General features: G+C 41.1%; 2 protein-coding genes and 2 non-coding genes across 6 annotated transcripts; 1 reads left to right on the top strand and 3 right to left on the bottom strand.

Moving 5' to 3' along the window:
* Positions 1-60,611: 60,611 nt before the first annotated feature.
* LOC126248566 (endoplasmic reticulum chaperone BiP) lies at positions 60,612-82,389 on the top strand. 3 transcript variants are annotated; one of them, XM_049949661.1, is made up of 10 exons: positions 60,612-60,766; positions 60,854-60,992; positions 61,110-61,341; positions 61,429-61,563; positions 65,841-66,077; positions 67,860-68,126; positions 68,206-68,601; positions 68,680-68,817; positions 70,291-70,515; positions 81,661-82,389. In XM_049949661.1, exons 2-10 carry the CDS (start codon positions 60,871-60,873, stop codon positions 81,874-81,876), a joined length of 1,968 nt encoding a protein of 655 aa, XP_049805618.1. In that variant the 5' UTR covers positions 60,612-60,766; positions 60,854-60,870; the 3' UTR covers positions 81,877-82,389. The 3 variants fall into 3 exon arrangements, with proteins under 3 accessions (XP_049805618.1, XP_049805619.1, XP_049805620.1); XM_049949662.1 differs by having other exon boundaries at positions 60,624-60,770; XM_049949663.1 differs by having other exon boundaries at positions 60,633-60,774.
* Positions 82,390-132,896: 50,507 nt separating this feature from the next.
* Trnal-caa (transfer RNA leucine (anticodon CAA)) lies at positions 132,897-132,971 on the bottom strand. The gene has a single exon. It is a non-coding gene; the product is annotated as a tRNA-Leu (tRNA).
* Positions 132,972-133,202: 231 nt separating this feature from the next.
* On the bottom strand, positions 133,203-133,277 carry Trnal-caa (transfer RNA leucine (anticodon CAA)). Its single transcript has one exon. It is a non-coding gene; the product is annotated as a tRNA-Leu (tRNA).
* Positions 133,278-163,166: 29,889 nt separating this feature from the next.
* Positions 163,167-275,193, bottom strand: LOC126248565 (histone-lysine N-methyltransferase SMYD3). The gene is made up of 9 exons (XM_049949660.1): positions 274,691-275,193; positions 260,140-260,311; positions 259,990-260,059; positions 208,803-208,930; positions 204,193-204,369; positions 191,077-191,253; positions 179,898-180,015; positions 172,507-172,669; positions 163,167-163,572 (listed from the first exon to the last, which is right to left on the bottom strand). The coding sequence occupies exons 1-9, from the start codon at positions 274,858-274,860 to the stop codon at positions 163,362-163,364; spliced, it is 1,386 nt and encodes a 461-aa protein (XP_049805617.1). The 5' UTR covers positions 274,861-275,193; the 3' UTR covers positions 163,167-163,361.
* Positions 275,194-288,358: the final 13,165 nt, after the last annotated feature.

Genomic DNA, 288,358 nt, shown 5'->3' with positions numbered 1-288,358 from the left:
TCGATATTAATGATATAGGACTATAATTTAGCGGATTACTTTTACTATCTTTGTTGAATATTGGTGTGACCTGTGCAACTTTCCTGTCTTTGAGTAAGAATCTTATGTCGAGCGAATGGTGGTTTTATATGATAGTTAAGTATCGAGCTATTGTATCAGCATACTCTGAAAGGAACCTAACTGGTATACAGTGTGGAGCAGAATATTATTATTATTATTATTATTATTATTCCCTTAAAATATACAGGGTGTCACAGCAGGAATTACCAGTATTCAGAGATATGATAGAAACGACCATTTGAAGCAAAAAAGTCTAATAAACATGGACTCTAGATTTCATACGTTAAGAGCTATGAGTAGTTCTTCATCTCTGATACTAAGGAGCAAGTTTCTTCTCCTACAAGCCCTTTGCTTTCCATGTTTGAAACGTGGTTAATATAGACCAAAACAAGAGAAAAGTCCAATAAACTAGGGCTCTAAAGTACACACCATCAGAGCTATTAACATTTGTTCATGTTCGCTACTGCGACACGCATCTTTTCTGATAAATAAGTGTTCAAACTCTTCAAGTGTGAATATTAGAACACATATGTACTATAAAGATTTTTCTTGCTTTGGTCCTTTCCATCTCCTCCCAAAATATGAAAAGCAAAGAGAATGCATTACAACAGATGTGTTTCACAATATCGACGGTGAAGAAATGTTCATAGATCTTAAGGTATGCATTTTAGAGCGCATCAGTAATTATCCAGTACCAGTATTTGGCCATTTTTCAAGGTCAGTGATAAGACTTCCAGAATATCCGGTGACGCCTGTGGCAATTGCGCGAGGTATATTGAAGGTGACTCCCCTCCCACCGGAAACCCACGGCTTGCCCACGCAGCCCTCTCTCGCTCTCCTCTCCCGAGCCACTTTCTCACTGGACAAACAAGTTTCCAGCTCCCCGTTCCTCCCTCTTCCTTTTATTAATTAATACAATGTTGTTATTCCAAGTACGCGAGTTTCGTCAGTCGAGATCTGTATGCTGTAGTGAGACCATAAGCAGCAGAGTTATCTTATTGAAAAGGTGGCGGCAAATATTACCATAAATTATAAGGTAAGGCACTTTGACATTTCAGTGTGTGGTTGAATTACCTTAAATTAATGACGTCACGGCATATTCTGTACAATGGCGGTAAATATTAGCAAAATTTACGAAGGGAGACACTTTGGCATTACAAATGAACGGTTAAATACTATAAGTTAATGAAGTCATGACATATTCTGCAAAGCAGTGGTTAATACTGTCGTAATGTATGATGTAAACACTTTGACATTACAGTGTGCGATTAAATACTATAAATTAATGACGTCATGGAATATTCTGCGAAATGGCGATAAATATTACTCCGTCCGCTCCTCTAGGCGACTTGTGTGTGAGAGGGTGTTATTCTGCTTAAGAATGATAGTCACTATTGCCATAGTTAATGGTCCAGAAAGCTGACCTTCAAGTTTTGTATCTTTATTAACACAATTAGTAGCAAAGTATTGGGCTTTTTCAGCTTTTTCAATAAGCACTCCACCTCCCATTTCTATTTACAATTTTAGCCGAGTTTTCCACAAATATCCACTCTAAGTACAAGACTGAGCAATCACCACAGGGTACAAATAAACTATTGCTTCGAGGGAATCCATTCCCTGAATTCTTTGGGGTTTTTCGCATTGCCTCAGCCCATTCTTGTGTGTCCATCTTCTTGGTGAGGTTAACATGGAGGAAACACTCAGTAGTTTCCTTCAAACTTGGGAAGGAGTGGCGCAATGTGAGAAATGCACTTGACACGACGTTTTCCACAGACAGTTCTAGACTCAGCTATAGCTCACGGCAGAAGTTTCTGCAGCACCTTCAGCTCGACACCTGCAATGGCGATGTGACAGCATGATAACTTCCTAAAAACAGTGGCACAAGAGCTACACTTCTCACCACTGTTTACATTTTTAGACTGATTTTCCCCCTAACTCCCGCATTCCCATTATAAGATTTATAAGTAAATATTATGTCATGGCATATTCTGCAAAACGGTGAAAAATGTTAGTCCATTCACTCCTCCTTCTTAAAAATGGTAGCCAGTATTACTATAATTAATGGCTGCCTTCTAGTTACGTACCTGAATTAACGCAAGTACCAGCAACATCTTCTGTAAGCACACCACCTGCCAGTGCTACGCCGGATATTTCTTTTTCAACCTCCGATCGGTCACGATATTGAAACCACGCTCAAAATCCAGTGAAGCTTTGTTCAGATGGGTTGGGCAGTGCCTCTAGCATGCCTGTCTACCGCATGATATCGCATTTTTCAGATCTGAGTGTACTGTGAGATGGCTATAAAATAGTCTCCCACCAAGTGTGAATCCTGCTGAGGAGTTTCGCCTGATTTCATGCACCCACGTAACGTAACTGTCATGCGTTTCCTTCTTCATGAGAATTCGCGGCCGCCCACTGCAGGGGTAACGAACACACTCCTGCAGCAAGTGTTTGATTACCCACCATACAGCTCGGGCCTCTGTCCCTCTGATTTTCATCTCTTTGCTCATCTGACCTGCTGGCTAAGAGGACAAAATTTTGGCACAGACAACCAGCTGCAGACCAGTATAGGGAGCTGGCAGAAATGACAGGCCTTCAATGACGAGGGTATTGGAAAGCTGAACCCAGGCTATGACAGATATCTAAGTCGGAGCGGTCACTAGCTGGAAGCTGTAGCTAAAGATTGCAAATAAAACACATTTTTCTGTTTTCACTGTGGTTTGTATGTCACGCGGTATCGGAGGTTAAACAAAATATCCTTCGATTCGCGGTTTTAGCCGATTTTTCTACAGGTACTCATTATAAGTATGAGACTGAGTAAATACCACAGTGTAATATTTAAACCAATTACGTCGATATCCAACGTTAAACAACTAGCACAGCACGATATTTTAACAAATACACTCCTATCGCATGTTAAACAAATAACACACTGCAACAAATATGTACCAAGTCTACGTTATCCACGCATTATTAGTGCGACGTCCCTATAAGACTGACCCTGGAAAATCCGAGTGTTTAAACGCACGACATATCGCTGTGTAAGTTATTTTGGTCTGTTTGTCTCTCCATACTCCTCCAAAGACACCTGCAAAAACGAGGCTGGGTGACTAGCACACTGCAATGTTTCAAACTATCTGCTACGAGGAAACAAGCCCCTTCATTACTAATCTGTCATGACATAGTTTGTTAAAAAACATTGGCATAAACCGTCCAATGTGCTAACACCTACATCTACATCTACATTTATACTCCGCAAGCCACCCAACGGTGTGTGGCGGAGGGCACTTTACGTGCCACTGTCATTACCTCCCTTTCCTGTTCCAGTCGCGTATGGTTCGCGGGAAGAACGACTGTCTGAAAGCCTCCGTGCGCGCTCTAATCTCTCTAATTTTACATTCGTGATCTCCTCGGGAGGTATAAGTAGGGGGAAGCAATATATTCGATACCTCATCCAGAAACGCACCCTCTCGAAACCTGGTGAGCAAGCTACACCGCGATGCAGAGCGCCTCTCTTGCAGAGTCTGCCACTTGAGTTTATTAAACATCTCTGTAACGCTATCACGGTTACCAAATAACCCTGTTACGAAACGCGCCGCTCTTCTTTGGATCTTCTCTATCTCCTCCGTCAACCCTATCTGGTACGGATCCCACACTGATGAGCAATACTCAAGTATAGGTCGAACGAGTGTTTTGTAAGCCACCTCCTTTGTTGATGGACTACATTTTCTAAGCACTCTCCCAATGAATCTCAACCTGGTACCCGCCTTACCAACAATTAATTTTATATGATCATTCCACTTCAAATCGTTCCGCACGCATACTCCCAGATATTTTACAGAAGTAACTGCTACCAGTGTTTGTTCCGCTATCATATAATCATACAATAAAGGATCCTTCTTTCTATGTATTCGCAATACATTACATTTGTCTATGTTAAGGGACAGTTGCCACTCCCTGCACCAAGTGCCTATCCGCTGCAGATCTTCCTGCATTTCGCTACAATTTCCTAACGCTGCAACTTCACTGTATACTACAGCATCATCCGCGAAAAGCCGCATGGAACTTCCGACACTATCTACTAGGTCATTTATATATATTGTGAAAAGCAATGGTCCCATAACACTCCCCTATTTTTCCCCAGTATTCCAGATATGTGCGCAATCACAAGTTTGTAAGAAATACGTAGCAAGTTGTGTGTATCTCTATGGAGCCTGCCTCTGTACGGCAAGTATGAGACAGCACCCAGCTGTAGCGAGCTGCCGTGTTCATGCACTGTCTCGATGAGCCGACACATCTCAATCAACAGTGATCACAAGCCACCGACGGTCGTATATGAGACACCTAAACATCCTACCAATGAGGGAGAGCAGGTAGTAGAGGACCTTCTATGCAAGCACTCTTAAACTGATCTAATGTATATTTTTATTACGTACAAGGGTCATTCCAGAAGTCATGGTGACTATGGTATACCGTGCGAACGTGTTGCATCACCGTAATCACAGTAGATTCGTTCAAAAGCTCGCGGTGAACTTTACCGAAATCAATCGGCAGATTGCGATCACATGTGAAGATGGCACGGTACCAGCGTCTGAAACATTCAGTGTGAGGTTGGCCGTGCTACAATATGGATTCTCTCCCACCCACGCTACTCACTAGACCTCAGTCCATGCGACTTCGGCCTCATTAAAAAATTGAGGAAACCAGTGAGAGGGAGATGCTCTGCAAACAGGGCGGATATCCTCACGGCATTTTGGCCACAGGTGGCGCACATTACTCGAAATGTCAATAAGATTCAGCGCCTTCCTCATCGTTGGCAACGCTATGTGTATGCACTGGGGGACTATTTTAAAGCATAGTAGTTGATTTTGATTAATTTTTGTTCCGTTTGTACTCATGCACAATAAATTTACACAGAGTTCCAACGTGTGTGTTTCATTTCAACCTTCACCGTAACATGCTGTACTGAAACCCAATTTCTTGATGCAATAATGGATCAATGAAGATGAAACCCAAGTTTTTCATCGCACATCATCGAATTCTCATGTTGTTGCATTGTCGCAAGAAATAACATAGTTGCCATGACCTATGGAATGACCCTCGTATTCCTCTCATTCCTTATAATAATTCCAGAAATGAAGTTTTATTTACATTTTGCATAGCAAAGTTCTCCTGTACATTATCTAACGATACTGAGACTACCTATTTGTAACTCTTTTTATCCATATCTAGCCAACGGCCTTGTCGCAGTGGTAACGCCGGTTCCTGTCAGATCATTGAAGTTAAATTCTGTCGGGCTTAGTTAGCACTTGGATGGGTGGCTGCCAGGATCTGCCGAGCACTGTTGGCAAGTGGGGTGCACTCAGCCCTTGTGAGGCCAACTGAGGAGCTACTTGATTGAGAAGTAGCGGCCCTGGGCACGAAAACTGACAATGGCCGGAAAAGTAGTGTGCTGACCACATGCCCCTCCATCTTCACTGTCAGTGACGCCTATCACCTGAGAATGACACGGCGCTCGGTTGATACCATTGGGTCTTCAGAGACATGTTCGGATGGAGTTATCCAAATCTCATGCCCTATGAGCTGTGAGTGGATGGAGCAAGGTGAAACTTTTTCGTCACATTTTTTAACTATATTCGCTGACTTGCATATTCTTTCAGCATCGGCTGTATTGGGTACAACTATTCTAATTATTGGTTACACGTGAGAATTTGTGCCCGACCGGGACTCGAACCTGGATTTCCCGCTTATCGCGAGCGGTTGCCTCAACCACTTACACTACCTGTGCACGCCTCCTGGACCGACCCAAACTTCTACTTCCTTATGTCATAGTCTAATCTGTTAATCCCTTAGTGGTTGCAACTTTACTTGTACACCCGCACCAGGAACGGTGAAACTATGAGGAATCGAGACCACTATTATTATCGTCATACACTCCTGGAAATTGAAATAAGAACACCGTGAATTCATTGTCCCAGGAAGGGGAAACTTTATTGACACATTCCTGGGGTCAGATACATCACATGATCACACTGACAGAACCACAGGCACATAGACACAGGCAACAGAGCATGCACAATGTCGGCACTAGTACAGTGTATATCCACCTTTCGCAGCAATGCAGGCTGCTATTCTTCCATGGAGACGATCGTAGAGATGCTGGATGTAGTCCTGTGGAACGGCTTGCCATGCCATTTCCACCTGGCGCCTCAGTTGGACCAGCGTTCGGGCTGGACGTGCAGACCGCGTGAGACGACGCTTCATCCAGTCCCAAACATGCTCAATGGGGGACAGATCCGGAGATCTTACTGGCCAGGGTAGTTGACTTACACCTTCTAGAGCACGTTGGGTGGCACGGGATACATGCGGACGTGCATTGTCCTGTTGGAACAGCAAGTTCCCTTGCCGGTCTAGGAATGGTAGAACGATGGGTTCGATGACGGTTTGGATGTACCGTGCACTATTCAGTGTCCCCTCGACGATCACCAGTGGTGTACGGCCAGTGTAAGAGATCGCTCCCCACACCATGATGCCGGGTGTTGGCCCTGTGTGCCTCAGTCGTATGCAGTCCTGATTGTGGCGCTCACCTGCACGGCGCCAAACACGCATACGACCATCATTGGCACCAAGGCAGAAGCGACTCTCATCGCTGAAGACGACACGTCTCCATTCGTCCCTCCATTCACGCCTGTCGCGACACCACTGGAGGCGGGCTGCACGATGTTGGGGCGTGAGCGGAAGACGGCCTAACGGTGTGCGGGACCGTAGCCCAGCTTCATGGAGACGGTTGCGAATGGTCCTCGCCGATACCCCAGGAGCAACAGTGTCCCTAATTTGCTGGGAAGTGGCGGTGCGGTCCCCTACGGCACTGCGTAGGATCCTACGGTCTTGGCGTGCATCCGTGCGTCGCTGCGGTCCGGTCCTAGGTCGACGGGCACGTGCACCTTCCGCCGACCACTGGCGACAACATCGATGTACTGTGGAGACCTCACGCCCCACGTGTTGAGCAATTCGGCGGTACGTCCACCCGGCCTCCCGCATGCCCACTATACGCCCTCGCTCAAAGTCCGTCAACTGCACATACGGTTCACGTCCACGCTGTCGCGGCATGCTACCAGTGTTAAAGACTGCGATGGAGCTCCGTATGCCACGGCAAACTGGCTGACACTGACGGCGGCGGTGCACAAATGCTGCGCAGCTAGCGCCATTCGACGGCCAACACCGCGGTTCCAGGTGTGTCCGCTGTGCCGTGCGTGTGATCATTGCTTGTACAGCCCTCTCGCAGTGTCCGGAGCAAGTATGGTGGGTCTGACACACCGGTGTCAATGTGTTCTTTTTTCCATTTCCAGGAGTGTATGTCCTACCTAAGGCTTGTAATACATACACTGATCGCCAGAACATTATGACCACCTACCTAATAGCCAGTATGTCGACCTTTCTCGCGGATAACAGCGGCAATGCATTGTGGCATGGAAGCAATGAGGCCTTGATAGGTCGCTGGAGGGAGTTGGCACCACATTTACTCACACAGGTCACCTAATTCCCGTTGAGCTCCGACGCCATTTTCAATCACATCCCAAATGGCTTCGATCAGGTTCAGATCTGGCGAGTTGGGAGGCCAGCACATCAAATGGAACACGCCACTGCGCTGCTTGAATCACTCCATCACAGTCCTGGCCTCGTGACATTGCGCATTATCTTGTTGAAAAATGCTGCTGCTGTCGGGAAATATCATTGTCATGAAGGAGTGTACGTGATCTGCAACCAGTGTACGGTACTCTTTGTCCATCATAGTACCTTGTACGAGCTCTCATGAATGCCCACGTGAATGTTCCACAGAGCATAATGGAGCCACAGCCAGCTTGTCTCTGTCCTGCAGTACAGGTGTCAAGGAACTGTTCCCTTGGAAGACGACGGATGAAGAACGTATCGGGATTCATCAGGCCATTCAACGCTCTGCCACTACGTCTATGTTCAGCGCTGTGGCCACACCCCCGTTTCATTCCTGTTATCATTGGCGTGGGGTATGTTCAGTGCACTGTGTGTTCAGATACACTTGTAATCTGTCCAGCATTAAAGTCTGGTGTTAGTTCCACCGCAGTTCACCGCCTGTCATTCTTTACCCGTCTGCCCAATCTACGATGGCCGAGTGGTTCTAGGCGCTTCAGTCTGGAACCGTGCGACCGCTACGGTCGCAGGTTCGAATCCTGCCTCGGGCATGGATGTGTGTGATGTCCTTAGGTTAGTTAGGTTTAAGTAGTTCTAAATTCTATGGGACTGATGACCTGAGATGTTAAGTCCCATAGTGCTCAGAGCCATTTGAACCATTTTGAACCCAATATACGACGTCCGACATCTGTAACGTGTGGTGGCCGCCCAACCCTACGACGTCTGGACGTGGTTTCACCACCTGTTGAAGACACTCACCACAGCACTCCTTGAACAGCCGACAAGTTGTGCAGTTTCTGAAATGCTCGTGCCGAGCCTCTGGGCCATCACAATCTGTCCGCAGTCAGACTCTGATAGATCGAGTGCCTTCCCCACTCTTCACACAGACAGCACGCTCACTGATACTATATGCACAGTGGGTATATCTGACCAGCAGTCATTCCTCGCCAGGCGACGCTGCTATCGCCTGGTCGGGTTTGTATCAATAGTAGGTCAGTGGACGTAATGTTCTGGCTGATCAGTGCATCTTATTTGACGATCCAACAGCTGCCGAAATGTTTTTCGACATATATTCGCTGGGTTTAGAATACTTTTAACGGGGGCCGAACAACGCAATAACCCTGGGTGCGGTGTGAGGCGGCGGTGGGGTGGGTGGACAGCTGTGGCCTCTTGTGGGGTTGGACTACGGCGGGACGAAGCCTCTCCGTCGTTTCTAGGTCCCCGGTTCAATACACTGTATCCTTCTCCATGTGTCCAAGTTTTCTTTTAAACACAAGCATTTTCTTGCTTAGAAAGGTGATATTTCGGGATCGATGTGATACGTTAAGATTATTCACTTTCTCAAAAAGTTCGGCTAAGTAGCACAGTATTAGGAGCTGCAAGTGTAGGACTGCTGTTCAAGTGGAAAAGACGAAGTTCATTCTTCAGTTCCACAACGCAACGAAGAATTTTACCACGAGAACAATGTGCGATGGAAGTGAATCAGGAGTAGAGCCCACTTCGTAACAAAGAATGGGAAATAGCCTACTGTTTAAAGCTCGTGTTTTCATAAAATTTACAACGCTGACTGCATCATTCGGCTCCTCATAGATTTCCGGTTGCACTACTTAGAAGCCAATGCCTCACTGTGTATCGCGCAATATGTGAATTTTGCAAAAGGAGAAACAGCAAACACTCTTGTTATGAATCCTTTTTTAATTCCATGCTGTCACCCCATCGGTACATGGGGATGCTCTTAGAAATTTCTTAAGGTCTGATACTTCTTTTAGGAATCTGCCACTTCGTTTTAGTTATTGATCACGGAACTTAAAAAAAATTCGAAGGGTTTACCATGCTCTGGATTTTTGTCTACAGGTGTGTCTTCAGTTTTATGTGCTTCAAGCTAACGTTAGCTGAAACCTCCAAAGAAAACATTAAGGTCGTTTCTCATTATTCAAGAGAATGCTGGTAAAACCTAATGTCAGATAATCAACTTGATAGCGGCTTATTGTCATTAGCCGGTCGAAGTGGCCGTGCGGTTAAAGGCGCTGCAGTCTGGAACCGCAAGACCGCTACGGTCGTAGGTTCGAATCCTGCCTCGGGCATGGATGTTTGTGATGTCCTTAGGTTAGTTAGGTTTAACTAGTTCTAAGTTCTAGGGGACTAATGACCTCAGCAGTTGAGTCCCATAGTGCTCAGAGCCATTTTTATTGTCATTAGGCTGTTAAAAATATTTAGTAAGTAGCTAACCCAATGGGTAATAGGTAGCAGGGGCTGTGTGAAGAAATACGACTTGTGACTTTTCTCACCATTCGTGCTCACAGGGTCTACTGGTCAGTTCTTGTGAAATACGACCGCAAATTAACAATGTGCCAGCTTCCTAACTTGATCCATGAAAATGAGAATCTTACACTAGCAATATTTGTCCATCGGAAAACTTTTTCTTACCTAATATAAAATATAAATATTTCAATGAAAGCTAGCGCCCCCTTCTCTAACTCTTTGTGCCCACCCCAGATGGAGGGGGGGGGGGAGGATGCGCCCCATTCTTTGACAATGGCTACTGCATTTTATACGTCAAATACTATACTCTTTAAATACCGTCACCTTCAAAGCACTCATTTTTAGTTGTGCTTTATGTGCGAAAAAATACTATACGCACCTGTGATACCTCTCTCTGCCGCGCGGGATTAGCCGAGCGGTCTGAGGCGCTGCAGTCATGGACTATGCAGCTGGTCCCGGCGGAGGTTCGAGTCCTCCCTCGGGCACGGGTGTGTGTGTTTGTCCTTAGGATAATTTAAGTTAAGTAGTGTGTAAGCCTAGGCACTGATGACCTTAGCAGTTAAGTCCCATAAGATTTCACACTTTTTTTGATACCTCTCTCTCTCTCTCTCTCTCTCTCTCACACACACACACACACACACACACACACACACGCCATTTAATGTTACACCATAGATATGTACTGCACGTTATGCGTTATGGTTCAAATGGCTCTGAGCACTATGGGACTCAACTGCTGTGGTCATAAGTCCCCTAGAACTTAGAACTACCTAAACCTAACTAACCTAAGGACATCACACACATCCATGCCCGAGGCAGGATTCGAACCTGCGACCGTAGCAGTCGCAAGGTTCCGGACTGCGCGCCTAGAACCGCGAGACCACCGCGGCCGGCTATGCGTTATGCATTAAGTGTTAGCCCATAGGCATTTAGCTGTTAGCCATTAGGCGTTAGCCGTAAGGTGTTACACATATCTTTGATTCAGTACACGAGATAACAAATTCCTGCTGACTCGGCAGGGAGAGAAGGGTATAAAAGGAGGTCTTCAAACTCCTCACGACCCATCGACCTCGTCAGGCACCACCGGGTCCTGCGCTCACTAGTGCCGAGGGAAGACCTCAATCTGATCAATCGCCACCCCATCTTCACACCCTCTGACTGGGAACACATTTTTGTGGTCTCAGCCAGGGGCGTGTTGGCAGGTTACCCCAGTTCCTGTCCACGGCCATCTCCGCCGCGTAACTTTCTTCCGGACCTGTTCAGTCCCCAGTCACAAGAACGGATGTTCGAATTTCTTAGAAATTACCCATAGGAACTCCCCGGACGTCTCGTGTCCACCAGGTACCAACCAATCATTCAGACCTATCCTTCCCATCTACCCAGGACCTGCAGGTACAGCGACTTAGTCTCGCTTATCTTGCTCCACTACGAGCTTAGGTTGCTCGTTATGCTAGCCAGCCAGCCAGTCGCTTAAGTCGTTCATGTTTTGTCAGCCCAGCTGTTACATCGTGATCAGTCTGCAGCTGAGAGGGAGCAGAGTCGAAAATTTGACGAAAATGTAAGTATTTTTCTGATTATCCAGACATATTCAAACATTTTTGTCATCTCTGTGAATACCTTTTTTTTTTCATTTAATGTTACGTAATCTGCGATTCTCCTGTTCGAGCACACGTCATAATAACCTGCAGCAGCAGGACGATTCTTTCAAAAATATTCGGAACTTTTCGGAGGTTATACAAAGCAGAGCTAACTTGCTGAAGTTCCTTCAGACCTGCAAATATCTTTTGAGCTCTTGGAGTGAGAGCATCTGGGGAAAAAATCTGCAAGAAGGAGGAGAGTTTCCGTACAAAAGCAGTCGGGAATCGAAAATTCGAGAAAAAATATTAAATTCTTCTTCTTATGCTCTTTATCATTTAAACATTTTGTTTGTCATATCTATGAATGCATGGATTTTTTCTCATTTAATGTAAAAGAGTTTGTGTTGCTACTAATCGAGCAGCGGTCTTATCGAGCAAGTGGGAAATCTGCAAGAAGCAGCAGTAGCTGCAACAGCAGGAACCTCCTGTAGAAGATCACCACTTCTGTAGGCTGAACTAACCTAACAGTCATAACAATAATAATAACATAATGGCTGAACCATCACCAAACTGTGATAAATTACATCACGATCTCGAATGGATTGATTTGAAGTTTGAATTTAGAAGACGAATATGTACTGGTGTTAACGATAATTGGCTTAGATTGAGCGACCCTAGCCATTCCTTGGATGCCACTTGTCCCTTTATCGTGACCAGAGTTCGTTCAAATAAACCAACCTACTAATTTGTGCCTTTCTGCATCTTTTTCTTGCCGAAGACAGTTCAGGAAAAACAGATGTACCTCAATACGAAGAATGCGCCTCTATCGCTGTCTGTTGACATCAGTGAATAGTATTCAACCAGTGTCATAAAGTTACTTTTAAAAAATGTGGAAACTTTCCAAGCTTTCAATTCTGGTGGACATCAGAAGAAATAATTCAATTGTGTGTTCAAATTAATGAAAATAAGGGATTTTATGCAGGAGTACACATGAAACTTCCTAAGGTAATAGCAGATAAACCTAACAAAAGTCGACTCAAAGCACGTTTTAAATGGTCAATTCTAGTATGATTATATGCTTGAAATAAAGCTGCACAATGTGAGTCTAAATATCAGCAGTACAAAATCCAATTAAACTTTGCCAACATACCATTCCCTTCCCAGCTTAATCATGTTCACATTTTCGAAAAACGGAATGACTACATGTCTGTAAACGTTTACGACATCCAGTATTCAGGTTATGAGTGGATGACTTTAGAAGACAAGAAATTAGAGTTATACTAAGGCATATTACAAAACACCATCGCGAGAGACATGTGAATTTGTTAATGTTGCACGTTGCGGATAATACAGATACACTACTGGCCATTAAAATTGCTACACCACGTAGGTGACGTACTACAGACGTGAAATTTAACCGACTGGAAGAAGATGCAGTGATATGCAATGATTAGCTTTACAGAGCATTCACACAAGGTTGGCGCCGGTGGCGGCACCTACAGCGTGCTGACATGAGGAGTTTCCAACCGATTTCTCATACACAAACAGCAGTTGACCAGCGTTGCCTGGTGAAACGTTGTTGTGCTGCCTCGTGTAGGGAGGAGAAATGCGTACCATCACGTTTCCGACGTTGATAAACGTCGGATTGTAGTCTATCGCGATTGCGGTTTATCGTATCGCGACATTGCTGCTCGCGTTGGTCGAGATCCAATGACTGTTAGCAGAATATGGGGTCGGTGGGTTCAGGAGGGTAATACGGAACGCCGTGCTGGATCCGACGGCCTCGGATCACTTAGCAGTCGAAATGACAGGCATCTTATCCACATGGCTTTAACGGATCGTGCAGCCACGTCTCGATCCCTGAGTCAACAGATGGGGACGTTTGCAACTCAACAACCATCTGCACGAACAGTTCGACGACGTTTGCAGCAGCATGGACTATCAGCTCGGAGACCATGGCTGCGGTTACCCTTGACGCTGCATCACAGACAGGAGCGCCTGCGATGGTGTACTCAACGACGAACCTGGGTGCATGAATGGCAGAACGTCATTTTTTCGGATGAATCCAGGTTCTGTTTACAGCATCATGATGGTCGCATCCGTGTTTGACGACATCGCGATGAATGCACATTGGAAGCGTGTATTCGTCAGCGTCATACTGGCGTATCACCCGGCGTGATGGTATGGGGTGCCATTGGTTAAATGTCTCGGTCACCTCTTGTTCGCGTTGACGGTACTTTGGACAGTGGACGTTACATTTCAGATGTGTTACGACCCGTGGCTCTACCCTTTATTCGATCCCTGCGAAACCCAGCATTTCAGCAGGATAATGCACGACCGCATGTTGCAAGTCCTGTATGGGCCTTTCTAGATACAGAAAATGTTCGACTGCTGCCCTGGCCAGCACATTCTCCCGATCTCTCACCAATTGAAAACGTCTGGTGAATGGTTAGCGAGCAACTGGCTCGTCACAATACGCCAGTCACTACTGTTGATGAACTGTGGTATCGTGTTGAAGCTGCGTGGGCAGCTGTACCTGTACACGCCGTCCAAACTCTGTTTGACTCAATGCCCAGGCGTATCAAGCCGTTATTACGGCCTGAGTTGGTTGTTCTGGGTACTGATTTCTCAGGATCTATGCACCAAAATTGCTTGAAAATGTAATCACATGCCAGTTCTAGTATAATATATTTGTCCAATGAATACCCGTTTATCATCTCCGTTTCTTCTTGGTGTAGGAATTTTAATGGCCAGTAGTGTATGTATCATTTCTGTTACATAAAGAAATTGTCGAGATTAGCACCGTACAAACAAACAAGCACCATCCAAACAGGCCTTGAAGGCCCAACGGTACCGACCAGCCACCGCGTTATGCAAACCGTCACTGGGTGCGGATACGGAAGGGCACTTTGCCAACATATCGCTCTCCCGGCCGTTGTCAGTTTTCGTTACCGGTGCCGCCATTTCTCTGTCAAGTAGCTCTTCAATTGACATCACAAGGGCTGAGTGCACCCTGCATGCCAACAGCACTCGGCATTCCGGGACGGTGACTCCATCCAAGTGTTATACAAGACCACCAGCGCTTAACCCGCGAAAACTCGCGCCTTTAAAGTTACGCGATTGCTTGGGTGTCGAGCATTTTGCTCACACTCAACAAGCAGTCTGAAATGTACCTAAGATGCGTAAATTAGTATGTTTTTTGTTATTTTTATAATAACACATTTTTGTATTTAATATTTTTATTTGCAGTACACAACAAAGAGTTTATCTACATATGTTGTCGGTAATAATCTTAGTACAATTACAATCGCCGATCTTCTGAGGCACTTATAAAAAAAAATTGAAAAAACAAAGAAAACAAGTATTTGCATTGCACTCCTACGCACAATTTGTGTTCGTGTTAGCTCTTGAGCCACTGTTTTCAAGTACTGTCTCCTAGTAATAATCAAATTTTTATCCTCTTTATATATTATCTGACTAATTATGCCAGTAATATTTAAAATTTAAAAAAAAATCTCAGTGGCCACCTACATGCTACTCGAGCCATGGAATATTGTTCTTTCAGTCGAGCCACCACTTCGACACCTAATTTTGTCCGATTATACTACGTGATGATTTCGGGTTTTGCGTGTTCTCCAGTCGTTGGATCAATCTGATCGTTGTCATGGAGTGTACTTATCATAAGCACAATTTTTTTCTTTTCTTTGTTTGGTATATAGGAAACCAGAACCTTGTTCTCATGTAAACCAAACCTTTGATTGACAGTACTCAACCTATTGTTCTGTTAAGTGGTTTTCCATGTCACCCCCATTTTCTTTTAATTGACTTGCACTTATCCTATTGTCCTCCCGCCCCCTCCCCCTCCCCTCACTGCTACAGACACACTTTCAGGTCTGAGTCATTGGAATAGCTCCTCTCACTCTTATCAATTTGATTGACTACTTAATTAAATTGATCAATTAATTAACCTCTCACCTATGTGTAAATCGGCCCTCCCCTCTAGAAAACGATTGTAAGTTCAAATTCCATCAGGACAATGCAACACACCACGACTACATCCACTAACCTAAGAAAATGACAGAAAAAAGGGCACTTTGGCTACCTTCGCTATCCTAAGTCATCCGAATGCCACCTCTTCCTAGAGACTGGCAGGAAAAGGAGTCCGCCTGTGCCGGACATAAGTCTTTATTTTCAGTCTTTATTCAAACAGTTTGAGGAAGTACAGCCATCCAGTGTGTTCACCCCAAGGTCCAGAATCCAACTGACCTAGTACACAGTACTGCCACCAGAGGGCATGTTGTCCCTTCAGTGACGTGACCCAAGATGGCGGTCTAGTGGTGGTGGACAGGAAGGATCTCATAACAGGAAATTCAAGTGTATATTGTTTATTTACAAAAAATTCAGTTTGTGGGGTAGGATTTCTCTTGCTCATCATTCTGTGCCTTTTGGAAACATGTAGGTCTTGTAAGAAGGAATTACATGGGGCAAACATGTTGCATAACCTAATGTTCGGCACTGTACTCAGGGTGTCTTGACCTAATGTCTGGGCCTTTGTCAACAATTAACCTATTGCTCTGTTAAGTGGTTTTCCATGTCACCCACATTTCCTTATACTATTGTACCACTTTTGATGCCAAATTAAGTAATTAGTTATGTCTCCCACCATTTTCTGGTATACATTTCGAATTTCACATGCTTCTAAAAGCCATTTCTGGAGCATTCTTCTTTGTCACCTACCCCCTTGAAATATTGTACTGCATTTTACCTAAAAATTATGCAAATTAACCCATTTTTCTGCACTTAAGTAGCTGTTCTGCTCCATGTCACCTGCTCTCAACCCCCAACCCCTTAGCCCTTGTACGGCTAACATCACATTGACATAAAAAATTATGCTGCTTAATTAAATCGGTATTATTCACATGTATGGGGTAGTTTTTCTTAATTCACAGCATCCTACTGGTTTGTGAAATCGATGGAATATAGTTTAAACAAAAGATCACTAGTAAAAAACACATCTGGCCACCCGACCCCCGATGCCAACACCAGAGTCTGGGTGCATCGGTGGGCCCCACAAAGTGGCGATGTGGTCGTCAGCTGCCCAGTGACACACAGGTGTCCATTCAGGACCCACAAGCATGAGGCAGCAGCATCCCTTTCATACTTGACACCCGAGAAATTCCTGTCGAAATACGTGTTCTCCTGGGAACAATTGCTGGCATGATGACGCATAGCTGAGGTCTGGGTCCAGCGCCGAGAAAAGTGCAATACTTCCCAGAACAGCACAGGGCGAATTGTTCCTAGGAATCCTAATGGGACATAGGACAGCCCGTCCGTGACTGAATTTACCCATCAAACTGCTGCTACTGCCAGTGTGGGAGCACTGCCTGCCCTTTCTTTCTACAGACGAGACTTTCAGTGGCAAAAAATTATTTTCTATACATCGCCATATTGCACTGGCAGTTAAATCCCTCAAAAGTTGTCTACAGATCATCAAATACATACAAGACTCACATGAATATTGGGAGCCAGGAACATATTTACCAGTGTAACTACAATTACATATTACGATTGCTGCTACAGTCCGACACTGATCGATGTACAGGTAATGTCTCCTCTTGGCAGCTGTGGTTCTGGAACAAATCTCTATATCTATAGCACACATAATATTCCATGTAAAAAATCTCTCTCATACCTTCGGGGTTTTCGATATGCTGAATCTATACATCTTTCATGATAGGACACACACTCATTTTCTCTGATCATGCCATGACATAAGCCACAGTAACTTTGTACTGCAACATATATGCATTTCAGATAAACAGTGCAGTTATCTTTTACATCTGTACAGCTTCCAAAAAAATTATGGTATACCTACACTCACAATGGCTATATGTCTCGACTCTCCTCAGTCCTAGGAAATTATCTGACAAAGTCTTCGAATGAGTGCTTCTGGAAGGTGCTGCATCATTACAATATTCTCTCAAACAAGTGTTATGAATGACAGGCTCCGGCACTATGTGTGATAATGAATACCGCACCCACAGATATAATGCTTGGAAAGACATTACCGATGTGGGTTGGTGTATTTTAGTCAACATCAATATCGATACAACAACAAGGAAAAAACGATGATACCATTAGGTCTGCTGATAACGTTCTCACCACTATGTAGAGACTCCTATATCCCAGCACAAAGGATGTCTTGTTAATGAATGATTACATTGGCTCTTATCGAATTTACCCACTGAATTACTGATGCCACCGCTGTGGAAGCACTGCCCACCATTTTTTTCTGCAGACGAGACTTTCAGCAGCAAAAAAAATATTTTATAAAGATCGCCATATCCCACCGACAATTAAACCTTACAACTTGCCCTACATATCGTCAAATGCGGAAAGACTTTTACTCAATTACACTGCACTCCCACTGAGGACAGGAGCTTGAATATTAGAGCATGAAACCGATCTCCAACCCAGCGATATATCACCGCGTACCATGTCAATGTAGTAAACATACAATTCGTATCCTGCAGCATACAAAATCACCCCTTTTACATCATTCATACATATACCGCAAAGGCAGACAGCATAAGCACATGCACCATAGGTATACCCGCGGCACTAGATATTTACCAGAAGGTTCTGTAGTCATCCATTCCCAACACATGACGAGCGCACCCTCAGTGGATCGAAGTCACTCTCAGAAGTGTTGTGCAAAGATGGATTCGTTTCCCCCTCACCACAAACATGTTACTGTTTTTGGTCCGTACCTGCTTGCTTGCTTAGTTTTCTACACAAATCTCCAGACTCTGAGATTACAAAAACAAATATAATTTCACATGGTTTGCTAGAATATCATACAATTGTCGTGGTACTTGTTGATATCAAGCACATAGCAATATCTAATGCATGGCAGTATCGCTTGCACGAAATAATTCCGAAGATATAGACTGGAAATTGTTTCTCTAGAAACCCTAAACTTTAGCAAGGTGGAACATGCTGTAAACCATAGAGTAACTAGAAACTTATCCTGTCTGCGAAGACCTTTACAGAAGAACCCGAAAAAAATAGAGGAAACTGATATTTGCACTTGCGAATACCAATGTCAGTGATGTAACAGATTCCAAATCATTCCTATAATTTACAAAGTCAAATAAGATGTTTCTAATGTCTAGAGAACCAGCAAATGGGTCTTCCACCTGTTTTTCACTTGCTAGATGCAAACACCACAATCGATGTCCTCTCAACTAAATAAAGACACAAAATGTGAAGAAGCAGTCAACCGAACAATTTACGTGGGAGGGAATAATTGTCCAGTGCAAACGTACATACATCTTGAATCTTCTCAGATTACCACTCCATCACAAAAGCTACCCAACACATACTAAGTATTAGTTCGTTATTCGGCCGTCTAGAGGATGATACGGTTAAGTCAGCTACATTCCTACACTCCCAACAGACCTTTTCATTCGGACAGCTCCTGCTGTTAAAAGGAAACGTGAATCATTAACGCTACAGGACACCGGCGTTGAACGCCAAGCACCCCTAGACGGAATTATCCTAGGAAATCAGTCACATACACTCCTGGAAATTGAAATAAGAACACCGTGAATTCATTGTCCCAGGAAGGGGAAACTTTATTAACACATTCCTGGGGTCAGATACATCACATGATCACACTGACAGAACCACAGGCACATAGACACAGGCAACAGAGCATGCACAATGTCGGCTCTAGTACAGTGTATATCCACCTTTCGCAGCAATGCAGGCTGCTATTCTCCCATGGAGACGATCGTAGAGATGCTGGATGTAGTCCTGTGGAACGGCTTGCCATGCCATTTCCACCTGGCGCCTCAGTTGGACCAGCGTTCGTGCTGGACGTGCAGGCCGCGTGAGACGACGCTTCATCCAGTCCCAAACATGCTCAATGGGGGACAGATCCGGAGATCTTGCTGGCCAGGGTAGTTGACTTACACCTTCTAGAGCACGTTGGGTGGCACGGGATACATGCGGACGTGCATTGTCCTGTTGGAACAGCAAGTTCCCTTGCCGGTCTAGGAATGGTAGAACGATGGGTTCGATGACGGTTTGGATGTACCGTGCACTATTCAGTGTCCCCTCGACGATCACCAGTGGTGTACGGCCAGTGTAAGAGATCGCTCCCCACACCATGATGCCGGGTGTTGGCCCTGTGTGCCTCAGTCGTATGCAGTCCTGATTGTGGCGCTCACCTGCACGGCGCCAAACACGCATACGACCATCATTGGCACCAAGGCAGAAGCGACTCTCATCGCTGAAGACGACACGTCTCCATTCGTCCCTCCATTCACGCCTGTCGCGACACCACTGGAGACGGGCTGCACGATGTTGGGGCGTGAGCGGAAGACGGCCTAACGGTGTGCGGGACCGTAGCCCAGCTTCATGGAGACGGTTGCGAATGGTCCTCGCCGATACCCCAGGAGCAACAGTGTCCCTAATTTGCTGGGAAGTGGCGGTGCGGTCCCCTACGGCACTGCGTAGGATCCTACGGTCTTGGCGTGCATCCGTGCGTCGCTGCGGTCCGGTCCTAGGTCGACGGGCACGTGCACCTTCCGCCGACCACTGGCGACAACATAGATGTACTGTGGAGACCTCACGCCCCACGTGTTGAGCAATTCGGCGGTACGTCCACCCGGCCTCCCGCATGCCCACTATACGCCCTCGCTCAAAGTCCGTCAACTGCACATACGGTTCACGTCCACGCTGTCGCGGCATGCTACCAGTGTTAAAGACTGCGATGGAGCTCCGTACGCTACGGCAAACTGGCTGACACTGACGGCGGCGGTGCACAAATGCTGCGCAGCTAGCGCCATTCGACGGCCAACACCGCGGTTCCTGGTGTGTCCGCTGTGCCGTGCGTGTGATCATTGCTTGTACAGCCCTCTCGCAGTGTCCGGAGCAAGTATGGTGGGTCTGACACACCGGTGTCAATGTGTTCTTTTTTCCATTTCCAGGAGTGTATACATCTGATTCCTATACTTACAATTAAATGTTACGATTGCGGTCTCAACTGAACGACGTTCGACAATGAGCGAAGTATCGGAAATACACCTTTCTGACGGCTGTGGCTCTGCAAATAGAAATATCTGTACCGTTCTTATGACTTTACATACTCTCTCCTTTGCTACCACAATATTCCACATCAAATCCATACCTTCCTTACGACTTGACATAGTCATTTCCTTTGGACATGTCGGAACACAAACACATACTTTATAAGCCTGATGCTTACTGCGAACCTATCACGCACCCCCTACTACTAAGTGTAATACTTCGAAAATAAATGATTGCCGGCGATAGGAAATAATACTGACCGAGAATCAACGATGGGCGTGCATTTGGGCTAGGTGTTGGCAGGTGTGCTACATTTAGAAGCAATTTTAGAACACAGAACGAGAGGTTATGCCATGATTGCATGGATAGATCTGACATAAAATCGACAGAACTGCAAAAAATGATGGGAAATAGGTATAAATTGACCGAATATACACCGAAATATGGGGATATTGAGAAAGTGCTTGCGTATCTTCTAGTTCGCTCAGAACAATTTCTACATGGGAAGAAGTGTGCGGCAGAACTAGGAATGTTCAAATGTGTATGAAACTTATCGGACTTAACTGATAAGGTCATCAGTCCCTAAGCTTACACACTACTTAACCTAAATTATCCTAAGGACAAATACACACACCGATGCCCGAGGGTGGACTCGAACCTCCGCCGGGACCAGCCGCACAGCAGAACTAGAAATCCCAGAAAACTTCGAGATGGAAGTGCAGGGAATCAGGGAAACAATAAATTATTTTTTTTCTGTCGGGGCAGCATTTTACTGCATGTCTATTGAGGTACCAGTGATAAACGTGAGTCGACTACTGTATTTGACGCTTTTTAGGAAGACAGAGAACTATCCGCCGCTAAACTTACATTCATCTGCGTTAAAGGATGACAAAGAGCGGATGGGGTGATCGATTGAGATGGAGCTGTAACGAGGTACGATTTAATGGTAGACTGATGATGCATTCTAGAGAGGAGAAGTTGCTACAGGTCAATTTTTCCACTGTTCTGTCAGGATGCATCAGTCACGTGACATAACCTGCGTTCGACTCGTATACAGCCACATCTTCTGTATGTGATTGAAAGAACTGTCTACTTGCGATCGTTAACGGTAAACCTGTCGGTCAACAGAGGACTTCCATCTCATGTCTGATGAAACGTGACACATTCCTCTAAACGATCTCTGATTTATACGATGTACTCCATTCCCCTGCCGCATATTGGGTGTAAAATCAAGGCCTCAGCTTCATAACTAAGTTAACGATAGGTGCTTGTGAGGCGCTGCAATCCTCATGTATACATTTACTTGACAGATGTCGTGTTTACAGAGTTGGTGTCGGAATGACTTGTAATTTTCACATGGCGGACGCTGCTGCTATGCGTTTATCTGTTTCCTTGTAAGAGGTATTCCCCGTTACTAACCAATATTGTATATAGGTCTGATGCAGGCATAGTATAATTTCTGAAGCATGATTGGGCGTGAACAGTGGACGCTATAAATCTCTGGAAAGCTATATTGTGCTCATATCACACAGAGCCAATGTTTTATGGAAGTAGTGTTTTCGTTTGTCGTAGAGAAACCGGGAAGAAGGGTGTATGTCCTGCTTTTGAAATATATTTCTTACATTGGAATATTAACAGCGCTACATTCCATATGACTGATAGTTCGGAAAGGCCGGCCGAAGTGGCCGTGCGGTTAAAGGCGCTGCAGTCTGGAACCGCAAGACCGCTACGGTCGCAGGTTCGAATCCTGCCTCGGGCATGGTTGTTTGTGATGTCCTTAGGTTAGTTAGGTTTAACTAGTTCTAAGTTCTAGGGGACTAATGACCTCAGCAGTTGAGTCCCATAGTGCTCAGAGCCATTTGAACCATTTTTTGATACTTCGGAAACCCAAGCGATCTAACATTATAGCCTGTTTTAAGTGCGGAACGTTGTAGCCTTAGGAGTGTGTCTGTTTATGTTCTCTCTCACCAATACCTTCCAGGTACTGATCCTAGACTCTGGAATAATACTTTAAAATTGATAGTTTGGTTGATTTACATAAAAATGCTTCGAACTCCAGACGTCTGGAGCTCCATCGCGCATAAAAACCACCTGTTTCTTGTTCTTCTTAACCATCTGCTATTACATCACAACACTTTGAAATCTGTTACTATACATCGATAAGGACTGCTAACCTCCTCGACGTGTGCACATCTTGAGAAATCTTGTGCACTTGGATGGGTGAGCACTCGGCAAGCTCCATTCATTCACGAGACGCAGAATATAGCGGTCTACTTCTGGTCGATTGCAGATTAAGTCGGTAACGGTGCTGCTGGGTGGGTTGGTCAATGACAGTGGAAGACGGGTCTTTCATTCTCTAATTTTACCCTAAGACTGCAAGAATGCTCTGTGACTCCCAACAGCATAGAGACAGAATGTAAATTAAGCACTATGCTCGAGGTGTTAGAAATATGTAGAGCACTGTCTGATATACTTTGATGATGGATGTGTTCGAGAATTAACAATGCATAGAGGTACTGCACAGTTATCTATCCACATTCTCCATGATACTTGCAAAGTGGAGAGGGGGTGGTTTAGCTATGATACTGATATTGGGAAACATGCTGACACATCATTAGTCGGTGTTGAAATTACTGTAAAATTGGTAAAATTGTTCACACAATCAACTGTAATGGTTATTACTTCAGTACATCGGGGGTGTCTTTTCTATTCCATCCATCCACTGGTGCGCTGTTGGTTACCACATAATGATTGACTGACATCGCTTGTTTGAGTTGGAGAAAGAGTTTTGGTGGAGGGACAACAAATTCTGGGGATGGATAACACCAAAACAGTGATCACGTACATAACTGCAATATGAGGAATCAGTCGAAATGGAACGTGGAGCCACCAGCTATTCAGTCACTGTGACAGATGAGTTTAAATGTAGAGGTCATCAATCACTTTTGGACAGCGGTTAGGAAACTCTCCACAGCGCCGCCAAACTCTTCCAGCTTCCTTATGTTGTAACTGTTTTTTATTTAAAATCATCCGGTGTAGTGTGTGCGGCATGTTATGGTAGGTGCAGTAACAACATAATTTACACCGTGCGACGTCTAGTTTTCTGCGAGGGCAATGGTTTAGAACGTGTTAATGTCAGTTTAGAACCGGACACAGACCTCGAAGTTGTGGTGGAAAAACATAATGTATGGCAGTGTACAAAGCGTGTTACAGCAGAAAAAAAAACAATGTTTCAAGCAACAGCACAGGGTCACAGGGAGCGTCTCTTTTGACTTACGGTATTGTCTGTGGGATTCGGTCATCCTCCTACAGTATATACACTCCTGGCCATTAAAATTGCTACACCACGAAGATGACGTGCTACGGACGCGAAATTTAACAGACTGGAAGAAGATGCTGTGATATGCAATGATTACCTTTTCAGAGCATTCACACAAGGTTGGCGCTGCTGGCGACACCTACAACGTGCTGACATAAGGAACGTTTCCAACCGATTTCTCATACACAAACAGCAGTTGACCAGCGTTGCCTGGTGAAACGTTGTTGTGATGCCTCGTGTAAGGAGGAGAAATGCGTACCATACCTTCCGCTTCCAAAGGTCGGATTGTAGCCTATCGCGGTTGCAGATTATCGTATTGCGACATTGCTGCTCGCGTTGGTCGAGATCCAATGACTGTTGGCAGAATATGGGGTCGGTGGGTTCAGGAGGGTAATATGGAACGCCGTGCTGGATCCCAACGGCCTCGTATCACTAGCAGTCGAGATGACAGGCATCTTATCCGCATGGCTGTAACACATCGTGCAGCCACGTCTCGACCGCTGAGTCAACAGATGGGGACGTTTGCAACTCAACAACCATCTGCACGAACAGTTCGACGACGTTTGCAGCAGCATGGACTATCAGCTCGGAGACCATGACTGCGGTTACCCTTGACGCTGCATCACAGACAGGAGCGCCTGCGATGGTGTACTCAACGACAAACCTGGTTGCACGAATGGCAAAACGTCATTTTTTCAGATGAATCCAGGTTCTGTTTACAGCACCATGATGGTCTCATCCGTGTTTGGCGTCATCGCGGTGAACGCACATTGGAAGCGTTTATTCGTCAGCGCCATACTGGCGTATAACCCGGCGTGATGGTATGGGGAGTGTAACCTCCCCCTCACTTATCGACCTTAATGACAGTGAAAAATTAAACCGCGTGTACCTAATGGAAATTTGGGAAAAGCAATCGTCACCGAGGTTAATTTGTCGGTAAAGAGGGAGGAAAGGGTTACATCTAAATGAAAGAAAAAATGCTAATGAAACTGGTGGAAATTAATTTTGAAATAGGGGTAAAGTTGATAAAGAAAGTAAATGTGCGGCTGTTACGTTAACAATCAACTAGCGGTAATTAGATATTTGAGATTTGGAGGAAATTAGGTCGCCAGTCCTAAAGACAATTACTATAGTAACTGAAAAAGAAAGATTATTACACATATAATTAGCACTAGAAGCGTGGCAACTGAAGGTTGACAAGTGTAGTGTGAAAACTGAAAGTTTGTCAGAAGTAATAAATTTCGCTACACTTAATTTAGCAAAAGAATTAATAAATCCGGAAAATCGAAAGTTAATTTAGTGACTGACGTTAATAGTGAGCTTTCTTTCTGAAGCACATCGAAATTCAGTAAAATACGGTTAGTCTTGGACTACCTCAACAATCATTTCAAAAGCTACTTGAATCTACGCAGTTTAGAAATAAGAGATTTAACTTTGAACTTGAATTAAATGATTCTGAACAATTAACAATAGTAAAATTTAGTACGTACCAAGCTGAGCTGCAGTCACAGGTAAGCTAAAATATGGTAACAAAACTAGCACTCTTAATTTGTGCTTGTGTAATCTAAGTATTGTAGCCAGCTATGAATACTTTAACTGAACTTTGAAATTAAAACAGTGAAATGGAATTATGCTGGCGTTTGAATTTCAACGACACTCGGGTTCATTTCGGAAAAGGAAGGGACCCTGCTTGGTAATGCAATTGGGACAATGAGCAACAAAGGTTCATGCTAAGTAGCTGTAATTTTGTGATGCAACAATTTTAAAAGTTTGAAAAGATGAGGTCTGCCATACAGTTCTAAAACTTTACGTGCTTCCAGTCTTCCTTGTTGGTTGATTGAAGGTTTGAAGCCGTCGATCGAGGATGTGGCGACAGTCACTCATTGTCGGCCGTCGCTGTTGCAGAAGCTGGATGTTGGCGCGCCTTCTTCTCGACACGGTCACCAGACGAAACAGGCTCTTGATGTGCGCCAGCTAATGCTTCCCGTCCGCGACACCATGTCAGAAACTATCATCGCAAGTCGAGCGCAATTACATGCTGCCAAACCCCGAAAGCGCGGCAACTCGCGGGAGCGTCACACAACACACCTGCTCCACTCGCTACTCCAGCCAGACTCTCTATGCTCAGCCCGCGCTCCACGCGGCAGAGTTCACTACCGAAGATCCTAAACACTTTTGTTCTCCACACGACCTATCGATGTATTCGTTCGATAGCATAGTTTTCCCTGGGCCAGACCCAGCGTATGAATACAAATAATATTCACAAAACAAACCAACATAAATGCATATATATATATATATATATATATATATATATATATATATATATATATATATATATATACAAACAGTAAAACAATTACAATATATAAAGAGACAGAAATGTCATATCTTGAGGTAACAAACCAAGGAAAAAAAATTATAGTACAATAGATGGAAATAGGAGGATTTCCTTTTACGGCGTTACACGTGCCCCACATTGTCTGAGGAAGTTCGTGTAACGTAAACAGACTCAGAAAATGTCCCAAAAAAGAAACAGCGGAAATGCGTATGCTCAAAACATCAAAAAAATTTAGCATTCGTCTAATTAACCATAAACCAATTTTTAGACAATAATAATTGAGGGGAGACACTCCTAATCTTTTTCCACTCTGTCATCTTGCACAAAATAAAACAGGTTGACAACATATCAAAATTCATAGAAAACATGGAAAATGGTTTAGCTATTCCAAAATCATTAAAATTCGTAACACTATAAGAAATGGAATACTATTTGCAAAATTAATTAGAGTGCATGGTCATAAAAACAGGTAGATCAAAATACGCAAATAAATAATTAAATAGACTACACATTTTGTATAACCTTTTCATAATTAATATTCTCGTCACGAGAATCTATTTAACGCTAAACAAGAAAATAATGTACAGCAGATCGACAAAAACATAAATATTAACAGCAGAATTCTTTCACATCAGCTGTCCGGGAAGAAAAAACAACTCCACCTTCCGTAGTAGCAAGTACAAAGAATGCCGACAGCGGCACAAGAGCCAACAGCGGCACAAGAGCCGACAGCGGCTCCGCCTTGCCAGTATTGTTGCGCCCGCCTGTGCGGCACGCTTGATCTCACTCGCCCTTGTAACGGCGTTTCCAGAATGTCCGTTTCACTGAATTCTTTCGGAAAAACTCACTCCCGAGTAATCTCAAGGAGTCCATAAACACTATCACAGTAGATAACTCAACACTGTCCATCATCACACGCATGTACTAGCCTGAAACTTAAAACAGTGTCTAAGTACATCGGCAATGACTAGTAAATCGCATATTTATGAAATCTTACAGCTATTTACTAAATCATATTTACATTCCTTAATCTACTGTGACTCAGCTGAAAACTTAAACTAGCAGCTTGGATTTTTCAGTTGATTAGATCATGATTAAATTGATTAAAATTAAATTGATTAATCAAAATTAATTACTTATTAATTACAACTTCTTTAATGACCTTGGTCAGTCAAAAGCATGGCAATCTAGCAAATCGTTAAATCTTACACTCTGTTTTACATACTGTACAAATTACCCATTGTGTGGTATTAATCGATCCTAGGTTGGTACAATTTCAAGTCTACAATGTTCCGTATACCTAATAGTTTTCCAGAGCTTGGATACTCTAAGCAATAAGCATTTGTGTGAGGTATACCAATGACTTTATATGGTCCATTATAAACAAACTTAAATTTAGAGATTTCATGGTCTATCTCGCTCGATTTCTCATGAGCTTTTACAAGTACTAAGTCTCCGATTGCAAACTTAGCAAAACGCGCTTTAGCGTCATGACGACGTAGGCGAGCATCGGCTTTTAGCTTCATTACTTCTCACAAACGATCTTTTTTCACACCAATACTAATGTCAATCCGTGGAGGGAATTTGATTATCTCTTCCAATTCACTTTCTACACTTTTGTCAATGCCGAGATTCCTCACGTTACGGCAGTTCAAATTCATTCCTGCGTCAATGTCATCCGGCCAGTTAACAATGTGTATAGGCTGGTATTGCCTATGCACACCGTCTCCTGCCTCGTCAAAACTAACTACTATTGTTTTATCTTGGGACGTACGTGTCAATGTTTTGCTTTCGCAATTAATCACTGCACAGTACTTTAATAGCCAGTGTAACCCGATAATTACTTCCGTAGTTAAGTCTGGCACGACGACAAACTCTTGTTCAAATCGTGCCCCACATATCTCGAACTTGACAAATATCTGTTCTGTGACCGGTTTACTGGCCTTCCCAGTAGCACCGATAATTTTCACCCCTGTTACTGGCATAACTATGATGCCGGGTCTGTCTTTCAGTAACTCTAATATTTTCCCAGATACAGCACTCAATTCTGCACCGGTGTCAATCAACACGTTTAGTTGTAGGTCGTGCATATTAACAGACACTACTATCTGTCTACACTTGTCCTCGACTGTTTCTTTATTTTCCCACAGTAAATCCTCGTCTATATCCAGGTCATTCCAGAAAAAACCATCCCGCTTTGATCCTAAATCCTGCTTATCTGGCGGCTTTTTCAGCCTCTGTTCACATACAGTTTTAATTTCAACACGTCTGTCCTGAGGCTTAGTCTGTAGCTTCGCCTCCAATACCGAAACCTTTTCCTGTAACTCGTCAACTAGTGAGTGTTGCTTTGCTATCAATTCACTGATTGTCACCTTCGTTGATTCCTCTTTAGTCAGATTGATCTCATCTGCCAATCTACCTGGAGAAATGTGCCCAGTAGTATCTGCAATTACTTCCTCTAGATCTGCGCAACCCACACTGTTATCGTCTGACCGTATGATGTCAGCTCTAACCTCATACACTCTGTAATCTATGTGCTTTTCTACCAATCGTGTCCGGCTATCACTAAAATTTTCGTAATCTTTCTCCTTAATACTCTCGCAATGTTTAAACTGGAGGTTTGCGTCGGATGGGTCGGCTACTTCTACCACTACGACTTTCGGTAAGGTCTGCCGTTACTACTTCAACATCCAACTCTTGCGGGACGAAACACGACGAATCTTGCTCGTGCTCTCCATTAACATCAACTATTTCTGGTAAAGTCTGCCGGTTAGGGCCAGAACTTTCTATCACTTCACAAACACTATCTTCCTGCGGGACGAGACGCGGCAAATCCTGCCCGCGCTCCCCATAAACACTTCTCCCGTACAGGCCCCTATAATCTCTTAGTTCGTCGTATAAGCGACCGAACTGCCTTAACCAGACATCATCCCTCTCTGCATCCCCTCGCTCGTTGACGGACGTTTTATCCGACATCTGATCTCTCAACACTTGCGAATCATTCTTAAACTCAGTCTCCAGTTCCGCTGTGGGTATTACAGCTGCCACTTTATAATCGATTTCCGGAACACTACTTAAATTGTTCTCACTGACAGTGAATGTATTTTCTACTGCCGTGTCTACAGCTGATCTACTACTAGTGGGCGCACTCCTTTCTCCTAACACTGGCACACTCTCCCGCCGTTGATTATTCCATACGGAATTTTCATAACGACGACACCTCGGTTTTCTACTGTTACTGGGCCGCCAAAATTTCTCCACGCCCGGTCGGCCCCTCACCGGCGGGGCTAATGGTTTCCCTGTCTCGTCCCAGCAGATACGCTCCCCGGATGCTGCTGAGGCGGCTGATCACACCCTCTGGCGTTATTACTATTCTATGAAGCCCGTATCACGTTAGTATGATACTGGTTTCCGTCATTCCTGTTATTATTTGCATTGTACCGATTGTTATTACGGTCCGAACCATTATTGTTATTGCTGCCATGGTTGCGGTATGCATTATTCCCATGGTTATCGTTGTTGTGGTTGCTGTGGTACCCGTTGTTGTTACCACGGCCTCTACCACTGTCGCGATTATTGCGCCAATTGTCCTCGTCCTCCACTCTTTCCAGGAAATCATTTATTGTCCTGTAATTGCTTCCTACGTAGCGTTTTGTATCATCTGGAAGCTTTTTGTAGAGTTCCCAGGCTATTTCGGATTCCGTGCGGCGATCACTCAAATATTCCAACTTGCGGATCCAGCCCTCACAAAACTCCTTCATCGAACCGCACGAATTCGCATCGAAAGGCCTCGATACGACAAATTCGCGCCAGACACTTTGCTGTTTTTGCTCTGACCAGTATTCAGCCAGAAACAAATTTTTAAATTCGTCAAAAGTCAGGTTCGTAATGTTGAGGTTTAAGCCCCAACGCTTGGCATCACCAGCCAACACATCAATAATCGCATTAATTTTTCTCTCATCAGTCCATGATCTGGGTAAAACTCTTTCACAATTCTTAACGAAATCCGTCGCGTGTATACCGCCTTTTTTCAAGGGGTCGAACCGCTCCTCTTTCGTCAACAATTCCGAACTATGTGCATAGATTGGCACATAGCTCTGTTTTTCGTCAAGTTTCTTTTCTAATTCCGACACTCTCGTAATTACTTGGCAAGTGGTTGTCGCAAGCGTTTCTACTTCCCTTTTTTTCTCTTCGCAGGTATTAGCCTGCTTCGTCACTTTGGTATCTACTTCGGATACTAAAGCCTTTAAAGTTTCCACCTTCTTTTGATCCTCTTTTTTCACTAATTGAATTTGTTCCGTCACCTTATTCTCGATGATCGGAGCAACTGATTCTCCTACACTTTTCTCGATTCTGCTAATTTCGGAATAAAAACGAGTATTTATGCTCGCAATTTCCGCCTGAACACCTATCATTTCCTGTTTAAGATTACCGATTTCGGTATTAATTACAACAATATCTTCTTTGATTTTATCAACTTTTGTGTTAACAATTCCAACATTGTTGGTTGGTTGGTTGTTTTGGGAAGGAGACCAGACAGCGAGGTCATCGGTCTCATCGGATTAGGGAAGGACCGGCAAGGAAGTCGACCATGCCCTTTGAAAGGAGCCATCCCGGCATTTGCCTGGCGCGATTTAGGGAAATCACGGAAAACCTAAATCAGGCTGGCCGGACGCGGGATTGAACCGTCGTCCTCCCGAATGCGAGTCCAGTCCAACATTGTTGTTAACAACGTTAATAGCTTTGTTCTGATTGTCTAGCATCCGTTCAATTTTTTCAGACTGAGCTTCTTGCTTGGCAGCCTGAGCTTCTTGCTTGGCAGCCTGATCTTCTTGCTTGGCCGATTGACTCTTGATTTCGTTAATCAAAACATTCAATAAATCAGTTAAATTCCCGGAAACTACCGGTTTTACTTCCGTAGCGGCTTCCTCTTTGATTGTCCCCCCGTCTTCGTCATCAAGGGATTCAGATTTGATTTTCACTTCCGATTACGAAACATTTTCTAAAGTTTGGAATTCCATTTCTGCTCTTTGTTGCGTTTCGGCGGTCGCGTCTTTCATGCTCGCCGCCTGCCCCTGAACAATGGGTACCGCGGTGCGCGTTTCCCACTGTTCGACCGATTGTTCCGTATCCAAGTCTACCAAATTTTGGTAATTGTTGCCTTCACTCATTTTAATAATTTTCAACATAAATGCCAAATCTCATATATAATTAGGATTACTCCCACTACTTATTCTCGCTGACGTAACGGCCTGCACGTTACCAGTACTTTGTTACGAGATTTGCACCCTACAAAATTCGTGTCCAGAACAACCTCAAATCCGAAGATTGTCCTGTCACCAGGTCGCCACGTGTAACCTCCCCCTCACTTATCGACCTTAATGACAGTGAAAAATTAAACCGCGTGTACCTAATGGAAATTTGGGAAAAGCAATCGTCACCGAGGTTAATTTGTCGGTAAAGAGGGAGGAAAGGGTTACATCTAAATGAAAGGAAAAATGCTAATGAAACTGGTGGAAATTAATTTTGAAATAGGGGTAAAGTTAATAAAGAAAGTAAATGTGCGGCCGTTACGTTAACAATCAACTAGCGGTAATTAGATATTTGAGATTTGGGGGAAATTACGGTCGCCAGTCCTAAGGACAATTACTATAGTAACTGAAAAAGAAAGATAATTACACATATAATTAGCACTAGAAGCGTGGCAACTGAAGGTTGACAAGTGTAGTGTGAAAACTGAAAGTTTGTCAGAAGTAATAAATTTCGCTACACTTAATTTAGCAAAAGAATTAATAAATCCGGAAAATCGAAAGTTAATTTAGTGACTGAAGTTAATAGTGAGCTTTCTTTCTGAAGCACATCGAAATTCAGTAAAATACGGTTAGTCTTGGACTACCTCAACAATCATTTCAAAAGCTACTTGAATCTCCGCAATTTAGAAATAAGAGATTTAACTTTGAACTTGAATTAAATGATTCTGAACATTTAACAATAGTAAAATTTAGTACGTACCAAGCTGAGCTGCAGTCACAGGTAAGCTAAAACATGGTAACAAAACTAGCACTCTTAATTTGTGCTTGTGTAATCTAAGTATTGTAGCCAGCTATGAATACTTTAACTGAACTTTGAAATTAAAGCAGTGAAATGGAATTATGCTGGCGTTTGAATTTCAACGACACTCGGGTTCATTTCGGAAAAGGAAGGGACCCTGCTTGGTAATGCAATTGGGACAATGAGCAACAAAGGTTCATGCTAAGTAGCTGTAATTTTGTGATGCAACAATTTTAAAAGTTTGAAAAGATGAGGTCTGCCATACAGTTCTAAAATTTTACGTGCTTCCAGTCTTCCTTGTTGGTTGATTGAAGGTTTGAAGCCGTCGATCGAGGATGTGGCGACAGTCACTCATTGTCGGCCGTCGCTGTTGCAGAAGCTGGATGTTGGCGCGCCTTCTTCTCGACACGGTCACCAGACGAAACAGGCTCTTGATGTGCGCCAGCTAATGCTTCCCGTCCGCGACACCATGTCAGAAACTATCATCGCAAGTCGAGCGCAATTACATGCTGCCAAACCCCGAAAGCGCAACTCGCGGGAGCGTCACACAACACACCTGCTCCACTCGCTACTCCAGCCAGACTCTCTATGCTCAGCCCGCGCTCCACGCGGCAGAGTTCACTACCAAAGATCCTAAACACTTTTGTTCTCCACACGACCTATCGATGTATTCGTTCGATAGCATAGTTTTCCCTAGACCAGACCCAGCGTATAAATACAAATAATATTCACAAAACAAACCAACAAACAGTAAAACAATTACAATATATAAAGAGACAGAAATGTCATATCTTGAGGTAACAAACCAAGGAAAAAAATTATAGTGCAATAGATGGAAATAGCTTCCCCCATGAACCACGGACCTTGCCGTTGGTGGGGAGGCTTGCGTGCCTCAGCGATAGAGATGGCCGTACCGTAGGTGCCACCACAACGGATGGGTATCTGTTGAGAGGCCAGACAAACATGTGGTTCCTGAAGAGGGTCAGCAGCCTTTTCAGTAGTTGCAGGGGCAACAGTCTGGATGATTGACTGATCTGGCCTTGTAACATTAACCAAAACGGCCTTGCTGTGCTGGTACTGCGAACGGCTGAAATCAAGGGGAAACTACAGCCATAATTTTTCCCGAGGACATGCAGCTTTACTGTATGATTAAATGATGATGGCGTCCTCTTGGGTAAAATATTCCGGAGGTAAAATAGTCCCCCATTCGGATCTCCGGGCGGGGACTACTCAAGAGGACGTCGTTATCAGGAGAAAGAAAACTGGCATTCTACGGATCGGAGCGTGGAATGTCAGATCCCTTAATCGGGCAGGTAGGTTAGAAAATTTAAAAAGGGAAATGGATAGGTTAAAGTTAGATATAGTGGGAATTAGTGAAGTTCGGTGGTAGGAGGAACAAGACTTTTGGTCAGGTGATTACAGGGTTATAAATACAAAATCAAATAGGGGTAATGCAGGAGTAGGTTTAATAATGAATAAAAAAATAGGAGTGCGGGTTAGCTACTACAAACAGCATAGTGAACGCATTATTGTGGCCAAGATAGACACAAAGCCCATGCCTACTACAGTAGTACAAGTTTATATGCCAACTAGCTCTGCAGATGATGAAGAAATTGATGAAATGTATGACGAGATAAAAGAAATTATTCAGGTAGTGAAGGGAGACGAAAATTTAATAGTCATGGGTGACTGGAATTCGTCAGTAGGAAAAGGGAGAGAAGGAAACATAGTAGGTGAATATGGATTGGGGGGAAGAAATGAAAGAGGAAGCCGCCTTGTAGAATTTTGCACAGAGCATAACTTAATCATAGCTAACACTTGGTTCAAGAATCATAAAAGAAGGTTGTATACCTGGAAGAATCCTGGAGATACTAATAGGTATCAGATAGATTATATAATGGTAAGACAGAGATTTAGGAACCAGGTTTTAAATTGTAAGACATTTCCAGGGGCAGATGTGGATTCTGACCACAATCTATTGGTTATGAACTGCAGATTGAAACTGAAGAAACTGCAAAAAGGTGGGAATTTAAGGAGATGGGACCTGGATAAACTGAAAGAACCAGAGGTTGTAGAGAGTTTCAGGGAGAGCATAAGGGAACAATTGACAGGAATGGGGGAAAGAAATACAGTAGAAGAAGAATGGGTAGCTCTGAGGGATGAAGTAGTGAAGGCAGCAGACGATCAAGTAGGTAAAAAGACGAGGGCTAATAGAAATCCTTGGGTAACAGAAGAAATATTGAATTTAATTGATGAAAGGAGAAAATATAAAAATGCAGTAAATGAAGCAGGCAAAAGGGAATACAAACGTCTCAAAAATGATATCGACAGAAAGTGCAAAATGGCTAAGCAGGGATGGCTAGAGGACAAATGTAAGGATGTAGAGGCTTGTCTCACTAGGGGTAAGATAGATACTGCCTACAGGAAAATTAAAGAGACCTTTGGAGAGAAGAAAACCACTTGTATGAATATCAAGAGGTCAGATGGCAACCCAGTTCTAAGCAAAGAAGGGAAGGCAGAAAGGTGGAAGGAGTATGTAGAGGGTTTATACAAGGGCGATATACTTGAGGACAATATTATGGAAATGGAAGAGGATGTAGATGAAGATGAAATGGGAGATAAGATACTGCGTGAAGAGTTTGACAGAGCACTGAAAGACCTGAGTCGAAACAAGGCCCCGGGAGTAGACAACATTCCATTAGAACTACTGGTGGCCTTGGGAGAGCCAGTCATGACAAAACTCTACCATCTGGTGAGCAAGATGTATGAGACAGGCGAAATACCCACAGACTTCAAGAAGAATATAATAATTCCAATACCAAAGAAAGCAGGTGTTGACAGATGTGAAAATTACCGAACTATCAGTTTAATAAGTCACAGCTGCAAAATACTAACGCGAATTCTTTACAGACGAATGGAAAAACTGGTAGAAGCGGACCTCGGGGAAGATCAGTTTGGATTCCGTAGAAATGTTGGAACACGTGAGGCAATACTGACCTTACGACTTATCTTAGAAGAAAGATTAAGGAAAGACAAACCTACGTTTCTAGCATTTGTAGACTTAGAGAAAGCTTTTGACAATGTTGACTGGAATACTCTCTTTCAAATTCTGAAGGTGGCAGGGGTAAAATACAGGGAGCGAAAGGCTATTTACAATTTGTACAGAAACCAGATGGCAGTTACAAGAGTGGAGGGGCATGAAAGGGAAGCAGTGGTTGGGAAAGGAGTGAGACAGGGTTGTAGCCTCTCCCCGATGTTATTCAATCTGTATATTGAGCAAGTAGTAAAGGATACAAAAGAAAATTCGGAGTAGGTATTAAAATTCATGGAGAAAAAGTAAAAACTTTGAGGTTCGCCGATGACATTGTAATTCTGTCAGAGACAGCAAAGGACTTGGAAGAGCAGTTGAACGGAATGGACAGTGTCTTGAAAGGAGGATAGAAGATGAACATCAACAAAAGCAAAACGAGGATAATGGAATGTAGTCTAATTAAATCGGGTGACGCTGAGGGGATTAGATTAGGAAGTGAGACTTAAAGTAGTAAAGGAGTTTTGCTATTTAGGGAGTAAAATAACTGATGATGGTCGAAGTAGAGAGGATATAAAATGTAGACTGGCAATGGCAAGGAAATCGTTTCTGAAGAAGAGAAATTTGTTAACATCGAGTATAGATTTAAGTGTCAGGAAGTCGTTTCTGAAAGTATTTGTATGGAGTGTAGCCATGTATGGAAGTGAAACATGGACGATAACCAGTTTGGACAAGAGGAGAATAGAAGCTTCCGAAATGTGGTGCTACAGAAGAATGCTGAAGATAAGGTGGGTAGATCACGTAACTAATGAGGAGGTATTGAATAGGATTGGGGAGAAGAGGAGTTTGTGGCACAACTTGACTAGAAGAAGGGATCGGTTGGTAGGACATGTTTTGAGGCATCAAGGGATCACAAATTTAGCATTGGAGGGCAGCGTGGAGGGTAAAAATCGTAGAGGGAGACCAAGAGATGAATACACTAAGCAGATTCAGAAGGATGTAGGTTGCAGTAGGTACTGGGAGATGAAGAAGCTTGCACAGGATAGAGTAGCATGGAGAGCTGCATCAAACCAGTCTCAGGACTGAAGACTACAACAACAACAGATGGAAATAGGAGGATATGCATTTCCGGCGTTACAGGTGCCATTGGTTACATGTCTCGGTCACCTCTTGTTCTCATTGACGGCACTTTGGACAGTGGACGTTACATTTCAGGTGTGTTACGACCCGTGGCTCTACCCTTCATTCCATCCCTGCGAAACCCTACATTTCAGCAGGATAATGCACGACTGCATGTTGCAGGTCCTGTACGGGCCTTTCTGGATACAGAAAATGTTCGACTGCTGCCCTGGCCAGCACATTCTCCAGATCTCTCACCAATTGAAAACATATGGTCAATAGTGGCCGAGCAACTGGCTCGTCAAAATACGCCAGTCACTAGCGTTGATGAACTGTGGTATCGTGTTGAAGCTGCATGGGCAGCTGTACCTGTACACGTCATCCAAGCTCTGTTTGACTCAATGTCCAGCCGTATCAAGGCCGTTATTACGGCCAGAGTTGGTTGTTCTGGGTACTGATTTCTCAGGATCTATGCACCCAAATTGCGTGAAATTGTAATCACTTATCAGTTCTAGTATAATATATTTGTCCAATGAATACCCGTTTATCATCTGCATTTCTTCTTGGTGTAGCAATTTTAATTCCCAGTAGTGTGCTTATATGGATATGGTGTCTCTTCTTATGGACACATCCAAAAGAACAGACACCATATCCCTATAGGTATATAGTTCTGGCAATACTGGCCATGACCTTATTCTTTTGTGCGGATGCACACATAGTACCCAAACTCTTATGGGACTTGGCAGATGTCTTTCACGAGTAATGAGTATGTTGGGTGGGGACAGGGACACTACGAATGTAGTGTGTGGACATGTAAGGTGAGAATGTGGTTCTCGCGGGGGACGTGCGGGAGATAGTCCTGGCAGTCGCACTATCCTCTGTGCCGCTGGTGGTTCAGATGGATAGAGCGTCTGTCATGTAAGCAGGTGATCCCGGTTTCGTGTCCCAGGCGGGGCACACATTTTCACCTGTCCCCATCGATATATATTAACGCCTGTCAGCAGCTGAAGGTATTAATATAAAATTCTAATTTCGTTCTAGATGGCTGTAGGTCATAAATTGTGTCCGCTCTTTAGGATAGGTCCGAAATAACAGACACCATATCCCTGTAACTATATAGTTCGGGCAATACCGGCCATGACTTTCTTCTTGTGTGCAGATGCACACATAGTACCCAAACTCTTAAGGGAATTGGTAAGAATGTCTTCCAGGAGTAATGTATGTTGGGTAGGGACACTACGGATGTAGTGTGTGGACATATAAGATGAGAATATGGGTCTCGCAGTTGGCGTCCATGTCCCTGCAGTCGCACGATCCTCTGTGCCCTTGGTGGCTCAGCTGGATAGAGCATCTGCCATGTAAGCAGGCTATCCGGGTTTGAGTTCCGGTTGGAGCACACATTTTCACCTGTCCCCGTTGATATATCAATGCCTGTCAGCAGCTGAAGGTGTTATTTTATAATTCTAATTTCGTCCTACAGTATTGGTGATGAAACTTTAAACTGGTCTGTGCAGTGGATCAATACCTGTATATTTAATAGGATTATCACATGTGCTTGAAGCCGGCATGCATGTGGTATTTGTTTTAGATTATGGCAGGAGAGAGATGCGGTAAAAATCTTATCGACTTCTCTATCGGATGAAGTTAGTGGAGCTTTTATAGTTCGTAATTTTTCTCTGGTGGATGGTACAGAATAACGATGATAGAATGTTGGGGTGATAGACGTGAATGGGCGCTGAGCGACGCGGATCTGCAGTACCTGCCGGTAGTTTGCAGAAACACGACAATGCAGTAGCAAAATCGACGTCCTTCCCTCAGTTCCCGTACTGTCTTTTATACTACCTTGTGTTGCAGGAGCAGGTTTCATATCCGTCGAATGGTTAGAACACAGTTCTGTCGCAGTAACTCAGCTTCATCTGTTTCTACACGGGTTGCAGAAGATGGTAGATATAGCTTTCACCAACTTCTACTCAGTTCCGACTTACGTTGGGACAATCACATGTGCAAAGCTGCAGGGACGGAAGCGCAAAATCTGCGGGTTAGTTGCAAGATGCATAGGGGCTACCTAAAACCATATTGGAATTTTACTGTAGCAGATAGGTTCGAGAAAGGTGGCTCGTTTCGAGATAAGAGTGTGTCAGAAATATGATTCACTAGTGGCTATCATCATTAATGGACTACTCCATAGGATCCAACGCAGGCATGTGGTTGAATGGAAAGACTTGATTCCAAATCATAGACATCATTTCTACCGAAAGCGTAGCACTAGAGATCTGAAAAGCTAGTGTACTTTTCTTATGACCTCACTCACCACACCATCTACTACTGTTGTGATCCTTCTCAATCAATCATCGCCTATAACTCAGTGGATGTATCGCGGAACCTCTGACATTGCATCGAGACAGAATGCATTACAAATACTCGAGAAATCTCTAGCGGCGGCGCGTGAGGGAGTTGCTAATACCGGTTCCATACCACGCCCCTTAGCCATATCACTTTCAGAATGCGGTAATTTCATTCGAAGTTGCCCCGTCAGCGACGTGTTGGTCTGATACTATACACTCCTACAATAACCGTCACGGTATTTGTCTGGAACAAACCACTTCATTCAGAGGTAATGCCTTCTGAGATTTATAACGCCTGTATATTTTTTAACATAGATACTTGTATGCATAGGTAGAACCAAGACCGCTGGTGATGGTAATATGGTTGTGTTTTTTAACATCTGGCGGTTTGTAAGACTATTATGCCTCTCTTTCTAAGACACAGTGGTACCACTTACTCCGCCTCCGGTAGCTGAGTGGTCAGCGCGACAGACTGTCAATCCCAAGGGCCCGGGTTCGATTCCCGGCTGGGTGGGAGATTTTCTCCGCTCAGGGACTGGGTGTTGTGTTGTCCTAATCATCATCATTTCATCCACATCGACGCGCAAGTCGCCGAAGCGGCGTCAAATCGAAAGAAAGGCACCAGGCGAGCGGTCTACCCGACGGGAGGCCCTCGTCACACGCCATTTCATTTCATCACTCACAAGAAAACTTATTAGACATGTCCACCCATCGTTGATTCTCGCTCAGTATTATTTCCTCTCGCCGGCAACCATTTATTGGCGAAGTATTATACTTTGTAGTAGGGGGTGCGTGATAGGTTCGCATTGAGTATCAGGCTTATAAAGTATGTGTTTGTGTTCCGACATGTGCAAAGGAAATGACTATGTCAAGTCGTAGGGAAGGTATGGATTTGACGTGGAATACTGTGATAGCAAAGGAGAGAGTATGTAAAGTCATAAGAACGGTACAGATATTTCTATTTCCAGAGCCACAGCAGGGTGTATTTCCGATACTTCGCTCATTGTCGAATGTCGTTCAGTTGAGACCGCGGTCGTAACATTTAATTGTAAGTATAGGAATCAAATATACATATGACCAATTTCCTAGGATAATTCTGTCTAGGGGTGCTTGGTGTGCAGCGCTGGTGTCCTGTAGTGCTAATGATTCACATTTCCCGTTAGCAGCAGGAGCTGTCCGAATGAAAATATCTGTTGGCAGTGTAGGAATGTAGCTGACTTAACCGTATCGTCATCTAGATGGCCGAATAGCGAACTAATACTTAGTATGTGTTGGTTAGCTTTCGTGATCGCGTGGTAATCTGAGAAGATTCAAGATGGACATGTGTTTGCACTGTACAATTATTCCTTCCTGCGGAAATTGTTCAGTTGACTGCGTCTTCACATTTCGCATCTTTTGTTAGTTGAGAGGACATCGATTATAGTGTTTGCATCTAGCAGGTAAAAGACATGCGGAAGACATGTTTGCTGGTTCTCTAGACACGAGAAACACCGTAGTTGACTTTGTAAATTATAGGAATGATTTGGAATCTGTTACATCACTGACATCGGTATTCGCAAGTGCAAATATCAGTTTCCTCTATTTTTTTCGGGTTCTCCCGTAAAGGTCTTCGCAGACAGTATAAGTTTCTAGTTACTGTATGGCTTACAGCACGCTCCACCTAGCTAAAGTTTAGGGTTTCTAGAGAAACAATTTCCAGTCTATATCTTCGGAATTATTTCGTACAAGTGATACTGCCATGCAATCGATATTACTATGTGCTTGATATCTACAATTGCCGCAAAAATGGTATGATATTCTACCAAACCATGCGAAATTACATATGTTCTTGTAATCCCAGAGTCTGGAGATTTGTGTAGAAAACCAAGCAAGCAACAGATCTGGACTAGAAACTGCAACGCATTTGTGCCAAGGTGGAAATGAGCCCATCATTGCAAACAGTGCTGAGAGTGACTTCGATCCACTGAGGGCACGCTGTTCATGTGTTGGGAGTGGATGACCACCCAACCTTCCGGTAAATATCTAGTGCTGCGGGTATACCAATGGTGCATGTGCTTATGCTGTCTGTCTTTGCAGTATATGTACGAATGATGTGAAAGGGGTGATTCCGTATGGCGCAGGATACGAACTGTATGTTTACTACATCGACACGGTATGCGGTGATATATTGCTGGGTTGGAGATCGGATTCACGCTCTAATATTCAAGCTCCTCTCCTTAGTGAGAGAGCAGTGTAATTGAGTAAGAGTCTGTCTGTGTTTCGGGATATGTAGGGCACTGTGGAAGGTTTAATTGTTGGTGCAATATGACGATCCTTGTAAAAGTCTCATCTGCAGAAAAAAAGATTGACGATGTGTTCTGATGACTTAGGTTACTGAAGGTAGCCAAAGTGCCCTTTTTCATGCTATTTTCTTAGTTTAGCGGAGGTAGCCATGGTGTGTTGCATTGTCCTGATGAAATTTCAACTTACCACCATTTTCTGGTGGGGGCAAGGGGTGAGACGGGGAGGGGGGTTTACCAGTGGGTGAGATATTAATTAACTGATCAATTTAATTAAGTAGTCAATCAAATTGATAACTGAGAGAGGATCTATTCCAATAACTCAGACTTGAAATTGTACCTGTGGCAGTGAGGGGAGGGGGCTGTAAGGGGGTTGGGTTTGGGGGAGGGGGAGGGTGGGGGGACAATAGTATAAGTGCATGTCAATCAAAACGAAATGGGGGTGACATGGAAAACCACTTAACAGAACAATAAGTACCTGTCAATCAAAGGAGAACAATATGTTTGCCCCTGAGTGTATACCTGCCACTAAAGTAGCAACCCACACTAACAAAATGGACTGAAACGAATGTAGCTCCACTACTGCTATGTATAGTCGTGGTCAAAAGTATCCGAACGACCTGAATTGCATTTCGCCTGATTCACATATAATCCTCATAAGGCAGCTGTCTAGCAGGTCCTCTAATCGCTCCTCGGTACAGTCATTTGACAAACATGCTGTGTATCGCAGTAACTCAAGATGTAAAGTAATACCACGATACTACAAATATCAGGGAACACCTTATCACAGATAAGACTGTCCTTAAGACTTGTAAGCTCACATTTATTACAATAAATGACATAGCTAAATGTTACCACTCTCATTATTACGCCAGATAGGTAATGCACTTAGTAAGTTCGTTGTATTCATGATTTCCTATTCAAATTAAGATACCGTAATTATTATTTAACAAAATTACATTAAAAATCCAAGTTTTTCATGAGCTGCTAGTTGAGAATATGTATGAACTTCAAATGACATGACGAACCGTCTCGTTCTGCATATGGATTCAAACCCAGGTCATACAGATTAAGCAAAGATTTCGTGACTAGGCATACAGAGAGTGATATACCACGATTTTAGACAGTATCAGCTAGGAAATATCAAATTTAAATTACATAACATAAACATTTTCAACGGACGCAAATTCCTACCTAACATCTACTGTCCCTGTTAACGAACTACGAGAGATGTTAAATATTGCTTCTACACAAGTAACTTACTTGAAATGCCGTGAGGTAAAGTTTTGTGTTGGACAGAGATTCGAACCCAGAACCTAATCGGATTGTTATCGAAGCACAATCAACTGTGACATATCGGATTTTCTCGGCAGTAGCAACATTTTTTAACTGAAATGACGAAACGAAACATTAATTTTTTCCTTCCCAGGACTCCAACACGGCACCTATCGCTGTTATATTCTAGAGAAAACGAACGTTAAATATGGGTTTTTTACACCAGCAGCGACATGTGAGCATGTTTGAACTAGAAATAATGTGACGAAGAGTTCAGTGCTGACTGGTAATCGAACCCCACACATATCGTTGTAGACTACACACAAAGAGACGTCAGCTACCGAATTTTTCTCCACCAGCAGCCCGGAATAACATCCTTGAACTTACAGTGATTTCGCAAATAGTTCTGTGTATCACTGGGAGTCAAAAACGTCACCGAGCGAGGTGGCGCAGTGGTTAGACACTGGACTCGCATTCGGGAGGACGACGGTTCAATCCCGCGTCCGGCCATCCTGATTTAGGTTTTCCGTGATTTCCCTAAATCACTCCAGGCAAATGCCGGGATGGTTCCTCTGAAAGGGCACGGCCGAATTCCTTCCCCATCCTTCCCTAATCCGATGAGACCGATGACCTCGCTGTCTGGTCTCCTTCCCCGAAACCAACCAACCAACCAAAAACGTCAGATATCGTTAGTGTTGACAACGAGTGAAAATACATTAAAATTCAAAATTGTTATCCACCAGCAGATAGGTGTTCTCATGCTAGAGCTTGATAATACATAATGAAGACTTTAGTGCCGGGCCGGGATTCGAACCCATTCACGCCCAATATGTCGAGATGTTGAGGAATCTGCAGTTTTGAACAAACAACAAATTGGAGTCGAGCTGTATAGACACGAAGGGATCAAATTCCGCGTTAAGAGCGGTCTGTATTGCATTCCCAGTTCAGAACCAATTTTCTCGCCACACAGAAACTCAAATAAAAGATGGAATAAGTGTCCTGTGACCCTACATAGCGTTTGTTTCGTCACTAGAAATAAATAACTAGTATAAGAAAGGTTACTGGTGATAGAGTTTCTATTGTCGCCACTCCTGACTTTATTGTGGTTCAGCCTAATGTCTACTTGGTAGAGAAGGAATATTATGTTTAATGTGAATTTCAGACCACAATGCCATTATACCTTCTTCACTTGGCGTAGCCAGAGGAGAATAGAATCTGTCTCTTCCTATCAAAAAATCATTAGCAGAAGTTGGAATCGAACCCAGACCATGAGTATACGAACGTATGAGCAATCCAAGAGACCACCAAATCCTCTCCAGTGTAGTTCATTTTTCTATTGTAACGCCGTTGCGCCACACTGGATGAGAATTCTGACACACAGGCTCCCTGTAGTGGTTTGCAGTATATTTAGTACATTCATTAACTTTGTTGACCGAATCGCCATGAACTAGCTGCCTCAGCTACCCAGTGCATACATTCGACTCTGTTTTGTAATCACCGAAATAAAATCACATAACTGCCACCTACACAGAACTGCCAACACTGTAGGATGCAGAAATTTAAATAGGAAGTGTTCCTTTCCACTTGAGCTACTCTATTGCGCTATCTGTTTGTTGAAAACGTCGTGCAGTGTAAAAGAACAGCTGTAACTGTCTGTCTCTCAGAAGTCTACATTCGGCCATATGCATTATCTCATAACACTGTGGAATGCGGAAGTTCAAGAGGATTTGTTGTTGAGTTCTGGAGATGGTGTAGCTACGGTTCAGCTAGTAGTTTAAGGATCACTGTAGTGTACCCTATACAAAACATCGGGAGCTCAAATACATTCATTGCTACATTTTTTAAAAAGCAGTTCTGCTGTATACTGAAGTTATCAATATAATGGAACTTTGAACATAATTCCCTTCACTTCTCAACCCAAAATAGCCGCATATGGAAAACGGGCCAACTACTGCGACATTTTGTCCTTTTCAGGTTTAATAGACGTCCAGGCAGCAGATGCATCTCGAAACTTTTGTGTTATGTATGGGAAGAGCGCATTGTGCCAAAATACGCCAGAAAAGTATTTTCTACATTAGCTGTCGTGTCGTAGTGGCACTTTATTCTTCTTCAAACCTTGTTTGACAGCTTTAACTCAGAACAAGTTTTCTAGATGCATGTAATCAATGAACTCCACGTGCATTGTCAGACTGTTATACATAACATCAGAGAATTCGCGTATATCGTTGATGATTAATTTCTCTCTCATGTTTACTATTGTTAGACAACACTAAAAGAAACCCTATGAAAATTGTGCACAATATTATAAGAAATGAAATAAAACTACCCACGATAACCTTACAACGAAAGTCTGTTTTAATAAAGCTGAGTATCTGTACACAAGCGTGCTTCTATCGAACCGAATTAGTAAAATACTACTCACTTAGATTTCGATTGGGGTCTGTGTTTAATTGGTATGCTGTGTCATGCTGAAGAGGTATGCAAATGTAGCATTTCATAAATAAAGGTATGTATTCCTAGCAACCGAAAATTTGCTTCTCAGTAGTGGAAAGAGGCGTTACCGGTTGTGCAGCATTGTAAGTTTTTCACCATTGCACTATGAGCCGAAAGTATTTTCTTGCGTTTTCCTTATCGATGTTTGATCTGACTGCTTGTCGCTCTTTCACAGAAGGGATAAAAACATCACTGTCACTGAAACCATGACCCAGAAGTGACAATTTTTTTTTATTTTTTTTATTTTTTATTACAAACAGGCATGTTACCACAAAGCTAGCGAAGCAGTACATATCCGCGATTCCTATTACGAGGCCAATAGTGACTAGAACTCGTAAATCGCTATTTAAAGGACACGATTAGTTTCGATTTCCACGTGCAACGACTTTCCTGGGCTGAAAACCGTAAATTTACAATCTTTTGTTACACCTCAAGCGATAATAACTCAGATTATTCAATGGAAATGACAGGTAAAATCAAGTGAACTTTGAGGCTTAATTCCGTGCACACCAGGAAGTAACTCGTCGATCACAGAGTTGCCAAACATACGTTGCCTTGTTGCCAAATCTCAGTTACAGTACCAGCAGGAGGAAGACGAACCGATGTGATCCTACAGCGGGCTGGGAAGTGACCATAGCTGGTGTCTCCAAGTCGCGGCTGCTACGGCCTGGAATACGTAATGCGTCTGATTCGCTTTCTGTAACTAGGTTTCGGGACTGGAGCGTAGTTACTAATAATACCCAGAACTGACTGCAAACTAAGCATCATAAATCAGTAACTCTCATAGTTGTTTTTATATTTCTTTCGTAAGTGTACTCAAAACTAAGAAACTCATTCATGGACGTTTTCGTGCCTGGCCGATAGTCGAGAACAACAAACAAGAAAAATAAAAAATAACGTGTTTGTGTGTGTGTGTGTGTGTGTGTGTGTGTGTGTGCGCGTGTGTGTGTGTGTGTGTGCGCGCGCGCGCGCGTGTGTGTGTGTGTGTGTGAGAAGACAGAATGAGAGAGAGAGTAAATAATTGTTGTAAAGAAATTGCTTCATGGTATGTAAAGAAATCTTTTATTAAAATGACACATTCCACATCATTACGAAATGTCTTATTCATGATCTATGGAACAAATATTAATCGAATCTAATCTAATCATATTGTTGACTAGCCATGAAGAGTCACGAATTACCGAAATTTTCGCCAATATCAGTAAACAAATCTAAACTTGAAAATAAAAGACCACAGTTTTTGTAATAAACCGGGACTCCTATCAAGACCCTTTCGTCTCTGTTAACTAACCACGAAAGATGTCTGATATACCTCCATTCAGAAGTAACAAAGTGTGAATGCATTTAAAGATGAAGAGCATAATGTGAAGTTCTGTGACAGAGATACGAACCCAACACGTAATCGGATTGTTAACTAAGTAAAATCAAATGTTATGGATCGGTTTTTCTTATCAGCTGTTAGGTGTTTGAATCTAAAATAAGGATTCAAATTTTTGTGCCTGAGTGACAATCGAACCGCACACCTACCGACTTTCTTTATCATCCACGAATATAGCTAAAGTATCAGTTGGTTACTCACCAACAGTAAGATGTGTGCGTGTTTGGCTAGAAATAACGACACCTATTGCGAATGTTGGCAACACACGAACAGACATTAAAAGTGCATGTTAATTTTCATTAGCAGGCCGGTGTGCACGTGATAGGGCTTGAAATGAAATTAAGAGTATTTTTGTACTAGATCAGTATTCGGACCCACATACTAGACCTAGAGGAGACTGCAGTCTTGGGAAAAGGAACGAAATGACTGAACTATACCGTTCCGAGAGATTCAGATCCTCGAAAGAGGAGATAAGAATTCAAATCACAGTCCAGCACCAAATTTTTCAACGTCTGTAGTTCAATCAAGTACAAGTAAAATAAGAGCCCTGCTCCTTTAAATGGCTATCGGTTCATCCATTAAAATAAAATTTTCTAATGTAAGTAATTTTACTGGCGACAGTATTTCTGTTTACCATGACTTCCGCCTGTGCCATTTCCCAACGTAAACCGGCTCTGCCCAGTTGTTAATGAAGGAACGCGATGTTTAATGCGGATTCTGAATTATAACGTCTTTCTCTTGAGGTTACCAGAGCTAAAGTAAATCTGTTTGTGCCTCTTAAAAGTAAATGCCTGAACCCACGCATTGCACCTGTGATAGTTCGTTCCACCAGACCATTGATATGCTTAGCCTACAAAATTATTCACGGTGGAAAAAATGCGAGTCTGTGAAATGGTTAAGCAGAAGCAAGCTTCTGACGCGGAGATTATGCTATTCTCATGGCAGCAGGATGTAAAGACTCTTCTAGTCATCATATCCTCGATGTGAAGACATTTCGAAATTTTCACTAATTCATCAAATTTCTTAGTTCGAGAAAATCCACTGTGAAGTGTGAAGTTACCGGATAATTCGATTATTACCGTCATTATTACTATCATTTTCTTCTTACTGCTCCTGGAACACATGTGCTTGAACATCATTTAATGCCTTTTAGTCATTATAGAAATACACTCCTGGAAATTGAAATAAGAACACCGTGAATTCATTGTCCCAGGAAGGGGAAACTTTATTAACACATTCCTGGGGTCAGATACATCACATGATCACACTGACAGAACCACAGGCACATAGACACAGGCAACAGAGCATGCACAATGTCGGCGCTAGTACAGTGTATATCCACCTTTCGCAGCAATGCAGGCTGCTATTCTCCCATGGAGACGATCGTAGAGATGCTGGATGTAGTCCTGTGGAACGGCTTGCCATGCCATTTCCACCTGGCGCCTCAGTTGGACCAGCGTTCGTGCTGGACGTGCAGACCGCGTGAGACGACGCTTCATCCAGTCCCAAACATGCTCAATGGGGGACAGATCCGGAGATCTTGCTGGCCAGGGTAGTTGACTTACACCTTCTAGAGCACGTTGGGTGGCACGGGATACATGCGGACGTGCATTGTCCTGTTGGAACAGCAAGTTCCCTTGCCGGTCTAGGAATGGTAGAACGATGGGTTCGATGACGGTTTGGATGTACCGTGCACTATTCAGTGTCCCCTCGACGATCACCAGTGGTGTACGGCCAGTGTAGGAGATCGCTCCCCACACCATGATGCCGGGTGTTGGCCCTGTGTGCCTCGGTCGTTTGCAGTCCTGATTGTGGCGCTCACCTGCACGGCGCCAAACACGCATACGACCATCATTGGCACCAAGGCAGAAGCGACTCTCATCGCTGAAGACGACACGTCTCCATTCGTCCCTCCATTCACGCCTGTCGCGACACCACTGGAGGCGGGCTGCACGATGTTGGGGCGTGAGCGGAGGACGGCCTAACGGTGTGCGGGACCGTAGCCCAGCTTCATGGAGACGGTTGCGAATGGTCCTCGCCGATACCCCAGGAGCAACAGTGTCCCTAATTTGCTGGGAAGTGGCGGTGCGGTCCCCTACGGCACTGCGTAGGATCCTACGGTCTTGGCGTGCATCCCTGCGTCGCTGCGGTCCGGTCCCAGGTCGACGGGCACGTGCACCTTCCGCCGACCACTGGCGACAACATCGATGTACTGTGGAGACCTCACGCCCCACGTGTTGAGCAATTCGGCGGTACGTCCACCCGGCCTCCCGCATGCCCACTATACGCCCTCGCTCAAAGTCCGTCAACTGCACATACGGTTCACGTCCACGCTGTCGCGGCATGCTACCAGTGTTAAAGACTGCGATGGAGCTCCGTATGCCACGGCAAACTGGCTGACACTGACGGCGGCGGTGCACAAATGCTGCGCAGCTAGCGCCATTCGACGGCCAACACCGCGGTTCCTGGTGTGTCCGCTGTGCCGTGCGTGTGATCATTGCTTGTACAGCCCTCTCGCAGTGTCCGGAGCAAGTATGGTGGGTCTGACACACCGGTGTCAATGTGTTCTTTTTTCCATTTCCAGGAGTGTAGTTGCCCAAGAACAGGTTCTTTCCCTGTCTACGGAATTCTTTTCATGTTAATATCAAACATCAGTAATTACGCGTAGATTACATTAAAACTGAATTAATTTCTGAAGACGTCACTTGATAACAAAAACGCGCTGTCTTTCTTCATTTACTTGCACCTAGAGATGGATGTCGAATACTGCCAAACCAAAAGCCAAGGTATCTTACTGCCTTCCGATATACGTCGCTGTCAGTTCTTCCATATGATCTGGTCGACATGACCTGTTTCAAGTTGTGTATGACAGAGAATGTTTTAGAAAATCAGTTGTTTTCCTTTGCAATAAAAAGAAAGATTTTCATTCTAAGCTATCCAAGTTCAAAATTTTCGCAATATTAGTTCAAATTTAATATTCGCTTCTGTAATGTGGGAAAGTATTTCACAGTTGCAAAACCCGCATCCGACCCATTGACCTTACACTTAGTCGCTGACCATAAATTCTAGCTCAGATGGACGCCAGTTTAAGTAACCTAATGTAGCGAGGACTGTTTGCCAGTGCTCTTTCTCAATGGAAAATACGCAACTAACCCATTGGGCTCCTAAGTACACTGTAACAGTAATTTCTGTGTGTATGGAATGCATATGGATTGTAGAATTTAGTGGTGCTCTCTCTTCCACTTCTGTATACAATATGCCTGATCTAAACGGGCCCTTTATTATTACAGGCCCTGGGCAGTACAACATCATACTGAGAACAGTAATGTGCTTTTACTGACAACCTCACTGTTGGTTTTCCTGATTTTGTAATCATTTAAATAAAACAACATGACCTTCCAGTGGGAGACATTTCGTCCCCCTTTTCCTTCTGTGAAATTGTGAAATTTGTCAGTAAACTTGTTGCCTTCCAACCAGCGAAATGCGGCAGAGTATGGATGGTAAACGATTCACAATCCACGATTTAGTGCCGTTAAGACGATTTCTTTAAACATTCTCGTAGCAGAAGGAATTTAGCTTCTTCTTAAATCGTCTTATGCAGCAACGTTCACAGGTATCTCAAATAGGAAAAGCTCTTTATCCAGGTACGAAGGTTGTAAAACAAACTTCCCACAGTTTGTGTCAGGTTGATCTTTTCGTCTGATAGCACTGCATAAGTATTTTGTCTAAGAGGTATCACAAGTAGTGTTCCTGTAGCTGTGGGAACCATTGGTTGAAAACGAGTTTAACACGAATGGGTACAGTACTGCTAAATATTCAGAATGATTATCAACCTAAGACTTAGTTCATTCACAAACTGAAGCTAGACTGTGTATCCTTGTCTTCCTTGAGTGGGCATTGGAAGGCATTTACACACACGTATACAATACTATGAATACTTTGAACGCTATAGTTAACATGGCTCTCATAAACTAATTTTGTTTTTTTTTAATTCTTCTGGGTCCTCAGCGTGCAATATGTGTTGTAGATACAGTCTTAGACAAAAAAAATTGACCTCTGAGTCGTTCACGTAAGGTGGACAATACAGTCGTGCTCTCCTCAGAATTCTGTGTCCAGTAATATGGTCGATCTGGCAACATTGTAGACTATGCCATTTCCCGGAGGAAGTCTTGACTGTAGTCTGAGTACATCAGTCTTGACTACGACCGTAGTCTTGAGGTAAAACACGAGACTAGCTAATACGACATCTGGCAACAGAAAGCACACATTGACAAAACTTTTATCTCCCCGTTCCTCTCGGTGCTGAAGCTATGAGCGTAATTCAAGTGAATCTACAATACATTTCGGTTTCTGTTACATTGGGAATAACAGTTGGTACAACACTATTTTAGCGAGAGATTTCTTGGCCGGCCATCTGCCTCTGAACACCGCATGCGCCTGAGTTCTCTGGGAATCGTTTGCTGCCTATCGGCGGGGGCTGAGGCACTGCGCTGCCTCGCCTTCTGCCGACAATGTCTGCTCCACTCCTCACTCTCGACATTGTAACATACTTTAATGTTGTTGAGTGGTGATCCATAAAATCTGTCCACGATTTGTGTTTCACACTCGATAGCAATGGAGGCACAAAACCGTTTTTATTTGATGAGTATTTTATTACACTAGTATGCAATACGTCAATGTGTCACAGAATTAATTTCGTTGTTCCTGATCCTGTGTGCTATAATTAAAGCGTCACATCCTGTTCTTTTTCCTTTCACAGGGGATTCTTCAAATAATTTATTTTTGTCATGGATTCATATGTGTTAGTCAAGGCACAGAGAGTAGTGCAATGTAATGCATTTGGTTTCTTTCTTTGATTCCCTATAGTAAATGGATGCGAAACATTGTGTCAATACCTTTCAGAACCTGCTCTATAGCTACTCAGGCAAATTGCTTGTTTTGAGGTCCATACATTAATTAATGGAGAAGTGAACGCTGTTCAAAAGTGATATTTAAAATATTAAATTGGATTTAAGGTGACAAAATTGCCCATATTTGAAGCTACCCAGAGAAAAAGCATAGAGGCCCCATATTGATCAAGAGGTTCATTTCCTTCATACTTATCACCCTGGCATGTTAGTCTTAAGTGAAGAACAATATTGAAATTCGTATCGTTGACGGTTGATTCGAATTTCTTCAGAGACGCTTGTATTGTGAAGCAGCTTGGCAGTCAGAAAGCCGAGCTCTATGACCATTAACACAACTTGCTGCGTCGTGCTACCAAGAGGACTCGACGTGTAAAGATTTGCTTCCGATTTCGTTACAGAATTTTTTATGGAAATTCGCAGCTCCATAAAATAAATCAGACAAAAAAGCTTAGACATGCTGATCCGTGCCACGGTTAGAACTGACGACTGATTGAGCCGTTGCAACACGAGATATGGGTGGGGGCACGGGGCTACGGATACACTGCTGTCAGGACACCACTCTCATCTTGGTATTGGTCGCTCAGCCTCATAACGCATTGTGAACGATAATAGAAGTTGTCGCTTACGTGAAGAATAGCATTTCTTTAGCCAAAAAATTGAATTTTCTGTCTCAGTGTCTAGGGGTTATATAGCACGGGTCATTCAAATGGAAAGGGAATATCTAGTGAATTTAGCGAGTTGATTCACTACCATACTTGGAAGTGATTGCACTGTCACAGTGTTGCAAATTTTTTTGACGATGTTGCCAATTCTCAGTTGTGCTAGGAAGAGCAATGTAGTGGTATGTGAGGAGAATCCCATGCTCGTGTCATAGGAGGATACGGAGAGGAGGTGCAGGATTTGGTTAATATGCAGCGTTTTCTCCTACCAGTTGTGTCAAACATTCAGGTGTATCAACTTCCATCACGATTACAGTTTCCCACAAAATATATACGAATAAAACACTCATCCTGTTACTTTGTGACAAAAGATTATTTCAGTACAACAAAAATTCTTTGCCCACCTGTCACGAAAAGTAAGATAACAAACACTTTGCACCTCGAAATCGATTGCATCTATGTGCAGTCTTGTGATCATAAAAGTAGAATTTCATGAATTGCACAAGAATGTAGAAAAATGTTGCTGGGAAAGGAAGCTATAAGAAACACAATTAACTAATTATTCTGTGCCACGTATTAATCAATACATTTGAAAATTCAGACGAGAAGAGACTAAAAATTATGCCCATTAAGACAGAAACTAAAGTGCAGATGCGGGCATTGCGCAGATCTGCGCTGTTTCATCTTCAGATTTATACAAATAATGTATACTAACCAGCGTATTCATTGCTTTCGTAATGTTTCCCTCTTGTTTAGTCTTGTAATGATGAACTGGATCCACACCCATGAGTCTGATTGTTTCTTTGTATCCTTCCATTTACTATCTTTGTGTGTTATTGCTCGGTGTTCAAAAAGCAAAATGTTATGCCTGCTCCCACGAGGTATTACAACGAGGTCGCAAGAAGGCTAACGAAGTATAATCAAAACACATTGAGACGTCAATTTGTCTGTCGTCATGGTGTTAAGTCGACAGACATAGCTGGGTATTATTGCGTGCATCACCGGCATCCCACAGTTGTCTTCTTTTTCTGAGATTTTCATATCACCCTGAACACAAGACGCCGAGACAAATGTGTATATTCTTCGTGACGAAACATCCCACATTCCATTCATCCTGATCCATTCGTTACGTGCATCGGCAGCAAAGAGTGATAGGAAAGTTGTTGTGAGGTGACGAATAACAATAAGAAATGTAGTAGTAGCAAATCAGTAATCTAGGATGTTTACTGCATTACAGACAATTGTTAACGATTAACAAAATAACCAAGATAGGCTGAGTGTTTGATTGGTGCACTGCATAGGTGTTCTTAGCACTTTGTTACTAAATTCTGTTCTGGTTGTTTCCAGAGGGAAAAGAGAGAACCCTGTAGCCATACATATCGCTAGTACAACGAGATATTACCTATCCACTATCCTTGCTTTACATCACGAGACGAACAGGGCGTCACCGAGCTGATATTTGAAATACATTTCTATATTCTCTCTCTCTCTCTCTCTCTCTCTCTCTTTCTCTCTTTTCGTTTTTATTTTTATTTTTCTTTTAATTTTTTGAGGAAAGCATCAAGAAGCGCGAGTAATAAGCAAGTAGGCATATTATATGTTTTCAGTTATTTTCATCGGGTTATATAATGCAAAAATACACCTGTTAAGTGTATTATTGCGTAATTTAAATTACTGATAGTCTATTCGTGAGCTTGCGCGCATTCAGTGGGGTGAAACCTGTCACAGAAGCAAGCAAAACACAAATATTTCTTGCACCATGCGCAACACACAAACGAAATCTCGCTGCGCTAACGTATTGTCTGATATATTGTTTGGAAAACATATCGGATTCATGTCGCTAAATACAGCTCTATCAGATATCAATGTGGATGCGTACCAAGTGTATAAGAGTATATCTTGAAATACACAGAAAGGCACAAAGGGGTATTCGACTTAAACATAGTCATGAACAAGATTGTAACTGGGGTCGACAGCATCGTCGTCTACCACCTTGACAACTCGAACGGTGACAGTGCTCTGCCGGTTACTTACGTTTACTGATATCAAAGCTACAGCATGAAAACACAAAAATGTTAATAACCTGAAGATCATTAACTTTGGAACCCATAGTAAAGTAAAGCAGTCATCAGTTATAAGATTGGCTTGAACATCTCAGAGCTTTAAGAGGCACGCTCCTGTTGGAGCTGGTATGTCGTTGCTTTCCTCCGACCTTTGAGTTGACTTGCCTAGACAGTTAACAGGGGAACCAACAGTTTAACGTGGCTTTCGGACCACAGTGCAACTGCCTGAGGGAAAATAAGTGTACTTGTAGTACTTGTAGTCTTGCTATTTATCAGTTTGCCGCCATGTAGCCACCACTGTGGCTCCTGCTTTGCATTAAAATTAAGGATCTCCTGTTCGTGCCTGCGTTGGCACTTGAGCGTCCCTGCACCAAAGTAAAGAGAACTGAATTGAATGTAGTGCCTTCAAGTTGGCATAAACAGAAAAGGAGAAAAGTTAAACAACATAAATGGTCTCTCTTTGATGCCTCAATCTTCATTGCCAGTATGAGTCATATGAGGAAAACCGTACATATCGTATACCGAAGTGGAAGAGAGAGCACCACTAAATTCTACAGTCCTTATGCACTGCATACACACAGAAATTACTGTTACAGTGTACTTATGGAGCCCAATGGGTTAGTTGCGTATTTTCTGGTGAGAAAGAGCACTGGCAAACAGTCTTCGCTACATTAGGTTACTTAAACTGGTGTCCATCTGAGCTAGAATTTATGGTCAGCGACTAAGTGTAACGTCAATGGGTCGGAAGCGGGTTTTGTAACTGTGCAGTACTTTCCCACATTACAGAAGCGAATATTAAATTTGAACTAATATTGCGAAAATTTTGAACTTGGATAGCTTAGAATGAAAATCTTTCTTTTTATTGCAAAGGAAAACAACTGATTTTCTAAAACATTCTCTGTCATACACAACTGGAAACAGATCACGTCGACCAAATCATATGGAAGAACTGACAGCGACATATATCGGAAGGCAGTAAGATACCTTGGCTTTTGGTTTGGCAGTATTCGACACCCATTTCTATGGGCAAGTAAATGAAGAAAGACAACGCGTTTTTGTTATCAAGTGACGTCTTCAGAAATTACTTCAGTTTTAATGTAATCTACGAGTAATTACTGATGTTTGATATTAACATGAAAAGAATTCCATAGACAGGGAAAGAACCTGTTCTTGGGCAACTACTTCTATAATGACTAAAAGGCATTAAATGATGTTCAAGCAAGTAGTAGGGCAACCTTCGTACCACCCCACTTTCCATTGTTGCCAAATTTATTCAAGATGGTGGCACTGACGTCATCCAAGATGGCAGCATGTAGACTTGGCAACAGCGCATGACGTCATCCAAGATGGCGGCATTTGGCGGGAAAATAGGCCAACTGTGCTATGTCCACTAACCTAAGCCTCCAGAAGAAAAAATGGTGGGAAGTTTGAATTCCAACAGGATAATACATGCAAAACCATATTTGTCTTTATTATTATTCATTATCATTTATTAACATTCATCATCATTTATTATTATTTATTATTATTTATATCATGCACATGTGTATGCAGTCCAACTGTGTTAGTTCATACCCCTGCCACTAGAGAGCGCCACCGTAATGTCATTAAAGATGGTTGATTTTGGCGGGAAGAAAGCCAATTGTGCTACCTCCACTGAACTACCGCTACAGTTCTCCTCCACATTCAGTCTTTGCTGAGCTGTTGTTGTCAAACCATCACCATGTGTTCGATCATAGAGATGGATGTGGGTGATAGAGCAGCCTTCAATAACTGCATTTCATGTAGACATTTGAGGGAGGTCTGTAGCCACAGTTCACTGCATGAGGTGTGGAAGTGTATGATAATGGAGGAGTGTCGGAGCAATAAGTACAAGAATTCTGTTCAGCAGATTTTGGCAAAGCAGAGGAATGGAGCCAGGATGCATCACGTAACCAGCATATGCTCATGCACATGCCCAAACTGCAGGCTTATTTACCATCAAACATTCACTCTTCCAAAACGCAAGAGACTTTCAGTTGACACCAATTCGCTTCGGCGTAAGCATATTCGTATACAACGTATATACCATTGAAGACCAACCTGTAGAATGTGTTCAAGCAATGAATTATTGGTGTTTGACTGCGATGAGTTTAACAGCAGTGTAGTTTGCAAGCATACAGCTGAGGACTTCACCCATAGCCTCCTACATGCTGAATGGAAACATGCATTAATCCTGGAACATATGAATGAGAACAAGAACACAGTCCTCCAAATAAATTCCCTCCAACGAAATGCTTTAAAAATGCATTACCCATCTCATGCAAACATCTGCTTCTGTTGGAACTATCTACCTTTTCTATAGCCCACATATAAGCTCCCAGCCCACAAGAGATGACTGCCTCCAATCCAGCAGAGCGACGAACTGATATAGTTCACAAGTTCTCCGCTAGAGGGCACTTCCATAGGTCACGTGTTCACCTCATTCAACCAATAGCAGCACAGCATCATGATGACGTAGTTGGCTTCTATATAAGGTGCACTCAGCAGCTCCTCCATCTCTGTTCCAGTCGGTCAAGATGAAGCGTCAGTCACTACCACAGCAGAATAGGAGGAGGAGCAAGCAGCACCAGAAAAGTAAGTCCACAAATTATTATTATTATTATTATTGCTATTATTATTGTTTTCTACCAACATCACATCATTTCTTTTGAATATTCGTCTTGGTCCTCCAGAAGCTCCGCCCGTGACGCCAGCATCAGCAGGTCCCAGCACGTGAAGGCCTCGGACTCGTCCACGCAGGATCCTGTAGCTCAGCTTCTCAACATGCTGGAGCAGGATAGCCAGGTGTTAATGTCGGTGCCAGAGGCTGTGCTTGACGGGGCTTCACAGTACTGGGCTTCTTCATATGCACCGTCCACTGATCATAATCTCACAAGTGACATCCCACCATCAGTGCAAGAACAGCAGGCTAACAGCGCTGGTGTGGATGTCGTGGATGAGAAGATACCGACCGCCGCTTCACCTCAACCTTTACTATTCGCCTCAAGCTATGTGTTAACAGTTAGTGGTTCAAAACGTATCCTTGTAGGAATTGAAGTTTCACAATACGGTAGCCTCTCAACTGTGTTAGTGCTCGAAAATGTGCTCAAAAATATTAAAGTGAAATTTTCTGACTACGAGTGGGATGAACTGTGTCGTTTAAAAACACACATTAGGAACCATATGACTACCGAATATTATCCATCCCACACCTACCAGGACATGTACTGTGGCAGTCTAACTGTGAGTATTCTATTAATGTATGATGGGGGAGTTTGGAGCTATTATGACATCATTAACCCACCTTACACGTCACATGAACTTCTGAGCAGTGACCTTTTTTTCGCATGTGTCAACATCTTGCTGTCTGAAGCGCCATCAAGTCCAATTGTGATGTCACAAGACGCCACACTTCTGGACCATTAGAAAGGAAGGTTGTATGCACCTTTGGGACATATTTAAAACTTAGGCGTCACAGTGAGTGGCAATTATAGGGTTTTGAAAAAGTGCTCCTTCAAATCGGATGTGCAGTCTATTTCCTCTAAATGTTCTTTCACAGAGAAGGCCAGATACCTCAAAATGAAAACTGATTTAGATTTTACAATGTGCAGGTAAAGAAAAATCTTACACTGTCCATAAAAAATAACACAACTCGATGAAATAATTTTCATCTAATATACTTCTTTAAGTACTCAGCTCGTGGTCTTATGGTAGCGTTCTCACTTCCCGCGCACGGGGTCCCGGGTTCAATTCCCGGTGGGGTCAGGGATTTTTCCTACCTTGAGATGACTGGGTGTTGTGTCATCTTCATCATCATCATTCATCCCCATTACAGTCGGAGGAAGGCAATGGCAAACCACCTCCACTAGGACCTTGCCTAGTACAGCGGTGTGGGTCTCCCGCATCGTCCCCTACTCTCCTCGGAGTATGGGACATCATCAACATACTTTTTTAACACTGAAAAATTCAGCTCTATTGAAAAAGAAAACCAGACGTTTTTAATGTTATTTGGTACATAGAAAGAACAAAACACGATGTGTAATATGAAAAGTGGCCATATTGGTCCCGCATGTAGAGTGCTACGTTCTGGTCCCAGATGTACTGGGTTCAATTCCAAGTGGGAGAAGGAATTTGTCCTCATCCCAATCCTTCTAGGATGGTCCCAGGTCCACTCAACCTGCTATGAAATGGTTAATCCCAGGGATGAAAGGTAGCTAGGTGATTGCCTACCACCCTGCTCCTCCTAGTGTCATGACAAAGAGAGGCTGCATATTAGCTGCAGTCAGGCCAATAGCCCAGTCATGGGGTTGTACTACAGACTTTACCTTTTATAAGATAAAAAGTTTGTGTCTATTGGCTTACAAGTATTGTTTCGTTGTGTTTGTAAGTACGTTTTCTTTTTCCTAGATAAAATGATGATGTTTTGAAATATTTGGAAGACACATTTCTTATTGCTACAATTCTCAATAGTTTACTATATAAACTTTGTAAATAACGTTCGTTATGAGTTTTGGTTTGGCCATTAATAACGTTGCCAGTTTCTATAGTTTGATACTATAATTTGTCTGTTCATATCACAGTTTGTATCTTATAATCTCGCTTTCACTGTTTGGTACTGGACTGACCAAAGTGACGTTATGATGGCATTCTGTTTACTGTGGACAGCCATTATTTGATGCCTGATGGTGGTGTCGCCTTCCGTTCCATTGATGCTCAGTGAGAATCAGTTTTAGGCATATCACAGTACAAAAGAACAGAGAGTTGTGTATTAAAATGGTACACATGCACTACTCTTATTCTGCTTGATTTGACAAAACATGGCATATAAATTGTCGCATGTCTTCAACTAAGTTGCTATTGTCATAAATGTTGTTCATTTCCAAAATAAAAAAAGATAATGACCCAAACTACAGCAAATAATGCGCAGTCCACTTTGAAATTTCATTATTTGTTCACTGTAAGAGTAGGCCTATCCTTCAGAAGCACTAAAATTATGCAAAACTTAGCTAGTTAGAGAGCAGAAGTTAATCGTCAGAAGATTTAGACTTCTTGTATTGGATTATATTAGAACAAATATAAATAAAAGTAACGATGTGTCTTTTTTAATTATAATGGAAACCATATTCACATTAAACAAAACAGAAAAAAATTCATGCACCTCGTATGTGTGTGTGTGTTTGTGTGTAATGGCGGATTTGCTTGATGCATCCACGCTTTTGTCAAGTATTTTAACTACATCGGTGATAGTCATATGAAAAGTAAAATGCGCCAAACCATTTCAAGTTAAGTACCTACCCAAAAACAGAATGCAGTTCATATCCTAATGGAATACACAAAAAGAAACAAAATTCCAAAATACTGTAAATAACCAAAAATTTGCAATCCCTCCCTCCACCCCACAATCTCATGGAACCATAGCTCAATAGACTTGTAGATACTGGTTACCAGTAAAGTGACGAGGAAAAAAAAATTGTACAGGACACTGTCAAAAACAAAACAAAAAAAAGGATTAAAGGGGCAAATGGTTCAAATGGCTCTGAGCACTATGGGACTCAACTGCTGTGGTTATCAGTCCCCTAGAACTTAGAACTACTTAAACCTAACTAACCTAAGGACATCACACACATCCATGCCCAAGGCAGGATTCGAACCTGCGACCGTAGCAGTCGCACTGTTCCGGACTGCGCGCCTAGAACCGCGAGACCTCCGCGGCCGGCTTAAAGGGGCAAAGAACATACAATTTTACAGACTGGTGGCTCATAGTACACCAAATTAAGAGAGTATCAATCGCGAAAGTAGCTTCACAAAGCTCCCTACAACCGAACGAAGAAGTATAAGGAGGTAAACTTTAAGTTAAGACTTTCAGGACCATTTGTTTTAGTTTCTGGAGAACCTTCCGTGTTGTATGGTCGTGGTCCATGAACCTTGCTAGCTCAGAGGATGCAGGAGTACCTCTGAAGATATCCAACAAATGTCTGGACGTACCATTAGGAACAAAAATGTTTCTTGGACCATGACTATAAGACCCAGAAGTTTCACGTTTATTAATTATCTTATGAGCTTTTCCAAATATCTACGCATATTATCGAAGCTCAGTATATATTCAGTCATGACGAACTACTGTTTTTGCAGTGATTTAACTTTAACATAATATTACTGTACAAATATCCTGAAATTAGCGAATGAGACAGTGCAGCTGTTAAGTCACTGACTCATAATCGGGAGAATGGAGCTTCTCAGTCCAGTTATCCTGATTTGGGTTTTCGGTGATCGTTACGGCAGATGCCGGAATGGTTCCTTAATGAAGATCACTACCGACCACCTGTCCTATTCCCATAAGGTTACCAGTCATATCCTCAGAAAGCATGTTATGTATGCTGTGTGTTGTAGATTTTGGTCAATGGATTTGCAATGTATTACCTTGACAAATCCTATGTCATTGTGAAGTGATCCTTTGAATGCATAAAGATAAATAAGTAAAATAAATGTCAGTCTAAGTCTAATTTGAAGTTAGAATTCAAATTGAGGTTTGCCTCCAAGACGAAGAACGGCGATAGATCGTTCTAATTTTTCAAGCAAGCTCGCATAAAAAATGTTCATTGACTTCAGAGGGCTCCTGCGATCTGCCATGCGTGAACCAATAGAATTTAGCCACCTCTGAGACTTGGGACCAATAGGGTTCCGCAGACTACACGCTATGACCAATAACCCCAACTCACGGAATTGACGTAGCGTGCCTTGTAGTCGACAATGTGTGTTTGAATGTTAGTGGTATATACGTGTGAGTTAGCTTACTGGAGGATCTATTAAGTTTTTACTGCGAAAGTAAGTAAGTTGCTCTATCTTATACCAGGTACGCATGTAGCAAATGATTTTAGTTCCAGACGTTAAATTCTAATTATGTTATGACAGATTTGATTTCAGAAACCATGCGTGTCCAATGTTTGTCGGCGTTTCTAGCCGTAATAATCAGTATTTGCTTAGCGAAAGAAGAGAAGAATAAGGAAGTTGGAACAGTAATTGGGATTGATTTGGGAACAACTTATTCCTGGTAAGTAAAATTCCTGTGTGGTGGATATTTGTCACCGGCATATGGATTGTGTATCCTCTTCCAAGGTAAACAACGAAAACATTTTACCTAATTTATTTTAATGTTTTGTGTTAATAGTGTTGGGGTATACAAGAATGGCAGAGTAGAAATAATTGCAAACGATCAAGGTAATCGTATTACACCTTCATACGTTGCATTCACCCCAGATGGCGAAAGATTAATTGGAGATGCTGCTAAGAATCAGCTTACAACGAATCCAGAAAATACTGTGTTCGACGCGAAGCGTTTGATCGGCAGAGAGTGGACTGACCCAACAGTACAGCATGACATTAAATTCTTTCCTTTTAAGGTACTGTAGTATCAATATGACACTAAGTCATTTAAGATTTTTAAAAATAAATGATTGCAGTTGCAACGATTTTCATCGTCGTTTTAGGTGAAGGAGAAAAACAGCAAACCACATATACAGGTGGCAACATCACAAGGTGAAAAAATGTTTGCTCCTGAGGAAATTTCTGCTATGGTGCTTGGCAAAATGAAGGAAACTGCCGAAGCATATTTAGGGAAAAAGGTAATGTATTTTTAAATGGTTAATTGCATAGCAACAATAAAACTATACTTTTCAGGTACAGTGTTTGATTAGAAACTGAAGCTCAAAATAGAGACTTGTTGAAAGTATAAATTCCTGTAGCATCCCGTTGTACGCAACCTACTTGATTGCAATGTTTCAGATTGTGGGCATTGTTTTGGTACATTTAAAAGACATAACAGACTGCTGTAAGTAATGTGTACCAATGAATATTCATGTTCAAATTTAACTTTTTGATGCACTGTATTTGCTTAGTCTTTCACAGTGCATCTTCAGCTTCTTGTTGCACAGTTTGTTATTCAAACAGCAGATTTGTTAATGTGTGTGCAAGGAGCTATTTTCTACCTTTCCTGCCCTTATAGTAAATGCTTGTAGAGTGAAACTTTTTGAAAGGGGAAAGGTTATTACATTGCTACAAAACGTTTTGTGTCCTTAAGTCAGTTGGACAGTTTTTATAAATATTGGTATTTCAGCAATGGCTGGATATTTTGTGCATTTGCCCAGGGCCTTGCTGCTGACCAAGTGTAGTGCTGAGAAAGAAATGGAGGAAATGTGAAAGACTTTTACAATAAAGACTTTGGTATTTATCATTTATAATAGATGGTAAAATATTGTTCTAAAAAAAGTATGAAAAACTTTTAGATTGACTTTACTTCAGAAGTATTTGACAGGGGATGTGGAATAACTTTAGTGTGTTAGACTTGTTGAATGTAAACTTAATGTATACACAGTGGCTGTTGAGCAGTTACTAAGTTTTCTGGGGAAACTGCCTGGTACACTAAAGGTATAGGTGCTACAGTATGTATACTGTATTTTCATGACATAGTAGCTATAATCAACTGCTGGATTTGTTGAGCATGTTTGAAGTGTAACTTTGTCATAGGTTTATGAAAATTAACCTTGAGATAAGTTTTTCTGTGGAAACTGGCCTCAAGGATATATTGAGAAAAGGTGATGTTACATTTTTGCACACAGTGTGTATATGTGTCATAGTTTTCAAATTTTATTTACTTTTTAATCACAAGTATTTAGCTGCAATAGAAGTATTTGCAAATGATTCAGTAAATTAGACTTAGTCCTACAAATAAATTTTTCATACACTACTATTGGATTAACAGAAACCTGTGACCTATAAATGACAAGAGTGAAGAAGTTGGGCTGGAAATTCAGGGGTAAATTCTCTTGGCAATATGTAGTAGCAGTTTCTCTGCAGTGTCCAATTTTAATACTTCTGAAGTTTGAGGGATATATTATCAGTTTAGGACTAATAAGTGTTAACTGTTAAAAATGGTGGCTCTTTCCGTACAGAACTGAATTTAAATACATAATACCACTGGCACACCGACCAAAAAATTCACACATTTAGATAAATATGCATATAACTGTAATGCAGCTGATGGCAGCATGCTGCGAAAGCTTGTCATGGTAATAAATATCAGTAAAAAGTGACTGAAGCAGCAAAAGTCATTACATAAATGTAAAATAGTGTAGCTGACCTCATTTAATCACACATATGCCATTAATAGTGAGTTAAAACTTCATATTTTAACAGCAGAAGACTAAGCCCATTGGAAAAGGTTTACAGTGTACCCAACTGCTCTGTTTAAATATTTCTGATCTGAAGTATGACCAAAACATCCCCTCCTAAAACTCCCATGTACATATGAGGTTGTATCACTGTCTTAGTTAAAGTTCACACGAGTAAAGAGCACATATGGTGTTGATGGTTTTTCTGTTACATGCTGTAGTTGGTTACTGTGAGCAGGGTGGAACATGGGAAGGAAGTTCGATGAAAATCAAATGGATAGACAAGACGGCAGAACCAATCATAATTGTGTTCGATAAATGTCGTGATGTGAAGTTGCGTGGTGGTTCAATGGAATACATTGTGCAAATTGTCATATAAAACACAATATTATGTAAAATTGAAACTATACTATTAGGTTCCTGTGGTAACAACCATCTTGGAAACCTGGACATTTTAAAAATACCTCACTGAGTTTCAAAATGATCATTAATCTACACTGCAGATTAGTCTGTCGCCCCAGCCCATTTTCCTGAAGTCACATTGGTTGGCTTCAACACACAACCAAACTACATGCTGGAAAAAAAAAATAATAATAAAGTATCCCAAAAAATCCTGTTATATTCAGAGAAATATAAATATATGCAAAAACCAGTAACAAATCCTTTAATCCATAATAGCCAGGTCAATAACTGTCACTCATGCTGCCCATGTCCAGAAAGTAATAAATACATATTGTCTGCCAAAACAAGTCATTAGATTTGGCAATTGTCTCCTATAACCCAATTGGTTATGATCAGTGGAAACAAATTGCAAACAGCAGCATGCAGTGGAAGAGCCATAAACACCGTAAGTGCACTTTAACCACATACTTGATTGTATGACACAAGTTTCCACACTGTTTAATAGCGTCACTGTATCATATTAACGCCTTCTTGTTCTCATAGCTTTCATTTTACTGTTTTAAATTCTGCTAAACTGAAATCTAAATCTGTACTCCATAACCCACCAATAAGTATATGGCAATTAATTTTCGATCTTTCTAAAGTGGATGGCAAGCATTGCTGTATCTTGGGGAGTTCTTTTTATGTAGTCCCTGTGGCTGCAATTAGTTGCCAGCATAATGAGAATGGTGCTAGAGCTGTGTACAAGGTTAGTAGCATGCATGCGTGTACTGGTGCCAGGCTGGTGGAACAATGGAAACAGGGCTTAAGGATAAGAGAAAGTTTGGCAGTTCATCATGGAACTGAAAATGTAAATAACGAATGGATATGCCCATTACAGATATGTTAAGGGGTATAAGGGGAAATTGGTGATATTGTTTGAGGGATAAAAATTGTAGATATTTTGTGTTCAGTGACTGACTTTAACATTTTATAATTTTAGACACTGCTTCACAAAGTCTGGATAGTGAGACTGGAGAAAAGCACCCCACTTTTTTTTTACTTTAGAATACAAATGTATTCTCTATTCCCAACAACTACCATGTATTCTTAGCTAAAATACTAAATTCTATACTGATTTAGTAGTAGTTTCCAACTTGTAATTTGTCTAGAAGTATAGCTGAAGATAGCATAAATGTAAAGCTTAACAAATTTTTGTCTTTTAATGGTAAATCAGATGATGTGTTAAGGACTTCTGAATGTAAATGTCCTGTTTATAAGATTGGACAAAAATTCACGACTTTGTTAACTTTTTTAGCTGAATAAGGCATCTTAAGTAGGTAAGAGTTGTGGTCAGTGATAGGTTATACAGGGTGAACCAAAACTGAAAATTTTAGGTGTCGTTCAGATGTTTTCTGAATATTTTGGTATAAATGACCTGTGGTGTCCAGTGGCTTGTTAAGAGAAATTTAATTTTTCTTAGTCTCTTTACAGCTGGATTGAACTGAAAGTGCACAGCAGAGCATATGTTGAAGCTATGTGCATGGTCTGTTGGAAACAAACTTTTTTTTCCTGGCAGTGTTGTTAATACATTAACAGTGATAAACAGCTATGTGGGTAGGTTTGCTGATGAAGAGTTGGCACAAGCACTCCTGTCTACTTTCTGAATGTGGCTTGACATTTATGCTGTTTCTGCAGCAATAGCAACCATGCCAAATGTTTGAATATTAGTATTTCTCACTGTAGTAAAATGTATTTTCACAGAAACATAAGTAATAGGGGTAGCAAATGAAGTAAATTAAAATTCCTGTACTGCTCTGTAATAAGCTGCTGGAGATAAAGAGCCTCTTATACAAAAACACTTGGATAATGTCCCTGAACAACCTAAAAAACTTTTGGCATTTAGGTTCACCGTGTAACTAGAAAGTAACATTCAGTGCACAAGCACTTGTAACCATACTTCGAAAGGGCCACAAAGGATTGGCTGCTTTGGTCTAGTTTTACTGTGAGGGAAGTTCAGGATGCAAACAGTGAAATAAAGTGGAGCATAAAGAACATTGTTTTGGTTGAAATAAGCTTAGTATTTGTGAATTACTCTTCTGTGCCCACTTTTTCATACTCTTATGTTTTCTATCTGTTTAATCATCAATCAATTAAATTATCACGAGCATAATTTTCAAAGGGTACTTCAGCTGGCTGTGATTTCATATTGTTTAGGGAGTAGCTAACAAAGTCCATTTGCTGTGTATTTATAATATTTTTAAAGCCTATTTTGTGTATTTGCAATCTTATTTCTAAGCGATATATTTCAATTAGTGTGCTGAAATTGCAAAATGTAATTATATTTTAAGGTCACCCATGCTGTAGTCACTGTACCAGCATACTTCAATGATGCTCAGCGCCAAGCAACGAAAGATGCTGGCACTATTTCTGGACTTGTTGTAATGAGAATAATCAATGAGCCAACTGCAGCTGCAATTGCTTATGGTTTAGATAAAAGGGAAGGAGAGAAGAATGTCCTGGTCTTCGATCTTGGTGGTGGTACTTTTGATGTATCATTGCTAACTATTGACAATGGAGTGTTTGAGGTATGGTGCTACTTTCTATGAATAACAGTAGTCTAATTGTTTTGTGTGCTCCCAGGAAAGTTTTGTAACTTATGGCAGGAGTATATGTCCAACATTTTCAGCACATTTGAGCACAAAAAAATTCAGCTTTTTGAAATACATGTGTTTGCTAGAGGGATTTAGAACTACTAGAATAGTTCCTACTGTACTTGATCATTGGTACAAAAGCTGTTACCATAAGTACAGCCCATACTTTACACGAACACACAGATTTATAGATTTACAGAGCATTTAGGCAAATTTAGAGTGGTATTTGTTGTAATTTTTAGGCAAGATAGTGAAACAGTCAGATAAGTATGCTTGTTTATGAAGCATTAAGGTACTAGAGTATTTGTGGGTTATATGCAGAAACTACAGTACTGTGTAGTTGTCTCCCTGAATATTGGTGTAATATTTGAGAATACAAAAAATTTTAGTAGGTTGATGTGGGGAGAATGATGGAAGTAAGCTCCATCTTAATCATGCAGTGCACTCAAAAAATTTTCATATTTTTTTTTTTTTACCCCGTCTTTGGTGAGTATTGCCAAAACAGAAATGTGAGTTGTTTCTCGTGATAGAAAATTGTCTGCTTTCTCAATTCATTCTGACATGAGTAATTCAAAACTAGCAAGGCAAGATAACAAGTTTAACCAATGCTGAGAACATTTTGACAGCAAACAGAAGACACTAATGGCAAAGTCCATAGGTTACTAAAAGTGGAGGATTAGGAGTAAAGTGTTGGAATTTGTACTGTAGGTGTCAGTGCAAATTCATAGTTCATGATGTATTGGTTGTGAACGTAGCTGTTGCCTCAAATCTACAATAATGACAGCACATGAAAAGCTTGCCAGAATTGTGTGCTTATGTTAGAGGTTTGCCAACTAATTTCCCTTTTGTTCATCTAACCTTTGTTGGGTTTGTGAAATGTCATTATGACAGTGTATGATACACAAGGATTGGAAGCTAAAACTTACTAGTTAAAATTGGTTCTTATATGGGTCTTCTGTAATGGTATTTAAATGGTTGTGTGCAGTTAGAACATTAGTTTACGTATTGATAAGTTGAAGAAATAGTTAATTTTGTTAATCGGACTAAACATACAGTGTTTACAAATCTACGAATAGTACAGATCCTTATGTAGAGAGAACTGTTTTACACAGTGTAGCAAAAGTTCCACTGAATCTCACAAGTAGTTGTGTTATAGCTTGTAGGGTTTGTAATTGGCTGTAGTTATGCATTATTATGGTTTACATGTTTCCGATTAAAATAGTGATTCCAGAAACCAGTTATGGCATTTGGGTGTGGAGGGGGGGGGGGGATATTAGTGTTGACAATAACGGGGTTTGATTGTTTTCTTTTTAGAAAGTTGTGAAAGTAGGCCTATATAGTCTAAAAATGTAGAACTGACTTTTACACTAAAGCAGGCATTTTGAATCATTTTGTTGTATTGGCCTTGAGTGTACATACCTAAGTTAAATGGAGTGCTGTGGAGCAACCACTTTGGGGATTTCCAGAGTGAATTATCCGAAAGCTAGTGCAGAATGTAGACTAATCTTGAGCTAGTTTAGGACATTTTTCCTAAAACATAGCTAAATATTGGAATCTTGCTCCCCCGCCTCCCACAAAGATCTCATACTTACACGACATTCCTCATTCTAACTTAACGTGTAGGAATCAATTTTTAAATACAAGAAAGTAGTTTTATCTTTCTTTATTTGTGACTTTTATTTAGTGTTTAAGTGGAAGTATTAATTTTGGTTGTAGGTTGTGTCAACAAATGGAGATACTCACTTAGGTGGAGAGGACTTTGATCAGCGTGTAATGGACCATTTTATTAAACTGTACAAGAAGAAGAAAGGAAAGGACATTCGTAAAGATAACAGAGCTGTGCAGAAGCTTCGCCGTGAAGTTGAAAAAGCAAAGAGAGCTCTTTCTTCTGGTCACCAAGTCAGAATAGAAATTGAAAGTTTCTTCGAAGGAGAAGATTTTTCAGAGACACTGACAAGGGCAAAGTTTGAAGAGCTTAATATGGTAAGTTAGTAAGCTGGGTGATTTCTTTGTGCCCTGTCCCTGTGGTGTGCTATTTATATTGGGTTTTTGTTGCATTTAGGATTTGTTCAGATCTACAATGAAGCCTGTGCAGAAAGTATTGGAGGATGCTGACATGAACAAGAATGATGTTGATGAAATAGTTTTAGTAGGTGGAAGCACAAGGATACCGAAAGTACAACAGTTAGTAAAGGAATTCTTTGGTGGCAAAGAACCATCAAGGGGTATAAATCCTGATGAAGCAGTTGCATATGGTGCTGCTGTGCAGGCAGGTGTGTTGTCTGGTGAACAAGACACAGATGCAATTGTTCTTTTGGATGTTAATCCCCTGACTATGGGCATTGAAACTGTTGGAGGGGTGATGACTAAACTGATACCAAGAAATACTGTGATACCAACAAAGAAGTCACAGATATTTTCTACTGCATCTGACAACCAGCACACAGTAACAATTCAGGTATGTTATTTTAGAAAGTTACGTTTTGTTTCCATATTGTCAACATGGTTGAGCATTAAAATTGTGGTTTTCTTACAGGTTTATGAAGGAGAAAGACCCATGACAAAAGACAACCATCTGCTAGGAAAATTTGACTTAACTGGGATACCCCCAGCTCCACGAGGTGTTCCACAGATTGAAGTGACATTTGAAATAGATGCCAATGGCATTCTTCAGGTATGTGAAATTTAAAATATAATAAGATTTTAGCATATAGCATGTAGTGGAAAATGGGAACTTATTGAAACTTTGCTGCCTCCTGCAGGAAAATCACTCTTTATTCAAAATCTGTTATACCAGTGAACATTGTTAAAGTTGCTTTTAAATATACTGAGGCTAAAAGCTGGGCTGAGCTCAATTCTTTCATTCTATCAAGTATACACTGTCTGAAAACTTAAAGGACATCAGAGAAAATGAAATCCTGTGTTTAGGTGTGGGAAATTTTGTGAGTAAAAATAAAATGAAACATAAGTACAGGTGGTAAAAGTGTACTGACCCATGTCAAGATTGCATGACATCAAGCCTTGGAATGAGCAGTTTTGTTGAGAAGGCTTTCATAGTGCTGTTTTATTTTCTATTGAGGCAACTTAGCTTACAACAGTTGTAAGTGGTTCCCATTTACCCGAACACTGGCACTGGAATGGGTTGATAGCAAAGATGTACTCAACCATGTTTTGTCAGGTACAGCATGAAAGCTTGGTGGTGAAGTGTATCCCAGCTTCACACAACTAGTTCATATGCGTGGTTTGTGGATGACCACTATCCTGTTAAAGGGTGGTGCCAGGATAGGGTCTTGTGAGGGAGAAAAAGTGTTTGCTGTATATCTACAGTGTACCATTGCTGCAATATTTCTTGAATCACTGGCAGACATGACCTGAACTTAGACCTTAAATCTCCACACTGTGACTGAGGAAGGTGGCGCATTGGTTAGCACACTGGACTCGCATTCCGGAGGACGACGGTTCAATCTCATGTCTGGCTATTCTTATTTAGGTTTTCGGTGATTTCCCAAATCGCTCCAGGCAAATGCTGGGATGGTTCCTTTGAAAGGGCATGGCCAACTTCCTTCCCCATAATTCTCTAATCCGGTGAGACTGATGACCTCGCTGTCTGTTCCCCCCCCCCCCCCCCCCCCCCCCCAATGTGACAGAACTAATTGTCCTTGCTTTCTAGGTAGATTGCTACTCCAGGTGTAACCAGTTGTATGTTAATAATGAGAAGCTGTATGTGGGACTGTTTCAGTAGCCCAGCTGTTGGTCTCCAACCAAAAGTGTTGGATGACGAGACATTTTAGTAGGGAGGCTGCCATTTACAAGATTGAAAGTTCAGATGTGAAGAGGTTATGATGAGATGTGATTGTTCAGCTAGAACCTTGATTTTTGCTTGTTTCTTTGATCCTCGTTCAAACATTCGGCCAGTCACATCTGAATGTTTATCTATTATTTGATTGAAATAAAATTCAGGGTGGAGGAACAATATTATGAATGGATAGATTGCTACTTACCTTAGGGAGATGTCAAATTGCAGACAGGCTCACATACAAGTGAGCTAATCATTTTTATTCTGCTATGGCGCAGTTGTGTAAGAATGTATGCTTTATGACTGCTTTTATATTTGATACACCTATAAGGTTGATTTTTTGTTTTGCAGGTTTCAGCAGAAGATAAAGGCACTGGCAATCGTGAGAAGATTGTTATCACAAATGACCAGAATAGATTAACTCCTGATGACATAGAGCGAATGATCAAAGATGCAGAAAAGTTTGCCGACGATGATAAAAAGCTGAAAGAGCGTGTTGAAGCTCGCAATGAATTGGAATCGTATGCCTACTCTCTGAAAAACCAGCTGTCAGATAAAGAAAAGCTTGGGGCAAAGGTAATATAAAGAATAAGAGAATTTTGATGTTGTGTGGCTGTTTAATTACCACTGTGTCCCCTAAACACAGTGCTACTTAAGCAAGAAAGTGTTTCTGCAATCATCTAGTCACATGGTGCTGAAGAAAATTTCTGATTTACCTCATTTAGAGCAATGTCCTGATGACCATATATTGAAAGTAGTTTGTTGCTTTGTGTGCTGTATTTTTTTTAACTGGATGTTCATGGCGGTAGGTTGTTTTCTGCCTGGGATCTTGCTGCATTTACATAATGAGATGGATACAGTGTTCTTTCATTGGAAGTGTTAGTTCCTCTAATACACTGCATATCTTGGCAAACAAGTTACCATGCTTTCATAAGGGGAAACAGTGCTCAGTTACACAATTTTAGCCTCCTTGTATTACACTGTGTAACAGTTTTAAGTCTGTAGTTTGTTGGTGTTGGATTCTGCAGCTGTTACACATTTTGCTAATGACGAAAACCATATTTTAAGTCGCTATTTTATTGTATCTAATGGTACCTACATACCATGTCGGTCAAAAATGTTTAAAGACTGGACTAGTAAAAAAATAAAGAAATGTTAAAACTGTGGTTTTAATGCTTCAGGTGGATTTATTAAATACGCTCCTCCCACCTCCTTGTGTATAACATACAGAACATTCATACAATCATCTGAAACTGTCAGAAACCACCTCCTGTGGGACATTAAGCTCGTGCATCACGGCGGCTTGAATTTTGGTCATATTGCCAAAGTACTTACCCTTCATGTCATTTTTCTGTGCTGTTTTTTTGTGATAGTTTCATATTGATAAGTCTTGTCATCCATGATTTTTTTTTTCCAGAGAATAATTGTCCACATTGTGCTTTTCAATCCATGCATAGTTTTTGTTCTGGACTCGAGGTGTGTTTGGGATGAACATTTCCTCTTCTTCAAAACAGTCTGGATGCCATAAATTTCATTTAGAGAAGTTACCCCTTTGTTAATTGTGACTAGATGTTGACACACCATGGTAATATGTCCGCTACTTAAGTGGTGTGCTCACAACGGACTGGTTGAATGAACATCTGGTTGCAGTTGTTAGTTAAAGCTACTGCCATGATTAATGCTCTGATCTTGTTTGTGCACCAGGAATTACAATAAGTCTTGGAACTTTTCGGATGGATGGTGTACATAGACAAGTTATGCTATCTAAAGGTATAATAGAAAATAAGTGTCAAAATTACTTGATTTAGAAATGAGAAGTAATGATGTGGAAGTCCCAAGGTGGAAACAATAAATAAAAATGGGGGGAAAACCTACATCTAATGTACAGGTATTAAATGTTAGGACTGTAGGTTGGTATGTTGGTTGTGGGTGAACTTGCATTGGAAGGTTAGCTCAAAAGTTATGTCTCAGTACTACATATCATTTTATAAATAAGTTGTTACCCCTCTGCATTCTCATTTGTTGACTCATGAGTATTTTAGGCAAACTTATTCAAATATAGACTAAGAGTGACAGCTCCTACACTACACAGGGTCTCCCAGTTTTCTTAAATGCCCCACTCTCTTTTGTCTCAAAGCAAATTTAAAATATATTGAGCAGATTCTGTTCAGCTACCAGGGGGGTACATTAACCAGCATGATATCCTTTCTTGTAACTTCATTAGTTAACGAAGATATGAACAGCAGTGTTTTTTTTTAAATAGTACCCTATATTTTTTTTATTTAATTGACTGCCCCTCTTAAAGACTTGCTCAGAAATTTATCACTGTTTATCATTATGAAGAGAAACAATTTGATTCAGTTTTGTGGAAATATTCTGAAAGAATATAGTGTGAGAATTAACACAAAGAAAAAAATGCTTAAAATGTGCATAACAAAGATCGTTTTTAGTGTATACTGACTCAAGAGCATGCCATATACATAGATGTCATTGAGAGACACTCGTCAGTCTCTGACTGCAGTGGTAAGCCAGAAGGCATACAATATGTGCCTGAATATTAAACAACAGACACCTCATTGTTTTGTTTAGTTCAGTCTCTCGAGCTATACTATGGACCAGGCTGTTTCCACAAATTTATTTCTCAAAATAATGTTTAGTTAATATTGCGATAATTGTGTTGTTCTGCTACCAGAACCATGTTTGGGCGATGTCACGTCTCGTACTGAAATTGTTTGTTTGGAGCAACCAAGCAGGTGCCATGTTGATTTGTGTGTTTTTGAAGCTGATGTGCTGTATTTGATGGTTTTCATATTTACATTTGTCATGCGAAAGCATAAGTTTGATGAACAGAATTAATGATCTCTCCAAAATGCATAATTTTTTTTGTAAGATTTGCTGTAAAACAAATGGGAAATGACATTGGCAGTTAAGACTGCTACATTGATTAAATATTAGAATGGTTTAAAGGTGGATTCATTATTATGGGAAAAGAAATTGTTAATGATGAAACTAGCAAAATGTTGTAAAAATGTGTACTACCTCAGGCAGAAGTGAAGGAAATAGTGAAACGAACTGGGCTGTACCTTGAGGCTCTGGTGCCAGCTCTTGTGGTCACAGATACATAAGACTCTGTGGAGTTCACAGCAGTAGGTTTTTGTTTCAATAATAGGATGACGATGATGAACTCCATTAATGACGACTTGGCAAAGAGCCTGTTATGTTTACCTGCAGGTCTCTGCAATATAGATATTCAGAAAGGATACAAATCCTTTCAAAATTTAATGAAATAGCAACTTTTCATGCCAGTGGAAAATATGGACATTGCTAAAAGTCTGCTGTTGTACTGAAAGCAGTTTGGCTTCAGTGTTGAAATATAGGCTCAAGAGTGTAAATTGTCACTCGGTACAGGTTGTCACCTCCCCCCACCCACCCTCAATTTATGAGGGTTGGAACTTAAATAGTGGCAACTATTTATTCACAACCGACACAAAATTTACGTGTTTGCACCTGTTACTGTCCTTCAGAGTAGTCAACAGTGTGGTGTTGAACCTGTTGCCAGCGATGTAGAAGGCGTAGTATACCGTTAACAGAGCCTGTTCTGCTTATGGTACTAATGGAGTGGGTCTGCTGCCTGTCAAATCTCTGGAACAGTTCTGAAGTGATTGCCATGAATGGTTCCTTCATCTTTGGAATCAAATCAGTCACAAGGACTTAAGTCCGGGGAGTATGGGGGATGGTAACAGTACTTTCCAGTCCCATCGACTGAACAAAGCAGCACTGTATGTGCCTGCACATTGTCATGCAAAATGATGGGTGGGTTGTGCAGAAAGTGTCGCTGCTTCTTTTGCAAAGCTGGTCGCAGGTGATGCTCCAGAAACGAACAGTAATACTTGGAATTGATGGTGGCATTCGCTTCAGAACTGTTCCAGAGATTCGACAGGCAGTAGGCCGTTCTACTCGCACCATCAACAGAACAGGCTCTGCTAATGGTATACTACACCTCCCACATTGCTGGCAATGGGTTCTACACAACAATGGTGACTACTTTGAAGTACAGTAACAGGTGCAAACATGTAACTCTTTTGTATCGGTTGTGAATCCTGATAGCTTGCTACTTTTATTTTACTTATAAACAAAAAGTATCTTGAGGTGGTAAAGATCAGTGTTCACAGCGTATTGTCTCCAAATAGAAATTAGACATTAAGAGAGTGCTTTCTTTCGATAAACGTAAGACTCTGTTAGGATGTGGTGGTATTTGTTGTGTAAGTGGATAATATTAACAGGCTTGAAGTAAACTTTTTTAGTTATGGAAATAAATGAGATGTGTGGTGACAATAAATATATAATTCTTCCTGGCTTTACAGCTCTTAATGGGCCTTGGCCTGCTCTAGGACATCATTCCACTCTTCCCTGTCTAGTGTCTTGTCTCCAGCCTCTGACACTAATAATTTTTAAATCTTCTTGTAATCAAAGTATCAGTCTTGGTCTTTCCCTGCTTCTTCATCCCACTGGGTTTAGTAGCAATGCTATTTTTTGTTGGCTTCTCATGTTCCCTGCGAAAAACATGGTGACACATATCGGGCAGTTTATTGTAATGAACTTTGATGTCAAGATCTTTATGTAATCTGTAAAGTTCAAAATTATATCGTCTATGCCATATTCCATCTTCATTAGTCACTCCATAGTTTCTGCACAACCTTTCATTCGAAAAATCCGGTTAGCTTTTCTCACTGTTGTGTGTTCATGCACCTAAGCCCTATGTTAATACTGGATGTAGTAAAGTTTTATACAGTTGACATTTTGTTGTTCTGGGCAGATTTCTTGACTTTTAAGTTGTAGGGCCAGCCCATAATAGGACGTATTAGCTAGGTCGATATGCCGCTTTATTTCCTTACTAATATAATTCTGTGATGTTACCAGTGTTCCCAGATAAACAGAATTCCCTAACAGATTCTGTTTGCACTTGGTGAATTTCTAACATTGTGTTTAGTTCTGGACTTATTATTTATGTCTTTGGCTTTATTGCTCTTCACTTCCAGTCCCATTTCTATAGCTGCTGCCACGAGTGCCCTGTATGTTTCTTAATCAGCTCGTTCTGTTCTTGCAGTAGTATCTACATCATTTGCATAGGCCAGAAATTACCCCATTACGATGTTTATTGTGCCTACCTTTTGTAGCGCTATGTCAAAAACCATACGTGAGACTGCATTCCGTTACCTCCTCAGTCCATAGTTAGTTCCAAAACTTGATGCATAAATTTCTTTGTATCTATGCTTCACTTACTACTTTTCTCATAATCAGATCTATGAGGTATATTAACTGTTGTTGTATGCCTAGTTCATCCGTGGCTTCAGTAAGCTTGTTTCTTTATATGATGTCATATGCTGCTTTAAAATCAGGAAATACGATGTTTCTATATGGTATTCCCTTTTGTTTTCCCCTAATATCTGTCTCTGGGTGGATATTTGGTCTATAGGTGATTTGCCAGGTCTAAAGCCTGCCTGATATCTCCCAATTGCTTTTTCTGCAAAAGCTTTTACATGGGTGCAAATCAGGGAGGAGAATATTGTATATGGGGGCGTTCAGTAATGAAATTCCCCTGTAGTTCGTACATCGCAGGATGCCCCCCTTTCTTATGTACAGCAGATACTACTACAATATTCCAATCATATGGGATGATTTTTGTGTGTACATATGAGATCAGGTTTGCATGCATTTAACTAGATTTTCTCCATCACCTACTTAATAAGTTCAACTGGAAGGTTGTCATTGCCAGGTAACCAATTGTTGACTAGTTCCTTTATTGCTAGCTTAATCTCTTGCATTGTGGTCATCCTATTTTCCTCTTCTTCTACTTGTTGGGTTTTCAGTTAGTTCCCATGCTTCAGTATTCTGAATATAATTATTCCTTAGAGTGCTCTTCCCAGCAATGTAGCACTACTTCCTGTGAAGCTATCAATTCACCATTTTTGTTTTTCCTCCACATTGTGCTGCTTTTGTCTGAAATCCCTTTCCAAGGTTATTGACCTTCGAAGAAAGAGCTTCTCTTCTTTGCTTTCAGAACCAGCTTTTCAACACACCTTTTCTTTTTCTCAGTAGTCATCTACTAGCATTGTTGTTCTTCTAGCCTGCATGTTTTTGTATGCTTCATTCTTCATTCTTGTTGCTGCCTCACACTCATTGCACCATTCATTCCTTCTGATCTGTTGTTCCATACCTATTACTACTTCTGCAGCAGCTTGTATTTCACTTCTGATTTTATTCCACTGCTCATTTATGAGTATAGTTCTGCAGGATTCCTGTCAATGTATTTTCCAGAGTAAAAGCTAGGTGTTAATCTTTTACAGGGTCCTCTATTTCTGAGGTACTATTCTTGTGTTCTCTCTTTTATGTGCATTTGAAATTCTCCCTCTAATTTTTGCTGTGAGGAGGGTGTGATCAGATTCCACTGAAACATAAGTAGTATGGTACATCAGTGCCATGCCATCTATTAATATGTGGTCAGTTTGGTTCCTAGTATTGTTGTCTGGTGACACCCAGGTCATTTTATGTATATTTTTATGCTGGAACCATGTGCTGGAAACTTACCTAAGGTATGCTGTAAAATTTATCAGGCAGGTTCCATTGTTATTAGTGCGTGTTTTTCTATCTAAGAAGTTTAATCTCTCATTTTTGTAAGAGTAAATCCATTCACTCTGTAGATCAGTAGTTGGTCACTGAACAACCATCTACATTGCTCATTAATGCATTAGCATCCAATGGTGACCCATCAGGAGGGTAGTAAGTTGCATCTCTAGTATTATGTCTGCTTTTATAGTTAACAGCTTTAGTCAGTCTTGCTTGGATGGTTAGGATGTGTGCTGATGCATGAGAGGCTGGCAACAGTTTGTGAACAGGTGAATGCTCTTGTGGATACAGTCAAGTCACCTTTAGGTTGCTGTGTCGGGGTGTAGTGGTGGCATAGAATTTGGCGCATCACATGGGCCATCTCAGGTGACGCTTGTTGTGCCCATGGGCTCTGCTTTCGAGGCACACCTTAGTGCACCTGATGCGGTGGATCCACCCTCACAGCTGGGCCTTCAGCAGTGTCAGAGCAGGCACACAGGGAAGGGGTTTGCTAGTTATCCGGAGCTACAATGTTTGGTGTCTTATGGAGCCCTTTAGGCAGATAGCATTCAGGGCTAGAAAGAAATCAAATGTGCATTCAGTTTGTATGCCTGGGGTCAGCATCAGAGATTTGGAGGCAGCCTTGCCTGCAGCTATAGGGTGCAGTTGTCGGCAAGTTGTGGCTTGCATCAGCACCGATGATGCCTGCCACCTGGTTCTGAGGCCATCCTCAGTTCATACAGGTGGCTAGTGATAATGAAGACTGCTGGCCCCATGGGTGGGGGTGCTACCAGAGCTCACAATTTGTAGCATTCTTCCCAGAGTTGATTGGGATCCTTCGATTTGGAGCCAAGTGGAGGTTCTCAACCAATGGCTTTGTTGACTCTATGACTGTCTTGGCTGCAGATTTCTAGACCTGTGTTATCGTGTAGGGGATTTATAGGACTCCCCTTGATAGGTCAGGGGTGCACTACACCAAGCATGGAGCTACTCAGGTAGCAGAGTACTTACGGAGTACACATAATTGTTTTTTAGGCTGGATGGTTATTGAAGGTGCTCTGAGGAACACTCGCCAGTCGATATGCAGCAAGGGAAGTCAAATGGCATTCAGAATACACACTTAGACTGTCAAATTTTTTCAGTAAACTGTCATTGTATTTGTAATTAAGTTTCTGAATTTACTGCCCTCCAGGAAAGTTCTTGTGCTCAAATTATTCTTGGAACTGAGAACAGGTGGGAATGCCAGATGGAAAGCTCATAGATATTTAGCAAGTCATGGGGAATGTATTTCAGACAGATTAGAAGCCGTAGGAGGGGGAGTGTCCATTGCAGTTGACAAAAATGTTCTCTCTTGAGGTCAAAACTGAGTGTGACAGTTACCTGGTTGTGTATAACAGGTGTATGCGAAACAAAGTTAATTGTTGGATGGTTTTTTACTTGCCATCTGATTCTTCTGTGACAGTTCTAGTCATTCAGAGTAAGTCTACAGTCATAACTTAGAGTATACACTGGGTTGCCTGTGGAGTCATGGGGGGGGGGGGGTTGTGCAATTTAGGCACAGTCGGAATACCATTTTCTGAACACTGTCTTCAGCAGCTACTTCTGCAGCCCACATGCAATGAAAATACCTTACCCGTTATAGCTACAACTAGGCTGGACGTTATCAACAGTGTCAGCATAGAAACGGAGATTAGCGAAGAGAATATCATTATAGCAATTAAGATTACGAAAGTTAAGAAATCGCTGAAGAAGATTAGCAGAGTGTTTCTGCTAGATAGAGCAGATAAGCAGTTGTTAGCATCTCACTTAGGCAGTGAATAGAAATCACTTAGTTCCAGTAAGATGATGTAGAGGAATTATGGGCAAAGCTTAAGCAGATGGAGTATCGTGGTGTGGAGTTATGTTCGTAGTAAGTGGATAAATGGTGGGAAAGATCCAGTGTGGTTTAACAACGAAATTCAGAAGATGCTGAGTAAGCAGACGCTGTTGCAGTCTATTCAAAAGGAACTGATAAATGACAAGCTAAGGTTACTACAGATTTGTGCTTCCGTGAAAAGGTCCACGCACGAAGTATACAACTACTATTACAATCGCACCTTAGCAAAAGGTCTGGCAGAGAACCCAAGAATATTCTCGTCCTCTGTGAAATTGCTAAGTGGGTCTAAGACTTCCATTCAATCCCTTGTTGACCAGTCTGATGGAACAGTTGAAGATAGCAAAACAAAAGCAAAGTTTCAAATTTCATGTTCCAGAAATATTTCACTGCAGAATTGTACAAACATACCGTCATTTGACCATTGGACAGACTCCCGAATGGGTGAAATAATAAGCATCCCTGGTGTAGAGAAACAACTGAAAAAGTTGAAAGCAAATAAATCACCAGGTCCAGATGAAACCTCAAGTCAGTTTCACAAAGAGTACTCTACAGCATTGGCCCATTACCTAGCCTGCATCTGTTGTGAAAATCTCAGCCAGCACGAAGTCCCTAGTGACTAGAAAAAGGGCAGGTGACTCCATTGCATAAGAAGGGGAAGGAATGGACCTGCAAAAATTAGGCCAAAATCCCTGACGTTAGTTTGCTGCATAATCCTGGAACATTTTTCTCAGTTCTTTCTTGAGAAAGAAGCTTATGTTCACAACTCAGCGTGGTTTTAGAAAGCATTACTTGTGCAAAACCCAGCTTGCCATTTCCTCACTTGATATACTGTGAACTATAGATGAAGGGCAATAGGCAGATTCCGTATTTCTATATTTTTGGAAAGCATTTGACATGGTGCCCCATTCCAGGCCATTAAAGAAGGTACAAGCATATGGAATAGGTTTACAGATATGTAAGTAGCTCGAAGACTTCCCAAGTTATAGAACCTAGTATGTTGTCCTCAGTGGCGTGTGTTCATCAGAGACAAGGGTGTTGTCAGGAGTGCCCCAGGGAAGTGTGATAGGACTGCTGTTCTCTATATACATAAACGATTTGGCTGTCAGGGAGGGCCACAATGTACAGTTCTTTGCTGATGATGCAATGGTGTGCAGTAAGGTGTTGAAATTGAATGACTGTAGAAAGATACAAGATGACAGAAAAAAATTTTAGTTGGTGTGATAAATGGCAGCTAGCCTAAAATATGGAAAAATGTAAGTTAATGCTGATGGGTAGTAAGAACAAACCTGTAATGGTTGAATACTGTATTGTCAATTTGTTTAAATAGCTGAGTGTAACCTTGCAGAACAATATGAAATGGATCGCGCATGTGAGAACTGTGGTAGGGAAGGCAAATTGTCGACTTAGTGGTTCACCTGTAAAGGAGACTGCATATAGGATGCTGGTGTGACTTGTTCTTGATCATTGCTAAAGTGTTTGGGATCAATATCAGGTTGGATTGAAGGAAAACACTGAAGCAGTTTTGAGGTAGTCTGCTAGATTAGTTACTGGTAGATTTGAACAAAAGTGTTCCGGAGATGCTTCAGGAACTCAGATGGGGAATCACTGGAGATAAGACGACATTCTTTTCAAAAAACACTATCAAAAAGATGTAGAGAACTGGCATATGATGCTGACCACTGAGTGACTCCACTGTCGCCAACATACATTGTGCGTAATGACCACAAAGGTAAGATAAGAGAAATTAGGTAGGTCTGGTACAAAGGTGTATAGGTTGGTAATTTTCCCTCAGTCTATTTGCAAGTGGAACAGGAAAGGAAATGACTAGTAGTGGTACCCTCCACCATGCACCATACAGTGGCTTGTGGAGTATCTATGTAGATGTTATTACTCTTTATGGAGGCTGTATTTACCAATGCTGTGGGAGGGAGGGGGGGGGTTGCTACTCCTGCCCTACCTTCCCATTTATATCTCCTATCACCATCTTGATATCATTTTTTGAATACTGTCGATAAGCTTGCTCCAGTGCCTTGTAGGTCTCCTCCTCTGCCATCCTCTCCTTGGTAAGGAAATGTGCATTTCGGAGGCTTTAACTGAAAAATTAGTTGTCCAAGGCTGATACATACCCTGTATGTTTCCAGTATTCCAATAAGGCTTCCAAGGGCTCCAATTATATATAATGTCTGTACGTTCCATGATCCATTTCTCATATTCATTGTTACTTTACCTTAAAAAGACGTATTTCCGGATATGAGTTAGTCCATAGTTCAACTCCTATTCTTTGGAGGAGCATTTCTCCTTCTCTCATCTGACCTGACAGTGTTCCCCATCAGAGTTCAATATCCAATCTTCCACAGGGTTGCTGAGGATCTGGGGGTTCACAAACTTGGATGTAAGAGACGGAATTTACTAGGAGAAGCTAAAAGACTTTAACTTGCTTTGTCATTTCTGACACAACACTTCCTCATTTGAACTCCAATAAATATGTAATTAATAGGTATAAAATAAAGAGCATAATTTGAAAGATAACCTGACAGAAAATAACACTGAGTTGTTTAAAAAAAATTTTTTTTCTGTCCTTATTAACTAGTGATGTCTTTAAATGTCAACATGCATAGAGTACTGTACTACAGGTGGTGATGTGTAATTGTGGCATATAAAATGTCATTTTGTATTGGTTGAGAATACATGTAATATAAGAATACATGCTATAGTTATTGGTAATGTTAATATACATGTATGACAAATGTGAGATAGTTTATTAGTACTAGAGAGGAAATATGATTACATAAAGAGCACTATACCAATCATTCATGGTAACATTAAAAGCATTAAATTATTTAATGCAGTTGAAAGGTGTTGGTCAGGTAGTGTTCTAGTATGTGAAGAGAAACTTCAGTATTACTTTTGGTGCTGACAGTATTATCAGTTGCACAAAGTATAATATAGTACTGTACTATCATATCAAAAGCTTTACAACACTGGTCATAAAGTGACAGTTGGTTTGCATCCCAAGGGTCTCACTATGAACCCTGCACTGTTAATACTTTAGTGTAGTAGTGTATCACAATTTCGTAGTGTTAAATCAGATGTTTTTTATATTTAATGAGCTTCTGTACAGTGTTTGCATTTGAATTTAAATTCAACTTTCAAGTGGTTGAAACTAATCCTAGAGTAAAAGAATAAATTGTGTTGGTCAGTATGGAAGCAATGTGTACATTTTTTAAATTTTCTTGTAGGTGAGTGGTTCAGATAAGACTACAATGGAGGAGGCAATTGAAGAAAAGATTAAGTGGCTTGAAGCCAACCAGGATGCATCAACTGAAGAATTTAAGAAGCAGAAGAAGGAATTAGAAGATGTTGTTCAGCCAATAATAGCAAAACTGTATCAGGGTAGTGGTGGACCACCACCACCTGGTGCTAATGAGGATGACGACTTAAAAGATGAACTTTGAATATTTGCAGCATTTGGATTGCTGAATGCATTTAAAGTGGTGTAAGGTTGAGATTATTCACCACAGATTTATAATGTATAATTGGACCCTCTTTGTGGAAGGAGTTCCTTTATACAAGGTGGCAGTAACGAGATACTTATTTACTGAATGTCAAAAAACAGTATTTATGGAAGAAATAGAAGTATCTAATATACTTGCATAACTATTGTTAAAAATCCATCACCTTCCTTTGTAATGGAAAAACACACACACAAACACACACACACACACACACACACACACACACACACACACACAGTGGATGAGACGAATTTTAGTAACGAGTTAAGTATTTCATTTATAATATAATTTGACCACAGTTTGTAAAAAACATACTTTTCAGTAAGCTACTTAACACATAACTGGTGTTTTATGATACTTAGATCTCTACAGATATTAATTTGTTAATTTATTGTAAATGAAAAAGAAGTGTTGGAAAGTGTGATAAATTTGACTCCTCATTTCTACATGGTATTCATTCAGTTTCTAGATCCTTGATTATGAAACTGGTACACAACCACAGCAAATGTAAAAGCTGCTATCTAGTACACACACAGATCATATCAGCAGCACAGTTATTATAAAGTGATGGGAAGCTTTCTGCATTTCTATGCAGTTTACATTGATTTTCCAATTACACCGTATTTAGAGACTTTATAAATTTTATCACCACATGTGGCTGTTAGCCATCTGCCCGATTGAGCATAAAATGTGATTTGTCTGAAGGTACCATCTGTCACCACTTAGTGGATGTTGAGTTGCAGTACTGGTGTGCAAATTTCAATCTTCATCGTCAACGAACAGCAGTCATTGTGGGCGCATGAACCAGGCTGAATGGTTGTTGGTAGCCCCGTGGTTCAACTGGGCAGTTAGTTGCACATATATTTGCCTGTGCACGTCTCTGCAGCTGTTCTTTGCCCATGTCATGTATGGCTCATAGTGCATCACAGTTGCTAGATTTGGATTGCACTATTTTACCATGTACAGTATATTTTTACCACAGCAGCACACAAACAGTTTATAAACTTAGAAGATTCAGAAACACTTCCACCCTTGCCCTGAAAGCCAATGGTCTTGCCCGTTTGGACATCAAATAAATCTTTCCATTTCTGCATTATGACAACTACAGCACTGTTTCCTGCATAACCCCCTCCTCTCAGATATGCTTTATATACCCTCTATTGCTAGTGCTATCACTTGCTATCTGTGAGAGGTTTTGCATGTTGATGTCGAACATAGGCAGTGGTGACATAAATGCGACTGGTCCGTATATTCTAAAACCAAAAAAATGTGCCATAGTCTCCTCTACTTAATGGGACAACTTCGGTTAGTTCAGAAAACCAGACTTGCTGTTTCCTGTTTGGGGGGGGGGGGGTGTTTACTGATATGGACAGCAGAGGCGGTGTTCCTGTGATGTCGAGCAGAAATCACTGATATGGTGCTGCAGCAGCAGTTGCAGTCTTGCAGTCAGTGGATGAGAAGATAGTTCCAGCTTGCAATTAGCAACAATCAGGAATATATAACGAGAGGAGGAAAATAGATATTTTACATATGAGTTAAGTGGACTGCAGTTCAACCACTGTAATAATGAGGACATCTGACTAATCAGCAACATCCCAATCCCAGTACTCTATATGCTGATAGGATACTTTGCTCACCCGCAGGTCAGGTGAGCATGATAGTGTAGCAAAGACCAGGAACTCCAGTTCTGCTGACACTGAACACCCTCTTTTTTGCCTTGAGTGTCCAACAATGTACATGACTGGAGCATAGGATTAGTGATATGGTTTGGACAGTTTTGCCCTTCATACAATGGCAATAGTCCTGGTTACAGAGCACAGAAGGAAACCTTATTCCATTTCAACTGGAGTGTCTGAATTCTTTCAGGTAAATAGTAAGCAGTAGAGTGGCCTGGGTGGGTTCTCTCTCTCTCTCTCTCTCTCTCTCTCTCTCTCTCTCTCTCTCTCTCTCTCCCCCCCCCCCCCCCCCCCCGCCTCTCTCTCCCCCTCTGCCTGAAAGTGAGTAGAAATGCAAAGAAGATTGTTTGGGAGCTGAAGTTCCATATTCATAATACTGAACTCTGTATAAAAGTAGCTTGGTGTTCAATACATTTAGGCAGATTTTTTTGTCCGAAAGGATGAATTGTTAGGACTTGGAGAGGTCTGTTGATCACAACTGAAGTAAAATTGACAGGAATGGTTTGTGTGGAGTGTAGGAATGGAATAAAGAAACGCAAATAAACGAAGAACTACATAATTCTTGCATGAAAAGAAGAAAAAAAATTACTGGCTCTAAACTATTGTATTAAGAAAATGTGCTGTCACTGAAATAAAAGTAATTCCTAAATAACAATAATTTTCACTCAGAAATACTAGGTCTGTTTTCAAAAAAACTGCCACATCTAATCATTTTCACACAAATAATGATACTTATGAATTGTTTGTACAATACTCTGAGAAAAGGCTTTGTTCTGAGGTACATAAAGTATGTTGAAACTCGTGGTGAAAGTCCGTTCACTGTTTTTACAAGAATGTACACTCTATTTCCTTAGGCCAGCTGCAAACTTTCTAATTGCTACCTATGGCCATGTTTTAGATGTAAGGAGCTTTAGTGGAGAGTTGTGTACTAACCATGGCATGCACCTGAACAGGCCAGGAAAAATGTTTAAAGTACTCTTCTAAATCTAGCAACTCTATGGAAAGCAGGGCATATAGACACATTTTACATATGGTTTTCAAAACTGCAGGACAAGAAAGTGTCCCTGAACTAGACTACCATTTCTATTTTAGACAAAACACTGTAACCGTCTCTGGAAAACGTCACTGATAATCTTCCTCTGGAATATTAAAGGCTTTGGGATAAAAAAAAACTAAGCCATTAGTTTCGGAGTCGTCACAGAGTGCAAGTACTTCATGTAAAAACACAGGATCCTAATGGCTTAGAGAGAAAGCAAAACATGCAAATTAATTGCCTTCATGCTATTCAACATTCAGTTTTAGGAATAAATTTTTAGAGCTTGAATGCTTTTGTAAGATAAAAAAAAATGCGATATATTATGTGTCTTAGAACATTAGCATACAGAAAGTCAAGTAGAGTTTTTCGTATATAACCAGTATGTTCTGGTAGTGATATTGTGCAGTGCTGAGAGAAAAAGGGATGGTTGTTGCAATATTTATCAGACAAAATACCGGGTGATCAAAAAGTCGGTATAATTTTGAAAACTTAATAAACCATGGAATAATGTAGATAGAGGGGTAAAAATTGACACACAAGCTTGGAATGACATGGGGTTTTATTAGGAAAAAAAGACCGTTCACCAAATGTCAGACAGATGGCGCTGGACAGCAAAACTTCAGTTACTGCTACCGTGACGGGTGAGAGGTATGCCAATATGTTACAGAACGCATCATCCCCAGCCTGTCTGGTAAACACCTGCTGGAACGTACGATGTTTATGCAGGATGGCGCTCCACCCTATATTGCTAGATGCGTGAAAGACCTCTTGAGCGTGTCGTTTGGTGGTGATCGTGTGCTCAGCCGCCACTTTCGTCATGAACGGCCTCCCAGGTCCCCAGACCTCAGTCCGTGCGACTATTGGATTTGGAGTTACCTGAAGTCGCAAGTGTATCGTGATCGACTGACATCTCTAGGGATGCTGAAAGACAACATCCAACGCCAATGCCTCACCATAGCTGCGGACATGCTTTACAGTGCTGTTCACAACATTATTCCTTGACTACAGCTATTGTTGACAAATGATGGACATATTGAACATTTCCTGTAAAGAACACATCTTTGCTTTGTCTTACTTTGTTATGCTAATTGTTGATAATGTGATCAGATGGAGCACCATCTGTCAGACATTTTTGAACTGTTCTATTTTTTTGGTTCTAATAAAACCCCATGTCATTCCAAGCATGTGTGTCAATTTGTACCTATCTGTCGACATTATTTAGTGATTTATTCAGTTTCCAAATTTATACCGACTTTTTGATCACCCGGTATAACATTATCTAAAACATATTTAGTTGTGTAAGACTGTTCAACCGGAATATCATAATATTGTTAGTTTGTACAGATCTCCAAATGGTGACAAATAATTTTTTGAGAGATTTGAGCAAATGATAAAAAAAATTATAATTCAAAACTAACATTGCAATTTGTGTCAGTTTCAACATTTTTTTAGTCTCAGATGAACTCAAAAACATTTTTAAACCTATTCAGAAAATTAAATTTATATTATACTAAAAGTAGCCCTACGTGTGGAAATGCTTGTTTGGACCATATTATAGCTAATTTCTCAAAAGATGTACACATTGTTAGCATAGCAGATGAGTGTTTCACAAATCTTGAGCCTCCCATCAGTTTTTATGATCGAAGTTGCTACTTCTGTCAAGTTTCTCCTCATTTGGCGTCACAGGTGCTGAGAGCACTCCACTTGCCAACAGCACTCGGCAGACCCGGACAGTCATCCATTCAAGTGCTCACAAAGTCGAACAGCACCAACTTCGTTGATCTGTTGAAAACTGATGTTACAACTGTGGCAAGGCCATTGGCCAAATTATGATTATGTGACTGTAGGTAAGAAGCCAAGCATGATATGGTTGGATCTCAGAAAGAGGAATGTAATAAGTTGTTCACAGAAAGCATTAGAAATGCATTAGTCCAGATGATGAAGAAAAAAATTTGTGTAGTTGCAAATTTTTGTACAGTCAAACTAATAGTTTCCACATTGTGGGGGATGGAAAAATTGCAAATTAACAATAATGTCTTAATGGTATAAAATTGTTTAATACCCAATGAACTTTGGGGGAAGAGACCAGTGAGGTCATCGGTCTCATTGGATTAGGGAAAGAAGTCAGCTGTGCCCTTTCAAAGGAACCATACCGGCATTTGCCTGGAATGATTCAGGGAATCAGGATGGTCAGATGCGGGATTGAACCATCGTCCTCCCAAATGCGAGTCCAGTGTGCTAACCACTGCACCACCTCACTCGGTATTTGAACTTAGAAATAACAGAAAATATTATAGAAGAGCATCTTTTGTTGAATGGGTTCATTTCAAAAATCAACTGAAACAACATATTGCAGACCGAGTAATGGTGCACTATTCGTACGTGTACCATGGTATGTGTCTCAAACTGTGGAACATGTAATGCTGGCTTTTTGGCATTCACATCTTCTCCCACACCCAGTAGAACATTGGCAAAAGATGTTCAGTATAGCTTCAGGTGCAACTGGATCTTTGGTTGCCATTTGGTAGACCAAGCCATCCTCCTCTTGATTCCATCCCCATTCACTCTGCAGTAGGGGGCTACTGAACCATTGTTGTACCTTTAAGTAAGTAATCAAAACACCTGTAAGTAACAGAAAATGGTGTTGTAAAAAAGCATAAACAGAAGTTTTTAGTGAAAATGTTGGCTATTTTCTTCATTTGCCTAGGAATTTTGTGGAAAGTTTAACCACTCCTACTTTACTTTTGTTATAAATTATGGAGGTTGTGTTACACCTGCTAAATGCCTGGAGGAGGAGAGGATGAGGATGGTTTCAGCAAAAGGAAGTTGTTAGTTTGTTGAAAACAGTTTGGATTGAACCTTGCCCCCACCAGGCTTCGTAAATTGTACGTTAATGGTGGTCATGAAAAAATGATGAGTAAAACAATTGAGTCCACATCTTTCACCTTTCACTATTATTGTGACAGCTGGGTGCAGGGCAGCTTTCTCTAATGCACATCTCACTATAGTTCCACCAGCAATGCCTGTAATAACTATTGTTTGTATCCTCTTGCTGTCATTTTATCACTGAGGAGTTCTATAAGCCAGGTTTTGTTCTTCACATTTGGGAGAAAAATGCTGCTGTCGAACAGTGACTGTCGGGTTTTCATTAAAATTGATGTCAGTTGAAGTTTTTGTGGGGACCCTTCTCTTCCACTCTGCACATTTTTTGCTGTTGGTGTCACCATATCCATCAAAAACCACAGTACAAATTTGACCATAATATTTGATTACACAGGCTGTGTATTGCTTTCAAAGTACAGAAAACTTCGTGCCCATCTTCCATTTCACATGACGAAAGAGCAAGCCTCTACCTACTACATTGGCACTCGTTTCTTAGGTTATGAGTTGCATAATTGACCTCTGGAAAAGCATCATACAGAGAGAATTTCTTTCATCTCCTCATTCCCCTTCATTAAAAAGAGCCAGTGGGAATGGAGATAATTCATATTCCATAAGCTTTGCAACATCTTGATTGTCTATGGCATTGTTCATACTAGCCAAAGACGACATATGTCACCAAAATTACAACCATTATAACTTTGCATGGTTCTGGTACCAATTTCTAGGGATTGACTTTATTTTTGAGTTTTCGATCATCACTGTTGACAGAGGCATAAGTGAATTCCATTTTGGAAAAGGAGGATGGTCATTGAACCACTCGCATATCTTTGTCCAGTCTTGTTCATGCCTATTTTGTCATGATACCTGTCGATCAGCATGCTGCTCCCCTTTGAAAATGCCACTCCAGTGAACTGCTCTAATGACAAGCAGATGGCAACTGCTCCAGGGGATCCTCCAACCCACTTCACCATAATGGAATTGGCTATGCCTCTTCTTTGTGTCAGACCACCTAAGCTTTTAATGGAGCCCATTAAATTCTGCTCTATGGTTGTGTTTGAACAAACCCCTGCCCTGGGGAAGCAGTTTGATTTATGGTGAAATAGCCCTTATCTGCAAAATCCTTCAACACATGCGGGTTGTTAGTTTTCAATGCTATCATGTCTTGCTTGTAAAGACGGGCACATTTTACGTAATGAAAACGACCACTTGCATGAAAGAATGGTATCATTTCCTGAACACAGGCTAAATGGTCATTCTAATGACACCACCACTCAGAATCTATGAAATTCTTCATTAATGAAACTGTGTTAAAATACTGCACCCAATCTCCTTGAGAAGAGCCAGCTCGTTCTTGAATTTATTTAAAACTGATGCCAGACAAGCCTCTACCTCTAGTTTTTGTACAGTAATATTTTCTATCTTGTTCAAAATGTTGATAACACACATCTTTTCTTCTTTTGAGACATTGCGGTCTTCCAGAATGATCTGCATTAAAACAGCGTGAACAAGTAAGTGTCCGCAAACACCTCTACTACAAGCGTGTCAAATTAACATCTTTTCAACTGAATCTACAGCATAAACTAAACTTAAAGCTTCTTTCAACCCAGTCCCTGCCATTGTGTGACCAATGCGCACCATGTAGGATGAAAGTGTGAAATCCTCCCAATCTCACAGAAATAATTGCAGACTGGATTTTTTGAGACTTATGTACGGTGGTTGATCAAAAGTAACAAAACGAATTAAAGCACCTTGCTGCTGGCTGTTGTTATCAGGGTATTCTAAAGCTGTATACACTGTTGTCTAGTCACTTGGTGGTGAGTTATTGAAAGGTAAGAATTTTATTGCGTTTCTTTCATCATTGTGTTACTGCCAGACTTCATAAATCCCTTCCATTCAGAAACTGCTGGCACTTGTAGAGTGGACTGCATGGCATGGAGCCACTTACCACACAGCCACAGCATATATGGCATGGTGTTTGTTAATATGTCAGACGAAGTGGGACTAATCACCTTCAAGTCATGGACACTACCCTGCAATAATATATTGTTTGTCTGATCTTCAAATACCTGAAGTTGCATAACACCCAGTGCCCTACTTTTGTGGCTGAAGGAACTGATTTAAGCTTCTGGATCTCTTCAGATTGTGGAGAGCTGAGTCTGGGGTGATGCATTTGATGTGTCCCACACTGTGAAAAGGATTCCAGCTGTCAATAGTGCAGACTTTGAAATCGACATTTTTGAAAACATAATGACAAAATGTTGCAGGCCTTCGGTGTGGTAGACAGTTGATAGCTCCAGCTGTTGTGTTTCATAATACGTTCCACTGAATCCTAAAACATCAACCAGACTGATCAAGCTTTTTAATCCAAACTTCCTGTGAATGAAGAGAGTGACAACATGTATTTATGAGGGTCATTCAGTAATTAAAGAGACAAATTGGTCTGGAGAAAAAGCATTTATTTTTACAAAATAATACTTTCTCTACTTTCCAACATACTCCCTTTGAACATTTATGCACTTGTTCCAGTGGGCTACAAGCTTTTTTATTCCAGCTGCAAAGAACTCTTTTATCTTGATGTTTGAACCAATTTCCCACAAACTTCACGTCCTCATTGTCCTGGAACCTTTTCCCATGTAATGCCTCCTTCAGTGCACCAAACAAATGGAAATCGTTAGGTGCAAAATCAGGACTGTAAGGGGGATGAGGCAGTACTTCCCAGGCCATTTTGTCAATGGTTTCACAGGTTAGTTGAGCAATGTGAGGACGTGCGTTGTCTTGCTGGAGAATCACACCTCTCCTCTTAGATCCACGACATCTCTCTCTCTCATGGCTGGCTTTACTTTGTTTAAAAGCAAATCTGAGTAGTGTTGGTTGTTCATTGTACACTGCTCTTCAAGATAATCACAAAAAACTGGACTTTCAGTATCCCAAAACACCGTCAACATGACTTCCTACTGATGCTTGGGTTTTGAATTTTTTTCTTGACAGGTGAGTTGGTGTGCCACTCCATGCTTTGTCTTTTTGATCCTGGCTCGTAATAGTGAACCCAAGTTTCATCACAAGTTAAAATTTTGTTGAGGAAGTGCTCACCTTCTCTTTCATAACGTTCCTTTAGCTCTGTGCACACACTCAACCTTGATTCCTTGTGTAGTTGCGTCAGCTCCTTTGGGAAACATCTTGCACAGTTTTGCGCTGCTTCAGCTTGTTATACATAATATTATGAACTGTACAAGTACTAACTTGAACCCTATCAACTATCATTTCCACAGTCACACGGCGGTCGGCACAAATAATGTCATCAATTCGACTTTCAAGTGAGTGAGTTGAAACTGCAACTGGTCAGCCAGAATTGTGTTTGTCAGTTATTGAGTCGTGACTATTTTTGAACTGCTCCACGCAATTGTAGAAATTTGCATGAGTCGTACAACCTTCACCATAAACTTTAGACATTTTACAGTATATATTCACTGCTTTCTCGTCTTCAACAAGTAAAAAATAAATAACAGGACGTTGTTCAATTAATGTGGACATTTCAAGAGGACTCGCCATTCAGGGTTCATCCCAGTGATGCCAACTTAAAGCCATAAAAGTACCAAACTTGCCTTACTAACAATTTTTCCCACAGACCAATTTGTTTCTTTAATTATTGAATGACCCTCGTAGGTGATATGAATGATCAAGGGCAAATGGTAGCAATGAGAGCATGAAGTATAGATGTCAGCTTCTCTTCAATTTCCTGTTTTGCCTTTTTCTTCACTGAAATGTAGTCCATGAAGACGAAGTGTGTACGAGGCACCATTACATCAGCCCCACTACAGAATTTGCACAATGTGGAAAAACAGTACTATCATATGCCACTGACTCAATAACTTGTAAGATTATAGTGGCAGTTGCTTTTACAATTCTTTCCTGTTCTGCTTGTTCGTCTTTCCACTTCAAACAATGCCTCATTCAAAATTTTTCCCCTCAAAAACGAAAGTACACAATAGTTTTTCTGGTGCAGATTGTGCAGAAAACAATGTGATCTCCATACTATTATCTCAGTTTGTCTTTATATGAGGTAATGTTGCAAAAAAATGCTCGAAAAACTTTTCTAAGGTGAACTGGCAGTCATCATTTCCCTCAATGTAACTGAATATTTCCTCAATTGACACATTAATTCCTTCATCCTCAGGGCGTACAATTTGTCTAGATTTAGGTTCTGAGACTATAAATAAATTTCTATAGCAGTCCTTGCTATATATTGCATCTGCAGGATATAGATACCCAACAGAGCAGATACATGTTCAGATGGTGTCTTCCCATTCATCCTTTCTCTCCTCCGCACAAACTGTAGCTGTATTATCGTAACTGAAGGATCGAACATTGTAAACATTTTGCCGCCATTTTTTGTTTTTTGTCTGTTTATCAAAAAATTCACCATCAGTAGCTTCTGCACAAAACAGACAGCTATTTTTAAAATCAAATTTCACTTCAGCTGAATGCAAATGTTTGACCCCAGCTGACATTTCTCTGAAATAGCATGTCTTAGAAATCTTTTTATTGACTTAGCTCGACTGTCCTCTTTTGTGCAAGATGCATGAACAACAACGTGTTTTTGGTTCCTGGAACTTTCAGCCTTCCCATCTCTCTCTCTCTCTCTCTCTCTCTCTCTCTCTCTCTCTCTCTCTCTCTAAATTTATTTTTTAAGAATAACTGGCGTTTACCAGTCCCCGTATTTCTTTCTCACCAGTATTCCATAGGTCACTGACAACATCACTCTCACAGATTACGCACGTCTCAACCACTGTTTATAGGAACATGTTGTATATAGAAACAATGAAGCTATTTTGCCTACTCGCATAAGAGAACTGGACAGGAAATGCTAGGGAGGGCATAGTCGATCATTCTGCGTACAAACTGAAGAGTGGGCAGCTCTCGTGGTGGGGGAACTGACCTTTCCCCAAAGAAAGCCACAACAGTCGTACAGGATGGCGAACAATCAACATTCAATTTTCCTTTTAGCAGTGCAATGTGGTGTGCAGAGATTTACGTAGATTCTCTTGATATGTGTAGTTTTACTAGCAACTAATATCTGTAGTCTATTTAGTGTTAACGCATTTTATGGAAAATAAACACTTCCCAGACATGTCTGCGCACAACACCTTTTGTGGAAAATAAACTCTCTCCAGGTGTGTCTGCGCACTGTATCACCAGCGATTTACAAGGTGTGCTGCAGAAAGGTTGGTATGATTGTGAAACAATGTGTAGTTGTTTCCTGTGACTAGTGGTGTAGGAAGAGTGAGGACTCACTTGCTCGCTCTTCATTTTGCAAACACACAAATGAGGGAAGCAAGTGACCTGATTGTAATGACCTGCCTTTCCTCACACTTCTACCCTATACCCCTGTTCCCTCCCATTGCCAGCAGTGACATCCCCAGAATGCAATTTACAGCTCTACTGTACTTAGATATGATTTTTTATTTTGAGCTTTTCCTCATTACAGAGGCTTATCTCCAACATAATTATTTACTCGGAAATTACTCTACAAAGAATAAACACACTTAAACTATATTTTCAAAATATTCCTCCAGGTGTTTCGATCTTGTGTTTGCTCTTCCTCTGCACCCATTCTCGTCATTGTGTGCTGTACATTTTGGAGCCAGGTGGTCATAGGTTGTCCTCATCTTCTTCTTCTCCCCTCTGGCTCCCACTCCAGTATCAATTTTAGTATTTTGGCTTCCTCCATTCGTCGTACATGCCTGTACCACTGTAATTTCTTCGTATCCTTTATGTCGTATATTCTTTCTTTTATTTCCATTCTCATTATTTCGGTGTTCCTTACCTTCTCTTTCCTGGAGATTCTTGCCAGTCTTCTCCAGAAATCCATCTCTAGAGCTTGTAATTTTTTAATGTGCTTCAGGTTAATTGTCCAGGTCTCCGATCCATATTGAACCGCACTCTCTAATATGGATTTGTATATTAATTTTTTTAGTTCTGCTCATTACATTCCTGCTCCATAAGACCTTCCGTCTGCTACTAATTTTTTTTTATTGATTTCTGACTCTGATTTTCCCTCGATTTCTAAAATGGATCCCAAATAACAGAAAGTGTTTATCTTTTTGATTTTCTTTCCTTTAATGAATAGCTCATCTGAATCATTAGTCAAGTATTCTGTTTTTGGGTAATTAATCTTCAAACCCCAAGTTTTGATTGCTAATGCTAGTTGATTGCTAATGCTAGTTGATTGCACATATAGTGAGCATCCTCCCCATCTTGTGATATGGCTACTTGATCATCAGCAAACAATAAATGATGTAGGTAAACTACATCTCTTATTTCTAATACCATAGTATTACATTTATGGGACCATGTTCTAAGGCTAATATCTATATAGGTTTTTAATAATGATCGTGATGTGGGACAGCCCTGTAAAAGGTCTTTGCTTGTTCTGAATCTCTGTGAAAGTTTATTACCAACTTTCACTTGGCAAATGTTATCTTTATACATCTGTTGTATCATTTTAATCAAGGAAGGGTTTATGTTTGCCATATGTAGTGCTCTCCAAAGTAATTTTTTTGGAACAGTATCATATGCTTTTTGTAGATCTATGAAAATTCACCCTAAATTTTTTGATTTTTCCCTATGTTTCTCCATAAGCTGTTGTAATGTGAAAATATGGTTTACACATGATCTCCCAGCCGTGAAATCATATTGTTCTTCTTGGGTTCTAAAATTTTTTCCCAGATTTTTTTTTTTCAATTACTTTCGCAAAAATTCTCATTAATGTGTGTGTGACACACATTCCTCGATAGTTTGAACAAATTTTGTGATCCCCTTTCTTAAGTATGGTATTAATGTAAAGCTTCATCTCGTTGGGTATTGAATCTCCATGTATCATTTTGTTGAAGACCTGGGTTATCATTCACAATTTTGTTACCATCATATTTCAGACACTTCTGATTGATATTGCCTGGTCCTGGTGATTTACCATTCTTTCCTGTTCGCAATGCCTGGTCTACTTCACTTTCTAAAATCTGGTCTTGTCATCTTCATGTCCATTCTCTTCCACTGTTCCTTCTTCTAGATATTCTTCTCTGTCTTCTTTTAATAATTCTTGGAAATACTTTTCCCATTCCTTTTGTGTTATCAGTTGGAGATTGGTTTTGCTTTTTTATCCGGTCGAAGCCCTTTTAATACTGACCATGCTTCTTTTGCTCTCCCAAATCCTAATTTGCTATTAACCTTGGCACATGTTCTTTCCCATGCTTCATTTTTTGCCATCCTTATTTAGATAGATACTTAGATATGATGCACTCATTTAATATTCTACCTTCACCCATTTCATTTAACAATAAACACTAATTTTGTATTGTTAAAATACTATTTTTAATTATTTGTGATTTTTCCATCCCCTGCAACTTGGAACTACTACCTCTAGAGAAAACAATGAATAGGGTCTTTTTTTCATAGGAAATGAAATTTAGCTTAATTCTGTAGAGGGAAACATTTTTTTTTTAGAAGCCACAGTTTTCGAGTTATTCAAGAAAAATGTAAAAAATTTACCTTTAAATGAACCCCCCCTCCCCTGACGCAACACTCACACTTGACAGATAGGGACTTGTAGTGTGTTGTTCATGACACTCGCTCCTACCACTGTACAAAAATTTGCAGCTACAAAAACTTTTCCCCCTATTTTGGCATTCATTGACTGGGCATTAAACTTGGGACTTTGTTATGAATACGATACAGATCAATCAACCGTTGAAACTCTCATTAATGACTTTTCAGACATATATTGACTTGCTCACCATTGAAAAGGTAAAAAGCTTAAATGGTATAATGATGACCTTGCTGGTATCAGAAAACACACTTTCATTGTACAAAATGTTTAAAGATAATTGTAAATAAGCTCTTGGCACAGAGCAAAGTGATATTTGTTATAAAGCTTACCTGAAATTAAAAAAAAAAAATTATAAAGCCAAACTTAAACTTGCCAAACAAGCTGCCTATGAAAATTACTTAGGAGCATCCAAGAAATGCAAGGCTGCTTGTGATGTTATAACACAAGAATTCACTTCCACCGAAACTCAAGACATCCTGATTGAGCTAGAAGGGTTCAATAAATACTTTAATATTAATGTACATTAAATTAATTAAGATAAAAAAATTAACCAGCCAAACACAACAGCAACTGACATACTTGCTGATTGGCTTCCTAGTGGCCATGAATTCCATAGGGGTCGTAGCAGCAGTAGTAGCTGCTGCTGCTGCTGCTGCTTTGTTCGTCCATAGATCTCTTTTTACAAGGATATAGGACATGTCAAAGTACCGGGTGATCAAAAAGTCAATATAAATTTGAAAACTTAATAAACCATGGAATAATGTAGATAGAGAGGTAAAAATTTACACACATGCTTGGAATGATGTGGGGTTTTATTAGGGGGGGGGGGGAGAAAACAACAAAAAACAAAGTTCACAAAATGTCCGACAGATGGCGCTGGACAGCAAAATGTCACTGACTGCGCATGACAATCGGGTATAAAAGGAGCTGTAATGAGAGAGAGTATCAGATGCGCCAGCAGTCGCAGCATGTTGACGTTACCTGAAAAGGTGCTTTTAGTGAAGCTGTATTATCAGAATGGGGAATGTGCTAGTTCAGCATTATGATCCTATCGCCATAGGAAGGGGATTCGAACGTGTAAAGGTCCGTTGACAAATGTAGCTGTGGCAAGAATGATTTTGAAGTTCGAAGCCACTGATTGTTTAGACGATAGACCCCGTAGTGGCCGACCGAGCACAAGGCGTAATGCTGCTGAGACAGTTCAGGATGAAAAGGAGACTGTAGCGGGTTCATCTATCCACGGGGACGTCTGCAGTCGCACCAGCGTTCCATACACTACTGTTTGGTTGGCACTTAGGCGTATCCTCTGATGCTATCCCTACAAAATCCATTGGCATCATGAACTGTTACCTGGCGATTTAGTGAAGCGGAGGCCATTTGCGGTGTGGGCGTTTCAAAAGATGACAATTGCTTGAGTAACGTGTTGTGGACCGACGAAACGCATTTCACGCTCCTATGGTCTGTCAATGTCCACAACTGCAGAATTTGGGCTACCGAAAATCCTAGAACTGTTGTGGAAACTCCATTGCACGATGAGAAAGTCACGGTATGGGTTGGATTTACAACATCTACCGTTATTGGGCCTTTTTTCTTCGAGGAAATGCGTGATTCTGGTTTTGTAACTGCTACCGTGACAGGTGAGAGGTACGCCGATATGTTACAGACTCGCATCATCCCCAGCCTGGCTGATAAGCACCTGTCGGAACGTATGATGTTTATGCAGGATGGCCTCAACCCCATATTGTTAGAGGCGTGAAAGATCTCTTGCGCGTGTCGTTTGGTGATGCTCGTGTGCTCAGCCGCCACTTTCATCATGCTTGGCCTTCCAGGTCCCCAGACCTCAGTCCATGCGACTATTGGCTTTGGGGTTACCTGAAGTCGCAAGTGTACCATGATCGACCGACATCTCTAGGGATGCTGAAAGGCAACATCCGACGCCAATGCCTCACCATAACTCCGGACATACTTTACAGTGTTGTTCACAACATTCTTCCTCGACTACAGCTATTGTTGAGGAATGATGGTGGACATATTGAGCATTTCCTGAAAAGATTATCACCTTTGCTTTGTCTTACTTTGTTATGCTATTTGTTGCTATTCTGATCAGTGAAGCGCCATCTGTCAGACATTTTTTGAACTTTAGTATTTTTTTGGTTCTAATAAAACCCCATGTCATTCCAAGCTTGTGTGTCAATTTGTACCTCCCTATCTACATTATTCCGTGATTTATTCAGTTTTCAAATTTATACTGATTTTTTTGATCACCCGGTATTTACAAATTTTGATGAATTTAAAATAAGCTAAGTCGCATACACGTATATTTGCAGACTTCGAGTTAGAGACAATCATTAGATTTACTCCTGGTATAAAATACTTTTCTCCTCCTCCTCCCCAAATCACTTATACACTCCTGGAAATGGAAAAAAGAACACATTGACACCGGTGTGTCAGACCCACCATACTTGCTCCGGACACTGCGAGAGGGCTGTACAAGCAATGATCACACGCACGGCACAGCGGACACACCAGGAACCGCGGTGTTGGCCGTCGAATGGCGCTAGCTGCGCAGCATTTGTGCACCGCCGCCGTCAGTGTCAGCCAGTTTGCCGTGGCATACGGAGCTCCATCGCAGTCATTAACACTGGTAGCATGCCGCAACAGCGTGGACGTGAACCGTATGTGCAGTTGACGGACTTTGAGCGAGGGCGTGTAGTGGGCATGCGGGAGGCCGGGTGGACCTACCGCCGAATTGCTCAACACGTGGTGCGTGAGGTCTCCACAGTACATCGATGTTGTCGCCAGTGGTCGGCGGAAGGTGCACGTGCCCGTCGACCTGGGACTGGACCGCAGCGACGCACGGATGCACGCCAAGACCGTAGGATCCTACGCAGTGCCGTAGGGGATCGCACCGCCACTTCCTAGCAAATTAGGGACACTGTTGCTCCTGGGGTATCGGCGAGGACCATTCGCAACCGTCTCCTTGAAGCTGGGCTACGGTCCCGCACACCGTTAGGCTGTCTTCCGCTCACGCCCCAACATCGTGCAGCCCGCCTCCAGTGGTGTCGCGACGGGCGTGAATGGGGGGACGAATGGAGATGTGTCATCTTCAGCGATGAGAGTCGCTTCTGCCTTGGTGCCAATGATGGTCGTATGCATGTTTGGCGCCGTGCAGGTGAGCGCCACAATCAGGACTGCATACGACCGAGGCACACAGGGCCAACACCCGGCATCATGGTGTGGGGAGCGATCTCCTACACTGGCCATACACCACTGGTGATCGTCAAGGGGACACTGAATAGTGCACGGTACATCCAAACCGTCATCGAACCCATCGTTCTACCATTCCTAGACCGGCAAGGGAACTTGCTGCTCCAACGGGACAATGCACGTCCGCATGTATCCCGTGCCACCCAACGTGCTCTAGAAGGTGTAAGTCAACTACCCTGGCCAGCGAGATCTCCGGATCTGTCCCCCATTGAGCATGTTTGGGACTGGATGAAGCGTCGTCTCACGCGGTCTGCACGTCCAGCACGAACGCTGGTCCAACTGAGGCGCCAGGTGGAAATGGCATGGCAAGCCGTTCCACAGGACTAAATCCAGCATCTCTACGATCGTCTCCATGGGAGAATAGCAGCCTGCATTGCTGCGAAAGGTGGATATACACTGTACTAGTGCCGACATTGTGCATGCTCCGTTGCCTGTGTCTATGTGCCTGTGGTTCTGTCAGTGTGATCATGTGATGTATCTGACCCCAGGAATGTGTCAATAAAGTTTCCCCTTCCTGGGACAATGAATTCACGGTGTTCTTATTTCAATTTCCAGGAGTGTATAATAATGTAATGTCACACTGTCCACTCATATCTCACTATCAGTCACTGCACGCGCGCGCGCACACACACACACACACACACACACACACACACACACACACACACTCTCTCTCTCTCTCTCTCTCTCTCTCTCTCTTTCTCTCTGGTGACTCTAGGCCATTTTCTGTACCGCAGCGTCCCATTTGCTATCCTGAACAACTAGGTCAGTGTCCCTCCATAATGAGTGAGATGTTGAGCTCAGAAAGAGGAAGAGATGTTAGTATTGTGTTATGCATAGCTTGGGGGTAGGTATTTCTAGAAAGGAAAAAACATAAAGCGAAAGTGTTATGTTGGATGTTTTATAATAATAATAATATTATTATTATTATTTGTATAACATTTTTTTAATCAAACCCCCTACTCTGTTTTAGCTAAGTAATCCTTCAATGTATAAAATGTATTGCATAACAGGTACTTTTTAGCTGCCTTTTTAAATAAGTGTATTTTTGCAATTTCTTTAATTTCTTTTGGTAATTTATTGTACAGTTTTATTCCTTGGTAGAAAATGCTGTTTTGAGTGTTATGGTTATTTTTACTTGGTAAATGTAAGTTGAGTCTATCTCTTGTTGCATGGTCATGGACAGAGCTGTTTGTGCAGTAATTACCAATGTTATTTTTGATGTGTACAACTCACTGGTAAATGTATTCATATGGAGCAGTTTAAATCCCCAGTGTTTTGAACAGATCTTTACAATGAGCTCGACTAGTATTTTTGGTTATTATTCTTATGGCTCTTTTCTGGAGTTTGAAAATTGTGTTCATAGTTTGTGCATTTGTTGCCCAAAAAAGAATACCATAGCTAAGAACTGAGTGTACATGTGAATAATATGCAACTAAAAGACACTGCATGTTACACAATGATGATGATAGGATTCTAAGGGCATAACAAGCTGATGACATTCTGTTTGCAAGTACCTTTGTGTGTTCACACCACTTCAACTGAGAATCAATATTCATTCTTAGACATTTTTCATTTGTTACAGCCTGTAGGGGTGCCATCTACAATTAATTTAACATTGTAATTTGTCCTTCTCAAACTGAAAGTCATGGTATTAGTTTTCTTTGCATTCAATGTCACTTTATTACTTATTGACCAATCATAAACTTCCTTGAGAGTTTCATTTACCTTCTCAGCAAGGAGTACTCTTGTTTTCTCAGTGACTATAATATTGCTGTTATCAGCAAAGAGAATTTTTTCACCATGAGTAACACTACTGGGAAAGTCATTGATGTATATCAGGAACAGTATTGGTCCTAATATGCTACCTTGCAGAACCCTTTTATTAGTGTATTTTGATTCTGATAAGTGTTTTACTAAATGTTTAGTTCTGGTTGAAGTATGTGTTATCGCTACTCTTTGTACCCTTTCTGTTTGGTATGATCAAAACCAGTCATTCGCTACCCCTCTTATTCCTAATGCTTCTTATTTATTTAATAGAATCTAGTGGTCGTCTGTATCAAACACCTTAGAAAGATCCAAAAATATGCCTGTGACACTCATCTTTGTCAAGAGCATCAAGTACAACTTTTGTAAATTCTACTATGGCTGACTCCATATTTTTGCCACTTCAGAAACCAAACTGTGATTCACTTAAAAGATTGTATTTATTTGGGTAATTCATTAATCTGTCTTTCATAATTGCTTCTATTATTTTTGAGAATGGTGACAGCAGGAAAATGGGCTGGTAATTTTCTGTGTCTTCTGCATTACCTTTCTTAAGCAAAGGTACAACTCTTGCCTGTTTTAATTGCTCTGGAAACGTCCCTGACGTCAAGGATTCATTTATTATATTTGTTAAGGGGCCTTGTATAATCCCTATGCATTGTTTCAGTACACACATTGGTACTTCATCTAAGCCTACTGACATTTTATTTTTTACTTTTTGAACAATTATATTTACTTCATTCTCTGTGGTTGGAAGTAACATCATTGTATTTAGTGCAACATTATTTACAAGTTTTATATTTGTTTTGGGGAATTTTTGCTGTAACTTCTCTGCAAGACTTGAAAAATGCTTGTATACTTAGTTTGCTAAGTGTTGTGGATCGTTTATTACCTTATACTTCTCCCTTAGCAGTATGTTATTCTGCGTTTGTTTGCCTCTCCCCGTTTCCTTTTTTATAACATCCCAGACTGCTTTGCTTTTATTCTCTGCCGGCCGGAGTGGCCGAGTGGTTTAAGGCACTACAGTCCAGAACCGCGCGACCGCTACAGTCACAGGTTCGAATCTTGCCTCGGACACGGATGTATGTGATGTCCTTGGGTTAGTTAAGTTTAAGTAGTTCTAAGTTCTAGGGGACTGGTGACCACAGCAGTTAAGTCCCATAGTGCTCAGAGCCATTTGAACCATTTTTTTATTCTCTGCATTATATACTATTTTGTCATTAAATGACTTTTTTGCAGCAATCAGCACATTGCTATAAATCTTTTTGTATCTATGATAGAAATTTAAGAATTCTGGATCATTGCAAATCTTTTTCATGGAACTGAGGTGTTTAAGTGTCTGGGGGGGGGGGGGGGGGGACTTCTTAATACCTGCTGTTATCCATCTGTTTATGTGACATGTTGATACAGACATGCATACTTTTGGAAATGCCTTCTCAAAGTTCAATTTAAAACAATGTGGCGAATTTAGAGAATTTCATATTCACATTGGTTTCCATATACACTTCATCCCACCTATGTTTTTCTAGTTGTTTTGAAAAATCTTTTATTTTGATTTCTGACAGATGCCGTTTGTAGGCTTGTAGTTTAGGGAATGATTCGATGCCTGATTTTACTGTTGTTATTTGACAGACATGGTCTGATAGTCCGAGATCTGTTACAGCTGAATCACATTTTTCCCTGTCCATATTTGTAGCCTTGTGGTCAATTACTGGTGGAGTCATTGTAGTAACCCTTGTTGCACTATTGACCAATATGGACATGCCAAAACTTTGAAGGATGTTTATGAAGGTGCTGCTGGATTCATTTATGATATTAGTGTTTATGTTAATGTCCCCACACAGAATTATGTTGACATTTGTACTTGAGAGTTTATCTGGACCTTCTGTTAATTTATTGAAAAAAGTGTTCACACTACCACTGGGAGATCTAGACACACACAAAATGATTAATTTCTTGGTGATATCAAGCCCTGTTAATTCAATAGCTGATATTTCAAAGTGTTTGTCTTCACTTACTGTAAGGAGGTCATGTCTTGATTTGAACTGTGTTCCTTTTCTGATATAAATGCATGATCCTCCACCCCTTGAAGTAGTTCTGCAGTAAGAGTTTGCCTTTTCATACAATGATAATTCTACATGTTGGATTTCTGTGTCTCTACACCAGTGCTCAGTAATACACTCCTGGAAATTAAAATAAGAACACCGTGAATTCATTGTCCCAGGAAGGGGAAACTTTATTGACACATTCCTGGGGTCAGATACATCACATGATCACACTGACAGAACCACAGGCACATAGACACAGGCAACAGAGCATGCACAATGTCGGCACTAGTACAGTGTATATCCACCTTTCGCAGCAATGCAGGCTGCTATTCTCCCATGGAGACGGTCGTAGAGATGCTGGATGTAGTCCTGTGGAACGGCTTGCCATGCCATTTCCACCTGGCGCCTCAGTTGGACCAGCGTTCGTGCCGGACATGCAGACCGCGTGAGACGATGCTTCATCCAGTCCCAAACATGCTCAATGGAGGACAGATCCGGAGATCTTGCTGGCCAGGGTAGTTGACTTACACCTTCTAGAGCACGTTGGGTGGCACGGGATACATGCGGACGTGCATTGTCCTGTTGGAACAGCAGGTGCCCTTGCCGGTCTAGGAATGATAGAACGATGGGTTCGATGACGGTTTGGATGTACCGTGCACTATTCAGTGTCCCCTCGACGATCACCAGTGCTGTACGGCCAGTGTAGGAGATCGCTCCCCACACCATGATGCCGGGTGTTGGCCCTGTGTGCCTCGGTCGTATGCAGTCCTGATTGTGGCGCTCACCTGCACGGCGCCAAACACGCATACGACCATCATTGGCACCAAGGCAGAAGCGACTCTCATCGCTGAAGACGACACGTCTCCATTCGTCCCTCCATTCACGCCTGTCGCGACACCACTGGAGGCGGGCTGCACGATGTTGGGGCGTGAGCGGAAGACGGCCTAACGGTGTGCGGGACCGTAGCCCAGCTTCATGGAGATGGTTGCGAATGGTCCTCGCCGATACCCCAGGAGCAACAGTGTCCCTAATTTGCTGGGAAGTGGCGGTGCGGTCCCCTACGGCACTGCGTAGGATCCTACGGTCTTGGCGTGCATCCGTGCGTCGCTGCGGTCCGGTCCCAGGTCGACGGGCACGTGCACCTTCCGCCGACCACTGGCGACAACATCGATGTACTGTGGAGACCTCACGCCCCACGTGTTGAGCAATGCGGCAGTACGTCCACCCGGCCTCCCGCATGCCCACTATACGCCCTCGCTCAAAGTCCGTCAACTGCACATACGGTTCACGTCCACGCTGTCGCAGCATGCTACCAGTGTTAAAGACTGCGATGGAGCTCCGTATGCCACGGCAAACTGGCTGACACTGACGGCGGCGGTGCACAAATGCTGCGCAGCTAGCGCCATTCGACGGCCAACACCGCGGTTCCTGGTGTGTCCGCTGTGCCGTGCGTGTGATCATTGCTTGTACAGCCCTCTCGCAGTGTCCGGAGCTAGTATGGTGGGTCTGACACACCGGTGTCAATGTGTTCTTTTTTCCATTTCCAGGAGTGTACAAACTACTGTGCAGTTCAAAGATTGGAGCTCAACTTCTAATAGTTGTATTTTATTTTTTATTGATTGCATGTTTTCATGGAGGATTGTTAAGTCTTTGAAATGCCCCATGTTACTCTTTACAATGGTTTGTTTTTCTTTGTGACATCTGGTATGTGTGATATTTGAAGTGTTAAAATCTTCCCTTCCCAGTCCTGTTTACGTGTCGGCCATGCCTAGTGAACCCCCATCTGTACAAAGTCCTGACCGGCACCAGAGAAACATAAGCAACGTTGGCTGTCCTCAGAGCCATCCCTATCGTTACATTGTTTCGCCTCACAGGTCCATCAAGGTGTGGTCGATCATGATGCCAGAACAGCTCAACAAAGTGTATGTTGGTGCCATGAGTCAGGGAAGCTATCTTGTTCAGGTCACCACCTATGTCATATGCCCCATCCCTGTCCAAACTGTTATGAATAAATGTCTATAATTTAGAGTTTTCCCCGATCATCTCAAAATTTCAGAAGTTATACCTATATACAAAAAGAGGGAAAATCATCTCCCTGAGAACTACAGACCAGTGTCTAATATTTACATCTTTTGCAAAATATTTGAAGCAGTTTTTCACATACAGCTTAATAACTATTTTGAAAAACACGATCTTCTGGTCATGTCTGCTGTGCCTCAGGGCTCTGCCTGTGGGCCATTCCTTTTCATTGTTGCAATTAACGATTTGCCACATAATATTGGGCTTCAGTCAATTATCTGCTGTGTGGATTATATAACTTTGCACACCACAGATCGAGATATGTCATGGTTGCGCCAGAAATCACACGACACTATCTCCTTAACACTAAACTGGTTCTGATCTAACAAACTACTGTGTAATCCAGAGAAAACTCAACATCTGCAGCTGGGACTAGTTAAAGATGTAGAATCAAAATACGTAAAACTGCCTGGAATACATATTGATTCCAAACTATATTTGCAACCCCACATCAACCATGCCTGATAAAAGATATCACAGGTGTCCTCTCTCATATGGAAATCAGCTCAAAGAACAGCTTGCCTTGGACTTTTTCAGTCTCATACATCTCATTTGCTGTTGCTGTGGAGTCACTCATGTCATGTAAGCAAGGTATTACTGATTCAGAAAAAAGGTGCTGCGAATAATGTGTAAATTTGGTCCAAGGGATCACTGTTGTCGGGTGAACCCGGGAAACAGTGGTGTCATCTGCATAATGTGGAAATGGAGCATCCAAAAGAGCATGATCATTCGCTTTCGGGTCAAAGGTGGAACCATTTTCGAAAAGACTAAATTTTTAAACTGTTCATGTGCCACTGTGGTTATAGTATACTGTGCTTCATAAAACTGTGCTATCCAAAAGTGGCCCTGAGGCAACTGTGGTGCACCACAGGCCCTAGACGAGAGGGTGAACTAGAGCTGCAGAGATATGTACGAGAAAATATATGTGCAACTGTTGACCATCCAGATGAACCAGGGGAGCTACTAACAGTGTCTCCTCAATGACCATTCAACGCACATTGTATGGGCCTCTGCAACAGGCACCTGGTTCATGCATCCGTACTGACTGTTGCTCGCCAATGACGAAGGCTGAAATTTGCATGCTAATACTACATCTAGACATCCACTGAGTGGTCTTTCCAGATGGATCATGTTTTATGCCCCATCAGAGAGATGACTGTTGGCATGAAAAGTCTGAAAGCAAACATCCTGCAACAATCATTGGAAGGGTCCAAGCCACAGGAAGGAGCATTATGGTCTGGGAAGTGCTTTTGTGGCATTCTCTGAGTGGTCTCATCATTCTGCAAGGCACAAAGGATCAACACAAGTATGCATCTATCCGTGCAGACCATATTCACTGTTATGACATGTGGTCACATTAATGTGATTGGACAGTGTACATAGCCTAACATGTGCTTTCCCAGCTGGTTAGTTATGCTGATGACCAGAATCCTGAGTTGATGGGACAGTATGCTGATGTCAAACCTTAATTTACTTTGTTGACTATGTAATGGTATGCTTTGTGTTCATTTGCAAATTGTTAATTTAAAAAATTAAGTTATGTATTTGTTGTACGATTTAGAATATTTATGAACAAGTTAATGTTGGAGGACAAACTTAGACTGAGGAAGTTAATTGGCTGTGGCATTTTCCAAAAGAAATATGTAAGCCTTAGAAAACATTAATCTTGTTGACCAGCTGTGAATTTAATCCCAAGTCCTCTCAGCTGTCCCAACCAATGCAACACGTTGCTCATTACCTGCATAAGAAAGTAATTTATTGAATCATTTCTTGCTTTGTTTGGTTTAAGAAATATGATAGCAACAGCACATGAAACTTACAAAATTCCTTATAAGTGTATAAGTTTTTGTGGCCTCAGTGTCTCCGTGTAAATGTGTCATAATGTAAAAGAAACCATGTTTTGCCACTATTTGAAGTATGTAAAACTAAGTAGATTTGGGCTACTATTGGAAGCAGTCTTCATCAGGGCATTATATACACTAAGGAGAGTAGTTATCATACATATAGTTTAGTTTACAACACAACACTGTCTTGACCCAAGAAGAATTTTATGAAAACCATATATATTCAACAACAGGCTGGAAGAACAGATAAATACTCTGAACTGAGAGGTGCTGTGTCAATCTTCTCACCTGTGAACCCATGACCTCTACTGCTCTAGACCAGAGAGAAATGACAATCTTGCCAAGGACTGAATGAATTGGGATGGTGCCTAAACAGTAAAAACTGTGGCTGAATATTCCTCATGGAAATCCAAAATTATCAAGAAACGTATACTTTAGTGGCCATATTTACCAACATTGGTTATATAGGCTAGCAGCATTCTTTTGCATCTCATTTATATACCTCAGTTGTCCACCCTGTAGGGGTTGCCAACACCTAGCTGCTTACCTCACAGCCAACAATGCACTGTGTTCAATTCTGCTGTAGCTGGCGACACCAGACCACCAAGCAGTCATTGTGGTCACAATGTAAACAGGCATCAGCAAGGCCATATTTAAACCTTACTCCAACATCGCCGGTCGGAGTGGCCAAGCAGTTCTAGGCGCTACAGTCTGGAACCACGCAACTGCGGTGGTCGCAGGTTCGAGTCCTGCCTCGGGCATGGATGTGTTTGATGTCCTTAGATTAGTTAGGTTTAAGTAGTTCTAAGTTCTGTGGGACTGATGACCACAGCAGTTAAGTCCCGTAGTGCTCAGAGCCATTTGAACCATTTTTACTCCAACAGCCACGAAGCAATCTCAGTTCAGTTACACGAGACAAAAAAATGGTTCAAATGGCTCTGAGCACTATGGGACTTAACATCTGAGGTCATCAGTCCCCTAGAACTTAGAACTACTTAAACCAAACTAACCTAAGGACATCACACATATCCATGCCAGAGGCAGGATTCGAACCTGCGACCGTAGCAGTCGCGCGGTTCCAGACTGAAGCGCCTAGAACTGCTCGGCCACCAGCGGCCGGCCACGAGACATATTAGTGTTTGTTAACTATGCATGTGTATTGTTACATTTCTCTTCAAAGCAGTAGCTTTGAGTTTTATTTTTGATAGTGCTACAGTCACCTTTGTTTAGAGTTAGAAACTCACTTGATTTGCTCCATTGTTTACAGACCTTCTACTCCCCTCCGTAACAGATTGCTAGGAGAACACTGAAAGGGCACCACAATTTGCAGTATCACAAGGTGTAATGGTATAAAAGGCATTCTTGTATATAAAAGTAAAGCTGTCCTCAACCTGAAGGTTGATTTGAAGACAGTGCTTTACTAGGCATGGTCCTACTTGATGGAGGTGGTGTGCCCTTCCCTTGCTCAGACCTTTGAACTGACTTACCCAGCTAGGTATAGGTTGACCTAAAGTTTAATGTGGACCTAAAACCATGGTGCACCTAGTCATTGTCACATTAACAATGAAAAAAGCAAAAAGTCACAGAAAAACATTCTATGACTGACAGGGGACCTAACCCCAGTCTTTTGATTTGTAGTGTGGCACTGATCCTTCAAGCCACCATGGTTGAGGATAAAATCTGGCATAGATTACTAATGCATGTGTAAGGTGCACATAAAGTGTATCATCGGCTAGAGCTTAAGCCATGGAAAACTTTAGGAAAACCAAACCCGTCTCAACAGAATTAACAAAAACGTACCTGTCAAGGAAATTAAGGAACTTGTTTCACATTTCCAGAAAACTGCAGTCATTTCTTTGTGGAAGTGATTATGCCACTAGAGAACAAATTACCATTAGCTGGACATCATTTCCAGTCTTGTGTGATAGACGTGTATGAGCCCATCTCGGCCTTAGTTCTGCTGTGGATTTGATATCATCCTCAAACACATTGTACCTCAGAAACAACCATTCTAGAGGAACCAATTCTGTATGGTCAGTTATCAAAAAAACAACTTTTCATGGTAACTGATGATAAATAGTCACTCGTCGAAACTAGACATGATAATAAAAAACGTGAAATTGGAAATATTGCTTAATTACATACTCCAGTGGTTATCATGAACAAAACAGTCAAAAATGTATATCTGATATAAAATACCCTCAGCTGGTTTTCTTGGTATGCATAAGTCTTTCGAAACATTTCTTCCAACATGACAACAGTTTCAAAATGCCCTATTCAGAAATCACCATTGCTTGGTTGTGTAACCAGTGTATAAAAAACATAAAGAAAACCTGCAAAGATAAAACTGATTCTGATCAAAAACCTTGCTTCTGAACAATACATACAAAGTGCTCCCAACAAATGTGAAGCTACATGGGACATAATGGAACAAAGAAAATTCCTGAACCTACACCCAAGATATACTGCTAGACCAAAAGGAAGTGTATGATTACTTGCTAAGTGAGCTGACAAATAAAAGCAAGCATGATTTGTGTGTGTTAGCTTCTTCCATATAAATACAAAATCAGTAAGAAATAAACTATTTTTGAAGAAGTGCAGTGTGATAAACTATGCCTTAACGAAAACTGGTTTAAAGAACATGAATGCAAGGTGTATATTCCAGTTGGCTTTAAATTTTTAAGTGGTTATTTTAGATCAAATATGGAAAATGATAGGGTATCAGTATACATCAAAAGTGATTATTTATGAAAGGAAATGATTAGTAGTGGCATGGGGTATCCTCCGCCAAGGGTGGGTTGCGGAGTATCGATGTAGATGTAGATGAAGATGAAGATTATCTCAACCATACAGTTAAGATAATAGATCTCAAACATTAAGTGAAGGAAGGAGAAACTGAAATTGCTACCATTTACTTTCCCAGAAGCAAGATTGTTGTAGATCTACATACTGTGCCCCCAAAACTGCTACCAAAGTTTTTATCCAACATATAGATAATTGTTAATGTACTTACTTAAACATAAGAGCCATAAAATATTAACATTTGGTGATGTTAATACTGATGTGATGGTGGAATATTCTAAAAGTAGACTTCTGCTGGATATTCTCAAGTCATATAATTTCTCATCTTAATATAAGCCTACCAGACATTTTGCCTGTCTGGATAATGTGGTATCAAACATTTGCAAAGATGATGTGGTTTTAAATGTTGTTAAACCTATAGCCTCTCAGCATGATGGAATATTCCTAAAATTAATGGGGGTCCAAAAAAAAATTATGATCAACCAATAGAACCCAGGGCAGTGAGAAAGTAAAATCCAAATGTAACAAATCCCACACAAAGACTTTTGAGCATTGGTTGGTGTACCATTCTCATGGGGAATGAATTATTAAGTGATGCATTTGATTATTTCTTACATACCATTACCATTAGCTATAATGAATATTGTGCCCTCATCACTAATCAAAATGGATTAAATGCAAGTAAACAACAGAAGAGGAATGTAATTGACTGGTATACACTTTACTTGGATACTTTAAGAATTATGTTAAAAAATTACTCTGACAAATTGTGCACTAAGAAAGGGTGTAGACATTCATATGTCAAATTAAAAAGCTTTACAGTAAAGAAATCCTTTCTGCAATGAAAAAAGCCAATATTTCTCAGTACAATAACAAATGTAAAGTAGACTGGAAAATAGTGCAGAAAAGGGCTAATTGCAGAAAATTTACCTGTTCATCTAAGTGCAGATGAGCTAAATAATAGTTTCATAAATTCTGGAAAGTTAGCTATGACAAATGTAAACAATTTAGATGATAATGGGGATAGACTGCCCAATTCACAGGAAATAGAGCTTACAGTAGACTTGCCAAAATTTAGGTGGAGAACTATCTGTCCTAAGGATATGCTGGATGTTGTCAGATCACAGAGCAGCTCCAGAACTGAAGACATATATGGCTTCTCCAGTTTTATGCTACAGAAAATAATACATGCTATTGTATTGTCTTACATTATCAATAGAATGTTAAGGGAGGGAACTTATGGACTGTCTGAAACTGACAGTTAACTTACCCATACACAAAAAAGGTGATAGAAATTCACCCCAAAATTACAGAGATATTAATAATGGATAAAGTGAACTCCAGCATTCTGTAAAATTGTTGGGCATATGCCTTGATAGTAAATTACACTGGAACATCCACACAGAGAAGCTTTGCAGTAGTTAGCAAAAGTTTTACATCTCCTTAGGAAACTGAAAGGTTGTGTAAGTAAAGAACTCATGCTTATGGGACATTATGCGTTTTTTCATACACACTTGCATTATGGAATACGTCTTTCAGAAATTACGCTGGAGCAAAAGAGGTTTCCCTCTGGCAGGAGAAAGCCATTAGATGCATTTTTGGTTCGAGTAACTTAACTTCTTGCTGACAATACTTTATTGTGCACAAAATACTTATGGTCTCCAGTCCATACTTACTCAAAGTACTCATGCATGCTAAACAGAATGTCCACATGTATGAAAATAGATAGGATGTGCACTCATATGAGACCAGAAACAGGAACTTAATGGACATTTGTTGGGCTCATTTAAGTAAAGTTCAAAATAATTTGTCCACAGCTCGTGCTCTAGTGGATAGTGTTGCTGCCTCTGGATCACAGGTTCCCGGATTTGATTCCCAGCTGTGTTGGGGACTTTCTCTGCCTGGGGACTGGGTGTTTGTGTTGTCCTCATCATTTCATCTTCATCATCATTCATGACAGTGGCTAGATTGGACTGTGTAAAAAAATGGTTTGTGCACAAATTGGGACGGTGCTGATGACCGCACGGTTGAGTGCCCCACAAACCAAACATCGTCATCATCATCATCATCATCATCATCATCATCATCAAAAGAATTTCTTACATGCTGACAAAATATTTTTTGGCAATATACCACGTGACACAAGAGCCTTACATGAAAATAAATTTAAATATGGTTGAAAGAAAAAGCATCTTGTAACACAAATGAATTTATATATAAAGAGAAAAAGATGATCTATTATTACAAATGTGATTGAAACAAACAAATCTGTAATATATGGCATACAACCTAATTTATGGTCTATGTAATCTGTGTAACAAAACTATTTATATTATGAGTACAAGATAAGCAATAGCTATGTAATAATATTTACATACACTCCTGGAAATTGAAATAAGAACACCGTGAATTCATTGTCCCAGGAAGGGGAAACTTTATTGACACATTCCTGGGGTCAGATACATCACATGATCACACTGACAGAACCACAGGCACATAGACATAGGCAACAGAGCATGCACAATGTCGGCACTAGTACAGTGTATATCCACCTTTCGCAGCAATGCAGGCTGCTATTCTCCCATGGAGACGATCGTAGAGATGCTGGATGTAGTCCTGTGGAACGGCTTGCCATGCCATTTCCACCTGGCGCCTCAGTTGGACCAGCGTTCGTGCTGGGCGTGCAGACCGCGTGAGACGACGCTTCATCCAGTCCCAAACATGCTCAATGGGGGACAGATCCGGAGATCTTGCTGGCCAGGGTAGTTGACTTACACCTTCTAGAGCACGTTGGGTGGCACGGGATACATGCGGACGTGCATTGTCCTGTTGGAACAGCAAGTTCCCTTGCCGGTCTAGGAATGGTAGAACGATGGGTTCGATGACGGTTTGGATGTACCGTGCACTATTCAGTGTCCCCTCGACGATCACCAGTGGTGTACGGCCAGTGTAGGAGATCGCTCCCCACACCATGATGCCGGGTATTGGCCCTGTGTGCCTCGGTCGTATGCAGTCCTGATTGTGGCGCTCACCTGCACGGCGCCAAACACGCATACGACCATCATTGGCACCAAGGCAGAAGCGACTCTCATCGCTGAAGATGACACGTCTCCATTCGTCCCTCCATTCACGCCTGTCGCGACACCGCTGGAGGCGGGCTGCACGATGTTGGGGCGTGAGCGGAAGACGGCCTAACGGTGTGCGGGACCGTAGCCCAGCTTCATGGAGACAGTTGCGAATGGTCCTCGCCGATACCCCAGGAGCAACAGTGTCCCTAATTTGCTGGGAAGTGACGGTGCGGTCCCCTACGGCACTGCGTAGGATCCTACGGTCTTGGCGTGCATCCGTGCGTCGCTGCGGTCCGGTCCCAGGTCGATGGGCACGTGCACCTTCCGCCGACCACTGGCGACAACATCGATGTACTGTGGAGACCTCACGCCCCACGTGTTGAGCAATTCGGCGGTACGTCCACCCGGCCTCCCGCATGCCCACTATACGCCCTCGCTCAAAGTCCGTCAACTGCACATACGGTTCACGTCCACGCTGTCGCGGCATGCTACCAGTGTTAAAGACTGCGATGGAGCTCCGTATGCCACGGCAAACTGGCTGACACTGACGGCGGCGGTGCACAAATGCTGCGCAGCTAGCGCCATTCGACGGCCAACACCGCGGTTCCTGGTGTGTCCGCTGTGCCGTGCGTGTGATCATTGCTTGTACAGCCCTCTCGCAGTGTCCGGAGCAAGTATGGTGGGTCTGACACACTGGTGTCAATGTGTTCTTTTTTCCATTTCCAGGAGTGTATGTTAATCAATGTATAATCATTTGTATAACCATTTGTATCACTGTGTGTGCACTTATGATGCCTTACACAATACAACAGTTGTTTACAGGCAAATAAATCAATTTCATTCAATTAAAAAATTCATAAAAATCTTATTTGTGAACCACTTAATTTCATTTTTAATTAACGTTTGGAGTCTTAAATTTTCCCTGATGCACTCAAAACAGCAACAGATCCTTCAAAAAACAAGGGCATAGGCATCTGCCCAAAAGCTACTGACCAGTTTCTATTGTTCCTGTTTTCTCCAAAGTCTTTGCATCTCCTATATATAACTAGCTAAATAACTACATTGAAAAGCATGATATCTTCTCCAACAGCGAGTCTGAATTCCAACATGGTAAAAATTTGACTACTGCTGTCACTGGAATTGTTAACTAAGTGCTAAACTAGATTTGAAAATAAGGATCTGGTATTTTGTGATCACAGTGAAGTCACTGACTGTGTACCCTTTAACATCCTACTTGCAACACTGGAATTTTATGGCATACACTATCCATCTTTATCTGTAGTGGAACCCTACTGAGGCAACAGGTAACAGTTCACCTCTTACTTAAGGAAGTATGAGCTAGTGTACTATAGGAATTGATCGCTTGTCGATTTCTTTTCATTGTTGCAATTAATGATTTATCTTCCCATTCCTACTAATTCAGTAGTATGTTACGCAGACAATATGATCCTCTGACACCATAGAACTACATCATGCAACTCAGAAAAAATTTGAACTAATAATGAATTAGTTTACTTGTAACAAAAGTGCTTTGTTGTTGTATCCAAGTGCGGACAGTATTTATTTAAGACATGCACCAGTGAAAACTGTCACTGGCTTTCTCCATGTCCTCAAAAAGCGTGATTATATTTTTGTTTGTATGTGAAGCAAGAATTTGTTTTTAATGATACAAAAGAATACGCACAAATGAGGTCGAAGTTTTCATACAAACATTTCAAAGCAAAACACACAACAACAGAATCTAACATTTATTGACACAAAACAATCAGGAGGGAAAAGGAGTTACATAAAAATATATGATCATGTGAAGATTTCCATCAACTTCATAACTGCAGATTGATCCATTGTATTCCTCGTGATATTTTAGACATATACATAAATAATTCTCTAATTTTTACAGTCCTTTGCATTTGCCCTCTTGGTTAATGCAATAGTTCTACTTTTTGTGAAGCCATTGCACAACATTTAGACACAAACAATTTACTTTTCGTGATACTACTGTTTTGTAGACATTCTGCAGTGATGACATCTATACCCATTTCTCCTTTTGGTTTTAACCTATGTAGTGCAAGGAAGCACTCTTCTTTTGTTATCAGTGATCACTTATTGTTTTCATCTTCAATATACTCATCTAAACTTCTGATTTCAACACCTCTGCATAGGTCTTCAATATACTCTTTCCATCTGTCACTTACATCTTCTGTGTCAAAGAACAGCTTCCTATTTTTATCTCTCACTATGTTGCTCTTAGAGAACACTAGCCCTTTTGTTACATACATCAAAAATATTACTCACAATAGTTAAAGAGAGGATTAACAAGGAAATAAATTGAAATCTAGCCAATGATCAGTTCGGCTTCAGATAAGGGAAAGCAATGAGAAGGGAGATATTGATACAATGTCAAATTTTAGAAAAAAGATTACAAGTAAACAGAAAAAACAAATAGACTTATTGATCTAGTAAAGGTATTCAATATGGTGTATTGGACATTACTATTTAAGCAATGTGTAAAGTGGAACTTTACTGGGAGAACAGGTGATTAACTTTGATTATATATAAAAGGGATAGTACTGAACTGGATATTAATGATAGCAAGAAAGAAGCAAAAGTCAGAAGGGGGGTGGGATGGTAAGACCTTACTTACATAATAAGCTCATTGAGCAGGCATGAAAGAAAACACAACTGGAACCAAAATTAATGTTATTCATATTTACTGCTTCAGATTTTCCAATGATAAAGCAATAGTGGCAGATACAGAGGAAGAAAAAATTGGTGTTATTATAAGTAACCAATTTGGATTTCAACCAGGAAAAAACACGATGGGTGCAGTAAATAACTTCATTGAAAAGATAGGCAAATCAGAGGAGTAAAGTTGGAACCATGACTTGCTTATCTACAAATTAGACAAATATGGGATTAAGGACAATGCTCTAAATTGGCTAGCATCACACTTACACAACAGAAAACATAGGGTAACTATCAGCTCAGATGCAGTGAACTGTTATTCTAAATGGTGTACAGTATCACAAGGTGTGCCTGAAGTCTCAATTTTGGGGGCGATCCTGTTCCTTTTCTACGTAAATGACTTACCCATAAATATAAATTCCCCTGAGTTCTGTTTGCAGACAATACTTCTGTTTTAGTTGAAGATGACAATTCAGAAAAATTTCTGAGCTCCATTGTAAGCACACTGGATACCTTAGAAAACTGATTCTAGTTAAATGGGTTGAAACAGAACATTGCAAAAACCCAAATGGTACATTTCAGATATTTGAAATATGTGTAACTTAAAATACAACATAACAATCAACCTGTTGTGTCTAGAAATCCTGCATACTCAGGTTGCTAGATGAACAATCAAACAACTTGTATTAATGAGTTTTATTACAAAAAGACAATTACAGATACTTAACTTCGGCAATTACACAGATGTGTCACAAGCAAAGGGCAACATACGAAATAATTAGTCTTCACAGTTACTGCAGATCTCTAACTGACAAAGTCTTTCCTGAACTGCTATCGAAGTGCCTAACATTGACGCTGCTGTCCAAGTAGCTAATCTTGAAGCTGCTAGTGAAGTGGCTGCCACCAGTTGGGTGTGGCACTTATGTCCTCTTCACCTAGGGGATGTTGTTGTCACATTGTCATTCTGGATGGGAAGTCAGTCAGTGTGTGATTGACTGACTTCTTCTCATGGCCCTCTCTTCTCTATCATTCCTGACTGGCATGCCAGCACTTGACTTTACACCATAACATACCTCACACCCTCCCCCCCCCCCTCTCCCCCACAAAGACACAGACTGTTGTCGTATATGGAGCATAACAATGAGAGGGGAGGCAGGAGTGTGGATGCTCTGAGGAACTGGAAGCTGTGGCTGCAGGGAACATCAGACTTCTGGTCATACCCCACCATCCGGTCTTCACTCTGGTGGAAACGTACCCCAGAAAAGTACACGTCCACTTCCTGAGGCCCATACGAAGATATAGAATGTGTTGGCTGCTGCGGTGTGGGCATGTCCAATTCCATCGGTAGTACAAGAGCAGGCAGAGAAGGCGAAGACTCCGTCGCCATGGGGTCGTCCCGCAATGTCTTGATGACACACTCTGGCAGCTGCTGTTGCCGCACTGTCTTCGGGATCTGTGAATCTGGGGGAAGAGATACAGAAGGATCACTGTGCATGACAGTGGCGAATTTGATTGTGATGTTGGCACAGCGATCTATCTGGGCCTGAAATGAGATGAATGCACGTGCCAAATCAACGAAGGATCTCACCTTGTGCCCATCATCTGCTGATGCTAAAAATTCTGAAAAACACAATATCATGCAGTGCGAAGTGATACTTGTGGCCTTCCTTCAGCGCCAAATGCTGAGGAGGGTGGAGCAGAGTCCGATGGTGGCGGCTGTGAAGCAGTTCTGCCAGCAATGGTCCATCTCATGGACGCAAACGAAAGGGTGCGAGAATACTACCTACCCATGCTCACTCTAAGTGAACAGCATTCCCACACAGGGTACTACAAAGCATTGGTGACAAAGGGATGCATCCAAAGCACCCTAACTCAGTCAGTCAGAGGGCTGGGAATGGTCACATGGGGTGATACTGTTGTAAAGGATTACTGACAGAGGGACACATCCAAAGTATCATCTACCTGCCAATCAGAGGGCTAGGAATGGTCACATGGGGGATGCAGAGCAGACTGGCGAGAGCTCTCTGGTACCATGGGTTAGTCTCATCCTGAGTAGATGTTTTTTATTTATTTATTTATTTTTCTGTGGGACCAAATTAGGAGAAGTCTCCACGGTCATGGAACGAGTCAATACATGAAATTATAACACGATAGTAGAAACAGATAAAATGAAATATAAGAAACATTCCCACTCCTGCTCCTCTATTTGGGAATCATGTCCCTCAGTCTGGCTGCAGCAGCCTCCTGGCACACCATTTGTATTTTCCTGTATCCGTTAGTTGTAGGAAATGTAGCAATAAATCTCAGTCAGTGATCTAAACAGTTCTGGTTTTGACTTTTCAACAAATTTCCTGACACTCCTAGGTGCCCACTTTCTGCCTAAGTCCTAATCTATCCACAGCACAGCTAGTGCCAGACACTGGATTAGGGCTCACTGTTTGGCATGGGTTATTGGCACACTTCCTTGCAAATAGTTGCCGCATATTAATTCCATGGAAGACAGCTGGCTGTACACCATTAGCTTGGCTACATTGGGCTGGACTACACAGTAGTCTGAATTCCTTTGGCATTTCGACGCACTTACAACATGCCATGCCACAGGGGAATGCACGTGGGGTGTGCTACCACTGTGTTCAGCCGTGAATGGCCCTTTTCAGCATGTGGACACATTCTACAGTCCATCTTGCTACAATGCGACCACCACACAAATGCAGGTGCCAGACTGCCATGAGCAACTTGTTATGTTACTGCATGTCCATCTGAGCCTTCCTGCCATGCCACTGTGGGCACATGTTGAAGCCAATGTCTCGGTCCTCATTGTTGCCAATATGCTGCACCGTGCGCTGGCCTCGCTGACACTGCTGTTATCGTGTTTCTTCAGTTGATTCTGGGAAAGTCAAAGTAGGTCTTACTGTAATGCATGTATACTTCATACTGCCATTTTTCTGCAAGCTACTGCCACTGGACTATGTTGTGGGTAGGTTTTAATGTTCATTTACATGTTAATACCTTTCCTCTTTTGTTAAAATCTTCCAGTCTCTAGGACTTATGGCCCTAGAACTTGGAACCATACCCAATACATGCTCTTACGGGTTGCCAGAATGGCAGGAAGCAGCAGCTGCTGGAAATGCTGAGGTAGATTATGCCGCACTACTTCAAGAACAGGTTAATGCATCAGTGCTGCAAATATTACAGTTACAGGGACAGATTGCTGATCTATTGCATCACCACAAACCTAGAGAGGTGTCAAGCCAAACTATTGCAAGCAAGACCTCTGCAGTGGATATAGTAACTTATGTACCAAATGTTGCTAGCACCCTTCCTGCAGTCTCTCTTGTTCCCTTCTTTTTGGGTAAGCATGGCAAGAATGTTACCACCTTCTTGCAAAATGTCCAAGCCATAGGGTGCAGTTTCTTCTGGCTGGGTAGTTTTTTGCTAAATGTAACAAAACTGAAACTTTCCGGTGGCACGCTCACCTGTGTGGATTCAGTGGATGCTTTATGTGGTACAACAACAGTTGATGTTCTGGCGAAGGGGTTAGCAGAGCACTACTCCAACAGGAGAGGAGTTCGTTATTACAGAGGTCATTTGTCTACTTTGCACCAGAAAAATGGTGAAGATTTTGAGGCTTTCACAGACTGGGTGTAAACTGTACCTTCTCATATGTACATGATGGGGAAAGACGCCACGCACAACAAGGTTCTAGTCAAAGAGCTACTGACATATTCATTTACAGAATAATCCTGCAGATTGGGAGTGAAGTTAAAATGGCTTCTTCCACCTAATTACACGAGGACATGAGATTGGCTCTGTTGCATGCAGACGTGGTTCAATTTGTCTCAACTCCTTTTCAAAACAATGAGCTGCATTATGTTTTCGTGCGTCAACATAATTGCCAACATTGTGGAAAACCAAATCACACAGCTGAACACTGTCACACATGATGCTGTACAAAATGAAATAGAATAGGTCACATAAGCAATGCCTGCCCACAACATCAGGGGCAAAGTTATCCACTGTGGAATACTCTGCAGAATAACAGGCAAAATGAGAGGTTGTAGTGGAGAAATGAGCGTGGGACAGACCCTGCCACCCACCATCACCCCTTGCAAGAGCAATAAATCCTGTAAGGAAAGGAGTAGTTGATGAGGTGGCAAATGTAGTTTTTGAAAGCAAGCTCATGGAAAAGACTGTCGAAATGTTAGGAGATACAGAAGGTCATATTAATGTTTTATTTTTTGTATCACAGTGGTAACCATGTGCTTAAGTTACCATGCCACAAGTGGATTAGGAGAGGAAATAATTGTGCCTGCAGGAACTTGTTTCATAAATATCCAGACTGAAGGGAAAAAGTATGGATTTGATATGTAAGTACTGCAAAAACACAGGCTCAATTTTGATGTCATTTTAGGGAACAACTTCCTACACCTTTTTCAGGCAGTGATAGATTATATGATGCCAATTGTGCAATTCAGTGAGGCAACTCCCAATTTTGACAACAAGCATGTGTCTCAGTTTGAGGAACCTGTGGTATGAGACCTCTTCCACAGGCTCTGACAGAACCACATACACGGGCGTTAAAAACTAACACCCTTTTTACAACCAGCAGAATTACAGGGAGACTTCTCTGATGTCAGAACCCAGATACCACAGCAGTCAGACTTTCTGGTTGACCCAATCAATGAGAGTGGCATTCTTGACAGGTTGTCAACTCAAGTCAGGATAAGGAGATGCTACACCAATTGTTCATAAACCATACAGACTACCATTTCATGTACAATCCATTGTTGAGGGTACTATTCAACAATAGTTGGCTGCAGGGATTATTCAACCTTCTGCAAGCCAGCTGTTGTGGTACTCAAGAAGTCAATCAATGAGTGGAAAACCCATCATCTATGCACTGGTAAGTGGGTGGTAAATAAGGTCACAGTACTTACCCTTTATGCTGTATTGATGAAAGACTGGACAGATTAGGGAATTGTAGGTATTTTAACACCCTTGACATTTGCTCTGGTTACCACCAAATTCTGGTTGCACCATAAGATTGGCTAAAGACTGCTTTTGTGGTTCATTCTGGACTGGATGATTTTTACACATGCCTTTGGGTCTAAGGAATGCACCTGTCATTTTCCAAAGATTTGCTAACCTGCTGTTGAAAGGTTTGAAACCTACTATGTGTCTTTTATATTTAGAAGATATCATAATTTTTTCAAGAAGAATTGGGGAACATGGGGAGAGATTAACAAGTATGTTGTCAAGGTTGCAAAGTGCACATTTTAGCTTGAAAACAGAAGAATATTTTTTTTTGCAAAGTCACAGGTTCAGTACCTGGGACATATTATTAGTGCAGATGGAGTTAATCCACATCTAAGACTAAGAGAAGCAGCTGAGAATTTCCCAGCTCCCATCAATGTCAAAGGATTGCAATCTTTTCTTGATTTCACTAATTATTACCATTGTTTTGTTAAGGATTATATCATGGTAGCTAAACCATTAACAAAATTGCCAAAGAAAGGTGCCGTGTTTGAGTAGACAGAGGAGTGCAGGCAGCTATGAGACAAATTAAGAATGTTTTGAAAAGTTTGCCTTTGCAGATCAACCCAGACTTTGAGAAATTTTTTTGTTCTTTACTTGAATGCCTCAGATTATTTTATCAGAGCTGTCCTTGGTAATATAATCATGATAAAAGACCTACAGTTTATGCTTCCAGCCAGATGATCCCAGCAGAACTGGGAGGCGTATAGGAGGGACCTCGACTCAAGCCTATTCGAAGTCAGTACTTCGATAAGGAATCCAGTAGAATTTGAGGAGGTAGCAGAGGCAGTGACCTCTGCCATCGTGACGTCATACCATGACAACTGCTCAGTCACCAAGAAGTGCACGAATAGGAATGTGTCTTGGTGGAACATCAACCTGGAATCACAGAGGAAACAGGTACGAAGACTGTTAACCTTGCGAGAAGGAAAGGACGATGGGCAGAATATCAGGAGGCCCTTGTCAAATACAATCTTGCAATTAAGCAAGAAAAGCAGATGACCTGGAAGGTATTTTGTGAGGAGGTAGAGGGTAAGGCTGTCCAGACCAGATTTCACAAAATCCTCACTAGGATACCAACTAATCCATGAAGAACTTTAAGGAATGAGGATGGGGAGTATACAAGGACAGCATATGAAATGCTGGAACTACTCCTTAAGACTCATTTCCTTCAATGTACTCTGACATACAACATAGACCAGGACAAGATCAGGTATTTGAAGGGAGAACTGGGAATCTGCCAGAGAATGTGCTGACCATAGTAAAATCCAGAGGGTGTTGGGAACATCCCAACCGTTCAAGTCACCTGGCCCAGATGGAATTTTTCCAGTGCTCCTGCAACAAGCAGGAGTGAACTTAATAAGATTCCTATGCAGGTTATTTAGGGTTAGTCTAGCAGCAGGAATCATTCCCAACATCTGGAGGCAGTGAAGGTTGTCTTCATTCCAAAGCCAGGAAGAATTGATCATACCAAGGCCAAGGATGTGAGACCAATCAGTCTGTCCCCCTTTCTTATTAAAACATTAGAAAAACTGGTCAACGTGCATGTTAGGGAGAGGAGGTTAAGTGGGGTCCCTCTACTCATAAACCAGCATGCATACCAACCAGAAAAATCATGTGAAACTGCACTCCACTAACTTGTTAGGAAGGTGGAGAAACCACTACACTTTCAGAAAATAGTCCTCTGCATCTTCTTGGACATCAAAGGGGTTTTTAGTAACACGACCTTCATATCCGTGGTTAAGGCAGCAGGGGTGCATGGCTTGGAGACCACCATTTGCAGGTGGATTAGAGCCATGCTTAGTGGTAGAAAGGTAGAAGTCACTGTGATGGAAGAAAAAATGGTAATCAGCACCACCAGAGGCTTTCCACAAGGAGAGGTCCTGTCTCCTCTACTGTGGAACCTTGTGGCGAATAAACACATTGTAGAATTAAATTCTCCCTCCCAGGGGACACAGCCTTATCATAGGCACCTTCAGTGCCGGGCAGGAGGGTTTGCGCACTCTGACGAAGTTGAGAGCTGTGCTGGCAGTAGCGTAGCTACTGGCAGGGTCACCCAAGCCGGATTGGTCTCGATGGATGAGTCAGACAAAGTGTGTCCCACAACAGAGGCAGGGGGAGGGGGAGCAGGGGGGGGGGGGGGCTCTATAGGCGTAGGGAAGCCAACCCTCCTAGGGGAGTAAAAACCCTAAAAAAATCCAGGTCCTCCAAGTTGGGGGTTGGGTGTGAGGCTAACAACCCCACACCAGAAGAAAGTGCTGTTGCGGATACTATACACATGCCTGGGAATGGAAAGGATTGCCTGTTGATGACCCAGCGCGAAAAACAATTAAAGAGAAGGAACATGGATATTCGGATAGCCACATGGAATGGGAGGACACTCATGAGGCCTGGCAAGATATAAGAAATTGGGAATGAACTAGATAAGTATCAAGAGAAAATATCAGCAATACAAGAAACTAGATGGAAAGGACAAGGAATGATAGCGTCGGGGGCACATTTAACGCTGTATAGCGGTGGAGATACAGGCCTTTATGGCACTGGTTTCCTTCTACATAGGTCTATGAAGGCTAATGTAATTGGTTTCATGGCAATAAGTAACAGAATGTGTTCTCTGAGGATAAGGCCAAATTTTTTAATGATACAATAGTGAATGTCTACGCTCCAATGGAAGAGGCAGATGAAGATGCAAAGGATATATTTCATGCCAAATTGGAAGAAGAAATTGGTAAAATTCGAAGGCATGGTGTGAAAATAATACTTGGAGACCTAAATGCAAAAATAGGGAAAGAAGAGGTATATAGCAGTATAATAGGAAAGGAAAGCCTACGCAATGACAGTAATGATAATGGGCTCAGACTGATAGACTTCACCAGTGGGAAGAACATGATAATAAAAAGCTTGTATCACCCAAGGAAAGATATTAAGAAATGTATATGGGTATCACCAGATGGAAACACAAGAAACCAAGTAGATCACGTACTCATAGACAAAAGGCATGCATCAGATATTACGGAAGTTAGCAGCTGCAGAGGGGCAGATGGAGACACAGACCACTACTTAGTATGAATTAGATACTGGCAGAAGATAGATTTGGTAAGAAACCAAAGGAATAAGATAAAAATGAAACACAATATACAAAGACTCCAAATGAAGGAAACACAGGAAGAATATAGGAAGAAACTAGAAGAAATATTGGAAGCAGGGAGAAACACAGAGAATGAAGATAATGTGGAAACTAAATGGGAGTCATTGAAAACTGCCATTAGTGTAGCTGCAGAAGAGATACTGAGGAGAGAACAATGCAAAAGGGTGGTTAAGTGGTTCGACGAGGAATGCTTAACGGTAATACACGAGAGAAATGAAGCGAGACAGAGAATGTTGCAAAGGAACACGAGGTAAGTGGCAGAAAAATACAGACAAAAGAGGAAAAGAGCAGATAAGCTTTGCAGGGTAAAGAAAAGGCAGCATGAAAGGAGAAGGATAGAGCATCTGGATGTAATGAGAGACAATAAAGAGATCAGAAGGTTCTATGAAAGAACAAGAGATTTGAAGAATGGTTTCCAACCTTGAGCAGTTTTCTATAAGGATAAGCATGGAAATCTAATTTGAGATAAAAGCAAAGTCCTAGAAAGGTGGCAAAAGTATTTTGCCGAACTGCTTGATGGGAAAGGAGGGGATAAAGAAGAAGGAACTGTGATTGAGAATGAAAGGGAACAGGACTCAGAATTGGTATCAGAGTTAGATGTAGAGGATTGGGAAGGGGAAGCAGTACCAGAGCTAGAGGAAATAAAGAATGCTATCAAGAGCCTAAAAAATAATAAAGCAGCAGGAGAAGACAGCATAGAGGATGAATTATCAAAATATGGGGGAAAGAAAATGGAGGAGGCAGTCCATGAATTGATAAAAAAATATGGATAAAGGAGGTAATGCCTAAGAATTGGAACATGGGAATTATCTGCCCATTACACAAAAATGTAGCAATTATTGTGGAATCACTCTCTTGGATGTAACATGTAAGATATTTAGTAAAATTTTAGCCTCCAGATTTGAAGGGATATTGGGGGACTATCAAGCTGAATTTAGGAGGAACAGATCCACGATGGGTCAGATATTTTTATTAAGACAAGTGCTAGAGAAGTTTTATGAGTATGACAAGCAACTACATCAGTTGTACATTGATTTTAAGCAAGTGTATGACAGCCTACACAGGAAGAAAATTATACAGATCATGAAAGAATTTAGAATCCCACTAAAACTAGTCAATTTAACAGAAATGACAAAGTAAGAATAGAGCAAGAACTGTCTGGTGAATTCAAAGTACAGAGGGGGCTACGACAGGGAGATATGATCTCTACAATGCTATTTAATTTAGTTTTAGAAAAGGTGATACAGCAAATGCTGATAAACCCAGGAGGAAAAGTACTTAATCTGCAAGTTCAAGTGGTAGCATATGTGGATGACGTAGCATTAATGGCAAGGAATGTAAGGGCACTAAAGGGGAAATACAATACGTTAGAGAAAGCAGCAAGAGAAGTAGGTTTAGAATGAAGGCAGGTGATACAGGAGGCCAAGGTTCTTCAATGACTGTAGAGCCAACCAAGAAGAAGAAGAAGAATTAAACTCTAGACAGTACTTTTTCCAGGGATACACAAACGATCTTGTCATAGTAATACTTGGCAAAGTGCACCTAATATGAAAAACGTATGTTTTTGGGGGTGTCTGGATACTTTTGATCACATGGTGTAAGTATGGTTGGGGAAATCCGGGCCAACTATATAGTAACTCCCAGCTGCTTCAACAAGCCTTTCGTTGTAATAATTGGAAGTAGAGAGCTCTGGGAGAACAAATTTTGACACCATACTGGGGACATAGTCTGGTTCACTGACAGTTCGAAAACAGACTAAGGTGTTGGGGCCATGGTATATGGAGTGCAGACAAGGCTGGAGAGTGCAGTCACTCTAGGGAAGATGGCCACTGTGTTTCAAGCAGAAATATCTGCTATCAGAGTCTGCATGGAGGAGAATTTGTGGAGATGCTACAGAGGTTGTAGCATTTTCATTTATTCAGACAGCCAAGTAGCCCTGGAAGCACTTGCCAGTGCTTCCAGTGCAACAAGATCAAAGATTGTGGCAGAATGCCATGAAGTCCTTGTGGAGCTAGTGAAAAGCGATAGGGTAAACCTATTGTTGGTCCCTGGTCACTCAGGGATTAGTGGTAATGAGCAAGCCAATAGGTTGGCCAGGATAGGGGTGATGACACCATTTATTACACCAGAACCTGTCCTGACAATCACCAAGGCGATGATCAAAATAAAACTACAAGACTAGGCAAGGAGACAGCAAGTAGAATATTGGGCTAAGGTCCAAAAGCAAAAACATGGCAATGTATTGATGCCGAAGCCATGTTCTAAGAGAAATCTCTGAATCCTGGGCTTGAACAGAAGAGAAATGGAATTCATGGCTCGACTACTGACAGGCCATGGGAATTTCAAAAAAACACCTACATACTATGGGGATAATAGAAGAAGACCCCAAATGTAGAACGTGTGGTGTAGGCAAGGAAACCACATCACATTTGATTTTCAAATGCGAGATTAAAAGACACAGAATATTCAGATCAACCAGACCTGAAGAAATTGTGTCTAGCAAAGCACTGGTAAAGGATGCCCTTGCACTGTTCAAGGGCATTGTTTGGCTTTACTAGAGACACAGATAATGATACCACACAATAAACCCTGTTTCGGTGTGGGCAGGAATGGGCTTGACCAATGTTGTTTTTGCTTCCCTGATAAAATCAAATCAAATCAAAATCAATCAAACATCAACCCAGCAGAGATAAATTACAGTCCTACTGAAAAGGAGTTGTTAGACCTTGTTTTGGAGTAACATATTTCAAATGCTATTTGTGTGAGTGAAAATTCACTGTGATCACTAACCACACAGCCCTTGAGTGGATGTTGAACTTTAAGGACCCCTGTAGTCGCTTAACTTGATAGGCATTCAAATTATTGGCATATGACTATGATGTACACCACAAGGCAGGCCATTTACACCAGAATGCTGATGCACTAAGGTGAAGTCAGGGTTGTTCAGACAGATGATGTTTTGATAGCAAAAGTAAAAGAAGCACAGGAGAGAGATATAGAAAGTCATCAGTATGTTTCCCTCCCACATTTCATTACAGAAAATGGTATCTTGTATCCTCAGCACCCCCTGGGTAACAAAGTAGTAATACCTAAAAAGTTGCAACAGTATATCATGACACAGTGTCATAACAGTTTGCAGGCATGACATAATGGGCATCATTTCACAAATGTTAGGATAGTTTCCTATTCTGGTGAAAAGGTAGATAGACTAATGTTCAGAAATACACTCCTGGAAATTGAAATAAGAACACCGTGAATTCATTGTCCCAGGAAGGGGAAACTTCATTGACACATTCCTGGGGTCAGATACGTCACATGATCACACTGACAGAACCACAGGCACATAGACACAGGCAACAGAGCATGCACAATGTCGGCACTAGTACAGTGTATATCCACATTTCGCAGCAATGCAGGCTGCTATTCTCCCATGGAGACGATCGTAGAGATGCTGGATGTAGTCCTGTGGAATGGCTTGCCATGCCATTTCCACCTGGCGCCTCAGTTGGACCAGCGTTCATGCTGGACGTGCAGACCGCGTGAGACGACGCTTCATCCAGTCCCAAACATGCTCAATGGGGGACAGATCCGGAGATCTTGCTGGCCAGGGTAGTTGACTTACACCTTCTAGAGCACGTTGGGTGGCACGGGATACATGCGGACGTGCATTGTCCTGTTGGAACAGCAAGTTCCCTTGCCGGTCTAGGAATGGTAGAACGATGGGTTCGATGACGGTTTGGATGTACCGTGCACTATTCAGTGTCCCCTCGACGATCACCAGTGGTGTACGGCCAGTGTAGGAGATCGCTCCCCACACCATGATGCCGGGTGTTGGCCCTGTGTGCCTCGGTCGTATGCAGTCCTGATTGTGGCGCTCACCTGCACGGCGCCAAACACGCATACGACCATCATTGGCACCAAGGCAGAAGCGACTCTCATCGCTGAAGACGACACGTCTCCATTCGTCACTCCATTCACGCCTGTGGCGACACCACTGGAGGCAGGCTGCACGATGTTGGGGCGTGAGCGGAAGACGGACTAACGGTGTGCGGGACCGTAGCCCAGCTTCATGGAGACGGTTGTGAATGGTCCTCGCCGATACCCCAGGAGCAACAGTGTCCCTAATTTGCTGGGAAGTGGCGGTGCGGTCCCCTACGGCACTGCGTAGGATCCTACGGTCTTGGCGTGCATCCGTGCGTCGCTGCGGTCCGGTCCCAGGTCGACGGGCACGTGCACCTTCCGCCGACCACTGGCGACAACATCGATGTACTGTGGAGACCTCACGCCCCACGTGTTGAGCAATTCGGCGGTACGTCCACCCGGCCTCCCGCATGCCCACTATACGCCCTCACTCAAAGTCCGTCAACTGCACATACGGTTCACGTCCACGCTGTCGCGGCATGCTACCAGTGTTAAAGACTGCGATGGAGCTCCGTATGCCACGGCAAACTGGCTGACACTGACGGCGGCGGTGCACAAATGCTGCGCAGCTAGCGCCATTCGACGGCCAACACCGCGGTTCCTGGTGTGTCCGCTGTGCCGTGCGTGTGATCATTGCTTGTACATCCCTCTCGCAGTGTCCGGAGCAAGTATGGTGGGTCTGACACACCGGTGTCAATGTGTTCTTTTTTCCATTTCCAGGAGTGTATATACAGACTTGTCTGCCTTGTGCTCAAAGGGCAACAACCAAAATTCCTTTTCAAACCCTCCGGGAAGCCACTAGACCATTTCAAAATGTTACTTTGGATTTCATTAGCCTTTTTTGACAAAACACACAGAATAATAAATATAGTTTATCCACCATTGATCACTTTCCTAGGTACCTACTGCTAGTATATTTGCAAGCATGACAGCAGAAACTGTTGAATGTGCATTTGCCAATCATTTAATCCTATCATACAGAAGTCTTGACACTATCTTGACTGATTAAGAAACTAGTTTTATGTCTGCCCTGTTCATACAAGTATACAAATTTATGTGAATCAAGAAATGGTGAACCACACCTTTTCATCTGAAAGCCAACAGCTGTCTCGAGTGTGCCCATAAGACAGTTATTTGAATGCTGTTATATTACATCAACAAATCACAGTCGGACTGGGACACTTACACTGCTTATGCATACAACAACTGGGTTCATGCCCAGTGAGGCAGTTTATGGAAGATCTATGAACTATGCATTTGAACTCTATAAATATGGTGTTGATATGACTGAAGTGAAGGGCTGGCCCACCACCTTAGAGCTATGTGGAAGTAAGTTAGACAAAATAATTCCTACGCTACTCAGAAACAATTATGACATAGCAACAAAGGGGCTACACTTCCCCAGTACAAACCTGGAGACACTGTTGTACTTCAAAATCCTGTGGTCATGAAAGGAGAAACTAAGAAATTCACACCTCAATATGAGGGCCCATTTTTGACTAATTACTATTAACATAGTGAGTATAATATGCATTTCCATAAAAGAGAAAGGTTGGCCCTCAGTTTTGAAGAATATAACACCAGATCCAATTTTGTGATTAGTTTTATGTATGTGATTGATTTTCTAATTTATTTCCACTATTCCTAGTTAGTATCTTTCATTATAGGATGAAATCAGTAATTGTTTCCTAACATAAATTCTATTATTGACCTATAAACAAATATAAATTCTATAATAAGTATAAACATTTGGAGGAACAACTAATAGTATTCTTAAAGGATCTATTTGGCTCTATTTGAAAACATGTTGGCAAAGCCAGTCCTTAATTAATTCCAAAGTAATTAACAGTTTTGTCAAAAGTATTTTTTGCATACCGATATCTTTAAATTTCATCATTTAAACAAATAATTTGGCCTAACTCTTGTAGTAGAAGAAACTATTAAAAAGATGAGATTTTTTTGATGTATTCAATTAATTGAATGAGTTAAGTTTTAATTGTAATTTCAGTAAATTTAACTTCAAACAATGTGTAGTTTCAGCACCTATTATTATGAGGATGTATAAGGGCCTGATTTTTGGCCGCGAGACAGTCAGTCCACGGCCGAGTTTCAGACGAGGAACCTGTATTGGTTAGATCAACAATGACGCATTTGTGAAATAAGTGTAACACAGTTAGGCCACGTGTTAAAACAATGACAGTGTCTGCACTATATCTATCTTATTATTCTACAAGAACTGTGAACCTTGTGGTTAGGCTTTTACTGCTCGTAGATGTTCAACAGTAAACTATTGTAGCAGCATGTGGATGTTTGCCTGCAAACTATTAATAAGGCTTATCCTAAGTTAAACAATAGGGCACTGGCCACATATAACTGTATTATTGTGGGGTTGTGAACTGTGAAAGTTAACAACTGTGAAACGCAACTGTGCACCTGCCGCTACATTATTTACAGTAGTCAGTGTCGAAATTACAAACCCCCTTTTTCAGCCAGTGTAGCAGCACAGTACATCAGCACTGAGGGCAATCAATGAAGAAATAAAGCAGGCGAATGTTACATTTGGTGGCCCGTGAGAGGAATATTGTATGTGGGCACAACAAAATAGGACTCGCGAACTTTGAACAGTGAACTCAAGAGTAGTTTACAGTGCAGTGGTGCAACAGCCAATCAGCATTTGGTTTTCATGGCCTCAGTATGATAGTAGCCAATGAGCAAGCGGGTTCTATGGAAGCAGCCACTGAGTACAGGAGCAGCCTGTCAGCATGCAGGTGGACACAGACGACTGGAGATAAACAAGATGCCTCGCTCAGAGGATTACAAATCGAGATGACAACTGTAGTGGCAGCAGCAGAAGGAGAGTGATTAAAGATAAGGTAATTCATAGCAAAAGCCATTTTATATTAAGTGATACATAATGAGTGACCGTAATGAACAAGACAGTGTGACGGGGGAGCATGGACAACAGGGGACTGGTCCTGTAAAAGATAGTGGTTATAAATCAGACATGAATGTAACTTTGAATGATGGGAACAAAAGTCCTATTGTAGATGGAATGATAAAAGTGTCATATACATTGCATGGTGATGTGAGCAAAATGAATGAAAACAGTACTGAAATGGATGAAATCATTTTAAACTAAGCTTCAAATAAATATGATGTTGAAGGGAAGGTGATGCCAGGTGCCCCCACTAGTGTAATATTAAAAAAATGCAATGACCTGCATAAGCTGACAAATGAAGAATGTGCAGTTATTTGGGCAGGGGCTAATGACGTAGCAAAGAATGAAGCCAACTTGGCAATTCATTCACTACATAACACCTTGTCAGAATTACAAAATACAAATGTGATTGTAGTTGGTGTACCACACAGGCATGACCTGCCTGAATGGTCTTATGTAAACCAAGAAATTCAATCCGCAAACAGAAAACTAAAAAAAATAGTGAAAGGCTTCCATAACACTTGTTTTGTCAATACTCCTAGTAACAAGGAGCTATATACAGCAATGGACAACTCCTAAATGCAACTGGTAAAGAACTAATTGGCACAAGGATTTCTGAATCAGTGGAAACAAACAGGGAAGTGTACAAAACAGCAATAGAACTTAAATGGAAGGATACTGCAGTCTCAGATAAAGAATCAGTGAGAATTGTTACTGGCACAACTCCAGCACAAATAACAGCAGAATCCTTAAAAGTGAATTCTGTATGTGTGGAGGGGACAATTACTCAAGAAATAAATATACCCAAGAGATCAGTGCAAAAGTTGGAAGAAGCAGAAAATGATGTGGCAGGAAAGAAGACACCATATAAGAAGAGAGAACTACTTGCAAAAAGAAGAATAGCAACTCAAGCTCAAGGAATGAGAATACCAAGAGGTGGAATATGGAAGTCAACCCAAAGAAAGAAACCACAACCAAGGAACCAGGATTTTTGTTGGGATCAGCAGTGGTTTCACAGAAGAAAGCAGTTAACAAAGTGAGTCATCAAGTGGATGAACAGGTATGTGACTATCATAACACAGATGATCGCAGTGCATCAAGATTAAAGACATTAACTGAACCTGCAACTTCAAGTATAGAGTAAATTGCTCTCAGAGGAATATAGACAGAGACAAATTACTTACTTTGCTACAAGTTAACATCCGTTGTATTAGAAATAAGATTTTAGAATTAGAACGTTTATGTAACACTGAGCATGTAGATGTTATATGTGTATCTGAGCACTGGTGAACCCAAGAACAAGTAAATATGTTTGTCCCCCAAGGGTATGTTGTGGGAGACATGATATGTAGAAAACAGAGAAAGAATGGTGGTTCTGGAATTTTTGTCAAAGAAGGAATAAAGTTTTCCAGAATTGATGTATCTGTGTATTCCTCAGAACTAGATGGGGAGTTTAGTTGTGTAAAGCTAATGAATGAAAATATAGTGGTAGTTGGTCTATATAGGTCATCAGAGGGTGATGTAAATATGTTTATTGAAAAATGTGAATTAATAGTTAAAAAGATATTGAAGAGTAAAACAAGAACTGCTATATGTGATGATTTCAGTATAGAAATAGTAAACACACAGAGGCCAGTTGCTAGGACATTTTTGAATATGCTAACATCATTAGACCTCTATTGTACAAATAACTGTGCCCCACGTAAGAATGCCTGCATAGACAATATTGTTATGAATTTCCATAGGGAAGATTTTACAGTCAGTCTTGCAGGAAGTGGACTTGCAGATCATGAGCCACTACTCCTTACACTCTTTATTTATTTATTTATTCTCATATTTTGAATAAAATATTCAACAAGCTTTTATTTAACTTCACATACATGTCAGTATAGTAAACTATGGCTACTTGAGCCCAACATTTTATTTTTTCTTACTTTCTTTAAAATGTTAGGCATAAACAATAAGCTTTTTTCATATTTGATAAGTTTTCCAAAACTACAGAATACTTGCAAGGAAACAACTTCTTTTCAGTGAGATAATCTATTGTGAAGTTAATTTAGTTTGGGTCCATGTTATACTTAAAGTTGGCTAACTTGTACTCAATCATTTTTCTCAAACGTTTAGTAACAGTCTGTACTTTTTGAGCAACTAGGATTGAAAATTCATATTAGAGGAATGTCTTAGCATTACAAAATAAAGAACTACAAAGATAGCTGCTTAAAAATGATTAAGCAGAATAAAAAGCAACACGTGAAAGGCACATATATATGTGGGCGACTGGGAAAATATTTTACAAAGCACTGTTAAACGTTCTTTTAGTTGAAATGTTAGGGTATCATACCTAACACGTAATGCCATAGAAACATTGAATAAATTTTTAAAAAAATGGAAAGAATTTTAAGCACTTGTATGTTCTTAAGTTGGGCTTCACAATTGCTGTAAAAATACCTTTCTTCACAAGTCTCAGAGATTTAATTTTTCCAACAATGTTTCCCAATTCATACAGCAAAATAACCTTCAATGTTGGCCATTTCCAGACCTTGGTGATAGGCTTTATGCATTTGATCAGAGCACCGTCACCTTCTATATGGTAATTACTCCAAAACCCTCATGTAAACTACATTCTACAAACATCTATCTAATTTTTTAATGAATGTATATTACGGGTAAATTGAGACCAAAGTAATATCCCATTTGAATGATATAAATGTGGTTCAATGCCACTTGAGACCAAATCAGTCAACAAAAATAATAGGCCCACTTTTGCATGTGTATTGAAAAGATTTTAGATGAATGTGTTTATAGGATTTACTTTATAAAAACAATAAACTGATTGATACTTCCTGGAGATTAAAACTGTGTGCCCGACCGAGACTCGAACTCGGGACCTTTGCCTTTCGCGGGCAAGTGCTCTACCAACTGAGCTACCGAAGCACGACTCACACCCGGTACTCACAGCTTTACTTCTGCCAGTACCTCGTCTCCTACCTTCCAAACTTTACAGAAGCTCTCCTGCGAACCTTGCGGAACTAGCACTCCTGAAAGAAAGGATATTGCGGAGACATGGCTTAGCCACAGCCTGGGGGATGTTTCCAGAATGAGATTTTCACTCTGCAGCGGAGTGTGCACTGATATGAAACTTCCTGGCAGATTAAAACTGTGTGCCCGACCGAGACTCGAACTCGGGACCTTTGCCTTTTGCGGGCAAGTGCTCTACCAACTGAGCTACCGAAGCACGACTCACACCCGGTACTCACAGCTTTACTTCTGCCAGTACCTCGTCTCCTACCTTCCAAACTTTACAGAAGCTCTCCTGCGAAACTTGCAGAACTAGCACTCCTGAAAGAAAGGATATTGCGGATACATGGCTTAGCCACAGCCTGGGGGATGTTTCCAGAATGAGATTTTCACTCTGCAGCGGAGTGTGCACTGATATGATATGAAACTTCCTGGCAGATTAAAACTGTGTGCCCGACCGAGACTCGAACTCGGGACCTTTGCCTTTTGCGGGCAAGTGCTCTACCAACTGAGCTACCGAAGCACGACTCACACCCGGTACTCACAGCTTTACTTCTGCCAGTACCTCATCTGCCAGTCAGCAACATACTATAATTTATTTACATACATCACACCACAATATTTTCAACTGATTACAATACATACATACAAATGATAACAGCAGTCCTCATTTTTTACATACATACTCATATACACTATAAAATTCTTTTTCCATTAAGTAAGGCTTTAGAAGTTTCTTGAATATCCTTTGACTCATACTGTCCTGTAGGCTCTTGGGCAAATGCTTTATCAACTATACACCTGAGTATTGAGGACCTTTTTTTAGCAGCTTTCAGTCTGTGAGGTATACTTCTGAGCTGGCCTGTATTTCTTGTGTCGTATGAATGAACATCTGCATTTCTAGTAATGTATTGCCTTTGATTAATGAAAGTATTTTTTTGTAAATGTAACTGGATGGAAAAGTCAATATTTTTACATTACAGAAGTGAGTTCTGCAAGAGTCCTAATGGCCTTTTAATGCAATACAAAAATTATTTTTGTGATATTGCTGTTAGTGTGTCCTCAAACAGTACTTCATACTGCAAGTATTGTTCAAATAGTGCATGGTACACTGTACATAGGAGTTGTTTATTAGCATAATGTGCAAGCTGTTTCATAATAAATATTATGGTCTTTAATTTCCAACAAAAACTGTCTACATGTTGTCTCCTTTGGAGCTCATTATCAACTGTAATTCTCAACATTTTTATGGAGATAACTTCTGCCAATCTTGTTTCATCCATGAATATACCTATGAGATCTTCCTTTTCTCTATTTGAGAACAACATGAACATGTTCTATTTTAGATTTATAATTAAGTCATCCTGTGTGAGTCACTGTATTGTGTTGTTTGTCAACATAAACGCACTTCTTACTGACTTCAATATTGTCTACAAATAGGTTGAACAGAAGTGGGCCATACTGAATATCCCAGATTTCAGAGCTATGTCCAGATTCTGTTGCCACATACTGCTTATTGTTACTGATGTATTATTTTATTCATTGCAGTGAATGTACATGAATGCCCTAGCTTGTAAGTTTTTCAGTTAGTGGTGTGTGGGTGATTGTGTCAAAAACTTTAGAAAAATCCACAAACATAGCACATATAGAATTTCTTTTGTCTAATGCATCTACCATACAACAGATTCTGTTATGCTTGAGATAGCTGTTTCTGTAGATTTTCCTTTTTGAATACCATGTTGTGCTGGAATCAGAATGCTATGTTCTCTAGGAATATGGTCATCCTACAATAAATGAACATCTTTAGTATTTTTGAGAAACCAGAGGTTAAAGATACTGGTCTGTTCATGTGTAGTTATTTGTTTCATCTTTGTCCCCTTCCTTATGTATTGGTACTGCACTGCTTATTTTCAATTTTTCTGGAAATACTCCTCCTCTGAATGAGATGTTTGCCATATCCAAAACAGGTTCAATTATTTCTTCATCCACAGTCTTTATTAGATAATCTGGCATTTCATCATCTCCTGCAGAATTCTCAATTACTTTTATGCATTCTGCATTTGTTACTGATTCTAGGAACACTGAGTGGGATGTTTGTCCAAGTGCTCTAGTATGCTTTGACCCCTGACGATTTCTCTCCCCTTTTAAATTTTGCACAGCACCTATAAAACAGTTGTTGAGTATATTAGTAATTTTTGTTCCATCTGTAACTGTATTGTTCTCAGTTCTCATTAACATAATCAAATTTCTATTATTTACACTTTTTTGACTACATCTTTCAGTGTTGATTACTTTTATGATTTGAATTTGCTATGGCTCTTTTTTTGAACGAGCTTTAGCTTCCCTTATTGTTTGCCTGTACTTCTTCTGACACTGTTTATTTGTTTCCATGTTCCCTATCTGTCTGAAATTTCTTCACTCTAGTCGCGAGTTCAATTACTTCTTTTGTAATACATTTTCTACTGTGATATTGATTTTTATGATAGGTCCTATTGGGGAGGATACATTAAAATGCACTGGTTATCTTTTTAGGCTGTAAAAATCATCAAAGCCATGATCTGTGCTATATCATGAATGCTTTAAAAAAGTCTTGTTCCTTTTAACTTAGGAAGTTTCGACGATCACCAAGCATATTTATGTAGTTAGCAGTGGTAGTAGTAGTAGTAGTAGTAGTAGTAATAGTAGTAGCAGCTTTATTCATCCGTAGATCTCTTTTTTACAAGGACATAGGACATGTCAAAGTATTTACAAGTGTAGATCAATTTAAAATAAGCTAATTTGTATATACATATATTTACAGACTTCGAGTTAGAGACAATCATTAGATTTACTCCTGGTATACAATACTTTTTTTTTTTACAAATAACTTATTAAATAATGTAAAGTCACAATGTTCACTCATATCTCACTATCAGTCACTGCACACGCTATACACACATTGTTTCATAACACTTCACTCACTACACACAGACTGGTGATCTCTGGGCCATTTTCTGTACCAAAGCGTCTCATTTGCTATCCTGAAAAACTGAGTCAGCATCCCCCCATAATGAATGAGATGTTGAGCTCAGAAAGAGGAAGAAGTGTTAGTATTGTGCTATGCATTGGGTAAGTATTTCTAGAAAGGAAAAAAATATAAAGTGAAGGTGTTATGTGGAATGTTGGATGTTTTATAATCATTATTATTATTATTTATTTGTATAACATTTTTTTATCAAACCCCAACTCTGCTTTAGCTAAGTAATCCTTCAATGTATAAAATGTATTGCATAACACGTACTTTTTAGCTGCCCTTTAAAATAAGTGAATTTATGCAATTTCTTTAATCTCTTTTGGTAATTTATTGTACAGTTTTATTCCTTGGTAGAAAATGCTGTTTTGAGTTTTACGTTTATTTTTTCTTGGTAAATGTAAGTTGAGTCTATCTCCTGTTGCATGGTCATGGATAGAGCTATTTGTGCAGTAATTACCAATGTTATTTTTGATGTGTACAACTCACTGGTAAATGTATTCACATGGAGCAGTTAAAATCCTCAGTGTTTTGAACAGATGTTAACAATGAGCTAGACAAGTATTTTTAGTTATTATTCTTATGGCTCTTTTCTGGAGTTTGAAAATTGTGTTTGTTCCCCAAAAAAGTATGCCATAGCTAAGAATTAAGTGTACATGTGAATAAATGTAACTAAAAGACACGGCATGTTACACACTGATGATAGGATTCTAAGGGCTTAACATGCTGATGACATTTTGTTTGCAAGTATCTTTATGTGTTCACACCACTTCAGCTGATTAGATTAGATTAGATTAATACTAGTTCCATGGATCATGAATACGATATTTTGTAATGATGTGGAACGAGTCAAATTTTCCAATACATGACATAATTAAGTTAATTTAACAACATAATTAAGTTAATATAACAACTTTTTTTGTTTTTTTTAATTCTTTTTAAATAATTTTTTTGTTTGGTTTTTCTTTTTTTCTTAATTTATATCTAAAAATTCCTCTATGGAGTAAAAGGAGTTGTCATTCAGAAATTCTTTTAATTTCTTTTTAAATACTTGTTGGTTATCTGTCAGACTTTTGATACTATTTGGTAAGTGACCAAAGACTTTGGTGGCAGTATAATTCTCCCCTTTCTGTGCGAAAGTTAGATTTAATCTTGAATAGTGAAGATCATCCTTTCTCCTAGTATTGTAGTTATGCACACTGCTATTACTTTTGAATTGGGTTTGGTTGTTAATAACAAATTTCATAAGAGAGTATATATACTGAGAAGCTACTGTGAATATCCCTAGACCCTTAAATAAATGTCTGCAGGATGATCTTGGGTGGACTCCAGCTATTATTCTGATTACACGCTTTTGTGCAATAAATACTTTATTCCTCAGTGATGAATTACCACAAAATATGATGCCATATGCAAGCAATGAGTGAAAATAGATGTAGTAAGCTAATTTACTAAGATGTTTATCACAAAAATTTGCAATGACCCTTATTGCATAAGAAGCTGAACTCAAACGTTTCAGCAGATCATCAATGTGTTTCTTCCAATTTAATCTCTCATCAATGGACAAACCTAAAAATTTGGAATATTCTACCTTAGCTATATGCTTCTGATGAAGGTCTATATTTATTAATGGCGTCATACCATTTACTGTACGGAACCGTATGTACTGTGTCTTATCAAAATTCAGTGAGAGTCCGTTTACAAGGAACCACTTAGTAATTTTCTGACAATTTCATCAGTTAATTCTTGTTTGTCAGGTGTGATTACTATACTTGTATCATCAGCAAAGAGAACTAACTTTGCCTCTTTGTGAATATAGAATGGCAAGTCATTAATATATACACTCCTGGAAATTGAAATAAGAACACCGTGAATTCATTGTCCCAGGAAGGGGAAACTTTATTGACACATTCCTGGGGTCAGATACATCACATGATCACACTGACAGAACCACAGGCACATAGACACAGGCAACAGAGCATGCACAATGTCGGCACTAGTACAGTGTATATCCACCTTTCGCAGCAATGCAGGCTGCTATTCTCCCATGGAGACGATCGTAGAGATGCTGGATGTAGTCCTGTGGAACGGCTTGCCATGCCATTTCCACCTGGCGCCTCAGTTGGACCAGCGTTCGTGCTGGACGTGCAGACCGCGTGAGACGACGCTTCATCCAGTCCCAAACATGCTCAATGGGGGACAGATCCGGAGATCTTGCTGGCCAGGGTAGTTGACTTACACCTTCTAGAGCACGTTGGGTGGCACGGGATACATGCGGACGTGCATTGTCCTGTTGGAACAGCAAGTTCCCTTGCCGGTCTAGGAATGGTAGAACGATGGGTTCGATGACGGTTTGGATGTACCGTGCACTATTCAGTGTCCCCTCGACGATCACCAGTGGTGTACGGCCAGTGTAGGAGATCGCTCCCCACACCATGATGCCGGGTGTTGGCCCTGTGTGCCTCGGTCGTATGCAGTCCTGATTGTGGCGCTCACCTGCACGGCGCCAAACACGCATACGACCATCATTGGCACCAAAGCAGAAGCGACTCTCATCGCTGAAGACCACACGCCTCCATTCGTCCCTCCATTCACGCCTGTCGCGACACCACTGGAGGCGGGCTGCACGATGTTGGGTCGTGAGCGGAAGACGGCCTAACGGTGTGCGGGACCGTAGCCCAGCTTCAAAGGAGACGGTTGCGAATGGTCCTCGCCGATACCGCAGGAGCAACAGTGTCCCTAATTTGCTGGGAAGTGGCGGTGCGGTCCCCTACGGCACTGCGTAGGATCCTACGGTCTTGGCGTGCATCCGTGCGTCGCTGCGGTCCGGTCCCAGGTCGACGGGCACGTGCACCTTCCGCCGACCACTGGCGACAACATCGATGTACTGTGGAGACCTCACGCCCCACGTGTTGAGCAATTCGGCGGTACGTCCACCCGGCCTCCCGCATGCCCACTATACGCCCTCGCTCAAAGTCCGTCAACTGCACATACGGTTCACGTCCACGCTGTCGCGGCATGCTACCAGTGTTAAAGACTGCGATGGAGCTCCGTATGCCACGGCAAACTGGCTGACACTGACGGCGGCGGTGCACAAATGCTGCACAGCTAGCGCCATTAGACGGCCAACACCGCGGTTCCTGGTGTGTCCGCTGTGCCGTGCATGTGATCATTGCTTGTACAGCCCTCTCGCAGTGTCCGGAGCAAGTATGGTGGGTCTGACACACCGGTGTCAATGTGTTCTTTTTTCCATTTCCAGGAGTGTATTAAGAACAACAAAGGACCGAAGACCGACCCTTGTGGAAACCCATTCTTGATAGTTCCCCAGTTTGAGGAATGTGATGATCTTTACATATTATGAGAACTGCTTATTTCAACTTTCTGCACTCTTCCAGTTAGGTACAAATTAAACCATTTGTGCACTTTCCCACTCATGCCACAATACTTGAGTTTGTCCAGCAGAATTTCATGATTTACACAATCAAAAGCCTTTGAGAGGTCACAAAAAATCCCAATGGGTGGTGTTCGGTTATTCAGATCATTCAAAATTTGATTGGTGAAAGCATATATGGAAACCAAACTGACATTTTGTTAGTACTTCATTTTTACAGATATGCGAAGCTACTCTTGAGTACATTACTTTCTCAAAAATTTTGGATAAAGCTGTTTGAAGGGAGATTCATCAGATCTATCCCCTTTTTTATGCAAAGGTATAACAATAGCATATTTTAGTCTATCAGAGAAAATGCCCTGTTCCAGAGAGCTATTACACAGGTGGCTGAGAACCTTACTTATCTGTTGAGAACAAGCTTTTAGTATTTTGCTGGAAATGCCATAAATTCCATGTGAGTTTTTGCTTTTAAGCAAGTTTATTATTTTCCTAATTTCAGAGGGAGAAGTGGGTGAGATTTCAATTGTATCAAATTGCATAGGTATGGCCTCTTCCATTAACAGCCTATCATCTTCTAATGAACACCTGGATCCTATTATATCCACAACATTTATAAAATGATTATTAAAAATATTTTCAACTTCTGACTTTTTGTTCGAAAAGTTTTCATTCAATTTGATGGTAATACTGTCTTCCTGTGCTCTTGGTTGATCTGTTTCTCTTTTAATAATATTCCAAATTGTTTTAATTTATTATCAGAGTTGCTGATTTCAGACATGATACACATACTTCTGGATTTTTTAAATAACTTTTCTTAATATAGCACAGTAGTTTTTATAATGTTTGATAGTTTCTGGGTCACTACTCTTTCTTGCTGTCAGATACATTTCCCTTTTCCGGTTACAAGTTTTTTTTAATACCCTTAGTAAGCCATGGTTTGTTACATGGTTTCTTACGAGTATATTTAACTACTTTCTTGGGGAAGCAGTTTTCAAATGCATTTACAAAAGTGTCATGAAATAAATTATATTTTAAATTGGCATCAGGTTCATGGTACACCTCATCCCAGTCTAACTGCTGTAGGCTTTCCCTGAAATTTGCAATTGTTAAATTGTTGACTTAATGTACTACTTTGGAGGACTGTTTAGTACTGCTGAATGGAGCTATGTCAGATATTGTAACTAGGTGTGCACCATGATCAGAAAGACCATTCTCAACAGGCTGAGCATTTATCTGGTTAAACTTATCTTGGTCTATAAAGAAGTTATCTGTCAGTGAGCTGCTATCCTTTACCACCCGAGTAGGAAAATCAATAACAGGTGTCAAATTGAAAGAACCGAGTAATACTTCAATGTCATTTTTCCTATTACCCTCTTTCAGAGAATCTACATTGAAGTCCCCACAAACAATAATTTGCTTCCCCCTGTCTGACAGATAGCACAACAAGGAGTCCAAAATTTTCAGAAATAGATGAAAATTTCCCGATGGGGACCTATATACAGTTACAATTATAAATGTGCCTTTATTTAATTTAAGCTCACAGGCACATGCTTCTATATGTTTCTCTACAAAAAACTTTTTTGTTTCTATACTTTTTGCACAATGATAACTTTTGACATATATGGCAACTCCTCCTTTCTCCATATTTTCTGTAATTACATGTGCAGAGAGCTTCTATCCACTTACATTTACCTTATCCATATCAGTAACAATGTGATGCTCAGACAGGCATAGTATATCTATTTCATCCTCAGCTTCTAAATCTTCTAAACAAACCAGAAGCTCATCTATTTTATTCTTTAAATTCCCAATATTTTGATGAAATATACTTACATTATTTTTAATTATACTTTAATGATAACCTTTCCTTATTCTAACATTTGCAGTACTCTCCTGTCTGAGTTTCTCATTGTGCTTAGGCCTAGTTCCTATACCAGTGGTCACATGGTGTTCAGAGAGGCAGATTATGTCAACTGGGTTGGGTGACTTTAATTCATCAATGCAATTACCTAGGACTCAGATACAACTTGGTGGAGATAAAATTTCTGGTGATTGGTGAAAATTTATAATTGACAGCTGTGATTGGTGATCCAATGCACTAGAATTGTGCTGTTTAATTTATTTCCTAAACTGAAGATTTGTTTCAATCCTGACCTCTCGCAGAACTTGACATCTTTCTGTCTTACCTATCCTAAAAAAGGTGCTGCTCCAACACCTGTAACCACTGGTATTTTAGCATTCATGGCAGTGCCTCCCCCCTTAAATTTCCTGCTATTACCCCAGCCAGTTTACCTTTCCCTTTCCTGTTGAGATGTAGGCCCACGTACTGAGAGAATGAACAGGAACCACACCAATATGAGCCCCCGCACCCAACCCAAGCAGCCGTTCCAACTCCAAATTAACTCTCCCAACAGAAGAGTTCAAATGAGGCTGGTCATGGCGTCTCAGGACAGATACAAATTCAACATTGGTGTGTCTCGATGCCGACGCAATCTTTACCAGGTCACACTCTATACTGTAACCAGGATCTCTGTCGATACTGTTCCCTGGCCCTCAAACAATAACCACGGTGTCTTTCCTGGTAAATCCTTTACAGAGAAAGCCTAAAACCTCTGTCACCTGATCCAGACTAGCACTTGGTTTGAAAAAAATTGTGACCTGGTATTCTGGTCCTAATTCCTCCAGCAGAAGTTGGCCTACACCTCTGGCATGAGAACTGCCTAACAACAAAACTTTCTTCCTTTTCAATGACTTTCCTACATTATTTCTCAATTTCCTATTGAAAGTTTGTTGTGTCCTGTCTACACCTACCTCTGCTTGAGGCTCATCCGTTTCTAACTGAAGCAACAGGTCAAACTTATTTTTGACATTCACCACAAAACTGTCAGACTTAGTTCTATGCCTGTTTCTTCTGTTACCTGTTGCCACTTCCCACCTCTCTTTGCCCTTCTCCCTCCTTAACCGGTCCAGATCTACCCTAGCCTGATCCAGCTCAGCCTGAAGGGTAGCAATTTTCCCCTCCTGTTCCACTATCTTCCTATCTCTGCTGCAAATCCTACATAACCACTGATGAGCCTGATCCACTTTCCCGATACCCATGCCACTGCAGTCCCCCCAATGAAAAAAACTAATGCATCCATCACACCAAACCCCAGAACTAACAATTCTGCGGCAAGTCAGGCACTTCTCACTCATGGCAAAAATAATACTTTAGCTAGAATAAATCAATTAAATTACTGAAAATCAAAAGAGACGTTACAAGAATTAAGCCTATTCACAAATGTATATAAGCAAGTTTCTGATTTAAAATTCCGCTGTTTTTCAGAGACCTGTATTAAAACAATGAAGGTATATGCTATTTATTATATATTTCACTCAATGGAATGAAAAAAAGGACAATTAAACGAGATACTTTAAGTCTGATTCTCCAAAATGTTACGAGAATTAGGCCTATAAACAAATGTATATAAGCAAGTTTCTGATATAAAGTTACGCTGTTTTTCTGAAATCTGTATTAAAACAATGAAGTTATATGCTATTTACGGTTAGTAATCAATATTCATTCTTAGAAATTTTGCAGTTGTTACACAGTCTGTAGAGGTGCCATCTACATTTAATTTAACATTGTCATTTTTCCTCTTCAAACTGAAATTCATAGTATTAGTTTTCTTTACATTCAATGTCACTTTATTGCTTTTTGAACAATCATAAACTTCCTTGAGAGTTTCATTTGTTTTCTCAGCAAGGAGTTCTCTTGTTTTCTCAGTGACTATAATATTGCTTTCATCAGCAAAGAGAATTTTTTCACCATGAGTAACACTACTGAGAAAGTCATTGCTGTATATCAGGAACAGAATTTGTTCTAATGTGCTACCTTGCAGAACCCCTATATTAATGTATTTTGTTTCTGATAAGTGTTTTACTAAATGTTATCTCTACTCTTTGTACCCTATCTGTTAGATATGATCAAAATCAGTCATTAGCTACACCTCTTAGTCCTAATGTTTCCAATTTATTTAATAGAATCTTGTGGTTGACTGTATCAAAGGCCTTGGAAAGATCCAAAAGTATGCCTGTGACACACTCATCTTTGTCAAGAGCATCAAGTACAACTTTTGTAAATTCTACTATGGCTGACTCCATATTTTTGCCACTTCAGAAACCAAACTGTGATTCACTTAAAAGATTGTATTTATTTGGGTAATTCATTAATCTGTCTTTCATAATTGCTTCTATTATTTTTGAGAATGGTGACAGCAGGAAAATGGGCTAGTAATTTTCTGTGTCTTCTGCATTACCTTTCTTAAGCAAAGGTACAACTCTTGTCTGTTTTAACTGCTCTGGAACTGTTCCTGATGTCAAGGATTCATTTATTATATTTGTTAAGGAGCCTTGAATAATCCCTATGCATTGTTTCAGTACACACATTGGTACTTCATCTAAGCCTACTGACTTTTTATTTTTTACTTTTTGAACAGTTTTATTGACTTCATTCTCTGTGGTTGGAAGTAACATCATTGTATTTAGTGCAACATTATTTGCAGGTGTTATATTTGTTTTGGGGAATTTTTGCTGTAACTTCTCTGCAAGACTTGAAAAATACTCGTTTACATAGTTTGCTAAGTGTTGTGCATCATTTGTTACCTTATCCTTCTACCTTAGCAGTTTGTTATTCTGCGTTTGTTTGCCTCTCTCTGTTTCCTATTTTGTAACATCCCAGACTGCTTTGCTTTTATTCTCTGCATTATATATTATTTTGTCATTAAATGACTTTTTTGCAGCAATCAGCACCTTGCTATAGACCTTTTTGTATCTATGATAGAAATTTATGAATTCTGGATCATTGCAAATCTTTTTCATGGAACTGAGGTGTTTAGGTGTTTGGGGGACTTCTTAATAGTTGCTATTATCCATCTGTTTTTGTGAGATACAGACATGCATACTTTTTGGAAATGCCTTTTCAAAGTTCAGTTTAAACAATGTGGAGAATTTCATATTCACATTGGTTTCCTTACACACTTCATCCCAGCTTTGTTTTTCTAGTTCTTTTGAAAAATCTTTTATTTTGATTTCTGATAGATGTCATTTGTAGTTTAGGGAATGATTCGATGCCTGATTTTACTGTTGTTATTTGACAGACATGGTCTGATAGTCCGAGATCTGTTACAGCTGAATCACATTTTTCCCTGTCCATATTTGTAGCCTTGTGGTCAATTACTGGTGGAGTCATTGTAGTAACCCTTGTTGCACTATTGACCAATATGGACATGCCAAAACTTTGAAGGATGTTTATGAAGGTGCTGCTGGATTCATTTATGATATTAGTGTTTATGTTAATGTCCCCACACAGAATTATGTTGACATTTGTACTTGAGAGCTTATCTGGACCTTCTGTTAATTTATTGAAAAAAGTGTTCACACTACCACTGGGAGATCTATACACACACAAAATGATTAATTTCTTGGTGATATCAAGCCCTGTTAATTCAATAGCTGATATTTCAAAGTGTTTGTCTTCACTTACTGTAAGGAGGTCATGTCTTGATTTGAACTGTGTTCCTTTTCTGATATAAATGCATGATCCTCCACCCCTTGAAGTAGTTCTGCAGTAAGAGTTTGCCTTTTCATACAATGATAATTCTACATGTTGGATTTCTGTGTCTCTACACCAGTGCTCAGTAATACAAACTACTGTGCAGTTCAAAGATTGGAGCTCAACTTCTAACAGTTGTATTTTATTTTTGATTGACTGCAAGTTTTCATGAAGGATTGTTAAGTCTGTGAAATGCCCCATGTTACACTTTACAATGGTTTGTTTTTCTTTGTGACATCTGGTATGTGTGGTATTTGAAGTGTTAAAATCTGTTTTGTGTGTGATTGTTTCAGTATTTTTTAAACTGTTGGAGATACTCTTTAGGCAGGGGAACCTGTTGTCTGGATTTATCCTAAAAAAGTCCTACTTTTCCTACCTATGACAACAGGTATTTGACCATGTGAGACCCGAGATCCATCCCCTATACTTTCATGTATCAGCCGTACCAATCTTCCCTTCCCAGTCCTGTTTAACTGTAGGCCATCCCTAGCGAAACCCCATCTGTTGATAGTCCCAATGGGCACCAGAGAAACATGAGCAAAGTTGGCTGTCCTCAGAGCCATCCTTAATCCGACACTGATTCGCCTCACAGCTCCATCAAGGTGTGGTCGATCATGATGCTGGAACAGCTCAACAAAGTGTACATTGGTGCCATGAGTCAGGGAAGCTATCTTGTCCAGGTCACCACCTATGTCATATGCCCCATCCCTTTCCAAACTGATTCCTGCCCCACCCACTATCACTACATAGCCCTCTTTTGTAAAGTCCTTACATAAAGACCCTAGGTTGCCCCCATTGCTGAATTTCTGTAGTTGCCCCCATTGCTGACACAAAGCTTCTAATTTTAGTATGCAATATCTGCACTCCTGTGACTGAATTTCTGATTGTTCCAAATATATCTTCACTTCCCAGACAGATAGTATGGCATTTTAATGTGTAGTTAATTTACACACCCACACATTGCAAGAGAAAACTATTAATAATTTGATTGACAGATGACAGTTTAGTTTCAGTTACTTCATGCACAACAGCAGACACGAGTATATATTACTTTTTGTAAACGAACAGAAAATGAAGACACTGTATTTGTATGGTTATAAGCTTGTCTCAAAAGTGAATCACAGCTATGGCCCATAATCCATAGTTCTGCTCAGCCTGCTCTGGCCTCTCTTTACTAGTTTGTACCACTGGTCCATCATGTCAACCAACTAAAGTGATACTTTCTAAAGACGCATTCAGCTAAGGAAATCGAGATCAACAACCTGCCTACATAAGGCAGTCAGTGAATCTATCATTCAGAAGTAATAATTGTGCATATATGATATTTTTCATGGAAATTTATCTAAAATGCATGTAGTGTGCACAGTTAGATAAAAAAGAAATGACAAATGAGTAAAAATGAACGGTTCCCAAAAAGGAATCATCACCAGTGAACTACTTCCCAAAGATGAACGAGTCTTCCCATTTCTAATTAAAACCATGTGTTCATGTCTCAGCCCTATCAGGTCACTCTGATTAATAGTGAACTTCTATTCGACATTTCCTCCTGTATAGTCACAGCTGCTGTCAAACTATCTGCCCATTTCACATATGCACATAACACTAGCTTCAAATCTTTTCCACTTTACCTATTTGAAGCTCCCCCTTGTGTTGCCCCATCCTGACCACTTACCTACATTGCCAAAGACAAAGACTTGCCTCTTGCAATCTATCAATGATTTATTGGTTCAGGAATGAGGTCAGATTGCCCTTGACTGTGCTACTGCACACACTACAATTATTTCTAGTACTACATCTGTTCCTTTAACTCTGCTCATTGTATGTCTTGTTGTATGGGTTCTATATACTTGAGGCTATTGTAAATGCTTATAAGCCACCGTAGCTAGCAGTACCTGAGCAAGAGCTGTCAGGTGAATACCATTATTAAGAGATTTCTTTTTTGTATGGTACATTACAGACATGGCCCCCTCTCCTATGTTAAGGTTAAGAGGTTAAGAACTAACCACCACTGGTTGTTTTCTTTTATATGAAATATTTGAATCCTTTCTGTACTGTATACTATGGGAATGTATTAACTAAAAAATGATGCAAATGTAATACATTCTACAGTACTTCATACTTGGTCAGTTTAAAACTAGGTAATGTTCCATGCAAGGGGTTGCAATCAGTCAACAATTTCTCAATGAATTATACAATTTACAAGCAAGGATGGAGAAGTGTAAACTACACTGGTGTCCAAAATTAAAGCAAGAAACCGCTATTTCCATGTCCTGTGTCTAATCCACGATATAATCATACTAACTGTCAACAAGATGTCTGGACAGTCATGTTCTGCATGGAAGATAGCATTCTGGTCAATGGATAACCATACTAACAATCATGTCAGGGCACCTATGGAGTGAGGTAGTGTTTGCCGGGTAGCTCCACATCCACAATCACTGTGTACACAGTCACAGATGGCGCACTATGGCACAGAGTAGATGCCTACCAGACTCTCTGTAGTGGAGGGCCATAGAAAGAGAGGAAGCAGGATAGTCACAAACTGATTTGGCCCGATAGCTTAATGTGAATTGTTCTGTTGTTTCTCAGAGGTGGCAACAGTTTATGGAGACTGAAACTGTGTTCCGAAGACCAGGGCAAGGCAGACCATGTGTGACTTAAGAAGAGGGGACCATTATTTAGCTGTAAGGGCATGATATTACTGCATTAGTACTGCATGGCAACGGGCATGTGAGCTCACAGCATCCAATGAACGTGTTGTATTGAGGCAAATAGTGTGCAGAGGGCTTCGGCAGAGTGGCCTTTACTGTCGGAGACTTGCTGTATGTCTACCTCTGACATGTCTTCACATAAGGGAGCATCTAGAGTGGAGTCATCAACAGACCACCTGGAAAGTCGAAGAGTGGGTCAAAGTTGTTTTCACAGATGAGTCCCAATTTAGTCTGGAGAGTGATTCTTGGTGGATTTGCATCTGGAGGCAATGTGGAATATGATTTATGGATCAAAACATTGTGCAAAGAGACTGAAATCAACCAGGATCCCCAATGGTGTGGGTAGCAATTATGATTACCATATGAACCCCTCTTCATGAAATAGTACAGGTGAATCGGCAAGGCTTAACTGCTGTCAGGTATCGTGACGAGATCTTGGAACCACATCTGTGGTGGTTGTGAGGCGCTGTGGACCTAGGTGTTGTAGTGATGGATGATAATGTTCGACCTCATAGAGCATGGGTGGTTGATGTTTTCTTGGAAACTGAAAATATTGCACGCGTGGTGTGACCTGCTTGCTCTCCCGATTTTAACCCCCTAGAGCAACTCTGAAATGCACAAGAGAGATGGCTTGCATAATGTCACCATCCACCAAACACTTTCCAAGACTGTGAGCAGCTAGCTCTATAGGAAGAATGGGTGTTACTGCCTCAACATGAGACTGATGACCCTACCATTGCTGTGCCCAAGCACCGACACCATGCCATCCTAGTCACTGCCCAGCTGGTGCCCCTTAACAGCTGTCACACTGTCCTTGTCAGTTCTGTCCATTGTTGTGACAATTGGCGCCACCTCTGCTCTGATGGCATCACATCAGCGCAACAATTAAGAAAACTACTTTCTTCCCTATTTTGTAATGTGGAGCAAGCTGAATATGACTCATTGTAAATACATTTTGTTAAAATCAACATATAATACCAACACTTTTATCTTTTGTGTCATTTTAAAGACTTTTCTGTTTTAAAGGTACCCTCCAATAGATAAAGATCACTTTCAAATTTTGGCATAACCCGTCCAAGGGTGGCATTCAACACTTTTCACCAACTGTCATTGTTAAGTCACCACAAGATCCCTAAATGGCCCGGGCAGAAGGATGAGGGATGTGCATGTTGAGCAGTCAGACTAAGTGGAAAGTTTTATTGAAAGGTTTAGTAGAATTAGAAAAGAAATTATTTTCTTTTTTTCTTTGGATTTCTCACATAGTCGGCTGTGTCTTACAGTTGATTTATAGCTGAACTTGGGCTGGTGCAGTGCCAGATGTTTCTAGATACTGCATGATCCACATGAACAGCATGCCCACACCAGGTACTGCTGAAAGATGTTATGGCAACGCATTGCTGACAGGACACATCCAAAGTACCCTCTGCCAGCCAATCAGAGGGCTGATAACGGTCAAGTGGGGGACGTGGAGTGGGCTGGTGAGAGCATACCAGTACCACAGGGTAGCTCTCTTGTCCACCAGCTTTCATCCCAGTCAGACATGTTCTCCTTTTCCTCTGTTAAAGCAACATACGCCTCAGTCTAGCTGTGGCAGCCTCCTGCCGCCACAGTTTGTATTTTCTTTTACCTCTTAGTAGTAGGTCATGGAGTAATAAACCCCAGTCAGTGATCTAAACACTTCTAGTTTTGACTTTTCAACAAATTTCCTGACACTTCTGGGAGCCGACTTCCTGCTGAAGTACTAATCTCAGTCCATCCCTGCACAGTACATTCCACAATAAGAACCTTTAATTGAACAAGCACATTAGCAAAGCAGGAGAAAGCTTGCGTTGTAGCTGTGGAAATGTGGTTCTGGAGGAGAACTACAAGAACTAGATGGACTGACAGAGAAATGAATGGGATAGAGCTACAAAAAATAGGAGAGAACAAAGAACTACTGACAGTTACAGGCCAACAGAAAGCAAAACACATTGGACCCTTAATTAAATGAGATATATTTTTACAAAAAAATTTCAAAAGCAAGATTATAGGACAGAAAATGAAGGGATGGCTGAGAACACCCTATTTAGAAAATATGATCAGTAAGGTTGGATGTACTTGATATATGGAGATGAAAAGAGTGACAGCTGTGGCTGCAGAGCAAAGACTTAGCCTTCTGAAAGAAGAAGAAGAAGAAGAAGAAGAAGAAGAAGAAGAAGAAGACGACATGAAGAATATTAAGATGTTTGTAATTTTTGTCACACAAATAAAACACTTTATTGTGTGTTGTTTGTACTATAAAATGCCACTGTACCTTTTACTTCACTGCCAGTTTATGAACAAATAAGATAAATATAAAAGTGTTACATTATTGTTTTGATAGTTTTGTTTTAGTTACTGCTTGGTAACATTCCTGTTCCAAGAAATTAATTACTATTTGGTATGTTAGCACAAACATATCTGTTCAAGAAATGTGGTAACTGTCAACGATAAATTCCTGGGGAACTCCATATACCATTCAATTTTTGGCCACCATTTTATGGTGTAAGAAAACCCTGGTTAGCTTTTTACCTTGCCAGTGCTTTTGTTTAAAAAAACAAATTTGTCAACTACTGTATCACCATGCTAAATTATTTTTTATTTTATTGTGCACTTGAACTATTAAAATGTAGTTTTTTGTGTTGGATACTTTTCTAATACGAATCTTATCACTGAAACAAATTTTATAATTACCAGTTGCTGGCAGTTGTTAGCTATGAGGATCTAAAATTTAATTTAAGGAAAGGACTAATGCAGTTGGAAGTCTCTTATCATACTCTGAAAAATGATGATGTGCTGTACATTGTAATCTTATGCAGCATGTGTATCACATACTAACAGTTACGTACATGCAGATTTTTATTTGAAGATTACAGTTTTTCAATATTTTATAGCTGTTCAGTAGTCACAGTTTCATTTTCTACAATTGCACAGTGCTGGTGAACATTAATTATTAAGAATCAAAATGGTAACACTTCTTGCACAATTTTTTTTATTGTAAGTCCACATAATATAAAATCAATGAAAAAATAGTCTAGATCATGATGATTATTTTATTAAAATGTCCAGTTTTGGCCTACTCTTAGGCCATCTTCAGACAGCACTGTGAAAGATACAAAATGTGCTAGTTACGTAAAGAAGTCAGTGACTTAAAGTAAGTTATACATATTAAAATCGAAGAGGTGTTACTCATCAGCTGAAGTCAACGATGCGTATAACAGTCAATTGATCTCAGTTGCTGAAACTACTGCTGGTAGCTATGCAGCATTGCGTTATATAGATCTGGTGAGGATGTGTTTGTGTTATATGACACCAACGTCAGCCAATGAGGAACGATTTACATAAATTACATATCATTTGAAGATACAGTTTATCTAAAAGTGAATAATTATAAAAAGCAGTACCTATAGGACAGAACAGAAGGTTAAAAACAGTGAGAAATATAATAAAATCATTTAAAAATTATTTCTCTTATTTCTTGCAGTACCATCTGGTAGAAATAATTTATTTGACTAGTATAAAATGTCCATAGCATTGGCTGTTTAACCAATAGTGTGTGTGAATAAAATAAACAAATGGATAAATGTAAAATAATTATCATCTATGATAATTATGCAGTAATTACACTGAGTTCTGAATAATATGAAATTTAGTAGAACACTGGTGCACTCATCTGGCCTGAACTTGCTATCTATGGACGCTGTTGCCATGGAGATGTCAGTGACATCATATAGCACAAACACATCCTCACCAGATCTATATAATACAATGCTGCCTATCCAACAGCAACAGTTTCAGTGACTGAGGTCAACTGATGGTTATACACATCATCAGCTTCAGCTGATAGGTAATGTCTCCCAATTTTAATATACACAAATTAATTTATTTTAAGTCACACTGACTTCTTCATGTAACTAGCACATTTTCTATTTTTCACAAGTCTTTCTGAAGATGGTCTAAGACTAGGCCAAAACGTAATTTTAATAAAATAACCATCGTGATCTAGACTGTTGTTTCATTGATTTTATATAGCTTACAAGATCGGTGTTTCCCAACAATGCTATCAAAAATTAAAAAAGGGACACAAAGAACTTAGAGGCAACAGTATTACATGAACAGACAAAATTTACTAGACTATTGAAATGTATGCTTGTGAACCCACAAATTTTTCTTCACAAATTTACCACCATACAGCATACATAACAATTAATTCATTGCACAGCGGAGGCACAACATGTTCAAATCAGCATTTGCAAACCAGTATCTGTAAACTTGCAGTACTCCTGAATTGTTTTCTTTACACTTTCTACAGCTCATTTAATAATCAAAAGATTTGCAGTTTGATTCAGTGGTGGATACATATGGGAGGCACGCACCCCCTGCTTGCGGGGCCACCTGTATTGCAACCCATGCCGTCTCCGCCGGTCAGCCCACACACTATTTGTTCGTTTCTTTTGTCAGTTGATGCGACTGAATTGAGTAATTGATTCGTTGTGCTTTCCTATGTAGCATGTGCATCTGCATCATCGTATTTTAAATGTTTCTGTCTGGCACATAGTAGCTAACACATACCAACGAAAAAATTCGCAGCTATTCTAGTGATCTTGATACATTATTTCATCTGGCATTTTTTCGAGAAAAGACGCAAATAACCTACTATTTTGTGATTAAAAAGAGACTAATGGGAGAGATTCTTCAATACAAGCAAACGAGCATAAGCACCCTTAATGATCATGAATCTGTTATGCAAGCGTTGTCCGTTTGTCCTACATCTGACTATCCTACTTTGCACACACTGTACAAAATATTTGCTTGACTACCTGCACCTATTGCTACAGTAGAAAGAAGTTTTTCAACATTGCAGCATACAAAGACACGACTGAGGACAACAATGAAGGAGGATCGACTTAATGGCTAAGCTCTGTTGAACACTCACCCTGACATTGATTGTCCTATTGACGATGTAATTAACCAATTTGCCAGGAAGAATAGACACATAGAATTCATCATTTAAGGAAAAGAACCACAATAATAACTTTTTTATATCATAAGATGGCACTGTCTTGATGTATAATCAGTTTAAATAAAACTTTCTTAAACTTTGCATGTGACTTGATTATTTTTTATTACGGTAAAAGTAAAGGTAGCTAAAGATATCTTTAGTGCCCCCTCCTTGAGGTTTTTCTGTATCCGCCACTGGTTTGATCCCAGACTGATTCTATCTACAGCCGTTTTCCATGACTTAACATGACTGAATATAAACTAGGATGTCAAGCATATGCCACCTCTGACACAACAAAATTTCATTTCACATAGAGTGCAGAAGCACAATCTGTACTTAGGACACTTCTTGCTGAGAAGTGTACAAAGATTAACTTACTTTACTACCAAAACGAAATCAGTTTTTAGATCAAGAATGGTAGTGTTTCAGATACATTGTGACACTTTTTGACTGTTCACCAGTGACACTTGCTAACTTTTCACATGTTAATGTGGTGAATGTTTATGATGAGCAGACAAGCAGTCCTACTAGTTAGGAGAATGTTACTAAGGCTTCCTTAGGTGGTTTCCTAACTTCTCAAAATCTGCACCCTCATATTTCATTAGGTGGTTTCCTAACTTTTCAAAACCTGCACCCAGAAGTGTGTCTGTCTGATCACCTCAGATGTGTTGTTTATAATGCAATGGCTCTTCTGCCAGTAACTCTTCAGCAAGTGTTGAATATATTGCAGCTGACATGGTTTTTGATATCTATGAAATCCTACCAGCTAGCTAATAATCACTCCAAGGCTGTCTAGCCATTGTCCATGATGCACACAGTGATTACTCTGGATGTTAACTGGCACTAGTAATAAAGTGACAAGACACTTAGCAATAATACTGTTGCAGAAGTAGCTGAGTAGCACAGTCACCATGGTGTAGTGGTTATGATATTAGACTGTCACGTGGAGGGTTGTGAGTTCAAAACTCACCTGAACTGTACAATTTTAATTTCTATATTCGGTTCGAGTATATTCTAGAAGTATCCACAAATGTCAAGAATCATTGTACTGGAATGTTCTGTAACTGTATATATAATTACCGTATGTGTTCTGGCTGGAGGCAGTTTGCTCCGCACTTTTGTATGTGCAAGTGCTGAATAAACCTTCGTTAAGTGAAGTTAGTGTTCGTCATTCATCTAATTACACCTTCTCCTACATGACAATATGATATCATTTCTACTCCCACAATGCCTGTCATTCTAAACATGGACATAAATCCATAAAAGTCATGAACAGCCCAGACACGTGAACTATTGTTCTATAAATAATAATGAACAACACACACAATTTAGTAACTGAGAAGGGTTGTGTTTCATGGTGTAACTCACATCCATAAAGTACTGGAAAGGTAATACACAAAATCAAGATATATTGGAAAAGGGTAAAGTAAGGAGCAGATTAAATCTAATATTTTAGTACTGTGCAGCAGGTGGGAAAGCCCCCCCCCCCCTTCCCACTCACTACTAGTACACCTGAGATATGAAAACCAACGAGAAATTTGTAATGCAGTGGAGTGAGAGTGTTGTTATGCACAGGATTGCATACTATAATCAAAACATGCCAGAACATTCTTAATAAAGAATCAGCCTAGTTAAACCTATTAACTAAATTATATTACTGAAAATGTAAATTCATATGCAGCACAACGACGAATGTGATGATTACAGAATCAAAAAATGTAACAGGAGAAAGTGCACCTGAAGGAATTTAATGAGTGCTTACTTCCAACAGAAGACACTGAAACAATCATTCTTGTATTAAACTTCACTATTCCTCTTATTTTATGAGAGCAACTGCAGGAACACTTCCATATTTACTGACAGATGAGGTAAATTGGGCTTATGGTAACAAAGTCTACTTCCTAAATGGTGGGGATGAAATAAAGAGCACCGATATGTCATAAATAAACACACAACACTTTAAATAATTTAAGAGTAAGGGAGACCACTCATCAAATAGCAGGAGTGTTGATTTTTATCAACATCCACACACAAAAGAAAAAGAAAGCTTGCTAGCTTTCAGAAACAATCACTTGTCAAGCTAGAGCTGTGCCCCTACATTGTGATGGCTCGGCACACAGTGCTGGTATGGAATTTTGGCAAGTTGATTACTGTGGGGTGGTGTTTATGTTGGGTGGAGAGAGTAGATGAGGAGAGAGGCAGAAGGCAGGAAGAGGGGGGTGGGGGTTGGTAGCTAATAGCTTGGAGGGAGTCAGTAGGTTTGCTGCTTAGGAATGTTGGAGGAAGGGGTGGCAGGTGCATGGGCTAGACATTTGATATTGGGAGGGAGTGACAGAATGGAGAAAGGGGAAATTGTTGGATGGAGGGTGTGGGGACAGTAGGCCAGGAGGGTTATGGGAGATAAGGATGTGTTGCAAGGATAACTCCCATCTGTGTAGTTCAGAAATGCTTGTGGTGGAGGGAAGGATCCAGACAGTCCAGGCTGTAAAGCAGCCATTGAAAATGAGCATGTTGAGCTCAGTTGCATGTTGAGCCACTGGGTGGTCATCACTGTTCTTGGTCACAGTTAGCAGGTAGCTATTTATTCTGGTGGAAGCTGGTTGGTCATCATACTGACATAAAATATTGTACAGTGACTGCAGCAGAGTTGTTATAAGACATGGCTGCTTTAACATGTGGCCCTGCCTCTGATGGGGTAGGATAAGCCAGTAACAGCAATGGAGCACGAAGTGCTGGGTGGATGGGTTGGGCAGGCCTTGCACCTGGGTCATCCACAAGATATAATCCCTGTGATAAGGGGTTGGCAGTGGGAGTGGCACAGGGATGAACCAGGAAATTGTGTAGGTTTGGTGGGCAATGGAATACCACTTAAGGAGGGTGGGAAGGATACTGGGTAGGAAGTCCCTAATTTCTTGGCCCTGAATCCAGATCATGAAGATATCATCAATGAATCTAAACCAGACAGGGGGTTTGGGGATTTCGGAGGCTAGGAAGGTTCCTGCTGCATGACCCATAAAAAGGTTGGCATAGGAAGATGCCATGTTGGTACCCATGGCTGTGCCATGGATTTGTTTGTACATCTTCCCTCAAAGGAGAAGTAGTTGCATGTCATGATGTTGTTAGTAAGGTGTCTGAGGAATGTGGCAGTGGGTTTAGAGCCTAAAGGAAATTAGGAGAGGTAGTGGTCGATAGTGGCAAGGCACTGGGCATGAGTGATGATGTTTAGGGAGATGGCACCAACAGTGATGAGTAGGTATCATATTTAGAAAGAACTGAGGAGGCATAAATGTAAATTAACATAACTAAGGGCATTATGGTTAATTATACCACAAACTGTATTTCAGTTCATAACTTTTATTTCAGTGATAGAAATTCAAGTTTCAGCAAATACATATGACCTGAAACTGATTACGTAATGTTATCAGGAATCAATATTTTTCATTACATTCAGGTAGAGAGAGACAGGGACAATTCAGGTATTCTTTTTGTTTGTTGCCACGAGTCTAAGAAGAATAATTCTGCATAGATACATACAGAACTAATTGTAAGACACACACCTAACAGCTCCAAATTTTTCTTGTTCTTCCACCATCTTCTGCACCACTAGGTTTTCCTACATTCCAACTATATGCCAGTTTATAAGTTACCACTAATTGGAGATGTCTTGTGTTGTCCTTCCTATATATGTGTACACCAGGTGGTGGCAGTACTTAATAACTGTATATTACGAGGGCTTGTACAGTGCAAATACAGATCTTGTATACTGTTTCATTTCTTATGTAGTCTGCTCTCAAGTAACTTCTAGTACTTTATAAGCTTCATGATGATGATAATAATTATTATTTATAATAGCAATAATAATAATAATAATAATAATAATAATAATAATTTGTACTGTTTTACTCTTGTAGATGATCCACCTTATTTTTAGTGTGTCAAGAATAGAATGGTGCTACAGAACAACACTGACGGTCAGATGAGTAGATCAGGTAACTAATCAAGAGGCACTGAAATGAACTGAGAAGAATAACACTTTCTGGCATAGCTTGATTGAAAGGAGTAACATGATATGACAAATCCTGAGGCATCAAGGAATTTGCTAATAAGAACCATGTGCAAAATGTAAAAATTGTGGAGGAAGACCAAGATTTACATATAGTATGAAGATTCAAATCGATGCAGTTTGCAGTAGTTACAAAGAGACTTGCACAGGATAGATCAGTGTAGGCAGACACATCAAATCAATCTTCGGACTGGAGACAACAAAAACATGGATGATGTGGCAAATATTGTCTCACACAGCCAGTTTTACATTTAGATCCTTACTTGCTGTCTCAGTCAGTTTATATTGTATAGTACTTGCGGCAACACTGACGTGCCATAACATCTCTGGCGTGCAAATAACTCTTTGGGCCAAGGCGGCCATTATGTACTGTCTATGTAATACTTTCGATGTGTAATGACGTATATCTGAAGTGTGACGATAAATGTTCTCATTGTTTTAACAAGTGGATCAACGGGTTGTTATTTATAACGATAAGGACCCAAACTCCCACATTGGTGACCCCGATGACAGTTTGTGACGCTCTTCGCGTGTTCTACCTGAGTTCAATAACAATAACAATCATGTGTGTATGAGTGAACCGCCTGTATCGTTATGTGGCCTACGCAACGAGGTGTATCGCCATATGATTTCTACGGTCAGAATCCGACCATGCCACCCACCTGTACTACGCATGGACTCTATACATTGAACAATTCGAGGCTCTCCGACCTGCGAGTGGATTGCAGTACGACAACACTCACAAGCAATGTGTATGTACCGCCCGCCATCTTGCCTCAAGATAGTTCTTTCGAACATACAGGACAAAGTGTGAAAAGAGATCCGAACATTCCCCTGCTAACGTTGCACGCTCAGGGGTGCACAACCCCCCTCAGAACTTTGCACCAACTTTCAGAGCAGTGCCACTACATGGCTGCTACATCATCCATGCCGTGAATCGGTTCCGCACCTGGCTACGCATAGCCTCAATTTTCTGATTGAACTGAACAGTGTATAGTGAATGTGACCTCTCCTAGTACTTTGCCCACTTTTTCTAGACATCAGACAGCAATAACAACCGATCTGAGTGGTGTAACAGTTTACGGGCCCCTGGGCCTAATCCGCCCCCCCCCCCCCCCCCGCAGACACCATATTGATATTGACTGCTCCCACACCTGTGGCTCTTACACACCCAGTGGTCGTGGATTCCAAAGCAACTAAGTTACCTAAACTGTGCCGACTTTTGCAAAAATGCAGCCAAACACATGGTTCGCATTAGTCGACTCTATTTTCGCCGTCACAGGCATTGACTCAGAAGAATCACGCTTCGTGTGTTTGATGGGACATTTGCATGACCATTTGGATTTGATTAGCAACATTGTGATCAGTCCGCCGCCTTCAACGAAATATACGAACACGAAAAGACTCATTTGTGAAGGACTTTCTTGAGCTCCGGACGAGATTATTCATCATATCATTCACGAGGAACACCTGCATGACCTCACCCCATCGGGACTATGGTGACAACTCCGCATCCTCGCACCTGTGGATTTGCTACCTGATACAGCGTTATGGTCGATGTGGCTCATCAAAATGCCAGAAGCACTACAGCTACAGTTCCTGCAACTCACCAACAGCACCTTGGACGAGAAGCTTTCGGTCACAGATCGAGCTTTCAGGATTATTAACAGGTGAGCGCACAGCATGAAGAGTGGGGGTAGCGATCTCAACAGCACGTCACCCCCCCCCCCCTTTCCCCCTCCAGGATTTGGGCGAGCTCGCTTCCTCAGTGCTCACGGTATGACAGTGGTGACATCTGCCCGCTGTCACGGGGAACCAGATACAGCCTCCACGACATCCGCCGTGATGACCGACACCGCACTGCAGTGCTCCACAACAGACACCAGGAGCTCTACATCACCCCTGCCTAACGCAGCCTGGCCGCTGTGTTGGTTCCACGCCAACTTCGGCGACGCGGCCAGGAAATGTCACAGCCCTTGCGTGGCGGGAAACACAGCTCACGAGGTGCCATAGGCACAGCATCTCGCGCACAGGCAGAAAGACACCTTACAGCAGCAACAGCATCTAACACGGTAAGCGCCGACGGTTGTCTATTCGCTCTTGACCTCGTCTCAGGAACTAAATTCCTCTTTGACAGTGGTGCTGATATGAGTGTAATAACCCCAGCTCTTGCACCTAACGTGTTAACTTCCTTGCCCAGACTGTTCCACGCGGCTAATGACTCTCATATCAAAGTGTTAGGTACGGCGCCTTTAATGCTCAAACTGTCAAAATACTTGAAGTTTTGATGGACTTTTCATGTGGCACAGGTGACTTGTCCGGTCTTAGGCATTGACTTTCTGCGACACCACAAATTTTCACTAGACATACCGCGAAGTACATTAGTCAACCAACCTTCGCAAAAGACTATCGCCCTTACGGCCACTGCGTCTGTATCACCCATTCGGTCAACAAACATTGACTTTTCACTATTGCATACCGAATGTGCTCTTCTTGCAGCCAAGTTAACTAGTAAAAGTTGCGACGTGCTACTACAACGACAAGAAATCAGTTAACTCAAGCAAACGCAGGCCAAGCTCAACTCCCTTATTGAGCGTACCGAAGAGACATTACAGAGCACGAAATCCGAACTCGCCTCACTTCGAGGTATTCGCTCAAACCGGTGTGCGCTCAAATCATTGACTCATTGCATGAGTGTTCGAATGCTAACCACACACCCCGCGTGCGTAGCATGTTATCAATCACGAGTGGTGCATGTCACAAACTCAATACGACTGAGGACCCTCCGGTCAGACACCGACTACGACGCCTGAATCCACACAAACTCAAAGTGGCGAAAGCAATCATCTCGGATATATTAAAAGCAGGCATTGTACGCCCATCCTCCAGTGACTGGTCGTCAATGATTCATCTCACACCAAAGAAGGATGGTTCCTACAGACTCTGTGGCAACTATAGACGTCTCAATGACAGCACAATCATGAACAATTATCCAGTACCAAACATTCAGGACTTCGCTTCTCAGTTGGCAGGCACTAAAATTTTCAGTGTGGTAGACTATGAGAAAGCGAATCACCAAATACCAATGTACAAACAAGATATCCCTAACACGGTCATCACCACACCCTTTGGCCTCTTCGAATACGTTTACATGCCTTATGGATTGAAAAACACTGCCCAAACCTGGCAGAGGTTCTTAGATAGAGTGCTACAACCCCTACCTTTCTGCTATGCGTACCTGGATGACATTTTTATCTTTTCTTCCTCTTGGGAGGAACACGAGCTTCACATCCGGGCGCTGTTTGACTCATTACAATCCCACGGTGTGATCGTCAACAAAGGCAAATGCAAACTGAGACAGGATTCTGTTGTTTTTCTGGGACACATAGTTTCAGCTGATGGTATCCGGCCCACACAAGAGAAAATAGACATTATCAAACAGCTACCGATACCAGAATCATACCTTGAACTCTGCCGGTTCTTAGGAATGATCAATTTTTTCCGCCACCACATTCCGAAAACTGCCGAAATACAGGTCCCCCTCAGAGACACACTGCGCGGGCTACAAACGTCAGGCGACAGGCGCGTGCCGTGGACAGAGATCATGTGTGCGTCTTTCAAAAAACTCAAAACTCCACTCGCGGAAGCCATCACGCTTGCCCATCCACACCCGGATGCAACACTTTCACTCACCATGGACGCTAACGAAATATATATTGGCGCAGTACTTCAACAACACAGAGGAGAGGTATTGCAACCTCTTAAGTTCTTTTCAAATAAACTTTCTCCCTCTCAGTGCAAATGGTCCGCATTCGACAGAGAGCTCTTAGCTGTCTACGAAGCCATTAGATATTTCCGCGAAGAAGTCAAGGGATGCCCCCTCACGATCTTTACAAACCACAAAGCTCTCGCCCAAGCACTCACAAACCCTCCAGCCGATCCACCTCCTACGAGGTTCTGTTATTTCGACCTCATTTCACAATACACAACTAATGTACAATACGTTCGGGGATCCGACAACATAGCCGCTGATTATTTCTCCCGGATCTCGGGCATATCTTCCTCAATCGACTTCAACACTCTTGCTCGAGCACAAACAAATGATGACTTCTTGGTGAACCTTTTATCTGACAATAATCACTTTCTGCACCTGGCACGCAAGACGATGCCCGGCACACGTTTGGAGCTATGGTGTGACACTCCCACTGGCGTGCCATGGCCCCTCGTCCTTTCCTCTTTGCGTTGCTCAGTGTTTGACTCACTGCACAGTCTCGCCCACCCGAGCATTCGCACAACTACGCACATCATCGCCAAGCGTTTCGTATAGCCTTTGCTTCGCAAAGACTGTCACGACTGGTGTCGCACTTGTATTTTGTGCCAGCGGTCCGAAGTTGGACGCCTCTGCATGCCCCCCTCAGGCATCTTCCGCTCTCCTTCTGGCAGACTCCGCCACATCCACATTGACATTGTTGGCCCCCTTCCCCAGGTGGATGGTTACCGATACTTGCTTACTTTTATTGACAGAACAACTAGATGAGTCGAGGCAACCCCTCTAGCCGATATTTTGGCCGAAACAGTCGCCAACGCTGTCCTCTCCACATGGGTCGCACGTTTTGACTGCCTCGAAACCATTACTACAGACGAAGGCCATCAATTTGAGGATATCCTCTTCACAAAAATGTGAGAGCTCTTCAGCATCGGCCGCATTCGCGTGACAGCCTACCACCCCCAATCAAACGGCTTAGTGGAATGATGGCACCACACATTAAAGACAGCATTAATGTGCCACGAGGAACGGTGGTTACACGTCCTTCCGTGGGTACTGATAGGCCTCTGTTCTGTATATAAAGATGACCTGCAGTGCTCAGTGACCCTAACAGCTGAGTTTGTCGAGCCTTCACTGCTCCAAGATACCTTCGAATACCCTGTGCTAATCGAGAACATACGACAGACGATACGAGCACAGAGAGCACCCGCTCCAAAAGCACACACTCCGCCTAAAACATTCGTGCACCAGCGGTTAGCCACGTGTGAAGCTATGATGCTTAGGGACGATACAGTGCGCGCCGCCATGCAACCCCCATACACAGGCCCTTACAGGGTACTTAGGTGCTCGTCAAATACATTCGACATCTGTATCACAGGCAAACCCTCGACAGTGTCAGTGTCTCGATTCAAGCCGGCGTGGGTCACTGCAGACGACAACACCTCCAGCGACCCGACGCCACAGACCACGACGAACAACGACCTCCACACCGCCGCCTCCTCAAGGGACGATACGTCGACCACGCCCCCTTCCCCAATGCCGGGAACCCTCACTGCGCAGAGTACGGGGTCCACGTCCTTCACTCCACCCTCTCCTGCTACGCCCGCTACACACTTTTCACCTGACATTCAACAACCCGCTACCGTCTCCATCGACGTCTCACACTTTTCACCGTCTGACATTTGTATAGCTACCACAAATGACAAATGATTCTCTCTTAGTCATCCACGCCCCCTCCCCCCCCCCCCCTGCTCCGCCGACGATGATGACAGCTTCTACCTTTCCGTTCTCCACTCCTCACTGATCCCCAATTCCTTAGATCCTTCCCGCATTCAATCTTTCATTGATGCCACGGGGACACTGTACGTGTTGTACCCCGTGTCTCCCTCTATTCCCCCATCCACTCTGTCACCTCACAAACCGGTCGCTGCATACTCCCACCGGTGTGGCACCGTGATTACATTTTTCCATCCAAAAGGGCTCGAACCCCGGCCCGGCCCTGCCTAGTTCTCCCTCCGGACTAAGATGGCGCGACACCTGCAGCCTCCCCCCCACAACAGCCAGAGCCTCGTGCTCCGCACTGCAAGGGGGGAGGCCCCTGTGGCAACACTGACGTGCCATAACATCTCTGGCCAAGGCGGCCATTATGTTCTGACTATGTGATACTTTCGATGTGTAATGACGTATGTCTGAAGTGTGACAATAAATGTTCTCATTGTTTTAACAAGTGGGTCAACGGGTTGTTATTTATAACAATAAGGACCCAAACTCCCACATACTCAATATCAAAGGATTAAATTTTGGTATAATTTTTTTTTTTCACAATTTCAAAACAGTTCTTTATCCTTCCAGAAGACGATGACTATAATACCTTGAAAACTTACAGTAATTTTTTGAGTGCCTTTTCTTCATATTTATTGATGTTAGTGCTGCACATACTACCTGCTGCTAAGCACTCTATTGTACCACTTGTTTCCTTTTCACCCAAATCACACGGAAAATCATAACTGAATTTTTTGCAAGCAATAATGTCAATGCTCCCAACTACAACAGAACAACAACCATTTCATTGCTTCAACACTGCAGAAAAATAGTAGTCTCTATAGAATTTGTAGACTATTATTATAAGGGATATTTTAGGATGGAAAGAACAAACACAAATGAGGAAAGGTAAGCATCGCCTACAGCTGACAGAAGTAGTGCACAAAGATGTATCTGACAGTATATGAAATGACATTAGCCTTCAAACGAGCTAGCACTTCTTTTTGGGAAAAAGAACTCAAAAGCTAGTGAAATGCATGTGTGTATAACATATCAATCAGCTGCAATTGAGAAGATGCCTTTCCTCATTTTTATAAATCTTCAGACTATCGTTTTACTCTCACCAGCTACAACAGGTGTCAATCCTACACCAAGTCATAGATCCAACTGTTAACAACCAAACACCACATCCATCCACTCACAGCAATAATATGGTTTATTTTACCTCACATAGCCAGTTCCTTATAAAAAGGAGGTGTGGAAACAGCTTGTTATATAAATAGGAAAAAACATCTAACTCTTTAGCTCAACATGGCATGTTAACAACAGTGGTTCAAGCTCTGATTTGTATAAAATATGATTCACACCATGAGTTAATTTTATAACATGTTCTGCTTCTTCCAGTTTATCGCGTGCTGCTGAGAAGTCTCCAAGATACACACATATCTTACCACACTTCATGAGTGAAATCCCAAGCAGAGGATGTCGTTCTCCATAATATTTCCTGTAACAGAAATATACAATGGATATGGTAGAAAGAAGAGCTTATTTTCTTTCACAAGAGGAACAGGGAAATATTGCAGAGCATGAGGAGGAATAGGAGAAGGAAGAGAATGAAATCTTAAAGTATCGTCTCTGGGTATATACTCCCTTTGTCAGAAAGGTTCCAGGATAGAGGTTTTTTTTATTTTTTATTTAGTTTGCAATACTAAAATGGAACAAATGTTGTTTTTATATTACCTAGTATGTGTACGTCCTTGAAATGACCTTGGCCATATTTCCAGGCGAGCTCAATAGGTGGCAGGGCTGTGCTTAGCAACACACTTGGTTCTTGGCACATTAGTTACGGAGACACAATGGATGCTGATTGTGAGCAAAGAGAGAACATTAAGTTCTGCATTAAGCTCAGGAAAACCCCAATGTGAATTTTGGACAGCAATTAAGCAAGTATATGCAGGCGAGGCACTTTCAAGAAGTCATGTTTTCGAGTGGCACAAAAAGTTTCAAGAAGGCAGAGATTCAATGCAAGATGGACGAGCCCAGAGCTGGTCGCATGTCTACTTCCCATACCATTGCAAACATGGAACACATAAGGCAGTTGTTGCAAGAAGACAGTCATGTAACTGTGCGTGTGATATCATAAGAACTTAATTTGAATCCTGATGTGTGTCATAAGATTTTAGGCGAAGATTTAGAGAAACAGAAACTTAATGCAAAGCTTGTACCTCACACACTAACAGTCAAAAATAAAGAGGAAAGACAAAGAATTTCGGCTGAACTACTGGACAGAGCCACATGTGATCCCACATTTCTGTCGAAGAGTATTGCTGAGGATGAAAGTTAGTGCTAACAGTACGACCCTCACATGAAGCATCAAAGTGCTCAACGGCAGAGTCCTCAATCATCAGCCTCAAAAAAAGACAAGTGACAACCTATGAGAACAAAGGCAATGTTGATTGCTTTCTTTGATAGTAAAGGATTAGCTCACCATGAGTACATTCCTCCAGGTCTAAACAGTTAACCAGGCTCTTTACATCAAAGTCTTAAAGCATTTGCAACAAGCTATTTGATGTCACTGTCCTGATTTGTGGTACTCTTAGGACTGGTTCTAACTGCATGTCAATGCCCGACCCCATACAGTTTTACCTGCTACTGAGTATCTGGCCAGACATTCTGATATTGCCATCCACCATCCGCCATATTCACCCGACCTCACTCCTTGTGATTTTTTTCTTGTTTCCATGAGTGAAAAGGTGACTGAAAGGAAACCTTCATCAAGATATTGTAGATATCCAACAGGCCATGACAAATGACCTTATAAGTGTCATCTCAGTGGAAAATTTCCCTGCTTGCTTCCAAGACTTCCAGAAACGTTGGCAACTGTGTACAGATAGCCAGAGGGACTAATTCAATCGGAGCTAGGATCATCATTTGGTAAGTGCAATTTTCTATTAAAAAAAAAAAGTTAGAAGAAGAAGACCATATCTTGGAACAAAGACAATATATGGTAATAAGACCATGAAATGGCCACAGGGGGGTGAGAGGGTAGGATGGAGAAGAAAGTGGAAGGAATGGGTGTGTGTGTGTGTGTGTGTGTGTGTGTGTGTGTGTGTGTGTGTGTGTGTGCGCGCGCGTGTGTGTGTGCGTGTGCGTGTGTGTGGGGAGGGGGGGTCAGTACAATGCGGGACATGGATGAGAGGCTCCTGTACAGGGTGTTGGAGGATGGGAAAGAAGTGGGGTGGGAGAGGATGGGACACAGGGATGACACACAGAAAGAAGGTTAGCATCAAGTACAGTTACTGAACACATTTTTAACTTTGCAGCCTAGCATTTGGTCGAGCACATCACACCACAGGGGGGAAAAAATCCACAAGAATCTCAAATGTCTTTTAATTATTTAATTTCTGTTCCAACATTATTTCAGAACTTTTAGTCCACATTTAATTTGGTAGTTACTGCCACATTGTATTGTGTTGTATTCTACTTCTATTGGACCTCTCACCTACAAAAGGAGCTTATGCATAATGTAGTGTTAGTGACTGAGGGAGGGAGCAAGCAAGCTACAAAATGAAGTGCCCAGGTAGCAAGAAAAAATTGTATGATTATTAAGTTGAATGAACAGAAGACAAGTTTCTTTGGATGTGTGTTAGCACTACTTGGATCAGGCAATAAGTCAGTTACTGACATTGCACTAGGAATGTTTTTACACTGATGCAAGTTCATGAGGTTGGTTGATGGAGAGCAGTGGGCTAAGTCCAAAGTCCGTGAGGCCAAGGTTGGCAGCGACTGATAGGGTGCTCGAGGACGGTTAAGTCTGTGGATCCTGTGGCAAGATACTCTTTGTTGGCTTGACGATGTGAACTCTGATTAGCTGCTAGGTGCAGCTAGCATAAGTCCGAAGTGTGAACTCGCTGCAGAATGGATGGATGGCAACTTAAATACTCGTCCAGCAGGCGGTTACCGGCAGAGGCACTTGACACGCAGAAGTGACATGGTGCCACAATGGCAGTGCCATTTGTGGCATTGCTTACACTTTTAGCACTGAGGTTGGACAAATACAGTCCCATGGTGGCGGTTGGAGATTTGGTTATAAAAACAACCTGGCGTGTTTGCGTTGATGTCGAACTGTTTTGTTTAGATCACCAGAAGCAGTGTCATTAGTGGGCTGGAGTTTTGGTAACCCACGGCATACAGCTGCACGGTTGGTGGCTGTGTCACAGGTGGTATCCTGGGTATACAGTATCCCTCCTCCCCTCTGCCAGATAAGACAGAACCATCTTGGAGAGAAAGTAGGAGATGCCCCAGGGTGGAGGAAATGATCCTTGGGTTGGGTGTTCATAACAGTGGAGGTCTGGATGCAGGGAGTGTTGGGCAAAGGCAGATGTATTGGGTGCAACTGTGGCAAATGAGTCTGCCTTGGAAAAGGAAGGGTAGGAACAAATCTGAAAAAGAGAAATGTACTGTGCCATTTTCTGGGTAGGTCAACCTGGCCACCAATGGTAGCAATAGAGATGCCATTTCATTGTCGTGGAGCACAGGTACAGCCACTGATGGTGGCAATTGGGATGAAACCTGGCGCCGTCTGGGTCTGTGTTGAAATTTACAGGAGTGCATAAATGGAGACTGAGGGAAGTTCAATTCACAGCCTGGGGAGAGTGTGCAGATGTGGGATGGCCCATTGGGCCAACTGCCAACAGGCCATCTGTGTGTGGGCTAGCTGCAGACGGGCGATTGTGGAAGCCACTGGTGGGGGAGCAGGCTGCTGGCTGAAAGGCACGATGCCGGCAGGAAGGCACGATGCCGGAAGGAAGGCACGATGCCGGCAGGAAGGCACGATGCCGGCAGGCGTGCAGGATGCCGGCAGGCGTGCAGGATGCCGATGCGGGTGGGCGTGCAGGCTGCCAAGGGGAGGGAAGGGGGGGAGGGGGCGGGCAGGCTGCTGGTGGGAGGGCAGGCTGCTGGCAGGGGGGTCAGCTGTTGGTGGGTCGGCTGCAGGATACCTGCTAGCAGATGTGCCTGAGGCAGATACCCTGATGCTAGAGGTGCCAGTGACACCAGTGCACTCACTCATAAGAATTAATGACCAGACTGGAACCAAGAAGCAGAGTGGCGGAGGAGGTGGATTGTGTAGTGTGTGTACGAGCCCAGAAAAGTGGAGGAGGCAGGATGAGGAATGAGTCCTGTGGAATCGAGGGAGGTGGCAAGAACAGTGAGTGTGCACAGGAGTATGAACATCTGGCACTGATGAGGTGCTTCAGAAGGAAAAAAAATAGTAACTGTTCTAAGCTGTGCATGACTATGAAAAGACTATTTTGTGCAAGCACGGAAGCACAAAAAGCTGATGGGCTGAATTGTAGTCACTATTGGGACAGGATGCCAAAGCCAATCACTCTGGTCGTCATAGTCAATGGGATGTGGACATTTAATCTTCAATCTTTGGTGTTGCATACTGTGACTAAACTTTACAAACTTTGATGCTCATTGTTGCAGCGTTTGTGACTCAGGGGACGGAACATGCTATGAAATGAAGTACCCAGGTAGCAAGGAACAACTGTATTTTTATTAAATCTAATGAACAGAATACATGAACACAGTTCCTTGGGACATGTGTCTGCACTTCTTGGTTCAGGCTGAAAGTCAGTCATTGACTTTGCATTGGAATGTTCTTACACTGATGAAGTCTGTGAGATTGTGGTTATTGGTAAGCAGTAGGTTGCTCGAGGATGGATGAAATCTGAAGTCTGGAGGCTGAGGTCAGTGGTGAGAGATAGGTGGTCAAGGATGGACGAAGTACAAATTCCGTGAGGTTGAGGTCAGAAGTGAGCAGTACAGTACTACAGGATGGTTGAAGTCTGTGGATGACGCAGTGACAGACTCCTCGTTATCTTGGTGATCTGAACTCCGATTGACGAGTTGCTAGGCGCAGCCATCTTAAGGCCGGAGTGTGAACTCGCAGCAGAGTGGTTGGGCTGTGACCCAGATACTCGCCCGGCAAAAGGACATCGGCAGAAGCGTGTGACTTGTGAAAGCACGGTAGTGCGACAATGGCAGGGCCGTTTGCGGCAGTGCTGATGCCAGTAGTGGTGATACTGGTACCACACAGTATCATAGCAGCTGCTGGAGGTTTAATTATGAAAACAACCCAATGTGTTTGTGTTGATACCAAATAGTTTTTGTTGCTCTCCAGGGGTGGTGTCCTTAGCAGGCTGTAGTTTTGGAAACCCTTGGTACACAGGTGATAGGCTTCGGATACAGCAGATAAAACTCTGACAAATCAATTTAAACATATAGGTACAGATAAAAGTAATTTCTATGGATACACATTTTAAATTACAAATTATCCACTTCCATTTGTTCTGCAGCTATAATTCTATGAATTTGGCTTCTGGCTTCTGTGCTACTAGCAAGTGTACATATCCTTATTTGGAGCATTGCATTAGTATTTTTGACTGTTTATTATAAGCTTATTATTCTGTACCCAGTTACTGAGTCATTTCATGACAGTTCTTACTGGCTGCTGTAAGTCTTCCTCGCCAGCCGGAGTGGCCGAGCAGTTCTAGGCGCTACAGTCTGGAACCGCGCGACCACTACGGTCGCAGGTTTGAATCCTGCCTCGGGCATGGATGTGTGTGATGTCCTTAAGTTAGTTAGGTTTAAGTAGTTCTAAGTTCTAGGGGACTGATGACCTCAGAAGTTAAGTCCCATAGTGCTCAGAGCCATTTGAACCATTTGAAGTCATCCTCATTTCCCCTTTTCAACAGAATGGTTGTTTCATCTCTACATGAAGACTGTCAAGTTTAACAAATGAATAGTTGCTGTTCTGGTCTATGGATTTGATCAAAGTATGGTTCAACTTGTGCTGGATGTCTATGAATAATTATGGTAATGGAAAGTTTTATGTGGTGTACAAAAAATTATAGTAGTACATGTAACCACTTGATGTGTGGTTGCGGAGTGGTCAGCATGCACCTAAACTAAGATTGAAAACATTCCTGAACATTTAGAGAATGTCTTCCTTCAGAGCTAACTAGTACAACACATTCCATCTCAGCAGCTTGAATGGTGTGAGGCATTGTGTTATTTGGAATTGATGAAAGGAGAAGGAGGTGGGAAGTGGGTGGGAAATGTAGAGGGGAGGATAGCTGAGAGCTAGAAGAAAGAGGGAGCAAGGGAGTGGGATACAAATGTGGCACTAGTGAGCTCACTCTGGTGCAGGCACAAGGAGCTGAATATAGCACACAATGACAAACAGGAGTGAAATGGGAGATGGAGACAGAACAGAGGAAGAGGGAGTCTGTGGAGAGGACAGTGCAAGAGTAGACTAATAGGACAAATATCAGGCATGGGGAATCGGGTAGAGGTGCATGTGGATTGGCAACTTTCTTGGTACTGAAGATTTCAATCTTTTGGACAATACAATTAAAAAATTAATTAATATTAGAATGGCAGATAATTTAATTATCAAAGACAGATGCTTTTGTTTACATACAATGTCAACTCCGATGCTCTGTTTACTCAAATCGTATTGGAAAAAATATCAAACTTCTGTCTTTAGTCAAGGATAAGCCTCTAGCAACGTATTTTTTGGTAAATGATATTATATTTGACATTCCCTTATATTTAACTATTTTATGGTTTGGCACAGCCTTTGGGTTGTTCTTAAAGATTCTGTGAGAGTGTTTTATTCTTTGACGATGCCAGGACTCACTCAATAGGATGACATACAGTGTGTTTTGTTCACAGTTTGCTTGGAGTCCATACAGCAACCAATAAAACATCTGCTCAACATCAAATGACAACAACTAGGAATGTTTTAAAAATTTTCTGAAAGTAAAATGACAACATTTACTATATTGCAAACCCAGAATCTGGGAAATAATTACATTTACAAAAATGTGTAGTTCCAGTAAATGACCATCTAGTAGATAATACTTACACACACATTACACATAAACATGTTTGGACAAGCTGCTTCCTCAGTTAAGTGTTAACTACTTCTTCAATCTACAGACTGCTACAAAAAATGTTAACTAGGAATAAATATCCTTACTACGGGATCACAACAGGAATAAATATCACTTTATAACAAGTTACTGAACTTTAGTATTTGCTTATTATGTAATTTAATGAATTTATTTATTACTTAAACTCTTCCTTGAAATGTCAGCATATTGGTACAGCCTTGGTTTTAAACAAATGTTACATTTAATATTTACTTGGTTAATAACTGTTAAGTCCATACAGGGGTTATATATTATTGTAGCAATATTACTTATTTTTCTGTGAATAAAGAGTGATAAGGACTGATGTGCTGTACACACTATAACTGATTATCTTATTTACACTTTGACTACATGATCAAATCTTAATATTTTTATGGGACCATCACTACCTATAAGAATTTGCATATACGATTGATTACTATTTTCGCAGCAGTTATAACTGAGTTGATTAAATTGCTTCTAATCTTTGGCATGCTCCTCTGTACACAGTCAATACTTCCTCTTACTCGAATATGTTAATTATCTCAAGAAATAGTTTGTGGGGGAGATTGGATAAAGGCTTAGTATATCATTCTTCTGTTTCAAAATTAAGATTTCTTTGTACTTGTTTCCTTAAGTAACTTGGATTTTTATTCTAATTATTTGACAGTATCTAAATACCACTTTTAATTGCTGCAATTAAATTATTATAATCACTTACAGGGACATTGTACGTGAAATTCGTTGGGAAATTTGACATTTTCTGTTTTCTACACCATAATGTAGTTTGGAGTTTCCTGAACATTTTGGTAAATAATACATTAAAACCAGACAATTGTGAGACCTTCAAATAGTATTTTGAATGTTAATATGTGACTGTCAAATTTCGTGGCTACGCATATACTACAACAGTTGAGCAGTCATATCTTGGGAACTACACAGTCTAGAAGGCTGTGAATTGCTTTGTTTTGTGCCTACTGCTATGTCTCAGAAGTTGGCATTACAAATAAACAAATCAGTCCTTTTTTTCTGATACTAGTTTTTTTTTTAAAGTAGTGTGCTTATCGGCTACTTTTGTAATAAGCTAACTTCTATTGCTTTGTATACACAATAAAATAACTAACGTAAAAGTAACTTCAAGAAATGCAAATTTGCGGGTAACAGATATGTGAGACCTGCATTTTCATCTGAAGTACTTGTAAAACACATGTGCTAGCAGTGAAGGAAACCACGATAATGTTCCTGAAGTGATGCACTAGGGGTCGTGGTCACTTCTGAATTTTCTGGCACCCTGCATGAATTTACACATAAACATTCTCTTCCTTTGACAGTAATGGAGGTAATCAAACTTATTTACAGAGATTTGGCAAATCCTGAGATACTAAAGAAGTGTTTACATGGGAAGACCCAGAATGTGAATGAGTCCTTCAATAATGTTGTGTGGTGCCGTGTGCCTAAAAATGTATTTGCTGGACTTATGACTCTAAAGTTAGCAGTGTTTGATGCTGTAATAACTTTTAATGGTGGGAACTATGAAAGACTTAAGGTTGTGGAGAAGTTAGGGGTAAGATTTGGACAGAACACAGCTAAAGGACTGCAGGAACTGGATGAGCTTTGTATATGTGAAGCAGAGTTAGATGCTCAGCAAATGACAAAAGAAGCAAGAAAGAAAAGGAGGAGGCAACCACTGGGCTGTTGTGACACTGAAGAAGACACAGACTATGGGCCAGGGCAATTCTAGTGGATAAAAGATGCAGAAATGTAAGTCTGTATAAGAATTTGTAATAAAAAAATTCTAAGCCTCAATATCTCTGAACTACATTTTTTGCAATAAATGACCTGTTTTCTATAAAAGGACTGATGGTAGAGACATGAAATTTTCACAGCATGCCAAGTGTGAGATTCAACACATATGGAACTAGAATAATTAAAATATCCTGAGTTGTTTTGTTTTTATGTTCATTTATTTACAAAATTCTGTAAAAAAAATTGAGTTTTTGGAAAAAAAAAAGATAACCCGCCCCACCAATACAATTTTAGTAATAATTCTAGTTCAGTGTATCTAGAAAGGTGCATTCAGTAATTATGGAAAATTGTAAGTTAGTGTCTTAAAAAGTTTCCAAAATTCGATAATTTAACATTGGTGGTATAGGACATACAATGTCCCCTTAACTTTCTTGTCATGCTCTGATACAGATGTAAATGTGTAGTTAAGTCCCAACACAATGTACAAACATAACCTCATCTTCACTGTTCATGCAAACTAATTTGAAGATGGAAATATGTTGTTGCAATTAATTAAAACTGAATGGAAAATCATTGGGAGAGCTTAACTGCAAATCTCATAAAGAATCTTCAACACGTAATCCCCAAGTGTTCCATTGCAAAGCTTTGAGCAATCTCTGTAACATCAGCATTTACTTAAAATATACTTCAATAATGATTGGAAATATTACCTGAGGCCTGGAATTAGCTCCTCGCCATATTTTCTTGCCTGCGTAAATAAGCCCATCTGAATAGCAGTTTCAAATGCCATATCCAATGTTTTTACATGCTGCAGATTGTAAGGGTGGAAAAGTCCTTCTTGTTTTTTTAAACAACTAATGCAGATATCCAGATCTTTTAATAAGTCAGGAACATAACAGAACTTCACAGATTTGTGCAGCCGTGTGTATATATTACATGAATTTCATCTACAAATTATCTTTTAATGATAATAATGAAACTTAAGTTATTCTGTGTCATCCCACTTCTGTAATATATTATTTCTCAGTAGATGTCATAATACTGTTCCAATTTTTCCAAGCAATATGCTTGAAAATTGCACAAAAATGATGATGGTAATCTTGGACAATGTGCACACAACAACAATGACCACTGTTTGGTAAAGTAAACCAATCAGAATTTTCATTAAAAACAAAAATCACAAATTATTGAGGTAGCTGTTTCATGTAATTCAGAAATATGAGTAGTTAAAAAGGAGTGAGAAAAAATTTGTAATTTTAAGAGATGGCTGTAATGAGGAGAAGATGCATGATGTAAAAATTGGGGAAAATTAGTTATGATGAAAATAGGGAAAGAATGACAGTGTAGACACCTCGTCAAAATATAGGATATAAGATGCCCATTAAAAATACAGAAGTTCTTGGAAGAAGATAAAGAACAAGGAACAAGCAGTAAAGTATACACGTGCAGCGAAAGGATTGCAGGACCCTGCTAATGATGCACTAAATAGAGAAAGAGAGAATACGGAGTGCCAATTCTGAAAAAATGTAAAAGATGTAAATAAAAATTCGGCTTTGCTGAAGAACATAAAACAATTAACAAAACAATTAAATGGCACATACTAGTCTACAATGAAAAATCTGCAAATTTATCTTAAATTGACGATCACTGGTCTGGTACACAGGCCAGCCTGACTATAGTTTTAAGCAGTTTACTACTTCTGTTACAGAAAATGTTGGACTGGTCAACAAATTCTGCCTTAGAAAATAAAATGCACACAGTTAAAACATGATAACATTCAGAAAAATGTTTGTGGGATCCATAAACAGATCATGCACATGATATTTCTGATTTTGGTTAAATGGTGACTAAGGTGAGTAGAAAAGCATCCTGCTATTAAGTTGTATTTAAATAAATTGCCAAAACATGAAACAAAACATTAGAGTGCTCCCCATGACTATAGTGTGACATTGCAGGTGTGGATTCTTTCCATCTGTTGCATTCTTCTTCTCCCATAAGTAGCTTTTTTTTTGGTAATTTTTATCTTATTTTCAATACATCTACCTACTGGCATGTAATACTTATATGAAAATCTTAAGATTCTACTTAGATTTAATTTCACTTAAATGTATTGTTCAGATTCTCATTTCGAGTGTTCTGATTTCATTTATGTTATGAGTTTTCATTATGGCACTGTAAATTAAAAGTTACAATTAATTAAAGTTCGCACAATCATTTGCTATGAGAGAAAGTCAATTATTATCCGCAATTTAGTTATAGTTTTGTTTATTTTGGTAGTATTGTCATTTTACGTTGATGACACATACTTTGTCTATTTGTTGTTATATCTCTGCAATTTTCAAGCTGCTAGGTTAGTTTTGTTACCGCGGCCATGCTATTAATCATGGCTGCTCCACTGTCTATTTGCATCAAAGGAGAGCAACATTCAGTGATCCGTTTTTTGTGGTTGGAAGACATATCAGCGGCCGAAATTCATCAAAGATTTTCGGTACAGTATGGAAACAGTGTTTTGTGACAACGGAGTGTCTACGAATGGATTGAAAAAGTCCGAAATGGTCATCCAAGTGTTACGCACGATGAAGGTGCCAGACAACCATTTACCACTGCAAATGAAGAAACCTTTGAGCGTTCATGTGAAATGATTCTTTTAGACAGACGATTAACTATTGATGAAGTGGCACATTATCTGAAAATTAGTCACAGTTCTGCCTACGAAATCATCCACAACAGACTTGGGTTTCATAAAGTTTGTGCAAGATGGGTCCAAAAACATCTCACACAGTTGCATAAACAAGCATGCTTGGAAATCTGCAAAAAGCATTTGGATCACTATGGCAATGAATGGAACAACTACTTAGACAGAATCATTACTGGTGGCGAAACATGGATCCATCATTATGAGCTGGAGAGTGAAAGGCAGAGCTTGGAATGGAAACATCCAAATTCGCCATGCAATAAAAAGTTCAAGACCCAACTGTCCTTTCAGAAGGAACCTAATCTGTATACAATCTGGACCTGAAGACTTGCCCGTATCAAGCGATCTGAGTTGCTTCGCAACCCTTAAGGTATGTACTTCTAAGAAACTCATGCTACCAGCTGTTCGTGTTTCAAATTCTGGAATATTCCATTCATCCTCCCTGGTAAAGGAATTTCGGAAAACTGCGTTCAATAACTCCGCTTTAGCGGCACAGTCATCGGTAACAGTACCATCGGCACTGCGCAGCGAAGGTATTGATTGTGTCTTGCCGCTTGTGTACTTTACATACGACCAGAATTTCTTCAGATTTTCTACCTAATTTCGAGACAATGTTTCGTTGTGGAACCTATGAAAGGCATCTCGCATTGAAGTCCGTGCCAAATTTCGCGCGTCTGTAAATTTTAGCCAATCTTCAGTATTTCGCGTTCTTCTGAACTTCGCATGCTTTTTCCGTTGCCTCTGCAACAGCGTTCGGACCTGTTTTGTGTACCATGGGGGATCAGTTCCATCTCTTACCAATTTATGAGGTATGAATCTCTCAATTGCTGTTGCTGCTATATCTTTGAATTTGAGCCACATCTTGTCTACATTTGCATAGTCAGTTCGGAAGAAATTGAGATTGTCTCTTAGGAAGGCTTCTAGTGACACTTTATCCGCTTTTTTAAATAAAATTATTTTGCATTTGTTTCTGGTGGAATTGGAAGAAGCGGTATTGAGCCTAGCTACAATGACCTTGTGATCACTAATCCCTGTATCAGTCATGATGCTCTCTATCAGCTCTGGATTGTTTGTGGCTAAGAGGTCAAGTGTGTTTTCGCAACCATTTACAATTTGCGTGGGTTCGTGGACTAACTGCTTGAAATAATTTTCGGAGAAAGCATTTAGGATAATCTCGGAAGATTTTTTCTGCCTACCACCGGTTTTGAACAAGTATTTTTGCCAACATATCGAGGGAAGGTTGAAGTCCCCACCAAATATAACCGTATGAGTGGGGTATTTATTTGTTACGAGACTCAAATTTTCTCTGAACTGTTCAGCAACTATATCATCGGAGTGTGGGGTTCGGTAGAAGGAGCCAATTATTAACTTAGTTCGGCTGTTAAGTATAACCTCCACCCATACCAATTCGCATGGAGTATCTACTTCGACTTCACTACAAGATAAACCACTACTGACAGACACAAACACTCCACCACCAATTCTGCCTAATCTATCTTTCCTGAACACCGTCTGAGACTTCGTAAAAATTTCTGCAGAACTTATTTCAGGCTTTAGCCAGCTTTCTGTACCTATAACGATTTCAGCTTCTGTGCTTTCTATTAGCGCTTGAAGCTCAGGGACTTTCCCAGCACAACTACAACAATTTACAACTACAATTCTGACTGTTCCTTGATCCTAGCACGTCCTGTATTTGCCATGCACCTTTTGAGATAGCAGCCCACCCTGTACTTTCCCGAGGCCTTCTAACCTAAAAAACCGCCCAGTCCACACCACACAGCCTCCGCTATCCGGGTACCCGCCAGCTGAGTGTAGTGAACTCCTGACCTATTCAGCGTAACTCGAAACCCCACCACCCTATGGCGCAAGTCAAGGAATCTGCAGCCAACACGGTCGCAAAACCGTCTGAGCCTCTGATTCACACCCTCCACCCGGCTCTGCACCAAAGGTCCGCAGTCGGTTCTGTCAATGATGCTGCAGATGGTGAGCTCTGCCTTCATCTCATAAGCTAGATCGGCAGCCTTCACCAAATCAGATAGCCGCTGGAATCCAGAGAGAATTTCCTCAGATCCAAAGCGACACACGTCATTAGTGCCGACATGTGCCACCACCTGCAGCTGGCTGCACCCTGTGCTCTTCATGGCATCCGGAAAGACCCTTTCCTCATCAGGAATGACTCCACCCGGAATGCACACAGAGTGCACACTGGATTTCTTCCCCTCCTTAGCCGCCATATCCTTTAAGGGGGATACTTACAAGTTCGTGGCGCCCTCCATTGGTAATGCTGAAATTCAGTAAGGTGTTGGCCCACCCTTAGCGTTGATGACAGCTTCCACTCTCACAAGCATACATTCAATCAGGTGCTGGAAGGTTTCTTGGGGAATGGCAGCCCATTTTTCATGGAGTGCTGCACTGAGGAGAGGTATCAATGTCGGTCGGTGAGGCCTGACACGAAGTTCGTGTTCCTAAACATGCCAAAGGTGTTCTGTAGGATTCAGGTCAGAACTCTATGCCGGCCAGTCCATTACAGGGATTTTATTGTCATGTAACCACTCCGCCACAGGCCGTGCATTATGATCAGGTGCTCGTGCATGTTGAAAGATGCAATCGCCATCCCTGAATTTCTCTTCAACAGTGGGAAGCAAGAAGGTGCTTAAAACATCAATGTAGGCCCGTGCTGTGATAGTGCCATGCAAAACAAGGGGTGCAAGTCCCTCCATGAAAAACATGACCACACCATAACACCACCGCCTCTGAATTTTACTGTTGGCACTACACATGCTGGCAGATGACGTTCACGGGACATTCGCTACACCCACACCCTGCCATTGGATTGCCACATTGTGTACCATGATTCGTCACTCCTCACAATGTTTTTCTACCGTTCAATCACCCAATGTTTACGCTCGTTACACCACGTGAGGCGTCTTTTGGCATTTACCAGCATGATGTGTGGCTTATGAGCAGCCGCTTGACCATGAAATCCAAGTTTTTTCAGCTCCTGCCTAACTGTCATAGTACTTGCAGTGGATCCTGATGCAGTTTGTAATTCCTGTGTGATGATCTGGATAGATGTCTGCCTATTACACTTTACAACCCTCTTCAACTGTCGGCGGTCTCTGTCAGTCAACAGACGAGGTTGACCTGTATGCTTTTGTGCTGTACTTGTTCCTTCACGTTTCCACTTCACTATCACATCAGAAACAGTGGACCTAGGGATGTTTAAGAGTGTGGAAATCTCACATACAGACATATGACACAAGTGACACATTCGAAGTCCGTGAGTTCCGCTAAGCACCCCATTCTGCTCTCTCACAATGTCTAATGACTACTCAGGTTGCCGATATGGAGCACCTGGCAATAGATGGCAGAACAATGCACCTAATATGAAAAATGTACGTTTTTGGGGATGTTCAGATACTTTTGATCACATAGTGTATGTCCACCTGTAAGGAAAATGTACCACAGTCTGTCTGCTGGATATGTTAAAACAAAACAAAAAATTTAGTGTTTGCAACACGTTTTGTGTCCTGCCGTATTGCTCAATGATTCAGTGACAATTTTTGATAGTTACTTTTAATGTGAACTTATGTGATACCCATAACGGTGTCAATCTCTAACTCTGAACTGTAGTGACAGTATTGTTTAATGACAATAAAATCTTACTCTGCACTTGTAACTAATGTTCCTGTGAGTTGAAGAACAATGTGATAGCCTGGCTAAATTGTGGAGCTACTGTAGACAGTTATTTGTTTTGCATCTTCTGCTGATAAATTTTTTGCGACAACAGGAAACTACGGTGTTGGTGTTAGGTTACTGCATTTGGACTGCAACTACTATATGACATCAGTCAAGTGTAGTACGTGGCTACCTGTTTATCTGCACAAAACTAGCCATAAACAATGGTTCACAAAATCGAAATAGTATTAATGTGACTGAACTTACTTTCACCACAAAAAAATTTCGGCGCCTTTTCGACGGACAAGTAAATCAGGTAGGCTACAATAGGACAATGATGAGGAGGAGGAGGAGGAGAAAAAGAAGAAGAAGAAGAAGAAGAAGATGATGATGATGATGAAAATAGTTTATATTCGGTAGAAACAGATAGTGAACTGAATGACAATACACTACAGGAGATACTTAGATCTGTCCATACAAACACTGGAAAAATTAACATTCCGGTATACTTGTCTCTACCAATGTTTAGTTCATGACAATCTGCACATCTAGCAGAAATATCCAAGCAAGTTTCTATAATTTCAATGGTGTGCTAAAAGAAACAGTAGCTCATATTCCACGTCTGATTGCAACTTATTGATATCTGATAAATACAGAGACTTTCAAAATTATGAAAGATACCAACAGCATCTACCTAAAAAAGACAACTGAAGAGCTTCACATACAAGAGGAAAAAGAAATGATGTAAATGATCAGACATCTCTGTGCAACAGAACATTATCCACTACATTAAAATTTCCCACTCACTTATTTTGTATGGCTTACTCATATGGAAATATTCTCCCCATCTCAATAATATTTTTAAGACAAAAATAAAGAATATCTCCCATCTAACATGCAAAACTGGTTGTAGGAGCACTTTAGTGCTCTGTGTAAAGGTTAAACAGTACCAACAGTTGGTGTACAGTATTGGGAACAATAGTGCTGAATATGTTGATGGTGGAAAATAATCACCACCAGGAGTCCAGAGCTATGTCATATTTTAATATATTGAGTTATAGGCTGGGAAGATCTAGAAATCCACTACTCATTGCTCAGTCTAGAATATTTAACTTTTTTTTAAAAAAATGAAGCTGTATAGCTGGGTGTTAGGTAAGTAAAATAACTCTATGATCTGCACAATATAGACTAGATTTGAAGACTGTATCTGTGCTATTGCCTACATTATTATTATGATATATATAACAAAGCCTATTTTATTGTAAATGATCAACAATGAATAAAGATGCATAGTTATCATTTAATAAAACAGTTTTATGTTTTTGTAGGTTGTTCAGTGACATGTTGGATTCAATGTCAAATGAATGAGGATAAAGTAATTGGCCACCACCACTACAATTTGAAAAAATTTGCATTTTGAGTATCATAATGAAGCTGCTTGTTTACAATTATAGTCAAATACTCAGACCTTCTATACGGATGAGATCATGAACTTATTAAGTAGTTGAAATTGAATAAATCAGCATAAGAATCAATACACAGTATTATCTATTAAAGCCAATGCACATGTTGACAGTGACTGACTTCTTTATAGTTCAAGTGAACTTAAATTTTGAAGATAAGATATGTGTAATAAATGGTTTTAGTTAAGATGTTTTGACGTTACTTATATAGTCCTCCCCCTCTCTTTCCCTTTATCATTCACTCTGCCCCTTCAGAAAAGGATACAGCAATATTCTTTCATGTCATTCAGATGACGTTCAGTGAAAGATGAAGCATTTTGATATTCATCTATCAGCTCTTGTGAAATGTCAGTCCCACATTCTGGACATTTGCTTTTGATGCCCTGTAACAAAGGAAAATCCTTACTGTCTCACTTATATACGTAATTTTATATGCTTCTTGACAAATAACAATGTCATTAGTGACACTTACAAAAGTAAAACATCAAATAAGTGTTAAAAATAGGATGATTCTCCTACTTGAGGAAGGCATTAATTCAAATTACATAACTAAACTGCAACCTAAAATGATATACTATCTTTGTGTCATTTTCTGTAAATATTAACAAAATGCTTCTACTGTAGCTAATTCCTGGGAAAAACCCACCCGATGTCATGAAATTTCACAACTCTTTCACCTATACTTATCATCCATGCTACAGGCTATTCTACGCAATAATTTGAAAGTAGGCCTCTAATCACAACATTAATTAAAGTCTATGACAATGTACCCACAACATACTAATGGACCATCATAGCAGTGGATAAGTTCCTGCATCAGAGAACAATATCTCATCTGCAGGGGAAATACAGTAACTAAATGTAATTTGAGTGTATGCAAGGGGCAATGTCCAATCTAATTAGCTGTAATATAGTTACTTCCACTACATATAATTTCCTCCCTACCTGATATGAGGCAAATGTCCTCATCAGTGAACTACTTGTGAGCAGGACAGGAACATTATATAAGACTTTGTTCCCATCAGGGCAGATTGAATTCAACTCAACAAAATGAATATATGAAGCTTCTCAGTGATCCGGATATTCTAAGTACCAAGTTCACTTTGGCAATGAAAGATGCTTTACAATGGGAACAGAAGATTCATACTGCAGTATCAATGCACAACCAATACCACACAGGAGACCATCATTGAAGTTGGCAGCACAAGTCCAGTGGCCATCCACCAGTTGTCATTACTACAATGAGCACCGTCCAACCTTGGGCAGTGTCAGGTTCACACCCCCTGTGCAGCAGTGCCACCAGGGCACAGGACTCAACCATATATAGAGACGCCATCTGCAGTGAAAGGCCCAATTACTCTTCAGGGGCCCAGTCAGTCTAGTCCCAGTAGTTTACATCACCTCAGAGACATCAGCTCATGGCTAAGACATTTAGCATTGTTGAACTTTGACTTCAGTAAGGCATAACAGAACTATTGTACAGAAACTTACAATTGTGCACGTCAACACCACCAGCAGGCAAAGGACTTTGTATCACACCACATGCAGATCTTCAGTGTATAGGTTGAATATTTACAATATATCTATTTTACAGTGATGTTTCTTTATTCATTCCATGTTTGATTTACACGTCAGTTTAGATACACCTTTCTGAACAGAACTGTATTTTGCATGCACGTCTACTACTTGGACACATACCATTTAGTGGCGATGCTAAGGTCCCATAACACATTTATAATGGGAAGTCTGAATACATGACCAGAGAAAATAACCATATGATCAAACCTGGTACTTACTTCAAAACAATCAACCTACCCACAGAGTTCAGTAAACTGACATTTGTAACAAGGAATTAATTTTTTTTTTAATTTTAATTTATTTATTTATTTTTTTTTTTTTATTTTTTACAAAATTGTAATGAGTATTATTCCTGTACTGCAGTATACATAAAATCAACAGAGCCCTTATAAGAAAGGTGATTTGAGAACTTTGGAGTGTCAAGAAGTCAGTCAGGCAGAAGCAAATGAACTGTACTATATAATAGCTGGATGTTTTCCATTTTGGAGTACAAACATGTTGATTTCTATGGATATTCATTTCTTTACTTGTTTTCAGATAAATACGAAAAGATGTGACACTGACAAAAATGAGAAAAGGATTGCACCATGTTTTTGTACTTCTGGCAAAAATAGAAAGCTGTACTTGAGGCAGGATATATGGGACTTCAGTCACATGTCAATGCCAAAGCCAAACTCGATACATAAGCAGCTTAATTTTTATACACAAAGGAGGTCTTCTTTCACAGTATGTGCGGCTGTGCCAAAAAGTGGGGGAGATGTAAAGTGAAAACAGGAATATAGTGATTTAAAGCATGGTTGTTACAGCTGTTCCATGTTGTGGACCTATTTGCAGTATTGCCCAACACCAGTTCAATATTCAAAAAGCATTAGTACAGTGAGTGCCACAATTGGCTGCTACTCTGCAGAATATGATTTAAGAGGAAGAAACAAAAGGTATGTTACGCAATACCAAGCTTTAAATTATATTTTTATGAAAATGGCAAAATGAAGCCCAGTATGCATTCCATTTATCTCGTAACTAGTGCTGTGATGTACACATTCAAGACTATCTGAGGTCAGGAATTTAGCAGTGGTAGCGGAAATAATAATATTTGAAAATCAAAAGGTCATAGAATACAAAGCCATACTTATGTCAGTAACACAGTACAATACACTTATCTTAAAGTCAATCTGTAAACTGAGGGGTAAAACATAATACAGGGCATTTCATATTTTGTGGCACTTCAGTCACAGGCATAGCATTAGGAAAATATGTTGTCAACATAACTGCCCAAGGTATTGTAGTGTGTCTTATCACATCGATATTCAGGAAAATCTGAATAGTTAGTTTCCACAAACAATTAATGAGACTATCCTTAACACGAAGTGAAGCAAGTATCCAACAAATCAAAAACACTCAATGATGAAATTAATCTGTTGATGTATACCACTTCAAGACTTCATGTGAATTTAAGTAGCCATCGTTATGTAGAGATTTTCCGGTGATTGTATCGCCCCACAGGAAAACATCACAATCTGACAACACGAAGAGGTCTAACCTTTGGTGTGGTTTGTATGTATATCTACATCAAATTAAACCAGAAGAATAACATTTGATTTTAAAACATTAAAAAGAGGCCCCATATTGGGGCACACGGCCCCAAATTATACACAATGTCACGAGGTCCATTCTACCCCACTTACTGCTGGACATAGCATAAAAGCAGATGAGATTCAGTGTTTGTTTTCACGGCACAACAGAGTCAACACAGGTAGATAATTACATGCAGTACAGGGCAAAAACATAAAATCTGCTTGTAGAACTGTTTCAATATTACATTCTTAAATCTCTTTTTCTTAATTGTAAGTGGTTATCTTTTTCAGACAAATCTAGTCATTAATATATAAAACTGCCACCACCAAAATGTAAGAGTATTCCACGTATTGGAAGGAGGCCACTTTGAAAGGAGGTAAAATGCAGGCTGAGGTCAGTCATAATTTGGAGTATCTAGAAAGCTTTTTCAAATAAAATTTGCAGTATACATGGATATATGAGCAACAAATAATCATGAGGCTGACAACAAAAAAACTGTTGTCAAAGCCGATAGAGTTATTAGAAGACAATGTGTAGCAGACCCTCAGAAAACTACATAACAAATTGCTGATGATCTAAACAAGCATTAAGGAGCAGAATTCATGGTTTTACAGTAAAGCGATGACCTCATAATCAGGGCTTTACAGGCTGTCACTCTTGCAATAAACCTTTCATTAGTTCAAAAAACAGGAACAAGAGAATTTCCTTTGATAAAGAACACTGCAGGTGGATATCAAGAATGGTCCAAGGTGTTATGGAGCTATGAAAGTAAATTTAATTTGATATCTTTCAGTGAGATTCGGTATATTTGTGATTACAGCGGGGAAAGATATAATCCACACCATCAGGTTCCAACCACAAGGCATGGAGGAAACATTATTGTGTAGGAATGACTCCCCATCAAAGGAGCGTATGTCCAAAAATATCTTAGGGAGAAGAAGATAAAGGTTTTGACACGGTGTCAAAGTACGGACTTAGATCTGATAGACCATATGTAGGAGGTACTTGGCAGATTTGTTAGATGAAGAGGGCACTACAATAAAGCACATTTCTATGAAATTCTGCAGTCTGAATGGAAAATGATTCCTGAAGGACACAATAGATAATGTAATTGAACCTATGCCTTTAAGACATGATGCTGTAACAGCAGCAAAGGATCATACAAGGAAGTATTAATAGTACTTGTCACAGAAAGGAGTACTTACTTTGTTTCTTTCTGTTATAGTAATGGATTAATTTAATTTTTTAAAAAAGTATGAACAGTTAATTTCTGAACTTTATTTTCTAACACAAAATACATTGCTACTATAATCATTAATCTGCTGTAAAAGTATGAGATAAAGTTTTTTATTTATTCTATGTATGTAGAACAATACTGCCAGTAAAACAGTTGACAGAACAGTCACTGTCTACACACCTTTAAGTACCACTGTATCAACGCTACACACTGCCAGTGTATCTGACATAGCAATTATCATATGGATTTATCTTCTAACAAAGTATGGTGAGCTCTAAAGAGGTTTTCTGGAGTATTAGAAATTGTCAGTTTCTCCTACATTGGAAGCATTAAGGAATCTATGTCACATTTAATACAATTTCTTCACATTTAATTGCACAGAAGTGGAGGAGAAGGAGCAGAACAAAGTATGATTTAGAAAATGCGATAAAAAAGGAAATGATATTTTCCAGAATTTTATTTTTGTCACTTAAAACAAAATAAAAATCACAAGAAAATCAAGCATGAACGTGGAACAGTAACTACTTTTTAAAAAAACTCAATTTGAGACAGAGCAAAATCTTGGATTAGAGAAGGATTGGGAGGGAAATTAGCCATGTCCTTTTCGAAAGGATTTAGGGGAACCACAGAAAACTTAAATCTGTGATGCCAGGGAAGAGCTAAGTCCCTGTCGTCCTTAATGCAAGTCCAGCTACGTACTACTTTGGCACCTCACTCCCACTGCCAAAGCTTCTTTTAAAAAGTAGTGTCCCATGATCTCAGATAAGCACATTGTGCACTGCACACCAACTTTCATGGTGTGAAGGGGGTTGCTGATGTTGTTGACTACAACTCAGGTCACTCCAAAATCTGACTCTACTTGGTTTAAAGGGGCAATGGAAAAATGCTCTCTCACTCACCCAGAAACTGGTTTTTAGTTTCCTCATCTTGATTAATTAAATTAAAAAGTTATTTGCAGAAGCTTCAAATCATATGATCTATTTCTTTAAGAGCCTGAACCATTTACATTTAGAATGGATTGAAGTGTGGAAGAAGCTAATCAATCTGTTTTTAACCATAAGCACAGTCCTATGCTGGTGATCTGAGTGTTGCAAGTTTCTTCCATTCCAACAAACATAATGCGACACTATACACGCATCCATTACACTCACCTACACACTATAAATACAGGTACGACACAACTTTCATGTATTTGCAAGGCAAGGGGCCACTGTGGATGGAGGAAAAAATTCCCTTTCCAATAGGCAGCTGAACCCACTCCGTGGGATTTTCCTGCCAACAAAGCCAGATCATACTTAACTCTAGTCTCAATTCAAACATGTTCAATGTTTTTATGTATATGCACTGTTTCATGTCTCTCAAACTTAGTTCTTATTGTTGATGAAGCCTCTTCAGAATTTTATACCCACTTTTTAATTGTACAGTCAATCACTGTGACAAAAGCTAAAATTTTTGTGGAAAGCATGATGCACCTAATCATCATTAGAATTACCATTTTTATATGATGCTTTGACAGTGTATGCCAGATGCTGAGAGTCTACCATTGCTACTAGAAGCTAATGGACATGGCACATGGCAGACAGTTTTCCCACCTCCAACACACAACAATGTACCATTTCTGTATTTTTCAGAATCACTCTTTATTCTGCCATATTTTTTAACTAAAACTTTGTTTAAATTAGGGTGCATACTTTTAAGTGTGTCAGTTCTTCAGCACTGTATAAAACTAAAAAAAAAAAAAAAAAAAACTAAACTCTGCCCAAACAAGGGGAAGGCCCAATGGTACCAACCAGCTGCCGTCTCATCCTCAGCCCACAGGTGTCACTAGATGTGGATATGGAGGGGCATGTCGTCAGCACACATCTCTCCTGGCTGTATGTCAGTTTACGAGTCTGGAGTCACTACTTCTCAATCACGTAGCTCCCCAGTTTGCCTCACAGGGGCTGAGTGCACCCCTCTTGCCAACAGTGCTCGGCAGACCGGATTGTGACCCATCAAAGTGCTAGCCCAGCCTGACAGTGCTTAACTTCAGTGAACTGATGGGAAGCAGTGTTACCACTGCAGCAAGGCCATTGGCTTATTAAATAACTGAAATTCCCAGATGGAACAATACATAAAATAAGGAAAGTCAACCACTCAACTATAGCAGATTGATGTGTAGCACATAGAAACTAGAGATCAGAAACTGAGCGAGTATGAGTCTAATGTTGAGAGTTGCATTCTTTAGAAATCAAGGCACCACTGTTAAAAGTCAGTGCTATCTATACTGGCTCCCTTCCTTGCCACTGTAGTTCTGTGAGTATGATCAGTCTGAGAATGGTGACACTGCAATCTCTCTATACTCATCAAATCGTTCTCTTTATTGAGACTTGCATCAGTGTGAGACAAGTCATGACTTAGTACAGAAGTTGAGTGCACAATCTTACTGTTGTGACAGTGCCACGACATTTAACAGTGCCGCCACGACAGTACGCGCAAACGGCGATAGAGGTGCTCCGCAATCGGCTGAGCGCGGGAGTCCCACCTAGCTACGAACGGCGCCGGCCGCATGTCACGGCACAGCAGTCGAATGAGAGATACTGAGTTGTTATCATGTAACCAGCTATTGTTTCTAAGTGAGTGTGTTTGAATATCCACGAAATTATTGGTGATGAAAGGTTATAACACTTTTTGGCGACGAGGTCGGAAATTTTCACTGCGTTGTGGATTTGTGTGTTCATGACGGGGCAGACATGGAACAGCTTCTGCAAGCGCTCATTGAACAACAAACACAGCTGATGGCTGCTATTCAGGCGTTGTCGACGTCGCTTACTCATCGTCTGTCTTCCTCTTCTCCGCCTCCGTTCGCTCCTTACGACGAGGCCGCTGAAGACTGGGAGGATTATGAGAAGCGTTTGCGGCAACACTTATTGGCTTTCGGCGTTGTCGACGCTCCTATGTGTAATTCGTTATTTCTATCTTGGATTTCCCCACGGATCTATCAGCTGCTATCACAGTTAGCCCCTCTGCAGGAACCTGCCTCTCTGTCCTTCCAAGAAATGTGCGACTTATTGTCTAACTATTACTGAAAAAACACCCACGTCGTTGCCGCCCGCTTGGCGTTCTACCGGTGTCGTAAACAGCCCCATCAATCTTACCGGGCTTGGGCAGCAGAACTACATGGTCTGAGTAGGAAATGTCAGTTTGTCACGGACACTCATCATGAGTCTTATGCTGATTCAATGGTTAGGGAAGCTATTCTACCGCTTGCTCCTGATAAAGAAGTTCGGCAACGTGCCCTACAACTGCCAAACCCGTCATTGTCGGAAGTTCTAAGCATCGCTCAATCCTTTGAAGTGTCTCACACTGCTGGCGCACAAATAGACGCGTGGTGTGATGTAGGCGCTGTACAGTCAACTTTCGACATGGACAATTTGCCTGTTTCACAGGAGAACGAAGATGTGGCGGCGGATCACTTGCGTAAACAACGTCGCGTTGGGCTGCAACGCTCGCAGCGAAAACAGCAACCACAGAAGCAGGTTCGTTCCGCAACTTCCTTCTTGTCCATCTTGTTTCGTACAGCATGTCAGGGCCGCGTGTCCAAAATGTTGGCCACATGTACTTCATGTAGGAAAAAAGGCCACATTGCTTCTGTGTGTCAGTCCCCTAAAGTTCCTGTCGACGAGGACGAGGCATCGGACTATCTCAAACAAATAAGTTGTTTGTTACTGTTTGTGTTCTGGATAAAGACATTCGCATGCAAGTGGACACTGGCTCTGCAGTAACTCTCATTAATTCTCGCACGTATTTGGAGTTGGGCTCCCCTCCCTTGTCTCCAGTTACGCGAAATCTGAGAACTTATAATCAACAGAAAATTCCTATCATTGGCCAGTTTGATGCTTCCACTGCCTACAAGTCTGTTGTTAGGCCCCTCACGTTTTATGTGGTGGATCATGCGGGCACTGAAAACCTGTTCAGTTATGATGCTTTCCAGTTGTTCGGGTTCTCCATTGATGATGATGTGCACCTCATATCTGAGGATATTTCGTATCAACAGCTGGATGGATTGTGTTCTGAATTTTCATCCGTGTTCTCTGCTAGTCTGGGTCATGCCAAGGATTTTGAAGCCCACATTACTCTTAAACCTACAGCTCGCCCTAAGTTTTTCCGGGCACGCCCTATTCCGATGGCATTCCGTGAACCTGTCAAGGCTGAGATAGACAGGTTAACAGCTTCAGGGATTCTCCTTCCTGTTACCTCCAGCGAATGGGCATCGCCAATCGTGGTGATTTCTAAACCAAACAGGAGTCTACGATTGCGTGGTGATTTTAAAGCCACCGTCAACGCTCAGAGCCTCACTGACACTTATCCTCTTCCCCGTCCTGAGGAGTTATTTACCAAGCTCGCTGGGGGCCAGTTCTTTTCCAAACTTGACTTATCGGAGGCGTACCATCATCAGTTGCCATTGGATGCTTCTTCCAAGGAATTTCTCGTCATCAACACTCCTTGCGGGTTGTATCAGTACCAGCGGTTACCATTTGGCATCGCTAGCGCGCCAGCCATTTTTCAGCGGTTTTTGGAACAGCTCACGGCTTCCGTTCCCGGCTGCATCAACTATCTGGATGACATTGTTGTCACAGGGGCCTCCACTGAGGAGCACATTCGCAATTTGTGTTCACTGTTTCGGGTTTTGCATTCGGCTGGGTTGAAGTGCAATCTGGACAAGTCACAGTTCTTCCAACCCTCCATTGTGTATCTTGGTTTCCACTTCTCCCGTGAGGGTATACGTCCTCTACGACAGCACGTTGCGGCCATTAACGCTCTACCCCGGCCGTCTACGGTCAAAGAACTTTAGGCGTTTCTAGGCAAGATTGCTTATTATCACAAATTCATTCCATCCGCGGCGGCGGTAGCTCATCCTCTGCATCAGCTGTTACGCAAAAACGTCCCTTTCTGTTGGTCCGACGAGTGTGAGCAGGCTTTTGTCTGCCTGGAGGCTCATTTGCACTCGGCGCCTTGTCTTGCCACATGCCGTCCGGGTCAGCTCTTGGTTCTGGCGACTGACGCGTCACAGTATGGCCTATGGGCTGTTTTCGCCCATTGGTATGAGAATGGGTCGGAACGACCCATCGCATATGCTTCCAAGACCCTCAACGTTGCGCAACGGCGTTACTCTCAAATCGAAAAGGAGGCGCTCGCTATCATTTATGCTCTAAAAAAGTTCAGCGTTTTTTTGTATGGTTCTAAGTTTCACCTCATCACCGACCACAAGCCGCTGGTCTCTCTGTTCAGCCCATCGGCGTCGCTTCCGGATAAGGCAGCTCACCACCTGCAACGTTGGGCCTTAGGCTTGTCTAGTTTTCACTATGAGATTCACTATTGCCCCACGGCCCAGCACGCCAATGCTGACGCATTGTCACGATTGCCGATGGGCCCCGACCCAGTTTTCGATCGTGATGAACTACTCTGTTTCCACATTGATGAGGAAGAATATTGTGCGGTCGAGGGTTTTCCACTTACAGGTTTGCAGGTCGCGTCGGCTACTGCGCGGGACCTGTTCCTGAGTCAGGTGATCGGTTTTGTTCAACGGGGTTGGCCGGACAGGACCAAGGGCCGGGCATCGGATCCCCTTCGCAACTACCATGCCTTGCGCCTTTGTCTGTCTGTTCGTGATGGTGTTGTTCTTCTGGCCACAGATGGTGCATCTCCACGGGTCGTGGTGCCAGCCTCTCTCCGCAAAGATGTTCTCAAAATATTGCATGAAGGCCATTGGGGGATTTCTCGGACTAAGTCCGTGGCCCGCAGGCACGTTTATTGGCCCGGTATTGATTCGGACATCGCACACAAGGTTGCTGCGTGTGGTCAGTGTGCTCAACAACTGGCTGCACCTCATACAATGCCCTCTCTGTGGCCTGATCCGGCGCAGCCATGTGAACGGGTGCACGCTGACTTTGCCGGCCCCTTCCTCGGCACTTATTGGCTACTGTTGATTGACACCTTATCGAAGGGAGGGAGGGAATTAAGTAATGCAGTGTATAAAATTACAAATGTGATCTGTTACAGGATTAAGTTATCATGGCAGATGGTCACTGAAAAGGGAGGGAGTGAGTGAGGGAGGGAGGGAGGGAGGGAGGGAGGGAGGGAGGGAGGGAGGGGGGGAGGGGGGGAGGGAGGGAGGGAGGGAGGGAGGCAGGCTGGCAGGCAGGCAGGCAGGCTACAATTACTGTGCAGCAGTTTTTTGTAACCAAGACAGGTAACCAATTGTCTACTGCCATGAATGGCCACTGCCAAAATGTAGCTAACTTGAAACTTGACCATTCAGTTGCCGTACATGTGGAATACAGCAACATAAATGACTTCAGCAGTTACTTCGCGTGTTCCATTTGAATACTCCCTCGCAGCACGTTTCTGTTTTTGGCTCTCTAGTATTTCCTGTGTTCTCTCTCTCTCTTTCTCTCTTTTCCCCCTTTTTTACCCCTCATCCCTTCTCTCTCCTCTCCCTCTTGGTCTTCAACTTCCTCTCTTCCCCCTTTTCTGTATTTCTTATAAGGTCTACCCCATCAAAACTCAATCTGTCACGTTGTGCAGCTGCTGAGTCATCTGCGTTTCCCACACCTGCCTTGCACTAATCTGCTACCTTCCCACTGCCTTAGCATCCTTCCTACCCACTGCCCATGTCCATCAATCCAGGTAACTGCTCTCAGTAAATGGCAATAAAAAAATAATCTGTGTTACTGCAGCTGAGGTAGTGTGCATTTGAGTGTATGTGTATTTGAATGTGTGTACTTTCTACTAAAAAGAGAAACAAAGCTTGAAAGTTAGTGAATACTGTTTTCAGTTACATGTGTCTCTGTGCTACATGTCGGTCTGCTATAGGTGAGAAGTTGCTTTTCCTTTATTTCATGTATAATAACAGAAATCTGAATACTGGTACTGTTCATCCAGAATGTTGGTGAAGAACAATGGAACCAAAGTTAACAGTGATGGTCTTCTAAGATAATTGGCTTTTACTAAAGAAGAGAGACATGATGCTTTTTTTTTTTTTTTAACACCAACAAACAAAGAGCATACTTACATAAGTATGTGAGACTGGAGCACCACATTTTGAATTAGGACATAACATACTGTCCATAAGACATGCTTCTTCAATGTCTTTACACTTTAAACATGAGCATGTAAAGTAATACGTTTGCTGCAGTTCTGCTTGTCTGTCAGTTGCATAATTTAACGTATCAATGTAAGCAATAAACACCTGTAAAAGAAGAATAACATACAACATATGACATGCCTTTCCCTTATTTTAAGTATAATGACTGAAATTTGAATACTGGTACTGTGCATCCAGAAGCACATGACAGTATTAACCATCTCGGGCAATTTTAAACTTTCATAAAAATATGAAGATACAAGCCATTTTACATACATAAAAGTGATTTCAGAATCCTTGCTATCAGAAGAAACTATACTATTTTATTCACAAATGTCTTGACCACATTTCGTAGATATGTTACAGTTAACCAGTTTCGATTCTAATGTGTCTTTGTCAGAACTAGAAATTTATAAAAAATGAAAATGAAAAATTATTATAACCTCTTCAAACCCAAGCAAAATTTTTCTATTATTTAAAATACTTTTCGATTAGGGTATAGCATATGGATGTCATAAATGAACATTGTAATGGTAGTTTTTTGTTATAGCTCATCCAGGTGGAGATTTACCTACGCCCAGCTGGCTGGACACTGGGTCTCAATGTGACTATTCATGATATATGGTCATGAAACTGATAACACACAATTGTGTTTTTAATTGTTATTTAACATATACTATTTACAGAGTATTAGAAAATAAAGACAAGAAAAGCAGTTACAGCTATCAGTAATCCTGAAACTGTTGTAGCACATCACAATCAGTTTTCAGTTGTGGAGGTCAAAGAAACATTTTCTCTCATTAGTGATACACAGATATACTTGGCATTCAGAGCATATGAACTTGGTTTTAGTTTTGCAGCCCTTGTTACAGCATCTCATCCTGTTATAACCTTTAATCACTAATAAATTGCGTGGATATACAAACGTAGAAACAATAGCGGGTTACATGCTACCAACTCCGTATCTGTCACTCAACTGCCATGCCGTGACATGCGGCCGGCGCCGTTCATAGCCAGGTGGCGCTCCCGCGCTCGGCCGAGCTGCGGAGCGCCTCTATCGCCGTGTTCGCACTTTTAAATCTCGTGGCACTGTCACAACACTTTTCCCCCCTTGAACAAAAAAACACTCACTTCCTTGGAGACACGGACAGTGTGGAGACATCCATGGCCTCTTGGGAAGCCCCGAGAAGATCCCGCGGAGAAACACGAGAGTATGGTCGAAAATGTCCAGGATGGAAGCTTGCGCATGGAACGTGCCTCCTGGACGAGATAATGGGTGAAAACTCTGGTGCAGCATCCATAGGTGTCGTGGACCTGGCGGTGTGCTCCAGCGAGATGGGTCCCGGAGAAGGCGGCGTCGCGACTGGGGCCAGTTCCGGCGTACTCTGAAGTGGTAGCGACATCGGCTGCAGCAACACGCATGGAAGATTGGCAGCAGCGACAGGACTGGCTTCTCGGGCTGGTGGAGGTGAAAGAAGGGGCGGTGGCACCGGCGTGGCCACCACTCGTGGGCGCATCTGGTCGTAATGGCGAACAACCATGCCGTTGTCCGTACGTATTTCACAAAGCCGGCGGCCGCGAAGAGCCTGGACCACCCCTGGAATCCATTTAGGGTGAGATCCATACCCTCGCGCCCACACTTCGGCGCCCACTGAGTATTTTCCCACACTAGGGGACACAGCACAAGGCCTGACAGGGTGAAACAGGTGCAGTAGAGTGCGCAGTTGGCGGCCATGCTAGAGTTCAGCAGGGCTGCGATCACCCAGAGGCGTGAAGCGATAAGAACTCAGAAATTGCACCAGAGCGTCATCTGTGGGAAAATCACTAAGGAATTTTTTCATCTGGCTTTTGAAAGTGCGGACAAGGCGCTCGACCTCCCCATTCGATTGTGGATGGAAGGGCGGTGCTGTAACATGATGAATCCCTTGTACAGAACAAAAATCACGGAAGGCCTGCGAAGAGAACTGAGGGCCATTGTCCGTGACAATCATGGATGGAAGACCTTCTAGCGCAAAGATTTTGGACAAAGCCATCATCGTCGCCGCAGAGGTGGGCGACGGACATCGAACAACAAACGGAAACTTCGAGAAAGCGTCAATCAACAGTAGCCAATAAGTGCCGAGGAAGGGGCCGGCAAAGTCAGCGTGCACCCGTTCACATGGCTGCGCCGGATCAGGCCATGGAGAGGGCATTGTACGGGGTGCAGCCAGTTGTTGAGCACACTGACAACACGCAGCGACCATGTGGGCGATGTCTGAATCAATACAGGGCCAATAAACGTGCCTAAGGGCCAGGGACTTAGTCCGAGAAATCCCCCAATGGCCTTCATGCAATATTTTGAGAACATCTTTGCGAAGAGTGGCTGGCACCACGACCCGTGAAGATGCGCCATCCGTGGCCAGAAGAACAACACCCTCACGAACAGACAGACAAAGGCGCAAGGCATGGTAGTTGCGAAGGGGATCCGATGCCCGGCCCTTGGTCCTGTCCGGCCAACCCCGTTGAACAAAACCGATCACCTGACTCAGGAATGGATCCCGCGCAGTAGCCGACGCGACCTGCAAACCTGTAAGTGGAAAACCCTCGACCGCACGATGTTCTTCCTCATCAATGTGGAAACAGAGTAGTTCATCTCGATCGAAAAACGGGTCGGGGCCCATCGGCAAACGCGGCAACGCGTCAGCGTTGGCGTGCTGGGCCGTGGGGCGATAGTGAATCTCATAGTGAAAACGAGACAAGTATAAGGCCCAACGTTGCAGGCGGTGAGCTGCCTTACCCGGAAGCGACGCCGATGGGCTGAACAGAGAGACCAGCGGCTTGTGGTCGGTGATGAGGTGAAACTTAGAACCATACAAAAAAACGCTGAACTTTTTTAGAGCATAATTGATAGCAAGCGCCTCCTTTTCGATTTGAGCGTAACGCCGTTGGGCATCGTTGAGGGTCTTGGAAGCGTAGGCGATGGGTCATTCCGACCCATCCTCATACCGATGGGCGAGAACAGCCCCTATGCCATACTGTGACGCGTCAGTCGCCAGAACCAAGAGCTGACCTGGACGGAATGTGGCAAGACAAGGCGCCGACTGCAAATGAGCCTTCAGGTGGACAAAAGCCTGCTCACACTCGTCGGACCAACAGAAAGGAACGTTTTTGCGTAACAGCTGATGCAGAGGATGAGCTACCGCCGCCGCGGATGAAATGAATTTGTGATAATAAGCAATCTTGCCTAGAAACGCCTAAAGTTCTTTGACCGTAGACGGCCGGGGTAGAGCGTTAATGGCCGCAACGTGCTGTCATAGAGGACGTATACCCTCACGGGACAAGTGGAAACCAAGATACACAATGGAGGGTTGGAAGAACTGTGACTTGTCCAGATTGCACTTCAACCCAGCCGAATGCAAAACCCGAAACAGTGAACACAAATTGCGAATGTGCTCCTCAGTGGAGGCCCCCGTGACAACAATGTCGTCCAGGTAGTTGATGCAGCCAGGAACGGAAGCCGTGAGCTGTTCCAAAAACCGCTGAAAAATAGCCGGTGCGCTAGCGACGCCAAATGGTAACCGCTGGTACTGATACAACCCACAAGGAGTGTTGATGACGAGAAATTCCTTGGAAGATGCATCCAACGGCAACTGATGGTACGCCTCCGATAAGTCAAGTTTGGAAAAGAACTGGCCCCCAGCGAGCTTGGTAAATAACTCCTCAGGACGGGGAAGAGGATAAGTGTCAATGAGGCTCTGAGCATTGAAGGTGGCTTTAAAATCACCACACAATCACAGACTGCCATTTGGTTTAGAAACCACCATGACTGGCGATGCCCATTCGCTGGAGGTAACAGGAAGGAGAATCCCTGAAGCTGTTAACCTGGCTATCTCAGCCTTGACAGGTGCACACAACGCCATCGGAATAGGGCATGCCCAGAAAAACTTAGGGCGAGCTGTAGGTTTAAGAGTAATGTGGGCTTCAAAATCCTTGGCACGACCCAGACCAGCAGAGAACATGGATGAGAATTCAGAACACAATCCATCCAGCTGTTGATATGGAATATCCTCAGATATGAGGTGCACATCATCATCAATGGAGAACCCGAACAACTGGAAAGCATCATAACCGAATAGGTTTTCAGTGCCCACCAGATCCACCACATAAAACGTGAGGGGCCTAACAACAGACTTGTAGGCACTGGAAGCATCAAACTGGCCAACGATAGGAATTTTCTGCTTATTATAAGTTCTCAGATTTCGCGTAACTGGAGACAAGGGAGGGGAGCCCAACTCCAAATACGTGCGAGAATTAATGAGAGTTACTGCAGAGCCAGTGTCCACTTGCATGCGAATGTCTTTATCCAGAACACGAACAGTAACAAACAACTTATTTGTTTGAGATAGTCCGATGCCTCGTCCTCGTCGACAGGAACTTTAGGGGACTGACACACAGAAGCAATGTGGCCTTTTTTCCTACATGAATTACATGTGGCCAACGTTTTGGACACGCGGCCCTGTCATGCTGTACGAAACAACATGGACAAGAAGGAAGTTGCGGAATGAACCTGCTTCTGTGGTTGCTGTTTTCGCTGCGAGCGTGGCGGCCCAACGCGACGTTGTTGACGTGAGTGAACTGCCGCCACATCGTCATTCCCCTGTGAAACAGGCAAATTGTCCGCGTCGAAAGTGGTCTGTACAGCGCCTACATCACACCACGCGTCTATTTGCACACCAGCAGCGTGAGACACTTCAAAAGATTGAGCGATGCTGAGAACTTCCGACAATGATGGGTTTGGCAATTGTATGGCACGTTGCCGAACTTCTTTATCAGGAGCAAGCCGTAGAATAGCGTCCTGAACCATTGAATCAGCATAAGACTCATGATGAGTGTCCGTGACAAACTGACATTTCCTACTCAGACCGTGTAGTTCCGCTGCCCAAGCCCGGTAAGATTGATGGGGCTGTTTACGACACCGGTAGAACGCCACGCGGGCGGCAACGACGTGGGTGTTTTTTCAGTAATAGTTAGACAATAAGTCACACATTTCTTGGAAGGACAGAGAGGCAGGTTCCCGCAGAGGGGCTAACTGTGATAGCAGCTGATAGATCCGTGGGGAAATCCACGATAGAAATAATGACTTACACATAGGAGCATCGACAACGCCGAAAGCCAAGAAGTGTTGCCGCAAACGCTTCTCATAATCTTCCCAGTCTTCAGCGGCCTCGTCGTAAGGAGCGAACGGAGGCGGAGAAGAGGAAGACAGACAATGAGTAAGCGACGTCGACAACGCCTGAATAGCAGCCGTCAGATGTGTTTGTTGTTCAATGAGCACTTGCAGAAGCTGTTCCATGTCTGCCCCGACACGAACACACAAGTCCAGAACGCAGGAAAAAAAATATCCGACCTCATCGCCAAAAAGTGTTATAACCTCTAATCACTAATAAATTGCGTGGATATACAAACGTAGAAACAATAGCGGGTTACATGCTACCAACTCCGTATCTGTCACTCAACTGCCGTGCCGTGACATGCGGCCAGCGCCGTTCATAGCCGTGTTCGCGTACTGACGTAGCGGCACTTTTAAATCTCGTGGCACTGTCACAACACATCCATTTATTTTTGTCTATAATTGGGCACAAAGGCAAATGTCTACTCTCACTTTTTCTAACATTTCTGTATGGCAATTGAATGACCTTTGTGCATTTCCTAGGAACTACTTCATGAGTTTCAGATTCAGAGTCTGAAGAGTAAATGTCCTTTCATGCTGCAGTTGCAGCTGAACTCAAGGATTCACCAATATAAATCTTAAAATCCTTAAATCCATGACTGATTTCCTGCTAGCACCTAGTGCCAGCTGATCCTTTCCGTACTCAATCCACGAGATCACAATCACCAAGACAATGAAATGGAAGAAGACTCTTACAGGCCACTTCTTTGTGCGTGTGGATATTCTAGAGTAAGAAATCATTCTGTCATGTAGATCCACACCTCCCATTGATTTGTTGTAATCACAGATACATTTCGGTTGAGGTGCTCCAATGAATTCTTTTGCTTTTCTGTCCCACCTTTTTACTATAATAGTGGGAGAAGCACCAGAGACAGTAGATACTACCATAACTGAACAATTATCAATCCACTTCAAAATGAAAATGTTCTCATCTTCTTTGACGAACTCATCAAAGGAACCTCCAACTCTCTTCATCAGTTCCTTGTCTCCAGTGAGTTCTGATCTGAGACCAGATGGAATATGGCTAGCAAAAGTAGTTCCTACTGTATATATTTGTCTTTCCAGTATGTATTATAGTAGAGGAATGGATGTGAAGTAGTGATCAAACTACAAAACATGCTCACTGTGAACCACGCTCTCTACCAGCTTCTTCACCACAGAACCTGCCAAACCGAGCTCTGGCTCCGGTTGCCCAGATGGCCAAGTGGTAAAAAAGAAGTCAAGTACCATTGAGTCAGCAGTTGTCAGCACAAAATTATTCAAACTGACTGCATTTGACTTATTCTTTACATACTGTCTAAGAGATGTTTTGCCATAGAAAGGAATCATTTACTCATCTATTGAAAGGTACGTACAAGCTGACAATGACAATCATTTTCTCCTAACACTGTCAAAAGCTGGTTGCACTTTTCATAATTTATTATTTGCCTTGATTTCATCTGTACTCTCAGATTATTTACAAAGTGCAAGTAGTTCCTCACTCTGGACATAAAATTCCTTGGAATTTCAGTTACAGCAGGGACCCTCAATCTGCCGCAAAAATACATTCTCAATATTGGTAGTTTCATACAACCTGGTATTATTGGTGCACCCACAGGCTTATTAATTTCAGTAGCTGTTACATTTAGAGGAAGCTGGTTACTCTGAAGGGCCTTTATGTTTGTCAGCTCAGCAATGATATGCCACACGTAACTTCCAAAATATTGTTCAAAATATCTTAGTGATGTCCACAGTTCCCTGCCTCCCACTTATCACTCCTTCTTGGAAATATTGGCTGTTTGATCAATAACAGATCTTTTTTTCTGCAGCATTTGTCTAGGTATGACCTTTGATTTACCGACAGCCCCTTTTCTCATTGCTGATGTGCTTGGACACAGATTCCTCTCTTCAGTTTCATCTTGGAAGAAGAAAGTTGAAGTTAAAAATCTTGATTTATTCATGAAACATTACAAATTCAATATCTTTTCCTATCTTCAGTACTTTTTGAATATGTATCTCAGAAGGTATCTATTGTAGCAAATAAAAGAATGGTGTAAAGTTTAAGTTTACCAGTTCAGATGAACTTCAGGTGTACACAAGCTGTATTTGCAGTACTGTCAAGGTCTTCTTCATCTGAAAAGTCCCCTATGTCACTCACATCACTGCCCTCTTCTACTACTATTAGCAGTTCTCTTTCGATTTCAGCTTCTGTGAGTGGTTCATTCATGCCTGTGTTAATTCGGAAGAAAAAAATGTTGTGAACTTCTAAACCTAATTAAAAATTAATATTTATGGGAGACTTACTGTGATTCCCAATGAACAGTTAATTTCATAATCTCACAAAGTAATAAGAATCACAGACACATTTTGTAGTAGATATTGTGGTCAGAGAAATTAGTCAGTGATCAAAAATGAACAAAGCTGTGACCATCTCTATCCAGTTAGCTGGACTTCATTGTTTACTCTTGTAAATAATGAAGAAGTAATGGCATTAGGTTACTCCACAGACTGTAACATAATTTGATGATCTATTTACAACAACAATAAAGGGTACCAGAAAACTGGGTATGACATTTGTATTTACATTTCTTTCTCGAAGTCATTGCAAAGAGATCACCAACAGTGGCTGTCGTGACACAGTGAGTCGAACATCTCAGTGTAGCCAACAGCAGAAACCAAATATCACTGACAAAAAAATTCTGGAGACAGCTAAAATGTCCAATGTACTGGACATATGGTTACAGTGTTGAAAAAACTGTAATTTCACTTAAAGCAAAATAGAGAAGTAACATCCAGCTAGATGGATGCAAGGACTGAAGAGGATAAAGTATAAACAGTTATAAAAATACTGAAAAGTGCAAGCTATAGAGCAAAATAAAAATATACTCAGTATGAAAATAACATGCCATGTTGTCATAAAACATTCATTGTGGTCACTTGAAATCAACTGTCATGCCTGCTCATGCATAATACCTTAAAACTGGAACAGTTATTTTCATAGATTATGCATGAACATACTGGCTTACAGGCACAAGAAGAGCAAAATGAAAAATTATTTATGTTAAAAAATAGCATAATAATTTTTAAATTAGAATCAACCACAGTTTAGAGTATTGAAAGAAACATAGATAAATAGGAATCACACATTTGATAAGATGAAATGAAAATACTTTTGGATTACAATACTTGCAGAGCACAGAATTTTTTTTAAAAAATGGAGATGTGGTCAAGACATTTGTAGATAAAAGAGCATATTTCAAATAGATTGCATATTCCAGTTTGACAATATCAGATTTTATTGGTGAAGAAAATATATCATAAGCTTTGTGTTTCACATACTCCACAGTGGAAGAAATCAATAGCTATGATGTTTTGTAGTGGTAAGGACCCAAATGCCATGCTCAATCAGACTGTCCTTCAATCAGGACTACACATTCAACTATGCAGTTATATGAAAGACAGTCAGATGTCATTACTTCACTATGCACCATGAGAACATTTGGCTTATTTTCAGATCTCATGTTACCGGACATATTTGCAACATACTAAAACACTCAGCACCAAAATTCAAATTATACTGTCTTCTGATTTTTTGAAAGTTCTTTAAAATAATGCTCACAGTTTGCTAGCAGTTTAAGAAAGAATCTGGATCTTCTTAATAATCTTTCTTGTGTATTGTTGCAATCTTTGTTAGTTCCTGAGGTAGTATAATAATATTTCACAATGGGCTTGTTAGTTCATATTCCTTCAGTTATGAAAACCTGTTGTAAAATATCTCATACTGTATAAAGGCGGAACATTAGCAATGCCAGCAGAAAACATCACAGCAGCAGACGGTGGAAGTCATGAGTGCATCTATAGGGATGCATTTTTTTTTTTTTTTAAAAAAAAGCATTTAGTTAAGAGCTTTCTTGGTGGAATATATTATTTAAGCTGTTGTTGCAAGGCATTTCCTCCTCACAAATATTATTCAGGCTGATAATGTGCTCATGAATCGATCTAATCATATGTTATATCTATAAAATAATTTCTTGTTTTGTGGTGATTCCAGATGGAAGCTCCACTGCCTGTCATTATTCTGAAGATCAGTGGCACTTTTTGACAACTGGGTCACTGAATCCTTCTGCCTGTCAGTTTACTGATAACTTGAGTTTTTGAGCCCATTCTCTTTCTGAACATCCTAAAATGTGTCAAGTGTGTTTGTTACCAACAAGTTTAATAGATATTTTCAACATTCATGCGTTCCTAAACTCTTTCTTACATTTAGTTTTCAAATAATACTTTTAGAAGTGCTTTGCAGTGTTTGTCATTTAACTTTGAACTGGCTTACACAGTAAGGTAAGGGTGAAGCTGCAGTTTAATATGGATTCTGAACCACAGTACAATTTGGTATTTTTCATATTTACAAATCACTGTGGAAGGTGAAATTAATGATGGGAAAAATCCAAGGACTGAATAGGGACTGAATTCTGGACCTTTTGGTTTGTAGCCTGGCACTTCCCCACTGAGCCTCCAAGCCAGACAGTCTCGATAGACAATCCTTGAGTCTGGATGCAATTTCATTGTCATTGGGTTTAATTTTTCTAACTACTGAATATCCCATTCTAGGCAATTAAACACTTCCTTAACACTTAAGTCTGTCTCACAGATTAGGTTTCTCTCAGCATAAGGCTTTAACTGACATTGGGTTCTAAGTATTAAGACAACGTCTACTTATTTTCAAGAATGTTACAAACTCTAGCACTTATTAGTGAATGCTTTGGCAGCTGGTTACTGATATGCCATATCCTCATCTGTTGGGGCATTTCAAGACCTGCACTGTTTTCAGTTAAGGGATTTTCAGTGACTCACAGTTATCACTTACTGACATCAGTTTATCACATTATCGGTACCATCAATAACACACAGCTATTTTTTGCCTGTGGTAGATAATAGAGGACTAAGAAACCAAACTGTTTTCAGTTAAGCCTGATGAGTGTATGTTGCTCTCAGGACACAAAATATGCCATACTTTGCTGAAACAATGACTTTAATACATGATTTAACTTATTGATATTACTTATTTATTGCATTTTCTAAAAATTAGCTATGGTTATATAAAAAAAATTGTATTAAAACTGCATGAGACAGATTACAAAAAAGCTGTACAGTTAAAAACGTCAAAGATGGGACACTTATTTCATTTTTTGTGGGCCTATGACTATATTTTGAAATAAGTAAAAATACCACAGGCAGCCTTAGAGGGAACCATTTCTGATGTGTCAGTGCAGCTGTGTTTGTGCTACTGGGTCCCTATTCCCCAGTTTTCAGAGACTATTTGATAATATATTAATTGAACATCAAGATAAAAAAAGGAAATATATTTATTTTTATTTATTTATGGCATGTGTGTTCCATAGATCCATATATGCGAGCAAGGCACTTGGATGTGGAATGACTCAATACATGGAACATAAATGTCAATCCATAAAATATAATATACTGAATGTAAATATCAATACACAGAATATAAATACTAATGTGTACAACAACAAGCCAAATCAAGATTTAATAGGCTGACCCTGTGTATATATGGGATAAGAGCCGGAAAAAAAGAAGAATAAGACAGATGTACAGAACAACAATAACTATGCATCAGCAGTAATGAAGTTTATAAACAGGGGTGTGTTCTGCAGTAGTTTTTCTTTGCCACCTTAGATTAAAAAACTTATTGCCATGGACTATTACCAGATTTGTTCAATTCTGTGCATAAAGTGTCTTATAAAAGGTTTCATTTGCTACTGCTAAAGAATTGTTCCAAAGTATTAAATGGGGTATCAAGCAGGCACTTCTTTAAATTATTAATAAACAAATATATACCATTTCTTGTGCTTTGGGAGTTAACTGAAAATTTTGACACCAGAGTACTTGACCCAGTTTGTTTCAGCTCAGAGTTGAGATTGTCTTTTCTTGTAGTGTTATGGTCATAATGTTGGCAATTTATTTTGAACTGGGATGCCCCACATAATTTGAAATGCACTTCTCTGCATTACGATCTTTTTAAAAAAATTATGCTGGCACGTTTCTCCAGAATATTATGCTGTAACAGATTACTGAATGAAAATAGCCCAGATATGCTGTATGAGATAATGCAGCCACAAACATGGGAGATCACTTTTATAGTAAGTGTTGCTGATGAGAACAGTTTTAGTGTCTGGAGAACATGATATTCTCAGTTCAGCCTAATATCTACTTGAAAACCAAGAAATTTAGAAAAGTGCACTTGATTTATTAACTGGTCATTACACTTCTGATTTGTGTGGAAATGAATGGAATGAGTATTTGTAAGATAAATTGAAAGGAAGCTGATAGTGAACCATGCCAGAGCTTCCTCAAGTATGTCCTTAACATCAAATCCCACTTCAATAACTGATGTATTGTGTACCACGATGCTTGTGCCATCAGCAACAAACACTGTTCTTTTTGACAGAACAAGTCATTCACATATATTAGGAACAGCAGGAGAGAGAGAATAAGTGTGTGTGTGTGTGTGTGTGTGTGTGTGTGTGTGTTTTAGGACAGTGCAATGTGCACTGTGGCAGGCATCTTCTCAGAGACCCCATGTATAAATAACTCAGAGATGACACAAGGCCATGATAATGAGACATATGGGCTCTACTTAAGGAGTATTGAATACAATGCCACACAGCCAAGAGGATCATTCTCCCAGATTCACCTGCATCAAGGTCATAGAAGTGCCCAAGGTACCCAAGGAAGCATACTCATTAAGATCCATAGTTTATAGAATTAATTCGCCAACGCACTTGCAGATGCAATATCTAACCAATAAGATGAGACATTAATGTGCCAGACACAGACATGTTCAAAACTTCATGCATTTGTTGAGTCCTTAAATCATCTCTTAAATCCATATCACCCACACATTTCAAAGTGTGCTTTAATGACTCGTTCTTGTCGTCACCAACATACCAGCATGAAATAACAATTTTCTGGACAAACTGTTACCGTGACAACCAGAAACAAGGTGAAAACACTGGGGAAGGACAACAGCAAATTTCTGATTTATCATACAAGCAAGGCATAAGTGAAAGAGTGAGAAAGATTTAAAAGCAGAAAAAAACAGAAATTTTCTACATACTAGCAAGGACGCAATCAATAAGCTTTATATGTTACGAGTCTACAAGCTCACTTGAAAATGGGAACTGGTCTTTACTGATACACTTTGCAGTATGGTCATTACATATAGCTGATATAGAACAATGTATGAAAACTGATGAAACATTTAAACAAGTGTAGCAGTTTCATACAGTTTAGATAATCCCATGTTTTAGCCATGCAGCCTCTTACCACCAAGGAGGTCATGAGATAACAAAATAACTGACTACCAAAATCTGCAAGGATGTGTTGCTAGTGATCAGCAGCCAATAGGGCAGTTATTCTTGAAGAGTTATAACATTATTTACTTTACACTAAAATGGGCATAAAGCACTAACAGACTCTTGAAAGTCCCTGTAAAATGAGTAAGTAACACTACACTTTGATGGCAGCTTCCACTAAAATATACGATAAAAACTGAAATCAAAAGCTCTGAGAAAAAAGGACTTAAAGTGCCTCCCCTTTTGATCCTATCACTAACTCAACATATGGGATGCCAAGATGACTCTGTCATAGCACAGCTGGAGTATGGAGAGCCAATAGTACATATACAAATGCAACATCCTACAAGTAATCACCTTGATGAAAGCTGGCTGTAATAGTAACAGAAATATTGGCATCATGATTCAATCACATGGCTAAAAATATTTTACTGAAATGGAGTCTGGGCAGAAATTCGTACACTTAGTTGGGATACTTACTTTATTCCAATCTGGAGAAGGAATATCCTCCACTGCTCTAATGTATATTTTTGTTCCATCAAAAACTGCTACTGCATTTGGACAACATGAGTGGTCAATAACAGATGCACCCAGATAAATACCAGTTCCAACACCATGCATTTCAGGATCTAAAATACTGAAACCATTTATACACATCTACAAAGAAAAAGAAAAAAGACATTATGTTCCACTAATATTCACGAACACACATTTTTACTGATTTTAAAATAAACTGCTATACCTTTAATACATCATATTAATAACATGAACAACTATATTTATACAATGGCGTTGAAAATGAGAGTGTGGAGAGGCAGAGATGAGTTACAGGCCTTCATAATTGTAAATAATATTTTTCAATGTTTTCCTTATCTGAATTAGTTCCTGGATATGTATGCAACAGAGTTTTTCTTAAGAAACTCAGTGGATGCACCATCTCTCTTGACAAATACAATTTAAATCAAGTCTTTAATATATTATTTAAATCACAACTTTCCGACAATTCATACTGTTTATCTGAGCTCTAAATTAGTGGAATAAATTAATACAATGATGGAAATGCCTGGATATAATACAGACAACAACACTTTGAAAGAGAGTATGTTTTTGTTGCTGAGAGGTCAGCATCCCCGAGTGCAAGAAAGACGAAATAAGACTGATCCTTCTTGGTAGTGGTAAGTAATGATTTGCCCTTGCTGACCCCATTCTACAGCCCGGTACTCTCGCTAGATGAAGTATAGTAATTAACATCTTTATGTGCCTCTTGGCTACTCATTGCCTCAGTTATACAGTGAATGGTGCTCTTATGATGCCATTATTTAATGGAACAAATACTAAATGTTTTTCTACATAACACAATGCTAAAAGTAATTACAATAAAATATGTTACATTTCATTAGATGTCAGTCTGCTTGCTTACATGATGTTAGCAAACAATCAGATTAGTACAGCTGAGGTCTACACAGACTAATGTGAAAGATATTTATAATTGGCAAGAAAATATACAGGGTGATTCAAAAATGCATGTAAATATTTTAAGGGTGTATTTGTGAGGTAAATATAAGACAAAAATGTTCTATAAATGTTTTTCCATAAACGTTTAATTCCAGAGTTATCGTTAAATACGAAAGTCATGTCCGTATCAAAACGACGGCAGTGCAAGCAGCAGGATGCCATATTCTGGTACGTAATTCACATACGTATCTCCCACCAGTTGATTCGAAACTGCATGAATAGTGTTTGTTTTTGTTTGCACGTGATGTTCACTCCTACTGTACGGAAGATGGCGCTGATGTTGTTGGTAACGGAAAAGTACGTCCTGTCGTTCATTCATCGTCGGAAGGCTAAAGGTTTCGTGCACATGATGTACTCAAACAGTGAGTATGCTGATATGCACCTTGTGTATGGTGGAGCAGATGGAAATGCACTTGCAGCAAGACGAAGGTACAGTGAGCTGTTTCCAGGAAGACGGTTACCAAGTCATCAGACGTTTGTATCTGTGGACAGACGTATGCGGGAGTATGGCATTCGTCCTGGGCCACATTCAGGTCGACCACTTGAGCATTCAGTGAACGTCGAGGAACATGTTTTGGACCTGGTAGACCAAGATCCATCTATCAGTACGAGACAAATTAGTGCAGCTGTACGACTTCCACAATCTACTGTATGGCGGCTGCTTCGGAGACAACAGTTGCATCCATTTCACCTGCAAAAAGTGCACGAATTGACACCTGAAGACTATCCTCGCCGTCAGCAATTCTGCCAGTGGTTACAAGAGCGTCATTTGAATGATCCAATGTTCATTCGGCGGATATTATTCACAGATGAGGCCATGTTTACTCGTGCGGGTGTAATCAATTCGCATAATATGCACCAGTGGGCTGTCGAGAATCCTGGCGCGAGAATTGTGCGTGGATATCAACATCAATTCTCCATAAACATTTGGTGTGGTATTGTGGGGAATTACTTACTCGGACCTCATGTTCTGCCTCCAAGGCTGAATGGGCACGCGTACTGCGAATTTTTGGAGGGAGAATTGCCTGGATTGTTACAGGACGTCCCTCTTGCAACACGAGCCACCATGTGGTTTATGCACGATGGTGCTCCCGCCCATTACAGCCGCAACGTAAGGGCGTACCTCAATTCTGCGTATCCACATCGATGGATAGGTCGCGGAGGACCAATTGCTTGGCCAGCCAGATCACCTGACCTGAACCCTTTAGACTTTTATTTATGGGGCCGACTAAAGACATTGGTGTATTCTTCTGCAGTACCGAACAGAGAAGTGCTACAACAAAGAATTGAAGGTGGTTGTGAAATTATTCGTGGAGAGTTGAACGGACTGTGTAATGTGCAGAGATCATTGATGCGACGAGCACGGGTCTGTCTGCAAGTTCAGGGACAGCATTTTGAACATGCATTGCATTAAGATTTGTGCAAATACAGTACAGTACAGTACAGTCTGTAAAATGCTTCAATTTTCCTTAGTTATTGTGCATTGCTGTAGTTCAATCAACAGGACCTAAATTAATACAGTGTTCGCGAGGAATTGTTTCAGTTTGTTACGTCACGTTTATTTATCAGTTTGCGTTGTTAGTCCAAATGCACTGTAATTGAACTGTGAACTCTGGGAATTAAATACCTTACGTTGTATTGAATGTATTATCCTGTTTTGTTCATAACTCTGTAATAAGCCAAGTATGGAAAAAATTGTATAGAACATTTTTGTCTTATATTTACCTCACAAATACACCCTTGAAATATTTACATGCATTTTTGAATCACCCTGTATACTCATTAAACTACACTCATGCTCATAAATCAAGGATAACTGCAGAATGTGGCACTATACAAAACTAGCACTAATAGCATAGGCACATAGGGAACACTCACGATACAGATCTATAAGCCCACAGTATTGGTGATAAGTTGAGCAAACTGTCACGAAACGCATGTGCTACAAAACGCCACTGTTTCCTGCACATGTACCCCGACATCAATATGGGATATGATCACCACGCACGTGTACACAGGCTGCACAATGGGTTGGCATTCTCTGGATCAGGTGGTCGAGTAGCTGCTGGGGTATAGACACCCATTCTTGCACCAGTGCCTGTCAGAGCTCCTGAAGTGTCGTAGGGGTTTGAAGACATGCAGTGATATGTCGACCGAGAGCATCCCAGACGTGCTCAATAGGGTTTAGGTCTGGAGAACAGGCAGGCCACTCCATTCGCCTGATATCTTCCATTTCAAGGTACTCCTCCACGATGGCAGCTCAGTGGGGCCGTGCACCATCATCCATCAAGAGGAAGGTGGGACCCATTGCACCCCTGAAAATTCGAACATACTGGTGCAAAATGACGTCCCGATATACCTGACATGTTACAGTTCCTCTGTCAAAGACATGCAGGGGTGTATGTGCACCAATCATAATCCTACCCCACACCATCAAACCACGACCTCCATACAGGCCCCTTTCAAGGACATTAAGGGGTTGGTATCTGGTTCCTGGTTCACGCCTGATGAAAACCCAACGAGAATCACTGTTCAGAATATATCTGGACTCGTATGTGAACATAACCTGGGACCACTGTTCCAATGACCAGGCTTTACGGGCTCTCCTGTGACCAGCGGTCAGTAGAATGCACCTTGCAGGTCCCCAGGCAAATAAACCAAGTCTGTTCAGTCGTCTGTAGAGTGTGTGTCTGGAGACAACTGTTCCAGTGGCTGCGGTAAGGTCCCAAGAAAGGCTACCTGCAGTACTCCGTGGCCATCTGTGGGCACTAATGTTGAGATATTGGTCTTCTTGTGGTATTGTACACCGTGGACGTCCCATACTGTAGCGCCTGGACACATTTCCTGTCTGCTCGAATCATTGCCATAATCTTGAGATCACACTTTGTGGCACACAGAGGGCCTGTGCTATGACCTGCTGTGTTTGACCAGCCTACAGCCGCCCTAGTATTCTACCCCTCATAACGTCATCATCAGTATGTGTTCTTTGAGCCATTTTCAACACACAGCCACCATTAGCACATCTGAAAACGTCTGCACATTTACTCACTGCACCGTACTCTCACATTTTCCAACACACCTCTGCGTAGGCGGACTGCTGCCAGTGCCACCGTGCGACGACCGCAGGTCAAATGCACCACATGGTCATACCCCGAGGTGATTTAAACCAGAAAACTGCCCACTACAGCATTGTTTCACCATGTATCAGCATTATCCTTAATTTATGTGCATGAGTTTAGTTTAGTTTACAAATCTGTACCATACTTATAATTAAGGCTTGCAAAAAACTGCATATAGTTTGAATATTAGCAACAAATTCTTAATTTTAAAGAAAGCTAAAATGGCCATGAAAGCAGTACATTAATTCAACTCTATTATATTCAAGCGGTGGAGATGCAATAACAACACCAGTTAACAATATAACTGAATAATTTTAAGGCTATTACCTTTCATTAAACCCATACCACTCTATAAAGTTCTTTATTCTATACAGCCTTTTAAACAGCTAAAGAGAAAGGAAAACTCTAACTAGAACTAATCGACCTGACCTAATGTGTAACACAGCTTCATCTCACCCTTCCATATATTCCCATGAGTTCGGCATGATTTGGCAAGTTGGCTGCTCCTATATAGTCAAGAAGAACACCACAGATAGATGCAAAATGCTGCATTCTCTGGTCATCCTTCTTTATGTCAGGATAATCTAAAATCAGAGAAAAGGAAAGTATGAGAAGACTGCCTTTACATACCAATATAGCTGCAGTTCCTTGGAAATACTTTGTAAGAGTATTTTCAGTTAACTTCAGTGTCACAGAAATAGCTCTGACCCTTACAGCTATGGACTATGAAACTGAATTCGTATAGTATTTGTGATATTCATATTTTTTATCACCACATAGACTCATACTATAATTACTTCAAATATCATTTTTTTAAATAAATTTCTGCGACTATTTCCACCAACAATTAAGTTTCAGAGTTAGGTGAAACATCTTGTCAGGATACCTCTTTACATATCGCACCAAATCTTTTTAAGTTTCTCAGCAATACTTTCTGGTTGGCAAATGCCAATGAGTATATTACATCTTACTACCAATTTAGGAGCTATTAATTTCTTGAACTAAAGTGTCTTCATAGCAAAGAAACTGCTAATTCTTGGTATCTTTAAACTGCAAAGTGACACCAGAAGCTACAAGCAATAATTTCATGATTCTTTCTTCTTCATGTGCCGTCTCCTCTAAGAAGGTTGGCTGTCATCATGGCAATTTCTGATCTTGATTTGGCCGATCTAAGGAGTTCTGATGTTGAACAGTTGTACCAATTTTTTAGATTGTCAATCCAGGATGTCCGTCTTCTACCCCTCGTTCTCTTCCCACAAATTTTCCCTTCTAGTATTATTCGCAATATTTTGTAATTTACTCCCCTAATAACATGGCCTAAATATTGTAGCTTCCTTACTTTAATAGTTTTAATTAATTCTTTTTCCTTTCCCATTCTTCTTAGGACATCTTGATTAGTAATCCTCGACACCCAACTAATTCTAAGTATTCTTCTATATGCCCACAGTTCAAAAGCTTCTAAACTGTTCATGTCCTTCTTTTTCAATGTCCACGCTTCCATTCCGTATAATAATTTTGAGAATACATAGCATCTTAGCAACCTCATTTTTGTGTTTAAACAAATGTCTCTCGAACAGAATGCATTTTTCATCTTATTAAAGATACTTCTGGCCTGTCCTATTCTCGATTTAATTTCTTCTGAGCTTTCAATCTCCTCATTTACAATTGTTCCGAGATATTTAAATTTACGTACTTGACCGACTCTTTCCCTATTGCTTGTAAGATTTTCTTGTTGGTGTGTTTTAGATATCACCATGAACTTAGTCTTGCTTACGTTAAGAGTCAAGCCAAATTCTTCACTTTTTTCTGCGACTTTGTCAAGAAGTAATTGTAGATCTTTGAGGTTTCCAGCTAGTAGTACAGTGTCATCAGCAAACCTAACATTGTTAATGTTTAGCCCATTCACTTTAATGCCAGCTATTTCATCTGATAGAGCTGCCTGGATTATGTCTTCTGAATACATATTAAACAATAAGGGTGAGAGAACGCAACCTTGTCTCACACCCCTCTTTATTTCTATATCATTCGATAATTCATTTTCTACCTTCACGGTTGCGGTTTGATTGTAGTAGAGGTTGTATATAATGCGGATGTCTTTCTTATCAAGTGTTTTCTTTTCTAACAATTCTATGAGATGATCATGACGAACTTTGTCAAATGCTTTATTATAATCCAGAAAGCACACATATAGTGGCTGGTTAACCTCCATACATCGTTGCGCTAATATGTTAAAAGCAAACAATGCTTCTCTTGTACCGAGGGAACTTCTAAAACCGAATTGTGTTTCACTTATACCTTCTTCTACTTTTTTGTATATTCGTTGGTGTATAACTTTTAGAAATATCTTTAAGGTGTGACTCATTAAGCTTATTGTACGGTGATCATTACAAGTTTTGGCATTAGCCTTTTTGGGTAATGTAACAAAGGTAGAGGTCAACCAATCCCTAGGAATAATTCCCGAATTATAAATATCATTAAACAATTGTACAAATATATCTATATGGTCTATTCCTATGAGTTTCAGGATGTCATTTGGTATCTTATCCGGTCCAGGGGCTTTTCCTGTCTTCGATTTGTTGATAACATGTAATATTTCTTCTTTCGATATGCTTGGTCCTCGTTCTCCAATCATGTTATCATAAAATTTTTGATCTTTTCTTGTGTCTTCAAATAGTTCTTTGACATATTCTGTCCACCTGTCCAGTTTACCTTTAACATCAGGAATTATTTTGTCATTTTTATCTAACAATAAACTTGTACTTTTCTTTTTATTAAGTCCAGCTAAATCTTTAACTTTTTCATGATTATGTTGGGTTTATTAAGTCATTTTCTATGTCCCTACCATTTATTTATGAAATTCATATAAGTTCTCACACCTCTCAGACGACCAGATGTGTGAAGACCTGAAATAGTACACCTAGCTCACAAAGACAAGGAAAACTTCCATCAGAACCTTTAACTACTTAATGTTCATCACTATACAATTTTTAACCCTGCCTCAGTCCCAAAATAAATTAAAATTTTAAGAATGGAAAATCCAGGATGGAATGTAACAATATTATGAGAAGGAAAGTTGCTACTCACTATATAGCGGAGATGCTGAGTTGCAGATAGGCACAACAAAAAGAATTTCATACTTAAAGCTTTTGGCCAATGGCCTTTGTCAACAATTCACACACATATGTACACACACACACTTATGCAAACACAACTCATACACATGACTGGAGTCTCAGGCAACTGAAACCACACTGCATGCAGCAGCACCACCAGTGCATGATGGGAGTGGCGACTGGGTGGGGGAAAGGAGGAGGCTAGGGTGGGGAGAGGGAGGGATAGTATGGTGGGGATGGCAGACAGTGAAATGCTGGAGGTTGAGCAGCAGGCAGGGAAGAGGTTGGAGGGAGGGGGGGTGGTGGTGGTGGTGGTGGTTAGTGTTTAACGTCCCGTCGACAACGAGGTCATTAGAGACGGAGCGCAAGCTCGGGTTAGGGAAGGATTGGGAAGGAAATCGGCCGTGCCCTTTCAAAGGAACCATCCCGGCATTTGCCTGAAACGATTTAGGGAAATCACGGAAAACCTAAATCAGGATGGCCGGAGACGGGATTGAACCGTCGTCCTCCCGAATGCGAGTCCAGTGTGCTAACCACTGCGCCACCTCGCTCGGTGGAGGGGGGGGGGGGGGGGGGAAGTAGCAGAAAAGGAAATAAATAGAGAGGAATAAATAAAATAAAAAGAAAGACTGGGTGTGGTGGTGGAATGACGGCTGTGTAACACTGGAATGGGAGCAGGGAAGGGGATGGATGGGTGAGGACAGCAACTAACGAAGGTTGAGGCCAGGAGGGTTACGGGAATGTAGGATGTATTGCAGGGAAAGTTCCCACCTGTGCAATTCAGAAAAGCTGGTGTTGGTGGGAAGGATCTGTATGACACAGGCTGTGAAGCAGTCGTTGAAATGAAGGATATCATGTTTGGCAGCGTGTTCAGCAACATGGTGGTCCACTTATTTCTTGGCCACAGTTTGTCAGTGGCCACTCATGCGGACAGACAGCTTGTTGGCTGTCATGCCTACATAGAATGCAGCACAGTGGTTGCAGCTTAGCTTGTAGACCACATTATTGATTATTTTTCCGAGAAATTTGAAGAACATCTAAGCTGCCAGACAACCGTGTTGAAGTGTGTTCAGTCTGTTAGTCTCAGCCTCCTTCTGAAAAAGTGCCTTTTTATTGCCCAAGAAATAAAAATGTTGGATCACTAGTGAATGGCAATAAAGTCATCCAGAAATGGGGAAAATTAGAGCAGTGACAGATTTTCCGATCCCTCGGCACATTTGTGATACATACATTTTCTTTTTCTCAGAATGTGCTCATACTACCAGCAATTCATAAATAATTTCTGTACAAAGGCACATCCCTTGCAAGAACTATTACAGGGAGGTGCCAAATTTTCCTGGAACAAGGCACAAGAGAGATCTTGCCTTGTCCTTAAGGAGGTGCTAACATGATCTCCAATTCTAGCATTGGATGCTGAGAATGCAAAGATAGTACTTCACACTGACACTATTGGTTTTGGAATAGGGACAGTTGTAGAGCAGGTTCAGAAAGGTGTCGAAAACATGATAGCTTATGCTTCCAGAGTAAGTCCGAGGTGAATTAGTCTATAGCCAAGAAAGAGTACCTTCTCCATTTACGTTTACACTTACATCTACCACTCTGCAATTCATGATAAAGTGCCCAGCAGGGGATTCATTGAACCACCTTCAAGCTACTTCTCTACCATTACACTCCAGAACAGTGCATGGAAAAGTGAACAATTAAATCTTTCTGTGTGAGCTCTGATTTCTCTTATTTTATAATAATGATTATTTCTCTCTATGTAGGTGGACACCAACAAAATATTTTTGCATTAAGAGAAAGCTGAAGATTACAATTGCATGAAAGAACCCTGACACAGTGAAAAAGGCCTATGTTTTAATGACTGCCACCCTGACTTGCATATGTAACCATTATGTTCTCTCCCCTGTTTCACAATAACAAACAACCAGCTTTCCTTCTTTTAATTTTTCTGATGTCCTCCATCAGTTGTATCTGATGTGGGTACTACACCACACAGCAATACTCCAGAAGAGGACAGACAAGTGTAGGTATTCTCTTTAGAAGACCTATTGCATCTTCTAAATGTTCCACCAATAAAATGCAGTCTTTGGTTTGCCTTCCCCACAACATTATCAATATGCAGTTGCAGTTGTTTGTTCCAGCCATATTTATTTGGCAAACTATTCACTGTGTTGATGGCCCAGCATTCTCTATGCTGGCTGACTAACCTAAAAGATCCATCAGGTAGACTGGGCAGACACTGAGGCTTCAGGAGTATGCTGTCTCAGTGGTATATAAAAGTAGATGCAAACACAAGGACTCTGACTGCCTTGCAAGGAATTCTCTGATGGAACACAGTAGTGCAGATAGAATGTCAGTCATCATTGCATTAAATGACACTGCTGCTGAATAGCAGGAAGATCCAGCACTGCTGTAAACCATAGAAGCCTTGAAGGAGGAGCAACCAACAAAAGGAGATTTCCAGTTAATAAATGGAGCTTTCTATAAGAAGAACCATGATCCAAGAGGACAGAAATGGTTGCTCATCATTCCAGCTCATCTATAGCCATCTATCCTGAAGTATTTCCATGACATTCCAGCAACTGGATTTGTGAACACTCTAGACAGTATTGGAGGCACATATCCCTGGCCATGGCTCTAGAGATCCATTAGACATTGTGTGAGCCACTGTAAGGAATGTCAAAGACAGAAGCATGTGCCTCAGTTACCTCCAGGGAATCTGGTACCAATCCCACCTGCAGCAGTGTCATTCCACTGAATTGGAATCAACCTCATAGGGAGGTTCCTGAAGTTGACAAACACAAACTGATGGATAACAGTCTGCACTGACTACCACATCTGCTATCCTGTAACCAAAGATGCGCAGATTTCCATTGGTCCATAAATTGTGAAGTTCCTTATAGAATATGTCATTTTGAAGCATGGAGTACTCCATGTGATAGCTGACTGTTGAAAAGTTCTTGAGTCGAGAATAGTGTCAGAGGTAAATTCACATTGTGACATCACCCATAGGATGACAACTGCCTACAATCCAAAGATGAAAGGCCTCACAGGACATTTAATAAGACATTGACAGATACGCTCTTGATGTATACAGATGTCGAACTGAGAGACTGGGATACAATACTGCCCATTATGATATTCGCATATAACACAGAGAAGCAAGATACTGAAGGCTTCACTTAATTCTTTCTGCTGCATGGTTGCGAGGCCGAAACAGCAATGGACACACTACTCCCAGTTCAGTCTGATGATACTCGGGATAATTATGTGAAACACCTCATCTGGGCTGAAGAAGCAAGACAGCTAGCTCACCTATGGACCTAAGAGACTCTAATGGCAAGCACCGGCCCAAACGACACAGCCCGGGGAACTTGGTATGGATTTTTATGCCTTGCAGAAAGTGGGGATACTGGGAAAGTTACTATAGCACTACTCTGGACTGTAGCGTATCCTTCAGCGCTTGCTGGACATGGCATATGAAGTCAAGAAGACAAAAGCATGAAGATGTCATCCATGTCCTCCATATGGAGCCCTACCTACAGTCCTGAGGCACAGATACAATGGCAGGAGGTTCTTTTATGAGAGAGGCTTTTTCCAATGCTCATCATAGTGAAGAGAATGTCATGACATGGCCAGAACACAAGGACCCACCAGCACTGCCATACAGAGGACCACTGACAAGATCTAGATCAATGGTGCTGTAGATGAGTCCAACAAGAATTTCTGAACCAGTGGGTCACTGGTTCTGTGGGGTAGGGAGTAATGCAACAAGCTGTGGTGCATGCAGCATGGCGTAGTGACTAGTGTCACTGGATGGGGCACCATGGGTCACGAGGTCAAATATGACCACCAGCAATTATTTGTTATTTAGTATTTATAAGTTCCCAAAGTTTCTTGAAAAGTCTTATGTTTGTAATGTGTGTATTCAGGAATATTCAATGTTTGTATGAATATCAGCATTCTGGAACATTCTATAAATGACTGCACTCTCTCTCCATCCAGGGGATCAGTTCTGTATTGCTGCACTTCAACATCAGTAATAAATATGCTTTCAATAACAAGTGTTGAACTTTACTGACAATCCTACCTTTGAAATGGGACTTGATTGTGTGTTCGATGTGACAATAAAATTGTAAGTGCAGAAAAGCATTCCACCCCCCCCCCCCACAAAAACGCTACTGATGTTCATCGAGCCACAATCCCTGCTCCATTCACTGCCACTGCCTACAATCATGGTATGAGGGTCTGAGGATGGTCAAATACTGAGCAAAATTGGTTACCATCAAAATAAAAGTTTTTGCACTCGCGACTATAATGTAATCCATTTTTAAAATACTTTTAGCCAGACTGCTATTTCTCCATGAGAAATGTTCTCAAAAATTACTGGTTTCAAAATGTACTTTTTTCATTTTAATTTCTCATCAACATGGACACCTAAAACTTCTGAAGTTTACACCTTATTTATTATTCCCTCACCTTGTTTTATGCTTACCATTGGTGTAGTATCTCTAGATGTACAGAACAGAATACATTGGGTCTTTTTGAAACTAAGAGTGAGGACATTCACAGAAAACCAGTCCCAGTGGCTGAGACACCCAGCATGCCTGGGAAGCTGCATATTAAGAAGGTTAATTTATTAACCTCTCTAGCCATCCTACTACACTGGTGTGAAGAAAAGGTGATTCTACATTTTGCTGTTGTGAGCCACCATATCAACTTTGCTGTGGCCAGGAGAGTATTTCGTTGTGACAGCTTCATCTTGCTGCAAGAGAGGATACATGACACCAGAAAGTAGTTGGATATAAACAGTCATGGGCTAATGGCTGTCCACATGCATCTGACAGAGCCAGTCTCAGCTTTGCATTCAGACGGGATTGATGCAGCCACAGTAGCACAAGAGATGTCATCACAGAGGAAAACAACAAAAAAGTAGAAAGGAAAATTCAGCTGGCTTTCACAGCAACAGCATGGGGTAGAATGTAAAACAGCAGGACATACCTTTATTGACATGACAAAAAGAAACATTGACAGGGGGTGCAATGTTGGTTTCTAAGAAGGAACTTAAGTTTGCACCATTACCATAAAGTATCTCTCTTGCTGACACAGCGAGTGGTGAGGTAAAAGCAATTTGCAAGAGTCCCAGTGAAATTGCACAAGAAATTTATCTACAAATGAGCTGCATTCTTTCAAAATCCAAGCTGCTGACCTTGAACATGATGTGCTGAACCTAATGATCTTCACATGATCCATGATTTTCTGCCAGCCACGGTGGCCGAGCGGTTCTAGGCGCTTCAGTCCGGAACCGCGCAACTGCTACAGTCGCAGGTTCGAATCCTGCCTTGGGCATGGATGTGTGTGATGTCATTAGGTTAGTTAGGTTTAAGTAGTTCTAAGTTCTAGGGGACTTATGACCTCAGCTGTTGAGTCCCATAGTGCTCGAGCCATTTGAACCATGATTTTCTCATTGTAGTCCTGACAGCTGACAAGCGCAATACAGTCATCATTATGGAACAACTATGCTGCATAGATTCGGTTGATGCTGGTGGGGCAGACATATAAAAAATTATTTAGCAGCTCACCATCCAGAATAATGAGGAAGATGTCCCAGTTTCTCAAGCAGTTTTCATTGGAAGAGAATGTCGTTAAAAATCTCCTCCTGCAGATACCTCGACCACCTGCATTGAATGGTCTTCCAAAAGTTCATAAGACGAACACACTCCCAAATCTAATCAAGAGTACAGTTGGATAGCTGACTTACGAACTCACAAAACATCTGACCAGCATCCTTACTTAGCATGTTGGTCATTGTGTGCACCATATCAAGAAAACAACTACCTCTATCAGTCAAATTAAATGCTTGCATCTTGAAGAATGAGATATGATGTTCAGCTCTGATGTTGTGTCATTACTCACACGCGTTCCCATAAAAAGTTCTATACATCTGCTCTCCCAGTGTTTTGATGACACTGTTGTTGATTTATTTAAGCAAAGTCTGTTGTCATTGTATTTTATGTTGCTATAGAGAATATCTTCAAGCGTAGTTGCTTTTATCATTACATTGATGACATTGTAACGTAGCAAGTTATTACAAGATCACATTCATTGCAGTAAGGCATGCAGCTGTTTGGTAGAGTGGCTGCAGGAAGGCTATGATTTTTTGTCACTTTGTTCACAGTGGAGCTGACACTACCTGCCGTGAGAACTGCATAGAGTAACATTCAGTCGATCTGAAGATTCAGACCCTCTATGAATCTAAACAATCCATTTTAGTTATCGTTTGATTTTGTTCAAATCTAGTACACAGCCTTTTGTTATTAATGGAATGATGCTGTCAAAATTTCAGATTTTTATTTATTATAGTGCCGGAGATAAAGATAATTACCTAAAAGTCCTAAAACCAATGCTTATTTTAACACTTTAGTCACTGTGCGTAACGTAATACAAAAATAGGTCAAAATTATTGTTCGATTATATTTTGTTAAGTGAGTGTGTGAGAACGGTTAAGAGAATGTATGTGGGGCATATGTTAAAATGTATTCTGACATTTTTCATAAAACCTTGCACAAATAGACCATGAGAAAGTTATGGTGCAACCATGATTCAGATGACGTATGTCGGTGTGAGCTTGCTTTTGTAACAGCCAGAATGAAAGTTTATTTATCAATCTGGAGAATAATTCATACTTCACTTATTTTGATTAAACAATATACTAGAAATTGAAGTTTTAATTATGATAATTACTATCATATTATTGATTGGATAAGGCAAGTTTTGCCGTGAGAATGATCTGGAAGGAACATTCCTATCAGTCGTTTAGACCAACAGCCAATCAGAATTAAGATGTTCCCACACGAATATAGTGGAGTGGGCAGTGAGTAAAGTAGTTTGAGATAGTCGCTTGCTAGCCGGCCTACAGATAACACCATGTTAGATAGCTCCATAAAAATGCTCTGAAAAATGAAGAAATAGTGAGTTAATTGTGGTTCGAATACCTCGTGACCGAAGTGACTGGAGTTACAAACATTTTAATGAAAGTTTGGTGTTTCTAAATTAAATAATTAGAGAGTTATGAGTGTGTGAACTTTCTGGTTGTAGTAACAATTCTGTGTGGCATATTTCGTGCTCTGTACATCTACATCTACATCCATACTCTGCAAGCCACCTGACGGTGTGTGGCGGAGGGTACCTTGAGTACCTCTATCGGTTCTCCCTTCTATTCCAGTCTCGTATTGTTTGTGGAAAGAAGGATTGTCGGTATGCCTCTGTGTGGGCTCTAATCTCTCTGATTTTATCCTCATGGTCTCTTCTCGAGATATACGTAGGAGAGAGCAAAATACTGCTTGACTCCTCGGTGAAGGTATGTTCTCGAAACTTCAACAAAAGCCCGTACCGAGCTACTGAGCGTCTCTCCTGCAGAGTCTTCCACTGGAGTTTATCTATCATCTCCGTAACGCTTTCGCGATTACTAAATGATCCTGTAACGAAGGGCGCTGCTCTCCGTTGGATCTTCTCTATCTCTTCTATCAACCCTATCTGGTACGGATCCCACACTGCTGAGCAATATTCAAGCAGTGGGCGAACAAGCGTACTGTAACCTACTTCCTTTGTTTTCGGATTGCATTTCCTTACGATTCTTCCAATGAATCTCAGTCTGGCATTCGCTTTACCAACGATCAACTTTATATGATCATTCCATTTTAAATCACTCCTAATGCGTACTCCCAGATAATTTATGGAATTAACTGCTTCCAGTTGCTGACATGCTATATTGCAGCTAAATGATAAAGGATCTTTCTTTCTATGTACTTGCAGCACATTACACTTGTCTACATTGAGATTCAGTTGCCATTCCATGCACCATGCGTCAATTCGCTGCAGATCCCCCTGCATTTCAGTACAATTTTCCATTGTTACAACCTCTCGATATACCACAGCATCATCCGCAAAAAGCCTCAGTGAACTTCCGATGTCATCCACAAGGTCATTTATGTATATTGTGAATAGCAACGGTCCTACGACACTCCCCTGCGGCACACCTGAAATCACTCTTACTTCGGAAGACTTCTCTCCATTGAGAATGACATGCTGCATTCTGTTATCTAGGAACTCTTCAATCCAATCACACAATTGGTCTGATAGTCCATATGCTCCTACTTTGTACTTTAAACAACTGTGGGGAACTGTATCGAACGGAATACTTTGGTGAGCACTTCTTACTAAGAAGACCACTGAAACGAGTGAATGTTTAACTTGTGAATAGTTGTGAGTCTGTGACTGGTTGAACATGAAAATTAGTTGGTTCGGACTTGCAAAAATTCTGGCTGCTTTTCGAGTGAAACTATGTTGTACAGATGGTGAACTTTGGACGATAGAGCATTACCATATTAAATACGGATTTGATAGCCATTTCATGTGTTTCCATATTAATAAAAAGCAGGTTCAATCTAATTTTAAATGCTTTCTGCAAGCAGAATGCAACCTGCAAATGCTCGATTTTTTAAATATGAACTTTCAGGAACTGACTTTCAACTCGAGTTATGCGGCCTCTGTGTGGTAGGTATTAGGTAGTGGTTTCATCAACGCTGCTTTACACTGCTTAGCACATATCTGCTACTGCAGAGTGAAGAGACATCGGAAAGAAGCATATTGACATAGGTGGACTTTTTATAAGTGTTAGAGAGAACGCAGACAACCGACCCCGCCCCACCGCAACACGTTCATTGTCTGGTCTCATGCATGAGAAAAGCTGGGATAATTCTTGGGTGACATCAACAATGTTCATGATGACATAAAGTTCACAATGGATGTAGAGACAGTTGGTGCCTTGTTGTTCCTTGACCCTCAACTGTGTTACAGCATATGGGTGACTCGGCCAGTGTTTACCAGAAACCAGCCCACAAGGACCATTACCTGCACACTACAAGATGCCATCACCAGCTGCAGAAACAATCTGTTCTGAGGATCTTGGAGCATTGAGTGGAAGTAATCTCAGACACAAAAAACCTGCTGAAGGAACTGAGCCACTTGCGGGGAAAGTACTCAAGGAAAGTGGATACAAAACCTATCAGATTTCACAAGTCATCTATCTGAAGACACATAACTAGAACATCCCTGATGAAGACACAAAGAAGTTTGCATTTTTGCTGTTCTGTGGCTCAGTAACAGGAAAGATTAGCTGGCTCCTAAAGAGGCATAAAATCAATTATGTCTTCAGGGCTCAAGCAAAAATTTGACAGCTCCTGAGGCGTGTGCAGACGATGTAGACCTCAGAATGCCAGGAGTATATAAAATACCCAGTGGGCGTAGACGTTTTTCTGTCTGACAGACTGTATACTATTAAACAGTGCCGTGTACAACATGAGATATGTTTTCACTTACGGAATCCTGAGAAATAAGGGATAGCAGAACATGCAGACACTGTATTGCATTTTATGATATATCTGTTATTACAGGGACTAATAGTTTCTGTGATAGCATCATAAAAGAAGCCTCAATAAAGATGGTGACTTGCAGCTAAGCACAGCTTGGAATCTGTCCACTGAAAGGATGAAGCGAACACGGTTGGCGCACAACAAAAACATCATCGCACACAACAAAAACATCACATATGGTGCTGGCACGAGCACCAGTGACATCACAGAAGGCAACGTGACTATATGACTGAGAAGCATCAGCCAAAAGCTCGTTGATTTTAAATCACCTGATGCACCTGGAAGCCAGAAGGAATTTTGCTATTATCAACACTGTTCAATATAATTGCTACTATTACTGTCATTACAATTTTTTATATGATTCTCTATTTAGGACACCATATAAAGGGTTCCTTTAGCCTCCTAAATTCAAAATAAAGTTTCCTTCTCCTCTATATATGTAACACAGTTAATTATGGTTTATATTATTAATGCTGCAATAATATGTTTTTACTGCACATTTATTCATTGCAATTTTGTTTATTTTTAAAAATTGTACTGTAAATGTAGGAACATGTGATACTATCTGAACATTTTTGATGCACAATAATGTTTACTGTAAAGTAATAATGTACGAGGGCCGTTCAGAAAGTAACCTCCGGTTGATTTAAAAAAATACACCAAGTTAAATAAAAATATTTTAATATATACATCTTACAACTACATCTTTGCACTATTTTTCTACATAGTCTCCATAGCGATTGAGGCACTTATCGTATCTCTTCACAAGCTATGAAATTCCTTCTGCATAAAAATCACCCGCTTGTGCCTGGAGCCAGCCTGTGACCGCATCTTTGAGCTCTTCGTCGTCATCAAACCGCTGTGACCCGAGCCATTTCTTCAAATGCATGAAGAGGTGATAATCACTTGGCGCCAGGTCTGGGCTGTAAGGTGGATGGTTGATAACGTCCCACTTGAAGGACTCAAGAAGGGCTGTTGTTCTGCGAGCAGAGTGAGGACGGGCGTTATCGTGCAAAAAAACGATACCGGAAGTCAGCATACCACGGCGTTTGTTCTGTATAGCCCGTCATAACTTTTTTATTGTTTCACAGTACACGTCTTGATTAATGGTCGTACCACGTTCCATGAATTCAACCAACAACACCCCTTTGGCATCCCAAAACACCGTTGCCATCAGTTTTCTGGCAGAAAAATCTTGCGAGGCTTTTCTTGGTTTGGTAGGCAAATTTGAATGTGCCCACATCTTTGATTGTTCTTTTGTCTCAGGGTTCACGTACTTAATCCAGGTTTCGTCACCGGTCACGATTCTGTTTAACAATGGTTCTCCTTCGTCCTCATAACGTGACAGAAAGTCTAATGCAGAGGCCATTCTTTGAGTTTTGTGGTGGTCGGTAAGAATTTTGGGCACCCATCGTGCACAGAACTTACGGTAACCCAATCTTGCTGTCACTATCTCGTACAAGAGAGTCTTAGAAATCTGTGGAAAACCAGTAGACAACTCCGACATTGAGAAACGTCGATTTTCACGAACTTTTGCATCAACTGTCTGAACGAGTTCGTCAGTCACCAATGATGGTCTACCACTCCTCTCTTCATCATGAACGTTTTCTCGTCCACTTTTAAATAAACGTACCCATTCACGGACAACTCCTTCACTCATAACTCTTGGTCCGTACACGGCACAAAGCTCACGATGAATAGCTGCTGCAGAATATCCTTTGGCTGTAAAAAACCTTATGACAGCACGCACTTCACATTTGGCGGGGTTTTCTATTGCAGCACACATTTCAAACTGCCACAAAAACTAAACTAGCGCAGGTATGACGTTCGCTCGACCACGGCTTGATGCCGACTGACCTGTTGAGTGCGTGAATGCACAGATGGCGTCGCTACTCCCCCCCACAACCCACACTGTGACCAATCGGAGGTTACTTTCTGAACCGCCCTCGTATTTTATAATGCAGTATGTATAGGTTGTAATTTTAATATTTATGGTGGGCATAATTGTTTCACACTAAAATAAGATGGGGAACCATATTCAGTGTATGCCTTTCATTTCACCCTTGTGGTGGTTGAACAAGTTTACCTTATAATGTATCACGGAGCGAGAGCCAGTTTGGCCTCTGATGTGCAAGATGTTAACTTTAACCAGATACCATGTATCCATAAGGGATGTAATTCAATTAATGTGGCACCACAATTTCGAGTAATTGTGGGTCTGTGGCTGTTAGAACGTGAATATTAGTCAGGTTGGATGAGTGTGCTGTTAAAGAAAAATCCATACTAAGGAGTATAATAAAAAGAATTGGGGACCAAGACAAGAATATATCACTAAGAAACGAGTATTAAATATGTCTGTTATCTGTGCCTGATCATTTATAGCCCTTCCATTTAATTAAATAGTGATGTTATTCTGCTCTGTGGCCTGTTATCCTGCCTCTCCTTTCACAACATTCCATATAGCCTTAAGTCTGTTGTCATAATTACTGATTTCTGACAATGTGCAAGCTCCTTGTTTTTTAATATCTTTTGTTTGTAACTTTGAGTAGTTTTTGTAATGTACAACTACTGCAGGACTTTATTTGTTCTTGCCAACATATACATTTTCCTTTTCCTTTCATACGATACTTTAACCCCTCTAGTGATCCACAGTTCTCATATCTTGTGAACTACCCTTACAAACATTTGTTCTGGAGTCATTAATTATTCCAACTGATTTTCACTGAGGAATGTCTCCACTGTAAGGCACTATGTTATTTATCCTAACTAACTCTACATTAGTCAGAAACAGCATTTGTTACTGGGTATACAGATATTTTCTTAGTTTGGGCTTCATCAAAGAAAACATAAACAATTCAGGTCCTACTATCTTTATGAACCAGTGCTTGAAAGTTGATTACTGAGATCAAATTGCAGAATCCAAATAACGTTTTCAGGTCATTTTTACTACCAGAATCCTTTACAAAATCTACACTGAAATCGCCAGAGGTTATTTACTATTTGCTACTACCTGATAGATAGTGCAGTAAGGAATCTAAATTGCTCATAAACAGTTCAAAATTTCCCAGTGGTGATCTATATACAGTTACAATTAAAAGTGAAATATTTTTCAGTATTACTTCACAGTCACATACTTGTATGTGTTGATCACTACAAAACGTACTTGCCTTAATGTTTTTGAACCTGTTCTGTCTTGATACACAGCACGTCCATAATTAAAGTTCCAGTTTAAAAATGGTGTAGAAAGAAAACCACTGCTCAGAATGATGCCAAATTAGAACCACATATTATTGATGAGGGGGGAACATCACAGAACAAATCATTTAACAAAAATTTTACCAATAGATATATTACTGTCTTGACATAAATGCGGTCAGCTACAAATCACAGATGACGTGCAATACAACTGGTACGGTTTGCATTGCACCATCTGTGCTGTTCAATGTGGTTGACTGCACGAGTTCAGCAGCCAACAATTGTGACATTCTTAGTTAGGTAAGCCCATCCAGCATGAGAATATCATTCCACACTGGATGGGAAAAATTTGCTTTTAATTGTCCTGATGTCAAAAATCACATGAAAAGCAAAATGACACCGTTTTTAATTGTCCTGGGGCCAAAAACTGCATAAAAAGGAAAATGACATCAGTTTGTAATTGCCCTGGGGCCAAAAACCACATACAAAGCAAAATGGCATTTGTTTCTAATTGTTGAGAGATTGGCACAAGACAAGTTCAATATGCTGTCCACCGTTTTCTGCCACAAATTGAAATCAAGAAACAGCATGTTCCACAACACATCAGAATGCTTGGGGATCACGTTCAGAGCGTATTGTGCAATGCATGCCTTCAATTCAGCTAATTTTATGCTACCCAAACACCAGTTGAAATTATATGCACAGACTCCATAGTATATGGGGATGACAATATACACACATCAAAAAAAGTTTTGCATCACCCCAGTTCCCACAACTTCTTGAAGATAGAGATTGACTGTGGATATCATATCACAGACTCAGTCCCTTTGACTGTTCAGAGGTGTCACTAAACCCGCCCAAAGATGTAAACAACCATGCATGAGCAGTGCCTATTAGGAGGAGGGGGTCAGACAGCTTATCAGTTCCAGTCATTCCACCAAGAAGAAGGTACACGGCTCGTGTTGTCTGTAGTTCACCCACACTTAGATGGTAATAACATGGTTTAATCGTGTTCCCATTGTTACTTTGTGCCAGGAAGGGCTCCCAACAAGAGAAGTGTCCAGGTGTCTCGGAGTGAACCAAAGCGATGTTGTTTGGACATGGAGCAGATACAGAGAGAGAGAGAGAGAGAGAGAGAGAGAGAGAGAGAGAGAGAGAGGAACTGTCTATGACATGCATCGCTCAGGTCGCCCAAGGGACCGCTACCTATGGATTATGGCTAGGAGGAACCCAGACAGCAATTCCACCATGTTGACTAATGTTTTTTGTGCATCCACAGGACATCGTGTTACAACTCAAACTGTGCGCAATAGGCTGACGTCCATGGCTAGGTCCATCTTTGCAACCACTACACCAAGCAGTGCGGTACAGATGGGCCCAACAACATGCCGATTGGACCGCTCAGGATTGGTGTCACATTCTCTTCGCCAATGAGTGTCAATAAGCCTTCAACCAGACAATCGTCGGAGACGTGTTTGGACGCAACCTGCTCTGGCGGAACGTCTTAGACACACTGACCAGCAAGTGCAGCAAGGTGGAGGTTCCCTGCTGCTTTAGGGTGGCATTATGTGGGGCTGATGTACACCGCTGGTGGCCACAGAAGGTGCTGTAACGGTGTACGATACACGAATGCCATCCTCTGACCGATAGTGCAACCATATCAGCAGCATATTGGCAAGGCAGTCATCTTCATGGACGACAATTCGCGCCCCCATCATGCACATCTTGTGAATGACTTCCTTCAGGACAAGAGTGGCCAGCATGTTCTCCAGACATGAACCATATCGAACATGCCTGGGATAGATTGAAAAGGGCTATTTATGGACGACGTGACACACCAGTCACTCTGACGGATCTACGCCAAATCGCCATTGAGGAGTGGGACAATCTGGACCAACAGTGCTTTGATGAACTTGTGGATAGTATGCCATGACGAATACAGACATACATCAATCTGGACCACCACCTTTGAAGGTCTCGCTGTATGGTGATACAACATGCAGTGTGTGGTTTCCGTGAGTAATAAATTGGGCGGAAATGATGTTTATGTTGACCTCCATCCTAATTTTCTGTATAGGTTCCGGAACTCTCGGAACCGAGGTGATGCAAAACCTTTTTTTTTTATGTGTGTATAACATGTTAATGGCAAAAACATATTTAATATGAAGCCAGAAATTTTAAAAACAAGGTTACAGCAGATTCTGTGTGAGAAATGCTACTATTCAATACAAGAATTCATAGAGGATGAAATGATGATCTGAGCAATGGATAATTAAGTGTTAGATTTTATTGTATGAATGTATAATAAAATATTATTATTATTATTACGATGCTGTCTGTTAACATCAGCTGTTCTTCATTTATGGTAAAATTTTACCACAATTTGACGTGTCTCCTGTACCTGAATCAAATGACTTAGATTATGTATGTTACGAGAAAAAAAAAACAACCACATCATCTCTCAGATGACTCCACAGCTAGAAGTCACATGGATTAAGATCAGGTGATTCAGAAAGCCAGGCTGTATGGAAATGATGGCTGATAATTCTAACATTTCCAAAATGCATCTGCAGCAGCCGCTTCAGTGGCAGTACAATGCAAGAAGGAGTGCCATCTTGCATAAAAACGATTCTACCCACGCAACCATGCTGTTGAAGGGTTGCAATAACATAAAACTCTCTCAAAGTGTTTGCCTGTGACAGTACAGATAACAGGACCTGGAAGACTCATCTCCTCAAAAAAATTTGGCATTATGATAAATGATGCCGTCAACTCACACCACACAGTTGCCTTTGCAGAATGAAGTGGTACCAGTTGATGTATGAGTGGATTAACCATTGCCCATGTTCTGCAATTCTATGTATTGACAGGTCCTTAGAGATGGAACTGGGCTTCATCTGTCCACAGAATGTTCCATTGCCATTCACTGTGCAATACCTTGCGAGGAAGAAACTTCAGAGTGAATGCTTGTCTTGCTGGTTATTCTGTATGAATAGCAGTGCAGGATGTTTTATAGGATTTTATGCACTGTGTTTGCAGGCATGTCCAATGTTCGGGCAATTACCCATGCACTGCACATTTTCACACCACTGTTCGACCCCTCCCGTAATGCTGCAGCCACATCTTCGAGGGACGTCAGATCAACTGCTTTTCTCCCTCTGCCACATTGCACTTCAAAAGAACCTGTCTTTTTAAATTTTATAATCTTTTCTGCAGATCCTTAGCAGACATTGTACCAATGCCTTTTTACAGAACCTTGAATGTCTGGAACTACTGCAGGGCTACTGTCATTGTTGTTGTAGAAGAGCTTTACCAGCAGTGTGCAGTCCTCCATGGAGACAATCATATTAGGAGTCTCAGACGCAACTGCGTGTCACACATCTGTTGGTCTGTATATTCTAATGCTTACAGTGCTATTGATCAATTTTTCATTAAATTTTTATTTATTTATTTTTTGTTCCATGACATCTCCCCCTGCATCAATAACATGCTGTTCAAATTTGACATCATTCTGGGTAGTAGTTCTCTTTCTACAGTGTTCTGAAACTGGAACTTTAATTATGGACACCCTGAATGTAACACCTCCCCCTTTTCGCATATTCAAGCTCTGCTGTCTGTACTATTGCATTCAGTTTGTGATGTAGAGATATTTCTCATTGCTTGATTCTCCTTTTAGTTCAGTTCCTTTGACAATGGCAAAATGCCAAAATGCAAAAGGAAGAAACAGAACAAAAATATTTTGTAGTCAAGATGAGAGTTTGATTGTACATGCAGAACATGACTGCCACATTTTATAAACCTTTCATGCAATATATAATGTGAAAACAAGTTATAGTCAAATGCAAATGATCAAGCCTGTACAAAGGACTCTGAAATACTTTTAAACCTACCATGAAAGTAACACATTATTGTCACCATGAAGAATTAGATTCTGATGTACATATTTTAAACATCTCTATAATTTGAGATTGTACTGTCTCACATACTACTCCATCACAGCTGTTTCCTGAGAGTAAAATCAAAACGTGTTTCAATGTTGCCATTGCAAAAGGGAAGAAATACTACAATTCTCTTCTCAAATGTGTTGCAACACTGTACCATTTGCCCCAATTCAGGGGCCTGTCTCTATTAAATGACTTTACACATGCAAACATAACAATTTATTTATCTTTTTTACAACACACGATTCTTCTTACACTTGTTTGCCTGTAGCAGAAACAATAAGTTCAGTGAATAATTAAGATCAAATTAGGTGTCTTCATAGTTTAAGGCAATAACCCCCTCAAAAGCCGATCAGAATACAGTCTCCTTTGAAGTAAAAATTCACTAGCAGTACTTTCTTCTCCAATTATGACATCCTTAAATGCCAACTCATCAATTGCAAAAGAAAAACCATTAGGAAACAGCTTGATGGTAGGGGGCAAGATTAGAGTTTAATGTCCAACTGACAGCACAGTTATTAGAAATGGCACACAAGCTCAGATTATGAAAGGATGAAGAAGAAAACTGACTGTGTCCTTTTCAAAGGAACCATACCACCATTCGTCTGGAGGGATTCACAAAAGTAATGGAAAACATTAATCTGAATGGTCAGATGTTGATTTGAACCGTTGTCCTTCCAAATGCGAGTCCAATGGGCTAACTGCTGCACAACATCGCTCAGTGGAAACAGCTTCAGTTAGTATACACATGGTGTTGAGATGGTCATAACCACTCTTTTCAGGGATTGGATCTGAATCACTCAATCACTGGAATGAACTCTCTCTTTTCCATGATTCACCAATCACTGAAACTTCCTGGCAGATGAAAACTGTGTGCCGGACCGAGACTCGAACTCGGGACCTTTGCCTTTCGCGGGCAAGTGCTCTACCGACTGAGCTACCAAAGCACGACTCACGCCCCATCCTCACAGCTTTACTTCTGCCAGTACCTCGTCTCCTACCTTCCAAACTTTACAGAAGCTCAGTCGGTAGAGCACTTGCCCACGAAAGGCAAAGGTCCCGAGTTCGAGTCTCGGTCCAGCACACAGTTTTCATTTGCCAGGAAGTTTCATATCAGCGCACACTCTGCTGTAGAGTGAAAATTTCATTCTAGAAACATCCCCCAGGCTGTGGCTAAGCCATGTCTCCGCAATATCCTTTCTTTCAGGAGTGCTAGTTCTGCAAGGTTCGCAGGAGAGCTTCTGTAAAGTTTGGAAGGTAGGAGACGAGGTACTGGCAGAAGTAAAGCTGTGAGGACGGGACGTGAGTCATGCTTGGGTAGCTCAGTCAGTAGAGCACTTGCCCGCGGAAGGCAAAGGTCCCGAGTTCGAGTCTCGGTCCGGCAAACAGTTTTCATCTGCCAGGAAGTTTCATATCAGCGCACACTCCACTGTAGAGTGAAAATTTCATTCTCACCAATCACTTACTAAAATAAATTAAACGAATGTGCCTTGTCTTATTAAGTCATTTTTACTTTACTTTAAACTGTTTTGAAAGGATGCTGAAAGAAGATTAATGAGTTTCCATTACATCCCTTGCAGATTTAAGATTTCCAACAAGTCCTACACATCACTTTCAGTAGAAATTAAAAATACCATAACAAAATTCTGAATATTTTTGTCAACTTAGAGAATTATAAAAATTAAACTCAATCCTGCGACTTTTACATAATTTTATTAAAATAAAATAAAATATAAAAAACTACAACATAGTTGAAATTAATTTTCTACCTCTTGAAATTATCTACTGTTGTTTACAATCAACATCAAAATAAAAGTTTCTAAGAAGTTGGAACGAATTTATGTTATGATTTATATATATGAAAAAATTTGACCAATTTTATTCAAAGTGAGTTGGTTTGTATTCTTGGTGCATGTTTGTCTTCTTTTGAAAAGATATGCTCATAGGGTACACATATTATTCTTTCTTACTTCTTTTCAAGAGCCTGGGGAAACATTATGTACAGTAGTTTTCTGGATTTCCACAAGTTTAAGGAATCACAACTTCTTGGAAATATGCTGCAGATCAATATTTGTCTGGTTTGACAATTGCTACAGGTCCTGGGTTATAGTTTCCTTGCGTCTGGCTGATGGTATCCTCAAACTCATCCCACATAGAAGAATTCACACCTGTTATGGTAGTAGCCAGTAGATGACTGGTCTTTAAAAAAAATTCTTGTATTTCAGCACGCTTGCATAAGACAAATCATCTCTTTGTTTAGAAAGCAGAGACGTTTGTTTGCCCTCACCAACAGTTTCCTGTATTGTCTTTTGTGGAGCATGTTGCACGAGATACAAAGAATGTACAAAGCATGGAACATGTGGAAGGATCAAAAGCATGGCAGCTGATTTCATGTTTGAAGCACTGTCCATTATTATAACAGTGATTTTTGTGTTGTCATATGCTATCAATACCATGCCAGTCACGCAACACACACCCTCTGTAGCACGTGTGACTAGCGGCGCCATGGAGCCTGCATAAGGAGGCGCTGCCTGATAGTCTGCTTGTGGAGTTCTATTGGTGCATTTGAAGCATTACTAGTTTGCCTCTGTTGTTACTATATATGATGAACCTGCTTGTCTCACGGACCTGTTCGACTATATTTGGACTTGCTGAAAAAGTTAAGTAAACCACAGTGGCATATATATTACATGTGTTTGTCACTATTTTAGCTCTCTGTCTCTGCACCCACCTATTGTTTGACACCCACATCTGGGCTGGCCCACCAACTGGCAATGAGGCTGTTCCAACGGGTGATCAACTACGTCCTTTCCTCCACCATAATACTATCTGGCATTGACTTAAATTGCCTTCTTCTTCTTCTTTGTGTGAAAAACAGTGCCTCCTCACCGTGCTTGCCCTGATTTGCATTTGTGTCACTGTTTCACAACATGTGCCCTGCACTTGGCTGTATTTTTTTGCATTTTTCAGAGGATACCATTTCTAGATTTTTTTCAATGGTTGGGCATTCTTTTTCTTATTTCTCATAATTTTTGTATGCATTGATCACGGCCAGTCATGAACTTTCAGTAACACACACTGTTCAGTTTCAGGGGCGGCAAATGCAGCAGTTTATGAAAATGATGACCACATTGCTCACTGTACAAGCAAACACACTGCCGCCACCCACAGCACCACCACAACTAGCATTGTCAGTGTCCGTACCGCCATTCTGTGTAATTTAATCTGCATATCAGGAATGGTTCGGAGTACCGTGAATGGCGTGACGCACACTTCACGACTCGTTATACTGAAGGCAGGGACACAGGGGCGCCCGCAGGCGGAGGGCCGGGGGGGGGGGGGGGCAGGTGGGGGGCAGTGGGGGCAGTTGCCCCTAGTGAGAATTCATTCAGTTTACGAATATAAAAAATACCTGTAACTTTAGGGCTCAGTTATGTATGATTTAAAATACCTATAAAATTACCACTAAAATAACCGGAAAATATCGATAAAATAACGTAAAAATGATATAAAACATGTAAACAGAATTACAGGATGAACAAGAGCAATGAAAAACTTTAAAGGAGAATCGAACTAAAATTAAAAAATGATAATAAATTTAAAAATTGTGTGTTTTTCTTTACGAAATCTCGTTCGTTGAAGATGTGCAAAATTGTTATATATCCGTCTTACAGCTATTGCCTACGAAGTCTCTTTATTTTTATTTCTACACCCACACGTGGTAGAAATTAACAACAGCAAGTGAGGTAACAATGGGAATAATCAGATGAACCAGAAGTTTACTGTTAACTTTTACAAATGCATTCTTCAGCAACATTTAAGCGTTTTTCCTGAAGGCACGCCCACTGTTCGTTCCTTACATATTAAAAGAACCAGTTGTGTCATAAAGGGACGTTAAACACACACGTAAAAAAATGATATATTCCTTGAAAAATAATCTACGATACAGTATCTATATGACGAAAAATACAAAATTAAAGATAGATATCTATAGCCGGAATATTCGAGATTTTAGTAACTGTAAACAATGCATATCTGATAAGGAAAGACCGTTTACATGTTAACAAACTCTGGGCATTACTAATAAGCTATAATAAAATAAAGCGAATCTGCCTATCGACAAATTACTACATGCGTACGTGGTCCCATTAAGAATGGTGAGAGTTCCATCCCGAAAATGTTGACTTATAGGGTACTAAAATGTCACCCTTTCCGTTCCCACCTCACTAGGTACAAACCTCTTCATAAACCTCAAGTGGCAACACAATACAGTTGCACAACAAAACACACTCGGCAAAATTTTATTCTTTCAAATTTCAAATAATGGTTAACAATTGTCAGACGCTAATTTAAATTAGCGTATTGTATTATGTTCCTTTTCGTTTGCTGAAGAAGTGTTCGAGGGTACTGTGTGGCCACTAATATCACTACTTGTCAGTAGAAGTAGGCAATATTCGTCATTGGAACTACTGTCAACGAACGTGATCTAGCAGGGTGTGGCGTGAGCTACCTTCATTTCCGGAACGTTCTAGATGAGTATTGCTATGTTCTAATAGGGACATATCGCATAAATATTTCCACATCCATCGCAAGAAAACGCTCCAAACGATCGCGCGAAACTGAAAGTCGCTGGCTTGCAGTCTAATAGACACCGCGCTGTTGCATTGTTGAACCAAAACGCCTCCCTCTCTCCCTCCCATCACTGTGATACGATTTCAGCTTCTATTCTTTAGTCATCGCTCAGCTCGGTTCGGCATCGCATCGCGTTAAGGATTGTGTAAATTCATTTTGAGTTGTAAGTGGACATTGGTGCATGATTGTGGTTTGCATAGACGTTTGTGCGTTGTGAATGTAAAAGCGCAGTGTATACAGTGGCAAAATGACCGATATACATAATTTTTTTGTACCTCATAAACGAATGAAAACTACAAATGAAAGTGGAGGTGTCGAAGAAGATACTGTCTATGATGAGGTATCACAGGAAAAGGGTGAGTCAAACGCAACCATCACTATTAAAAATTCCAGTAGTTGTGCTGATGGAGAAAATAAAGACGAAGCCAGTACCTCTGCTGGCTTCAATTGCGTTGATGAAAAGGGTAGTAGTATCCTGGTCAGTATTCCCGATGTCGGAAATTACACTGAAAAAAAAAAAAAAAGGATATTGACAATTGCCTAAAGTATAAGACTTTATTGAATCCATGGCAACCTGAAAAAAGATATAATTTTAAGAATGACATAGACAGCACAAAAAGAACATTTCGACCAGACTGGCTGTCATTATATCCGTGGCTGGTCTATTCTAAAGCAGTTAAAGTTGCCCTCTGCAAGTTTTGTGTGCTTTTCCGCCCACGCATAACGCATGGCAGTCATCATGGCGCATTGATAAGCCGCCCATTCACAAATTTCAAAAAGTTCCATGAATGTGCAAAAATGCATATGAATTCCGAGTGGCATAAAGATGCAATAGAAAAGTCAAATAATTTCATTAGTGTTGTGACAAGCAAAACTAAAAGTGTGGAAGAACTCGCCAACGAGAATCTTGCGAAATTAGGACAAAGTAATCGTGCAAAGTTAAAAATCACTTGTTTCTTGTGTATTGTTTTGTGCATTACATGACTTACCTTTAAGAGGAAAAACAAATTCAAATGCTGTATTTGATGATTTGTTACAATTTAGAGTACAGTCAGGTGACGAAACATTGCGGAAATATTTTGAGGGTGTGCCTAAAAATGCTACCTATGTTTCTCATAGAACCCAAAATGATTTAATTGGTGTATGCGCCGAAGAACTAAGAAATGATTTGATTAATATCATCAACGACAGCGAATCATTTTCAGTTTTGGCAGACGAAACAATGGATATTGCAGGCACAGAACAACTTTCTCTTTCTGCACGTTATTTTGACCTTGCAACTAATGTTGTCAGAGAAGACTTCCTTGGATTTACACCATTAGCAAGGTTAGATGCAAAACATATCTCCAACACAATAATATGTACTTTATCTGCCTGGGGTTAAATCTAGATAAAATGGTAGGACAAGGCTATGACGGGTGCAGTACGATGGCCGGTAAAATTGGCTGAGTACAGAAGATAATTGCTGAGAAATATCCCAAGGCTCACTTCTATCATTGTGCTAGCCATAGACTTAATTTAGTTGTGAATTATTTGAACACCGGTTAGAAATGCCATTGCTACTATCAAAGAAGGAATTTCTTTTTTCCGGGGGAGTATGCAAAGGGAAGTCCTAGTTGGGAACCTTCAAAAACTGTGTGAGACACGCTGGTCTGAGAAGCATAAGTCCATAAGGAAATTTAATGATAAGTTTTTAGAAATTGTTGAAGCATTAGCAATTTTACATCAAGAAGGAGATCGTGAAACTAGGCAGAAAGCCTGGCAACTTTACTGCACACTTCTCCAACATTTATTGTTACGTTAAAAGTCATAGCAAAATATTCAGCCAAACTAGAACCTGTCACCAATATCCTACAATCAGTAAACATTAATTTATTAGAAGTTTCAGAACACATTCAAGGAATTGTAAAAATGTTATTGGATGACAGAGAAAATGCGGAAGCCGAATTTGAAATGATAATGAAAAGTGCTGAAAGCAACTTTAGTGCACTTGGAATAGATGCCACTGGCATTCGACAACCGCGAGTTGTTGCACGACAAATGCATCGTTCAAATCATCCATCAGTTTCTGTCACTGAGTACTACAGGAAATCTCTCTTTATTCCATATTTGGATTCCATAGTCCAGCCCTTGCAAGAACGGTTTTCAGAAGAAAACAAGGCATCTTTTGAGATTTTTCTGCTTGCACCCAAAGGCAATGAAATCCCAAAGCGACCTAGATATGAAAAGGATAATTGAAAATATCAAAAGATTTTATGGAGATCTTTTAGATAACTTCACTGAAGAAGCACGGACATGGATTAGTATGTGGCAACGCGATAAAGTAACTGAAGGAGATATTGCTGAATTAAGCCTGACTGATCTACTGGACAAAGCCAAATTCTTGCCCACTGCAGCTTCGGCCTTGAAGATAGCCCTTAGCTTACTGGCAACCATCTGCTCTGCGGAAAGATCGTTCAGGTACTTAATTACCACAGTAACATTTTTCTGATTGTAATTACTTAATTAGAAAGACTTTGAAACAATTTCTTAAGTCAGATGAAACATTTCTTCAAATTATTTTTAAATTTTGTTTGAAATATTATCACAATAGAATAATTGAAGGAGGTTACACTGTATGAATTAGTATAGGCGTCATGTTTGTTTGCAGCACTCTCAGGCGCATGAAAACGTGACTAAGAACTACCATGGCAGATAATTGACTCAGTTGTTTGTGTATGGTGTCAGTTCATCGTGATAAGATAAAATCAGAGGAGTCCTTTATCGAAAAAGTGGTAGATAGTTATGGGAAGGACCCGAGACGAATTCAATTTCTGTTTTAGTAATGCAGGTATGTGAGTAGTCAAGTTTTGCACATTATTAGTAACAGAACCGATTTCCACAATCGTATGCCTTCTTTTGTTCTTAATATTAAATTTACAAAAGCATTTCAAACTACATTAATATGTTTGTAACAATAAAACAGTCACATCATCCTTACAACCAAAGTTCACAAAATTTGTGAAGACTTGAATCTGTTACGGGTTGTGGAAATTATTGTTTACATTTAGTTTTTACTTTACAAAATAGAAAGTAAACCCCTGGTTTTTTTTCACTTTTCAGGGGACTAACAGAGAAAAGTGTAAATAGCAAGAAAATGTATTAAGGCAGGCGAAAATGAACGATTTATTATTACTTAAAAAGAGAAAATAATTTATTTTTACCTATTTAACAATCTGAAATTGTTATTATTTATTTTAAGCACCTATTAACATCTCTCAGCAGTGGTGCTCTTACTGACATGGCGTTGTGCCTCAAAATGTGCATTTATGAGAGTAATTCAAAATATTCCCACAACATTAACTTTTAAAATGAGACACCTTAACAGCAAATGTGTGAGAAACAGCGAATTCATTTAAAACCGATGTGGCTGATACTAGGGCGTCTGCCTGTAAGAATACAGCAGAGCACACGAATCTAAACTTTGCTTAGCTGCCAAATTTTATTCGGAAATGCGTTTCCAGTTTTATTTGTCTCCTCTCCCATGTGGAGCCGCCACACTGGAACCAAGTTTGACACATTTGCCAGTTGCCATTTACTTCAGTATTGGAAGCGAGGGTACGCCATTAACCATCCAGGCATTTGATCGATATGGCATATTGTAGAGAGATGGCTTGTTTGTGATAGTTTGATAATGACATAGAAATGAGTGGTCTCAATCGCTTAGGAGTCACAAGGGCCACCTGTGTTTTTAGGCTTCGTTACTATAATGTATCCCGGGTGTGCCAGTTTCCAAACATACAGGAAAGATTAAAAACTGATTTTCAGCGTCTTGAAGGCCTGGTCAGACACAACGCCGCAGTCTGCCTGTGCGGGTCAGGCCAGCACCCCCTATCTTTTACAGGGGGTGCTGGTCAGGCACGGCGAAAGACCGAGGCAAGGAACGCCGCGCAGGCAAAAGCGGTTGCTGCTGCGTCAGCTGTCACACCGTGGGAACGGACGGAACCTCACCACATAGCAGCCTGCACGTGTAGCGTGGCATCAAAGATCTGCCTCGCGCCGTTGCTGTCAAATGCGCCAGCAAATGCAAACAGCCGCTCCGGGCTGCTGCGAATCTGTTGAAACTCGACGTCAGCCGGTGCGGCGAGCCGGCCAGAGTCGCGCTCTGTGTGACCGACACCTATACACAACGATGCCGACACCTATACACAACGATGCGGCCTGGCAGTTGCCCTTGCTGTTCAAGGCCACAGGTCGGACCGCCAGGCCAGGTCAATTGACCGTCGCCATTGTCAGAAGTCCAGTGTTTACACACACGGCGGTAAATTCACCGTCACCACCGCACGAGTCAGTAGATTAAAGGCAATGTACTTTCATCATCAAACCCATTCATTTAATTTTAATGTGTTACGTAAATTATTCATTGTTTTTGAACGTACAGTTTTGTTTGAAATGAACAGACAGTAAAATCTAAGTGTTGTTATTGTGTCGACTAATGAAAAGAAGGAAAAACAGAATAATTTGGGATCATCATTTAAGAAGAGGTGGGGATGCAAACGTTGTTTGAAGGGAAGGATGACAAGATATCCTTCAGTTACTACTGAATGTCTATTTTTAATAGCAGGAAAACAAGTAGTTCAGAGAGAAAAAGCTTAGGACAGGACCAAACGAAAATGGCGGCAAAATGTACAGTCTGCTAATGTAAACACAGGTTTTACTATAGTTATAATGTTAGTTTTTTTATGTTCATAACTCTGGCATGGTACTAAAAATGCATCAGTATTTCTAAATTGCATATAAGGGGAAAACATCTGGCTTACCATGAAACGACAAATGCTCTTCAGAGAAAAATAGTAATTCAGTAAGCATATTAGAATGCGTAGGCCTATTCCAAAATAGAGCTGTATCACATGAAGGAATCATTCTTAGTTAGTACACTACGCAGCTGCAGAACACTATTGTTGAGCGCATAAAAGAAGCTTTCACAGTAATGTAAGTGAATTTGACCAGGTTTACACAGTTAAGTGTAGTGAACCGTTTTTTTCCGGACTGTTAATTTAAATCCAACTGCGTTCACTGCATGAGCAGTGTTTTTAAGCGCTTAAACAATTATTAGTGGTAAGAAAACGATTTATTGGCAGAATACGGTTCAGAAACATACAATCTCCTACTGAGACAAAACCTGCGGGCACCCCTGCAGGGACAGGCAAATTTTTCTTGCAACAGGTGGAGTGTTTGAGCACAGGCTAGCCTACAAACTTTCCCCTACTGCCCACCCTGAGAGTGTTCTTCATAAAGAACTAACTGCTGCGATAAATAAATACAGATGAACAGGTTAACGTGGCAGCTGTGCATTACACATTCTTTTGGTTGTGTAAGTGACCTAATCAGACTGGTATGCAGTGGGTAGCAGACTCACAAGGACTTCACGCAGTTGCAAATTTAAGTGTGAGGGTGGACATTATTACAGTGATGCTGTGATCATGGATGACATTATTCAGAATGTATCAGATTGACACATACATGAAGGGATTCTTAAGTATCCTGATCCTAGTTTGCAACAGGTTTTGCAAATAGAGGAGCATCAGAACTTGTACGACAGTACAGCATAGACTTAGATTCCACTCCTATTTGGGCAATACAGAGTAGTGGCAAAGAAGTAATGCCTGTAGTTTGTATACTGCAGCATGTCAAGTCCCGGCCAAGGCAGTGATGCAAACAGAACCAGTGTGCTAGGCATTGGACTAGCAGTGCTAAATCTTACCCTCTGTGTTTCACAGCACACAAATGAGAGGCGTGCCTCTGCTGCGATGTTAAGAGTTATTTTGGCAAGCTTGGTCACATTCAGTCCGTTTGTTTACAGAAATGCACGTCCAACACACACTTTGCAAGTTTTCAGAAGTCTCAGCCAATGGACATTAATGCAATTTTTTTCAAGCCCCATAGTGATTCTTGCATTACACGGTGCAAGCCAAGTGCAACAGTGAAGAAGTGACAAACTTCTTCCATTCAGCACCAGACCAATAAGTTGACTGTCACCCTATAGATTGGCAATCACAAAATACACGATTGGCAATCACAAAATACACATGCTGTTTGACACTAGTGCAGCAATGACTTTGTTGAACAGAAGCACTTACGAACTGTTAGGCAAACCCAAGCTACAAAAGTCACAGGCATTTTTTTCTGGTTATGGTTGTCATGACATTCTGTGTTAGGTATTTGCAGCCTACCTGCCACTTTCTGTAACATTAGAAAAACAGTTTCATTCACTGCTTATGTGACAGTGAAAATATTTTTGGCATGGACTCTTTTGATATGTTTGGTTTGTACATGCTAGACAATGTTCTCTCTCTGAACTCTTCTGTGCATACGGACGGGGTAGTTGAATGTGCGATGAATTAAGTGACTTTTTCAAGATGGCCTAGGTAAAGCTAGTAATTTTGAGGCTCACATTACCATGAAATACTATGCACAAAAATTGTTTTGCTATGCACAGCCCATCCCTCATGCTATCACAGATCAGGTGGTGCAGGAACTCTTATCTTGGCAGGACAATGGCATGATTTCCCTAGTAGCAGCCAGTCATTGGGCATCCCCTTTAGTGACTGCAAAGAAACCTTCATGCAGGTTCTGAATAGGTGCTGATTTCAAGGCAAGGGCAAGTTCACAGACAGACTGACTTTTTCTTTTGCCACGTGCTGAAGAACTCGTGGGCAAATTTTGGTCCAGATCTCTTCTTTTCCAGATTGATCTTTGTGATGCTTATTTGCAGCTTCCCTTGGATGAACAGTCACAACAGGTTTTTGTGTTCAATGCCCCACATAGTTTCATTTAAGTTTTTGAGGTGCCTTTGGAAGTGTGTGTGCACATGAAATTTTTCGATGTTATTTGTCAAAGCTGTCTGCTGCAGTTCCCTTTCTGTTTGAACTATTTGGATGACACGTTCATTTCAGGTCATACCTCCAACAAACATCTGTCAAATCCCAGGCAATTGTTATAAGTGCTCTCAAATGCTGGGTTAAAGTGCAATAAAGACAAGTGGTCCTTCTTACAGACAGAGACTGAATATTTAGGACACATGATCATCAATCAGGGCATCCACTCTTTGTCACACTTAACTGCCATACGACGGGACCTCCCAGCTCCTAGGAACATGACCAAACTCCAAGGTGTGTTCGGTAAATTAACTTATTACATTTGGTTCATTCCAAATGCTGACCAAATTCTGTCAATACTTATATGGTTCAAAATTCTACTTGGTGGCAGATGACAAGCCTCTCACCTCATTGTTCATCTCTTCAAAGACAGTCTCTCTATAAATGGTGCAAAAGCTGCAGCGTTGGTCTCTGCTCCTCTCAAATTATCAATATGAAATTGTGTACAGGCCAATAGCTAAGCATTCAAATTTGGACACACTTTCTCACCTACCAGCCAGCACTGATTCAGAGTTCAACATTTCAGAAGATTCTTGTTCTCACATTGATGTTCACACAATGAAACACTTAATGGTTTTCCCACCTACCACTGATGGATTGTTCAGGCAATGGCTGTGGACCCAAGTCTCAAGATTCTGTTGCAAATGCACTGGTTGGTCAAATTCAATTAGTGATTTGGTGGTAAGCCATTATGTTCCGCTTTGGCACAACTTATCTGTCCAGCAGGGTGTTACCTTATTACATGCAGACAATGATCAATCTTGTGTGCTCGTGCCATATTTGCTTCCGAAGGACAGTGCGGCATTGTATGCACTAGGCAGCTCACCTGACACCATTGCACATGGGTTTGCATGAAAACACAAATAGAACAATTGACTTTGCAATATCTAGCAAGTGCAGAACACAGGCTGCTCTGCTGCAGAAATTGTCCAATTGGCCCAAGCCCAACAACACTTGGGAGTTGTTGTTGTGGTCTTCAGTCCTGAGACTGGTTTGATGCAGCTCTCCATGCTACTCTACCCTGTGCAAGCTTCTTCATCTCCCAGTACCTACTGCAGTCTACATCCTTCTGAATCTGCTTAGTGTATTCATCTCTTGTTCTCCCTCTCTTTACCCTCCACACTGCCCTCCAGTACTAAATTGGTGATCCCTTGATGCCTCAGAACGTGTCCTACCAACCGATCCCTTCTTCTAGTCAAGTTGTGCCACAAACTCCTCTTCTCCCCAATTCTATTCAATACCTCCTCATTTGCAGTATCTGCATATAAACTTTGTCGGTACCTACTGGAATTCCCATTGGCTTATGATGCCTTCACAAAGTGTCTGTCTGTGGTGACCATACAGTCCACCACAACAGCTAGTACCATCAAGCCTCCAACGTTGATTTTTTCCATTGAATATTACCAGAAGTGTTGGTTTCAGACAAAGGGAACCAGTTCACATTGGTAGGATTTCAGCAGTTTTGTAATGCCAATGGCATCAAGCATGCGACAACAGCATCGTTCTATCCTCATGAATCCAATGGTGAAGCGAAACGTTTCATCGAAACATTCAAGCAACAGGTGAACACATTATGTGGTTCCCAAATGCAGAATCAACCATTAGTGCTCTTCCTAACTTCATAGCATTCCCAGCCATGTGATGCCAAATCATCAGCAGAATTTCTGCATGGATGTGAACATAGAACACTGCTTCAGTCGCTGCATAACTTGTAACAATCGGCACTTCCTCCATAACACACTAAGTTTAATGTGAATGATATAGTCTTTTTCACGTTTTTTTGCGGACACAGGCACTGGTAACGAGGTGTTATCACATAAGTTTAGTGTTGCTCTTTGTATGTCTTACAGGGTCCCACTGGGCTGCAGAAGTAACATCAGCATCAGCTTTGTTTGTGTGGGCTGCATTATCCTATCGAGGGTTTTTCATTTGCCCTGGTGCCCAGGAGGACCACACAGCCTCAGCCACATTCTGATCCCTTGGGTTCTACACCACCGGTGCATGCTGTGGAGCCGATGGACATCGATGCAGTGCTATCTCCTCAGTGCTAGCAGCCCCAGCTGTGAGCTGGGCCTTCCCACCTTCCAGTGGGCCATCGCAAAGTGTTACAACACCTTAGTACCTCTGCCAATGGAAATAATGTCCCTACGGCTGGTTCATCGGCCAACGTTTCTGGCCATTTGCAACACAAATGTTGGTATGTGGGCAGAAGCTTATCATAGGCTGCAGTTTCAGCTCCTGTCTCCTCAGTGGCACCTGTGCCCAAAACCCCCACCGTCTTTTCCGACAGTAGCAGTACACAATGGTGGCAAGGAGTTTTGGGGCGAGGAATATGGTGTCGTACATTATCAATACCATACCAGGCAGTCCACATAGGGTAGTTGGTAGTAACTCATGTGACTGCCTCCCTAGCCTGTGGCTGGCTCCATGACACACGCTCTGCAGCACATGCATCTATCACCACCACAGATCCAACATAAGGAGACATTGCACCAATGTCAGCCAGTCTGTTCGGGGAGTTCTATCTGTGCATTCAAAGTGTTACTAGTTAGCCTCTGTTGTTATTGTATATGACAAACCTGCTGTCTTGTGGAACTGTTGAACTTTCTGAACAAGTTAAGTAAACTGAAGGACATACATGTTATATGTGTTTCTCGTTATTTTTCCTCTTTGTCTCAGCACCCACCTATTTCTTGATATCCACCATTGGGCCAACCAAACAATTTTAAACTTGATATTACTTTTGGTGATAACAGCATTTAATCAATTTCAAACATTTTCTTCAGCAGGCTTTTCTTCAGACTGAAAGCCCTCTAAATGATGCAACTTTAATTGAGACTTCTCACCTATAAAATGTGTCATAAGTGCATAGAAACTAATATCATTTGTAATTGTCTACCTATTGTTACCGTCCCACTGGCTACATCATTTTTAATTTCGGCAAATAACTAGAAATTTGAGTGTCTGACAATGTTTTGTGAATCTGTAAATTATAATTTGGACAAAGCATATTTATTAACATTTTTAAATGTTGTGTTAAATGGATACCCTACGTCACTTGAAGCTCTTCTAGGCAATAGTTGACTTATGTCCTGTAGCACTGAAAAATATGTCATATGGAAAAAGTAAAATACTATTAAGATTTCTCACACCTACTGAGTAAGTGGGTGGTGATAATGGGGTCCCGAGTCATGTCTAGTATTGCTTCTACTCACTTATGCCAGGCTCCTCTCTTTTTATCTTTCCTATCTGCCCATTCTTGGACTCCTCTAGTTCTTTCCTGACCCTGATGCTATTAGGCCTCAAGGACTAGGATGTCTCATTTTCCAACTGCTACTTCTCAGGCTGCATGGTCAATGCCTTGGAAGACAGAAGAGGACAGTCTGTAACACTTCACTGATGGAAAGGATGGATGAACCATCTTTTCAGCAAAAAAGAAGTCCTAAATGGTAACTACAGTAGAGATGCTGAGAGCATTGGCATGGTGCAGATGGCACATAACTAAAAAACAGTAGTGTCTGTTCTCCAGAGGAGCAGTTACAAAAGGCATCTGTTCTCCATGTCAGGAGCGGCCTAACTTCATGCTGGCAGCAGCTTCTAAAATGCTTGGCAATGGGTTTTGTGATAAGCCAGCTGTAAAACCTCTGTCACATTCTTATGGAAAGGCTGTCCCAAAGATTAGTTACTATGGTTAGGGCATTCCCCGAAAGTGATGCGCGCTGGCAGGGCCCGATCGGTGTGGCAAGGGTTACCGTTGCAAGGGCAGCAGCTAAACAAGCATGCCCACAGAGTCTGTCTCGCATCACTGGATGTCGGGACTATGACTGGACGATGCAGTGAATGCTGTGGTACTTGAAAAGAAGTGTATCATCATCTATGCAATTCAAGAAACAAAGTGGAGTGGGCAAAAGTCATATGACAATGGTTGTGGTTGCAAACTGATATACGGTGGAACCCGCAGAACAACTAATGGTGTCGGCATTGTTATAACAGCAAAATTCAGTGGTTCTGTCTCTGATGTGCAGTGTTACAACAATCACCTAATGAAAATTGTCTATATCGCCTACAGACAAAAAGTCCACTTCTTCAGTGCCTTTGCTCCACAAACTGGCCTGAGTGCAGAAACCAAAGACACCTTCTGTGGACTGCTTGACGAAAAGACTGCTCAAGTCCCAGTAGCAGACTACACCATTCAGTAGCAGACTACACCATTATCACGGGTGACCTGAATGGACATGTTGACAAAGGAAAGAAGATCATGGTGGACATGGATATAGAGGGAAGAACGATGATGGCCAGCAAATCCTCGGTTATGCAGAAACACATGACCTGGTCATCACAAACACTTGGTTCCAAAAATGTCAAACTCACCTAATCACATACTATAGTGGATCAAACACAACTCAGATTGACTATGTCCTAGTAAGATATCAGAACCTCAAAAATGTGTTAAGACATGAGATTTGTTCCATATGAAACTGTCACAATGCAACACCAACCAGTCATCTGTAAGCTTAGAATAAACCCACCAATATCAGGGTACTCTGCCAGAAACGGAACATCAAAAAACAAATGGGAAACGGAACATCAAAAAACAAATGGCAGTGCTTCAAAGAGAAGCAGGCTGACATTATGACAGAAATTATGGTGCTATCTATTACCACGGTTGAAGACAGCTGGACTACATTGAAAACCTTTGTTCATAAAGCTGCATGCTCTAATCTCAGAACAATGAAACCAATACAAATAAGAATCAGCTAAGACATGTGGCTCCAGAATGACGATGTTAAGGATGCTGTAGGCAAGAAGAAAAAAACTGTACCATGAGTTTCTTGCAGACAAAATACTATCCCATTGGAATGCTTACAAAGAAGCCTGCAGAAAGGCGAAGAAGGGCATGAAACTAGACACACATGAAGGAGAACATGACATTTATTGACTAGTCAAATCAAAACATCATAAAACGGAAGGTATCCAACACATTTTTGGTATCAACAACAAAAGAAGTGAGTTGCTGGTTGACAGGATGAAAGCAAGGGAACACTGCCAGAACTATTTTGAGAGAATTTCTGCTGACGAATTTCCCCATACACCAATACCAACCATGTCAGCTGTTAAGGACCAGACAAGGACACTATCACTGCTGAAGTTGAGGCTGCTTTGAAGGAGATTAAGAGAGGGAAATCCACTGGCCCCAATGACCTCCCAGCAGAGTTCTGGTGTTATTAACAGGCAGGTTGGCTAATGGATCTTTTCAACTGGATCATCAAAGAAGGTAAATACCAACAGATTGGCAGTGGAGTATCACTGCACCAGTCTTCAAAAGGAAAGGAAATCCTGCTGAGTGTTCTAATTATCACCTGATCAAATTACTGAGCCACATGATGAAGATCCTTGGACATATTCTCAACAAAAAGATATGCAGAATATCTCAAATCACTTGGAACCAAGCTGGATTTGTGAAAAACTGTGGCACAATTGACATAATCCTTGCTTTTCTAGACTTCAAAAAGGTTTCAATTGGGCACCACATGATCTAATCTGGTTAGCACTTCGAGACCATGGCATTCTGGAGTACCTCGTCAACTGGGTACGGCTTCTGTATGTACAACCAAGAAGCTATATGCAAGCAGCTGCAGAAGTGTCAAATGACTTTCACACCACAATAGGAGTCAACAAAGGCTTGGCCTTTATCACCACCATAGTTTATCCTTGTGATGGACACTGACACATCAGACCTGCACATGCCACTATCATGGACATTTATCTATGCTGATGATGTTATGTTGGCTGCAGAGAACATGTTTGATCACCAGCACTAAATACAAGAGTGGAATGACCAACTTGTACAATATGCCCTGTGACTAAGCAAAAAGAAAACTGAGAACATGACATAAGATCTGCGAGAAGATGGGACCATTAGTGTTGATGGAGAGGATCTACCAATAGTAACAAAATTTATGTATCTCGGTTCTAAAGTCTCTAACAATGGGCAACTTACAGACAAGGTCAATGCAAGGATTCCGGCAGCCTGGATGAAGTGGCTATCGTCAGATTAAGGATTCAGGTTACCTTCCATTCGGAAAGTGGATGCACTCAGTGACTGTTATGTGGCTTATAAATTATAGAGTGCAGCAATCAGTCGTCCATTTTTAGATTTTATTACGCAAATCCAGATTTCGGCTAGTGGCTTCTGAAGTCAAAGGTCTACCAGACTGTCATCCGTCCTGTTGCTCTCTATGGCACTGAGTGTTGGCCAGTTACAGAAAAGGCAGAAGGACAACTGGAGGTCATGGAGACTAAGATGCTTAGATGGGCAGGTGGCATCACTCCACTAGATCATGTCTTGAATGATACTATCAGGAAACGTTCTTGGGTCACATCGATCAAGAAGAAAATGTGAGAAAGCCATCTGCTATGATTTGGACATGTGCTGCATGCAAAGGATGATACCATTTCAAGGGCAGTATACACAGTGGAAGTCGTGGGAAAGAGACCCAAGGAATGACCTAGACAATGATGGGTAGACACTTTGCACAGTGACCTGAAGGCTGTAAATATTCATCCAGACATGGTCACAATCGAACAAAATGGAGACAGCAAAACATATTATTCCCCACTCTTTTGGCTACAAAACCCTATTTCTCAACATAATCTATGTTCAATGTGATGGCCTTATGCATGGTTCCACTTTGCTGGTCAATGTCAGAGGTAATACCTCTCATCATCTATGTACTGCTTCCTATAGAGTGCATCCTTCCAAACAGACGGAAGTCAGAAGGTGGAGGTCCGCACTGCAGGGTGGATGAGGATGAACAGTCCACTGAAGTATTATGAGATTCTCTCAGGTGTCCAGAATTGTGAGGGGCCTTGCGTTGTCAAGGAGGAAGATAAGTTCATTTGCATTTTTGTGGATACAAACATAGTGAAGTCATTTCTTCAATTTCTTGAGGGCAACACAATACACTTCAGAGTTGATTGTTGTACCATGAGGGAGAAAATCCAACACAACAATCCCTTCAGAGTCCCAGATGACTGTAACCATGATTTTACTAGCCTAGGGTGCAGCTTTGAACTTTTTCTTTGGAGGAGAAGTGCTGTAAAGTAACTGCATGAATTGCCCTTTTGTTTCCAGTTCGAAGTAATAAACCCATGTCTCATCACCTGTGATGATATTCGACAAAAAATTGTCATGATCAGCCTTCTAACACTCAAGCAATTCTGCAAATATGCAAAGTCCCACAACAAATTCCACATTCATCAACTGAAACTGGCTGATTAAAAACTGTGTTGCATTACTTGTTGAACACTCCTTGTATTATAATGAACAATATCTATGGTGATTCAAACTCGAATGAAGAGCACAAAGTCAAGAAGATAAGTAAATGTCCAGGAGTACTGAAAGCTGAATCAGTGAATGAGTCAAGAGTGCTAAGAGTGGGGTGAATCCTGAGTCATTAAGTAATCTGCTCCGTGTGGAGATCAGAGCAGTAGGGGAGTGGTAAGCACTGAATGGAGAGCTAGATCACCAGCTCTTATGAGTCAGTTCTTTGCGGTTCACTCACTCCCAAGTGAGCTGCAGAGTGCTCCTGCTCTGCAGAGCACCTTCTCTTGCAATGAAGACTCAAACTGTATGGTATGACTGCTCCTTTCAAGTTGTCTTTTAAAATTCAAGGGCACAAGCAATGTTGAGGAAGTATTTTTTCATTAACACAGCATTCTGAAGAACTTAACTTTCATCCTTGTCTTTCTTTTTATGGCTGCCAATAGCTCACATAGGAGTATGGTATATATAATACTAGGCATGGCCTTCACCTCAACAGGAAGGGGAAGGGTAAATTGGCTGGGGAAATAGCAGGAAAGTTAAAGGGGGGAGGAACTGTCATGAGTGGTAAAATACCAGTGGTTATAGGATTCTGAAAAGACCCTTTTTTAGGGTAGGGAGGACAGAAAGAGAGCAAATTTTAAGAGAGGTTAGAACTGAGACAAACCTTCAGTTTGAGAAAGAAATCAAAAAACATAATTCCAGCTTATTACATCAGCATAAACAGCCATTGGTTAAGAATTTTCAACTGTCAGCAGATATTTTGGCTCCACCCAATTTTAACTCAGTCAATGAGAAATGTCAGCTATCTTTATTGCATCAAAATATTCGAGGACTGAGAAATAAAATTAATGAATTAACTATCTGCATAGATGAATTAGAGTCTTCAAACCCAGCTGACATAATCTGCCTCTCTGAACATCATGTGACCACTGGTATAGAACTTTTAAGTGTTACAGGGTTTAGGTTAGCATCTCACTTTTGTAGATCAGAAATGGAGAAAGGAGGAGTTGCCACATTCATCAGGAACTGTCATAAATTTAAGAACATAGACATTCATAAATTTTGCCTAGAACAGCATATGGAAGCATGTGCAACAGAATTAGAATTTCACAAAAAATCCTTCATAATATTAAGTGTATATCGAGCACCTGCAGGTAACTTTAATCTGTTTGTCAACCACCTTGAAGCTGTACTGGCCTATTTAACAACCATAAACAAAGAAATAATGGTTGCTGGTGATTTCAATTTAGATTTCCTTAAAGACTCTCCCAATAAGAACTTATTTGAGTTAGTAACACTATCATTCAACTTAATTCCCACTATAAAGTTCCCCACTAGGATAGCCACTTGCTCACAAACAGCCATTGATAATATCTTTATAGAAAAGTCCAATGAACAAAATTATATTACAAAACCAATAGTCAATGGCCTCTCAGACCATGACATGCAGTTCCTTCTGTTAAATGTCAATACTGAACAGGATATAAAATCTGTTAAATCTGAGCTCAAGAGGGTAATCAGTAAGCCAAAAATTGATTATTTTAGGACACTCCTCAGAGACATTCACTGGACTGATGTTTACAGTGCTCATGGCATGAATGAAAAATATAACATTTTTGCTAATAAAGTGCTTACCTTATTCGAACACTGCTTTCCCCCAAAACTTACCAAGGTTAGAGCAAAGTCTACAAAGAAGCCATGGATTACTCGAGGAATAGGGGTATCTTGTAAAACAAAAAGAAAACTGTATCTGTCAATCCGAAACATTTCCAATGTTGATGCTATAGCACATTATAAGAAATACTGCAAAATATTAAAGACTGTAATACGGATGTCAAAGCAAATATATTACAAGGAAAAGATAGTCATATCAGATAACAAAATAAAGACAATATGGGATATAGTGAAGGAGGAGACCGGTAGAACCAGACATGAAGAGGAACAAATAGCATTAAGAGTAAATGATACACTGGTGACAGATGTGTATAGTGTTGCAGAACTTTTTAACAAACATTTTATAACTGTTACTGAAAAGATGGGGTTGTCAGGTTCGGTAGATGCTGCTATGGATTACCTTAGACCAGAAATTTCAAGTAACTTCCATAATATGAATTTGACCCTCACTACCCCAACAGAAATAATGTCCATCATAAAATCTTTAAAATCAAAAACATCTAGTGGGTATGATGATATATCAACAAAGTTAATTAAAGAATGTGATTCTGAGCTAAGTCACATATTAAGCTATCTGTGTAACCAGTCGTTTATTAGTGGAATATTTCCTGAATGGCTGAAATATGCTGAAGTTAAGCCACTGTTTAAGAAGGGAGATAAAGAAATAGCATCAAATTTCCGTCCAATTTCACTGTTGCCAGCATTCTCAAAAATTTTCGAAAAAGTAATGTGCAGTCGTCTTTATAACCATCTTATCTCAAATAACATACTGTCAAAGTCACAGTTTGGATTTCTAAAAGGTTCTGATATTGAGAAGTTTTCTACACTTACAGTGAAAATGTGCTTAATTCATTAGACAAAAAATTGCAGGCAACTAGTATATTTTGTGATCTGTCAAAGGCATTTGACTGTGTAAATCACAATATCCTTTTAAGTAAACTAGAATATTATAGTATAACAGGAAATGCTGCAAAATGGTTCAAATCTTATATCTCTGGCAGGAAACAAAGGGTGTTATTAGGAAAGAGACATGTATCAAGCTATCAGGCATCATCCAACTAGGAACTAATTACATGTGGGGGTCCCACAAGGCTACATTTTGGGGCCCTTACTTTTTCTTGTGTATATCAATGACCTTTCATCAGTAACATTACCAGATGCCAAGTTTGTTTTGTTTGCCGATGATACAAACATTGCAATAAATAGCAAATCAAGTGTAGTCTTAGAAAGATCAGCCAATGAAATATTTGTGGACATTAATCACTGGTTCCTAGCCAATTCTTTGTCACTAAACTTTGAAAAAACACACTACATGCAGTTCAGAACGTGTAAGGGGTGTCCCAAGAGTATATGTCTAACATACGGTGACAAGAAGATAGAAGAAGTGGACAGTGTTAAATTCTTGGGATTACAGCTTGATAATAAATTCAACTGGGAGGAGCACACCACAGAACTGCTGAAGCGTCTTAGCAAATCTCTGTTTGCAATGCGAATTTTGTCAGACATAGGGGATATAAAAATGAAAAAGCTGGCATACTATGCTTACTTTCATTCCATAATGTCATATGGGATTATTTTTTGGGGTAATTCATCAAGCCAAGCTAAAGTTTTCCGGGCACAAAAACGTGCAGTGAGAGTTATATGTGGTGTGAACTCAAGAACATCCTGCAGAAGCCTGTTTAGGGAACTAGGGATACTAACTACTGCTTCCCAATATATTTATTCCTTAATGAAATTTGTCATTAAAAATATATCACTTTTTCAAACCAACAGCTCAATTCATGGAATCAATACTAGAAATAAGAATAATCTTCACAAGGATTTAAAGTCACTTAGTCTTGTACAAAAAGGTGTGCATTATTCAGGAACACACATTTTCAATAACTTGCCAGCAGCCATAAAAAGCTTAACAACCAATGAAATTCAGTTTAAGAGAAGCCTAAAGGATTTATTGGTGGCCAACTCCTTCTACTCCATTGATGAATTTCTTAGTAAAACCAACTGATTTGTATATAAGTACAACATAACTTCTGCACAATTTCACTGCAGTAATGTGTTCATTGAAAATTGTGTGTGTGTGTGTGTGTGTGTGTGTGTGTGTGTGTGTAAGTATAATCTAACTTCTGCACCATTTCAGTGCAGTAATGTGTTCATTTTAAATAAGTATTACAGTAGTTGTATTACATGTTTATTACCTTATAAATAAATAAAAAACTTTTTTATTTTAAATTCAGTGCATTAGTATTTGTAAAATGACTCTTAGTGTTCATTAAAAAATGACGATCATTCCACTTGGGACCTGTGGAATGGTACATTAGCTTATTTGTTAAAGTTGTAAATATTTGTCATGTATTGTTGTTTTTCTGACATGTTCCACATCCTGGAGGACCTCCTCACTACGGATCAATTGGAATGAAAGTAAATCTAATCTAATCTAATAAAAACACACACACACACACACACACACACACACATATATATATATATATATATATATATATATATATATATATATATATATATATATATATATTCACATTGTCTGTAATATACGAGGGTGGTTTGAAAAGTTCTTGGAATCACCACAAGAGGTCAGTGCTGGCACAAAGAGTTGCTCACGTGATATTCATTGGACTGTTGCCTGTAAACACGTGCCACATCAGTGCTCTTGGAAGAGAGCTGTGGCAGTGACGTGGCTCTGTTGTTGTTCCCGCATAGTGATTTGCAAAGATGGAAAAAAATCGAGATTCGAGCAGTGATGAAGTACTTCATAAAGAAAGGTATGAAAGCAAAGGACGTTCATGCCAATTTCCAGAATACACTGGGGGACTCTGCTCCTTCATATTCAACTGTTGCCAAGTTGACAAATGAATTTAAATTTGGTTGGGAGAGCTTAGACGATGATCTGCGCAGTGGTCGGCCAAGAAGTGTCACTACGCCAGAAGTCATTGCAAAAGTGCACAAAATGGTCAAGGAGGATTGCCAGATGTCACCTGAAAGGGTATATCACATTTTAACTGAAAAATTGCAAATGAAAAAATTATCTGCAGGATGGGTGCCATGACCTTTCATGCTGGATCAAAAACGCATGAGAATGGACATAGCGGAACAATGCTTGGCCCATTTTAGGAGAAACAAACAAGATTTTTTGCACTGGTTTGTGACCAGATGAAACACTGTTGCACGACTATACCCCAGAGAAAAAACAACAGTCAAAGCAATGGAAACATGCTGATTCTCCACCACCAAAGAAAGCAAAGACAATTCCTTTGGTGGGAAAAGTCATGGCATCAGTATTCTGGGATGTGGAGGGGATTCTGTTTGTAGATTATCTCCCCACTGGGCAAACAGTTACTGGAGAATACTATGCTAACCTCCTGGACAAATTGCAACAAAAGATAAGAGAAAAAAGGCCAGGTTTAGCAAGGAAGAAAGTCATCTTCCATCAAGACAATGCGCGCCTGCACACATGTGCCGTCAGCATGGCAAAATTACACGAACTGAGGTATGACTTGTTACCACACCCACCTTATTCACCTGACATGGCTCCATCAGACTTCCACCTCTTCCCAAAACTGAAAATTTTTCTTTATGAGTGAAGATTCACTTCAAACAAAGAATTGATAGCCAGAGTTGACAACTATTTTGCAGGCCTGAAGGAAACTCATTTTCGAGGTGGGATCAAGGCACTGGAACATTGTTGGACCAAGTGCATTAATCCATAAGGAGACTATGTTGAAAAATAAAAGAAGTTTCAGTGATGTAAGTATTTTTTTCTATGCTATTCCGAGAACATTTCAAACCACCATCGTATTTTTCTGCAGTTTAATAGACATTTCTCACTGCACTAGTCTATGCCATACTAACTAATCTAGCGTGTTGTGTGGGATGCTGTGGTAGTGGCCTTAGAATTTTCATTCCATTTGTAGTGCCCCCAGTGCAGGATAGGATGACTAAGTGCCAAGATGGTGTGACCAGGTGGTGGAAGCATGGTGGGAGACAAGGTGGCTCCACAGGAAGGCAGATGCAAATGTAAAATGAGTTCCTTATTGAAGCATCTGCACTGTTTGATACCATGTCAGTGGGTGGCTGGCCACTGAATTCTGCTGGGCCAGCTGCTTGCACACCCCATTATGCTGGCACAGAGTCTCCACCAAGCGCCAGTGCCCTCGTTACATAGTAAGCTGGCCGTGTGATTTCTACACCAACAAGTGTACACTTGACACTGCTGTATGTGCTATGGCCATGGGATATACCCAGCTGCATCATGGCACTGGATGCCCGTAACGATGAGATGCCCGTCCTGTGTTGGCGAAAGACTGCTCGTGTGCATGGGGAGTAACCCAATGCATCCTGGGCAAGAGTAAACCATACTGCTGTAGTTGATCTGAGATGGCCAGCAGCACCATGGCAATAAGTCAGGTGGAGGGAGGGGGGACTTAAGAGCGTAGAGTTATTTCATTGCTGTGGCCTTGAAACACTGACTTCTAATGCCATGTCCATGTGGCAACCTTGTCCAGCACAGTCCCATTGTGCTGATAGGGCTGTGAGACTAAGAATAATTTTGTTACAAAAATGTCCATACTTACAGTCAGCAGCATTTATGTGCCACTACCAGTCATGTATGCTAAACCCTCATAGGCATTGTCAGTACAGAAATCTGCCTTGCTCTTGCTGCACTAGTATGTACTGTACCGCTGAGTTTGCTGTTTCAGGAAGCTAATCCACCTCGCAACATTGGATTGGCCTTGTTGAATTTACAGTGATGAGATCCCACACCAGCCTGCCAGCAGTGCTGCTGCAATACACCACCCAGGCTCATGCAAATATGCCCAAATATGGTCAGTACGCTTCATGCTGTAGAGACATTTCTGATCTGAAGAGCTACTCTTCCTTTTTAAGTCATCAACTGCTCACTCTGTAGAATCAGTTCAGGAGTGGATCACTCACCTTTAGTATAGAGGTCCAAACGTGCACAATTGCAAATTATGACTTGATTACTTACAGATTCAAATTGCAAAACTCCCTGATACACTTTGTACAACCTGAAAGTAGTCTTACTGTGTTGTTGTGGTCTTCAGTCTAAAGACTGGTTTGATGCAGCTCTCAATGTTACTCTGTCCTGTGCAAGTCTATTCATTTCCAAATAACTACTGCAACTTACGTCCTTTTGAAGCTGCTTACTGTATTCATATCTTGGTCTTCCTCTACAATTTTTAAGCCCCAAACTTCCCTCCAGTGCTAAATTCATGATCCCTTGATGTCTCAGAATGTGTCCTATCAACTGATCACTTCTTCTAGTCAGGCTTTGCTACAAATTTCTTTTCTCCCCAATTCTGTTCAGTACCTCATTAGTTATGTGATCTACCCATCTAATCTTTAGCATTTTTCTGTAGGACCACATTTCAAATGCTACTATTCTCTTCTTGTCTCAACTGTTTATCATCCACATTTCACTTCCATACAGGCCTACACTCCAGGGAAATACCTTCATAAAAGAATTCCCAACACTTAAATCTATATTCAGTATTAACAAATTTCTCTTCTTCATAAAAACTTTTAATGGCATTGCCAGTCTACATTTTACATCCTCTCTATTTCGGTCAACATCAGTTATTTTGTTGCTCAAATAGCAAAACTCATCTACTACTTTTAGCATTTCGTTTCCTAATCCAATTCCCTCTGCATTCCATTAGACTTGTTTTGCTTTTGTTGATGTTCATCTTATATCCTCCTTTTCAGACATAGTCCATTCCATTCAACTGCTCTTCGCTGTCTCTGACAGTTACAATGTCATTGGAAAAACTCTTAAGCTTTTATTTCTTCTTCCTAAACTGTAATTCCTTCACCAAATTTTTCTTTGGTGTCCTTTACTGGTTATTTAATGTACAGATTGAATAACATCGGGCATAAGCTACAACCCTGCCTCATTCCCACTCAACCACTGCTTCCCTTTCATGTCCCTTGACTCTTATAACTACTGTCTGGTTTCTGTACAAGTTGCATATAACCGTTCACTCCCTGTATTTTACCCCTGCTATCTTCATAATTCCAAAGAGTGCATTCCAATAATAATTGTCAAAAGCTTTCTCTAAATCTACAAAAACAATAAACATAGTTTTACATTTCCTTAGCCTACCTTCTAAGATAAGTCATAGGGTTAGTATTGCCTCATGTGTTCCAACATTTCTCCAGTCCAAACTGATCCTCCCCGAGGTCGGCTCCTACCAGTTTCTCCATTCTTCTATAAACAATTTGTGTTAGTATTTTACAATCATGGGTTCTTAAACTGATAGTTCAGTAATATTCACACTTGTCAGAACCTGCTTTCTTTGGAATTTGAAGTAATACATTCTTATTGAAGTCTGAGGCTATTTTTCCTGCTCATATATCTTGTGGACCGGGTAGAATAGTTTTATCATGGCTGGCTCTTCCAAGGCTGTCAGTAGTTCTGGCGGAATTCCATCAACTTCAGGGGCCTCATTCCAACTTAGGTCTTTCAGCGCTCCATCAAATTCTTCTCACAGTATCATATCTTCTCTTACATCTTCATCTACTTCCTATTACCTTTCTACAATACTGCCTTCAAGTTAATTTCCTTTGTATAGCCCCTCTATATACTATGTCTGACTTTCAGTTTTCCCTTCTTTGCTTAGTACTGGTTTCCCATCTGAGCTCTTGATATTCATACAGCTGCTTCTCTTTTCTAAAAAGGCCTCTGTAATTTTCCTATAGCTAATGCCTATTTTTCCCATAGTTATATACAGGGTGTTTTCATAAGAATGTGCTAAAATGTAACAGGACTCAGAGGATGCTCCACTGAACAATTTGAGGTTGGGAACCTGGGGTCATAGAAGCCAGCTTAGGGAGATAATAGGAATAAAATCACAGTACAGTGTACTTTTTTATTTCCAGTAGTCACAGTTAACAGCAAATACCATCACTGACACAATTTCCAGTAGTCACAGTTAACAGCAAATACCATCACTGACACAGTGAGCATAGCATTTGTACTGTATCTTACAAAATGTGCTGAAACTGATGGTCATAAACCTCGGCATCAGCAAACAAGATTCTGACACACCCTGACAAATATTCCTGGTGTGTTTCAAATCACATCACAGGCAGCTACAATTATGGTGACTAATTCCATCTCTGTATCCACTGGGGTCTCATACACAAGTGACTTTAGATATCATCATAGGCAATAATCAAGGGGATTCAGCTCAGGTGACCTCGCAGGCCGTGGAATAAGACCTCCCCGTCCAACCCAGCATCAGGAAATACTTCCTACTAATCAGGTTCATGTTCCTTGTTTCCTTGCAGGAAATAAAGATTGTCCATGTAAATAAACAGCACAGTACATGTAAACTTGTACCCATGTTATTTCCAAATAAGCTGGAAAACAGTAATGCTAGACAAAGAGGTAGACAAGTTTACTTCCACATTTCCTTAAGCTGGCTTTTCTGACTCCAGGTTCCCTACCTCAAATTGTTCAGTCAAGCATTCTCTACATCCTGTTACATTTTTCACACTCTTACAGAAACACTCTGCATGCTTCCATATATTTACATCTGTACTCTAGCCATTCCTGCTTAGGCATTTTGCATTTCCTTCCAATCTCATTTTTTTAGAAGTTTGTATTCCCTTTTGCTTGCTTCATTTGATGCATTTATGTCTTCTCCTTTCATCAATTAAAATAATTATGTGCTGTGATATCCAAGGATTTCTACTGGGCCTTGTCTTTTTTATGTATTTGATCCTTTGCTACCTTCACTATTTCATCTCTTAGAGCTATCTACAGTGCATAACTGTAGTATATGTGGGCTGGGCCCCTGTGTACTTGATCATGCCTTTTCTGACACTGTGTCTGTGTCCTATTGGTTGCTGGCCCTTGGCTTGCTGACACTCCTGCTTCAGAGATTGTTTATGGCCCTTGCCAGTGTATTGTGTGTTTCAACTCAGTGCTGATTACAAATATTATGTTTACAAGCTTTATGCTAGCAGGTGCCACCATCATCTTCACAGGCAGAGAGCGCAGTAACTACATAAAAGCTGCTATTAGGGACTAGATTGTGTTTGTGAGTCACATAACACGGCCAGACATCTTCTGGGCTACTCAGTGCTGGTGTGTATGGTGCTACAGTGATTATCAAATCGACGTTTATTTGTCTGGCTTTCACTGCCATCATACCAGGCCATAACCAAAATCTGGATGTGCTACATTGTTTGGACTTTGCTTGTTTACGCACCAGGTATGTTATGCTATGCTGGGCTAGAACACATCTACTGCCTTGGTATTCCTATGGCTCTTGCTTTCTTGTTTTTATATTCTGTGCAGTCTTGAGTTTGGATCCATAATCAAGTAACTGCCCAGCATTCTTTTGTGTTGTGTGCTACAATAATAACCAATAAATTGTGGTCACAGTTAACATCTGTCCCTGGAAACATCTTACAGTTTAAAATCTGGTTCTGAAATCTCTGTCTTACCATTACGTAATCAATATGGAACCATCTGGTACCTCCATGTCTCTTTCACACGGACAACTTTCATGAGTCTTAAATCAAGTGTTAGTCATGATTAAATTATGCTCTGAACAAAATTCTACCAGACGGCTTCCTCTTTCATTCATTTCCCCCAGTCCACAATTACCTACGATTTTTCCATCTCCTCCTCTTCATACTATCAAAACCCCATTAAAATTAAATATTCCTCTCCCCTAACCACCTGACTCATTTCTTTTATCTCAACACACATTGTTTCCAAACTCTTCATCATCTACATAACTAGTTGCCATATTAACTTGTACTACTGTGGTGGATGTTGGCTTCATGTCCATCTTGGCTACAATAATGTGTTCACTATGCTGTTCATGGTAGGTTACCCGCATCATTGCACAAAGGCAGTCAGTTAGCTTCAGGTACTGATGTCTAGCATTTCATGATGAGGTACATATACAAAGTGGTACTCTGAATGTTGATATAAATTTAGACAATATTGTCCATGGAGTACAGCGACCTGGTGCTATATTTAGCTTAAAATCAACAGTTGAGATTTCAATAATATTTGTTTATTTACCAGTTTTGGCTTATGTTAAAGCCATCTTCAAAATTTTCAGCCCCATATCACTGGTGCTGGCAGCTCCTCGGTTTTCTTGTGATACCATGATCATACTGAGGATGGCTTTAACATAATCCGAAACCAGCAAATAAACAAATATTATTGTGATCTCGACTGCTGATTTTAACCTGAAGTATACTAATATCTGATTTTGGGTTGTTGGGATCAATTTCAACCAAATTTGGCACAGAAACAGAATTTCTCATGAGTATCAGCACTGTTGGATTTATAACCATGGCACAGAAACAGAATTCCTCATGAGTATCAGCACTGTTGGATTTATAACCATGGCACAGAAACAGAATTCCTCATGAGTATCAGCACTGTGGGATTTATAGCCACCTAGTTCCAATTGGAGTGGAGATACAAGCAAAAACGTGTTTTTTCCATCCCTTGGCATATAGGTTGCCCTGCACAACAGGCATGTTGTGTGGGTACAGTATTGGCCTGCCAAATCAACCTGCTTTGCAAGGCAGCCTACATGTTAGGGGCAAGAAATGGTTTTCTGGGCCCTGACGTATAGGGTGCCCTGAATAAGAGGTGTGTTCTGGAAGTAGTATTGGCCTGCTTTACTGAACCATATTGCAGGGGCTACACGTGGTGATGAGCGTGGCTGGGAATAGGTTGAGATGGATAGAGGTGATGGACAGAATGAGGGGAAAGAGGAAGTGGACAGAGAATGGGAAGAAAGGGGAGATGCATGTGGCAGGCAGAAGGTGTAGAGGAATGGTAGGCAGGTGGAGATGAAAAGAGAGAGGGGAAGGAAGATACAGTCAGACAGAGGAGGAGGAAGATATGTTCAGAGAGAGGGGTTGGAGGAATGAACAGAGAGAGTGGGAAGGAAGAGACAGAGGTGGGAGGATGAGGTGGACAGAAAGACAGGACGAGGTGGATGTACAAAGGGGGAGATGTATTCAGTATATGTGTTGAACACATACACGGGCAAAGTCATGGAGAAAAGACAAGTTTATATATTAATATGCTGTCTTGAGTCTCATCCTGAAATCGGTCTGGAAAGTCTATCACAAAATATGGAGACAACCTTCTTATTGGTCATGCCACCCATGATGGAGAAAGTTATATGGAGAAATTCTGTGACCAACACTCTCACTTAAATTCAGCACTGCTGTTTGCCACCAGTCTCTTCCCACCAATTGTCAGATGCCTACTACGATGTCCACTTGTACTGGAACCGACAATTTGCATTGATTATTCTCTTGCTGGTTCTTATAATGCTTTTTTTCCACTGTGCTTTATACAATGACTGTGTGCTACATCCCTTAATTTGAGTTGGGTATGATTTTGGAACTTTCATATTTCTCACTAACAATGACCTGGCCCTACTTTGTTTTCAGTATTCCTAGCCAATTGGCTTATCAGCAGGCTCACAGGCAGTTGCAGGTTTCAAGGCTGTTGTTATATTGCAGGTGTGAGATAGGCTGAGCAGCTATAGCTTCTTCTCGGTGTTTCTTTTTCTCTGTTAATAGATGGCATGATTTGTTATATACCATTGGGAAGCTGAGAAATTGATCTATTTAATGGTGTATAATAAACTAGATTTCTTCTGATATTTTGCGAGTTATAAGAAATTGTTTTCAGGTTTTGTTAGGTTTATCCCCACCAATCCCATCAAGAAAATGCCCTCCAGAAATTGTGTACCATGTAAAGCAAGGAAGAAGAAAAGTGAAACACAGTATGAGTGTGAGAAGTGTCTATTGGCATTGCACCTGCCTGTATTTTTACAGGTATACCATATCAATAAAAATTTCTGAAGCTGTATTATATCTACCCATCATCACTTCAATAAATAGTAAGGACAGATTTATAACGAATTCCTATCAAAAAAATTATAATTTTGAGGAAAGTGTGTATGACAAAATATGCTGATTTTCATAAATTTAAATAGTAGATATAGGGTCAACTATGGAGAAAAATATTAGTAAGTCAATGGGTTAGTTATGTGTGTGTGTGTGTCTTGAACTTATCTGAACTGTGAGGAAATAAATAATATTTTGGCAAAGACACAAAATAATAAACAATCATTGTGAAAACACACTCCACTCAGAAGACAGCTGGTTTCTCAAGTGAGGGAAATAATTCAGAAGTACTGGCTTAAATCAGCATAGAGAGAATTTTATTACACTTTCAATTGACTGGCTTTTGCCTTAGTATCCAAAATTATACACTATATATCAGACTTTCATTTTTTTTAAATAAAGTAACCAAACCAGGAAACATTTATGTTTAATTTTAGGCATAGAACATTTTACAGAATATTCTACTCACGTGACATCAAATCTCTGAATTTACGGTACGTATTGTCTGAGTAAAATCCCATTTCCTGATCCGCTCCTCTCTGAAAATTTGTAAACCCAGAGTTATAAAATAACAGTGGACAGAAAAGGTTTTCATTGAAATAATACCATTAGTACTAACCTGTAATTTAAATATAATTCTTGCAACAAGCATGGCAGCATCTGGCACAACACGGGGTGAAATTTTTTTTAGCAAGTGGCATTCATACTTGTGGTCAAGCCAAGCAGATTTTTGACACTCACGGCCACAGTAATAACAGAATTGACAACCAGAACATCTTGATAGTTTACCACTGGAATGAGAAATTAATCTGTTGATGTCAAACAGACAAAACTAAATAGTATGCAAAATTTGTGCATTTGTCAAGATCAGCATAAACTTATGAATTAGCCCTTTCCTCCTCTCTTTCTTCTCTTGATATTAGGGTCATTGCATACGAAACTCTAGCACTAAGACGAAGCCCGTGGGACATGGATGTGTTGCAACCTAAAGGGACCACTGCACCTTTTACACGAAGTGATAAAGGATAGTTCATACATTCTTAATATTCAGATCAGATGTGAATTCCACTTGCTTCCACATACAATTCAACGCCCATAACCAATGCACCCCATAACACAGTCACACCAAAAGTGTTTTTACTTTACAACTAAACAACTAGCCACTTAGATTCTGTTGTAATCTCTGTCAGTTCTGGTTTGCAACATCAACATTTCAGGCACAACTGGCACAAGTTCATTTTTGCTGAGATTCAACTTTTGTTTGGGTGTGATGCAGTAACTGACAACCTTTTTACTGTACCAACACTTAACTCACCGGTTTGGGCTGGTATCACGAGTCTTACAAATTTATGTTTTAATGGTAAAAAGGAAACTTGTGAAAATCAGTCTGAACTTAAACACAAACACCTCTTACTAATGTTCTGTCTTTGACACCTTACACTCTCTGATGACTTTTCTTCAAATTTGGCTTCCATCCTCCTCATACAAAGTGGGTTTTGAGTGCCTACTCTCACCTTGTTCTAAATAATACTTAGTCACATGACTCAGTTCATTAGCTGCAAGGCTGAAACAGCAAATTCTGTTTCTGCTTCTGTACTAAGTCAATTTTTACCTTGAGAAACTTCAAACCTCGTACAAGACACAAATTGGCTAAAGTACAATGAATGTTTCTGTGGAGAAGCTGTAATAAGAGTCACCACCTAAATCTTTATCATCAAACAAACAAAAAATTTTTACCCCCTCTCATTCCATCTGCTATACTATTCATTACACTTGTTTCAAAAACTGTCCTTGTAGTTTATAGACAAAGTTCATCCTCTGCCATACGAGCTGTAGGAACATAAACCTGGTTGTAAACTATGGCACTGCTTCATCTAACTGCTAATTTATTGATAGTTTCATTGACTGCAACAACAGCACATTTATTTTGGGTTCCACTGAATCACTGCCACATGTTCATATGACAGTAAACAATCTTCTTTGAAATGCTAATTGAATATGATACACTCCTGGAAATTGAAATAAGAACACCGTGAATTCATTGTCCCAGGAAGGGGAAACTTTATTGACACATTCCTGGGGTCAGATACATCACATGATCACACTGACAGAACCACAGGCACATAGACACAGGCAACAGAGCATGCACAATGTCGGCACTAGTACAGTGTATATCCACCTTTCGCAGCAATGCAGGCTGCTATTCTCCCATGGAGACAGTCGTAGAGATGCTGGATGTAGTCCTGTGGAACGGCTTGCCATGCCATTTCCACCTGGCGCCTCAGTTGGACCAGCGTTCGTGCTGGACGTGCAGACCGCGTGAGACGACGCTTCATCCAGTCCCAAACATGCTCAATGGGGGACAGATCCGGAGATCTTGCTGGCCAGGGTAGTTGACTTACACCTTCTAGAGCACGTTGGGTGGCACGGGATACATGCGGACGTGCATTGTCCTGTTGGAACAGCAAGTTCCCTTGCTGGTCTAGGAATGGTAGAACGATGGGTTCGATGACGGTTTGGATGTACCGTGCACTATTCAGTGCCCCTCGACGATCACCAGTGGTGTACGGCCAGTGTAGGAGATCGCTCCCCACACCATGATGCCGGGTGTTGGCCCTGTGTGCCTCAGTCGTATGCAGTCCTGATTGTGGCGCTCACCTGCACGGCGCCAAACACGCATACGACCATCATTGGCATCAAGGCAGAAGCGACTCTCATCGCTGAAGACGACATGTCTCCATTCGTCCCTCCATTCACGCCTGTCGCGACACCACTGGAGGCGGGCTGCACGATGTTGGGGCGTGAGCGGAAGATGGCCTAACGGTGTGCGGGACCATAGCCCAGCTTCATGGAGACGGTTGCGAATGGTCCTCGCCGATACCCCAGGAGCAACAGTGTCCCTAATTTGCTGGGAAGTGGCGGTGCGGTCCCCTACGGCACGGCGTAGGATCCTACGGTCTTGGCGTGCATCCGTGCGTCGCTGCGGTCCGGTCCCAGGTCGACGGGCACGTGCACCTTCCGCCGACCACTGGCGACAACATCGATGTACTGTGGAGACCTCACGCCCCACGTGTTGAGCAATTCGACGGTACGTCCACCCGGCCTCCCGCATGCCCACTATACGCCCTCGCTCAAAGTCCGTCAACTGCACATACGGTTCACGTCCACGCTGTCGCGGCATGCTACCAGTGTTAAAGACTGCGATGGAGCTCTGTATGCCACGGCAAACTGGCTGACACTGATGGCGGCGGTGCACAAATGCTGCGTAGCTAGCGCCATTCGACGGCCAACACCGCGGTTCCTGGTGTGTCCGCTGTGCCGTGCGTGTGATCATTGCTTGTACAGCCCTCTCGCAGTGTCCGGAGCAAGTATGGTGGGTGTGACACACCGGTGTCAATGTGTTCTTTTTTCCATTTCCAGGAGTGTAGAATATGATTAAGAAAAGGAAACAATACTTAACATAATAATATAAATGACACCAACAATTTGACTGCATAATATGTCACTTTCAAATTACTTATATACTGCACAGGAAATGGGGAAGGTGCAGTGAGGGAGGGAGGGTGGGTGAAAATCAGTTACACTCTATAATTAAAAACCATCCTGGTGCAATCACAACAAATGATCTAGGAAAACAATATTAAAAAGGAAATTCAGGATGGCTGCATCATGTAACAAGCATGAATTCTCAAAATAGTACCATGGCACTGCCTTCAGTTTTTTGCAGTCAAAATAGGCATTACTAAATGACCTTTAAGGCTCATGCAGAGAACAGGAAGTTCAATGACGAACAAAGTAGCACAACCTGTAAGTAGTTTGTTTGTTTAATAATCTACCATCAGTTGCAATCCATGTTGAGGGAGATCTCTGTGCTGAGCCATGTTCTATTACCGTTTCCAAATGGATTCACTGAAAGCTGAAACTCTTCACGAGTCATGAAACAAACTATTTATATTAAGAAATATTTTATCCTTCACTTTTAAACTACAGCTGTGGAGTAATTTACATTATCACTGTGAAGGAAGTCACAAACAGAAGTTTCCAGAGTGAAAAGTCTTCAACTTTTGTTTGAGAATCAGAGGGTAAACCAGTTCAAAACAGATGATGACCACTGACAGTAAAAGTAATATCATTCAGCTTCTGCTAGCACAATTATACATGATGTGCAGTCTATGGGAGATTCCCCTCAAGTCCAGCCTCTCAATACTCAACCTCAGCTACCTGATTCCCACCACTTCACTGATTATGTCATTATTTGATGGGTGTAGAATATCACACCTAGCACAATTATGAGCAAGATTCTGAATCAGTCTATTAGCTTAAACCAACAACTGATTCCCCTAATATATGATGCCCTCTATTATTTAGTGCCTGATATAAATATGTATCAAAAAGTAGGGGAAGAAGAAAATCTCTATCTGGCACTAATAGCGGTTGAATTTTATTTTAGTTGTATAGGTATGGTACATGTTGTGCAGTACCTTAAGTGAAGTATCAACTAAATCTGCTGTATAACTGTGTTTTATGGCTTTTTAAAATAGGCATGTAATGTCCTGTCAGATGGATAACTTGGCATTTGTGCCCTCATAAAATTCTTTGTCTCATAGGGTTTATTGCCACTGGAAATTGATCCAAATTTGGTGAAGGTCTTTAAGGAGCCCGCCTCTACCTTTTCTAGAGTTATAAAATAAGTAGCTGAATTCAAATGCAGGAGTAATTCACCCGAAGATTATCAATGTGATGGACACACAACTGCAACCATACATATAAACATTGAAATAATGCACAGCATGGTATTGGATGATCAACAGTTAAAGGTGTATGAAACAGCTGATTCCAAAGACATTAGATGAAGGAGCACAGTACATTTTATTTGAATAATCACCAACAAGAAGCCACTGTGTGGGATGGATACCATATTTGGCAGATACGGACCAAAAGCAAATGTGAAAATGAATATCTCAGTAATATTTGGAGTGTTTTAAAAATAAGTCAACAGATGTTGTACATCAATTTGTTACTATGAATGGGATTAAGGCTGCTATTCATTTAAGAAGCGCAACAGCAATAAACCAATAGATGGGAGCCAGTGGCTGTGCACCCAAAAAGATAAGTCAATTTTACCTGCCACAAAGGGCTTGGATGCAAATGGAATCATCCTCCTCAGTTATCTTGGAAGGGGTAAAACTCATAAATACAATCCAAGTCTTTTGGACAGACTAACTGAAAAAAATAAATAAAAAAAATATGAAAAGAAGCTTGGATTGCAAAAGGGGGGGGGGGGGAGGGGGGAATCATTCATAAAGTAAATGTACTGGCATGTAATGGCATTAGTCTCCAGATTTGGAACCATCCGATTTCCACCTATTCTCACATATAAACAAATTTATGGCTAGAAAATTCTTTAATCCAATGCAGAGATTATGGCAGTCACAGGTGGACGATTTGCGGTTCTTCTTGAATTGCATTTTAAGGACAGAATCTAGATGGTGTAAAAGGCTGGACAAAGCACACTGACCTACAAAGTGTCTATGGCAAAAGAATTTTTTTTTTCCTTGAGGGGAAAAAAACCACAGTTTCTCACTTTCAAGTGAAAAAGTTTTCTCCTTGCATGAGTCACTGATTAAAAAGTGGTAGAAGTATAGAACCCCGAAGGACACCTGAATATACAATGCCCAAGCCAAGTAAAGCCCCAATTCATGTCACATGTTAAAATAAAGCTAATTTCTAGCTCCAATTTCTTACAAGAGAGTAGAACCAACTGTAGATTTTAGCTTACACAACACTGCTGTGACTTTCAGCAGCAAAGAGCCTCAGTAAGAAGAAATAAACTGCTTTGTCAACTGGTGAACAATCCCCAAATCCAAACTATTAACAAGAAGTAGTGGTCATGGAAATAAGCTTATATTTTGTAGAATATTGTATTTTCACAATTGTTAAGAATATAGGTGACGATATTAACCTGTAAAAGTAAGCTTCGATCTGTTGCTTCCTCCTAATGCAAAAGTATACAACTGCATAACCTGCCACATTAAATACTTGCTAGTCTGTTGTTGTACTAAGTCAGTCACATGAAAAAATCAAGTTTGACATAAGGGTATTTGTATCTTTATCAGTAATGAAACACGAATGGTCCCACTCAATCACTTCTATTTAACACATCTATGGTGTGAAAAGTCATTTTGGTGTTGTAGTTTCCAGTCTGAAGACTGGTTTGATGCAGCTCTTCATGCTAGTCTATTGTGTGAAAGCCTCTTTGTCTCTTCATAATTACTGCAACTGACAACAATTTGAATCTGTTAGTGTAGTTGAGCATTTGTCTCCCTCAGTGATTTTTATCCCCCCATCCTTTTCTCGCCAAACTGATGATTCCTTGATGTCTCGTGATGTGTCCTATTAACCAATCTTTTCTTTTAGTCAAGTTGTGTCATGAATTTCTTCTCTCTCCAGTTTGATTCTGTACCTCCTCATTAGTTATTCAGTTTACCCATCTAATATTTGGCATTCTTCTGCAGCACATTTCTAAAGCTTATATTGTCTACCTGTCCAAACTATTTATAATACAAGTTTCACTTTTGTACAAAGTTCCACTCCTTATAAACAGCTTCCTAACACTTAAATTTTTCTTGCCTACAGCATTACCAGTTAAATTTGTATTTCATATATTTTTTCAAGTGTACTTTTTTTACTGTTGCCAGTCTACATTTCACATCCTCTCTATTTCGGCTATCATCATTTATTATGCTCCCCAAATAGTAAAACTCATCTAACCACTTTTAATGTTTCATTTACTAATTTTACTGGCTTCAGCATCACTTAATTTTAATTTGACTAAATTCCATTACCCTTTGTTTTACCATCATTGATGCTCATATTATAACCTCTTTCCAAGATGCTAGCAATGCAATTCAACTGATCTTCAGAGTCACTTGCCATTTCTGATGGAATTGTAATGTCACTAGGAAATCTCAAAGTTTTTATTTCTTCTTTTTGAACTGCAATACCATTTACAAATTTCTCCTTGGCTTCCTTTACAGCTAGCTCAATGTGCAGATTGAACAACATTAAAATAGGCTACAACCCTGTCCGTATTCCCTTCTCACCTAGATACTGCCTTCTCCTGCCCTTGGGGTCTTACAGCTATTTTCTAGTTTCTGTACAAGTTGTACATAATCCTTCACTCCTTCTTCTTAATTTTCTTCTGTGAATCATGTAAACTTTGTCATGTGTGTTATCAAAGTTTAACTGTTTATGTATCACATCCTCTGAAGCAGAACTTGGTGACCAGACCAGCGTTTGCCCAAGTGAGCTTGGTGAACTGCCTAAAAACCTCACTCCAATTGGCCAGTGTACAAACCCACTGTTACTAATCTTCTGCACAGATTTCATCTGGGCCTAGATCCCTTTCCTGTCTTGCAAGCCTGTGCACTGCACCTTACAGTGTAAGAACAGGTCTGTAGATAGTTTTTCATTTCATGTAATTTATGTCTGCTACCGTCAGAATTTCGATGGCTGTATTCCAGTCAAATGTGTGACTCAGTTAAGTACCAGCCTACAGATCCTAAGATCTCAGGTACAAGCTCCAGTTAGTTCTCGGATTTTTATCTGTCTGTTAATGTTTGTAAATGTAAAAATGCCTAGTTGCACTGTGCTTCAAAGTCCACATAAAGCAGTATATCACCCAACAACTGAGTGGCTAAGTCAGTTATAATGTCAGAGGAAGGAAAGAGCATACTTTCTTCAGTAATACAGTGCCTAGTAATGCACTATGGCATTCAAATGAACTTCGAAGTTGATGACAGCTTTACCTTATTCTAGCCAACATTGTCAAAAGCTTTCTCTAAAGTGATCTCAGGGAAGATCAGTTTGGGTTCCACAGAAATGCAAGGTCACTATTGCTTTGATGCTCTAGTCTTCTGTAAGGAATGTGTGTCAGAATTTTGCAACAACAAATTAATAAACTAATGGTTCAGTAATATTCTCACCTACCAGCATCCATCTTCTATGGACTTGGAATTATTACATTATTCTTGAAGTCAGAGTATTTCACCTGTTTTAGATAACCTGCATAGCAAGTAGAATTTAATCATGAACTCCCACAGTTCTCAGTAACTATGAGGGTAAGTCATTCACTCTAGGTGTCTTCTTCTGACTTAGGTTTTTCGCTTCTCTCTCAAGTTCTTCTCCAAATGTCATACTTCTCATTTCATCTTCATCAACTTCCTCTTCCCTTTCCACAATATTATCTTCAAGTTTGTTACCTCCGTACAACCCTTCTATATGTTCCTTTCAGCCTTGCCTCGTTTGCTTAGTACTGACTTGCCATCTGTGTTGTTAACATTCATACATGTACTTCTCTTTTCTGCAAAGGTGTGTGTAATTTTTCTGTTGGTGACATCTATCTTTCCCATAGTAACGCATTCTTCTACAGATTTGTATTTCTCCTCTGGCCGTTTCTGCTTTGCTATTTTGCACTTTCTGTAAGTGTCATTTTTAGATCATTGCTGCATTTTAAATTTTTTTTTTTTTATTTTCTCTTTCATCAGTTTAATCCAATATCTTATGTGTTATCCTACTCCGTCTACTTGACCCACTGCTACCTTCATTAGTCCATCTCTAAATGCTATCCAAGCATTTTCTACAGTGTTCTTTATCCCATTTGTCAACTACTGGCTAACGATCCCTTAAAAAAACTCTGGACATCTGGTTCTTTTAACTTATACAGATCCCATGTCCTTAATTTCTACCTTTTCAGAATTTCTTTAGTTTTAATATGCAGTTTGTAACCAATAAATTGTGGCCAGTGTCAACATCTGCACATGGAAATGATTTTCGGTTGAAAATCTGGTTTCAGAATCTCTGTCCTTACTATTACTCAATAAATTTGAAATCCAGTGTATCCTGATCTCCAAGGATACAACCTTCATTCATGACTCTTAAACAAAGTGTTAGCAATGATTACCTTGCGTTTTGTCAAAATTCTACCAGTGGGTTTCCATTTCATTCTCTTCTCCCTGTCCATGTTCTCCTACACTTTTCCCTGTCATGCTACTAAATTTCAGTGACCCAACACAATCACATTTTTGTCCTCCTTTAACTGAATAATTTATTTTATCTCATCATACATTCTTTCAGTCTCTTCCTCATCTGAGGAGCTAATAGGCATATAACCACACTCTACTGTAGTGGAGGTTGGCTTTTGTATCTGTCTTGGCTATGATAATGGATTCACTATGCTGTTTCAGCTGCTCGCCAGAATTCCTATTTTCTTGTGCATTATTAGACTTACTTCTTCATTGACCCTATTTGGTTCTGTTGATAGTCCTGCTCTCATCTGCCACCACAATTCACTAATTCCCACTATAGCTAACTTCAACTCATCCATTTCTCTTTTTAAATTCTCTAACCAACCAACTTACCTACTGGCTTAAAGGATCTAACAATTCACACTATGACCCTTAAAATATCATTTTGTTTTTCCTGATAACATCATCATCCTGAGGGGTCCCAACCCACAGATCGGAAAAGGGGCTATTATCTCTGGAATATTTTACCCCATAGGATACCATCATCATTAAACCATTTAGTAGTGTTGCAGATCCTTGGGATATATAACAGCAATAGTTTCGCATTGCTTTCAGCTTATCACAGCAAGTTGGCTAGTGCTACAAGGCCAGATCAGTCATTTGTCCAATCCGTTGCCCCTCCAACTACTGAAAAGACTGCTGCCCCTCTTCAGGACAACTGTTAGTCTGGCCGCTCCATATTATTGTGATATTCTTGCATCTGCAGCATGGCTATCTTAATCATTGACATGTGCAAACCACAATGAAAGTTATGTGCCTTTGCTTGTGACTCATCATCAATAGAAGTTGGCTGCATTCTAGCACTCAAATTCTGTGAAAAATGTTGTCCTGTAATTCTGTATTAGCTAATACAGAACATTTAAGTGTCCCTGCCTTGTGAAAGACGAAAAATTCTCTCCCACTTGCCAGTATTTCAATCATTTAAGTTATATTCACCTGTCTCTAATTGCATGGTTACAGTCATCATTTCAGAAAACAACATGCTGGTCTCCAATGCCAACTGAGTACTTCAGCATCAATGCCCTTGTGGATGATGTATAATGCTAGTCTCTCACAGAAGCCAGCTTTTTACTTGTTCAGTGTGGAAATTTGGTTCTTGCTGTAAATTATAATCATGGACATTTTCACTTTCATGGGACAGGCATGGATTTTCAATTTTATATTTTTAATGAATACAATAATCTAATAAACATACACATATGGAATATGGAGAATTCCTGTAGTTCTGAATAATGGTCCCTTTCTTCTTCTTCCCTCCATTATTACTACAATTCTTTCTTTCATCTGAAAAAGTTTTGTAGTTCTACATCTAGACAAGTACTCCACAAACCACCACATAGTATCCAGCAGACAGTACCTTGTACTACAGCTAGTCATTTTCATTGCGACTCCATTCGCAAATACAGCAAGGGAGAAATAAGTGGCTACATGCTTTTGCACAAGCCTTAATTTCTCTTATCTTCGTAGTCCTTACATGGAATGTACATTGGCAGTAGTAGAATCTTTTTGCGATCAGCTTCAAATGCTGTGTCTCTAAATTTTCTCTTAAGTGTTCCACAAAAAAGAACATTTCCTTCCCTCCAAGAATTCCCACTTGAGTTCATGAAGCATCGCCGTAATACTCATGTGTTGACTGAACCTACTGGTAACAAATCTAGCAACCTGCCTCTGAAATGCTTTGATGTTGTCTTTCATTCCAACCTGGTGGAGATCCCAAACACGCAAATAGTGCTCAAGAATGTGTCGTATTAGTGTTCTACACATGGTCTCCTTTACAGATGAACCACACTTCCCTGAAATTATGTTCCTAAGATGATGCTGACCATTCACCTTCCTTAATGCCATCCTTATGTGCTCGTTCCATTTCAGATTGATTTGCAATGCTATGCCTAGATATTTAACCGATCTGACGGTGTGAAGCAGAAAACTACTAATACTGTATTTGAACATCGAGATCATTTTTCCTACTCATCTGTATTATCTTATATTTTCGTATGTTAGAGTGAGGATTCATCACACCAATTAGAAATTTTACCTAAGCCAACTTGTATCCTCCTACAGTCACTCGATGATGGTGCCTTTCTGCACATCACAGCATCATCTGCAATTAGCTGCAGACAGCTGCTCACCCTATTTGTCAGATTATTTTTGTACATTTATCTATTTAGCCATACGTGGACATTTTAAAATGTACGGATGTTGTCAGGTCGGCTGGGGTGACCGAGCAGTTCTCGACGTTACAGTCTGGAACAGCGCGACCATGCCTCGGGCATGGATGTGTGTGATGTCCTTAGGTTAGTTAGGTTTAAGTAGTTCTAAGTTCTATGGGAATGATGACCTTAGAAGTTAAGTCCCATAGTGCTCAGAGCCATTTGAACTGTTTTTGATGTTGTCAGTTTATGTACATTCTTTTATTTATACAATTTGTTGTTACATGTAGTTAAACATTGTGACACATAAGTTATGGAGAATAATCTGTTCTCCAAACACCTATATTGCAGAGCTCAAAAATTAATGTGTTTTGGTCAATTACAACAACAATCTTGGGCAGAGCAAGTCGTATACCAGTGACTTGAGCCCCATTGTCTAATTTATGGAGCATTTTACTTACAGATTCAAAAATTGCAGTATCAGTTCATCAGCTTCCTCTGAAATCACATTCTGCTGTGGAAAGAACTTTATGTTCATACAGTAAATCTAAATGCTCTTTTGGAAAATGTTTTCTGGTATTTTTGAGAAACCACAGAATCGCAATTTCAGTTTCACTTTAATTAAATTAGAACAGTTCCAGCTGATGGAACTGTTCCACAAATGGGTGAATGGTTTAATTATAAAGTCACTACCATTGATAATAATGTAATTTGGGATGCTGTATATAGCCGTAGAATAGTGAGCTTTCAAAATTATAATGATTATTAAAATGTCTCTAATTAGCTGAAAGAAAAGAAAATGGAAGCCGAATTATTGTTTGAGGTGTCTGATAATATGTGACTATTACTGTATGGTCTGAGTCAACTGTCAAATTATATTTGAAAGACATATGTTGACGGTGTACACAATTTCCTTTGGTTTAGTAATTTCTGTGCAGTTATTATGGAATTTGCATTGAAATTTTGTAAACTGTCACTATATGTTTGCTATTTTGCTATGTCCCATAGAGCTTTCATATTGTTATTGGCAGTTGTGATATAATTATTACTTCCCATCTTTCTCTCTTTCATAATTTTTTGAATGTAGTTTATCACTTTCTGATATACTGATAAAAACACCTGTCACTTTGAATTGTTGAGACCTCACAGTGTCTGCATATTTCTGTAGATGATTTCTAAATGTTAGTGGTGAGCCTAGTTAGATTTCTAGCACTGATTTCAATTTTCATTGTTGATGAGAATTGATATATTTCAACCAGGTATAAATATTTTTAAAAAACAAAATTTTTATAATCAGCCCTGTATCTGCACATTTGGTTAAAGCTATGAATTGGATTCCTCCCTCCTCTCTCTGCTTCCGCCCCACAATCTTGATTGCGGCGACAGGCTGATCTGTAGCGCAGCTCGAGGTCTAGATTAAATTGGAAAGTGACAGTTTGGTAGTAAGCTGTCGAAGCCAACAAATGTGGAAGAAAATTTGGCTGTGGTAAGAAACTGACTGGTAGCAAAGCATCATGTTTACATCCACACCATGCTGAAAAATGCAAAGGGGGCCCAATATGTAACTTTTACCATATATTTCATCCTAACAGTTCCTCCTTAGTGGGTACCATAAGTGCTGCATGTTTGTTGGGTGAAATAACTGCGTCTTTTGTTCTTGCTAACTGAATTGCCTAGTTTTGGTTTGTAGAACAATGAAGTGAGTATATTGATATTTCCCTTCTAATACTCAAACTTGTCTGTGTTTAAGAATATATGATCAATAGTGGTGCTAGATAATTTGTTAGTTATGGCTGAAGAATTGGTAGTTGTATGTAAATTACATGTCCCACACGTGACATTCAGTGTTAGCTTGTCTTCAGTTTGTTACATACAGTGCTCAGGTTTCCATCTAGACTTACATATAAACAAATAATACTCGACATGTTCTAGTGCAGATTGTTCAACGATGTGTTGTGATGCTAGATTAGCAATGAATTTTAGTTGGCAGTTTATCTAACAAATGTGCGTTTTCCTACTGAAATATGTCAACCTAAAACAGCATACGGTAACTTTATGGACTATTTTGTTAATTAGTGTTCATTATTGCAAATTATGGATACAGTTACATTTTTTTTACTTGTGGGAATCTATGAACGCAACGGGTATGTTGATTACATAGCACGTTTTATGTTGGTTAGCAGTTATATTCACTTAATGGTGAGAAATAATGCCATGTGGAATAAGTAAGAGCTAATGATAACGGCAACCTGAAGTATACAACTGGAGAAGAAAAAACTTCCGATTTATTCATTTCGGAAGGAATAACATATTCAAAACAACGTGGGGTTAGTAGTAATAGCTACACACAAGAGGCGGCAATGGAAGAAGATGGTTACATGCATGAATGAATTATGCAGCGATGCCTGCTAGACGTTAACAAATAACTCTTCAAATGAATTCAATGGAAACATGCGATAAGCCAAACGACGATTTTTTTGCTCAAACATTTATTTTATATTTCGGCTGTCGTGAGTTCGCTGTTCAGTAAAATCCCTACTTTCTCCGCGAGGGGCGCGAGTCACGGCTAATTCAACAGCAGAAAGCCTTTATGCGTATCGTATTTAAAAATTTCATGAATAACTATTCAAACGTACCAGGTAAGCGTAAACAGAGTTTCGTACATCAATAATGCAATCCTCAAAACAGAGCACGAAATTAATTCCATGGAATTTAAGTTCTGAATTATAGGTATTTTATGCCGGACCAATAAAACAATCAAGCCGCCAGGATTCTTGACGAAAGCGGGCGGACAGATGTGAACATTCCTTCGTTAAAACTCTTCAAGAATTTTAAAAGAAGTTTATGTTCGTTGAAATGAAAAACTCACAAGCTGAGAACAAATACAATAAAGGCCGATTGGCCGTTTCACTTGAGCTTTCATTTTTGTCTCATTTCCGTTCTCATATCTACCATTTGAAATGTTTCATTGCCGAATTTGTAACATACAGCTTCACCAACCCATTGCTGATATTTGAAGCCTAACAAAAGTTTCTTCAACTTTGCAAGAATAATATATAAATATTACATTTCGAGTATCATTCATTGTTGCAGTAATGAACACAACAGGACATTGTGTGATTTTCTCGAATAAGGTGATGCTAAAGTCACACAGTTCTTGATCTGGTGCACTACATATCCTACATAAGCATCATATCAATCATATTTGATTTTGGGTCTATACACAAAGAGGAGCACACACACTTCAGCATTGTTGTATTGCACTGATATTGTTAAGGGCATAAAATGTGACTCATTAGCGAGAACAAAGAAAAATAATAAATTAGATTATCTATAGTGCCTCTGAAGGCTTCAATGCATGAGCTGGCATTAGAATTAGTATCTGTATTGAGGAACGAAGGAGAAATCTGTGCAACAAACAACAAAACAGTGGAAAGAGGGGGGGGGGGGGGGGGGAACAGGTCAAATACATGTTCTGAAACAAGTGTTCCAGAAGATGACAGTGATGCGATGAATAAAAGATGATGTAGTGTTTGTGTGCATAATAATTGTTTGTTAGTTTATAATTCTCTCAAGTCATTGAAATTAAATGTATTAGTAATAGTAATGGCTCACGTTAAGCATCCTTGTCATTAAATCTAAAAACCGACGTGCTTACACGTTCTCATGTGAATGGAAATGTTCAGTTATGGTATAATGAGCAGAGTAATTCACCGAAGCTTTGTCTTCCTGTAGTATAATAACGTAGATTGAATAATAAATACCACAAAAAATGTCAGAGCTTGAATTCAATAAAATATCATAAAGCACATACAGAAAAATTACTTATGCATTCTAATTTCTTTTTCTTCCACGAATGCTATCAATCATCAGATGACAAAAAATTGAAGACTTTGAATCGTTTAGGTTATGTCTGGAAGGGACCAGTACTCACGTTTTCAGACAGAAGGCACATCTTTCTGCTCGTAAGGAACTCTTCAGAACGAAAGCAAACGGTTTTTCTATAAGTAGCACAGACCCACTTCTTATCTCACGCAGGCAATCTTTACCACTTTTCTGAGTCATTGAATATTCAACATTATTCGGAAACATATTTCTGAGCATGTTTACTTTAGAGCTAGGTGTATTCACAGGTAATGCTGTGTGCGTTATCTTCGACTCAATAAGCAGCTAAAAACATAAATATACTATGTCACTGTAAATATAGGAGTGCCTCCCCCTGTTTCAGCTAAAATTGTCTGTAACCGGCATAGCGTTATATTCAACTATTCGTCAAAAATTTTGATATTGCATTCCACTCATGTCTCATATTACGGGCTACTGAATACTGTGCCTTCGGGGGCATTCCCATATCAACAGTTTTCACTCACATAAAGAAGTAAACAACTATTATTACAGCTTGTAACACCTCTCTCTCTCTCTCTCTCTCTCTCTCTCCCCGCCAGCCACGTGTTGTGGGCAGAAGTGGGGAGCGGAGGAAACGCCTGGTGGGGATTCAAAGCGGCCAGCGGAGAGGAGAGGGGTAAAGATGCTCCATCCCACTCTAGCTTTGTTTTCAGTGAGGCGGAAGCTGGAGCGGCGGGAGAAGCAAGTTCTATTATGTGTCGACTGAACAGAGTTAATATTAGGATGTCTGGATATGTGACTAGCGCTACCAACGGGAAACGGGAAGTCTGTCCCTTGTGCTTCGAATAGAAACGTACGGTTAGCAAACGCTTACGTGTTTAATGTAATCGAACTAGATTGCTGAATGATTTGCGCAAATGACACTCGCTACTTAGCACAACCGTCAGGAGAGAACATTTAATATTGGCATCGTGGCGGCTGCTACACCATTGGCTGCCCAAGTATTCTGATTTTTACTAATTGTGTTCGAGGAAGCAGAAAGACAAAGACAAAACGTGGGAACGGTAAACACGTCACTATCAGTAATCTGTTGACAACGAACCTCATAATCTCGATTTCTACAAGCACTTGCCAGTCGGCCGGAACTAATTAGAAACACCCATCTTTCGCCGGCACAAGCTAGGTAGCTTCACATTGTGAAACGTGACGCTCATTGGACTCGCTCGCTTTTGGGAGGAAATAGTTAAAAAAAAAACACCTAAATTAATTATTCGAATACGGGGATGTTTCCTTCAAGAAAGAAGTGGCCGATTACCTTTCCCATCCTTGCACGATTCGATGGCTTCCTGAGGAAGGTGCAGGGTGAATTTGTAAGCTTTTTCTGTCGGTATTTTCTTTTTCCCGACAATGGGTTTCCACCACTTGAGCTTGCAGGTTCTTTCTTTAGACTCGCAGACATGTTCACATTAGTTTGACGCGAACAGTCTACCGAAGTAAAGATTACACCATTACTTGGGAAAAATTAACAGATGTCTCTTCGTATGCATTTGTATGCAAGTATTTTAACACTCACAAATTAGTTCTTAATAAATCTATCTCTACACACTACATTTAGTGTTAACACTCCGCCCTTTTATGTAGATTTGTTTGTTAGTGCAGTCAACTCTCGATAATTTGAAACCAGAGAAAAAAAGCAAATTAGCGAGAGTTCAAAATAAGAGGAGTTCAAATAATCGAGATGGACAGAGGAAAAACTTCAAGTAACGAGAATCTGATGAAAAGTAAATTGTACTACTTCGTAGGTACATTCACCTTTATGTTAATATTGTGCAAAATAATACATACATGCATATGGTACATACTTACAGTATATGAAAAACGTACCAATGAAGATGTTACAACACGTCATTTTGGAAAATAGTCGGTGATTTTCTTTCGAGAGAGCGACTTCCATCGAGTATTGTCACGTGAATTTTCGATAATGATGAGAGCTGAGAAGAAATCATCACTCCCGTTCTGAGGGCGTAGGACATGGACAGATGACCTTGCCTCGCTCACTATGACGGGAATTGGCGGTTGTTCTTCGTTATCTTCATACAAGGCAATTAGAAACAATCGGTAGGCCATTCCGAGGGATCGCGCAGCTTTTGGCTAATGAGGAAGACGTCGTCGGGAATACTGTTACACCGCAGTACGTGAAAATTTTTTAACACCAGCCTCATGAATTGTACGTTGTTAAGTGCTGATGCACATTAATAAGCATCGCTTGAATCTAAAATTATAATAAAGACTTGCATATTACAATAATAGCCATCTTCAAAGACTTAATATTAAGAGCTAGAACATCTTACAGCGTTCATACATACTATACCCAGGAAGATCAAGAAGCAACCCATTGAAGATTTTTCTTCGCGAGGAGCTTTTTTATGTTCCCTGTTTTAGTTTGTGTGTACATATGCCTTTTTCTAACGAAGGTTCTTGGCCTTAGCTGAGAGAAACCACTTTGTGATGCATTTTGGGAACCCTGGAGACTAAGGAGATCCAGTCATTACCGATGATGTAATCTGAATCTGGAAGAAGTTCCTCTGAGACTGAATCCAATAAAGTGTCAGTGTAAGATCGAATCCGGCCTGGTGTGAAAAATTGTCTAATTTGTCGTTTTATTGCAGAAAAAAAACTGACGATTGACTCAAAATAATGGAAAATATGAAGTCATCGAGATGAGTACTAAAAGAAATCCTCTAAATTCCGGTTATGCGATAAATCACGCAAATCTAAAGGCTGTAAATTCAAGTAAATACTTAGAGATTACAATTACGAATGCCGGCCGTTGTGACCGAGCGGTTCTGGGCGCTTCAGTCCGGAACTGCGCTGCTGCTACGGTCGTAGGTTCGAATCCTGCCTCGGGCATGGATGTGTGTGCTGTCCTTAGGTTAGTTAAGTAGTTCTAAGTCTAGGGGACTGATGACCTCAGTCCCATAGTGCTTGGAGTCATTTGAATTTTGACAATCACGAATAACTTAAAGTGGAACGATCACATAGGGAGTGTTGTGGGGAAAGCAAACCAAAGACTGCGATTTATTGGTAGAACACTTAGAAAATGCAACTGGTCTACTAAAGTGACTGCATACACTACGCGTATCTGCCCTCTTCTGGAGTATTGCTGTGTAGCGTGGGATCCGCATCAGATAGGATTTACGGAGGACACTGAAAAAGTTCAAAGAAAGGCAGCTCGTTTTGTATTATCGCGAAATAGGGGAGAGCGTGGCAGTCATTAAAACAAGGGCTTTTTCGTTGCAGCAGGACCGTATGAAATTTACATCACCAACTTTCTCCTCCTTATTCGCGCCCACTTAGGGAGAAATGATCAGCTTAATAAAATAAATCAGAGTTCGCACGGAAAGATTTACGTGGTTGTTTTTCCTGCGCACTGTTTGGGAGTGGAATGATAGAGGAATACCTTGTAGGTGGTTGGATGAACGTCATGAACTTAACTGCGAAATGCAGAGCAATCATATAAATGTAAAAGAAGTACATCTCTTTACTTCCGCAACATACTTCGAATACTTTGCTTGCAGGCCTTGTTACTTCTTTTGAGAGCGTAGTTTCCTCTCTTCAGCAGTTGTAACTCAGTTAAAAAATTTCTATTTCGTGTTTAGCAGCAACGTCTAGGTCAAGAACTACCTCTGTGCAGGTCGACTGATCTAATTTGTCTTCCGTGATAAATCTTTTAAGGCAGACAAAGTACGCTTCGCTTTTCATATCGGCGATCTCTTGCTCATGTTACTTATTAATAAGGTTCTAGAATCGCCTTATCGTTGGCCTAGAAATAAATTGTACCGTTATAAAAAAATTGCGCGAATAATTCCAAAACCGATAACACACAGAAACGTGTTTCTAAACAGGATCAATATCCGGCAGTTACCTGTACGTTGTCTTGTTGGTGCTTGCGACAACCTCGAATGCATCTCCATGACAATGTGGAATTTTTTGTGATGGCAGAAAGTCACACCTTAATTATTCTTTCAAAGGAAACAGCTAATTTTTTGAGTCTCGTTCATGATCTTTGGAAAGGAAATTATCGCAACAAATCCTTGCATTACTCACATTAACAAGATCAGTTCTTTTACAGCGAGACATCCATTTGCGCTGTAATTTCCTTATCTTTCGGAAATCTGTGGCAAATGACATAAGCAGTTTTATGTGAAGCATTTTAGCATTCAGCAGTAGCACAATGAGTTCTACTTTTACTCATAATGCTGCAAAACGACCACCAAGAAGAACAGCAAATAAGCAGTTACTGCATTCTACACTATGTGATCAAAAGTATCCGGACACCTGGTTGAAAATGACTTAAAAGTTCGTGGTGTTCTCCATCGGTAATGCTGGGATTCAATATGGTGTTGGCCCACCCTTAGCCTTGATGACAGCTTACACTCTCGCAGGCATACGTCCAATCAGGTGCTGGAAGGTTTCTTGGGGAATGTCAGTCCATTCTTCACGGAGTGCTGCACTGAGGAGAGGTATCGATGTCGGTCGGTGAGGCCTAGCACGAAGTTGGCGCTCCAAAACATCCCAAAGGTGTCCTATAGGATTCAAGTCAGGACTCTGTGCAGGCCAGTCCATTACAGGGATGTTATTGTCGTGTAACCACTCCGCCACAGGCCGTGCATTGTGAACAGATGCACGATCGTGTTGAAAGATGCATTCGTCATCCCTGAATTTCTCTTCAACAGTGGGAAGCAAGAAGGTGCTTGAAACATCAGTGTAGGCCTGTGCAAGCCCCTCCTTGAAAAACACGACCACACCATAACAACACCACCTCCTCCGAATTTTTTTTTGTTAACACTCACACACGCTGGCAGATGACGTTCACCGGGCGTTCCCCATACCCACACCTTGCCATCGGATCGTCTAATTGTGTACCATGATTCGTCACTTCACACAATGTTTTTCAATCGTCCTATGTTTAAGCTCCTTATACCAAGCGAGGCGTCGTTTGGCGTTTACCGGCGTGATGTGTGACTTATGAACAGCCGTTGGACCATGAAATCCAAGTTTCCTCACCTCCCGCCTAACTGTCATAGTACTTGCAGTGGATCCTGATGCAGTTTGGAATTCCTGTGTGATGGTCTGGATAGATGTTTGCCTATTACACATTACGACCCTCTTCAATTGACGGCGGTCTCTGTCAGTCAACAGACGAGGTCGGCCTGTACACTTTTGTGCTGTACATGTCCCTTCACCTTTCCACTTTTTATTACATCGGAAACAGTAGACCTAGGAATGTTTAGGAGTGTGGAAATCTCGCGTACAGACGTATGTAACAGGTGACACGCAATCACCTGACGACGTTCGAAGTCCGTGAGTTGCGCGGAGCGCCTCATTCTGCTCTCACGATGTCTAATGATTACTGAGGTCGCTGATTATGGAGTACCTAGCAGTAAGTGGCAGCACAGTGTACCTAATATGAAAGCCGTATGTTTTTGGGGGGTGTCCAGATACTTTTGATTACACGATGTATTTATTTCGACTCAGGGATTGAGAAATTTGCATTAACAATGCACATATAGTGTCCTGGCGTACCACTTCTCGCTTTCCGTATTCCTGTAGTTGGAGTCATGAACGATGGCTGCCGGATTTAGGCTTGTTATACGTGACATAGGTGCGCACCTACGTCACGTATTGTACGACAGCCAATGAGCGTTCAGTAGTGTTCTGAGCGCCCTGCTGTAAATGCCGTAGCTAATGCGAGCATTAAATGTGATCGTAGCGAGTTGTTTATTGAATTTCGATCCCATTTGTTGCGAGTTGTCATCGCTGAATGTGTGGATAAGTGATACATACTACATAAGCAAGTGAGAGACATAACTGCAGAACATACGCTTTCTTCAAGCAGAAAGCACGCATATGCGCGTACCGCAACTGTCGCTTGAAATCGTCAACAATGCAGTCCCCGTCCGTGCCTCGACTTCCGCGAACCGCCATCGTTTGTGGATCGGACTATAATGACGTCACGGCGTTTCGCTAGCAGTCTGCGCGGGAAGCCAATATGGCATGCCATGATCTTCCTCATGTTCATCGTGGACAAGCCAAGCACCAAGGGACACCGACGTCATCGTCAACACGCAAGAAATTCTCGAAGGTTAAAGAAGAAAAAAAAAAGCTCTCAGCACTATGGGACTTAACATCTGAGGTCATCAGTCCCCTAGAACTTAGAACTACCCACCCCGAGTCTGATGGAGGGGGGGGGGGGGGGTCGAATTCCTCAATTCTCACATTTTTAATAGGTGTGCCGCATTTTCTCTTTGGCTTATAAACCCGCACTTTCTGAAGCAGACAGTTATAGAGAGTGGTAGGGCTGACATGTTTCCAGGCCTTATCAGTCATTGTAATAGCGGTCAAAACTGTTACATTCGCCGTCTCACGCTTTTTACTGCTATTCAGCACAAGTGAAATAATCTCTCTGCAGTAGAGAGTTTTAATATTGTGTATTGCGCCCTTAGTCCAATGGTTGTGATCTTGATGTCGTTGTTGTTGTTGTGGTCTTCAGTCCTGAGACTGGTTTGATGCAGCTCTCCATGCTACTCTAGCCTGTGCAAGCTACTTCATCTCCCAGTACGTACTGCAGCCTACATCCTTCTGAATCTGCTTAGTGTATTCATCTCTTGGTCTCCCTCTAAAATTTTTACCCTCCACACTACCCTCCAATGCTAAATTTGTGATCCCTTGATGCCTCAGAACATGTCCTACCAACCGGTCCCTTCTTCTTGTCAAGTTGTGCCACAAACTCCTCTTCTCTCCAATTATATTCAATATCTCCTCATTAGTTACGTGATCTACCCATCTAATCTTCAGCATTCTTCTGTAGCACCACATTTCGAAACTTCTATTCTCTTCTTGTCCAAACTATTTATTGTCCATGTTTCACTTCCATACATGGCTACACTCCATACAAATACTTTCAGAAAAGACTTCCTGACACTTAAATCTATACTCGATGTTAACAAATTTCTCTTCTTCAGAAACGCTTTCCTTGCCATTGCCAGTCTACATTTTATATCCTCTCAACTTCGACCATCATCACTTATTTTGTTCCCCAAATAGCAAAACTCCTTTGCTACTTTAAGTGTCTCATTTCCTAATCTGATTCCCTCAGCATCACCCGATTTAATTCGACTACATCCCATTATCATCGTTTTGCTTTTGTTGGTGTTCATCTTATATCCTCCTTTCAAGACACTGTCCATTCCGTTCAGCTGCACGTCCAGGTCCTTTGCTGTCTGTGACAGAATTACAATGTCATCGGCGAACCTTAAAGTTTTTATTTCTTCTCCATGGATTTTAATACCTACTCCGAATTTTTCTTTTTTTTTCCTTTACTGCTTGCTCAATATATATCGTGTTACGTGGAAAAAAATCAATTTTAAGTGATCTAGTTTTGCGTTTTTCCTTCTTCATGTCACTGTTAACCGACATCAGCCATTCATTAAACAATTCTGTCGACATACATGATCTTTTGTTTGAACAGTAAGTTGTGGGAAGCGATTTTATTCCATTGTAAAGGCGTGGTTTTGCAGTTTTCCCTATTACGAGTGATTTCATCTTCTGAGAGCCGTCGATGTTACAGGCTAGAACGAGAGTTATTCTGCTCTTGCTCAGTTTTTCTATGTCACACCTTTCTGAATGGCCGGCCGGTGTGGCCGAATGGTTCTAGACGCTTCAGTCTGGAACCGCGCGACCGCAACGGTCGCAGGTTCGAATCCTGCCTCGGGCATGGATGTGTGTGATGTCCTTAGGTTAGTTAGGTTTAAGTAGTTCTTAGTTCTAGGGGACTGATGACCTCAGATATTAAGTCCCATAGTGCTCAGAGCCATTTGAACCATTTTTTTCTGAATGCTAGGGTGCGATTATGAAGACATTTATAAAAATAAAGGTCCGCGTTCGTCGGTATTTAATATGCTGCATGGATCGTAGCCAGTGAAAAATTAGCTTAGGTACATCAATCTATTCGATACAATTCGCCAGCACTCTCTATCTGCATTTTTTTTAACGTGATGGCGTGAAGTTTTTCTTTTTTTCTTTAATTTGTGAGCCACTCTCCAGTTGCGGGAAATCTTTCAATCCCACGATATTGAGCAAAAGACGTGGCTTTTCCTTCGACATGAAACCATCCACGGGAATGTTTTGTCCTCTACATCGATTTATCCACGTGTGTAAGCACACCTCAAGACGAGGAAATTCGCCCCTGACGTGGCCTTTTTCTTCCTGTTCCTGAGACACTTCCGGTGACACGATCTCTATTTTTGAAAATCATCGAGAATGTAAATGGTAAAACCGCGAACTGTTTTGCCACATCTTTTTTCGAAAGTCCATTCTCCACAGCTTCAGTATCAACCCATTTTCATTAATCGAAAGACACTTCTAGCAGTCATAGCGTTTCAGTTTCAAGAAACACGGACTGAATACAACACAGTATTAAAGCAGATTGCAGACTGATTTGCATGTAGGTCGGAGTAACAAACTGCAAGTGATTTGAGCCTATACTGGGAATCACAAGTGTTGGGGGGCTTCAGTGGGAACACAGAAGTAGGGGACTTCAAATTATAGAGTGTGTGGGAGCAATGACTTCAAATTATAAACAACTTCAAATCACCGAGGGGACCAAAACACATTGATTTCCTTCAGTGTGTCGAGTACTTTTCAAGGGACCAGGAAAAAATTCCAAATTAAAGAGTTTCAAATTATGGAATGTCAAATTATCGAGAGTCGATTGTATATTTGTTTATTGGATGGGGTTCAATGCAGTGTACTTGATACTGAACAACTACATCAGTACATAATGAGATCTTAAAAAAATCCTTAACTGGAATGGTGTTTGTAATAAGACAGTGCATTTCTAGATGTGTGTCTTTATTGCGAGTGAATGTGCTTGCCTGTTTGACACTTGGAAATTGAATCGGATGATCACGTAGTGAAATTTACGGAAACTGAAGTTTTATGTACTATGACGAACTATTACCCACGACTATACAGAGAAGCCACCGAAATATATAAACATGGGGATAATTTTAACTGAAAAGAAGAAGTCATGAAACTCAGCGATATATGGACATTGACGCTACAGAATCGATGAGATGTTTTTATCTTTGACATACTATGATCGATAGTTATATTTTATCCTTGACAAGGTTTATCTCTGATATCACGTAAAATCCAGACCACGCCCACTAACCACGGTATTTAGGCTGTTCTTAGACGTCCGACTCGTCAGTCGGCAAGACTCAGCACAACCAGGAGCAGCTTCGAAGGTGTGCAACGTAGCTTTGGACGATACGTCAGGGGTAGAAGAGTTCCATGGACCACGGCCATACAACCCGGAAGAATTCTCGGCAGCTGAAACATCCGGTCGTGAAAGCCTTCATTGTATGAATTGAATCATAGCCTACAGCTTAGTGTGGAAACCGAAGTGCAGTCCAGTTTCATTAACATGTGCAATGCGTGAGAAAAAATCCCATGTTCAACAGGGCATCAAATCACCAATCTAAATCCAGCCCCAAGATAGCATCAGGAGGGGTCTGCACTTCAGTTTGCAGTGATGTCTTTAGTGACTGGATCCCCCTTTGTACCAACATGGAAGCAATAGCAGTACGAGTGCAAACAACCCCAGCAATCACCATTTGCAATGTCTGCCTCCCTCCAGGAAGGCCACTTCCTTATATTGAACTGCCTACTTTATTACAGCAAGTCCCACCCATGTATCGCTTCCTCAGGGAATTCAATGCTCCCCTGTGGGGGAGAGGCACTTCGACAGGTAGGAGCGTTCTAATTGACCAACTTATTACAAACTTTGATTTGTGTCTCCTGAATGACGGTTCTCCTAAATACTTCAATGCTACTCACGGCACCTTTTCTGCCATCGATCTCACGATCTCGTGCCCTGCGCTCGTGGCTTCACTACACTGGTCACCCCATGGTGATCTTTGTGACAGTGACCAATTTCTGATGATTCTATCGTTCCCATGCCACCACCAGGCATACAGGCCCCCACGTTGGGCATTCTGCAAAGCCAGTTGGCTCTTATATATGTCTCCTGTGCACTTTGCACCTCTCTCTCGGATTGCATTGATGTGGTCATGCAAGACATCTCTGACACTATTCTTTATGCCACTGTCACTGTATCCACACGTCCCCCTCATTGTCGACCGGTACCAAGGTGGACCAAGGCCATAGCAGTCGCTGTCCAGGACTGCTGACAGGCGCTGCAGTGATTTAAACAACACCCTTCACAGACTAACCATATCCCTTTTAAGCGTCTCCATGCTAAGGCTTTCTACCTTACTAACAAGGGAACCTCCCCATCGCACCCCCCTCAGATTTAGTTATAAGTTGGCACAGTGAATAGGCCTTGGAAAACTGAACACAGATCAATCGAGAAAACAGGAAGAAGTTGTGTGAAACCGTGAAAAAAATTAGTAAACTATACAAACTGAGTAGTCCATGCGCAAGATAAGCAACATCAAGGAGAACGTGTGCTCAGGAGCGCCGCGGTCTCGTGGTCAGCATGAGTAGCTGCGGAACGAGAGGTCCTGGGTTCAAGTTTTCCCTTGACTGAAAATTTTACTTTCTTTATTTTCGCAAAGTTATGATCTGTCCGTTCGTTCACTGACGTCTCTGTTCACTGTAATAAGTTTAGTGTCTGTGTTTTGCGACCGCACCGCAAAACCGTGCGATTAGTAGACGAAAGGACGTGCCTCTCCAATGGGAACCGAAAACATTTGATCGCAAGGTCATAGTTCAACCGATTCCTCCACGGGAAAACACGTCTGATATATTCTATACGACACTGGAGACGGCCTGTGCGTCACATGACAAGAATATGTTGTCGACCCACCTAACTTGTACACTTGGCGAATGGGTAAAAAGATTCTTCTACCTTGCCCGATATAGGTTTTCTTGTGGATGTGATAATCACTCCCAAAAAAATGATGAAAACATAAGAGTTTGTCACATAAACTGAAAATACACTCCTGGAAATGGAAAAAAGAACACATTGACACCGGTGTGTCACACCCACCATACTTGCTCCGGACACTGCGAGAGGGCTGTACAAGCAATGATCACACGCACGGCACAGCGGACACACCAGGAACCGCGGTGTTGGCCGTCGAATGGCGCTATCTGCGCAGCATTTGTGCACCGCCGCCGTCAGTGTCAGCCAGTTTGCCGTGGCATACGGAGCTCCATCGCAGTCTTTAACACTGGTAGCATGCCGCGACAGCGTGGACGTGAACCGTATGTGCAGTTGACGGACTTTGAGCGAGGGCGTATAGTGGGCATGCGGGAGGCCGGGTGGACGTACTGCCGAATTGCTCAACACGTGGGGCGTGAGGTCTCCACAGTACATCGATGTTGTCGCCAGTGGTCGGCGGAAGGTGCACGTGCCCGTCGACCTGGGACCGGACCGCAGCGACGCACGGATGCACGCCAAGACCGTAGGATCCTACGCGTCCTGCCTCGGGCATGGGTGTGTGTGATGTCCTTAGGTTAGTTAGGTTTAAGTAGTTCTAAGTTCTAGGGGACTTACGACCTAAGATGTTGAGTCCCATAGTGCTCAGAGCCATTTGAACCATTTTTGATCCTACGCAGTGCCGTAGGGGACCGCACCGCCACTTCCCAGCAAATTAGGGACACTGTTGCTCCTGGGGTATCGGCGAGGACCATTCGCAACCGTCTCCATGAAGCTGGGCTACGGTCCCGCACACCGTTAGGCCGTCTTCCGCTCACGCCCCAACATCGTGCAGCCCGCCTCCAGTGGTGTCGCGACAGGCGTGAATGGAGGGACGAATGGAGACGTGTGGTCTTCAGCGATGAGAGTCGCTTCTGCCTTGGTGCCAATGATGGTCGTATGCGTGTTTGGCGCCGTGCAGGTGAGCGCCACAATCAGGACTGCATACGACCGAGGCACACAGGGCCAACACCCGGCATCATGGTGTGGGGAGCGATCTCCTACACTGGCCGTACACCACTGGTGATCGTCGAGGGGACACTGAATAGTGCACGGTACATCCAAACCGTCATCGAACCCATCGTTCTACCATTCCTAGACCGGCAAGGGAACTTGCTGTTCCAACAGGACAATGCACGTCCGCATGTATCCCGTGCCACCCAACGTGCTCTAGAAGGTGTAAGTCAACTACCCTGGCCAGCAAGATCTCCGGATCTGTCCCCCATTGAGCATGTTTGGGACTGGATGAAGCGTCGTCTCACGCGGTCTGCACGTCCAGCACGAACGCTGGTCCAACTGAGGCGCCAGGTGGAAATGGCATGGCAAGCCGTTCCACAGGACTACATCCAGCATCTCTACGATCGTCTCCATGGGAGAATAGCAGCCTGCATTGCTGCGAAAGGTGGATATACACTGTACTAGTGCCGACATTGTGCATGCTCTGTTGCCTGGGTCTATGTGCCTGTGGTTCTGTCAGTGTGATCATGTGATGTTTCTGACCCCAGGAATGTGTCAATAAAGTTTCCCCTTCCTGGGACAATGAATTCACGGTGTTCTTATTTCAATTTCCAGGAGTGTAAAAAATTAAAATTCTCACTCGAGGGAAGACTTGAACCTAGGACCTCTTGTACCGTAGCTGCTCTCGCTAACCACGGGACCACGGCGCTGCTTGACTCCCTGTGTCCTTGATGTTGCATATCTTCGAATGGACTATTCAGTTTGTATATTTTACTAATTTTTTTTTCATAGTTCCACACAACTTCTTCCTGTCTCCTCGATTGACCTGTGTTCAGTTTTTCAAGGCCTATCCACTGTGCCAACTTATAATTAAATCTGAGGTGGGTGCGATGGGGAGGTTCCCTTGTAAGCAGAGTAAAAAGGAATGCTGGGAACGCTATGTTTGCTCCCTGGGGACGTATGCCCCTTCATCCCAAGTTTTATTCAAGCTCCATAGCCTTCTGGGCCGCCAGTGACAATTAACTGTCCAGAATCTTATTCAACAGTGTGCTCTGTGTACGGATCCATCAGTTGTTGCAGAGCACCTCACAGCACACTTTGCGACAGCATCGGCGTCCTCTTCCTATCCTCCTACCTTTCTCTGACAGAAATGACAAGTTGAAGAAAAGCCACTCTGTTTCAACCCTCACCAAGCTGAAGCATGTAATGAAATCTGCAAATGGTTCCAATGGCTCTGAGCACTAGGGGACTTAACATCTGCGGTCATCAGTCCCCTAGAACTTAGAACTACTTAAACCTAATTAACCTATGGACATCACATACATCCATGCCTGAGCAGGATCCAGACTGAAGCGTAAAGGAACCGCTCGGCCACAGCGGCCGGCTAATGAACTCTTCACTGAATGGGAATTCTTGCAGGCTCTTATTTCTTCACATGACTTGGTCCCAGGCCCAGATTCCATCCACAGCCACATGAACCACCACTTGGACATTACCTAGAAACAACATTTACTCAGAATCATAAACCATATGTGGCTCACAGGTGTCTTCCTCTCGCAGTGGCGAGGCAGCATAGTTATCCCCATACTTAAGCCTGGGAAGAACACAACAGTAACAGGGAAACAGGGCAATATGCCACATCGTGGGTTGCCTACATCAGGGGCAAGCATACGTTCATGGGCAAACCTATTGTTCTCTTTGGATGGCAGGTCTGTAATCTATTGTTCTGCTAAGCGATTATGATCCCCTGGGGATAATCCATCCTTTTAGACGGCAAGTCCTTAAATTATT

The sequence above is a fragment of the Schistocerca nitens genome, chromosome 3 (assembly GCF_023898315.1).
Source record: "Schistocerca nitens isolate TAMUIC-IGC-003100 chromosome 3, iqSchNite1.1, whole genome shotgun sequence".
NCBI lineage: Eukaryota > Metazoa > Arthropoda > Insecta > Orthoptera > Acrididae > Schistocerca > Schistocerca nitens.
This window is presented reverse-complemented; position numbering and strand designations above follow the sequence as displayed.

Coding starts and splice junctions, on each gene's coding strand:
- LOC126248566 (XM_049949661.1), top strand. CDS start 60,871: ATGCGTGTCCAATGTTTGTCGGCGTTTCTAGCCGTAATAATCAGTATT. Junction 61,564..65,840: donor AAGCATATTTAGGGAAAAAG/GTAATGTATTTT, acceptor TTATATTTTAAG/GTCACCCATGCTGTAGTCAC. Junction 68,602..68,679: donor AGCACACAGTAACAATTCAG/GTATGTTATTTT, acceptor GTTTTCTTACAG/GTTTATGAAGGAGAAAGACC.
- LOC126248565 (XM_049949660.1), bottom strand. CDS start 274,860: ATGCTCAGAAATATGTTTCCGAATAATGTTGAATATTCAATGACTCAG. Junction 204,370..208,802: donor TCATGGGAATATATGGAAGG/GTGAGATGAAGC, acceptor TTTTCTTTGTAG/ATGTGTATAAATGGTTTCAG. Junction 163,573..172,506: donor GAGCTAATTCCAGGCCTCAG/GTAATATTTCCA, acceptor TTTCTGTTACAG/GAAATATTATGGAGAACGAC.